Here is a 288,358-nt window from a genome sequence, read left to right as displayed (position 1 = left end):
GTAGCTGTCAGATTGTGATGCTGAGTCTGGAACCTGAATAAGATTGCCTGTCGTGGAGGCACTTTGATCTTTACTACAATGCTCTTACGTTTAGATTCTGCTGCTAGATCCCTAGTGAGAGTCTGGTTGCTCTAGAGGGAGACACCCATAGCCTCACCCTCTTGCCCTGGGCTGCCCCACTCCCTATCACTTTCACTTAAAGAACTGACTGGGTGTGACCTTTGTTGTTTGTTAGCTATTGGTGGCTAGCTTGACAACAGTGCAGTTACTCTTCAGTGCCCATTGAGGCTTCATTTCAGAAGCTGTTCTGTGGAATCCTATATCTCTCCTCATTCTCTGCAGAGCCTATGGTATGTATAGTAGTTCTATAGGTACCCAATGAGGCAGCAGATATAAGTGACAAAACTTTTCTAGCTTTTTAGGTTTCAGAGTTCTGTTTTTATGGAAACTGTCGTTGGCTTTCTCAGGGCACAGCTACACTTGCAAGTTAGAGCTCATTAAATCAGGCCCAGGTGCCCTAACTCACTACCCATCCGCACCAGCAAGGCATGTAGAGCGCTCTGACTCCACGGCTAGAGTGCTCCTGGTGCTCCACCTGGGCGAGAAGATTAATGCTTAGTGCGCCTTGGCTGAAATGCCCGGGAGTCTGTGTGAACGAGGTGTTGCATTACTGCACTCCGATGAGCCTCTGGAAATGTCCCATAATCCCCTTAAGTCAAGTGGCCAATCTTCTCATTGTTTTGGAATCGCTGCAGGGATGCGGATATGCCCTTTGAAAGCTCCATTTCTGACAGCCGGCTCCTTATCTGCTCCGAGACAAAGCAACCATTAGTGTGGAATGCTGTGTGTGAGAGAGAGACGCGGGATGGGGGGTATGCTGCTGTCTGAACTTACAAGACAGCATGCTGACACACTCTCAGCCCCCCCAAAAACCCACTCTCTCTTCCCCCACATACACACAACACACTCCCTGTCACACTCCACCCCACCCCTCCCATTTGAAAAGCACGTTGCAGCCACTTATATGCTGGGATAGCTACCACAATGCACTGCTCTCTGTGGCCGTTGCAAGAACTGCTAATGTGGCCACACCAGTGCGCTTGTAGCTGTCAGTGTGGATAGGCTGCAGCGCTTTCCCTACTGCACTCTACGAAGGCTGGCTTAACTCAAAGTGCTCTACATCTGCAAGTGTAGCCATGCCCTCACTCTTGCTGATGCTATTGAAGGTGACACCAGCCTGCCCACACTCCAATGTGAGGCAGTTCATTCTGTAACTGTATGTACCAGTGTTTGTGTGGCCTGCCATCTTGTTACCAGGAACTGTAGGGAGCAGCTTTGTGAATAAACACTAGCACTCTGTGCTCACACCTTTCTGGAGAGTTTAAGCTTTCATTTAAAAAAAAATTTAAACTTCTACCTTCCTGGGAATGAGGATAGCTTTCTAAATATGACCTATTTAGTGCTGCCCAAATAAGTCTGTAGAGAGACAGGCAGGAACAATGAAGTGTGTGAAGTGTGAACTGACCCCATTCCCGTCATTTGGTGTTAACACCGAAGCCTAATGAAGTATTGTCAACTCCCATAGTTTTATCAAGCATCTCAAATAATATCTGTTTTTCCTTAAAGCCCCTAGCTCTTTATATTAGATTATTACTTAAATTTCAGTTATTATTTATTTGAAAAACCTAACCAAATTTTTAGCCCTTGTGGAGAAACCCCAATGACTCAAACTGGAAGGTAAATAAGACCCAAAATCTACTGTGACTTTCAGGGGGCAAACTATTGATGGGTTTTTTTTGTTTTGTTTTGTTTTTTTAACTTACCAGTATAACTCTTGCACTATTCTTCCTTTTTGCAAAACTATCCCTTTGTTCGGGAACTTTGGGCATAACTTGGGTTGTGGGTGGGACTTAAGTAGAGTACAATCAGAACTTTTTTTACTGTTTTGGCCCCAATAAAGTAAGACTACTTGTGTGAGTAAAGTTAATCACGTGTCCTGATCATTGCAGCATTTGCCGTTAGTTAGGCTTTAGTAACTAAATACTTAGTTACTAGAAATGGCCCACCTGGATTATCACCACAAAAGGTTTTCTTCCCCCTCCCCCCGCTGGTAATAGCTCATCTTAAGTGATCACTCTCCTTACAGTAAAAAGAAAAGGAGGACTTGTGGCACCTTAGAGACTAACAAATTTATTAGAGCATAAGCTTTCGTGAGCTACAGCTCACTTCATCGGATGCACGAAAGCTTATGCTCTAATAAATTTGTTAGTCTCTAAGGTGCCACAAGTACTCCTTTTCTTTTTGCGAATACAGACTAACACGGCTGCTACTCTGAAACCTCTCCTTACAGTGTGTATGATAAAACCCATTGTTTCATGTTCTCTGTGTGTGTATATCAATCTCTCCACTGTATTTTCCATTGAATGCATCCGATGAAGTGAGTTGTAGCTCACAAAAGCTTATGCTCAAATAAATTTGTCAGTCTCTAAGGTGCCACAAGTACTCCTTTTCTAGTTACTAGTGGACACTCTCTTTTTTTCCCTTCTCGTAATTTAAACTATTGCTTTCATACAGCTGTAAGTAATCATTTCTTTGGAGTATGTTGATGACCATTTCTGTACGGAAAGAGCAGAACAGTGCAGCACTTGTGAAACCTGAACATGGGGTGAAGCTGATAAGCAGATACAAATGCAAAATAAGAACCAGGAGGTGTTTTTAGTAAACTATGTGAAAAATATAATAGTTCTGTTGGTATTGGGCAGGTGTTTTTGGCTATACATTCTCTTCTGGGAAAGAGACCAACTGCTCCCAGATATGCCAAAGAATTAGATTAATTATGTAAAAAACTAACAGATACAATAGCCAAAAAATGTAAAACAAGAGGAAAAAGTTCCTTCTAGACAGTATTTATCTCCACTTTTAGAATATTGTATTCATTTTCTAAGCCCTACAAGAGCCCCTAAACCTGAATTCTTGGTACCCTGGCCAATACTTTCAAAACTTACCAGTGATTTTACATGCCTCAATTTTTGAGTGCCCAATCTGAAGGTTAAAGGGGCCTGATTCTCAGCGGGTGGAAATTCGGCACTTTCTAAAATGGGGGTTCCTCTGAGGTGTTTCAAGTTGGGTACTCAATCTGTGAGTTTCCCAAAATGACTAGCTAATTCTGAAGATCTAGGCTTTACAATCATGTAAATTCACAAATGAAATCACACAGTGAAATAATGCAGCCCAATCAGCCCTGCCCCTCAACAAACTCTAGCTGCAATCAATAATTAGACCCACTCTATACCCCTTTTGTGCAGATATAAATGTCTACACATAGTACAGTGCCGTGAAGAATCAGGTCCACTGACTATAACATGACACTGCGTCTGCTTCAAATGCTTTGCTAGATAGCTTGCAGGATTGAGCCCTGGACCTACAATGCTACTAAGGACCTATTCTGTTACTATTCTGCTTTGGTTCAGGTGCCAAGTCCTCTATAAAGCTTTGCACCCAACACTTCTAGAGATCTGGGTGTTACTCCAATCCATGCTTGGCATATTCCCCCTCCATGACTGACTTATATCTTGTGTTCACTGATCCATTCCCAATACGCTGCTCTTTGAAGGAGAAAGATGAACCGTTGTCTCCTCCATTGGATGGCTTCTTTACCCCAGACTTCTAGAGAGAATACCTCCTCTTTTTCTAAGGGGGTTATTGCTCCTTTAAGGTTCTTACCTTTCTTATCATAAAGCCTCTGCACAGCGAGAACTACTTCATGCTAGAAACTTGCTTCTGAATGATGTCTGGAGCAGTCCCATTAGTTATCTTCACAGTAGAGCCACAAGAGGGGACTCCATGGGCATAGGCGCTGACTCTGTGGGTGCTCCGGGGCTGGAGCACCCACAGGGAAAAATTAGTGGGTGCTCTGCACCCACTGGCAGCCAAGCTCCACTTACCCCGCACCCCACCTTCTCCTCCTCCTCTCCCCCCGAGCATGCCATGTCCCCGCTCCTCTGCCTACCTCCCAGCACTTCCCCCCCAGCTGCCACCAAACAGCTGTTTGGCAGCATGCTGGGAGGGAGGGGGAGAAGCAAGAATGTGGTGTGCTCGGGGAGGATGTGGGGCAGGGGTGGGGATTTGGGGAAGGAGTTGGAATAGGGGCAGGGAGGGGGCAAAGTTGGGGTGGGGACTTTGGGGAAGGTGTTGGAATGTCGGTGGGATGGGGTGGAGCTGCATGGAAGGGGTGAGGGGCAGGGCTGGGGGTAGAGGGGGGGTCAATGCCTATGTCCATGGGGATGCTCAGTGGACTTTACCCAAACAACCACTTATGCCCATGTGGCTGGGCAAAACCTCGTGTGGTCCCCCAGTGTGGAAGGCTGTGTGAAATGCCCAGTGTGGCCTTCTATAGACACAAGGAGAAGATGTTTATCCGCTCCAGGATTAGCTACTGCTTCTGGGAGGCCTGTTTTATCTGGTAGCTGAGGAGACAATTTTTCATGGATTCAAGCTTATAGCAGCTCATCCCGTCAAATGACTTACACCTTTGTTTCCAATCATCGAGACCTATATATTTTTCACTGAGATGTTATGTCACAGAATAAGATCATACATTTAAGTCACATTTGTAGGTAATGGTGCTGCATGATATAAATCTGAGTGCAAACACCAAAATATTACTTGTACCTTTGGCACAGGCTTTAATTACAGTCTCATGATTACAGGTTTCAGAGTAGCAGCCATGTTAGTCTGTATTCGCAAAAAGAAAAGGAGGACTTGTGGCACCTTAGAGACTAACAAATTTATTTGAGCATAAGCTCTCGTGAGCTACAGCTCACTTCATCAGATGCCAATCTCTTCAACCTGCCACTGAGCCATCAGTAAACTTCTAAATTAAAGTAAATCAGATGATTTCCAATCACTAGATGCTCAGGAGTGAGCTTTCAAAGCATCACACAGGAATTTAGCTATCTCCTCGTTTGCCATTAAAATTAGTGAGACAAGGTGGGTGAGGTAATACCTTTTATTGGACCAACTTCTGTTGGTGAGAGAGACAAGCTTTCGAGTTTACACAGAGCTCCTCTTCAGGTCTTTATTTCCTTTACTGACTTAGCACTTACATATGGAGGTTTCAACACTTGTTGTTTAGCATTCGTTTTTCTGTAACATTCACAAGGTGCTAGTCTCTGTGCTATTTCCAGTTTGAAGCAGTTCAAAAATAAGGAAGCCACATGTGCAGCCCTGAGGAATAACTGTTCAGAATGTTGTATCACAGTAGCCTGTGGAGGCCCAGCAGATTAAGTCTGTACAACACCAGAAGACTGTCCCTGCTTTGATTAGCTCACGAAAGCTTATGCTCTAATAAATTTGTTAGTCTCTAAGGTGCCACAAGTACTCCTTTTCTTTTTGCGAATACAGACTAACACGGCTGCTACTCTGAAAGCTGATAAGATCGGTTGACAAGATGTTGGAGGGGGAAACGTACTTAAATGACTGGCAAAGCATCCCAGCATGTCAATAGCAAAGCTGGGGAGAGAATGCAGTCTCATGGCTCCCAGTCCAATGCTCTATCCATTGCCTTCCACAGGTGAGCTATCATGAGCTATCATGAGAAAGCTTATGCTCAAATAAATTTGTTAGTCTCTAAAGTGCCACAAGTCCTCCTTTTCTTTTTTAGTAGTGTGAACACTTGCAAAACTATTTTTTAGCTTTGTTTCTCACAAAAAAGAAATGCAAGGCCTGCTACTACTTACTTCCGTGGGTAGCTTTATACATGCTAATATTCTGTTCAGGTTCTCATGACATGCCCATCAGAAGTGAACAGGTCTAGCCCCATGCAAAAACCATAGGTGCCAACTCCGTCGGTGCTCCGGGGCTGGAGCACCCAGGGGAGAAAAATGGTGTGTGCTGAGCACCCACTGGCAGCCCCCCCATCAGCACTTCCCCCTCCCTCCCCGCACCTCCCTCCTGCTGCAATCAGCTGTTTCACGGCATGCAGGAGCCTGGGGGGGAAGGGGAGGAGCGAGGATGTGGCACGTTTTGGGGAGGGGCTAGAATGGGGTAGTCGGGGGTGAGAAGAGGTGGGGTGGGGGCAGGGCAGGGGTGTGGCCTTGAGGGATGGAGTGGAGTGGGGGGCAGGGCTTGGGACAGAGCTGGTGCTGGTCGAGTGCCCCCTGGCACAATAGAAAGTCGGCACCTGTGGCAAAAACTTACGCGTGCATGTGTCTGCAGAACTGGAGCTCTAGATTGTAAAACTGGAAACTACAAATCTATGCTAACCAGCTCCAAACCTTAGAATCAAATATAAAATTGTAGTGGTGCATAATTGCAGTAGTTCTCCAGTTGGGGGAACAAAATTGCCATGTGATTCTTGTCATTAACAGACTGCAAATCTGAACTGCACATGTGACTGTAATGTTTGTCCTTGGTGGTTCCTGCCATCTGTAAAGCCAGAATTAATTAGTGAAAAAAATTGTGACTAAACTCTGGAAATATGAAAACAAATAAGGCTTTGAGGTCTAGTGGTAGCAAATGGGAAAGCTGAGCTGAACCAGGCCAGAGTTTGCTGGGGAAGCAACATGCTGAGACTGAGAGCAAGCATCATACGTTGGTGTTCAGTGCTCCCTCTGGCTGATTTCAGGAACTGTGTCTCCAGGGGAGACAGGTCTAATCAATCTACGGAGAATTGCTGCAGTTTAAAGAACAAAGGGCGGGGCGGGGGGGGAGAGGGGAATGGAGGAGCTCTAGAACTCCAAGAGAAGCATAGGGCGTCACAGTCTCTTGGAAAAACTTCTGAGATAATCACAATGTGAGGTGACACTCAACACTGTTAAAGCAGCTACATTGCTAAAAATAAAAACTGCATGCACCCAACACATCTTTATGGTGTATGTTTAATAAGCCATGAGAGAGAAAAATGGCAGGTCAGTGATGCTGATTGGCAGATGTGAATTTTTTTTTTATTTAGCATAGCTGGTTGAATAAAGGGGTGTTTGTGGTAAACCATCTGTGACAAAAACAGGATTACATCAAACTAAATGCAACTGTCTGTGAAGAGCACAGTAAGGAATTGCTCTTGGGGGAGCTGACTTGCTGTTATCCTATTTATAAATGCAGGGGTGAGGAAGTGATCATTATCCTTAGCATCATAGAATATCAGGGTTGAAAGGGTCCTCAGGAGGTCATCTAGTCCAACCCCCTGGTCAAAGCAGGACCAATCCCCAACTAAATTAACCAATCCCCAGCTAAATCTAAACCTATAGACTAGGAATCTATAGCAGTTCCAGGGCATCTGTGTGTATTAAACAGATCTATGGTGCATGCCTCAGGAGGCTCATCACAGAAGGTCCAGCTCAGGAAGAGGGGCTGAAGATGGCTCTAATTAATGGCAACCTACCCTGCTGCTTAGGGAAATTGCTGGAATGCAGACAGCTATTGCCACTCCCTCTCCCATACCGGACATGCCTCCAAAAGCTCTGTCCCCAGACTGGTGTGCTCCTGTGCTGGGGGCTGTAGAGGATCATGTTGGGTTGGATGGAGAGTTCTGTGCACCAGCAATTCTGGGCAACATGTGGCCCTGCACTGGGAGACTTCCGCTGTATGCCACTCTGCCCCTCTACAGCCCCTTATGCAGCTGGAGTGATATCCAGGGGCTACAGCAGGGCCAGAATCTGGCCCAATATCTCTTTGGTGTTTCTAATAAGCAAAGATCCTAATTATTCTTTCCAGCTCCTGAGCTACTCTCATTGTGCCAATACTAGGCTCTGCCCATTACAGGCTCTCACCGCTCTGCTACTTTCACTTAGTCAGGCACCACTCTGATTTGTCCTCATCTAAAAATCAAAGAGATCCAGGGTTGAATTCAAGCTACCCCAGCACAGCCATGCTTTGGAGGCAAAAAGGCACAGGAAACCCTCCACAAACAGGCTTAAACAGGTGGCAACAATAAGGTGGCTGCCGGCACTCCCTAAGCAAGGGAGGCCACTAGTGTGGCTGGTAGTTCTCATTACCCTGGAGCTGGCCTGTTTGGTTGAGATGAGGACAAGGCTATGGCCCAAACCACTAGAGGACTGCAGTAGGATGCACACAACTGTTCTAAAGAGGCAGTACCTGCAGCTGTGGTTGTGCTCTCCTGTGGGGAGAACGCTACTTGTACAGGGGATCTCCTCCTCACTGTACAGTCCAGGGTCTCTGAATCAAAATTCAGCCCTAAACATTTAGGAGATGAAGCTAGTGTCCCCAGTGAATGCATCACTTTTTGGCCAGTACCACCAGCCACTCCCACAAGGGGCAGACCATTGGCTCCAGTGCGTCCTTTCCATACGATCTAACAGAGCTGGCCCCAGCGTTCCCCCTGCAGTGGAATGCTTTGGCTATTATGCGTGACTGAATCTACTAGTTTTTTAAAAAAAGTCAGAGAATTAATTTTGCTTGTGGCAAGAGTTTCCTTTCCAAAAGCATCATTGTCCAGGTTTTGGGGAATGTGACATGACAAGAATTGCTGAGAAGTAGCTGCTCTGCAAAGAATTGTACCAGGATGAGTCTAAGCATGCAGTAAGCTTGAGGTTGCCATATGGAATTGACTACTAAGAATAGAGCCAAATGCTTGTCTGGCATCTGGATTTGACAACTAGTCTGATTTGTAGGATGCCCTTTTGTTCATGTATTGTTTGGTATGTCATAACAGGCCAGTCTTTTTATACCAAGTGAAAAAATTAATGCAAAGGAAAACTTTAAACATTCTAGATTTTTTGAACTGTTACCAACACAAGCATGCATTTCATTTTAGGGCAAAATAATTTTTATAATTAATAAATAGCTTTCAGAGATTTATAGCCAGAGGATGACACACATGTACCAAATTAGATGTAGGGAAGATCTTTTAAAAATATATCTGCACCTTGTGAGATTTTCACACCTAAATCCAAATCTGGGCCTTAATTCCTTGTTAACAGCTGCAAATCTAAGGAATTTTATCACTTGCTTCCGTGTATTTTTTTTCAGTTCAGAAACAAAAGCCAACAAATTTCAGAATCAAAACACATTAAATTCAGTTGTGACATAAGGCATCCAGCTGCCTTTCTCCTGTTCTTGCAAGTATGTTATGAACTTGATGCCTCGCTGAAGGGAGAGCTCTAATTTCTCCTCTGTGTGTTTAAGGTCACAAACTTGAAGATGTGGTTCAGCTGAGTGACCCCAAAGCCTCAGTCATGCCAAGAGTTGCCTCTTTTTTGAGTTTGTAAAAATAAAAGTTCTATACATTGGTTATTTCATTTCACAGCACTTCTCAAATCTGATGTACATCACTTCATCCACCCCTGAACTTCAACAAACATTGAAATGGATCAGTTATTTAACAGCCCATAGCAGAGTTATGCAAGGTTTAGGAGAGGATGTGGAAAATATTTCAGTTTTTGAGTTATGCAAGTGTACATACACTGAATTGGTGGTGTTAGTCACATGGCCTCCATGGAGATAAGTACCTAGGAGTCAGCAAACTTCTGCTGAGAATGACAAATTATGGGTAAATTGATAAATGATTTAAAGGAGCTTGTGTTCAGTTGTTTCACTAAGGGAAGGGTTAGGTAGGACTAAGTCAGCTCCACAGGAATAAGCACTCCTTGTAACTATCTTTCCAAAAGTCCATAAGCCAAAATCTGAATATTTGAATAGCAAAGTAGTAAGACAATATGTATCCACTGGGATGGGCCTCTGGGTGGAGTCAGGAGAGATCAAAGAAATTGAAACAACAGGAGCAGTTCAGGCAGGGATAGTGTGTTCCAGTTCACTGTTCCAGGTGCAGTATGTGTGGCTATATGCTGTGAGACCAAAACCATGTCCAAGCAGTTCTAACAATGCAATTAAAGCACCTTGAGTATGAGGTTGTGGGACTCGTGAATTCACAACATACAGTAAGCTATAAAATGAGGCATTTGGTGGATATCCTAGAGGGTTTCTGGATCATGGGCACCAGGTTTATATAATTTTTGGTGGTACCTGGAACAGAGCCATCCCATACATAAGATGGACCGGGGCAACCGCCCCAGGCCCCGCACTTTTGGGAGCCCCACACTTCAGGGGGATGCAGGGTCCAGGCAGAGCTGTCCCGTCCATAGGATGGACGGGGGCAACTGCCTTGGGCCCCGTACTTTGGGGGGCCCAGCACTTCAGGGGGACACGGGGTCCAGGGCGGCCTGGAAGGTTAGTGGGGAGCCTGGCACCAGCAGCAGTGAGCGATCCACCCCTCCCCACCCCTGGTCCACCCCCTCCCCCAAATCCCTCATCCCGCCTCTTTCCGGCTTCCGCCCCTTCCCCCGAGCGACACCGAGAGCTAGTGGGGCAAAGCGGGGCAGGCTGGGGCTGGGTCTGCTGCCAGCACCAGGCCCCCTGCTAACCTCCCAGGCCGCCCTGGGCCCCACGTCCCCCTGAAGCGCAGGGTGCGGTTGAGTCCAAACATTAGTGGAGCCAGGCCCACGTTCCTAAATATTGGTGGAGCAGAGGCCCCACGGGCCCATATACCTCGCCGCCTATGTCTGGATGCAGTGATCTCTCAGACAAAGCGGCTTTAAGTATGGTGGGGGAAAGTAGGAAGCAGCTTTCTTGGCATGGGACTCTTGTTCTGGGACCTGCTGAGGATGACAGGTAGCTGGGAGTGGCTGAGTTTGGTAATAAGGGTTTGGGCAGCAAAGACCATTTGTCCCTATGATCCTCACAGCCATCTGTATTAGAGGGATGACTTGCCCTCTCGCCTGGCAGGCATCAAATACTGCAGAAGATGTTCAGCTTGTTGCAGGATTGGACACTACAGTTCATAAGCAGAGACCTCCAATCTGTTAATCGTGATCAATCTACCTCTTCTGCACTGAAACGTCTCAGGAAGAGCTAATTCTCCCATACGGCACTCCCACGTGGACAGGAGTCAGGCGACGGGGAAATAAGTGGAGGCATTCTCCCAGATTCCACCCTCAAACCAAGCTCCACCCATTCACAGTGCAAACATGAGATGCCAGGCAGACTTTGCAGATCTTCACAAAGGGTTTGTCCCTCTTCCTCCTGGTATGCTCTAACCAGCGGGGAAGTAGTTAGGAATGTTAACTCTGAAACCTAATTAAGTCTCTTCAACCTGCTGAGTTGAAGAGGGTGACTAACACCTCTCGGCCATTGTTTGAGGTTCCGGTAGGACTCTGAGATCACTGCATCCATTAACATCTGGTTCACATTCTTTAGGAGATAAAGAATCCTTTTTTAATGAAATGTTTAGGTTCTGGGACACAACAGGCAACCAGGGGGGAAGAGCAATGGCTCACTGAGCGACTGCAAACCTGCCAGAGACTAACCCTGAACTTGGAGATGCTGCTGAGTAGGTAGGAGACCAGCAAAGGCTGAGACATTGCTGTGGGGAAGCTTTCATCAGATGTCAGTGGCCCCACCAGTTCTCAGTTGAATCCCATGGGGTAAGTGGGATCTGAACTGACTGGTGAGAGAGGTTTCCAGTAGAACATTCATGATGGGTACAAGGGTGGTGGGGACCCTTCCACTTTTGCCTGCAGTGCAGCACGCTCCCGACTGAAAGCATTCATGCCAGCAAGTGGGCTCAGGATACATTCTTGCTGAGAAAGATGTCTGATGTCTGACTCACAGGCTGTTTGGTTTAGATAGAATTAGCCTTCTCCCTGTCTTGTGTTGTGTCAGCCAGTTCTGTAAAACCACTTCCTTACTTTATTTGCTATAGATGTCAGGGCTTAATCACTCTGTGTTGAAATCAGTCTGGGGTTACAAGAAGTCATTCACCTTCTCACACAGCTTGAAAACAGATTGTGTGTGAAGAATAATTAAGGCTGGGAGTCACATAGGTATTTAGGCATCTCGTTGCCATTGAAATCAGTGAAGTGAGGTGCTTACATACCTTTGTGAATTCCAACCTACGACTTTTGACCTTGGATCTGTGACTTCATTGGGAATAATGTGCCATGTTTGACAGAATAAATGTACATATGCAGGCCAGATTTTTCAGGAGCTCAGAACCAAACCGTTCCCATTTAGGCACCTACAGGAAATGGCCAGATTTTCAATAATGCTCAGCTCCCATTGAGAACTGGCTGACCCAGAATCAGAGGCTATTACAGATACAACCACATTTTCACCCCCACACTCTTTGCATGATGCAGTGAGCAGAGCTCAGCCAGATGTGAGGATCTAGCCCTGTCTCTCCATCCTCCTTTTAAACTCTTCCAAACTGTTGTGCAAGAACTACTACATGCTACTTTCCCCCCCCCTTTACTCACTGTGAAATGGGGCTTAAAAAGTGGGTTTAAATTAATCTGGCACTCCAAGGCCCCTTTACATCGTCAGAACCTGTGAAGGGGCCATAGTATAAATAAGGCCTAATGAATGAACATAACATAAAGTTGGTTATGTCCAGGATTTTGAAGTGCCTGAGTCGGCTAGGGCTTGGGCTTTCAGAGTTGCAGAGAAGCCACAACTCAAATGGAAGCTAATGGGAGCTGTTCAAACTCAGAACCTCAGAAAATCAGGTTGTGCGTTGCTCATCTTGGGCTCCCAATCTCACATGGACAAAATTAGTGGATGCGTCTGAGAATATTGGCCCAAGCTTTAAATACTGATTTGGGATTTACTTCAATAGAATCAGGGGGTAGCCATGTTAGTCTGTATCCACAAAAACAACAAGGAGTCCGGTGGCACCTTAAGGACTTTAAGGTGCCACCCGACTCCTTGTTACTTCAATAGAATGTGCACAGAACACTAAAAAGATGGGTAATCTGGCTTCAGCCTCTGGCAAGCATCAGGCTACTCACAATTGTATTCTGCTTTGAGCCTCCCTGGTTCTTGCATCTCTACAAAAAGCATCAATTGCAGACATACAAGGACCACACTGCATGCCAAAGTGTACTCTGTATGTCCGGAAATGTGATAAAGTGAAGAGAGTCTGGGGAGATTATAACTGGTCCTGTACATCCGAGGCTATTCTTCCCGCAAACATGATAAGAAAAATATTCCATGCATGTTTACCCCTCACCAATATCTCCTGAGTGGTTCTGGCCCACAGTCCAACCCAAATTCTGCTCTCTGAGCCAATGTGACTATCTTTCCCTGACTCTTTTTTTCTTTTTAAAATGATGATTTTTAAAATATCCCCTTGGCCACCTGCTGGCATTGCCTTGTGCTCCTCTCCCAAAGGGGTTAGAGGGCAATACTGAATGAAGGTCAGTGAATAGTGCTGGCTGAGAAGGTGTCTGTGACACTACACCCCATGTTCTTCACAGTGATATTAGTATGATACGATGATGGCATAACTATGATGTATTTTACGCAAATTGGAAAAGTATCATAATATTGGAAAAGTTATGATTCGCTGAATATGAATGTGACATTCTGTACCTTGGGGGAGCACCTTGTAACCCCCATGTTTCTCATTTATATATAATTGTGATCTTGCATATAAAGCAGGCCATGTGAGGCATCAGGGGAAAGGTTATGATCTGCTGAAAGTCATTTTTCTATCCATATCTGTATATAATTAATGCATATGAAGTTTTGAGAATTGTGTTGTATGGTTGTCACCAAAACATGCCATAAGTTGGGGAATCAGCCAGGAAAGTAACCAACGCCGGTGGGGTGTCAAACAACCCATCAACAGCCATTGTCCAGCAAGGGAGCTACAATACAATGACTCACTTGCATGAGGCCACACCAGGGGAATTGCTCAACCTTGCCTGGGGACTCAGCAACCCAGACATGCCTAGACTTGTGTGTTCCCCAAGCACATGGACTGAGGGTATAAAACTGAACACAGGGGGTCCAGGCTTGGCCTTTCTCCTCCACCCACCTGCACTGCAAACAACAAGGACACTCTGAAGACTCCAACTGAGGGGACTGGCCCAGATTTCAAGGATGAAATCTGTGTACTATGAACTGCAATATACAATGGAGTGAGAAAAACTGCTTAATCTAGATCGGGGTCTCAAAGTCCCGGCCCATGGGCCATCTGCGGCCAGAGAACCTCCCCAATGTGGCCCATGGGGCTCTGGCAATTTTGGGGCCGGGTCTCTCCCTTGACCCCACCTGCCACTCCAGGGCGATTTCCCCCTCTCCCCACAGCCCGTGCATTCCTCAGGCAATTTAAAACAGTCCGGGGCCCCGCTCACCACCAGCAGCACAACGGAGCTGAGTGGCTTTCTGCGCATTCGCCCCATGTGGCTGCCAGCCCCTCCCTGCAGCCCTGGGGCAGGGTGGCGCTGTGACTCCGTGTGCTGCCCCCACGCCGAGCGCTGCCCCTGCGGCTAATGGGAAGTTGTGGGGGCAGTGCCTGGGGGCAGCAGGGTGTGGACTCCCCCGCCCCACCTTGGAGCCCCAGGTAAGCACTCCAGCCTCCCCACCCCCTCCCCACATACCCCCTCCTGCCCCAACCCCCTCCCAGAGCCTGCACTCCTCCCCCCTCCTCCGTCCCAGAACCTGCAATGCCAACCCTTCCTCCTGCACCCCCACCCCTTGCCCCAGCCCAGAGCCTGCACCCAGCACCCAAACTCCATCCCAAAGTCTGCACCACAGACCCCCTCCCAAACTCCCTCCCAGAGCCTTAGGCAGGTAGGGGGTGGAGTTTGCGGGGGGGGCAGGTTCTGGGCAGCATGAGTGACATTATTGGCCTGCTGGGAGGATTTGAGGACTGGCACTGGCCCTAAGGTAAATTGAGTTTGAAAACCTGATCTCGATATTGTCCAGTCTAATAGGGTTGAAAGTTTAGACTGTGTACTTATATTCTATTTCTTACGGTAACTAGCTCTGACTTTTTGCCTATCACTTATAAACACTTAATATCTATCTTTTGTAGTCAATAAATTGGTGTAACTGTTTATCTTTACCAGTGAGTTTGCCTGAAGTGTTTGGTAATCTGCTCAGGTTTGCAAAGGCTGATGTATGTCCACTTTCCATTGAAGTGGTGAACCAATTAATAAATTTGCACTGCTCGTCATGAGCAGTGCAAGACAGTATATTTCTGAGGTACAAGGCTGGAAGCTGGGGGGATTTGGCTCTGGTGCCTTTCTCCATGTGATTCATGAGTGGCTCTGGGAGCAATCATGCAACCTAGCTGGGTGTGGGGTCTCCACATGCGGTTGTGCTGAGTGATCACAGCGCCTGGAGGGGGTTTTGCTGCTGGTCACTAGCAAAGCGTTGTGAGAGACAGCCCCAGACAGAGAGAGGTCAGGGGGCACAGTAATCCCAGGCTGCACCCCGAAGATCCCATCACAATGAATATCCTATTTGTGTGCATGTATCATTTTTCTACCTGAAATTATGACTATTGACAGGGATCTGTATTTCAAATGGACTTATTCTGGAAAACACCCACTGCCAGTCTTTCAGGTACAACAATGAAGAAGTCAGACGGGGCTGATGGCCCATCAGCAAAGACAATGGACCATGGAATTGCTTGACCTTTCTGTGGGCCTTTTGGTCAGCCTGTAAGCAATGGCTGCTATAACACTGCAAGATCATGTGATTAGGCCACAAGATTCCGGACTACATCTTGGGATGTCAGTATTTTTCCACAAACCAGTCTGGGAAACAAGTTTTGAAACAAAGGTTTCCCATCCTATGCTAAAGCTAGATGAGGCAGAGACTGACATAATCTCTGGTTCTTCACTCCCCACACAAGAAGACTTCTGGAAACATCTGAGGAACAAAGACTGAACTGGGGAAAGTGCTGCACCCAGTGCAGCTTTCCCCTTAAGAAACTGCAGCTGGGTGTGTCCCTATCTATATGTATGCTGGTGAAAGTGCAGGGTGGAGAGCTTTGCTGCTTGTCACAGCAGCACAGTGTGAGAGGGAGCCCAGGCTGGTGGATCAGGGGGCTCAGTGGTACCCTAGTTCCAGGTGGCACCCAGGGGGGAACCTGTCAGAGTGTCAAACCCTGCACTGCTCCCGCAAGCTCCTGGCAGAGAGGCCATTCTGGGATGAATGGGGGAGTGGGAAGGGTGCAGTTGGATGCCTGGTTAGAGGAGCCCTGGATCCTGGTGATATCCTGCTACCACAATCCCATGGGGCAGAGCTAGCTTGTGCTGGGGATGGCACATTGAGGAAGATGTAAGCCATCTCTGCTCTGTCCCTGCACTGATGCCGGTGCAAAATGAGGCATTCCTGCCCTATTAGCTTGCTCTCTGAGATAGACACAGATGGGTTGCCCTGGAAAATCCAGAGGGCAGAGAAACCTATTTTGTTGGTGATATTGGATTATTAAAAATACTAATAAACCATTCCTTGTGGGTAACATGAAAGGACCCCTACAACAGGAACATGAGTGGGGATAATGTCGTGCAGTTTTGGATGTATTGTGGTGGGAACAGAAAACAGATGAGAGTAGAAGAAAGATTAATTTTCCCCCGTCCCACTCTGTTAAACTAATTAAGAAATGCAGTGCCAGGCCTGCAAAACTTACATTACATTATTACATTCAGGCAAAACTTCCACTGGAGTAAACCTTGCGGAGCAGGGAATGCAGGATCAGGTCTATGTTATATAACTGGGCCAGCACATTCTATAGCAGCGTAGCTGTCAGCCAGAGGCAGAACCATCCCATTTTCTAATATTTGTTTGGGATTTTCAGAAATGCCAAGTGTTGGCGCAGCTCTCCTTCCCCATTGATTCAGGGAACAAAGTTAGGCCCACTCTGAGTACTGCTGAATACCCCCACCCTTTTGTGGATTAGGCATAGCAACAACAAAAGCACAGAATTGGTATGTTAAAATTAAAATGCCTGTGGGTTTGTCATTTTAAATCACAGTCTGAACTTGTTCTAAGTTGCCCTAACCCTTGGGAAATCATAAGAACATGAGAACATCCATACTGGGTCAGACCGATGGTCCATCTAGCCCAGTATCCTGTCTTCCGACAGTGGCCAATGCCAGCTGCTTCAGAGGGAATGAATAGAACAGATAATCATCAAGTGATCCATCCCCTGTCACCCATTCCCAGCTTCTGGTGAACAGAGGCTAAGGACACTTAAGAGCATGGTTTTGCATCCCTGCCTACCCAGGCTAATAGCCATTGATGGACTGATCCTCCATGAATTTATCTAGTTCTTTTTTGAACCCTGTTATAGTCTTGGCCTTCAGAACATCCTCTGACAAGGAGTTCCACAGGTTGACTGTGTGTTGTGTGAAGAAATACTTCCTTTTGTTTGTTTTAAACCTGCTGCATATTAATTTCATTTGGTGACTCCTTGTTCTTGTGTTATGTGAATGGCTAAATAACACTTCCTTATTTATTGTCTCCATCCCAGGCATGATTTTATAGACCTCTATCATATCCCCCCCTTAGTTGTCTCTTTTCCAAGCTAAAAAGCTTATTAATCTCTCCTCACATGGAAGCTGTTCCATACCCCAATCATTTTTGTTGCCCTTTTCTGTACCTACTCCAATATCTTTTTTTGAGATGTAACAGACGGTAAGCTCTTTGGGACAGGGACCTTGCCCCAGATCCACATAAGTAAATTAGAAGTTTGAGCAACAAGGGTGATATTGTGGTGGGAGTCTGCTATAGACCACTGGACCAGGGGGATGAGGTGGACAAGGCTTTCTTCTGGCAACTCACGGAAGTTACTAGATCGCAAGCCCTGGTTCTCATGGGAGACTTCAATCACCCTGATATCTGCTGGGAGAGCAAAACAGCGGTGCACAGACAATCCAGGAAATTTTTGGAAAGTGTAGGGGACAATTTCCTGGTGCAAGTGCTTGAGGAATCAACTAGGGGCAGAGCTCTTCTTGACCTGCTGCTCACAAACCGGGAAGAATTAGTAGGGGAAGCAAAAGTGGATGGGAACCTGGGAGGCAGTGACCATGAGATGGTCGAGTTCAGGATCCTGACACAGGGAAGAAAGGAGAGCAGCAGAATACAGACCCTGGACTTCAGAAAAGCAGACTTTGACAACCTCAGGGAACTGATGGGCAGGATCCCCTGGGAGAATAACATGAGGGGGAAAGGAGTCCAGGAGAGCTGGCTGTATTTTAAAGAATCCTTACTGGGACAAACCATCCCGATGTGTAGAAAGCATAGTAAATATGGCAGGCGACCAGCTTGGCTTAACAGTGAAATCCTTGCTGATCTTAAACACAAAAAAGAAGCTTACAAGAAGTGGAAGATTGGACAAATGACCAGGGAAGAGTATAAAAATATTGCTCGGGCATGCAGGAGTGAAATCAGGAAGGCCAAATCACACCTGGAGGTGCAGCTAGCAAGAGATGTTAAGAGTAACAAGAAGGGTTTCTTCAGGTATGTTAGCAACAAGAAGAAAGTCAAGGAAAGCGTGGGCCCCTTACTGAATGAGGGAGGCAACTTAGTGACAGAGGATGTGGAAAAAGCTAATGCATTCAATGTTTTTTTTTGCCTCTGTCTTCACGAACCAGGTCAGCTCCCAGACTACTGCACCGGGCAGCACAGCATGGGGGGAGGTGACCAGCCCTCTGTGGAGAAAGAAGTGGTTCAGGACTCTTTAGAAAAGCTGGACGAGCACAAGTCCATGGGGCCGGATGCGCTGCTTTTGAGAGTACTAAAGGAGTTGGCGGATGTGATTGCAGAGCCATTGCCCATTATCTTTGAAAACTCATGGCAATCGGGGGAAGTCCCAGCTGACTGGAAAAAGGCTAACGTAGTGCCCATCTTTAAAAAAGGGAAGAAGGAAGATCCTGGGAACTACAGACCAGTCAGCCTCACCTCAGTCCCTGGAAAAATCATGGAGCAGGTCCTCAAGGAATCAATTCTGAAGCACTTAGAGGAGAGGAAAGCGATCAGGAACAGTCAGCATGGATTCACCAAGGACAAGTCATGCCTGACTAATCTAATTACCTTCTATGATGAGAAAACTGGCTCTGTGGATGAGGGGAAAGCAGTGGATGTGTTGTTTCTTGACTTTAGCAAAGCTTTTGACACAGTCTCCCACAGTATTCTTGCCAGCAACTTAAAGAAGTATGGGCTGGATGAATGAACTATAAGGTGGATGGAAAGCTGGCTAGATTGTCAGGCTCAATGGGTAGTGATCAATGGCTCCATGTCTAGTTGGCAGCCGGTGTCAAGTGGAGTGCCGCAAGGGTCGGTCCTCAGGCCGGTTTTGTTCAATATCTTCATAAATGATCTAGAGGATGGTGTGGATTTCACCCTCGGCAAGTTCATGGATGACATTAAACTGGGAGGAGAGGTAGATACACTGGAGGGTAGGGATAGGATACAGAGGGACCTAGACAAATTAGAAGATTGGGCCAAAAGAAATCTGATGAGGTTCAACAAGGACAAGTGCAGAGTCCTGCACTTAGGACGGAAGAATCCCATGCACCACTACAGACTAGGGACTGAATGGCTAGGCAGCAGTTCTGCAGAAAAGGACCTGGGGTTACAGTGAATGAGAAGCTGGATATGAGTCAACAGTGTGCCCTTGTTGCCAAGAAGGCCAATGGCATTATGGGATGTATAAGTAGGGGCATTGCCAGCAGATCGAGGGACGTGATCATTCCCCTCTATTCAACATTGGTGAGGCCTCATCTGGAGTACTGTGTCCAGTTTTGGGCCCCACACTACAAGAAGGATGTGGAAAAATTGGAAAACATCCAGCGAGGGCAACAAAAATGATTAGGGGACTGGAACACATGACTTATGAGGAGAGGCTGAGGGAACTGGGATTGTTTAGTCTGCGGAAGAGAAGAATGAGGGGGGATTTGATAGCTGCTTTCAACTACCTGAAAGGGGGTTCCAAAGAGGATGGCTCTAGACTGTTCTCAGTAGTAGCAGATGACAGAACAAGGAGTAATGGTCTCAAGATGCAACAAGGAGAGGTTTCGGTTGGATATTAGGAAAAACTTTTTCACTAGGAGGGTGATGAAACACTGGAATGGATTCCCTAGGGAGGTGGTGGAATCTCCATCCTTAGAGGTTTTTAAGGTCAGGCTTGACAAAGCTCTCCGCTGGGATGATTTAATTGGGGATTGGTCCTGCTTTGAGCAGGGGGTTGGACTAGATGCCTCCTCAGGTTCCTTCCAACCCTGATATTCTATGATTCTAAGTATTAGGGTTCCTAACTTTCATTGATTCCAGTGGAAGTTAGAAGCCTATAACTTTGTGGATTGGACCCTTGTCTGCATCAGTACACTGAAGCAGCTAGCACATTTAGGGACACTGTAAAATACTAAACAAAACAGTTTCTTTACTATTGTCTTACTGCCAGTTCAAACAGGAGGGAAAGAAACCTTACTTTCTAAGATATTACATTCCTCCCGAAGTTTACATGCCATACTACGTATACTGAAGTCCCATACAAAACTTATTTTTCCATTTTTTACTAGGCTGGACTGGTGACCGCCCTGAACAGTGCAGAGTAGAGTCTGGTTTCTACTTGAGACAGGTTCCAGAGAGACTGGGGTACTCTGTGTGGCTAAACAGATCTATCTTGCTGATTAAGGAACTGCAGAGACCAGATCTAAAAGAGGGGATGTAGCCAAACCTAAGACAGGCGGACACTGTGGGTTGAGGAGTTCCTTTAAAGGAAAATGTGGGAATTTTTGGCTCCATCAGGGTAGGGAGGGACACTCTATTCACATAGAAAATCGGGGGTGAAAGGGAATGTTATACCTGGCTATCTAGTACTAGGCTTCTCAATCCATAGTTAGGTACTGTGACAGGGTCGGGCTAGATGGCTATAGGAGAGTAACAGAAGGCAGATATATTAGCCCCAGGCTAAGTAGGTCCCTTTTCTCTGGGTAAGGTAACAGGGAAGGTTCCAGAACAATCAGGAACCTTCTGGAGACAATTAAGACAGGCTGATTAGAACACCTACAGCCAATCAAGAAGCTGCTAGAATCAATTAAGGCAGGCTAATCTGGGCACCTGGGTTTAAAAAGGAGCTCACTTCAGTTTGTGGTGTGCATGTGAGGAGCTGGGAGCAAGAGGCACTAGGAGCTGAGAGTGAGAACGTGGACTGTTAGAGGACTGAGGTGTGCAAGCATTATCAGATACCAGGAGGAAGGTCCTATGGTGAAGATAAAGAAGGTATTGGGAGGAGGCCATGGGGAAATAGCCCAGGGATTTGTAGCTATCGCACAGCTGTTCCAGGAGGCTCTCTAGACAGCTGCATTCCACAGGGCCCTGGGCTGGAACCCGGAGCAGAGGGCAGGCCCGGGTTCCCTCCAAATCCTCCCAATTCCTGGTCAGACACAGGAGGAGTTGACCTGGACTGTGGGTTCAGAAAAACGGCCAAGCTGAGGGCTGCTGTGAAGCTCCAAGGCGAGCAAATCCACCAGTAAGTGCAAGACCTACCAAGGCAGAGCAGGAACTTTGTCACAGTACCTAAATTAACAGTGGCCCGACTTTTTCAAAGGTGCTGAGCACCCTGGGTTTTCACTGATGTCAACACTTTGCTGTTAATATTAACAGCGTTCAGTTAGCCCAGGTTCTGTTTTACCCTGCCACCTTCAGTGTAATGGATCCTAGGGAATCCCCTCCTCCTTGAAGTTCTGGCACACACCAGGCTTGCAATAAACAAAGCATCTCTGCAGGATAATATCTGTTTATACTGTAAGCTCCTCAGAGGAAGGAATGTGACTTTATCTACATCTGTAAAGTACAGTCTAAGTTCGTGGCACTATATAACTTTTGTGATACTAATCATCATTCTCTGTCACGGGATGGTCCCACAGCTCAAAGAAAATATATTGCTGTTACTCTAGGGCACCGGTGTGTTGGGTTTTTTGGTTCAGTAAATTGCAGTGCATACAAGTGCTGGGACAGAGTATTCTCAGTTGACTGGGGGCAGCTATAGAATGAAACTCCAGAGGAGACTGGTTTAACCGAGACTCTGAGCACTGCTAGAAAATGCTACAAACCTTCCTTTTTAGTATCCCAATGACAATCAGAACATCAAGACTTCCTCCCCTTCCATCCTTCTTCCCCCTTCTCCAAACAAACCTCTACTCCAGACAGGGCCGTCCCTACCCATATGCAAAGTACGCAGCTCTGTAGGGCAAATTTCCTGATGCCCTGCACAGCTGCATGCTGCTCCAGCCCCTGCTCTGTCTCTTCCCCATAGCCTCCGCCCCAGCCCTGCCCCCACTCCACCCCTTCCCCAAAGCCCCCACCCTGCTCCACCCCACCTCACCCTCACTCCACCCCTTCCTGCCCCTGCTCAGCCCCAGCCTCGCCTCTTCCCACCCCTGAGGACTGCAGCAGGGTGGGGCCTGCACTCACTGGCGGCAGGAAGTGCAGCGACCCAGCCCCAGCAACGTCATTGGTAAGTGCTGGGGCATGGTTCCCCCCGTCCACAAGCCAGTTCCCCACACAGACACGGAGGCCTGGGGCCAGTTCCCCCACCCCACAGAGGACTGGGACCCCCCCACACCCCACGGGGGGGGGGCTGCGTAGAGCCCCAGAATAGCTAGGGACGGCCCTGACTCCAGAGCTTTCTATCACCAGAAAAGGCAGAGGAGCCAGGGCCTCCACAAAATCCCCTTGAAAATTTGCCCTTCCTAAAACCATTTTATGGGTGAAAGCTGACAAATGCGGAGGAGCACATGGTTCAGACAGAGACATGGAAGATGATAAAATACAGGTGGGATCTGATGAGAAACAGTCAAATGAAAAAGGTCCCATTCAATTATATCATGTAATGGCAGACAGCTAAAATGTGACAAGTTTTTAAAGTGCTTATATACCAATGCTAGAAGTCTAAATAATAAGATTGATAAAATAGGTTCACAGAAACTTAGTGGAATGAGGATAATCAATGGGACACAGTAATACCAGGGTACAAAATATATCAAAAGGACAGAACAGGTTGTGCTGGTGCGGGAGTGGCACTATATGTGAAAGAAAGCGTAGAATCAAATGAAGTAAAAATCTTAAATAAACCAAACTGTATCATAGAATCTCATTTGCTCCAACCCCTCAGACAGAGACAAACACCTACAAGATCTCTATCATGCATTCCTACAACTACAATACCCACCTGCTGAAGTGAAGAAACAGATTGACAGAGCCAGAAGAGTACCCAGAAGTCACCTGCTACAGGACAGGCCCAACAAAGATAATAACAGAACGCCACTAGCCATCACCTTCAGCCCCCAACTAAAACCTCTCCAACGCATCATCAAGGATCTACAACCTATCCTGAAGGACGACCCATCACTCTCACAGATCTTGGGAGACAGACCAGTCCTTGCTTACAGACAGCCCCCCAATTTGAAGCAAATACTCACCGGCAACCACATACCACACAACAGAACCACTAACCCAGGAACCTATCCTTGCAACAAAGCCTGTTGCCAACTCTGTCCACATATCTATTCAGGGGACACCATCATAGGGCCTAATCACATTAGCCACACTATCAGAGGCTCGTTCACCTGCACATCTACCAATGTGATATATGCCATCATGTGCCAGCAATGCCCCTCTGCCATGTACATTGGTCAAACTGGACAGTGTCTGCGTAAAAGAATAAATGAACACAAATCAGACGTCAAGAATTATAACATTCAAAAACCAGTCGGAGAACACTTCAATCTCTTTGGTCACTTAATTATAGACCTAAAAGAGGCGATATTTCAACAAAAAAACTTCAAAAACAGACTCCAACGAGAGACTGCTGAATTGGAATTAATTTGCAAACTGGATACAATTAACTTAGGCTTGAATAGAGACTGGGAGTGGATGGGTCACTACACAAAGTAAAATTATTTCCCCTTGTTTATTCCCCCACCCCCCACTGTTCCTCAGACTTTCTTGTCAACAGCTGGAAATGGCCCACCTTGATTATCACTACAAAAGGTCCTCCCCCCCCCCGGCTCTCCTGCTAGTAATAGCTCACCTTATGTGTTCACTCTCGTTACAGTGTGTATGGTAACACCCATTGTTTCATGTTCTCTATGTATAGAAATCTCCCCACTGTATTTTCCACTGAATGCATCCGATGAAGTGAGCTGTAGCTCATGAAAGCTTATGCTCAAATAAATTTGTTAGTCTCTAAGGTGCCACAAGTACTCCTTTTCTTTTTTCTATGGATAGTAATTCCATGCTCTAATAATAAGAATATAGCAGTAGGGGTATATTACTGACCACCTGACCAGGATGGTGACAGTGACTGTGAAATGCTCAGGGAGATTAGAGAGGCTATTAACATAAAAAACTCAATAATAATGGGGGGATTTCAACTATCCCCATATTGACTGGGTACATGTCACCTCAGGATGGGATGCAGAGATAAAGTTTCTTGACACCTTAAATGACTGCTTCTTGGAGCAGCTGGTCCTGGAACTCCACAAGAGGAGAGACAATTCTTGATTTAGTCCTAAGTGGAGCACAGGATCAGGTCCAACAGGTGAATATAGCTGAACCACTTGATAATAGTGACCATAATATAATTAAATGTAACATTCCTGTGGCGGGGAAAACACCACAGCGACCCAACACTGTAGCATTTAATTTCAGAAAGGGGAGCTACATAAAAATGAGGCAGTTAGTGAAACAGAAATTAAAAGGCACAGCAGAAAAAGGGAAATCCCTGCAAGCTGCATGGAAACTTTTTAAAGACACCATAATAGAGGCTCAACTTAAATGTATACCCCAAATTAAAAAACATAGTGGGAACACTAAAAAAGTGCCTTTGTGGCTAAACAACAAAGTAAAAGAAGCAGTGAGAGGCAAAAAGACATCCTTTAAAAAGTGGAAGTTAAATTCTAGTGAGGAAAATAGAAAGGAGCATAAACACTGGCAAACAAAGTGTAAAATATAATTAGGAAGGCCAAAAAGGAATTTGAAGAACAGATAGCAAAAATCTCAAAAAATAATAGCAAAAAAAATTTTAAGTACGTCAGAAGCAGGAAGCCTGCTCAACAACCAGTGGGGCCACTATACGATCGAGATGCTAAAGGAGCACTCAAGGACGATAACGCCATTGTGGAGAAATTAAATGAATTCTTTGCATCGATCTTCACAGCTGAGGATGTGAGGAAGATTCCCAAACCTGAGCCATTCTTTTTAGGTGATAAATCTGAGAAACTGTTCCAGACTGGGGTGTCATTACAGGAGGTTTTGGAACGAACTGATAAACTAACCAGTAATAAGTGACCAGGACCAGATGGTATCACCCAAGAGTTCTGAAGGAACTCAAATGTGAAATTGCAGAACTACTAACTGTAGTCTCAAAAAGAAAAGGAGTACTTGTGGCACCTTAGAGACTAACAAATTTATTAGAGCATAAGCTTTCGTGAGCTACAGCTCACTTCATCGGATGCATTCCTACAAACTACAAACTGTAGTCTGCAACCTATCGTTTAAATCAGCTTCTGTACCAAACGACTGGAGGATTGCTAATGTGACGCCAATTTTTAAAAAGGTCTCAAGAGGTGATCCCGGCAATTACAAGCTGGTAAAACTGACTTCAGTACCAGGCAAACTGACTGAAACTATAGTAAAGAATAAAATTGTCAGACACCTAGATTAACATAACTTGTTGGGGAAGAGTCAACATGTTTTTTGTAAAGGGAAATCATGCCTCACCAATCTACTAGAATTTTTGAGGGGGTCAACAAGCATGTGGACAAGGGGGATCCAATGGATATAGTGTACTTAGGTTTTCAGAAAGCCTTTGACAAGGTCCCTCACCAAAGGCTCTTAAGCAAAGTAAGCTGTCACGGGATAACAGGGAAGGTCCTCTAATGGATTGGTAACTGGTTAAAAGTTAGGAAACAAAGGGTAGGAATAAATGGTCAGTTTTGAGAATTGAGAGAGGTAAATAGTGGTGTCCCCAAGGGGTCTGTACTGGGACCAGTCCTATTCAACATATTCATAAATGATCTAGAAAAAGGGGTAAACTGTTAGGTGGCAAAATCTGCAGATGATACAAAACTATTTAAGATAGTTAAGTACCAGGCAGACTGTGAAGAGCTACAAAAGGATCTCACAAAACTGAGTGACTGGACAACAAAATGGTAGATGAAAATCAATATTGATAAATGCAAAGTAATGAACATTGGAAAACATAATCCCAACTATACATCTAGAATGATGGGGTCCAACTTATCTGTTACCACTCAAGAGAGAGATCTTGGAGTCATTGTGGATAATTCTCTGAAAATATCCACTCAATGTGCAGTGGCAGTCAACAAAGCGAAAAGAATGCTCGGAATAATTAAGAAAGGGATAGATAATAAGTCATAAAATATCATGTTGCCTGTATATAAATCCATAGTATGCCCACACCTTGAATACTGCTTGCAGATGTGGTTGCCCCATCTCAGAAAAGATGTATTGGAAAAAGTTCAGAAAAGGGGACTCAAAATGATTAGGGGTCTGGAACGGCTTCCGTATGAGGAGAGATTAATAAGACTGGGACTGTTCAGCTTGGAAAAGAGAAGACTAAGGTGGGATATGATAGAGGTCTATAAAATCTTGACGGGCATGGAGAAAGTAAATCAGGAAGTGTTATTTACTCCTTCTCATAACACAAGAACTAGGGGTCACCAAATGAAACTAATAGGCAGCAGATTTAAACAAACAGAAGGAAGTATTTTTTCACACAATGCCCAGTCAACCTGTGGAACTCCTTGCCAGAGGATATTGTGAAGATCAAGATTATAACAGGGTTCAAAAAAGAACAAGATAAGTTCATGAAGGACACGTCCATCAATGGCTATTAGCCGGGATGGACAGGGATGGTGTCCCTAGTCTCTGTTTGCCAGAAGCTGGGAATGGGCGACAGGGGATGGATCACTCAATGATTACCTGTTCTGTTCATTCCCTCTGGGGCACCTGGCATTGGCCACCATCGGAAGACAGGATATTGGGCTAGATGGACCTTTGGTCTGACCCAGTAGGGCCGTTCTTATGTTCTTAAGGCACTATCACCTGGAAACTGGAGTCCTCCACTCATTGAAGGAACCGTACAGTAAAAAGAATGGCACCTTCGGTCACAATGCTTGGCCTTACCTACTTGCTACCATTGCTATTTCAGAGTAGTTTTGAGAATATCAGCTCTGATCACTAGCAACTGGACTGGGGACTGTAACTCATATCACATGATATATTGACCCACCTATTTTACAGTAATGACTCTGTCTCTTCCATACTGGAACTGTCTGACAAAGGTCAAAGGCTCCCTGAATCATTGCAAAGCCTAGATTAGCCAGATGCCATAAATGAGATCATAAACAGAAAAAAGCAACTAAGTACAAAATGATGTCATTTGTCCCCCTAGCTTTAATGACTCCTTAAAGATATGTTATAGAGATGAAGTCATCTGTTAAGCATGATATTATTCATCAAAGTAACTAAATGAAATCTTGCCACTAGTAACAAAAGCTGCACAAAAAATTAAAGCATAAATAAAGGTGACAAAAGATTTGTGCCTTCAATTGTTGATGACATGGAAGACTTTTTTTTCAGTAGTGGTTTCAGTTTAAGTGTAACTTAAGTAATACTACGTGCTCTGTTCGTAAATATAACACTCATAGCATTTTTCATCTGTAGACCTCCAACTGCTTTACAAAAGTGCATATAAATGTACTGAAGAACTGCAAATGGTTAAGAATGGGGTTTTTTATTATTACAACTGTGTCGAGAGGCCCATCTATGATCAGGTCTGCATTATGCTACACCATGTTCATATACAGAGCAAGAGGAGACCCTGCTCCAGAGACCTTTCAGTCTAAATCTGTAAGACAGACAAAAGGGTTTGAGAAAGGAAACATTACCCCATTTCACAGATCAGGAACTTGCACCAGGTCCCACAGGGATGGGAAATGAATCCAGCCCGTTGAGAGTCTTTGGGTTAAGTTTAGAAGCGAGAACAACAAGGGTGCTGTCATGGTGGGCTTGTGCTATCGACTATCGGACCAGGAGAATGAGGTAGACGAGGCTTTCTTTGGACAATTAACTGAAGTTTCCAGAACACAGGCCCTGGTTCTAATGGGGGACTTCAATCACCCTGACATCTGCTGGGAGAGCAATACAGCAGTGCACAGACAACCTAGGAAGTTTTTGGAGTGTTAGGGACAACTTCCTGATGCAACTACGGGAGGAACCAACCAGGGGCCGTTCTCCTCTTGACCAGCTGCTTACAAACAGGGAAGAATTGGTAGGGGAAGGGGAAGTGGGTGGCAACCTCGGCAGCAGTGACCATGAGATGGTTGAGTTCAGGATCCTCACAAAAGGAAGAAAGGAGAGTAGCAAAATACCGACCCTGGACTTCAGAAAAGCAGACTCAGGGAACTGATGGGCAGGATCCCCTGGGAGGCTAATGTGAGGGAGAAAGGAGTCCAGGAGAGCCGGCTGTATTTTAAAGAAGTCCTATTCAGGGCGCAGGAACAAACCATCCCAATGTACAGAAAGAATAGCAAAGATGGCAGGCGACCAGCTTGGCTTAACCGTGAAATCTTCAGTGAGCTTAAACTCAAAAAGGAAGCTTACAAGAAGTGGAAACTTGGACAGATGACTAGGGAGGCGTATAAAAATATTGCTCGAGCATGCAGAGGTGCAATCGGGAAGGCCAAAACACAACTGGAGTTGCAGCTAGCAAGGGATGTGAAGGGTAACAAGAAGGGTTTCTACAGGGTTAGCAACAAGAAAAAGGTCAGGGAAAGTGTGGGACCCTTAATGAATGGGGGGGGAGGCAATCTAGTGACATGGGAAAAGCTGAAGTACTCAATGCTTTTTTTGCCTCAGTCTTCACAGACAAGGTCAGCTCTCACACTGCTGTCCTGTGCAACACAGTATGGGGAGGAGGTGAGCAGCCCTCAGTGATGAAAGAACAGGCTAAGGACTATTTGGAAAGCTGGACATGCACAAGTCCATGGGTCCAGATCTAATGCATCCAAGGGTGCTGAGGGAATTGGCTGATGTGATTGCAGAGACATTGGCCATTATCTCTGAAAAGTTGTGGCGACTGGGGGAGGTCCCAGAAGATTGGAAAAAGGCAAAAATAGTGCCATCTTTAAAAAAAGGGAAGAAGGAGAACCGGGGAAATTACAGACTGGTCAGCCTCACCTCAGTCCCTGGAAAATCATGGAGCAGGTAGTCAAGGAAACTATTCTGAAGCACTTGGAGGAGAGGAAGGTGATCAGAAACAGTCAACGTGGATTCACCAAGGGCAAGTCATGCATGACCAACCTGATTGCCTCCTATGATGAGATTACTGGCTCTGTGGATATGGGGAAAGCAGTGGATGTGACATATCTTGACTTTAGCAAAGCTTTTGCTATGGTGTCCTACAATATTCTTTCCAGCAAGTTAAAAAAGTATGGATTGGATTAATGGACTATAAGGTGGATAGAAAGCTGGCTATATCGTTGGGCTCAACGAGTAGTGATCAACGGCTTGATGCCTAGTTGGCAGCTGGTATCAAGCAGAGTGCTCCAGGGGTTGGTCCTGGGGCCGGTTTTGTTCAACATCTTCATTAATGATGTGGATGAGGGGATGGATTGCACCCTCAGCAAGTTTGTGGATGACACTAAGCTGAATGGAGAGGTAGATAAGCTGGAGGGTAGGGATAGGGGCCAGAGTGACTTAGACAAATTGGAGGATTGGGCCAAAAGAAATCTGATGGGGTTCAACAAGTGCAAAGTCCTGCACTTAGGACAAAAGACTCCCATGCATCACTACAGGCTGGGAACCGACTGACTAAGTGGCAGTTCTGCAGAAAAGGATCTGGGGATTACAGTGGATGAGAAGCTGGATGTGAGTCAGCAGTGTGCCCTTGTTGCCAAGAAGGCTAATGGCACATTGGGCTGCATTAGTAGGAGCATTGCCAGCAGATGGAAAGAAGTGATTATTCCTCTCTATTCGGCACTGGTGACGCCCCGTCTGGAGTATTGCGTCCAGTTTTGGCCCCCCATTACAGAAAGGATGCGGACAAATTGGAGAGAGTTCAGCAGCGGGCGATGACAATGATTGGGGGGCTGGAGCACATGATTTATGAGGACAGGCTGAGGGAACTGGGGTTATTTAGTCTGCAGAAGAGACAAGTGAGGGGGGATTTAATAGCAGCCTTCAACTACCTGAAAGGGGGGTCCAAAGAGGATGGATCTAGACTGTTCTCAATGGTAGCAGATGACAGAACAAGGAGTAATGGTCTCAAGTTGCAGTGGGGGAGGTTTAGGTTGGATGTTAGGAAAAACTTTTTCACTAGGAGGGTGGTGAAACACTGGAATGCGTTACCTAGGGAGGTGGTGGAATCTCCTTCCTTAGAAGTTTTTAAGGTCAGGCTTGACAAAGCCCTGGCTGGGATGATTTAGTTGCGGTTGCTCCTGCGTTGAGCAGGGGGTGGGACTAGATGCCCTCCTGCGGTCTCTTCCCAGCCTGATAGTCTGTGATTCTCTGAGTCCATAGGCCGTGCCCCTCACTCGAGGGTGTAATTAAACACACGCCTCTTTATGGGAGAACCTTTTGCTCTGGAGGATTGAGCCTGCGGCGGTGGGGGGTGGGGGAGAGGGGCAGCAAATGCCACTTTTACTCGCGGCTGCTGTCTGCGAGCTGGGGCCGTGACTCTCCTGCATGCACACGGAGAGCTCCCGCTCTGCCAGGGGGCGACATCCTGCTGCCAGCGGGCCCTGCAGAGTCCCTGGCACGAGCAGGCAGCAGCCACCTGCCCTGCCCGCTGCGGCAGCCGGCGCTGGGCAGCTCCGCCCCAGCACGCGCTCAGCCCCGCGCGCCCCTGCGCCCAGGGAAAGGAGCGGCGGGGGAGGGGCAGGACAGGGAGGAGGCGCCCGGCCCTTGGTGCGCACGCGCACTCTGCCGCGGGGGCCGGAGGAGCGCGCTGACACCGAGTTACCTTTCACCCACTTCGCCGCCGCGCGGTAACTAGAGTTCAGGCGCCGCCGCTCCCTGCGCCTGCGCGGCGCTCCCTGCCTCGCGCGGGGCCGGGGCGGGGCTGCAGAGGGCTCCCCACCCGAGGCCCTTTGCAAAGCGGGGGAGCCTGGCACCCCCCGGCGCTCAGCGGGGAAGCTGCGGCCTCGGCTCATGGGCTTCATCTCCAATGGCCCCCCGCTAGCGTCCTGCATGAGATGCCGGCTCCTCCCTGCCCCCAATGAGCCTCCCCATCGGCCGCCCCCCCATCCCAACGGCCGCCCCCCTTATCCCACCGCCCCCATCCCAACGGCCGCCCCCCTTATCCCACCGCCCCCATCCCAACGGCCGCCCCCCCTTATCCCACCGCCCCATCCCAACGGCCGCCCCCCCTTATCCCACCGCCCCCATCCCAACGGCCGCCCCCCCTTATCCCACTGCCCCCCTTATCCCACCGCCCCCATCCCAACGGCCGCCCCCCCTTATCCCACTGCCCCCCTTATCCCACCGCCCCCATCCCAACGGCCGCCCCCCTTATCCCACCGCCCCATCCCAACGGCCGCCCCCCTTATCCCACCGCCCCCATCCCAACGGCCGCCCCCCTTATCCCACCGCCCCCATCCTAACGGCCGCCCCCCTTATCCCACCGCCCCATCCCAACGGCCGCCCCCCCTTATCCCACCGCCCCCATCCCAACGGCCGCCCCCCTTATCCCACCGCCCCCATCCTAACGGTCGCCCCCCCTTATCCCACTGCCCCCCTTATCCCACCGCCCCCATCCCAACGGCCGCCCCCCTTATCCCACCGCCCCCATCCCAACGGCCGCCCCCCCTTATCCCACCGCCCCCATCCTAACGGTCGCCCCCCCTTATCCCACTGCCCCCCTTATCCCACCGCCCCCATCCCAACGGCCGCCCCCCTTATCCCACCGCCCCCATCCCAACGGCCGCCCCCCCCTTATCCCACTGCCCCCCTTATCCCACCGCCCCCATCCCAACGGCCGCCCCCCCCTTATCCCACCGCCCCCATCCCAACGGCCGCCCCCCTTATCCCACCGCCCCCCTTATCCCACCGCCCCCATCCCAACGGCCGCCCCCCCTTATCTCACCACCCCCATCCCAACGGCCGCCCCCCTTATCCCACCGCCCCCATCCCAACGGCCGCCCCCCCTTATCCCACCGCCCCCATCCCAACGGCCGCCCCCCCCTTATCCCACTGCCCCCCCTTATCCCACCGCCCCCATCCCAACGGCCGCCCCCCTTATCCCACCGCCCCCATCCCAACGGCCGCCCCCCCTTATCCCACTGCCCCCCTTATCCCACCGCCCCCATCCCAACGGCCGCCCCCCCTTATCCCACCGCCCCCATCCTAACGGTCGCCCCCCCTTATCCCACTGCCCCCCTTATCCCACCGCCCCCATCCCAACGGCCGCCCCCCCTTATCCCACCGCCCCCATCCTAACGGTCGCCCCCCCTTATCCCACTGCCCCCCTTATCCCACCGCCCCCATCCCAACGGCCGCCCCCCTTATCCCACCGCCCCCATCCCAACGGCCGCCCCCCCTTATCCCACTGCCCCCCTTATCCCACCGCCCCCATCCCAACGGCCGCCCCCCTTATCCCACCGCCCCCATCCCAACGGCCGCCCCCCCCTTATCCCACTGCCCCCCTTATCCCACCGCCCCCCATCCCAACGGCCGCCCCCCCTTATCTCACCACCCCCATCCCAACGGCCGCCCCCCTTATCCCACCGCCCCCACCCCAACGGCCGCCCCCCCTTATCCCACCGCCCCCATCCCAACGGCCGCCCCCCCTTATCCCACTGCCCCCCTTATCCCACCGCCCCCATCCCAACGGCCGCCCCCCTTATCCCACCGCCCCCATCCCAACGGCCGCCCCCCCTTATCCCACTGCCCCCCTTATCCCACCGCCCCCATCCCAACGGCCGCCCCCCCCTTATCCCACCGCCCCCATCCTAACGGTCGCCCCCCCCTTATCCCACCGCCCCCATCCCAACGGCCGCCCCCCTTATCCCACCGCCCCCATCCCAACGGCCGCCCCCCCTTATCCCACTGCCCCCCTTATCCCACCGCCCCCATCCCAACGGCCGCCCCCCTTATCCCACCGCCCCCATCCCAACGGCCGCCCCCCCCTTATCCCACTGCCCCCCTTATCCCACCGCCCCCATCCCAACGGCCGCCCCCCCTTATCTCACCACCCCCATCCCAACGGCCGCCCCCCCTTATCCCACCGCCCCCCATCCCAACGGCCGCCCCCCCTTATCCCACTGCCCCCCTTATCCCACCGCCCCCATCCCAACGGCCGCCCCCCCTTATCCCACTGCCCCCCTTATCCCACCGCCCCCCATCCCAACGGCCGCCCCCCCTTATCCCACCGCCCCCCATCCCAACGGCTGCCCCCCCTTATCCCACTGCCCCCCTTATCCCACCGCCCCCCATCCCAACGGCCGCCCCCCCTTATCCCACCGCCCCCATCCTAACGGCCGCCCCCCCCCTTATCCCACCGCCCCCCATCCCAACGGCCGCCCCCCCTTATCCCACCGCCCCCCATCCCAACGGCCGCCCCCCCTTATCCCACTGCCCCCCTTATCCCACCGCCCCCCATCCCAATGGCCGCCCCCCCTTATCCCACCGCCCCCATCCCAACGGCCGCCCCCCCTTATCCCACCGCCCCCATCCTAACGGCTGCCCCCCCTTATCCCACCGCCCCCCATCCCAACGGCCGCCCCCCCTTATCTCACCACCCCCATCCCAACGGCCGCCCCCCCTTATCCCACCTCCCCCCTTATCCCACTGCCCCCCATCCCAACGGCCTGCCCCCCCTTATCCCACTGCCCCCATCCCAACGGCCACCCCCCCCTTATCCCACTGCCCCCCTTATCCCACCGCCCCCATCCCAACAGCCACCCCCCCTTATCCCAACGGCCTTCCCTCCCTTATCCCACTGCCCCCCATCCCAACAGCCATCCCCCCTTATCCCAATGGCCGCCCCCTCCCATTTCATTGACCCTTCCCCCATCCCAATTAATTCTTTCAAGACAAAAGTCAACAGATATTATTCACTGTTGTTATTTTTCCTCTTCTACCTCTCAAAGGTTCTGCTCTGCCTGGCTTATGCTGCGGATACTCCTAGTGCTTGCTTGTCTTAAACATTGGCAAGGAAATAGCATGTTTTCACTTCTGGCTAAATCTGTCTCTCCCTGCCTGAGGTTACTATCGGGCAAATCTTCAGAGCGAGTGTATAGTTCTGCTTTGCATTACTGAGTCCTGTACAGGAAAAGGTGACTTCATTGTGTGCATTTAACCATTATTTACATCTTGATTTATGTTTCCTTTTAACTGCTTTTGGCAAAATTGTAATGCAACCCATTCCTCTCCTCCAAGTTACCTCTCAGTAGTATTTATGGGTCTCCACGGTATTCGCTGTATGAATGAGTCTCTGTTGCACACAAATCATATACCGAAACTGTATGGATTTAAGTACAAAAGGATTACCTCTAATGAGATTTTTGATCTTGGATCCAGCATAACTGTTTGAAAGAGACTGAGGAAACCTCTAGATCAACACCAAACCATTGTTTCAGAGCTGGCAGTAAGTGATGGAAAAAGAGTCAGTCAAATAAAATGAGGCTTCTATTTGCAATCTTTTGAGGTAGCAAATTGAAATTTCTTGCAATTCCTCCAAAGTTTGTGCAACTCTTGAACAAAATACAGTAAGGGGGCGAGCAGATGTGATAATTTTTAAAAAGGACAGTCTGCAACAACAGTCTGCAACAGTACAGTTATTAAGGCCAACCATGTAGACCTGTAAGCACAGCTAAATTCACAGTTAATGTAAGGGGGAGAGGGAGATCTGAATTTGGCCTCCAAAGTCATTATACAGTAACTTAGCCCTGCAGTCTCTCTACAGGCAAACTAAGGTGTCTGGCCTTTACCAGTAAGGCCTTATCTACACTGCAGTTGTAACACAATTGGTCCATGGCTCAGGTTCAAGGTTAAAAGCTGCAGTATGGATGGGTCCAAACTACCTACAATCTGTCTAAAGCCTTGTACTGTCCAGGGTTTTACCTCCATCAAAGGGACATTATTAGATCCTCTCTACCCTGTGGCTTTTGACTGTTTCCCCCAGCAGATGAAAGAAACTGCGTGTTGCTTGTATCCAGCTACTCAGTGTTTGTGTTTTCCTGCAAAGCAGTGTAAGATTAACCAGCAATAAGCAAGGAAAAAGTGTTCCTTTTGCTCTTAGAGAGACGACTGTCTTCTCCCCATAATATCTAGTGATGTGCTGTAGAATGAAATGTCTTTCACTCTCCCCCACCCCTCATAGTCTTTCTATCCTTCAGCAGAATCATAATCCAGTCTTTAGATAAAGATTTTCTTGTGTTTTTTTTCTCCCTTGCAAGCACCGATGCATTCTCCAAGCATCTCAGTGCATTCAGGTTCCTAAGTAAAGCTATTTACTTGCCTTTTCTACACTGTACAAAGACAGCAATGAGCTAAGGGAAATAATAGATTCGTTGAGGGTAACTAGAGGGCTTTAGGAAACAAATCATTTGTCACCTTCTCAAGCTTTGAAGCTACTTTTCAATAACAGAACAATTCCCACTCCTGTTTTTAGTAGTGGTTTTGCTATCTTTCACTTCAGGAGCATTAAAGGGAAGTTGTACAGTTATTTAACTGTCTAGGGTCCTGTTACATATGACAATGATTCCTCTGACATCCTGAGAAGCACATTCATAAGTGCTGCAAGTTTGAGGCCTGCGGTATTACAACTGTATATATGAAAAAACATGAATTTTTAAAACAGTTTTTACATTGTATCTGCGCTCTTCATCACAGCCATTAGAGCTAGTATTGCTTTCCACTGGAACTGACATTTTTTGATACTTCATCAGACTGAACGTTCTGGTAGCAGAAGAAACAGAGCTCATGATTGGAATGTGTAAACTTTCAAAGTCTTTTTAAGGTAACCTCGATCCTTGTTCTAACAAACAAACTAGCGAAATCATCCATTTTGTTTCTAAAGTGTAGTGATTACAATGTCTTCTGTTTACATTGCAGGTGTCCCTTCAGTTTTAAGTAATAGCTGTGGACTTATGCATACTAATAGAGCCATAGTATGCTGTCATAAAAATAAAGGGAAGGGTAACCACCTTTCTGTATACAGTGCTATAAAATACCTCCTGGCCAGAGGCAAAATCCTTTCACCTGTAAAGGGTTAAGAAGTTACGGTAACCTTGCTGACACCTCACCCAAAATGACCAATGAGGGGACAAGATACTTTCAAATCTGGAGGGAGGCGGGGAAGGCTTTTGTCTGTCTGTGTGATACCTTTGCTGGGAACAGATCAAGGATGCAAGCCCTCCAACTCCTGTAAAGTTAGTAAGTACTCTAGTTAGAAAATGGGTAAGGTTTTCTTTGTTTTGGTTTGTAAATTTGCTGTGCTGGAGGAATGTGTATTCCTGTTTTTATGTCTTTTTGTAATTTAAGGTTTTGCCTAGAGGGATTCTCTATGTTTTGAATCTGACTGCCTGTAAGATTATCTTCCATTCTGATCTTACAGAGTGTTTTCTTATCTTTTTTGTTCTTCTAATAAAGTTCTGTTTTTTAAGAATCTGATTGGGTTTTTTGGGTCTTAAAAATCCAAGGCTGGTTTGTGCTCATCTTGTTTATTCTCAAGCCTCCTGAGGAAAGAGGGTGTAAGGGTTTGGGGGGATATTTTGGGAAAATAGGAACTCCAAGTGGTCCTTTCCCTGATTGTTTGTTAAATCACTTGGTGGTGGCAGCGTTTTACTTAATCCAAGGGCAAAGACTTTGTGCCTTGGGAAAATTTTAACCTAAACTGGTAGAAATAAGCTTAGGGGGTCTTTCATGCAGGTCCCCATATCTGTACGCTAGAGTTCAGAGTGGGGAAGGAACCTTGACATATGCAGTGCAGAAAATATGATCTAAATGGGTTTGGGTAAAAAGTGCTTTAAAGGTGAACTGTGAAGCAATAATATACACATACATACCACTATAGAGGTCCTGATCCTGCAGTTGGATCTATATAAGCCATATCTTAAGCCGTTTCCTACTCCTTTATAATATGTCTATGGGCCTCTTATTTCAAATGTAAAAAGACCTATTAGATTCTGTCTGTCTTCCTTTCTCTGCAGGACTTTAGCACTCTTTGGAAGACCTTGATGAAGACTACATCAGCTGCAACATTCCCAAACCCCCATGGAGGGAAAAGGGAATAAATTTCAGGCAATTTAAAGGCCTTGTCTATGCTGGCCTAGGTATTTGTTTGAAAATGGAGTTACTGTAAATACAGTATTGTTTTCAAGAACGGCTATTGTTCAACTACTTTCATATGGTCTTAAGGTTTAATGTGGATGGGTCAAAACCATGTAAGAACTAGGTTAAAAAAAAAAGATATCTAGCCCAGGTAAATAGTGTAAGCTACTAAAATGGTTTGAAGAGGTTGGATATGTCTCCACTGACTTTGAAACCATGTTAAAACCCACTTTACCAGGAATTGTTTGAAAACTGTTGTCTTACAGTATCACAGGTCCGGTTGTTCATTTTCAGTTCACCTTTTAGAGTTAAGGGAGTATTTGCATTTTTGTGTTAGGAATTATAGTGCCTGTCTTTTCTTCCTGTCTACTGAAATGTGTTGGTTGGTTGGTTGGTTTTGGATTTTTAGCCATTAATACAGATATCCTCTTCCTCCTTAGGCTTAATTGAACAAGAGGAAAGAATTTTGGTTCATTCTGCTATCAGAATTTGGAGCAGCTTTTTAAGGGTCCAATCATGCAATTGGACCCATGCAAACAGACTCCTAAACTTACTCACTAAAATTTTAGCGTGTGACAAATGAGGTATTGGGAGTTAATTTTTAACGTTATATGCACTTACAACTTTGTGATAACACATTTGCAATTACTTGATCTACCAAATTCTAGGTGAAAACAGCCGTCAACATTTATAAAACACTTTCATACAATGCAGGGACTGTCTTTTTGTTCTGCGTTTGTACAGTGCCTAGCGCATTGGCATCCTGGTCCATGATTGGGGTTGCTAGGCATTACGGCAATTCAAATATCTATTGTAAAAATCACCATAACGAATTTCAAAGTGTTTGAGGTGCTTCAAGATGGAAATATAAACCTACTGTAAAACATCACAAAAAGAACAAAGTTAACAGACACAATTAGTGCAGGGTAGTAACAATGTAACCGTTCTAAGATCCCATACATGGAAAGATGCAGTTTGTTTCTAACAGTGGATTTGTGAGTTACCAGTTCCTGTTATTGCTCTGAAAGAATCTTTTGTACTTTGATTAAAATCAATGGAACGTATTTCTGCCTATGTGAACAGTGGAAACTGTCTTAAACCCACATTTGGCAGTTGTCTTTAATGGGGTTCTATGTAGGCACAGTTCCATTCAGGTTCTCAGACTGCACCCATCACCATGGCATTTGAGTGTACTTGAGGACCACAGGGGCTGCCTCTAGTCCATAAGTGATATTTTAGAGTGGTGTACAATTATTGTTTTCAGTCTATTAATATGTCCATAAACCCCCCTTTTCATGGATTTATAAGTCTGCCTTCATGGGGCTCTGTAGAACTCTTGCTAAAAGTTCAAAAACTTGTTTGTAGAGTTCATTGTACAGTTAATATTTTGCACAATTTTTCTTTTGCCAAAATTGCAACACAGTTCAATTGAGCATGATGAGCACAATGAACAAGCCAAATCCTGTGGCTCCAACTAAACTTTATAGCTTACAGAATTACTCTGAGCGTCTGTGTGTGTGTGTACAGACTCTGAACAAAAGCACTCCGAGTATAGGCAAAACTTCTGATTCCAAGAATTGCTCTGAAATGAAAGAGCTTTTCCTATGCCACAACTAAGGAATTGAGAGGGTTTTTTTTAAAGAAATGTGGCTGTTAAAAAAAAATTCACTGGTGGTGTAGTGCAATAAAATTGGGGCCCAATCCTGTACTTGTTGATGTCAGTGAGAGATTTGTCACTGATTTCAATTAGAGCATCATCTTGGCCTCAGATTATACACTTCATAGCTCATCACCTTATTTTTCTGCTAAGCACCTACTAGCATGCTTTGGGAATTATGTAAATAATGATAATTCTGCATCCTTGAAAAAAGAAGTATGTTTATCTAGAACGACTTGGAGTGTTCCCTTAAAGCAGAGACTTGGGCTCTGACATTGCAATCATTAACAGCATATTGTGCCTACCGGCCTCTATAACAGGGGTTCTCAAACTGGGGGTCATTAAGTTATTATGTGGGGGTCGCAATATCAGCCTCCATCCCCAAACTCTGCTTCACCTCCACCATTTATAATAGTGTTAAATATAAAAAATGTGTTTTTAATTTGTAAAGGGGGATCGCAATTAGAGGCTTGCTGTGGGAAAGGGGTCACTAATACAAAAGTTTGAGAACCACTGCTCTATAATATGGGTTCCGTATTCTCAGATTGATGTACACAGCTTTAAAGGGGCTGCTATAGCTGGCCGGGAAATGACTTAAATTTTTTTTTACAAAGTATTGTAACAAGGTTTAAATTTTTTCTAATTTTCCTTGAAAGTTTCCTTTTGACATTCTTCAGGTTTTTGTTAGCCTGAAAACTGAAAAATTTCAGTTTAACACCCCCCCCATATTGGGGTTTGGGTGTACTATACATACCATAAGTGCTTTCCTAGGATCGTATTTTACATGGCCTTCAATAAATGTGATTGCAAAACTTGTGAATGCATCCATTTGTGCACACAAAATGGATAATGGTGTGTGTTTTAGATGAGAACTAGCACAAACAGCTGGGATGGCAGCTTTTCATTTTTAAAACATTTATCTCAGTTCTATCTGAAGTGCAAACGAAGTATGAGAAGCGCCTGCTTATCAAGGCAGAGAGCAAACTAATAACCCATAGGCATTACTTGTATCATCCAAAAGCAAGGTGTGTGGGAGGAGGCTGGCTGCTGAATTGCACACATTTCTGAGCGCACTTAACAAGAAAAAATGTCTGAGCAAACGATAGTGTATAGACATGCTTCAACACTGAGTAATTTTGTGCCATCTTCTCTGCTTATAAGCCATGCATTTCTATAAGTCAGTCTCGGTCCTACTAGGAAGGGTTACAGTAAGGCATGTGGTAGGATGCAAGTTAATGAATATTACAGAAGTTGCAAATAGAAGTACTCTAAATGTTGGACTAAGGTTGTTCTATAGCTAACTTTACCATTTTGGCAAGGGGATCCCCCCACCCTGGTGCCCAGAGTCTGCACGTTACCACTGCTGAGACTTGAGCTGGGACCTTTGTGGTCTGATGGCAGAAGCTCATTCACAGGGAGCCTAGTGCACAAGGAACTACGAGCTGTCCTAAACTTGTCTCAGTTGGACACAGCAGAAGGTGAAATCAGCTGCTTCGTCCATTATTCTTAGTCATAAGAAGATGCAGTATGGGCTCTAACTTGAAGGTACTGGGTATATGAATAATGCATGGTAAAAAAGTACATATATCTGGGTGACTCTAATATTCTGGGACCAGTGTGGGTACATCACCAAAAACAAGGGTGAATTCTACCTGTCAAAACCTAAGTGGGCTTTTAATTTCAGTAACAATTATATTAATTTTGTTTTCAACAGTCTCTCTTTAAAACAAAATATAGCAATGTCCAGTTGAGCCAGATGACCATACTGAACAAGAAAGCCAAAACCTCCAGCAAACTCAACTTTTCATTTTACAGAATACATTCTGTCTGTGGACAAACTGCTCACAAAAAGCCACTAAATGGCTTTGTTTCCCATGCCTCTGAACACCTCCACTCTGCTTGGCAAATCCGCACAGATCACCCCTAGAACCACGACCTGGGGTATTCTATCTGCTACCCAAGATCCATAAACCTGGAAATCCTGGATGCCCCATCATCTCAGGCATTGGCACCCTGACAGCAGGATTGTCTGGCTGTGTAGACTCCCTCCTCAGGCCCTACGTTACCAGCACTCCCAGCTATCTTCGAGATACCACTGACTTCCTGAGGAAACTACAATCCATCGGTGATCTTCCTAAAAACACCATCCTAGCCACTATGGATGCAGAAGCCTCTACACCAACATTCCACACAAAGATGGACTACAAACCGTCAGGAACAGTATCCCCGATAATGTCACGGCTAACCTGGTGGCTGAACTTTGTGACTTTGTCCTCACCCATAACTATTTCACATTTGGGGACAATGTATACCTTCAAATCAGCGGCACTGCGATGGGTACCCGCATGGCCCCACAGTATGCCAACATTTTTATGGCTGACTTAGAACAACGCTTCCTCAGCTCTCGTCCCCTAATGCCCCTACTCTACTTGCGCTACATTGATGAGATCTTCATCATCTGGACCCATGGAAAAGAAGCCCTTGAGGAATTCCACCATGATTTCAACAATTTCCATCCCACCATCAACCTCAGCCTGGACCAGTCCACACAAGAGATCCACTTCCTGGACACTACGGTGCTAATAAGCGATGGTCACATAAACACCACCCTATATCGGAAACCTATTGATCGCTGTTCCTACCTACATGCCTCTAGCTTTCATCCAGATCATACCACTCGATCCATTGTCTACAGCCAAGCTCTACGATATAACCGCATTTGCTCCAACCCCTCAGTCAGAGACAAACACCTACAAGATCTCTATCATGCATTCCTACAACTACAATACCCACCTGCTGAAGTGAAGAAACAGTTTGACAGAGCCAGAAGAGTACCCAGAAGTTACCTACTACAGGACAAGCCCAACAAAGAAAATAACAGAACGCCACTAGCCATCACCTTCAGCCCCCAACTAAAACCTCTCCAAGGCATCATCAAGGATCTACAACCCATCCTGAAGGACGACCCATCACTCTCACAGATCTTGGGAGACAGGCCAGTCCTTGCTTACAGACAGCCCCCCCAACCTGAAGCAAATACTCACCAGCAACCACTCACCACACAACAGAGCCACTAACCCAGGAACCTGTCCTTGCAACAAAGCCCGTTGCCAACTCTGTCCACATATCTATTCAGGGGATACCATCATAGGGCCTAATCACATCAGCCACACTATCAGAGGCTCGTTCACCTGCGCATCTACCAATGTGATATATGCCATCATGTGCCAGCAATGCCCCTCTGCCATGTACATTGGTCAAACTGGACAGTCTCTACGTAAAAGAATAAATGGACACAAATCAGACGTCAAGAATTATAACATTCAAAACCAGTTGGAGAACACTTCAATCTCTCCGGTCACTCGATTACAGACCTGAGGGCGGCTATCCTTCAACAAAAAAACTTCAAAAACAGACTCCAACGAGAAACTGCTGAATTGGAATTAATTTGGAAACTGGATACAATTAACTTAGGCTTGAATAGAGACTGGGAATGGATGAGTCATTACACAAAGTAAAACTATTTCTCCCCCGCATCCCACCCCCCACTGTTCCTCAGATGTTCTTGTTAACTGCTGGAATTAGCCTATCTTGCTTGTCACTATGAAAGGTTTTCCTCCTTTCCCCCCCTGCTGCTGGTGATGGCTCATCTTAAGTGATCACTCTCCTTACAGTGTGTATGATAAAACCCCTTGTTTCATGTGCTCTGTGTGTGTATATAAATCTCCCTACTGTATTTTCCACCAAATGCATCCGATGAAGTGAGCTGTAGCTCACGAAAGCTTATGCTGAAATAAATTTGTTAGTCTCTAAGGTGCCACAAGTCCTCCTTTTCTTTCTGTTTGGCAAGTGTTCAGTTAGTCATTTTCAGAACCAGAACTGCAAAGGAAAGGCTAAAGTAGAGCTTAATGTGAAATTGCTGCTGCTTTGCTATGATCTGAGAACTGTAGTGCATCGGGGTGGAAGTCTATATCGGAAAGAGCCAGAAGACCTACAATTCCCAGCATGTACTGCAGAAACACTGCCTATGACTTGTGCCTAGGCTTAAAAGGGCAGTTATTACAGAAAATGGAAAGAGCTGAGACGGGGGTTATTTACTATGTGAAAACAGTTGTCAAGATCAGTTGATTGGGACAAGAAGTTGAATAATATTTAAGCACAATAGGTATTATGACTTTCAATTAATAGATAAATTTCTTCAGGAAAATTCTTATAAGGATTATTTTAAAGTTATGCTTAATGCATTTTTTTTCTCCTCAGCAGGGTGGATGTGTTCAGAGGCATGAGAAACAAATTTCAGGTGTTCTTTGGAATGATATGGGTACAGATATGGCTGTTTAAGTATAATTCTATCCTTTTGGCACTCTTGTGGGTCATGCAATGTGTATGGACTTCAATTTGTGCATAGCTTTCCTGACAGCAGAAATCAAATCTTGTGTATGGTAATTTATACTAGACAACTTAAACACCGGCCTCCCATGTAAATTCACATGAAAATTATAGAACCACAGGGGCAAAGACTAGAGCCCTTAGAATTTTTATATTATTAACAATATAATATACATTATATATACAATACAATATATATTAACTGGGACTTGGTCCTGCTTTGAGCAGGGGGTTGGACTAGATGACCTTCTGGGGTCCCTTCCAACCCTGATATTCTATGATTCTATGATTCAATACATAGTTGGCAATTAAAAAAAATAACCTATCCCTTACTGGTAGTTTTATACTTTAAAAGTCCAGTGTGTAATGTGATTATAAAGCTGCAAAAATAACTGCATAATTCTCTATTTTTTTGAACTGTCATATGCTTGCATTCATGAATCTAAGCTTTCATTTAAAAATTAGGACTTGTACTGATGTAAGTAGAGGCACTCTTAAACTGATTTCAGGGTGCCCAACCAAGGCATAACTAAGGGCACGTCTACACTTAAACTGCAGCATTGGTGCAGCTGCACTTATGCAAATGGACTGCTGTAGCTCTTAATGAAGATGCTCTATGCCGAAGGAAGAGAGCTCTCCCATTGATGTAGTTAATCCACTTCCCAGAGAGGCAGTAGCTTTGTTAGTGGGAGAAGATCTGACAGCACTATCTACATGGAGGTTCATAGAATCATAGAATATTAGGGTTGGAAGAGAGCTCAGAAGGTCATCTAGTCCAACCCCCTGCTCAAAGCAGGACCAACCCCAACTAAATTATCCCAGCCAGGGCTTTGTCAAGCCTGACCTTAAAAACCTCTAAAGAAGGAGATTCCACCACCTCCCTAGGTAACCCATTCCAGTGCTTCACCACCCTCCTAGTGAAATGGTGTTTCCTAATATCCAATCTAGATCTCCCCCACTGCAACTTGAGACCATTGCTGCTTCTTCTGTCATCTGCCACCACTGAGAACAACTGAGCTCCATCCTCTTTGGAACCCCCCTTCAGGTAGTTGAAGGCTGCTATCAAATCCCCCCTCACTCTTCTCTTCTGTAGACTAAATAACCACAGTTCCCTCAGCCTGTCCTCATAAATCATGTGCCCCAGCCCCCCAATCATTTTCGTTGCCCTCCATTGGACTCTCTCCAATTTGCCCACATCTTTTCTGTAGTGGGGGCCTAAAACTGGACGCAATACTCCAGATGTGGCCTCACCAGTGCCAAATAGAGGGAAATAATCACTTCCCTCCATCTGCTGGCAATGCTCCTACTAATGCAGCCCAATATGCCATTAGCCTTCTTGGCAACAATGGCACACTGCTGACTCATATCCAGCTTCTCATCCACTGTAATCCCCAGATCCTTTTCTGCAGAACTGCCTCTTAGCCAGTCGGTTCCCAACCTGTAGTGGTGCATGGGATTCTTCCATCCTAAGTGCAGGACTCTGCACTTGTTGAACCTCATCAGATTTCTTTTGGCCCAATCCTCCAATTTGTCTAGGTCACGCTGGCCCCCTGGTCACTCTACCCTCCAGCTTATCTACCTCTCTCCCCACCTTAGTGTCATCCACGAACTTGCTGAGGGTGCAATCCATCCCATCATCCAGATCATTAATGAAGATGTTGAACAAAACCGGACCCAGGACCAACCCCTGGGGCATTCTGCTTGATACTGGCTGCCAACTAGGCATCGAGCCATTGATCACTATCTAGACATCTAGCCAGCTTTCTATCCACCTTATAGTTCATTCATCGAGCCCTTACTTTTTTAACTTGCTGGCAAGAATACTGTGGAGACTGTGTCAAAAGCTTTAGCTTTAGGTCTGTGTAAGTATGTTGCTTAGGGGTGTGGATGTTTCACACTCCTGAGTGACATAGTTATACCTCTGTAAGTCTGTGGTATAGATCAAACCTACTTTTCCAAGCAGCGTGTAGACGAGGCTTCATTTTTTTCAGATTATTGTGAAGGTGACCTTTTTAATTGTGTTACAAACAGGGCTCTTTGCCTGAACCTGAAGAGAGCCTGAAACAATAGATGTGAAACAAGTGTGAAGTGCTTCTATTTATCGAAATGGGACCTCTGGTCATTATTCCACTATTCCAGGGACAGTCCCGATATTTGGTGCTTTTTCTTATATAGGCTCCTATTACCCCCCCCCACACACACACACATCCTGGCCCAATTTTTCACACTTCTTGTCTGGTCACCCTAACTATGAAGCTCACTTACATCTTCCCTACTGCTGCACTGCAGTGTGAGTACTACAGATAAGCTTGCATCCATGGGCTTGTCTACATGAGAGGGTAACTCCAGTTTAAGGTGTGATTTTAAACTGATTTATTTAAGTGTCCACACAGCCTTCTGTGCCAGTTTATTTCAGTTTAAACAAGGATTATTTTGTCTTAATTTAAATTAAGAGCAGGTTTAAGTTAAAGTTTTTCTTTAACCAAAATCAGTGTGTACACAGGGGTTTGCATCAGTTTAATTAATTTAATTATACTGGTGAAACTTCTGCAGTAGACCAGCTAATGAACCAATATCCCTTGAGCTCAGAGATGGCAGTAGTAGCAGGTGAGTTCTAATAGCACAGTAATGAGTGCGCATATAGCTCCATCCATTTGAAGAGCTCACAATACTTTATGAATACTAACGAATTTAGCCTAATTAAATTCAGGCATTAATCATCCCTCAGTAGAATGATTCTTTTAAAGTCTTATAACAAGCCCAGACCTGAATTCATATTTTGGTCAGCTTTATAACAGATTTGTAACATCCCCTTGCATCACCTCAGAAAAGATATTCCAGACTCTGAAAGTGGAATTGCAGGTAAGGGTATGTCTACACTGCAATGAGAGGTGATTGCAGCAGGCATAGACTTGGGTGACCAGCTGTCCCAATTTTATAGGGACAGTACCAATATTTGGGGCATTTTCTTATATAGGCTCCTATTACTCCCTAACATCTGTCCTGATTTTTCACACTTGCTATCTGGTCAGCCTAGCATAGACATACCTGAGTTGGCTTAGCTCTTGCCAGCACAGCTGCCAATAGCAGTGACGCTGTGGCAGCACTAGCCAATAATTACTCAGGGTTCTGGACAGGTTTATACAACCCATGCTGAAGTCTGTGCTGTTGCAGTTTCACTGCTATCAGTACCTAAGCCAGCTAGATTAAAGCTAGCTCAGGTATGTCTATGCCTATGCAATCACACACCTTGATTGCAGTGCAGCCATCCAGGGGTTGCAAGTGACTGATAAAGAGCAGAACTGGCAATTTCCCTACATCTGGAGATTGAAAAGTAGCCATGCTTCAACAAAAATACTTCAAAAACAGTCTTCAAAGAGAAACTGCAGAGCTGCAATTCATTTGCAAATTTAACACCATTAATTTGGGCTTTAATAGGGACTGGGAATGGCTGGCTCACTACAAAAGCAATTTTCCCTCTCTTGATATTGATACCTCCTCATCAGCTATTGGGAGTGGACCACATCCACCCTGACTGAATTGGCCCTGTCAGTGCTGGTTCTCCACTTGTGAGGTAAGGCCCTTCTCTTCATGAGTCAGTATAATAATACCTGCATCTGTAATTTTCACTCCATGCATCTGAAGTGGTGGGTTTTTTACCCATGAAAGTTTATGCCCAAATAAATCTGTTAGTCTTTAAGGTGCCACTGGACTCCTCGTTGTTTTTGTGGGTTGTAGTGGTGCAGGTGGCCTACTCCAGTAGGGGGGGAAGGCTGTGGAAACCTGCAGCTAATTAGGGCGGGCTTGTTAGGAGCCAGCTGTTGGGGCAGCCCAGATATAAGGGGCTGCCCGGCAGAGCAGAGGGTGGTCTTTTCCTGACAAGCAGGGAGGAGGACTGGCTCCCAGTGATAGCACCTGGGATAGAGCAGTGCTGGGCAGTCTCAGGGGAGTGGAGGGTGAGCTCTGGCCTGTTACTTGCTCGGCTGCAGAGCCAGGCCCAAAAGGGCTAAGAAGGCTCAAGGGCCAAAGGGAAGTGGCCCAGGGACGATAGGCAGACAAGGGGAGAGAGAGGGCAGAGAGGCTGCCCCTAGAGGGTCCCTGGGTCAGTGTAGCAGGTGGGCTTGGGTCCGTCCGTCCCCCCCCCACACACCACACCTGGCCGTGGAGGAGCATAGCCAATATGGACTGCAACTTGCCCCCAAAGTGAGGGGTAGACTTTGGATTGTGGGTTGGCCCCTGCGACAGGTGCAAGCCAAAGGACTGCCATGGCCCCCTGGCAGGGAGGTGAGAAAGAAGTAGTGGGCATTGCTGGAGGGCAGTGTCCTGAAGAAGACACTGCCAAGTGTGGGAGCAACGCAGGTCCAAAACAGCGGAGTAGAGCAAACAATGGACAAGATGCTACCCGTAGAAGATGCTCTAGAGCTGGACTGAGCTAGTCCTCAGAGCAACAAGCAGGAGGTGCTGCGATGGTGAGTTCTGACACTATTACAAGATACAGCTTAACATGGCTACACCTCTGACATTTTGAGGGTGATGCCCTCAAATTTACTGTCACCTCTCAAAATACTCCCATTTGGAGGGGTTTCAGGACTTGCCCTTTCACTGACATTTCAGAAAAGGCCTCTTGTTGCTCCAGTCTCAAGAAGGAGGGAGATAGGGATGGGAGGAAGTGGAGAACAGAAAAATAATGGTCAGATCAGACTGGGACAGAAGGGAAGAGACTGAAGGTGAACTAGGGGGAGGGGGAGGAGGAGGAGGAGGAGGAGGAGGAGAAGAACCAGCTCAGGAGAGCAAACCTTGAGAGAAAAAAGTTTTAAAAATGAACCTCTGAAGAAACCTAATCTGAGGGAAAGCAAGAACAAGGGCCGGGGGGGGAGAGAGCCCAAGAATAATGGAATAAGGTACAGAAAGATGGTGATGAATAGGAAGGGTGGGGAACTGAGGGCACCTTCATTTTCTCTTTGAAAATGTGACAGTCATGATAACTGCAGTCTGACCTACATGGAATGGACTGTGGATCCAGCCCCAGTAACGACCACACAAGAGCCCACGCTGCAAAATCTGCTATTGTAATTAAAAACATCTGGCATAGCTATATTTGGCTCTCTAGGCCAGGAGTTATCCCTTCATTTCAAAGGCAAGTGTCGATGTAACTGAAGGTGTGATTTTTTTTTTATAGCGATTTAGTTAACACAATGCAGCTGTGTGTGAGGGCACTCTCCCAGTGATCTAAGTCTGGGGTTAGCTCTTGCTGGCCTGTTCTACACATAGTTAAATCAGTACAAAAAAATCTATGTCGATTAGGGTATGAATTTTTACTGGTATGATTATGCTGGTACAACCTCTAGTGAGGACAGTCGTATTGGCATCAAGAGGCCTTCTCCAGGTACAGTTTATTCCTCTTCCTGTACTAGAATAACCTATACTGGCATAAGCACCTTTTTATATAGTACATCTGCGTTAGACAGGTTGTACCTCTTTAACTACACTTGTTTAGTACAACTTGTATCTGTAGACCAGCCCACAGAAACCTTCTGTCTAAACCAGGTTTAAGACACAAATGTCTGGGCTCAGCAACTGTGTCCGTTTTGTGGCTAAAAAGATGTTTCCTGGTAACTAACTGTAGTATTCTTTTTAAAAAGTACATATTGCACAAAGGCTTTCTGCTTCACTGAGAGTCAGCATTAGTATTAATTAGACTTGCCTGCTAGATCAAGCAGTTTGCTGTAGTCTGCGTTAATGATTCTAGCTAGAACTGGTACCACCATCTAGACATAAGCTTGCCCGATACTTCCCGTTATAAGGCCCTGGTTTTAGTTGTTTGTAATTTTGTCAAACTTTGACTGTTTGTGCTGAAATTCCCTATGCTGGGTGTCTGTTTCAGGCTGAAATGTTTTAGAAGGTTGCATCTAAAATGGCTCAGCCATTTCAGAGAACGAGGGCTGATTTGCAGAAGTGCTGAGAACTCATGGCTGCAACTGAAGCCAATAGGAATTCTGTTTTGAAAACTTAATGTGCTGTATTACACTAACTCCTGGTCTACATTGCGGGGGGATTGATCTGAGTTATGCAACTTCAGCTATGCGAATAACATAGCTGAAGTTGACGTACTTGGATCTACTCACCGCAGTGTCTGCACTGCTGTGAGTCGACAGCTTGAGACACCTGAAGGAGCTTGACTTTTTAAAAAGTGCAAAGCTTCCCCCCTCTGAAAATCAGCCCATCTAATCTTGTCTCAGATTGGGCACCCAAAAACAAAGGGTGTCACTTCTCATATTTTAGGCATAGACTTCCAAAAGACAGAACTTAGTGCACTCACCCAGTCTGCTGCCTACAGAAGGTCATTGAATCATTCTTCGCTATTGAACCATGGCATGTTCTAGGTCGCACACTGTAGCCACTTTGTTTTTGGCAACCACATAATTATAAGGGCTTGTTGGCATAAAAATCCAGTTACTAGTATTAATTTCACACTAGCCCTGGGCCTGTCTGACACGCACAGGTGTAAGAAGTATCATTTGTAGAGTGCAGTCAATAAATTGTATACCAGCTGTGGCTATTCTGCATGACAACACATACTTCCACATTCCAGTATCTCTAATTAATATTTGCAAGTTTTTGTAGTTTTCTGTTTCCTTTGTGCTCACATTAATTAAAGAGCTGGTATTTTCTTAAACACAGTTGTAATCAAAAAGGTGAAGTTGCTATACTGGAAGCATAACTGTGAGAAAGACATAGCCCGTTTGTGGCTGAGTAAAGAGTCAATAAAAGCCCTTGTATTTCTGCTGGCTAATGGAGATTCTCCTTTTCATTCAAGTGGTAGAGGCATGAGATTCTGGAACCAAAACCTATCCCCTGTGTGCAGAATAGCTGCTGATCCTAATACTTGCATGGTATGTATGCAGCCCTGACCTGCTTCTTAGCAGCTGACTGGCTTGAAAAACCAAAATTACTTTTGACATATACAGAACATGAGCCAGATCCTCAATTGATGTAAACTGGCATAACTTAATTGAAGTCACTGAGCCGATACTGATTTTTACCAGCTGAGGATATGGCTCCTCCTCAGCAGGTGGATGGACTGCCCAGATGGGTTCAGAAGGGGATGGGAAAACCAGTAATAAGGTTTGTGTGCATTGGGTAGGGTGTAGGGAGTGAGTAGAGTGTTTTTGTGCATGAATGGGGTGCTGGAAAAGGCTGGAGAGGCCTGGGACTGAACTGGGCATGGAGACTCGGGGTAAGTCTATACAGGAATAAAAGCCCTGAAACAGCTGCAGCTGGCCTGGGTCAGCTGACTTAGGCTTGCAGGGTTCAGGCTGCGAGGCAAGGCTCTGAAGCCCTGCAAGAGGGTAGGTCTCAGAGCACAGGCTCCAGCCCATAGGGCTGGAGCACCCATAGAGAAAAAATCAGTGGGTGCTCATCACCCACTGGCAGCCAGCTCCCCACTGATTAGTGCCTCCCCTCCCTCCCATTGCCTACTGTTTTGCAGCATGCCAGAGGCTCTGGGAGTGAGGGGGAGGAGTGGGGATGGGGCACATTGGGGGAGGGGACGGAACTGGATGGGGAAGAGGTGGGGCAGGGGTGTGGGCGTGAGGTGGGGACCGGGCCTGGGGTGGAGCAGGAACAGGTGGAGTGGAGGTGGGAGCTTGGGGGAAGGGTCGGGTGAAGGCGGTGTCTGGGGTTGAGCACCCCCAGCCCCCGAGGCCTGAAGGAAGCTGGCGCCTATGCTCCAGCCTGAGTCCGAATGTTTACACTCAATATTTAATCCCACAGCCTGAGCCCCACAAGCCTGAGTCAACTGAGCCAGGCTCTGAGGCTTGCAGATGTGGGGTTTTATTGCAGTGTAGATGTCCCCTAAACCACTTTTCATCACTCAAAGGGGGAGAAGGGTGAAGGCTTTTTGCTAGTTGTGCCTGCACTGTGCTAGGTCTCCAGCAAGAGTTTCCAGCTTGCAGAGCTGCCAAGCCTACCTTTAAACGGACAAAGCCACTGGGTCAGATCCTCTCGGCACAGCTCTATTGGTACAAAGCTGTGCTAGTTTACACCAACAGAAGACCTGGCCCCATTGTTTTCAGCACTCTGTCTCATTTGCTTGAGCGAGGTGGCTGACAATGCTGGAAACTGAACTCTCCTGTTTAAATATCCTTAAGCTGGTGAGTAATTAGCCAAGTTTGAAAGGAACGTACTTAACCAGGAGAAATATGAACCAGCTTAGTGAATTGCAACAAGGGGGCTGCATTCCCCCCAATTTGAGCTCTGACCACAAACCCACAAAGGGAAAATAATAAAAGACCCTTGAAATTGAAATCCTATCCTTAATCTGCCTCCCAGTTCTGCCATCAGTACTGCCCTGCACAAAGGTCTATTCTGCCTTTACTGCATAAGGAGGCTTTTTATATAAAATAGCACAATAAGGGGCTTAAAACAGCTCTCTCCTTGAACTCCTGAATACATGGGGCCAAATGCTCAGCTGGTGGGTAACTCGGTTGAAAACACTGGAGTTTTGCTAGCAGAGAATTGGACAAATGGCATTTTCCAACTAGCTCGGGAGGAACATACAAGTGTCTTCCTAAACCATGGCTAAATATGGGGGGGTGGCCGGGATGTATGAGGGGGTTCCTCGTAACCCTATTGAACTGATGTAAGAAACACACAGATTGAATTCCATCTTCAAGAAGGATCTGCAATCATCTGTATCCATCACCAGGGACTGTCCGTTCCTTGGTGTTTGTATAGTGCCTAGCATGTTGCGTCCCTGATCTTGGTTGGTCTCCAGGCACTAATTTAACAAGCATGATTTCATAATAACCACTCCCGTGGCACAAAGCATTAATAAGGTGTTTAAATCAAACAGTGCAACTGGGAGTTGATCCAAGCATCAAGAGTAGGTTATTTGACGTGTTGCTTCAAAATGTCCCCCGTCCCCTTCCGGTCTACATTTTCTGATGTGGGATTTTACCCATTGCAGCCACTTTTAATTTCTTAGATGTATGCATGCTGTAGCTCAATTTCTACTTTTAAAAAAACACTAACCTCTGCTTGCACACCAATATCAACACAACAGGACATTAGCAGCAAGATGCAACTGGAAACATTCAACACAGCTACAGCAAAGGGGGCTGCAAGTAAAAGGATGTGAGCTCAACAAGTGACTGTCACTCAGTAATAGTCTAGAGGAAGAGTGTGCATCTTGAGAGCTACAATTTTAGAATTATACCTGAGCAACTGCATGAATGAAAAATATGCATGCAAAATTTCCAAACCCACAATCATGGTAACTGAGTGCACAATGAACCGGAAAGGTAGATGCAAAGTATGCCAGTGCTCATATCCAAAGATCTAGACCTAATTTTGCCCTTCCTTGCCTGTGGTAGAAACAGGCCTGCTCTTTTCCTCTGTATCTTCATCAGGCTCAATTTCTCTCAAGTTTCCCAAGATATTCAAATCTCAAACACTGTGAAAAGGACTGCAAAGGCCTGGTGAAATTTCTCATTGATAGCATCAAGGGTTTGGCTGCAAATAAGGCGTGATTCTGAGAACGTAGTGTCACTGCTAAAAAGGGTGTTAGCAGTGATTGCTCAATTTCCATTTATTCCTATTGCCAACAAATTCCATAGTTTATACGTTTATGGGGAAATGGTTGAGCAGGAAGTGTTTTTGTGGAGAGCGCTGACTGAGTCACTTGAGTTTCCAAAGGTTATTACAGTTGGTATTGAGGCCAAAAAACCAGAGTGGGGGGGTGTAAATATTTTAAAACTGAAAGCAAGGGGGTGACATAAAGCTCTCAGGGGTGGGGAAAAATTCTGATGGCTTGTGTACATGAACACTTCCACCATAGCCGATACTGGTACCGCAGCCATGGTGGTGGGCATCTTCCCTAAATTCTTCTGTGTCAACACAACCTGGAACCAGTTCTGGGGTGTGCGTGGTGTGTGTGTTGCATAGATGGGGCCTCCTATCCATCCCTCTATAATTGACTTGTCCAGTCCTCTTTTCTCTCAGCTTTGTGTGAGGCAGGACAGCCCAGAATGCGCTGTAGACCATGCAGCTCTGTGTGCACATCTTCCAAGCACTCAGTTTCGTTTGCTGGGGCAGTGTGCTATTTTCCCAGCATGCAAGCTTTCCCAGCTAAAAAGCATAGGTTAGAGCAGGGAAAGAGCTGAGGATATACACAAGTGGCTGTGATAGCAACAAAGCTGCTGCATCCCTCCCAACTGTCCCAGGCTTTGTGGAACTATCCCACTTTTGGCCCCCAAGCCTGCTGGCCTGGTTTAAGGGCAGTTTGCCCTCAGCCCCATTTGAGACGGTCCCCAAACCTAGTGGTGGTGCGACCTGGCACATGAGGTTGCAGCACCACTCGTATTTGCTCTGTCCACCCCTCTGCCTTCATCAAAGGGTAGGTGGCTGGAGCTGTATCCAGCATGAGCCATTCAAAATGTCGTTGGGAGGTAGGCTGCTATGTGGATGCAAACAGAACTTTTTACTTGTAACTGCTCGTGGTGACTGTGCCACAAACATGTGACACAATCCTGATTAAAAGTGTTTAGTGTGGACAGGATCTCAAAATGTACCTGTAAATGGTGACTCATCATTGAGTGGGACTGTTTCCAGTGGGGTCCCACAGGGATCAGTTCTGGGCCCTTTGCTATTTAACATTATCAGTGATTTGGAAGAAAACATAAAAGCATCACTAATAAAGCTTGCAGATATAAAAATTGGGGGAGTGGTAAACAATGAAGAGGATGGGTCACTGGTTCTGAGCAATCTGGATTGTTTGGTAAATTGGATATAAGTAAACAATATGCGTTTGTAATATGGCTATATGTAAATGTATACATCTAGGAACAAAGAATGTAGGCCACAATTACAGGACAGGCCACTCTAGCCTGGGAAGCAGTGATTCTGAAAAGGATTGGTTCCCCCCGCGCGCCCCCCCCCCCACACACACAAAATCAGCTGAACTTGAGCTACCAATGTGGTGGTCTGGCCAAAAGGGCTAATGCATCCTGGATGCATAAACAGGGCAATCTCAAGTAGCAGCAGAGAGGTTATTTTACCTCTTTATTTAGCACTGGTGTGACTGCTGCTGGAATCCTGTGTCCAGTTCTGGTGCCCACAATTCAAGGAGGATGTTAATATATTGTAGAGGGTTCAGAGAAGATCCACAAGAATGATTAAAGGATTAGAAAATATGCCTTTATAGGAATAGACTCAAGGAGCTCAATCTATTTATCTTAACAAAGAGAAGGTTAAGTAAGGGGTGACATGATTACAGTCTATAAGGACCTAAGTGGGGAATAAATATCTAATAATGGACTCTTCAATCTAACAGCAAAAGGAATAACACAATCCAATAGCTGGAAGCTGAAGCTAGACAAATTCAGACTAGAATTTAGAAGCTGGACTGGAAATAAGGTAAAAATGTAACGGTGAGAGTAATTAACCATTGGAACGAATTACCAAGGATTATGGTGGATTTTCCATTGCTGATTTTTTTTTTTTAAACCAAGATGGGATGTTTTTCTAAAGTATCTTCTCTGGGAATAATTTTGGGGAAGTTCTCTGGACTGGGTTATACCAGGAATCCGATTAGATGATCACAGTGGTCCCTTCTGGCCTGGGAATCTATGAATCTAAGGCCTTGTCTAGAGCCCTGTAAATTTGCGGATATCTGCGGGTTCAGATATCCATGGACCAGGTTTTCTGATTTGGCTGGGGATACAAATTTTGTATCCAGGCAGGGCTTTAGTCTTGTCTACACTGGGAGACTTGTCCTAATTCCAGCCATCAGGCATGTATCTGTACTGGTGCAAACATCTATTATAGATCTGCCATATGCACCATTTTGGGGGTTCTCCCCCACCACATACAGATTCCAAGGCCAGAAAGGACCATTGTGATCATCTAGTCTGGCCTCCTGTATAACACAGGCCAGAGATTGTACAAGTTTTTTAATAGTTCTACAGATCTGTTTCCTGAAAATAATTTTGATTTTTTGATGAAAAACCTGAAAACTCAAACACCAACAGTGTTTTGGGTTTTTTAAGTTTTCCTTTCCCCCCCATTTTTTCTTCCTCCACCCACCTTTTCTTTTTTTCTCTTGTTTTCACTTTTTTCCACAGGGTAAAACAAGTGGGGGGAGAGAGAAGGAACAGTAAATGAGGAAAAAACAAACACCTGAATTTTTTTTCCAGTTTAGAAGACAAGACTGATTTTCAAGATTTCAAACAAAAAAATCTTTGTTTTGTTTTTTCTCTCCAGGAAATCTATTTACAACTTTTGGGTGGGGGGGGGGGGAACTGTTTTGAATGAAATGTTTGATGAGAACTACAACTATAATTGTACCAGTACAGTCTGAGATTTCTGGCATAACTATATTAAAGTTGGCATCAATGTTACCTATGATCTGATTTCAGGTGCAGGAGACTACCAATAACTCAACCTTAGTTTGCTTATGCATAGCAACTTGCAAGTGTTTGAGTCCTGTTGCAGCCACTGCTATGAATAAACTATAATTGCATAGTAAACAGTCCTTGCATCAGCTTTACCACCACTGGAGATTTATTTGTTAGGCTTCCTTGAACATGCATAAAGAAATCATTAACATTGGCTTCAAAGTTGTATATCAATCATTGTGTGTGCAATGTTGAGAAGTGGAAGTGGAAAGCAGATAAAATATTGTGGCTGATTTAAATAGGCATTAAATATCTGTGAAACAATAATTGGATGATTACATTGATGGGTTGCCTGCAGTTTTGTTCAAGCAGCTTAAATGGGTGGGGGGAAGTGCCTAATACTTGGTGCATTGGTACATAAGCTATTGGCCCCAGTCTTCCAACCTCACATCTGCAGGCAAAACCCTCAAGTGGACGTGAGATTTTAGGGCCAGATCCAAAGACCATTGAAGTGAAGGGGAATCTTTCCACTGACTTTAATAGACTTTGGATCAATACCTAAATATTTTAGCTCCCTGCAGTTTGCAATTATTTAAGTAAACTTAAGGTGCTTGGTGAAGATATTTGCAATAGACATGCTTGCTTGTTTTGAAACCCAGGTGACTCTTTGTAAAGCTACAGTGTCTGGGTAGCATACAAAAAACTTGATGAAGTTGATACTGAAAACAGCAGCACAGAGAAGAAGGGGCCGATGGAACCCACTTTGTTGTCCAATAAAACAAATACTCTGTTGTCTGCTTAGAGAAGCACTCTTGCTCTGGGAGTATCCAGATTTGATATACATAGAATAATAGAACCCTGCTTTGAGCGGGGGTTGGACTAGATGACCTCCTGAAGTCCCTTCCAACCCTGATATTCTATGTAGCTGGAGAATCATGGCCTATAATTGGACAACACTGAGAAGACTAACCATGCATATGTGGCCCCACTCCATGAAGTTCCCAGGCTCAGCAGGGTTGCCATCCCATTGTGTTCTAAATAACTTCTGACTGTTGCTGGCAGTGCTACAAGGTCAATAGCACATCTTCTTCTTTTCATCCTTTTAAAAACAAAAACAAACAAACCGTCCCAAGGCAGTCACATTGTGAAAAGCCTCCTACTGCTAATATACTGAGACAGAGAGCAGAATTTTGAAGTGACTTAGAGTGGAACTTCTAAAGTTTTGATTAAGGAATTTGGACACCCAGTTCCCATTTAATTGGGTGTTCTAATCCCAGCCTTGCTTTGCTTTGAGATGCAGTGATTAGCATTTTTTATACTGCATACTCTGCATGTGACCTGAAAAGGAATAGAATTGGGGCTCATGCCTATTTCCCTCTCCACCTTTGCTTTTTTTTTTTTTATGCTTTATACGAAAGAGTGTGCATGTGCATGTGAGTAAATCCACATTTAATTCCAAATGCCTGAGACACATCTGGGAGAAAGTGTCTTTGATTCAGCATTCCAAACCTCTTCATTTAAGGTCTGAGAGTATGTCTACACTACAAAATTAGGTCAAGAGAGCTCATGTTCTGCATCTGAGACCTCTGACTTCCCCAGCAAAACCAGAGGTGACCACACTTCATGTTCCTGATATTTTTAAGATTTGGGTTTTTTTAAAGGCAGAAAAAATCCTTTCAAATGGTCTTTTGATCCTTTACTATACATCATAAAGAAGAAGAAAAATGGTACAAAACATTTTCTTTGAAGGCCATCTTTAATTACATCAGCTCTTAAGAACAGCTTCCTCCATTCTGTTAGTACAATGAATCTCAATTCACTTTTTTTTTCTCCCCCCCCCCACACTTCCCTTTTGGGATATGAAGGAGGCAGAGACATCCCAGGGGACCACATAGAGATTTCCTCTATGCAGCAGGATATCAGAGATAAACACACTGAATCTGATCAATAATGAATTGGATTCATAGGGGAACCTTGTTTTTGAAAAGGAATTTGCTATTTTATCATAAATGAGATCATGTGTATCCATATTTATTGAGTCAGAGTGATATAAGATAAGTTGTAGGTGACACTAGGAGGTTATAGCACAGGGGGAAAATGACAAAGGAACAAATACAATCATGTGACTGACTCACCAATTATAAGCTAGCATAATTCCACTGATTTTGAAGTTGTAAAACCAAAGTGCCACAGTAGTGAATCAGGCCCAATGTGTGTGTACTGGGAACATATGAATTGCCTTATCAGATCAGGCCAGCGGACCATCTAGTTCACCAGGATCTTGTCTCAGACGGGGGCCGGCACCAGATGCCCCGGGGGAAGGCATAAGAACCCTACATTAATAGCACTAGTGTTCTATCTTGTCTAGATCACCACCTGCCCTGGTTCTGTGTTCACTGAAGAAAATTAACTGTACCATCTCTCTCCTTTCTCTGAAATACTGAAGGATATTTCAAAATGTTTCCCTGGGCAACTCTTTTTAAAAAAACAAACAAACAAACAAACCCAAATCTACATTTTAGAAGTCTGGCATACGGTTTGTCTTATGGTGGTTTGCCTTGTGTTTCTGGTACCTAGAATTAAAAATATATTCAAGTTGCATTGTATTGGTTTTACAGTGTTTTAAGACTGGAAATGCAACCTCCCAAAACTTAAACTACTGAAGACTTTGTGGTTGACCATGGGAAGTTCTGAATTCTAGTGTATGCATTCCATCTTTATGATCCAATTTTTTTTCCTTCCACGCCCCTCCTTTTTTTAACTGGATAATACCTATCAATTGTCTCTGGCCTGTATATTTTCTGAATGACTGCTCTGGTAGGTAATAACAGAGCTGCATGCTAGCTACAGAGAATATATCATTGTACAGATTTTCTCCTGAGAAAACTAACCATTCCACCTACAGTGATGCAGTAACCCAAGAGACCATGAATAGAACTCCTGGAAACCTCTGATCTTTCTGTCCTAGACTACTGTTGTTGGACCAAGCCCTCTTTAAAAACATGTGAACTTCAATATCCACAACAGTTTAGCCTAGAATTCTAGACAGAGATCACAGATTAACACAACAATCTTAACAAGCTTTTTTTTCAAAAGTGCTTTATAAGAAAGGGGGCAGCTCTCCTTGTTAGTGAGGAAGATATCTGAATTTTTAAGTTGTTTTACTGTTCTCTAACCTCAGGGTCACCAATAGGGCCAATGCTGAAGATGGAACTATTTCAAGGATATATCTTTGCGTTTTATTGGCTCACAATCCAATGCACATTGAATTAAATGGGAAGTCTTTACACTGGAATGGGCCCTGGATCAGGTCTGAAATGTACGAGTTACTGCTCATTATGATAAGGCTCTCTGAAATATTTAAGTGGATAAATAAATAGGTGGACATGGAGTTTATATGGTCTGAGAAGAAAGTTCCTTCTTGCAGCTTTCCAAAGAGACTGGAATTTCTAAAGATGTGAGTGTCATGCACCTTTCCCGGCCCTCCCATTTTGATGTTGGTGAAATGGCCCTTGTGATCCACCAGCATTTACACCATTGAGAAGTACCCCTTTCAATATATGTACTCTGTCGGCACCAGACTACCTTGCCAGATAGGGATATGCGTTCCGTCTATCGCCCCACTGCAGTTAGGGAACCCCATTGCAGCAAAGCCATCCTCTATGTCCTGCACGTTTCCCAGAGTTACTAACCTTCTTAGCAGAAGTGAATTGATTGCCCTGGTGACTTGGATCACAGCAGCCCCCATGATAGATTTACCCACTCCAAACTGATTCCCGACTGACTGATAGCAATCCGGCATTGCAAGCTTCCACAGCGCTATCGCCACTCACTTCTCAACTGCCAGAGCAGGTCTCATTTTGGTATGTCTGGGCTTCAGGGCTGGGGAAAGCAATTCACAAAGTTCCATGAAAGTGGCCTTGCACGTGCAAAAGTTATGCAGCCACTGCTCCTCATCCCATACCCATATCAGGATGCGGTCCCACCAGTCTGTGCTTGTTTCCCAGGCCCAGAAGCGACGTTCCACTGTATAAACAAGCCCGGCTGCCACTGCCAGTATGTACTCTATTCCATAGCTTCCAGCACAGTTATTTGCTTGGCATCACATTTTCCTGTGTTACTGCTCTTGGCTAAGCTCTGCAAATACCACAGGACAATTGACGCTCACAACAACAGCGTACAGCTGAGCAGGGTCCATACTATGGCATCTGCACAAGTAACCCAGGCTTAGGTGAGAAAATGACTGTTTTGCCATAGCTTTCAGGGAGGGAGGGAGGGAGGAGCCAAGTGCATCATGGGAGGCTGACGATGTGTACACAAAACACCTCACGAAAATGTTTTTGTCCCATCAGGCATTGGGAACCTAACCCAGAATTCCAATCGGGAGCAGGAACTGTGGGATAGCTGCCCGCCGTGCATCGCTCTATGCGTCAATGCCACCCATGTTAGTGGGGATGCGCTTTGCCGATGGAATGTACGTAGTGGGGACATACACCATCGATTTTTTTTTTGGAAAATTGGAGGCTACAGGTCGACTTTAATAAATTCAACCTAATTTCATAGTGTAGACTTCCCTTTTGAGAGTGAGTGTGAATAAGAACTTGCAGCCAGGTTTTGAACTTTCTTAGACTGGTGTCTAAGAAACCCGTGAAAGCAGTCAAATTACTCTGGCTTATTATGCCAGGGTAACTGAGAGCACAATTCAGTCTTGCATAAAAGAATCTCAGGTTTTGATCATTACAAGTAACACCAGATCAATGGAGATAAACTAATTTAAACCAGCTGAAGATCTGGACTTAAATTACTCAAACTGAGTTTGCAGGGAAAACATTTCTCCCATTGTGTTTTGTGTTAACTTTTGGCAATTGAGAGAGTTTTGTGAATAGTCACTTTCACTTCCTGGTCACATGCACTAGCATCATGACTCTAGTATTTGCATGCACTGCCCTAGACTCCCACATATGTGCTTTTCATTGGGTACTGCAAGAGTGGACAAAACTTTTAAAAGCACAGTTTTGCACATCTGACCTATGCACTTCTAATGTGCAGCCAGAAGGCCTGCACACAAGCCTTTGCTTGTGTATACTGTGACAAAGCTCTGTCCTTGCCTCCATGGGTCCCGCGTTTCCTGGCAGATTTCACTAGCCTCAGAGGCTCACTATGACCCTCCGTGTAACCCTTCTTTCTCTAGAGACAATGGTCACAGTCTACTGAGCCATTTTCATCATAAGCCAGCGAGGTAGGTGAGGAGAAGTTATCCTTCCTTGCACAGTCTCTGTTGTCTTCCAGTCTCAGTGATTAAACAGGGGGCAAAGGTGTGGGGTGGGGAGCCCGGGCCCACCCTCTACCCTGGGCTCCAGCCCAGGGACCCTAATAGTATCAGCTATGGTAGCTGACCTTTTTCGAAACATGACATGTACAATTCCCTGGGCTACTTCCCCCACAGCAGCGCTCACTTCTTAAAGTTCGACTTCGCCCTCACCTCAGGGCCTCCTTTCTTGTGCCTGACATGGTGTGTACTACTCAGCCTCTCCAACCGCGCAACTTCCTCCCACAGCTCCTGACATGCACCCCCACCTGACTGACTGGGAGGCTTTTAACTAGTTTCAGCCAGCTCCTGCTTGGTTTCAAGTGTCCCAATCAACTTAGCCTTCTCCCTGCCTTCTGGAAAGTTCTTAATTGGCCCCGGGCGTCTTAATTGACCTGGAGCAGCTTCCATTTCACTTAACCTGGTACCAGAGATTTGTTTAGCTTGGAGCTAATATATCTATCTCCCACTACTCTTCCATAGCCATCTGGCCTTGCCCCATCACATATCTTCCCCCTCTGCTCAACACCATAGAGTTGGGCAACTTGGGATGCCAGGCAGTATGCTCGTGACGGACCATCAGCGTTGCCATGGTGGCATCCAGCCCTGTGCCGTATGCGGAACTTGAGTGGTTGGAGGGATAAGAACCACCTGGTGACCCTTGCATTCTTTTCCTTATTCCGCTGCATCCACTGGAGGAGTGCGTGGTCCATCACAAGAGTAAATCGTCGGCCTAAGAGGTAATAGCACAGTGTCTCCATAGCCCATTTGACAGCAAGGCATTCTCTCTTGCCTACTGCGTATTTCTGTTCTCTTGGGAGAAACTTTCTGCTTAGGTAGAGGATTGGGTGTTCCTCTTCTTCCACTATTTGTGACAGAACTGCTCCCAACCCCACCTCGGAAGTGTCTGTTTGTAAAAATAAATTCCCTGTTAAAGTCCAGGGCTATGAGTACGGGGTCATTACAGAGGGCCGTCCGAAGATCTGTAAATGCCCCCTCTGCTGTACCACGTCTGGACCTCGGGCCTTCACCAGGTCCGTTAGGGGACTTGCCCTAGTGGCGAAGTGGGGAATAAAACGTTGGTAGTAGGAACCAGGCCTAGGAAAGCACAGACCTGCTTCTTTCGGGTCGGCCGGGGCCAGTTTTGAATTGCCTCTAGCTTATTTGTTTGGGGCTTCACTATGACCCTTCCCACAATATATCCCAGGTACCTAGCCTCTGCTAGCCCTATGGCACATTTAACGGGATTAGCAGTGAGGCCAGCCCGCCTTAAGGTGCGCAGTACTGCCTCAACTTTCTCCAAGTGGGTTCCTGTTCTGGGCCACGGTGCTCGAAGCACCACGGGCCTGGCAGGAGTACTCTGAGAAAAATGAGGCTTACACACAGCTGTGAGTTATTGGCTTTACTGAAGGTTAATGACACACCCGCAACGGGGCCTCCAAGCATTGCAGTCAAGAAGGTGGGGAACCCAGCACACTGGAGCTCTGTCTGGGACGGAGTCCCCCTTGCGGGTGGGTCACTAACCTTCAGTAAAGCCAATAACTCACAGCTGTGTGTAGGCCTCGCTTTTCTCAGAGTGCTCCTGCCGGACCTGTGGTGCTTCGAGCACCGTGGCCCAGAACATTTGGCGCAGTGAGCAGGGTACCCTGAGAAGCGATGCCGCTTTGGCCAAAAGTAGGGGAAGTAGGGAAGCTGTCGCTGTTCCTACAGCGCATACCAGGATGGCCCCCGACGGAGCGCTGGGGGCCGGTGGGGCGGGTTATGGGTGGGTGGGCTGCCCCGGCGGATTGGCCAGAGTTTCAACAGGCTGTGGGGGTCACGCCCGTGCAGCTGGTAGAGGGGTTACACCAGTTATGAGCGAACTGGCGCTCTGGGACGGAGCGGCAGGCGATGGGGGAGCTAGGGTGGCTCCTGCTGACCGCCGTCCAGGCCCAGGACGAGGAGGTGCTCCGCTAACAGCGGGCTCTGGAAGGGAAGACTCAGGAATGCACAGCGCAGGGGGAGGCTGGGCCGTGGCTCAAGATGTTGTCACCTGCCAGGCGGAGCGTGCCCAGGAGCTGACACGACACTGCGAAGTGTTGGTTGCCCAGGTAGCGAATAGAAGGCGCCTCAGGTGCGGGCGGCAGCCGGTCACCACCGCCCAGGTGTGTGCGGTGACCGCTGCCCCCTCCTGGGACCCCGAGACTTGGGATGGGAACATTTGGGACTCCTCATTCTCAAACAGGGGGGCAGTCCCCTGCCGTGGCCCTGGTGCGCCCGGTCCGGGAGTTGCGGTGCAAGGAGGCGCCCTACAACCAGAATTTGTCCACACGTTTAAAATGAATGAGTTGCAGGAAATTGTCGTTCCGCCAGGAGCCCAGGGAGAGCGTCCTGCAGTGGTTCGTGAGGGCCTGGAACAATGCAGGTAACGCAGTTTTGTTGCTTTCTTATGAATTTCAACAGTTGGGGGGGTCCTATCGCAAGACTCTCAGGTACGTGCACAATTGGCAAACCCGCTGTGGCCGCAGGCTGGGGGGCAAGACATCAAAAGCCCCTCGTTGTACAGCTGGCTGGCAGCTGCAGTGGAGGCGGCTTACCCCTCCGTGGGGGAGTTAGAAGCACGGGCGTGCCCCTGGAAGACCGTTCTAGAAGGGGTGCAAGCCCTCCATCAATTGGGAATGGCCTGGGCTGTCTCCACGGGCAGGGAGATGGGGCCGGATGATGTACCGGTGACAAAATCGATTAAAGCCACAGTGTTACGCCTGGCCCCTGATGAGTTAAAACCTTCCCTCCTCGCCATCGTCATGGCAGAGAATGGGCACGTGGGAGACTTGGCAGCCACCGTTATGCAATTGGAGGCCGCCTTGTCGGGTGCTAGGCCAAGAGCCATACAGGCTGCAAAGGGACAGCAAGGTGGGGGACAGGAGAAAGGGAGTTGCAGGTGCCCCGGAAGACCTTGTGGCTAGATCTCTTGCAGGCTGGTGTCTCTCGCAAGGAAATCAATGGAAAGCCAGCGGCGGATTTATATAAGCGGTGGATGCAGCTGCCCCCTACCAAACGTAGTGCTGGAGGAAAAGGTGAGAAGAGTGTGGAGTGAACCAAGCCAGCGGAGCCTCTGCTCCGCCAGCCAAGTGGAAACTGCCGCACCCGTATTGAGGGCGTGGCAGGTCCTCCGTTCTGTGTGTCGCGGCGGCCACACATGGGAGGGAGGAAGGGGACCGACTCCCCTATGTACCCCTAGCGATTCGCTGGCCGAGGGAAGGAGTCCAACATGTGTTGGCATTGATGGATACGGACAGCTGGGTATTATACAAGGGCCTCCAGACCTGGATAACTGCGTGGGAGGCGAAGGGTTGGGAACTTGCAGGTCGGCCTCTGTGCGGAGCGGCGCTCTGGCAGCAACTCCTGCGCTATGCCCGATGAGCCCCTCTGGCCATGCGACATGTAGACACCCACACAAAGGCTAAAATCTCCGAGGTCCACTGGAATGCGGCGGCCGATGCAATGGGAGCGAGGGGAGGCCCTGTGTAATCTGTTCCCTTTACCTCCCGTTGGTCTAGAAACCAGCGCCCCAAGCGAGACCGAGTGGCACGTATTGGCTAACATGTGGTGGACAGTACTGGAGCGGGAATTGCAGGCCGCCGTAGCCCTCACCACCGGTGAAGGATGGGCATACGTACTCCCGGAAGGGGAAGACTATCCCCGCATGGTCTCGCTCTCCCGTTTCTCACGGCGCTCCTTATGAGAATCACCGCTGCAAGAGCTACCACCTCCTCTGTGAATACCTGATTGCTGTTAGCCCAAAGTGCTGTTAATGTGACGTCATTTTGCTTCCCGTGTACGTATGTCATGGGTGCCATGATGGAGACCTGTTTCATCGGCGTCTGCACAGACCTGACCCTCGTCCAGCACTATTCCTTACTGAAGACAATTGATAAGACTATTACATATACGGATTTGTATGCTTTAGGTCCCGCCCATATAATGTAGTCGCGTCTATGTATTCATTCCATCTTCTTGTCTTGTATCTTTGCTGCCTTTGTGGCCGTGGCCTAGTCTCCCAGTGCTGTGTGCGGTTTCCCCTCCACACTGTATCCTCATGGTCCTTGACATCGCTCGAGAAAGCGAGGGGAGGAGTGTAAGGGACTGCGGAAGACTTTATTACGGCCTAGCTAGGGAATTTCCGCTTTCTCGAGCCGAGAGGTTACTGTAGAACATAGATAGGTACTGAAGGACACAGCTGCTCTGATGGCCCTTCGACAGGTAGTGGAAAGCCCCCTTTTGGGAAGTACCTAATTCTATATTCATGAGCTGTTTTTGTGTAGTGCTTATTAACGCTGACTGTCTGCCCCTCTGCTGGACTCCATCCTAGGCAGAGCTCCAGTGTGCTGGGTTCCCCGCCTTCGTGACTGCAACGCTCGGAGTCCCCGTTGTGGGTGGGTCACTAACCTTCATTAAAGCCAATAACTCTCAGCTTTGTTTTTCTCAGAGTACTCCTGCCAGGCCTGTAGTGCTTCGAGCACCTTGGCCCAGAACAGTTCCCCAGTCTGGCGTATGGATGACGACATCATCCAGGTATGCATAACTAGTATGGGGGTGCAGCAGCTTATCCATGAGGCATTGGAATGTGGCTGGGGCCCCATGTAGCCCAAAAGGGAGGACGGTGTACTGGAATAGCCCGTCCGGGGTGGAGAATGCTGTCTTTTCTTTAGCTTCTTTGGTCAGAGGAATCTGCCAGTACCCTTTTGTCAGATCCAGTGTAGTCAAGAATCGGGCACTACCCAGTCGGTCAACCAGTTCAGCGATGCGTGGTATGGGGTATGCATCAAACTGGGATATTTCATTCAGTCGGCGAAAGTCATTACAGAATCTCATGGTACCGTCAGGTTTAGGCACTAGAACAATTGGACTGGACCACTGACTGTAAGATTCTTCAATAACCCCTAATTCTAACATTTTCTTTACTTCGGCCTTGATTTCCTCTCTCTTGGCTGCTGGGATTCGGTAGGATCTCAATGTTACCTTGGCTCCGGGGATCGTGCGGATATGGTGATAGGTCTCAGTCATCCGCCCTGGTTTTGTAGAGAACGCATCTCTGTTACGATTAATCGTGTCGGCTGCCTCGATCTTTTGGATCAGCGTCAAGTCGGATGATATCCTCACTCGCTCATGTAAGTTATCCTCCTGGGGAAGGGTCTCCTGCATGACTAAGCATGCCTCTCGATCGTGCCAAGGTTTTAGAAGATTGATGTGGTAAATTTGCTCCGATTTCCAGCGGCCTGGCTGCCGCACCTTATAGTTCACCTCTCCCACGGCTTTGATTATTTTGTAGGGTCCCTGCCACTGGGCCAACAGTTTAATTTCTGTTGTGGGCACCAGTACCATCACCCGATCCCCTGGTTGGAACCGTCGAAGCTTCGCTTGGTGGTTATAATGGGTTCGTTGGGTCTCCTGTGCTCTCTCCAAGTGTTCCCGTACAATGGGCGTAACTCGGGCTATCCGATCTCTCATCTGCAGTACATGCTCAACTATGTTCCTTCCGGGATTTGCTCCTCTTCCCAGGCTTCTCTGGCTATATCCAATATGCCCCGAGGGTGGCGCCCATATAGTAGTTCGAATGGAGAGAAACCCGTGGAGGCTTGCAGAACCTCCCAGATGGCGAACATGAGGTAAGGCAATAGGGTATCCCAATCTTTCCCATCCCGGCTCACCACTTGCCTGATCATGGCCTAGAGGGTCCTATTGAACCTTTCCACAAGGCCATCTGTTTGCGGGTGGTATAGAGAGGTGCATAGGGCTTGTACATGGAGCAATGAACAGAGATCTTTCATCAACTTGGACATGAAAGGTGTCCCTTGATCAGTCAATATCTCCTTGGGTAGCCCAACCCGGGCAAAGATCTGTACTAGCTCCTTAGCTATTGTCTTGGAAGCTGTGTTGCGCAGGGGAACAGCTTCCGGGTACCGGGTTGCATAGTCCAGTACAACAAGCACATGTTGGTGGCCCTGAGCTGTCTTCTCTAGGGGCCCTACCAGATCCATGGCTATCCGTTCAAAAGGAACCTCTATTATTGGAAGAGGTATCAAAGGAGCCCACAAGTGCGGGTGAGGACTATGTAACTGACACTCCGGATGAGAGGTGCAGTATCATGTACTCCTGGCCAGAAGAACCTCCGCAGGATCCGTGCCCAGGTTTTCTCTACCCCTAGGTGTCCTCCAAACAGGTGACTGTGGGCGAGACTCAATATGGCTTTTTGATGTTTTCGTGGCACCAGAAGTTGTTGTATCACTTGCTCCTGCATTTGTACCATGTGGTACAGGAGATTTTTCTTCACTATAAAGTAAGGTCCGGGACCCCGGACCTTCCCATCCACGGGTATCCCATCGATCTCGGCCACCTCTTTCCTGGCATTATCATATCTTTCCTCCTGGTCCTGCCCAAAAGTCTCTCTCCCGGGACTAACCTGCCCAAGCTCCCCGGGGCCGGCTTCTGCTTCTTCCAATGGCTTGCTGCCGTCATGGCTGCGGGGGCAGCTTCTGGCTCACCTTCTGTGGTGGAAGTTTCTCTGTTGGCTGTTCACGTCCATCTGCCTACTAGGGAGGCTTCTGGCCCTGGGTCAGGATCCGGGTTCCCAAGGCCTTCGCGGCCTTCCTCTCTTTTTTTTGTCTTCCGGGTCTTTTGCGGGGCTGAGAACAAATCCTGAGAAATCTCAGCGAACGGCGGCGGTTGACATTCCCCCGATGATGAGTCGCTGACCTCAGGGTCCCCACCTCCCTCCAGCCTCTCCGGGGGGAGTAAATTATCAAACCCTGGATAGTCCCTCCCAATGACTACAGGATATGGGAGTTTAAGAACTACGCCCATGGTCACCTCAATGGGGTTTCCCTGAACCTCTGTCTCCACTGGGATGGTGGGATAATGGCTCACAGCCCCATGCACGCATGTCACTGCTACGTGTTTGGCTTGTAGCAGCTGACTGTTTTTTAACAGCTTACCCGATATCGGGGTGATAGCACTCCCAGAGTCCACAAGCACTGTAGTCTCTGCTCCATTTATCCTCACTGGCTTGGTGTAATTATGCGGGGCTAATGCGACCCCTGTGAGGTGGATAAGGGAGCATGGGACCTCCCAATCCCCCAAGTTACATTGCATAGGCTCCTCGGTGCTGGGACACTGTGCTGCTATGTGTCCCCACTCCCCACATGCATAATATCTATAATTGCTTTTAATCACTCCCCTATCCTGGGGGTTAGGGGGTTAGTCCCGGGGTTCCCCCCACTCAGGCCAATCCCTTCCTTCTGGGGTCCCCGCTGGTTTTCAGCCCCCTCCCCCCCACTTCTTCCACCTAGGACTCCCCGGGGTTTGGCTGCCCAACCTTCCAGGGTTGGAGTCGGGTGCTTGCTTCGAAAGGGGCCTTCCTTGGATAGTCGGGTCAGTTCCCTGGCTGTCATCCGTCTTTCCACCAGTGTGATCATCTCATCGTACATGGACGGATCATTCTAGCCTGCCCATTTGCGGAGATCTGGCAGCAGTCCCCGCATGTAATGGTCTATGACCAGGGACTCCAAAATCTCCTCCGGCCTGCACACCTCGGGTTGTAACCACTTCCATGCGAGATGTATGAGGTTGAATAGCTGGGACCTCGGGGGTTTGTTCTCCTGGTATTTCCACTCCTAGAACCTCCCGGGCCCTTACCGCTGCTATTACCCCTGATCGGGCTAGGATCTCTGCCTTCAGACGGGTATAGTCAGTGGCATCCGTGGCAGGCAAGTCAAAGTAGGCCTTCTGGGCCACTCCACACAAAAAAAGGGCGAGAATGCTGGCCCACTGCTCCTGGGGCCACGCCTCAAGCTGAGCAGTCTTTTCGAATGAGAGGAGATATGCCTCTATGTCATCTCCTGACATCGTCTTTGGCAGACAACCAGTGGCCCTCAGGGTTAGCGTCCCGTTGGACCCCCGGGCCTGGGTGGTGAGGATCTTCAGCTGGTCCACCACCTCTCTCAAGAGGGCAGGATCTTGGGTCACCTGGCTCATTAATAATTGATTGGTTTCCTGCTGTAATTGCATAGACTCCTGTTGTGCCATTGCCTGAACCCAGGTGGCCTCCTGCTGGGCTGCTGTGGCTTGTACCAGAGCTCTGACCACCTCCTCCATTGTGGTGCAAAGCAAACAAACAAACAAAAATCCCAAACCCCCAGTGCACTTTTTTTTTTTAAATCTCTTTCTTCCACCATGCTGTGAACGAAGTCCCACTCCTGACACCAGTTGTGACAAAGCTCTGCCCTTGCCTCCGTGGGTCCTGCGTTTCCTGGTGGATTTCGCTAGCCTCAGAGGCTCCCTGTAACCCTCCACGTAACCTTTCTTTCTCTAGAGACAAGGATCCCAGTCTACTGAGCCATTTTCATCATAAGCCAGCGAGAGAGGTGAGGAGAAGTTATCCTTCCTTGCACAGTCTCAGTGATTAAACAGGGGGCAAAGGTGGGGGGGGAGCGCAGGCCCACCCTCTACTCCGGGCTCCAGCCCAGGGACCCTAATAGTATCAGCTATGGTAGCTGACCTTTTCGAAACATGATATGTACAATTCCCTGGGCTTCTTCCCCCACAGCAGCCCTCACTTCCTCAAGCTCGACTTCACCCTCACCTCAGGGCCTCCTTTCTTGTGCCTGACATGGTGTGTACTACTCAGCCTCTCCAACCGCACAACTTCCTCCCACAGCTCCTGACATGCACACCCGCCTGACTAACTGGGAGGCTTTTAACTAGTTTCAGCCAGCCCCAATTGGCTTCAGGTGTCCCAATCAACTAGCCTTCTCCCTGCCTTCTGGAAAGTTCTTAATTGGCCCCAGGTGTCTTAATTGACCTGGAGCAGCTTCCATTTCACTTAACCTGGTACCAGAGATTTGTTTAGCTTGGAGCTAATATATCTATCTCCCACTACTCTTCCATAGCCATCTGGCCTTGCCCCATCACAATACATATCAAGAGTTCTATGTACATGTACACAATAGCCCTCTGAAAATCTGCCCCATAATATATAGCACAGGCTGAAATGCTTATGCAGGTGTCCTTGTTCTTGCTAATTTTTACAAGCCTTTGCAAATCGTCCATGCTGTTTTAGTCTTTTGCCACCCGATTCTGCTTTCCTTTGAAGTTGATGAGTTTTACCATTGATTTCATAGAAGTAGGCGTGGACCTTTAACATTATTATAATACAGTACAATAAATGTATTTTGTGTATATTTGCATTTGGAGAACTTGTAGAGGAAAAGTGTCTGATTACTAAATTTAGAATATCTAAATATTTTAACTGGCAGTTCTACATCTTTTCTTTGCTTTGAAAACTGCTTTAAAACTATAGACCAGATTGGCAGCCACTCAGTTTAGTTCCATTGAGTTGAATGGATTTGCACCAGCTGAGACTCTGGCACGCTCGCGCGCTCCCTCCCTCTCACTCTCTCTCTCTCGCTTTTGAAACTTTGTTAGAGTTGTTTATTAAAAATACATATTGAATTCCTTTGCTTTGCTTTTTAAAATATACCCTGGTACATATTTGTGACTGGGGGAGTATAGAAAGGATACAGAATAGCTATGTCTGTGTAACATATAGGTCCCACCTTCCTAATGGTGAAGATTGTAGCAGTTGTGGTGAATTCAGAACCCTCACTAATGGCTAATTATGATAGCCCTTAAATCATTAGGTACCCAAATCCTATGGATAATGTAGCACTTCACACCTTCCTTGGGGCAGGTGGCATTGTGCAAGTTACAAGGCCTGAAGCTCCAGATAATAGTTCTCCTACAGCTCTCCAAGTGGTAACCTGTCTTTGAAAGAGCTGCTGATCTGTATATTACTTGTCTCAACCATCTGGAAATAGAGGAATGAAAAGAAACTGGGAGTAGCAGACTGCAGAAAATATCTTGATGTAATGATTTGCACTGTAGTGGACTAGCAACTGCACTTACATGACTCTAACACCTGCATGAGGAAAGGTAAATTGAGGATGGGATGTTAAAATCTTGCTTTTCTAAAGAGGACATTTTAACATAGGAAAATTTTTCTTTTTGTTTAAAATTAGAAGGATCTGTCCAGGAAACCGCACTGGAGGCATTTCTGATTGGTGTCAGATAACAAAAATCTAGTTTGAGAAGTTCAAAAAACCAGGGCAGATGCTTGATATACTGATTAACTTCCACTTTGTATAAGAAAATGCAATAGCTAGGAAGGAGGAAGCTTGGCACAAAGGCTGTGTTGCCACACTGTCAAGTAATAAGGAAGTTGTCAAAGTTTGTTAGGAAGCGATTTCTTGAATAAAAGTTACTAAACATTTTGCACATCTTTCTTGCTTCCTGATCTGAGCCCAAATGAGGTCACGTAGAATTAGAGTTCAGAATTTCAGACGTATCCCCATAATACTTTACTGCAAGAAACCCAAAGACAGTAAAAGGCATGTTAAGCTTTTGTTTCCTTTGCTCTTTTAATACACAGCCTTTTGGTTAAGTGGCTTAAATCTTCTCACTTTATATTGGAGGATCTCTTGGTATGGGTGACAAAGTGGCAGAAATTTCTCATGGGTGTGTGTTTGGGTGTGTGAGAAAGAGAGACACTGTATAGCTCGCCTCTCTCACTTAAATTTCCTGGAGCAATTGATCTACTAGACCCAGCAACAGCTTGCATCAGCAATGTCTCTGGCCCCTATATGGGAAATGCAATCAAACCAGTACAAGAGAGAAAAATGCGGTCAATGAAAATTAATGAGGGATCTGAAAGAGAGCAAAGGGCCAAAGAAATATTAATATGTGAAAGTCTCATAGGAAGATACTAAACACCTGATCTAAAGCCCACTGAAGTCAATGGAAAGACTCTCACTGATTCCAAATGGGCTTTGGATCAGGCCCTGAGTGTAACATTATCCTACTGCATAAGGTTTCGGGAACATGCCTGGAGAGTTCCCCTATGGCTTACCCCTTAGAGCATTAAGGATGAATACGCTTATTTTTCCATGCAGCAAGTGTCTGGCCTCCTTTCCCACATCTATTTCCTCCTGCTTCTCTCTATCAAATGAGCTCTCTTCTACAACCCTCAGAAGATTCCACTTTCCCATCCCACTAACTACCACAGCACAAAAAAAAAAGAGTACTTGTGGCATCTTAGAGACCAACAAATATATTTGAGCATAAGCACTGAATGCATCCGATGAAGTGAGCTGTAGCTCACGAAAGCTTATGCTCAAATAAATTTGTTAGTCTCTAAGGTGCCACAAGTCCTCCTTTTCTTTTTGCAGATACAGACTAACACAGCTGCTACTCTGAAACCTACCACAACACAAGCATCCTGAGCAACTGTATAGCCTCAAGCGCCTCACCCATCTTCCACCCCTAGCCCTGTCTTCCCTCTCACTCATGCTGCTGCCTCCATGTCCATTTCTTTCCTGCTTCTGGCCAGTGCATCCTGTCTGCCCTATGCTGGCCCAGGCCTGCAGATGGTTGGTCATGCTGAGGGAGAATTGTTGGGCTCTTGGAAGAGGAAGGTGGAATAGATCATAACTGACTCCTCTTGTGAGTTCTGACCTGCTCCACCTCCCAGTACTGAAAAAGGTACTAGGGTTAACTTCAAATCTGCTGTGGATTTAATTCTCAGTACAGATTTTGATTTCCATTTCCCTGGTATAAATCCAAAGCATTGAGATAAATGGAGTTACTCTGCAATTGCAGTGATGGAACTGATATCAGAACATGGCCAGAGAATCAAATTCTATCCAGAAGTGGATCCATTCAATCCCATTGATTTAATTTATTCCTTGAGATTACATCGTTTGGCATAATTCTACTTAATTATACCTTTTGTGTTGAATTCAATATGTGACCCTATACGCTGCATACGTGAGTGTGCACATTTATTTGGTATATTTGAGGCTCACATGGCTAATTTTATTTTAAAGCATGATCACTGTAATCTCTTGCGAGTCTATTTCAGGGTGTGATCACTTACTTCAGTCTCCTGATTTTTCTTTAAAGCATGAAAGAAGTTTAAAAGTTAATGTAACTTTATGGCTAAGCATTGAAACACCCAGAAATCAGGAGATTCAGATACTGTTCCCACCAGCCAGACTGCTCATATTAACAGCATGTGCAGTAATGAAAAAGACTTTACTACATATGAGCAATGGATCTGCAATGGGAACCCTAATTTAGAATTTCTTATCTCTTGTGCATTAAATGTTTTACCATATAGAATTTTTTGTGGAAAAATTCACCATACACAGGCCCAGCTTATGCTCCAGCGGCTTTTGAGATCCTCTTTCTAATAGTGATATATCAGTAGGCATTGCAGAAGGAGAAAGCTGAACAGCAAAAAATTTCTATTGGCAGATCCTCAGCTGGGGTAATAATGGAGCTATAACAATTTACACCAGCTCAGGATCTGCCCCCAGTACAATAAACTAGGTAATCAAGCACATTTCCCAAGAGCTGATAAAAATATTGACTATAAGTCTTACAACTACAGCTGGTCAAATTATGCACTGCAAATAATTCTGCATATGAGTTTAGCCTTTTTTCTTTTTCTTCCCAATTGCTTCCTCACCTATTCATAAATATTAGTTGGACAAACAACTTGCAGCTGATGGGTTGTTGGTGAACTGCTAACTTTTGAACTGCAAAACTCCCATTGACTTCACAGGGCCAGGATTTCACTCCTGGTTTGTTTCCACTAACCAGAAGGCTCCTCTACACCCAAAGTTGCATTGGTATAATTGAAGGTGGTGTTTAAAAAATAGTTAAACCAGGGTAAAAGGCTGTGGAGATGCTCTTACTTCAGTTTAAAGCAGGCTTTGAGCACAAAGAGGTAACAGCACACCAGCTTTGATCTTGCCAAGACCTTGCCAACAGGAATTTCCTCCCCCTAGACCGCACACAGTCTGTGGAGGGAACAGCCTGTGAAAGGAGTGTCACAGCAACCTGGGGCATTACAAACCATTGGGTACACTCTCAGATTTCTCTGGGTGTGGATACCATGCCAGGCTGGATGACGGCATGGCCACAGCCATGCAGAACTCACCTGCTACTCTGCAGTGTTGTCATGCTCTATTGAGTAAAGCAAGGTGACTAATTCCCAATTGCCCACCTCGAGGTTTGACTGTAGTGAAGACCGTCACATTTTGGTTTCGCTGAAGCTGACTAGGGACAGGGTCGTGCAACACCAAAATAAACCATTCAAATCAAAAGAAGTTTCCATTTTGGGGTTTGCACTGGTTTAGCTAAACAAATGCAAATGTGGGTATAGAAACGCCAAGATTTTTTTTGAAAAGAGCACAACAAATGATTAATAATGCCACCCTTCTGCGAGAGGGAGCCAGTAGCAACCAGGGCCAGGTTCAATATCTAAGGGTTCCTTTTCAACAATACAACATAGAACTGGTTCGAGTTCCTACCCAGTAACTTGGGAAAATTACACACGACCCCGAGGAACCTCTGAGAGGCAATAATTCCCCACTTGCAAGCACAGAGTCTGAGTGTCGAAAAGAAACTTTTAATGAAAGAAGTCACCCAATGTTAATTAGGGAAAATGTCACAAGCAGGATTCATAAACATAAAACTGTGAGCGGGATGCCCACCCCAGAGTGTGTGGGGCAGAGCCTTCCACCTCCTGTTCTTCAGTTCTACAACCACAGTTCCTTTACTATGCCCCCCTCTGCTCCTTCACCATACCCAAGGGTGTAAGTAATATTGAACACTTACCAGTATGGGGCCTGGGTCCAGCCACCCTGGAAAGGGCGGGGCCTTGGGGGAAAGGGACAGGTCTGGGGGATCAGCCTCCCCCAGCCAGCCCATCCATGCTGCCTGGCCTGGAGCCCCGGGCCCTTTTAAATCACTGGTCCTGGGGCAGCTGCTCCTTTTGCCCCTGCCTGTCAGTGGCCCGAGGGGGCGCAAAAGGGGCAATGATGTTAAAGTGCTGCCACGGAGGGACTTGAAGAAGGATCCTTTGCTGCGGTAGTGCTTTAACATTGGCTGGGTACGGGCCGGTACCAGCTTCGGGCCGGTACACCCTAGCAGCCCGTACTGGCCTACTTTCACCCCGACCATACCCCCACTCACAGTGATTGTCCTTGGTCAGGGAGGACCCAGGGTTCAGAGGTGCATCTGTGTGAGTTCACCTCCCACCTGGGGAAGAAGACACCTGGCTTGCTCTGCCATCTGAGCACTTGCTCTGGCTGGCCTCTCCTGCCACTTCAGTCCACTTCTGCTTCTACCTGCCTCTTTGCTGTGACCTCTCCAGGTCAGTCTCTTAGTGATTTTTAGCTCTTTGCAGACTGGGCAGAAACTGGGTCCCACCACAAGTGATTTCAGCTCTGACTGAGCATTTTAAATAACAGAGGCTCCTAATAAAGCCAGGTTTCAGAGTAGCAGCCGTGTTAGTCTGTATTCACAAAAAGAAAAGGAGTACTTGTGGCACCTTAGCGACTAACAAATTTATTTGAGCATAAGCTTTCGTGAGCTAAATGCATCCGATGAAGTGAGCTGTAGCTCACGAAAGCTTATGCTCAAATAAATTTGTTAGTCGCTAAGGTGCTACAAGTACTCCTTTTCTTTTTCCTAATAAAGTGTATTTAGTTCTCTTTGAACAGTGGGAAAGAACAGGTTAAACCAGACCAGCACCTTTGGGAACAGTCCACACCTGCTGACCCGGATACCTGTCTCCCCTCCCTTTATTTTCTCTGGCATTGGAGCCCCTGGCTTAATGAGGCCCTTTCAGCTGAGGGTGACCACCTAATTTGGGACAGGTTAAGTACAGTTCTGCTTCCCTTTATTCATATAATAATATCAACAACATTAATAACAGCATTTCACTACCCCTGTGTTCAGTACTAAAATGATTTGTAACCAGTGGTGAGCTGGAGCCGGTTCGCACCGGTTCGCTAGAACCGGTTGTTAAATTTAGAAGCCCTTTTAGATCCCTTTTAGTTCCATGTGGGACAACCGGTTCTAAAAGGGCTTCTAAATGTAACTGGCCAAAAGTGGCGCCTTAGGTGCCGACTCCGTGGGTGCTCCAGCCCTGGAGCACCCAAGGGGAAAAGTTGGTGGGTGCAGAGCCCCCGCCGGCAGCTTCCTGCCCCGCACCCGGCCCCAGCTCACCTCCGCTCCGCCTCTGACTCCTCCCCTGAACGCGCCGCCCCGCCCTGCTTCTCCACCCCCCCGCCCGGCTTCCCGGGAATCAGCTGTTCGGCGGGAAGCCGGGGGTCAGAGAAGCAGGTGGCAGCTTCACGCTCAGGCCCAGGGAGGCGGAGCGGAGGGGAGCTGGGGGGGGGTGGTGAGGAGGGCCGCCCGCCCCGCAGCAGGTAACCCGCGGGGGCACTCAGGGGAACCGCTCCCCGCCCCAGCTCACCTCTGCCTCCCTGGGCCTGAGTGCGAAGCCGCCGCCTGCTTCTCAGCCCTCCCTGGCTTCCCGCCGAACAGCTGATTCGCGGGAGCCGGCGGGGGGGGGCAGAAAAGCAGAGCGGGGCGGTGGTGAGGTGAGCTGGGGCCGGGCGCAGGGTGGGGAGCTGCCAGTGGGGGCTCTGCACTCATCAAATTTTCCCCGTGGGTGCTCCCGGAGCCCCGGAGTTGGCGCTTAAGGCTCCACTTTTGATGTGATCAGTGGGGGAGCGGCCGCTCCCCCCCAGCTATGCTCCCCCGCCCCTAGGAGCCAGAGGACCTGCCGGATGCTTCCTGGGAGCTGCCCCAGGCAAGCACCTCTGGGACTCCCCACCTCGCCCCCCGTCAGGTCCCTCTGGCTCTTAGGGGTGGGGTGGGCACCCACTACAGTGGCCCACGAGACCCTCCTGCCCAGTTCTCGGGGCAGTCAGGGACAGGGGATGGGGCAGGGGTCCTGGGGGGGGGCATCAAGGAACGAGGGGGGTTGAATAGGGCAGGAGTCCCGGGGGTGGGGGTGAGCAACGACCCCCTCGTGGGGTAAGGAGGGAACCCATTGTTAAGATTTTGGCATCTCATCACTGTTTGTAACCCAACACCAGCCAAAGTTGATTACTTTGAGCAACATCACTCTATCTGCTGGATATCTAAGCAGAGCAGGATTGTGTTCATGTAAATACAGTTTGCTCCTGCAGTCTCTCCCCCAACCAGCTAGCTGTCAGGGGAGAATTCATTCAGACCCTGCTTACATCAGATAACTTCTGGCATGAATGTTTGGATAAATAACCATTCATACTCAACTTTATAAAACATCCAAGGTTAAAGACTTTATAAAACAACTGGCAGTTGCCTGAATATGCCCAATTAATATTAAGATCCCATGGATACTAGTGACTCATTTGCTCATAAAGAAATATATTAAAAGCCCCTCCCAGCAATCATTCCTCCCTCCAGCTCTGCTCACAACTCCTGCAGGACACACACAGAGATCCAGAGTAACTGCACCTTTTGCTGGGTGTTATCCCTTGCCTTGTTCATGGAGGAGAGGGAATAGAGATGGATTTTAAGGCAGAAGGGGTCATTTTGACCACCATAACAGGGCCCAGTGAGAGAAACTCACCCAGTGAGGCCTAGATCCTTTGCTAGAACAGTGATTCTCAAGCTTTTTGGTAGGGCCGGCCCACAATATTTTGGCACCTGAGGAGGGGAGCTCAAATGATGCCCCCAAGCCCCCTCGCTTGGGCCAAAACTTTGAAACTCTGGGTCCTAGTGGCACCCTCCCCCACCCCCCCAGTCTGGCACCTGAGGTGGCTGCCTCAGTTTGCTTCATGGTAAGGCCAGCCCTGCTTTTTGGGCACAGGACTGATTTGTAAATGTTTATAGACTGTTATGACCTAGTAAATAGTCTGGGGATGGAGGGCCCTGGGGTGGTTTCAGTCAGGTCCTGCATCCCAGGAGGGTTGGGCTGTGCCTGGCATTCACCTCATGTGGCAGCTCCTGTGCTGCAGGGCTGGCTGGGCTTGGCTCTCTGCTCTGGGCATTGCAACTTCTGGAGTTGCACCGCTGCTCAGGTTTGGGCCCCCCCATCCGAGCAGAGTTGTGACCTGGCTCATGGGCTCGCAGTGCCCCTCCGTCAGGTTTGGCCTACCCAGGCTCTCCTTGTCCTGACAGCTGGGCCAAGCCTGAGTGACGCAGGGACCATAGGCGCTAACTCGGTGAGTGGTCCTGGGCTGAAGCACCCAGGGAAAACAAATAGGGCCCTGCCGATCAGCTCCCACCCCCCCATGCCTCCCGCCGATCAGCTGTTCAACAGCAGGCACTGGGGGGAGAGGGAGGAGCAGAGGGGGGCAGGAAGAGGCAGAGGCAGGGAAGGGTGCACTTGGGGGAGAGGGCGGAAGGTGGTGGGAAGAGGCAAGGCGGGGGTGTAGCTGGGGCGGGGGGGGGTGTCCTTGGGGGAAGGAGTGGAGTGGGGGTGGTGCCGTGGGCAGAGTGGGGGTTTTGCACCCCCAGGGAAATCAGAAAGTCGGTGCTGGTGGCTGGGCCCCCAGAGGTTGCAATGCCGGGAGCAGGGTGGAGAGCCCAGCTGGGCCCCCGGACCCAGGACCCTTTGAAACAGTCTGGTGACTGGGGTGAAGAACCCCTGATAACCAGGGGGACTCCCCGCTGCGGGCCAGCTACTCCAGGCATGCTAGGAGGACACACACAGAGAGAGAGAGTGTGTGTGTGTGTAAATATAAAAGTAAAACTGGCCACTCCCCGGTAGCGCTGCTGCTGCAGCAGCTGATGGCTCGAGCCCCGTCAGGTGCCCAGCTGCGCTGGAGGCGGCGCAGCCTGGGCCCCCCCCCCCCCGGCATCGCCCTTTTAAGAGGCGGGCCGGGTCTCCACGTGCTGCGCGTGAGTGACGGCCCGACATAAACAGCGGCAGCCGCGTTTGACCGACAATAACCCCGCGGCGCGGCTGGGGCCAGCTATAAAGGGAGCCGCGGGTTCGAGTCCCCGGCTTTGCAGCAGCGAGCGGGGCGGCGGCGGGGCGGCCGCGTAGTTCAGCGCTCGGGGCAGGGGGCTCCGCGCAGCGGGGAGACCACAGCGGCAGCCAGGTAGGGCTCGGCTGGCGCTTGCTGTCCTGGGGGGTCTCAGGGCTGGGCCGTGCCTGGAGAGGCGCCTGGAGAGCTTCGTTTGCAGGGTCGCCGCTCCCGCTCCTGCTGGGGCGGCCCCAGTCGCCTTGGCCCCCCGGGGCACCGGGCTCGCCCCTTCCCCGGGTCTCTCCCTCGCCCGGGGCTGTCAGGGTATTTGTTCGCGTCTGGTCCTGAAACGCGTTGCCCCGGCTCGGCCCCGGACCCGCGCTGGCGGCCGCCCCCGAAGGCGCCTGGAGCTGGGGCCGCGGAGGCGGGAGGCGAGGGAAGCCCCCGGGCCGCTCCGCTCGCGCCGAGCGACAGCAGCCCCGGGCGCGCGAGACCGCTTCCTTCGCCGAGCGGCGGCGGCGTCCCGGCCGCGTGTCTCCGCGCGCGCGGGCCCCGCGGGCAGGGGCGCGCGCTCTGGCCGGGGAGAGGGAAGGTCGAAGGGATCCAGCGAAAGGGGGGGAAACGGAGCAGCAGCAGCAGCAGCAGCTGATCAACTCAAGGCCACCTTGGGGATTCATGGTTTCCTGGTCCGTTTCCAGGGAGCGAGGAGCCGCAGCTTGTGCTGCACACTTTGCGTCTTTTTTTTTAAGAAATCTCCGTGGCAGTATATCGGGGGCTCTCAAACTGGGGGTTGGGACCCCTCAAGGGGTCACGAGGTTATTACATGGGGGGGGGGGCTCGCGAACTGTCAGCCTTCACCCCATACCCCACTTTGCCTCCAGCATTTATAATGGTGCTAAATATATTCAAGTGTTTTTAATTCATAAGGAGGGGGTCGCACTCAGAGGCTCCCTATGTGAAAAGGATCACCAGTACAAAAGTTTGCGAACCACTGAAGTATGTGATAAGACATCCTGGAAACAGATGGATCATTGTGAGCTTCTGCGGTGCCCTTGCAGACTGTTATGCCCAATGCATAATAGCAGGGACTCTTGGTGTGCTATATTAATTACATGACAGATGTAAGTGCACTTTCTGAGCCACTGCAATCCACTGTCAATGGGAGTCTGAACATAAGCAAAAATAATGCTGTGTAATCTGTGCCTTGTATTGCACCTGCCTATTAACAGCCAGACTCTGATACCTTTAGTCACACTGAGTAGCACCTTACTCCACAAATAGCCCAACTTCAGTGGGGCTCCATGGGAAATAAATTCCTGCTCAACTGTTTTTGAGTTGTGCAGTAAAGTGCTATGCATAGCTGCAGTGGGTAGCTAACCACTGAAACAGATTACGAAGGGGATAATATTGCTTGGAGTCTTCAAATTGAGATTGTATGTTTCTTTCTTTTCTTTTTTTAAAAGAGCTGCTCAGATTCAGCCAGATATTACTAGGTTAGATGCAGGAATTACTGGGTGAAATTCTCTGGCCTATGTTATGCAGGTCAGGTTAGATTATCGCAGTGAGGCCTTACACTGAGTCAGAGATTGTAAGTAAGATGCCCCCAAATAGTCACACCTAAATTCTCCTTAAAAAAAACCAAACTCCATTTAAAAAAAAAAAAATTCAGATCCACTTTTCTCTGTTATATATGTGTTCTAGGTGTGAAATAAGCATCCCGAAATGCAGTTGAATCTTGACTCTTTTGTGTTTGCAAAAGTTGTGATGGCCTAATATACATATTAGAAAGTTCCCAAATGTGGTTCAATATTAAATAAAACACATATTAAAAAAGTAAAGAATGACCTTTTCACCACAGATGCTAATTGTGCCATTAATCTGATAAAGAGGTGTTTTTCCAAAAACCTCTAAATACCTATTTACAGCATAGACAATAGAGGTTTTATAGGATTAAATTCTAAATAGTAATGGTGCCAATCACTGGCTGAATAATGCATCCGATGAAGTGAGCTGTAGCTCACGAAAGCTTATGCTCTAATAAATTTGTTAGTCTCTAAGGTGCCACAAGTACTCCTTTTCTTTTTGTGAATACAGACTAACACGGCTGCTACTCTGAAACCTGGCTGAATACTGTGGACCTAATTCTCATTTACATTAGGTCCTTTAGTATAAATTTCAGCCCAGCCTTGTATGTTTTAGAAGTTGTCTCAACTTTCCAGTATTTCCATAATTAAATTTCAGCCTGCTTATTCCACCCTGCTCCCCTGAACGAAGAAACAAGCAAATGCTCCATTAACAATGTCTTTTAAAAAAAACATCAGACCTAAGGGCCAATCCTGCAGTTTCTACTCAAGCAACATTCCCACCGACTTCCTTGCAGCAGGGTTTATCTAGTCTTTGTACTGAGGTTTTGGTCTCATTTACTGCAAGGTGAATCAGAAGTAACCTCGCTGACCTCAGGGTAGAATCTAACCCTAAGTATGAGTGCAGGGTTCTGTCCTAAATTAATCAAATGAGATGTATGTGATTTCAGAGGAAAGTCTTTACTAGGCTAGGCATGGGGTACAATGCCATTGATGTAGAGTTCCCAGGTGTGTGAATAGTGGCAGAATTTGGCCCACAAAAGCATCGAAATAGAGTTTTGCCTATAGATTTATCCTTTTAACTCATCCCACCATGGCTGAGTGTTGCATGGCTTCTAGGCTTTGGGCAATGGGCAACACTGTTTACAAAATGAGCTGCACTGCCTAGACGCTAAGTTGCCTAGGACATACATGGGAACTTGTGTGTGGCACAGGGTTGGAATTTTGCCCCCAAATGAGGAGTTGGGCACAAAGGGCATGACTGTGATCAAACTCCGTGCAGCTTTGTTGACATCCACTGTGTTGTTTTTGATTTATCTTGGTGTGAGGGAGAGCGGAATCAGTCCTAATCTTTTACTTTAACTCCAGATTTTCTTACTCTTTGTGGTGATGCTAGGGACCAAATTTTCTCTTGGTGTAAACTGGCAGAGCTTCATTGACTTCAGCGGAGCTCTGCCAGTTTACATCAGCTGAGAATTTGACACTGGAACTTGCATTTTATTGTAATCTATTTTTGTGTGTAGATACCCAGCATGTATGTAGTTGCAGAATGTTAAGAATATACATTAGATATGTATTATTAATCCTGCAAAAGAGAGCATCCCAGACTTTAGCCATACTTCTGAACTTCAGTAGACTTTTCTGTCACACAGTAAGTCATCTGAAAATGCAGGACTTTAAAAGAATATTAATGTCACCGTGTCCTGGTTATTGATGGAATATGTTAATAGACTTTTTTTTCTGTGTTCTGTTGTGGGTAGGTTTTATAAAGGCTAATTCTGCCTTTTTTTTATAAAGCATTTGTCATTGGACAAAGACATGTGATCTTGTCTCAAGGACTGTGGCAGTGAGGCAGAGTAGGATGGAAAACTGTTGATGCAGTTTTTCTGACAAAACAGCCTAACATCATGGACTGATAAAGAACACTCAGAGCACTTTATTCTTCTGAGCAGTTGATTAAGGATTTCAATAGGAATGAACATCAGAGCCTGTAGTTTAAACTGGATAAATATCCACATTCACGCTGACTTCTTATGCCTGTTAGTTATTTTCTGTGGGAGTGCTGCTTAGAAGAATGCTAGCTTAGTCCAATAAAGGACCATTTTGCATTATGTTAACGTCATTAGGGAACAGTTGGCATTAGATAGGAAAAAAGAAGAGTAGTTCCAAGACTGTACCAGTTTGGGCTAGACCAAAAGGTATATTCTTTGGGAATAAGTAAACAAAGCCCGGGCCTCTGACCAGAGTCCAGAGAGCATTTCAAATTTTTCTTCTCTAACTGAGACACCAAGTTAGTGGTGCCGCAGAAAAGATTTGTAAGTGACCAAAGTTATTACCCTCAGATGATCACTTGTCCCAGGTGAAATAACTTGTGGAGTATTAGCCCAAAAACCTCTCACTACATTTTGTACTAAACAGTCCTGGCAGTTGATCTTGTATTTAAACTATAAGGTTTTGGGGGCAGGAACGGTCTTACTGTATGTATTTATAAACCACACACCTCCTGGTTGTGGTGTTCTGTCCCCTCTATTGGCACTGAGATCACTTAAAGAGAAAGAGAGTATGAGTCTGCTCTACAGCTTTAGCTTGGGGCACATGGCTCTGGGCTCTACCCCTGTCTGCAAGCAGCACCCCCACAGCTCTCCTGGCCAATGGGAGTTGCAGGGGCAGTGCTCACAGGCAGGAGCGGTGCACGGAGGGAGAGCCCTACCCCAGGGTCGGGCTGACCACTTCCGGGAGTGGCGTGGGGCCAGGGTAGGCAGGGAACCTGCCTTAGCAGCAGCCATCTTGTGCTACCGGAGATTGCAATTGACTGGTTGGTGACCACTGATTTAGAGGGATTGAGTCTGCTTTACAGCCTTCGCTAACAGCCAGTTGGCTTTTAGTTCATGCAGTAGAGGCTCATACATTAAGTTCCAGAGGTCCCAGGTTCAACCCCACCTGCTGATATGTACAGTGCTTAGCATAATGGGGAGCTCAGTTGGGGCTTCTGGCTGGCACAATACAATAGTATTAAAGTTAAGAGCTGACACTATGCCAGACACACATGAGAGTGCAGTGTTTATCAGAATTGGGGGAGCTGTGTATCTCCTTGAGGACAGTAGTCAGGGAGATCTTTGTATCCATGTCCTCTTGCTGAGTTTAAGGCCCAAGTTTTCCAAAAGGAACTCTGCTCTTGCAGGTACATTCTGTGCCTGCACAAAGCTGCATCTGTATATTTGTCCTCAGAGCTCACTGTGGATGCAAATATTAATGAACTGCTCACATGGAATTTTCCAAAGCTCTCAGCCTTGGCCTAGCTCTGCTCTCACTGAAGTCAAGAGTTTCACCTGGTTGATTTCAGTGGGAGCAGAGTTAGGCCCAAACTCCCACCCCTACCTACCATTTGTTGTGGGAGCAGTAGCTTCGGCCCATCTATTTGTGGGGACACAAACAAAGGCCACGTGGAAGCTGGTGGACAATCAAACCTTAAACAGGTAGCTCTAAAAGGTCAGTGACCACTAACAGAACTGACCGTGTTCTGTAATTACATAACTCTGCCTTTTTAACCTAAAAAAGAAGCGTCTCAAAAGTGTTTCTTTGCAAGAAAAATGTTTCCCTTCCTGTTGACCAATTGTCTTCCTTTTAAATATTGTGCGTTTTTAATTACTATTTGCCCCATTAAACTGCTGGCAATTCTTGCTGCCTAGGGGTTTTTTCCATTGACTTCAGTGGAGTCAGGGTTTTACTTTAATCCCCGTTTGCTTGCTGGGGATGGACACCACCTCCTCTTCTCTTGATGTCTTCCCATTCCATCAGGCTACCTCTTACTCTCCCTGAAGCCTTCCCCCAACCCCCCTTTCATTTCCTGTTCTTTTTCCAGAGCCTCCATCCCAGGTTCCTGTCATTTCATTAGTGCTACATTCTAGACCCTTCTCCTCAATCCCGGTCACACATGGTAGGGTCTGGATTTATTGCAGTACCCAGACACGTATAGGCCAGATCCTCAGCAGATACAGACCAGGTTAGTTCCTTTGACTTCATTGGAGCATTGCCAACTCAACCAAATAAGGGTATCTTGCTCTCAGTATTTAAAATGGATGGAGCCTATTTTTCTGTTAAAACAAACAGCTTCCTTCTTAACAACTTGGAAATGCTTTACCTTTGTGTATTTTCATTTTTGAAGCCAGTTCTTTCTGTCTTTCTTTCTGCCTTTCTCCTCCATCTGGTAGTTTTCTAGTATTCTGTGCTGGATTTCCCTCCCTTTTGAACCTCGGTCCTTCTGCATAGGCACAGAATTGTGTAGTTTTAAAAAGAAAGCAATATTGAAGCAACATTGTCTTTAATTGACCAAATTTGGTCTTTTCACCTCTCTATATTTTTGTGTGAAAATAAAACCCCAAACTCTAAAAATTGAAGTGTGTATTAGAAAAACAAGGTTATATCATGTATTCTATATAAGAGGAATTTTATGTATTGCAAGTAAAACATTGTCCTGAGCCAGTGTTTAGTCTTTAAAGTTAATGGAGAAAATTCTGCTCTGTTCTGAATCCTTCCTGAGCCATGAGATGTAGCTTAGGGCATGAACAAAATTCCACCATCCTTGTCTATCCTGGGCTACTTTTAGTAGGTCCTCTAAGTCCCATAAGTTTTCCCTGTCTGGGTCTTGTTTGATGGAGGGATTCTTGCTGTTGGAGCCTTTGGCATGTTCCTCCAGCTGTCCAATGGCACACCTGTCATGGTAGATGTTCTTAGTGCCCTGTTGTTGGGCCATGTGATGACTGTATTGTATTTGTCTACACTTTTTTCTCATAATGAAGTCAATACAAATGCCAGACAGTAGAGGTGAGAGAATACATTGTTTACACCAGTGTCTCTTGAATGGTTTGCTCAAGCCTGACGCAGTTTACTTCAACTGTGAGCTGCACCTTGATAGAAAGCCTGGATGAGAACAGGTTTTGTTGGCATACCACTACACTTCAGGATGTTCCAGAGTGAATTGCAATGTCGAATGCTTTCTTCACCTCTGTGAAGTTTATGATAAGTGGCTTTTTGCCATTGGATGCTCTTTTCCAAGATCATTCTTACGAGGGAAATCTGGTCAATATGTGATCTTCTGGGTCAGTCTAGACTGCTCTTCCCTCTAGTGTTGTCTCAGCCACTTCTCCTATCCTGCTTAAGAGGATATTGCAAGGAGAAAGGAGTGTAGCCCCTGGCCACTTACATCACTTAGGTCACCAGGCTTTGCTATTGTGACTCTGATGCCCCTTTTCCATTTCTCTGGAGCCAGTTCTTGGTCTCTCACTGTTGGTGAGTTCAGTGGTTCTTATCCATGGTGACACCCATGCTTGTGGACTGACTTAAATGGAATTGTATGGTTTGCTTAAGAGCAGAATTTAAATGTAACTGACAAATTATTGATAGTACTGGTGAATCCCAAAAACACCACTAAAGAATTCCCTCTTCACCAAACAGCGATGTGGTGTTTGCTGCTAGTTACTGCAGTTGACATGTGATAGTTTGTGGCATATTGGTTGCAGAGAGCAAAGCCCAAAACAAAAATGACTGTGGTGTTTGAACTTCAGTGGGTGAAGCCTGCACCTAATACTGCAGTCTGAATGTGCACCATCAGTTACAGAAGTCGATTTTTATCAGGATTGTGCAGTAAAGATTTTTGTGGACGATACATTGGCTCTTTTAGAATAGAGTTACTGTGAGATCAAGGCTCAGAGTCCAAGCTTTTCAATTCTGGTTTCAGTAGGATGTGTACTACTATTTTCAGATCCTGCTACAGAGGCTAGCACATTCACTGACAGTAAAAAGAGAGATTTTCAGCTAATATGGGCACTTAATCTTTGGACACTGACTGTGATTAACTGACTATCTTATTTGATTTTGTCTTGGCAGATTGGAACCTTACTTTTCCTGTGTTTATCTGGCGCAGAGAATAAACTGGATTTTGGCCTTTTAGTTTACGACAGCCAGGGACTTTAATTTATAATAAGAGGGCTTCAATATCTCAGCCAGTTAGTCTTTCTAGTGGCTTTAGGAATGTGCATGATAGGTTAACGAATTTCATTTGGGGTGTAATATTTTAAGTTCAATGATGTATGCAAGTGCAACTCCTTTGATCTCATTGGAGCTGCACTTGTTTTCACCAGTGGAGACAAATGTGGTCCTGGGAGAATATATCTATGGGTATCTTATAGATGTACCTATCTGTTGATAAAAGCTGGGCTGGTTTGCTGCTATCACCTGATGAATGTAGGATCAGGTCCTAAGCTGGTAGGAGTGCGTCTCTTTAGTACATGAGGTAACTGGCGTTATTGCACTGCAGAAGTAGGAATTTGCTTGCTGCACTCCATGCTGGGGGCAGAAGGTGGCTTGCTGAGTTCATTAGGATATAGAAAGAAGGCCTGGTTCTCCATTGCATGTGCTGTGTGCAGTCATTCACACTGGGGCAAAATGAGTGTAAAATTCTACCAACCTGATTTGGTAGCACTTTGCACTCCCTTTCAACTCCCATCGCACCCATGTAAACACTGCACAAGGTGCAGAATCAGGCCCAGAATGTTGCATTGTACGCATGTCCTGTGCTCTTTTTTCTCTCTCCTCCAGTGGCTTGTCGTGCAGTGATCTTTCCTATGCTTTTCAGATGGAATACTTAATGTAACATCATTTAAAGGATGTTGTTGAAGTGCAGCTATAAATAATAACTGTAAAAATGATATTCTGGGGTCCCCTATTTATTCTGCCTCTGTGGTTTCCCGCTCAGCCTTGCTCAATTTGTAAATCAACAGGTGGATTTCTCCCCCAACTGCCACCACTGCAAATTTAATCTGGGATCTGAAATGTCAAGCTGCTTCCTTCCGGTCTCTAATCAAGACTCTAGTAGGAGAACTTGCCCGACCATTTTCTTGATGCATGAGTCAAAATAGAACCTAGCTCTGCTTCTCAGAGCTAAATGGGCAACAGTGTGTCTTGCAGCTCCTACCTACAAGTCTGACCTAGTCTCCTTGTCCATTTCCCATACACCTCTAGCCCTCCTCCATCTGACCTCACCTCCTCATGCTTTCCCCATGCCACTAACACTTTCATCTCCTTCTCTCATGAACATTTGTATCTTGGTCAGCACTAATCTCTTGTGTACAAGATCTTGGCCAAAGACTTATGCACCAATTACCATCCTTGCTGCATTCAAATCCTGTTCATTTCTGCCCCAAGCCAATACAACAGTGCCCCTGGTTTTGTCATCAGTGGGACTCAAACACCAGTTAGCACAGATTACGCTTACAAGAAACAATTCGATTAAATTTAAAAGATTAATCAAGAATTGTTGATCAACCAACTGTGGAACCATATGAGCTTATTTATGTAACTCTGTCCTCCTTCCCCATCTCTTCTTTGTTCTCTCCTTCATTCGGCTATGTCTTGTCTGAATTCTACTTTGTAAACTCTTCAGGACAATGGCTTTGTTTATATATGTATTTTATTTAATCAATTTATGTTTTGTGGGCTGAGAGAGGTAGGCAGGGGAAGGATCACTAGCCTGCCAGTCAAGGCAGCCACCAGGAACCAAGCACCATCCCCTGGCCAAAGGAGACTGAGGAAGGGGCCTGGGAGCTCCCTGCCTAAGAGAAACCTGGGTGACAGAAAACAGAGCTTGTGGGGTTCCAACCTCACCAAACTTATGTCTGCCCCACCTGGAGGAACCCGGGACCGTGAGGTCCATGAGGGGGCATTACTAGCAACAAATCGCCACAGGAACTTGGACTATAGGGGCCATGCATCAAACTGAAGGGACAGCAGTAGGAAGTAGCCCTGGGCAGGGAAGGTAGACTCGGTCCTGGGAGCATCCTTACTCAGGAGTTGATGTCCATAGTCTGGGACCCAGTGGAGCAGGAGGGTCTGGGTCCCCCTACAATCTCCCCCATCTTAAAGGCTGGGGCGCATTTACCAAACAAAGGGCTGGAAATGAAGGGCTCCAATCACAAGGCAACCTGGCCCTCCAGTCCCCCGTTAGGTAGCTGTTAAAAATAACCAGACCCCTCAGGGCAGATGGGGATCTTCTGCCCAGGAGGACAGCCTACTTAGCAGAAGGAGAACTCTGATCTCAAACTCCCCCCCCCCCCCCCCCCGTGGAGTAAATGATGCTTGGTGCTGGGCAGCAGCGACACCAATGCCTCCTGTAGGCGATCTACTGGGTCTCTGGCAACAAAATAGGAAGAATGGGCATGTACCTGATTCAACGGGGGGAAAGGCCCCCTCACTGCGGTGTACATCAGGGACATCAACCAATACACTGTAGTTCTCTGTGGGGCAAGGTGACTAAGTCAGTGCAAGCAGTCTCATCTTCTTGGTGAGTTACCCAGGGCAGTGGTAGATACTGGTAATGAGGAGGGGTGAGACTGGCCTGTATGCTTCTCTGCCAGGGACTGCTGCTAATGGTGTGAGGGCATCTCAGCCCTGTGCCAGAAGATGGCCTGGCAGCCAATACGATTCCTAGTGGCCAGTGTCTGAGCTGTCAGAGGATCAGTGAGACCTGTGGTCAGAGAAGAGTCTGATGCAAACAGTGACTTGCACAGCCAAAGAAATCCCATATCATAAAGGCAGGAAGGCCGAATGTGTCCAGTTTGGTGGCAGTAGCTGATAGGATGGTAGAAGGGTATTGATGCTCTGTGCCTACGGGAAATGTGATGGGTGGGGGACACAGTGAAAGAATTGGGCTTCCATTATAAACCCTCTGTGTAGATGCCAGAAGGGGGTGGTGATGGAATCTGGCTGGTCATGAGAGGAGAGCTGAGGCAGAGGGTGGCTTACGTTTTTAGAGTGTGACAGACTACATGAATCCAAGGTAAAGAGCCCCCTCTGTTTGTGATACAAGTATGCACCTCAGCGAGGAGGTGGTAGAGAAGGGGAGTTTCTCCAAGACTTGCAGAAACAGCAATGCCAAAGGAGCTGATGTTGGTGTTCTATGATACGAATATGCCCTTGGGCAAAAACCACAAGGGGTATGAACTGTGCTTAGATTTCATCCTAAATGCTATGAATAAGAGAGTGTTACTAGATATTGCTAATTAATGGATGACAGCCAATACATGGTTCCAAAAGACGGTGAGCCATTGATCACATATGACAGTGGTGGAAACAAAAGCCAGATTAATACAATATTGAGGAAATCGCAGCTGAGTTGTGGACTGCAAGTGACACCTGGCAAGATGGCAGTGCTGCAGCACAAACCTCTTGTGGCAAAGACTGCAGCAGGGTGTTGGACAAGGAGGAAACAAAGGTCAAAAGAAACAGGATTAAAGTATAGAAGTTAAGGGAAGTGCGCAGAGAAGTGTTTGTAAGCAGTACAGGATAAGTATCCGAAATAGATTTGGCATTGGCTGAAGAGTGGACTACCACGCCAAGAACATGGATTGTGGCATCAAAGAGGCTTGTGGATGATACAGATGGAGAAAACCAAGCGGGAGAGGAGCAGTGGTGGACTGATGTGCAGATAGCAACTGAAACAAGAAAATGGTACTTAGAGAGAGAGGAATTAACCTGTTGAGTGCTAGTGAAAGCAATCCAAGAAGCAAAGTGGCTGCCAGCAGGCAGTGAAGAAAGCCCAAGAGATGTCCTAGATTTCCTGTACGCTGAGTGTGTAACACCCAAAAAGATCTGTATCACTGTAAAAATGAGGCAAACAGATGGAGGATGGTATTGTAAATGCGTGTAAATGATGAATAAGTGAAGGAAAGGTGGAAACAATCCTTGGATAGTCTTTTTTAAATGAGGCAAATTGTTGGCAGAGTTGCCAACACATGATCCTAGTGTGGTGCCTGAGCCTGACCTAATGGAGGAATAGGTTAGACCTGCAGTCCAGATAATGAAGCATAGTAAGGCAGAGAGCTGTGATGCTGGATCTGGTGAAAGCCTTGGGCAAGAGAGGCATAAAATGGATGAACAGAGTGGTTAAAGCCATATGGCGAGACAAGAAAATTCCCAAAGATTGGTGCCAGTCTATCTTGATGCCTGTATACAAAAAAAGTAAGCATCAGTGACTGTGAAAACTATTGAGGGATAGAGGTATTGGCACATGAGGTGAAGCTACTGAATATACCTTGGATGTCAGGACTAGGAGGATGGTGGAACCCCTCCTTGAACAAGAACAGTTGGATTTTAGGAAAAGATGAGGAACCACAGATCCCTTGTTTGTAACTCTGCACATATGAGAGGGAGAGAGAGATGTATAAGTACCACCAGGACTGTATCTGGGATTCTACAGACCTAGAAAAGGCATATGATACAGTGGACAGGAGAATGCTTAGACCAGTGCTGAAGAAATATGGAGTGTCTGAGGATTTAATGTCAGTGACTGCTCTCTAAGGATTACCTAAAAGAGTATGCTGAGCATGTTTTGGAACTACAAGTCCCTTTGAAGGAGAAGTCAGATGGCACCAGGGGTTGGCCCTCAACCCACCGATGTGCCATGTCAGCAAGAAGATCCCAAAAGGAAAAGGTGAGAAACTGCTATATAGCAATAAGGGCATCCTCAAAAGAAGACCTGGAAGCACTAGTAAGACCTGGAGGCTCCAGGCACCTGGAGGCACCAGTGGTTAGGGCTGCCAACTTTCTAATCGCACAAAACCGAACACCTTAGCCCTGCCCCTTCCCTGAGGCCCTGCCCCCTGCTCACTACATTCCCCTTCCCCTCGTGGCCCTCACTCACTTTCCCTGGGCATATGCATCCTGAAGGGATCCTATTTAACGTGATATGGGCATCAAGCCAAGGAGTTTTGTTTAGATCAGAGAGACTGAATCACTGTGAACTGCGATTATTTAAGTAACTCTTTTATAATTTTGTCACTGCTTCCAGTTGTAAACTTTCAAACTGGTAAGAGTTGGGGATACAAGAAAGTTACCATACACACTGCAGGTGAGCACAAAGCTTTCATCTTTCCTTTTTTAGTAGTCTACAGTCAATTTCAAGCTGCTTTCATTTATTTAAATGGCAGGCAAATCACTTTAGTCTTGGTTAAAACATGAATTTGTTTTTATTATTAAGCGTTGGAGAACAAGACTTGGATCTGTTTGTTAACAGACAGGGCCAGATTGTTAGCTGGCATGAAACGATGTAAACTAGCTGAGGATCTTGCCCATAACTATCAACCAAGAGTAATTGTGTGATTAAATGCTTCCCAATTACCTGCTTAGTCAGCAGTTCCCTGGTTGTGCTGCAAAAAAGAGAGCTGCAAATATAAACCAGTGATTTCAGCTGGAGAGGAGCTCTTGCAAACTGAAGTTTTAAGGCTGTATCGGAAATGGGGGATGGGTTTGCCTATTTGCAAACCCTGAGGGATATAGAAGCTAGTGTTTGGGAATTCTGAAAGAGCTGTTTCCCAGTGACTGTAGGGTTTGGTTGATAGCAGTCCTGTGCGGCAGCTAGTGGGTTGTAGGTTCCCAGCTCTTATCTACAGCTTTCAAGGGGCGGCCGCGTTCGCCTGTATCTACAAAAACGAGGAGTCCCTGTGGCACCTTAGAGACTAACCCATTAATTTGGGCCTAAGCTTTTGTGGGCTAAAACCCACTTCATCAGATGCATGGATTGGAAAATTCCATAGGAAGATGTATACAACAGTACATGAAAAGATGGGAGTTACCTTATCCAGTGGGGGTGGGGTCAAGTCTAAGGAGACAATTCAATTAAAGTGGGCTATTATCAATAGGACAAAAAAAATCACTTTTGTAGTGGTAATCAGGGTGGCTCATGTCAAACAGTTGACAAGAAGGTGTGAGTAACAGAAGGGAGAAATTAGCATGGGGAAATTTAGTTTTTTTTGTAGTGACCCATCCATTTCCAGTCTTTACCTACATGCCTCTAGCTTTCATCCAGACCACACCACACAATCCATTGTCTACAGCCAAGCTCAGATACAACTGCATTTGCTCCAATCCCTCAGACAGACAAACACCTACAAGATCTCTATCAAGCGTTCTTAAAACTACAGAACCCACCTGCTGAAGTGAAGAAACAGATTGACAGAGCCAAAAGAATACCCAGAAGTCACCTACTACAGGACAGGCCTAACAAAGAAAGTAACAGAATGTGGCTAGCCATCACCTTCAGCCCCCAACTAAAACCTCTCCAGTGCATCAAGGATCTACAACCTATCCTGAAGGATGATCCCTCACTCTCAGACCTTGGGAGACAGGACTGCCCTCGCTTACAGACAGCCCCCCCCAACCTGAAGCAAATACTCACCAGCAACTATACACCACACAACAAAAACACTAACCCAGGAATCTATCCGTACAACAAAGCCCATTGCCAACTCTGTCCACATCTATTCAAGAGGCACCTTCATAGGCACTAACCACATCAGCCACACCATCACAGGCTTGTTCACCTGCACATCTACCAATGTGATATATGCCGCCATGTGCCAGCAATGCCCTTCTGCCATGTACATTGGCCAAACCAGACATTCTCTTTGCAAAAGAATAAATGGACACATCTGACATCAGGAATTACAATATTCAAAAACCAGTAGGAGAACACTTCAACCTCCCTCGTCACTCAATAACAGACTTTAAAAGTGACAATTCTTCAACAAAAAAACTTCAAAAACAGACTCCAATGAGAAACTGCAGAACTGGAATTAATTTGCAAACTGGACACCATCAAATTAGGCTTGAATAAAGACGGGGAGTGGATGGGTGACTACAAAAAACTAATTTCACCATACTAATTTCCCCCTACTATTAAAATCTTCCTACTGTATTTTCCACTCCATGCATCTGATGAAGTGGGTTTTAGCCCACGTAAGCTTATGCCCAGATAAATTTGTTAGTCTCTAAGGTTCTACAAGGACTCCTTGTGTTTTATCTACAACAGCGTGCTGCAGTGCTTTCTAGCACTTAGACCAGGAGACTGAGAATTGGGGGAGGGGGAGGGTCTGTTGATTGTATTCCCAGCTCTGCCTCTGGTTTAATGGGTGATCCTGGGTAAGTCACTTAACTTCTGTGTCTCGAATTCCTACCTTGTAAAATAAGGTTAGTGATGCTTTAACTACTCTCTGTAACTTGACTCAAATTCATTAGAGGAAAGATGTTTTAAAAGCACCAAGTATTTTTTTTTTTTTTTGCCATCAAATATCTTTGATTTGGCTGTGGTGGGTCTGGCTTTCCAACCGCCCTACTCCCATCTCCACTGGCCCTCCAGGTGAAATTGAAAATTCTGTGGCACTTCTAGAGAAGGGTTTTGGAGATCCCAGGCCAAATCCATTGCCAGCTGCACACTTCAGAAAGCTCTTCAAGAGTTTCCAGTCTTTGTGGAACAGTTATTGAGCACATAATAGATACTACCACCAGACTCTCTGTATTGGTTGATCCAAAGAATTTTACAACCCTTTGCTATGGAATTCATTACTATTTTAGCACCAGTACAAATGAGACTACCTTGTGTACACAGCGTTAGCTGTCCTTTCTTGCTTGACTTGAACAGAACTCAGTCTAAAGTTGTCTGCTTTAAGTCCAGCCGTCCAATTAAAGTTGTAGAGTTACTGTAACTATTAGTTTTAATATAACTTTCTCCAAATTCCTGCACCTTGCTATTTAACTTTTGGACGCTATCTCTATATCCCATTGTGGCTGGGAAATCTGGAATTTGAAGTCTAATTTGAAGAGCTTGCAGTAGATGGCTAAAGTTGAAGACTGTTTATGAAGCTGCATATAATTCCCAGGTCTCTGGCAGGCGCCTTATGTGACCTTGGGAAAGTCCTTAGGCCCAGATCCCCAAAGTATTTAGTCCATAGAAGTTAATGCCTCCAGTGATTAAACACCTAAAACTTTTGAGCTTGAGGCCTTAATCTCTCTGTGCCTCAGTTTCTCTATCTGCAAAAGGGATAATAGCTCTTCTTTGACTATTTATTCAGAGTGTTAACTCTTCATGGCAGGGATGGTCTCTTTATTTGTGGAGAAACCTGGCACACTGGGTAGGGCTCTAGCTTACCACAATACTACAAGGGCTTTGCAAAGCTAAAAGCATAGAATCATAGGGCTGGAAGGGACCACAAGGGTAATCTTTCTAACCCGCTGCCAAGATACAGGATTTGTTGTGATTATTTATCAAATGCAAACTGGGAAGTGCTTAAAGGAAAGTAAATCAACTCTGACTCAATGTATAAAAATGTCTTAAAGCCAGAAGGGACCGTTAGTCATTTAGCCAGTATCTGACAGGCCATTAATTTCACCCAATTACCCTTATGTGAACCCAGTAACTTGTGTTTGGCTAAAGCATAACTTCCAGAAGCATCATAGATGGAGACTTGACTGTTTCCCTTGTAGCGTGTTTCTAGTGGTAATCACTATCGTGGTTAATTCAATGGAATAAAAGCACACATTTTTATCTGGTTCAGAGTAGCAGCCGTTTAGTCCGTATGCCAAAAAGAAAAGGAGTACTTGTGGCACCTTAGAGACTAACAATTTATTTGAGCATAACTTTTGTGAGCTACAGCTCATTTCCGGATGCCATCCGATGAAGTGAGCTGTAGCTCACGAAAGCTTATGCTCAAATTTGTTAGTCTCTAAGGTGCCACAAGTTTCCCATTTTCTTTTTTTATCTGGCTTGAGCTTTCAGCCACTGATTTCTTGTGCCTTTGCCTGCTAGTTAAAGAGCCCCTTAACCCTCAGTATCTTCTTCTCCCCGGAAGGTACTTGTACATTGTAGTGAGTCATTTCTCTAGCTTCTTATAAGCTAAAGGCTGAGCTCTTTAAATCTCTCCCTACAAGGCATTTTCTCCAGCTCTTGAGTTGTTTTTATTTGTTGTTTGTTTTATTTGTTGCTACTCTGGTTTGGTTTGATAAGATTCATTTTGAAACCTGATCCGAAGCCTATGAAGCCTAGGCAAATTGGAAGATTGGGCCAAAAGAAATCTAATGAGGTTCAATAAGGATAAGTGCAGGGTCCTGCACTTAGGATGGAAGAATCCAATGCACCGCTACAGACTAGGGACCGAATGGCTCGGCAGCAGTTCTGCGGAAAAGGACCTAGGGGTGACAGTGGACGAGAAGCTGGATATGAGTCAGCAGTGTGCCCTTGTTGCCAAGAAGGCCAATGGCATTTTGGGATGTATAAGTAGGGGCATAGCGAGCAGATCGAGGGACGTGATCGTTCCCCTCTATTCGACACTGGTGAGGCCTCATCTGGAGTACTGTGTCCAGTTTTGGGCCCCACACTACAAGGATGTGGATAAATTGGAAAGAGTACAGCGAAGGGCAACAAAAAATAATAGGGGTCTAGAGCACATGACTTATGAGGCTGAGGAGCTGGGATTGTTAGTGTGTGCAGAAAGAAGAATGAGGGGGGATTTGATAGCTGCTTTCAACTACCTGAAAGGGGGTTTCAAAGAGGATGGCTCTAGACTGTTCTCAATGGTAGCAGATGACAGAACGAGGAGTAATGGTCTCAAGTTGCAATGGGGGAGGTTTAGATTGGATATTAGGAAAAACTTTTTCACTAAGAGGGTGGCGAAACACTGGAATGCGTTACCTAGGGAGGTGGTAGAATCTCCTTCCTTAGAGGTTTTTAAGGTCAGGCTTGACAAAGCCCTGGCTAGGATGATTTAACTGGGACTTGGTCCTGCTTTGAGCAGGGGGTTGGACTAGATGACCTTCTGGGGTCCCTTCCAACCCTGATATTCTATGATTCTATGATTCTATGAAGCCAACCATTGATTTTAATGGACTCTGCATTTGATCCTCTCTACTCAGGCAAGAGGCTGAATAGATAACTTGGGTGGCTGTCATCTGGGACAGTACCGGCAGTGGCAGTGCAAACCTATGCTGTCCAGCCAGCGTGCTTCAAACTTGTCCTGCTAGAACCATATCAGTCTCCATGGCCCCTCAGTCCTTGGCCTCTGGAGAGCTGCCATCTGTAGTGGTTATGTTTGTGGTGTGGATTCTTGCCCACTAACCACTGGACTGAGGCCACTGAAGTTACTTAACATGGGCCACTGAACTCTCATCAGCTGGTAACCACTGTCAGTCACTGCTGACCAGGGTTGATGGTCTGTAGGTTTAAAGGCTTGGTAGCCCATTATCAATATTCTGAAACATCTAGATCCCCTGGGATTTGATTAGTTTGCTATGTTCCCTGTCTAAATAGTGATTTATTTTCTAGAGGAAAGGTCTTTCCCTGTCCTAGAGCAAACAGCTGCATGTTTGCAGATGGATCTTTTGAAGGCTGTTGTATGTTTGCTGAGTACAGACACCAGGAGTGGAAGGGGGGAGGGAAGAGAGGCAGGGATGGATTCTCTGCCACTGCAGGTTTTCTCTGTTTAAATTCTAAATCTGTAAAAATGCAGCTTTCTGTTCGGACTGGGTCCCGTTTTGGGGACTCCTGTCCGACTGGCTTAGAGACACTTTGGAACACTGATTCAGAGCAGTGCAAGAATGTTGTGCCAATAATAAATGGTGAACAGAAGCACACCTTTTGCTGTCAATGTGCCTGCAGCACTTATGGCAAAGATGGTCCATTGTGATAGTTTATTGCTAACATTAATGATTTCCGCTGCGCTGCTGGATCACCCTCAGATGGCATGTGCAGATGGGGGCCTCTGCTCTGAAATCTCTCCTGTCCCTCTGTAGGGTTGGAGATCCACTCAACAGAGATACAGGGAACAAACTGGAGAAAGGGCATGGATAACAGTAAAGGGTAACTGCTGGCATCAGGCTGCATTTTCTTATATGCAGTCCCTACCCCTCACTTCAGGCACTAGAACTTTCCCTATGGAGAGTTAAGGCATAAAGGGAGCCCTGACAGTACAGTTGCATTAGACCTGTGCTAAATAAGAATCTGAGAGGGCTAATGGCCCCTGAGCCAGAGCAGAGGCATTTGACAGACTGCTCTGGGCCCATGCAGATTGTCTGAGATCCATTGGTTCTGTCAGCTGCACTGTGACAGATTTGGCAATTTCCTGCAATATTCTTTGGAGATCTTTGAGTTTTTTAAGCTACAAAAAGATGAGGTTGTGCATAACTGCAGGAGGGGTATTTGCATTCACCGTCCCTCAGTCATTCCCTGGGCAAACCACTTTTTTTGTTCCAAAAGTCCATTCTTATCTGGCACTTTAAGGGTGATTTCTGTATAAAGAAATAAGCTGATCTGCCCAGCCAGGTTCTGTTTCTTAATCTGAAACAGTTTTGAACTTGTAACCACAGAGAACCCTGTTGTGAGTTTGGAAGATCTGACACCAGGTCTTGTAGCACTGTTCTACAACAGCGTGGTCACCCTAGGGATTTGGTATAACAGCAGTTTGGTTTAATTGGTTTTGGTAGTTACATTATGAGACTGTCACCTTTCTCATCCTGGTTTTAATCTGAAGGTCACTGTGATGTGCAGCTCTGTGATAACGTTTAGTCTTCAAGATTAAAAAGAATTGATTAGTCTGGACATTCATAGATTCAGATTTTTAAAGGCCAGATTATGATGATTTAGTCTGACCTCCTCTATAACACAGGCCAGAGAATTTCACCCAAGTTTATGTTCATATCTTGTTGAAGAATTTTGGGAATGCTTTCACTGCACTTTGTAAGCAGGAATGCAATTTAGAATCGGTGCTGGGGCACTGGTTTGTCAGATGATTATCAAAGAGGGGTGTGTGTGTGTGTGTGTGTGTGTGTGTGTGTGTGTGCGCGCACGCATGCTCCATGTAATTAATATCAAGGAGGGGTAGCTGTAGCTTGTAGCTCAGTGTGTTTAAATAACCAGTTAAAGCTTTGATAGCATAGAAGGTCCACCCTATTAACATATTGTACTAGTCAGAAATTGACAGCAAAATAAATACTAGAGATCTGATTCTGTTATCCTGCCCCTTGTGTAGTCACCTTACCCCAGTGCAAAGTGAGTGTGACATGCTACCAGGTCAGAATGCACCATGCTCACAATTGCTATATTGATTTGGGAACATTTTACACTCAGTACTGCTGTGAATGACTCTGCAAAGTGCAGACCATTGGTTGATCAGATCTCTTGTGTTGAGGAAGATGCATCAGTGGGCATCTTAGCAAGCATATCACTAAACCTCTCTAACAAGATTGGGAAGAGATGCTTTTCTGCTTGCCCATCAAGCGTAGCAGCATTTGCTGTTGCCTATGCCCTGACGTGCCTATTGTGTGCCGTACAGAGAAATGTTTGACTGACACAATGCTTTCCCCCACTATGGGCACTTCTTGTGCTGCCTTTTGCGATTGATGCTGCTGACAGTCTGAAGCTTTTAAAATAGCAGCACTCCCATCCAAATGGCTGGCTTTTCACCATTATATAAAAAAAAAGTGGAGAGGAACACAACCTATTTTACAAGATCCCTATAAGGTTTAACCTGAAATGAGGTTCTCCAAAGCAGCTGTAAGTAACTAGAGCTTTGTTTCCTGGTTTTGTTTTTTGCTTTCAGATTTGATGGGCAGGAAGCAGGGGAATGGCCCACCTGGGGATGGTGGGTTTAGTCTTGGAACCCTTAGGGAGACGATACCATGGGTCAAAGTCCGCACTCATTTGCACCTATGGCTGTCCACAGGGTTGGATGTGGGTAGGATGGAACAATTTGGCAGCAGCGCTGGAGTCAGCAGGGGTGTGTGGGTGTAAGTGAGATTAGAACGTGGGACTTGTTTGTTTGCTTTTTGTTTAACTTAATGTTTCCTCTCCAGTGAATGCCCAGCCACAGTGGTCCCTGCCGTGTGCTGCCACTGCTGCACAGGGGAGCTTCTGGGGCTTGCTGAAGGAAGATGGCTTTCTGGACACAGTTGGGATTGCTGCTATGGAAGAACTTCACCTACAGGAGAAGGCAGACAGTAAGTTTGAGCCATTGTCTAAGTTGCAGCCTCGTAACCCACCAGACACAGAAGAGAGAGCAAGACACACTGGTTCAGGATGTAATCTTGTAAAAATGTCCATATTATGACTGGCAAGATTCCTTCCCCACTCTGAACTCTAGGGTACAAATGTGGGGACCTGCATGAAAACCTCCTAAGCTTACTTTTACCAGCTTAGGTTAAAACTTCCCCCGGGTACAAACTATTTTACCCTTTGCCCTTGGACTTCCACTGCCACCACCAAACGTTTAACTGGTTACTGGGAAAGAGTTGTTTGGAAACATCTTTCCCCCCCAAAATCCTCTCCAAAACCTTGCATTCCCCTGCCTGGGGAAGACTTGATAAAAATCCTCACCAATTTGCATAGGTGACCACAGTCCCAACCCTTGGATCTTAAGAACAATGAAAAAAGCATTCAATTTCTTACAAGAAGAATTTTAATATAAGAAAAGGTAAAAAGAATCACCTCTGTAAAATCAGGATGGTAAATACTTTACAGGGTAATTAGATTCAAAACATAGAGAATCCCTCTAAGCAAAACCTTAAGTTACAAAAAGACACAGACAGGAATATCCATTCTATTCAGCACAGCTTATTTTCTCAGCCATTTAAAGAAATCATAATCTAACGCATATCTAGCTAGATTACTTACTAAAGTCTAAGACTCTATTTCTGTTCTGTCCCCAGCAAAAGCATCACACAGACCCAGATGCTTTGTTTTCTCCCCCCCTCCAGCTTTGAAAGTATCTAGTCTCCTCATTGGTCATTGTGGTCAGGTGCCAGCAAGGTTATCCTAGTTTCTTAACCCTTTACGGGTGCAAGGGTTTTTCCTCTGGCCAGGAGGGATTTTAAAGGTGTTTACCCTTCCCTTTATATTTGACAATGACGGTCTGATTTTAGGCCTCTGAAAGGACCCAATCCTGCAAGGTGTTGAGGTGGCCTGGTCAGTGGGAACTGAGGACGCTCAGCACCTTGTAGATTCAGAACCGAAGTCAGAAGAGCGTGAACTTGTGGGCCAGCATACTGAGTGTGACAATATCCAAGCCCACCCACACATGAAAAAAGATGGACCCCGCAGCACAAAGAGGTGGAGCCCATCTTGGCTGAGCATTTGTGTCGTGACCATGGTATCGCTTGTGGTGGTGCTTCACCTGCAGATCAGGCTGTATGTCAGGACTGACCCTGGGGCCTCTGGATCTAAAAGCATGAGCTTCAGCTGCATGACCAGTGAGGAAATCCTCATCCCATTAAAGTCACTCACAAAACTTCCCTTGATTTCAGTGGGGCCAGGACTTCATCCCTCATCTGTTAACTAGAGGCAGTAGCAGATTCAGAGGTCTCCATGTGATCCCATCACTGGAGGAGGAGAGGCGCATTTGGCCAGTGTCTGTGTTTTCAGTGATGTTTTCAATACCACAGGTGTGAGATGTGGCTGACATGGTGGCTGTGTGTGCACAGCCATGCCTTCGGATAGGGTGGCACTGTAAGAATTTCAGGCAGCTGCTTCATCAGGTCAGGTGTGGGGCTTTAGGGTTCATCATGTCTTACTAGGGTCTGTATTGCCTAACCCTAGTCCGTAACTCCAGTGGTTTCTAGAGCAAGAACTACTCTGGAGTTCCCTCCAGGGCTTTGGTCTGTGTATCTCTGCCAGTGGGATAGGAGAACCCTTCCTTTGGAGCTGTGGTGTGCAGTACTGTCATGATAGATCTGACCTTGATGAAGTTTGAATTGCAAAGTCATCATGAGATGAGTTATGTAGACTGGAGGTGGAAAGTAGTCTAAATTGTATGACCCTTGTAAATGTCAAGAAATTGCCAAATGGCCAGGCCTGAATCTTATTAGAAATGCTGACTTATGAGACAGAGGGGGCCGGTCATGGTCACTAGTGGAATTGGAAACTGTGTCCCTAAAGTCTCTGCTTCAATGTGTTGTAGAGGACCCAAGTGAGTTCCAACATAAGCAGGGGATAAATCCCATTGAAGGCCATGGGACTTCACTCATTTACTTCAGGACTGAGTTTATCCCATTCTGCAGTACTTAAAACCAAATGAAGTGAGGTCAAGCTAACCTTAGCTTTTTCTTTGTCTCAGTGATGGCAAGAGTGCTGATGAAGCCAGGAAATTCTCTGTAGTTGAGATTCTCCCACTTCATGCATTCTGCATTGGGTCCAATCATACAGAACCTGCTCCTCTAGTCCATAGGTTCTCACCCTGTAGTTTTAAAACAGGTGCCCATCACATATTGCTAGATTTTGAGGGGGAATCCTTCCATGGAGAAGGCCGAGAATACCTGCTCTAGACCTTATGTGAACTGACTTCAGCAGAACTATTCCTATAAATAGAGGACTGCAGCGTGGCCAATAGTGCTGTTCCGTCCATTCATCTCTCTAGCCCTATTTCTCCTTCTTATGCAAAACCTGTATAAGCCCCAATCCTCCCTTGGTGTAAATTGACAGAGCTCCATTGATGTCAGTGGAGCTATGCTGATTAGCACTAGCTGAGGAATTGATCCCTGTATCTCAAGCATTGCTTATCCCCAGGCCTTCCGAGAGTCCTGCATTCTGAACAAAATAGAAGGTGGGTAAAGGAATTTAGTTTTAATCTATATTGACCAGGCAAAATACACCAGTTTATTGGGCAACCTGGACATAATTAGACCTCTGGGGATATCACAAAAACATAGTGACCGATTAGTGAACCGTGTGACTGTCAATGAAAATGGCCTTCTGGCTCTTCTCTTGTGCTATGTTCTTGGTTGTCTTAATTCACGTTTTTTGGTACCGTCTGGATAGTTTCTGTGCTATAGTTTTCCTGTCTACTAGCCCATTGGATGAGATACAGTGCTAATAATTTTTTCAATGAACCGTTAGTTAACTTGTAATGAAGGCCTCAAGCAGACTAATTTTAGTGCCTTCTGTGGTGCCTGTCCCCAATGCTTTTATTTTGCTAATGATCCAGCTGTGGGATCTGACTGGCAATAACAAGAGGGGAAGAATATTATGTGATAGAAACAAAAATGAGAAGAAGAGGATCCCCACTACACCATTTTCATGGCTAGCTTGGTAATTCTGTGTTAGAGGCTAGTGTAAATGAGAATAGGCGCATTTAAGTGACCTCTCCTCTGATTTACACCAGCCAAAGATCTGACCCAGAAAATAGTGTGTGGACACAGATCAAATATCATTTTTACATCCCACAAGAACCCCTGTAATGAGCCAGCACCGCCTATGTTTCCTATCACAACTTCGCTTCCAAGTAGGAGTGAGTTTGAGCTGCATTGCAAAAGCTGGGTTCAAAGCTCAGCCTGACGTGTGCAACTCAAGTCTTACTGTTGCGCTGTTGGAAGTTGTCCAGTACAAAGTATCCTGACTGCTCCCAGGGCAGGGGGAAGTAAAGGAAAACCAGGGGCAGGGGTCACAGTTGTGCAAAAGCACACTGTTCTGATTCAACTTTCCTTATTCAGCACCTCCTCCTGCTACGCTATTCCTCTGCAGATAGCTAGCTATCTAAGAATCAGACAGCTGTACGCAGACCTATACACACTGCAGGATCTCACTATCTAACTTTCCCCTCACACTGAGTTAGATCCTCTGCTGGTGTAAATCAGAGGCGCTACCTTGTCCAACAATGCCAAAACACCCCCTGATTTCAATGGGAGCAGAGTTGGACTAGTGCTGGGAGCGTGCATGGCAATGATGTGATCATTCCCCTCTATTTGGCATTGGTGAGGCCTCATCTGGAGTACTGTCCAGTTTTGGGCCCCACATTGCAAGAAGGATGTGGAAAAATTGGAAAGTGTCCAGTGGAAGGCAACAAAAATTTCTGAGAGGCTGAGGGAACTGGGATTGTTTAGTCTGCAAAAGAGAAGAATGAGGGGGGATTTGATAGCTGCTTTCAACTACCTGGAAGGGGGTTCCAAAGAGGATGGCTCTAGACTGTTCTCAGTGGTAGCAGATGACAGAACAAGGAGAATGGTCTCAAGTTGCAGTGGGGGAGGTTTAGGTTGGATATTAGGAAAAACTTTTTCACTAGGAGGGTGGTGAAGCACTGGAATGGGTTACCTAGGGAGGTGGTGGAATCTCCTTCCTTAGAAGTTAAGGTCAGGCTTGACAAAGCCCTGGCTGGGATGATTTAGTTGGGGATTGGCCCTGCTTTGAGCAGGGGGTTGGACTAGATGACCTTCTGAGGTCCCTTCCAACCCTGATATTCTAGGATTCTGTCCTGGAAGGATTCTGGACTGGAGTTGGGGAAGTATATTTAAAAGTTTTTCATTGCTGTCTGCATTCCACGGGCGGCCACAATATCTAGTAGTTATTGTGGAGTCCTGGGTTCCAGTCTAGACTTCCTGTGTGTCCTTGTGAGTCTGTCCTCGTGTAAAGATGGGGTTATTTACCCACATTTGTAAAGGGAACTATTGATGAAAAGTGATGCATGTAATTAGCAGGAGGGAAACCTACTGAGTTTTAGAAGCAAAAGGAGGGTGTTCAGTTTTTTAGTTGATTGACAAGGAATGGAACAGACCCAGCAACCAAAACCATCTTCTAAAACGCAAACTGAGAACAACTTAGTTTTGATCTTACCTTAGGGCTAGCATGTAGTGTAGAGGCAAGCTTTCTGGGCAGCAAAACTCAAGGGAGGAAGGAACTAGACAGGGATGCAGACACTCTAGGTTCAATTTCTAGCTCCAGCACAGATGTGTGACCTTGGGTAATTCACTCGATGTCTCGGTGCTTCAGTCCCCCGTCCAGATAACACTAGGGATAATACTCTCTTCTCCCACCCTTTGTCTGGTCCACATAGATTGTTGCAAGCTCTTTGCATCAAGGACTCTCTCACTATGTGTATGTGTAATACTGACAGACTCTGGCATGAGAGAGAGAATATGAATCTCTCGCCCGCCCACCACTAGATGGGAGAGAACACCACACCCAAAAGGTGTGTGGGTTACGTATGTATAGTGCCTAGCACAATGGGCCCCCAGTCTGTACTGGGGTCTGTAGGTACTAACGAGGTATAAATAATTTGTAGACCAAAAACGACAGTATGGGATCAGTTGTGCTCTGTGTGCCATCAGTGGTGGTGGTCCAGGTACACCCCCCTGTAACTAACAGCTGGAACTGAGTCCCTGCTTCTTGGGTAAAGGTTTAGGGCTTTGGGGGTGGGGGAACTGCACTTCTCAGCTATCCTTAACATAGGAGGCCAAAGTTTCAGCTAGCTGGCTGTGAGATGCATTGGGGGTAAGCGTCATTTCTTCGCCCAACAGACTGAAGTTAACAAGAATTGAAAACCAACCAGAAGTAAGCCCTCTGGTATATTTTGCATATTCAGTGCAAGTGGCACTTAACAGCCCCAAAAGGTTCTTGGAATCCATAGCAAACAGAGAATCCACTGACTTTTTAAGAGCACCTATGCAGAGAGAGCTGGTGAGAAGCTTACAATATTTCTGACTAATATGTGGATTGTACAGTGATCTCAGCTCCCTTGGTATTTTCAATATGAAATCCTAATACTTATCCTTTTTTTCTTTCCAGTTTCAGCTGCTGATTGAAGTTGCTTGGCCTCTCTTTATCTTCTTTATACTGATCTCCGTACGCCTTTCATATCCACCCTATGAACAACATGAATGTAAGTAACAAATGAGGCTTCTGTACCAAGGACAGGCTACTGTTTCATGGCTTAGAGGGAAAGCCGTTTGACACACTGATCGAATCTTAATCAGGGCTGTTTACCATCACCTTTCCTTCCCCCTCCAACTGCCACTGACGCAGATCTTGGGGTGTTATGCCACTTGTGGCCTGCTGCTCCAGCATTGTACCTAGCTGCTGCTGCTTCTCTTGGGCACATTTGGCATTTATATTATGTTGGCCTAAGCAGGTGCTGTAGGAAAACATCTAGTTTGCGGGAATCCTCTGGAAAGCACCTCAGCCTTGTTCTCAGTCACTGGTCCTCGAGTCTCCCTTCAACAAAAATAGACCTAGAAGAAAGCCACATTCAGAGCAGCATGTGACTGGAGTGGCTTTAAGCAGTCTGGCTCCTGCAACGGGACAGAAAACGCTAACCTGGGTTACCAGTTGTAATATGGCACTGCCCTAGCATGACTGACCCAAGTTTTGGGACCAGATGGGATAGCCCAAGTGTTAACCATGTTCCTAAACAGTACTAAAGGCCTGCAGTGTGCTGTCGCACAGAAGTTCGGGGGTGTGGTGAGAACACTGCTCAGTGTCCTCAGGCCACAGACTGACCCAAATTGTGCAAGGGCCCTGCTGTGTGTAATGGAGTCCCCCACCACCGTTTTTTGTAGTGCAGATGGGACTTTTACCTGCCCCTCTCCCAAATGGCAGACGGCAGCAGCTGGACTCTGCTGCTCCACCAGGATGGCACTCTGCGTCACTCGGCATCCCGCTGACTGCAGAGTCTGCAGGCAGTTCATACAGAGCAGCTTGTGGGGCTGAGCTTCCTTGCAAGCTTGCTGACGCAAGCAGAACCATCTTCCCCCACAAAGCGTTCAGAACACTCACTGCGTCAGCCTGCTGGGAAAGGGGACAATGTGACTTCCAGCAAGGGTATGGAAAAGATAAGACAGTGTGGTCAAGTGGGTAGGGCATAGGACATGGAATCTGGAAACCTGGGTTCTGTTTCTGCTGTCCTGCCGTGTGATCCTGGTCAAGTCACTTCCCCCCTCTTTGCTCTCCCACCAGTTGGCTGTCTTGTCTAGTTAAGATCTCTAGGGCAGGTCGGCAGTTTTGTGTGACTGTACAGCAACCAGAAACATGGGCCCTGATCTCAGCTGGGGCTAGGTGCTACTGCAATATACATACTAAAGAATATAAAAACACCAGGGACTATGTTAGCTCATCACTCTGCAGACTCCACAATAACCAGCTTATCTTAAGGGCATTGCTTCCCATCTTGAATCATGTGCAGCTTTTTGTTTGGGGAAAACTGGTTTGCGTTGTCTTTTTAGATCTATGGAGATAGAATAGTCCTCTTAGCAAGCCTTTTAAAGAGGCAAGAGGAAGCTATCCTCCCTTTAGTTACAGTGACCTCTTCAGTCCTCTGGGATGCTCCCTGTTCAGTGAGCCTGATTTGCTGGTCAGCACAGTGCCCAGTCTTCTGATAACCACCTCTTGTCAGAGTCAGCCATCTGGGGAAGGGCTCCTTGTTTCTCTTTCCTTTACCTGATTACTCCTAGCTTAGGCCTAATGCCCAAGTTAAGAGAACTTTTGCTCTCCACAAAATGCACAAGGGAATTCCAAGTGTTTGATTTTTAAAATGCAGTATAACAATGGATTATTATGAAAGCAGCTTTGCTACATTAACACAACATTCCCACATGAGTGACTGCTGTACAGAATGCTGCCTGGTAGAGCTTCAAGCCATCTGGGAATCCCTTCACAGAGAAATATTTTATTCACGATCTGGCTTCCAGCAAAGCTGAAGTGCTGATGTTTGCAGTTTTCCATTATCCAGCAAACTCTGGACATACGCAGCCTTGTGGGTTTTCTTTTTTTTGCCTAACTAGCCTATTGCTGTCTGTAATGCTTGGCAGGCACTGGAAGTTTCTCTGGGTGAAATTTTGTGCTTTTGCACTCCTTGAGACATTCATACTGTCTTTCCTTACATGTTAGTGGAGATAGTGGCATTAGGGCATCTGAAACTCAGGGAAAGCAGATGGGCTCGGTCAGCCAGAGCCTCAGTTGGTGTAAAGCAGTGTAGCTCAACTGATGTTCATTTACACCAGCTAAAGATCTGGCCCTGTGTGTAGCCTGAAAGCCAGAGCTATTTTCCCTGTTGAGACTTGCATATGGTTGCCCTAAATCCTTTCCTTTAACACTGCTGTGTCAGGAGCTGAATTTTAATCAACTATTGTTTGACATGGAATCCTTCCTGCTAAAAGCCTCAAAAAATAATAAAAGGGAAGTGTGGAGTGGCATCTGACAACTTTTTTTAATTCACTCTTTGAGTTAACCTCTTTCCTTTCATCTAATAGCTTCCAAGGATAGGTAACTGGATTCTTTCTTTTAAGCCTCTCTCTAGTGCAGTTCAGTTTCATTGAACATTCACTCATTCGCAAACAGACATGGATGAATCTTGTAAAGTGGAATGTTGTCTCTTGCTGAATCAGGAGCTGGGCTATGTAGAGAAACCTTGAAATCGGGTCACAGTGAACTCTGTGGCAACTCTGCATATGTCTTTAGAGGAACAGAGTTATCTGCAGTGTTTCAGAGTAGCAGCCATGTTGGTCTGTATCCACAAAAAGAAAAGGAGTACCTGTGGCACCTTAGAGACTAACAAATTTATTTGAGCATAAGCTTACGTGAGCTACAGCTCACTTCATCGGATGCAATGAGCTGTAGCTCACGAAAGCTTATGCTCTAATAAATTTGTTAGTCTCTAAGGTGCCACAGGTACTCCTTTTCTTTTTATCTGTAGTGGTGATCCTGTACAGTGTTAAGAAATGACTTGCAGACAATTACAAATTATAATAGTAACTAGGCAGTGCAAAAACACTTTCAAACTGAGATATTAACTATTTTATTGTGCCGAGCATGGTTAAAAACAAAAAATTGTCATCTGTCTAATCTTATCTGAGAAGGACAAGAATGTAACCAAGTAGCAAGGCTGAGTCGCATATTAGGCTAAGCCTTTGCCATTCAGGATTTTGATAATTTTTAACAGCTTCAGCTTGTTGAAGTACTCTTATCAGATATAGTCAGCAGGATTTTTCCCCTTGTATAAGTGATCGTTATGACTTCCACCATAGTCAAGCCAAACAGACCATTGTGAATATAGCTCTGTAGTGAGATTGCTGTCTTTACCTTGTGGAATCTTACTTCTTTTAAAAATCTGCCTCCTCAGGCTTTCAAAATGTGTGCTTAAAAAAAAAATCTTCATTACTTTAAACATTACTGAAAAAGTAGTGTTTACAGCTGTGTCACTGAAGGGGAATGCTAGCATTCTGTATGCTGCACTTCTAAATGTAGAGGATGCCTGGTTGCTGCCATTTTGTGTTTCGGCTCACATGCAGAATGCAACAGAGTGAATTCCAATGTACATGCTCTCGTGGACTTCGCATTTGTTCGTTCTTTGCTAATTTCCTTAATCTGAAATGGAAGTCGGAGCAAAATAAGTGTTTTGCTCTTTGTGCCTGGGGAAACTTAAAGGAAACCCAGGAAAGAATTTTCTGTAGTATCTGGCTGATGAATCTTGCCCATATGTTCAGGGTTTAGCTGATCGCCATATTTGGGGTTGGGAAGGAATTTTCCTCCAGAGCAGATTGGAAGAGGCCCTGGAGGTTTTTCGCCTTCCTCTGTAGCATGGGGCACGGGTCACTTGAGGGAGGATTCTCTGCTCCTTGAAGTCTTTAAACCACAATTTGAGGACTTCAGTAGCTCAGACATAGGTGAGGTTTTTCGTAGGAGTGGGTGGGTGAGATTCTGTGGCCTGCACTGTGCAGGAGGTCAGACTAGATGATCAGAATGGTCCCTTCCAACCTTAGTATCTATGAAACTGATTTGGTTTAGTTTAAATTCCATCTTTGTCACCAAAGAGCTCAGAGATGGTGAATAAGCTTCCTGATTTATAAAAATCTCATGGGACCATGGAAGGCTTTCAGTTTAGTAGAAAGGGGGAAGAATTTGAATCATAGAATTCCAGGCTTCAATAGTAATTTTATGCAAATGCTATTAAAGATAATGGCAGGAGACAATCTCTTTTTCTAGCACTGGTGGAGGGAAAGTCATTTTGCCTTCAGTGTACTGTAAATGTCCCAGTATTTCCTTTCACTTAAGTGGCCATAAGAAGATAGCCTTTATCATCCTGTCATTGGTAGGAGAGAAGACCCAAAGAGATCCCTGTGAAACACTGTAATAAAGTTCAGTCATGAGTAATTTACATCATTGCCTTAATAGTTCTATATGAGGCAGTAAGAGAAACTTGAGGGGTGATTTTTTTTCTCCCCTCTAATAGACCCTCAGTAACCAGAGCTGGGGTTTGCAAAGGAGTCAAAAAGCTGGAATCCAATGGGAGTTGGGTTTCTAACTCTCCTAGGTGTCTTTGAAAACCCTGCCCCAGAGGTATTGCCCAGAAGCCAAGCCACAGTGAGTTAGTAGTGACACACCCACCTCACTGGTGGACCAGTGCAGAAACTCTCCTGCTTTCCTGGCATTACAGTGGTATGGGCGGAGTTGGAAGCATCTTTAAAAAATAAAATGGGACTCGATTGGACAGTGGCCCAAACGTTGAATCCAAACACCCCTGAATGCTACAGGGGTTCAAAACCAAATTCAAATGTTGCATGCAGCCCTGAGCCAAATTCTTCATTAGCAGCAGAGTAAATCCAGAATGCCTTCATGGGTTCAAGAGACATGTGCACACAGAGCTGTCAAGTTCTGAAGTTCTGTGTAGTCACTTATTTCCATGCATGGCATGCCTGGAGTGACAGGATGAGGGCAGGGAGGAGTCTGTACCTCAGACACTGCAGAAGCAAGGGGTAGGAGGGACCTAAGGGCAGCTTGAAAGGTGGAGGGAGTCAGGGCTGAGGGGGGGAGCCTGCAAGGGAAGCTGTTCTGCTCATCCATGCATCTGAAGGGAGAATTTACTCTGTGAACTTTTCTTAGCTCTCAGCCTGCTCTCGCTGTGTTAAAGCATCTCCTAGGACATGCAAAACCAGGGATAGGTGAGGAGGGAATTTGGAGAACATTCTAGCTCAAAATTCAGGGCCAGGTCTTGCATTCCTTGTTCACTCCAAACTCCTGTCAATTCAGTGTTGCCAAGTCTTTGTTTTTGTTTTGTTTTTTTTTATTTTGTATGCCAAATTTTCAGTGGGGTTTTTTTAAAATTATTTTTAAAATCTCATAAGTTTTGGGGGCTGGACTCCTAAATGCTTGGGGTTGACGTATTGTTGACTTCGGTAAGAGGTTACGGTACATAATGACCACAGATTGGACCCTGTGCTATCTCGCATCTCTCCCATTTCCTGGTTACATTTACAGTTTTGCGAACAAAGGTGTAACTTTTCCAAACATTTGCCCCTCTGTTATAGGTCACTTTCCAAACAAGGCCATGCCTTCAGCGGGAACCTTGCCCTGGGTCCAAGGGATTATCTGTAATGCCAACAACCCTTGCTTCCGCTACCCAACGCCCGGGGAATCCCCAGGTGTCGTTGGAAACTTCAACAGGTCCATGTAAGTACAAGATCTTGCTTTTCCTTGTGACCATTCACAGGGATCAGCCAGCCAAGCGTAAGCTGTGAATTGTGGGAGTAGCAGCTGGTGGTTAGACTGGCATTAAGGGCTAAGTTACTTCAATCACCACCAAGTGCTGTGTTCTTTGGTGGTGCTTTCCTGCAGCTGGACTCTGAAGGAACCATACAAAGAACCCATGGCTGCAGTACCCAGCCTGTCATGTTATAGATAGCAAATGATTGTGCAAACCCAGTGAAATAAGGAGCTTTGCCTGAGTAAGGAATGAATATAAACAGAGGTCCAGTTTGGCCTGTAGAGAGAAAAGAGTCAAGTTTATTCCTTGACTGAGAAGCTGCTTAATTTGGGAGATGCCAGGTTACGGACAGGGTATGACATTTCCCTGCTACAGATAAATCACTGGCCAATTCTAACAAAGGCATTAGAAACCCCATCAAAGTTGTTGCATCTTGTACCTGTAAGGGCAGGAACAATAGTGGTGGTCTGGAACAATGGCCACAAAGGACTTCTGGGCAATGAGATTGGGTGAGTGAGATAGAGGCATGTGAGCCTTCTGCTAGTCGCTGAGGAAAATACACCTATCATATGTACAATGTGATATGTATGAACCATGAAGAGCTTTCGAGAACAGCCCTGTGTTAGGGGTTGGTGTGACTCTGCATTGCTCCCAGGGGAGCATTGGGAAGCATTGCCTCTCAGCCATGCCATATTCCCTGGGTTCCCCAGTCTGGGAGAGCAGGGGGGAAATTAACAACATGGCACTATGGAGAAGCCTTGCCCAAGTGGTCCCAGTGGGATGACATGCAGGGACTCCTGCTGTGGTTGGCATCCTTGTGCCCTTCCCTTACCACCTCACTATGCCCACAGGATGGTCGGCCCCAATCTGTCCCTAAGACCATGGCTAGAATCACAGAACAATCTGAGTTCAGGGTCAGTTGACTTTGGCTACCTGGAAAAGAATTGTAAAGAACAGGGGATGTATTTGTTGAGGCGCTCTACAAGCAATGAGTTTATAAACAACTAAGTGTTTTATCCTAGCAGATAAAACCAGACAAACCTACCAGAAGCACTTCACACTTCTGCCTCCCCCCATCTTAAATAACTGCTTTCAAATAACTTGAAGGGTCCCAGTGCAGTTGGTTGGTGTGTGTGTGGTGTGTTTTTTTTTTTTTAATCTTTCATTTAAAGGCCATTTTTATTTAGGCTTTCTTGCATTGTCCCCTGGATGGTTGCTTAACAAAGGTTGTCTTTGAATATAAAGTAATTGAGACATTAACCGAGCCTGTGGAAGTTGGTGTGGACAGCACCACATGGCTAATGATTGCATTGTCTGCTTTTCCATCCCTATCCTGCAGCATTTCCCGCTTGTTCTCTGATGCCAAGAGGTTACTGTTGTACAGCCAGAAGGACAGCAGCTTAAAGGATGCTCAGAAACTCCTGGAAAAACTGCAGAAGCTCAGGAACTCTGGCTCAGGTAACTCAAAGGGGAAAAAGAGCCTTGTACATTTGGCAGTAGAGTTTGCTGCTGTTAGTCAGCACTCTTTAAATTTAATTTTATTTTTTGGAAACTGGTGAAAAGGGCATAGTGTACATTAATTGTCCTTGCTCATCAGATCCCACCCTAAAAACATCTGTTTCTCCAGGATCAGTGTTCTGTGCAATTTCAGGCTCTTTCTGGCCTATGGCAGCCACCTGCAGCAGCTGGTTTTTTAATGTAAACTTATCATCCTCGGAGAGCTGAAGTGAGCCTCATTTGAGAAATTGCCAGCATTGTAGCCTGTTGCCTGCATTTTTGGAAAATACAAGTTTGTTAGGGATTTCAAAGGCAAATGACAAAATAGCAAAGGACATTTTCCAATACAGCTGGCACTGGCAGGGAAAAAACAAACAATAAATCAAAGATTCAAAAGAACATGGATGTGAAACAGCTGAAGCTGAGCCATAGCATGCTAAATCAAAGCAGAATATTATCCAAAATTAACTACCCCACTTCCCTTCTAATGTAACCAGGTGTATTTAGGGCACTTAATTATTTGATGTAGTCTAAAAGGAATTTGATCAGTTTCTAAAACAAAATGCTGTTTCTTAGGTATTTGTATGGCCTCCATTACTGTAGTATCTGAATGCCTCATAGTGTTTCATATAGTTATCCTCACAACACAGATATGGGGAGAGGTGTTATTCCCCCCCTTTCTCAGATGGGGAACCCAGGCACAGAGTCAAGGGACTTGCCCAGGGTCACACAGAAGGCTATGGCAGAGCAGGGAACTGAACCTGAGTTTCATGCATCCCTGGCTAGCAACATCCTTCCTCTTGTCAGTGTAAATGCCATCTAATTGGGCAGCCTTTATGAAGAGGTTTTTTGTGTACTCCCCTTTAAAGGAATAAATATTTATTCCATAGGTTATTTTTCATATACTGCCTATGTTCTGCCTCTCCTATTAGAAATGATGATGGGGGCAGGGGGTTACTTTTTTTTTTTTTAAACTAACCTTGTAAAAACAAATGGAAGCATCAAGGTATGGACATGCCTCTAAGCCTTGATCCTTCAACTGCCTTTGCACAGCCAGGCTCCTGCACCCATGTGGAGCTTTGCTGAAGTCAGTGGGATTTAAGTACACGTGTAAAGTTAAGCATATGCTTCCATGCTTTGCAGAATTTGGGTCTTAATGAGGAAGTGCACAATTTTATTACTGTGACATTTCTCCCACATGCATTACTTGGTGTCTGCAGGACTGGGGCCAAAACAAGAATCATGAACAAAGACTTAACTTGAAGCACTGCGAGTAGTTTATCAGGTCAGAGTTAGACTATATACTCTTTGGAGCAGGGCTTGTCTCTTTACTTCATTTCACATCCTTGGGCACTCAGACAGGTGTGAGTGTGTATTAGGACTCGATATATCCACTAATAAATGCGGGGGATCATGTTTAGAGTAGAACTGTGCACAAGGTTCATTTAGAGATTCAAAACCCCCAAATCAGGGCTCTGCAGCTTCTGGGCTCTAAGCAGATCCACAAACACCAGCCTAGGCCTACAACATTTCCAGCTTGTTTCCTTCCCTTCTGCATAGGCCATGTCTGCTCCCTTTTGCTTCACCTTTGTCTTTAGGGGCACCAGTTGTTGAAACCCTACCCTGTCAGGCTTGGTGCCCCTGCCTCAGGCTTCTAGGGGCCTTAAATGGCTGCTCCCCCTCCTTGTTCCTCCTTTGGGGGCTGAGCAATAGGGTCATTGTCTTGGACCCAAAATCCACCAGGTCTCTAGAACACGAGGAAGCAGATTGATTTGCTTGCTCAGAAGGAGAAACTTCTTCCTGCTTCTTCCCAGCCCTGCCACGCTAACTAGGGAGTCCCAAATCTTCATGCCCCAGGTGTGTTCAAGACAGCTGCTTTTGACAACTCCCCAGTGCCACATGCAGAGAGTCTATGCCCTCACTGACCCGTGTGCATGCAGAGAACTATACCCAAGACTTTCTAAAGTCATTTTGGATGCTTCCATTTTTGGGTGCTCAACTTGAGACCCCTTAAAGGAGCCTGATTTTCCACAGGGTGAGTGCTTAGTACTTTCTGAACAGCAGCCCCCTTTTAAGGTGTCTCAAGTTGGTCACTGAAAACTTGAGGCATCTAAAATCACTGGTCAATTTTGGAAAAAACTTATCTACATTTTACTGGCATGTCTTGTCCCCCTTGAAAATCAATGGCTGCCCTCCTGTTGGTGCAGAAGCAAGCAGTGTCCTAATTGGGAAGAACAATACTTTCCATAACCAGGCCCCGAGGGTGTGCTTTGATATTGTGTGTAGTGAAACTTGAAATGTGAATCCAGTTTGGATGTTTAAAGAAATCTGATCAGAGCCATAAAGCTGAACTAGATGCTGCTGGGAAGGCCAGAGGGAGGGGTTATACGCATGGGTGTCTCACATAGAGGAGCTTGGTCAGTACAAGTCAAAGCAAGGATGCTCATGTTGTGTGATAATGCTTGGTGAATTTATTGCAAAAACAAGGCTCAGAGCAAGCACAGGAAAGAGCTTCATTCTATAATAAACAGTTTTAAAAAATCAACTAATTCAACTGTGTGTGTAAGTAAACAGATTAGCCATGACAGACCCTCCATTGTTGTGGCAGAGAGAACAAAGCCCAATTGTCCCTTCCATTTTACACTCACTTACAAACTCTTCATTAAAGCAAGTCTGGAAGTTTCCTATCAGCCCTTCCTGGCTGCCTGACCTTTTTCTCTAGCCACATATAATAAAGGATCTTTGAGCTTTGTCTGACGCTGGAGGACTATTTCTTACAGGACCAAGAGGAGGATGAGGGATATAGCGGGTGCCCTACCATTCCCTGCCACCTGCCATTGTCATCTTCAATGGGGTTCACTGATTCTGCTTTGATCAAAGCTTGGTGTTAAGAGAAATTTGTTGGTTTTTATTTTATTAACAATTTCAAAACTCTTATTGGAAATCTGGCCTTTTTGCATGGAAAAAAGGCAGAGAATTTTCATGTTTGAAGGTTTTTCATTTTATTTGTTTTAAAATCAAAGTGAATTTTTTTCCTACTTTTTGGTCAATTCTGTTTCTTTCCCTATTTTTTCCTAGTTTAAAAATGGATGGGTCAAACACTAAAATCTGAGCTTAAAAAAAAATTTGAATCGAAATGAGTATTTCTATAAATTGAACATGTCAATGAAAAACCTGGGGGGAAAAATGCCAACTTTGAGGAGAAAGAAATGAAAACACTTAGCTTTTTCCCTACAAGCCCTCATTTATTCTAAATGATTAACACTTACCATAGTAATTAAATGCCTGAGCCATCTCCAGGCCCCATTGTGTGAGGTGCCGGACAAATACCTAGTATGGGGCAATATTGCATCATAAAGGTTTTTATGTCAGTTGTAGGAAAGGGGTGAGGTCACAGCTTGTCCAGGGGAAAAAAGATGACATATTTAATCCCAGGTTTCAGAGTAGCAGCCGTGTTAGTCTGTATTCGCATGGCACTGAATTTAGCCGTATAGAGTGGAAATCTGTCAACTTCATGAAAAAACTCGCACAGATACAGACAGACATCTTCCTCTCCAAATGCAAACAGATGGACATCATACCGAAAGGACTGAAGGTAAAATTTGTTAGTCTCTAAGGTGCCACAAGTACTCCTTTTCTTTTTATATTTAATCCCCTTTCTCTTCCCCTACCTAAATAAGGAACTACTTAAGGTTAGCTTGTTCCAGTGCCTTGAATTAAAATGTAATCACTACAGAACTGCCTCTATCTCTTGCACTAACATGGTCCTCTGTGCTGGTGTGTGAGCACCCTACAATCTTAAATATCCACACAACATGCCTGTGAGATAAGGAAGTGCTGTTATATCCCCCTTTTACAACTGGGGAACTGAGGTGCAGAGAGAAAGTGACATGCCTAAGTTACAGGAAATCTATGGCAGATCAGGGAACCGAAGCTGGGTTTTCAACTGGACCAGCTTTCCCCTGCTTTGTTACACACTGGATTTATACCAGAGTAACTCCATTGACTTCAATGTATGCTTAGTCTAATATGAGGAGCAGGCTCCATAGGTGTGGTCCCTCTTTGTGTTTTCCAAAGGACACAGACCTTAAGTCTGTAAAATCTACTTGTCTTAGTGTAAAGAGGAGATAGCTGCTGCTGTGAAATGCTATGGCAGGGTGATGGGGTATTTGACTACTTTGATGAAGAAAAACAGTCCTTTGGGAGTGCTGTGTCGTAGTTTCTCCAGAATCATTTTGATCTGTCTCCTGTTACATCTAAGTAAATACACCATAACTCCACTCAGGTCAGTGGAGTTATGGAGGATTTACAGTGGTGTAGCTGAGGCCAAACCATAGCCCCCTTGCAGCTCAACAAAACAAATGCTCAAAGCACTTGTAGCTGTTTTCTGTGTCCCATTCATCCTCATACTTCCCTTTTCCTGGCTTAGGTGCTGGCACAGAGCCAAACCTAAGTCTCCAAGGAGCGCAAAGACATTGGTTATCACTTGTCTACAAAACATAGAGACTCATTAAGAGTTTTTACAGTATGGCATGAAACATGTCAGAGAGAGAGAGGACAATGGGGAGCTGCCCATGGACCTCAGGCTACTCCTAACAGACTAAACAGCAGAAATTCTGGTATGCTGCTGGTTGCATCTCACATGTGAGCATCAAGACCTTGACATGGTAAAGGCATTTTGTTTGTTCTTGGCAGGATTGGGGGTGTTCTCATGAAATAGACAAGATGGTTAAAGGGAGGGAGTAGGCAGATATAGAAAGGGGTCATATGGCATTTTGGTTCTACTCAGCTTGCCATGCAGGGCTCCATCTTTATTGCACACTCATGACTATAGCGTGTCCTCACTTTCCAGAGCATATGGGCCATCTGCCTTTCACTGGGTGTCTGATACCCACGGATAATCCCAATAGCTTTCCTCTTGTGCAACCATGAGCGTTCCATTCAGCACAAGCTGGGTCTGCACCAGCCAGGCAGGGCAAAGTCCAGAGGTTGCATCTGACCCTAGCTGCCCCCTCTTAGCTCATCGCAATGTGCAGGACTCAGTTGGCACAGTTGCTGCCTTTCTATAGAGCAGTGCACTTCTGATAGCTGTTGCATCTTTATCAGCAGGTGCTGAACTTTATCTTGCTGAAAAGACACTCTGAGTTGGGAGTAAAGGGCTCTGTGCCTGGGAGTCAGACTCTGAATGCCAGAAGCAAAAGCTTGCCTGATTAGACAAATGAACTGCCAGCTTCTAAATATGCGGGGTGTGTGTGTGTGTGTGTGTGTGAGAGAGTGCGAGAGAGAGAGAGAGAACCACCAGCTTCTAAACACACACACAGAGAGAGAGAGAGAGTGTGAATGTGTAAAAGAGAGATGATGGCACCTTATTTAATCTGCCCTATCTCTTGTCTTTAAGGCTGGGGTCAGCAGGAGAAGGAGCCTGGGCCTACTCTCAGCCATCAGTAGTAGCTGGGCCTATTGCTCACTGAAGCAACACAAAGTTAATTATTTAAAAGTTCTGTATTACCCTCCCCGCTCCAAAAATGGTCCGATGCAATGCCAATTGAAATAATTGGGGGCGGGAGAGAAGCTTGCCTTTGCCTCTGCTAGGTTTTGGAGTAGGCCCTAAATCCATTTAATAACCTTCAGTTTGTTTGTTTGTTTTTTAAAAAAAGGAAGCCCTGCCTCTTTTCTGTTTGCTCTATGAAGTGCACCCAGGTGTGGTTTTTGGCATAGCTAATGCTGTCTGTGTCTAAAGCCAGGAACTTGTATCAATTATTGAGTCAGCGTTTGCCGGAATCCTTTGACTTTGGACCTCCCAAGAAGTGAGCAAAGTGGGTCAGCTATATCATCGTTGATCTGAAAGAGCCTTCGTGTCCAGGGCTCGCTTACGGGAAGGGAGGATGCCCCTAGAGCGAGGGAGGGGGAAGGCCAGTTATCAGTGGTTGTGATCCTTCTGTTCCTTTTGCCCAGCCCCTTCTTCCCTTCAGATTTTTTTAATCCAGACTTACTTAGAGCAACCGAACCCTTACAATGGCTGCCATTCATCTGTGTCTCTTCTCCTAGCCTGAGGGTCATTTCCTGCCTCCACTAGCTACTGGGTGTAGTACTGATGGCTGGGAGTTGGCCTGTTGATCCCAGCAACAGTAATTAAACAGCATGGTTCAGCTTTAGGGGTGTGAGTGATGTCACTGAAGCGGGCCTCCTTGCATCTTAAAGCCAGCCATGTGCATGAGCTCCTGGCTGAAATGCAGCTACCTCCCCTGGAGTATGCAGCTTCATGCTTTAGCACCTAACCTAGAAGGCACTGAGCACCCCTTGCGAGGCGTGCTGCAGCCTGAACGCCTTCTCTGCTCTCCCTGAGGACAGTGTGCTCGGCACCTCACAGAGTTGGGCCCATTCTCCAGAAAGTATGGAAGTGACCCCCTACCCCCCCATCCACAGCTGCAGGGGAAGGGAGAAACATATGTGATCTGCTGGAGAGAGCACAGCTTTATTTCACAGCCCAGCCAAAGTTCTTTGCATAGATGCATTGTCTCATTACAAAGGTTAATGCTACAGAAGGCTTTCCAATGCTATAAGCACTGCTGCTTAACGTCCCTGTGAGCTAGAGGGCCATCAATCACTAAGGAGCCTTTAGCACAAAAAAATCAATAAGAATAAAAAAATAACCCAAGCCAGGTGCCAGAGCTTCTCTCTTCCCCTGGGTTGTTAATACATCTAACGGAGCCAGCTCTTCAGCCCTGAGACGATAGCCAGACATGAGCGCCAAAGCATAAGCGTCAGAGCCCTGAATCATAGCTGTGCCAGAAGCATGACACGGCAGTCAAAGCTCCAGCCATGCAGCCTAGTTTGCAATGGTTGCTCTAAGACGCTGACTGCATGGCTCTCATCAGCAGCATTTTAGGTGACAAGGAAGGGTTCACAGGGACAGAGTTTGAGTTTAGCAGCTCTCAAGAAAAATTCCCATGCTGCTTTTGCAAATTGCATTGGTGTGAGAAGGCACCCTGTGCAGTTAGCCCTGAGATGCAGCCCCCCACAAGAAATACTAGGTCTCTGGCTCAGTGTTACTGTCTGGCAATAAAAATCTGAGGGTAACACCCAGCCAAATTTCCTGTTAGTTACTAGGAATCAAACAGCTGTGAATCAGTCAGCAGTTGATAGTCAACTCATGGCTTCCAGGTTCTAGGGACATCAGAATGATAGTCTGCTTTTTCACTACAGCTTCTGTTCACTTCTTCCAAAAACACCAACAGGGCCACGAAACACACAGCTCCGCACAAATATCCCCCTCAAGATGTACGTATACCTAAGGCTCTCACTGTGGACTGCAACTTGTCAGACAAGGTTTCAGTGTGGACTGCCCTTAAAGTCTTGTCCTCCCCTTTCCATATGGAATCACTTGCTTGACTAATATTACTTAGTAATATTACAGTAGCATCCAGAGGCCTCTACTAAGATCAGTGCTCCCTTGTGTGAGGTGACAGTCCCTACCCAAAAGTGCTTAAAATGTAAATAGACAAGGGAAATACTATCTTCTTCATTTTTCAGGGGGAGAACTAAGGCAGAGGAAGTGATTTGCTCTAGGTCACACAAGATGACTGGGGTAGAGGCTGAAAATGAAGCCAGGTTTCCCTAGGCCTACGTTAGTGCCTTCCTGTATTCTCAATACTGCCCAAAAGAGCAGCTTTTGATTGGTTTTGGAAGTGGAGGTTCCTCTACCATCTCACTTTTCTCCATCTTCTACCCACTGGCTTCAGAGGTCACATTTTGTGGTGACCCACTGGCTAAGGGAAGGGTTGGATCTGACTCCTTCCAGACCCACAAAAACTGGTCCTATTTAAAGCAAGGGTGAGCCTAACCTCCACTGGCTCAGGAAGCAATCTGGCAACTTGAACATAGAATCTCCACACAGCAACATCCTAGGCTCAATCCTGCAAGGTGCTGCGTGCCCACAATCCCCGTACTTTAGCAGGCAATGATGATGCTCAGAACTTCACCTCATCAGGCCAGTTTTACAACAACTTGATAAAAATTGGCCCAGTGAATTTGAATTAAAAATGGAGATGAGGCAAGTGGTTGGTTTGTAGTAGAGTCATCTTATGATTGATTGTCTATTTTCTCAGAGTCGAAAACAAGTGTCCCATATCCACATGCAACAATCCTAGTACTTGATACAGGGGGCTGGAGGGACTTGTTATGCTTTCTGAGTAGTTCACGTCTCGGTTCTGCTTTGGCGCCACAGATGGAATGACTTCAAATTCTAAAGAATGCACTGATTGAAGAGGTATATAAGTAGGCAATTAAATGATAAGCCAGGTGGATTCAATGAGACTTGAGAACAGAACTGCCCATCTGAGAGCATGAAAGCAGAGAGATGTTATATCCTTTGGCAAGCTTGATGCTTGCCCAAATGCTTCCAATATTTAATATTTCTTCAGATTTAAAGAAGAATAAAAACCTCATACAAAAAGCTTTAAGCATGCTAATGATTAGGCTTACAAAACAGATTACCATCTAGCAATGAAAATAATTATATAAAAAGTGAATTACTTGTATTACAATAATGCCTGGAGGCCCTAAGCAAAATTAAGACCCCACTGTGCTAGGCACTGAACAAACCCCTATTAAGAAATGGTCCCTGCCCTGAAAAGCATCTGACCTAAATACAAATTTCACTCATGATTAGTTGTTGACTTTGATACAATGGATATACTGATTCATACTTTTTGTTTACAAGTGTGTCCAGGGTTGTCTACATAAGAGTTTTAATGGGAGAAATGATGTTAATTACCTAGACCTCCATGAGCCTGGGCAGTTGCATTTAGGAATGTCTGAGCCCATTCAGAGTACTAAATAATTGAAAATCTAAAAACAAAATAGTAAGTAACGTTACGAAATTTGCATTAGAACAACATCAGAAACAGACACTTCAATTGACTTACATTAAAAGGGCTGCACCTTTTTTCTGCGCAAGTCCCAATTTAGCACTCTCTACCAACCCATTTTGCCAGAGCCCCCTTATACAGGTTTCGGCATCAGGCATGCTTCACTATGTCGCCTATGCATTTTTGATGTAGGTGAGAGCATGGATCTGGCCCAGCATCCACTGCAAGCCAGGGGAGTCTTTGCGTTGACTTCAGTGGACACTGAATCGACATTACATTATGACAATAGCATAGCCTCACTGGAAACTTCGGTGGCCCCAGAGCGTGGCCACCACATCTTGCCGGTGATTGCACTGATGCTTTTTTACTAAAATACTTAATTAACTTTAGGAAAAACAAATATGCCTATAAATATGTGTAAATATGGACAGATACACATCCAAATCGTAATTTATTTATGGAGGGTTTTTTTGCAGACTCAATAATAAAAAGAATGCTGTGAAAAGAGATATTTGTATGTGTGTTAATATCACTTTTCACAGCACACTTAGTAGCTAGCTGGAGGGTTGTGATAAGTGATATTAACCAACATGGAAGTATCACTTATCACAGCCTCCCAGCTAGCTAGAAAGTCTGCTGGGAAAAGTAATATTAACAAACATGCAACTATTACTTTTTTCAGCAAGCCCCAGGTCAAATCAAGCCCAGATGGGGGGATTATAAGGGGTGGCAGTTGGGGCCTGGGGCAATGGGATGCAGGTCCAGGGGAAGACAGCGTGGCCCCAGGGCGATGAATGCAGGGTTGGGGGAGGCAGCGGGGGCCCGGGGCAATGGGATGGATGCGGGGCTAGGGGGAGGCAGCGGGGGTCCAGGGCGATGGGGGGATGGATGTGGGGCCAGGGGGAGGCAGCAGGGGCCAGGGGCGATGGATGCGGGGCCAGGGGGAGGCAGCGGGGCCCCAGGGCGATGAATGCAGGGTTGGGGGAGGCAGCGGGGGCTCGGGGCAATGGGATGGATGTGGGGCTAGTGGGAGGCAGTGGGGTCCAGGGCGACGGGGGGATGGATGTGGGGCCAGGGGAGGCAGCAGGGGCCAGGGGCGATGGATGCGGGGCCAGGGGGAGGCAGCAGGGGCCCAGGGCAATAGGACGGATGCGGGGCCAGGGGGAGGCAGCGGGGTCCGGGGCGATGGATGTGGGGCCCGGGGTAATGGGACGGATGTGGGGCCAGGGGGAGGAATCAGGGGCCAGGGGCGATGGATGCGGGGCCAGGGGGAGGCAGCGGGGGCCTGGGGCAATGGGACGGATGTGGGGCCAGGGGGAGGCAGCAGGGGCCAGGGGCGATGGATGTGGGGCCAGGGGGAGGCAGTGGGGCCCGGGGTAATAGGACGGATGTGAGGCCAGGGGGAGGCAGCAGGGGCCAGGGAGATGGATGTGGGGCCAGGGGGAGGCAGGGGGGCCCGGGGTCATGGGGAGGGGGTGAGCTTGCATGGCCGGAGCCAGGGGTCCACGCCTGCTGCTGTGGAGTCCCGGCTGGGGGCCATGCAGTTGAACCCAGGGGTCAGAGCCTGCAGCTGTTCAGATGGGACTGGGGTCAGCACTCAGAGCTGGCTGCCCGCCACGCAGCTGGCGCCTGGAGCTGGAGCTAGGGACCCGGGGCTGGTGCCAGAGGCCAGAGCCTAAAGCCAGGGCCACGTGGCTGGAGCTGGGGATTGGCACTGAAGCCCTGTGGCCAGGCTCCTAAGGTCGCGCCAGTGGAGCCTGCTGCCCAACCACCACAGAGGCCCAAGCCCCTCCCCCGGAGGGTTGAGAACTCACCTTCTGCAGCATTGGGCCCCACCTGACTCCAGAGGCAATGCCGTATGGCACATCCAGGAGTAATAAGTGGGGCGGAGACTGATCCTTTGCTCCTCCGCCCCCATCATCGCCCAGAAGGGTGCATGAAAAGCCCATGGTGGCCACATTTGAGAAACACTGAGCAGGAGACAGGGTTGTAGACTCACAGAAATATGGGCAAGAGAAAGGGTAGGGAGAAACCAAGAGACTACTGAAAGAAACGGGCTTTAACCTAAGAGCTCATTCAAAAAAATACATTAACAAACTGTAATAACAGCTGTATGAAATAGTCACCCCCCATCACTCCATCAAACCCACATTTAAGGACAAAGACACAGCTGCCTTCAGACCCCACTGTTTGTGCTCAGGTCTAACCAACCCTTCATCCTGACCTGATGGGGCCAGAAACCAGCGTTATAAACCGTTGGCGCCACTCTCTTTTGGTTTCATCTAATCAGCCCCCTCCACTTTTCTCTCTTTTTATTTGTTGGGGATTTTTTTTTATGTGTATCTTTTTCTCCTCTCTTCCTTAAAACACTTTCCTTTCTCACTTTGCCCTGGTAGGGACCACCACCAAAAACCGAACAAATCAGAATGATAAGAGAGCAAGCAACGAATATATGTAGCACTTTCCCACTCTTCAGTGGGGAGCTGCCTGCCCATCACCACATGGGGCTGCATAAAGGTATAAATAGCAGCACTCACCTGAGGACCGCAAATGGAATCTAGTATGGAGTCACGCAGTTTGGCTTCTCTTGGTTCTAGAAACATGCTGCCCAACACACTGCTCTCGGGTATGAAAGATATCTCAAGTTGCACTGGGGGAGGTCTAGGCTGGTTATTAGGAAGCACTATTTCACTAGGAGGGTGGTGAAGCACTGGAATAAGTAACCTAGGGAGGTGGTGGAGTCTCCATCCTTAAAGGTTTTTAAGGCCCGGCTTGACAAAGCCCTGGCTGGGATGATTTAGTTGGGGTTGGTCCTGCTTTGAGCAGGGGGTTGGACTAGATGACCTCCTGAGGTCTCTTCCAACCCTGATATTCTATGATTCTATGATAGATCTGTGCTCTGGGATAAGGTAACTGAGAGTAGTTAACTCTGCTGTGTGCACTGTACATATAACTCAGTGGGAGGTTCCCATACAGTTAATCCCATTGTGTGCTTTGCTTGTCCTACCAAAACTAACATCTTAGTAACCAATTCAAGCAGTTTTTTAGAAATACACTGCCTGTCTCAGTCCCAGTGGTTGAGGTTTTCAGAGCAGTCCAGGATATTGAGACATATAGGGGAGAAGTTTCAAAAGCAGTCCATGTGGGCTAAAACTCTGCTCTTGTTGAAATCATGGGGAGCAGAGTTAGGCTAATGCTGAGTGCTTTTGAAAGTCTTGCACAATTCTTCTATTAAAATAAATGGAAGTTGTGTCTAAATCCCTGGGACTGCTTGAAAAATCCCAACCAGTGCTTGCATGCATGCCTTTGTGGTGACAGATCTCTGTGTCCCCCTCCCAGACAGTGGACCCAGAATCTAAATGAATCCTGTTGTTTTTCTCTTTTATACCAAAACAAGACACCCTACCAGAAAATGCAAATATGATGCATGCAAGTGAAAGGTTTCTTAGGCTATGTCTATATTGCAAAGAAAAAGGTGGGTTCTTAACTTAGGTTAAAATAGCAGTGAAGACATGTCCATTCAGCTTTTAACTTGGGTTAGCATCTTGAGTTAAAGTTTATAGGGGAGTCTGAGGTTGAACTCAAACTGCTATCTAAGTTAAAAGCTGAGTCTTCACTGCTATTTTAACCTGAGTTAGAATCATAGAATATCAGGGTTGGGAGGGACCTCAGAAGGTCATCTAGTCTAACCCCCTGCTCAAAGCAGGGCCAAATCCCCAATTTTTTCCCCACATCTCTAAATGGCCCCCTCAAGGATTGAACTCACTACCCTGGGTTTAGCAGGCCAATGCTCAAACCACTGAGTTATCCCTCCCACCTTGCGCTAGCCCTCCTCCCTTAACTAACCCAAGTTAAGAACATGCATTTTTTTCCAGTGTAAACAGACCCTTAGTGTGATATTGGTAGAATTGTCTGCGTTGGGGGAATAGATACACAGCTCCTTTAGCGAGGCTTTATCGTATATACTGAATTCCCCTGTTCCATGGTGAGAAAGTATCCCTTTAAATGTAATGAACTTCTGCTTTCCTCTTTTATTTTTCCAAGTCAATGGTAGGATTTTTGTCGGAAATTATCTCTGCAGCAGTTTGGATCTAAAGGTCCGGTGAAGCGTTAAATCTCTTTTCCCCATGGAGCGCTCTGTGGGTCAGGATGCCCCGGAACTTTCAAAGCATCTGTTTTCTTTAACAGCATAATTACATGATCCACAATCAGAGGCAGAGGTTGACAACACGGCACAGGGTGGTATGCTACAATGTGCATTGTACTTATGCGATTCTAGCAGAACTGGACTCAGATGTGTAGTTCAGAACTGAACTTCCCGAGCAGCTCAAGGGAGCCCCCTATTAATTAGTATGTGTTGTGGGAGTGGCGGGGGAGGCAAAAATATTCCTGTTTTAGGCCCCTCATGGGCTAGCACCGGACTGCAAGTGTGTGTTGGCAGAAAGGAGAGTCTTAAGTGTAATGCTGTTAGCTGGTATTGGCTGGCAATTCTGTTACCTTCTTCAGTATGTTCTGCACTGCCAACTTACTGATTGGCTCCAGGCCCAGGAAAACTGATAGTTTTTATTTTTTTTAATGTTAGCACTTACAATACATAACAGTATTATTCCAGTAGGCAACAAAATACTGTATCTTAAGGACACTGTTTTTATCTTTCCATTAGCTTGTCTTTACTGCCTGGATACAGCCATAATAATAGAGAGAACAAGCACTTCCCAGTTCTGATGTTAGAGTCAGTGTAACTAGTATCTGCCTGCATAAGACGCTGCTGGGGTTGGTTCTGAAAACTCTCTGTGGCTTTGCTTTTAGTCAACTAAAGTACTTGCTGTAGCCTTATCTGTAAATACAGATTCTATCTGGAACTGAGAAGTAAAAATTGTACTGAATAAACAATAGAACGTTCGAGCTTTCCCATTATCTTGTGATCTCTCTCTATAAACTTGTCCGCATAGTTTATTACACACTGGTATTGTGTAATCAGAAATATATGCATATGGTTATCTTCAATTTGCAATTATTTTCTCTCTTCAGGCTGTGTTGACAGAATTTCTGGGTTTGTTTCTAGTAACTTTTAAGCCCCAAAATCTTGAAATGTAAAAATTGGCTAATTTGCTGAATGTTGCATTTAGCTTCAGCTCAGTAGGCAGACCTTGGACCTGGGCTAGGGTTCATGGTTTGGGTCTGACCCATGGCTTTGATTCCAGTGTGGGTTTGATAGCACCAATATCTTGTGCCATTTCTGCCAAAAATAGTGAAAAAGTGACCTTGGGAAGCTTATGACATTTTGAATGGTGGACAGATCAGCTGTTTTTGGGAGACTTCCACCTTTGGAACAGAAATCTTGTGCAAATGGTTGTTTTTGAAAGATCGCAGCCACATCAGATGTATGGCTAGAACACAGACCCCTTCCACATTTGCATCTCACCTGGAACCAAATCCGTAGGGAGGGATTGGTTCTGAGGGCCTACCTCCCCAAATTCAGAACTTCTCTATTCATAGCACTTTTCATCTTCAAAGTGCTCTACAGACATTCACCAATCAATTTTCACAATATCCCTGTGAGCTAAGTAACAGCTGCCAAAGGACTAGAGTCCTCACTCCAAAATACAGTGGGGTGTGGCATGGATTTTAGTGTAACATTGGGGCAGTAAAATACTGATGTGTTGGAAATACTATCTGTGTTGAACCAAAGGTCAGCTTTAGCCAGGCAGGAACGTGGAGCATACTTTAACCAAAATATCTATGAAATCCATGGGAAATAGATTTTTGCAGGCTGCTTCTTCATGTAAATCAAATGACTTACCTTTTAAAATGTTATTGGTAATATAAATAGGGGACTGTTAACCCCAGAGTTCTGGCTAAAATCCAATATGTGTAATTCTTCTTCGAGTAGTGTCCCTATGGGTGCTCCATGTTAGGTGTCTGTGTGCCCCTGCACCTGTAATCGGAGATTTTTGGTAGCAGTTTCCATTTGAGCCCGGGCATGTGCTCTCCCTCCCTTGTGGCCTGCCTCTCGCCCCCTCACTTCCTTCTCTAGTCTGAGGGAAGGAGCAGTTGTCCCTTCCTTATCTGTGTCCTTAGCATATGTGGTGTTTGTTTTGTTACCTTTGTTCTCCCTAACAGTACTCAGGCTAGTGTTTTATTTTATTTTATTTTATTTTATTTTATTTTATTTTATTTTATTCCTTTGGTTTAAAAAGAAAAGAGAAAAAGGAAAAGAACTTCACTTTCCTTCCCTATCAGGGGGCATCCCCCCCCTTCCCCCCAGGCATCTAGTAGACTCATAATTATTTTTTTTTCAGTTAAAAGAAAAAAAAAGGAAAGACGATGTTCTTCTGTATATTCCTCCCTGCTAGAGGGTGACACCACCTGCCAGGGGCTTGCCTGGCTCTCTCTGCTCCAAGCGGTGCCTCTCCAGCCAGGGGTCAGTTCCTGTAATGGCCAGACGCTCACTGTGCCTGGGAGACCCTCACAGAAATGCTTCACCTGCCACACCTAAAACTGCATCCTTACAGGAGCTGGGAGCTGAAGTAAAAATTCTTCCCTATGGAGAAAACACTTCAGTCTGCAGGGGACTCCGGTGGATGCTGACCCTAGATCGTCCCCGTCCCCAGAGCCTTCACTTCAAAAGGGGTTGAGTGGTGAGGAGGAGAGAGAGAGAGAAAAAAAGAAGCCACCAGTAGACTCCCCCTGGAAAGGCTCCTCCGAGCAACTAGCCAGCCAGTGGGGTGTTCCCCAGTGCGGCCATCTCGGCACTGATCCCCAGCAACTGGCAAGCCAGTAGGGTGTTCCCCAGTGCGGCCATCTCGGCACTGATCCCCAGCAACTGGCCAGCCAGTGGGGTGTTCCCCAGTGCGGCCATCTCGGCACTGATCCCCAGCAACTGGCAAGCCAGTGGGGTGTTCCCCAGTGCGGCCATCTCGGCACTGATCCCCAGCAACTGGCCAGCCAGTAGGGTGTTCCCCAGTGCAGCCATCTCAGCACTGACCCCCAGCAACTGGCCAGCCAGAGGGGTGTTCCCCAGTGCCAATACCAGCAGAGGAACCTCCTGCTGTGAGCTCAGCTGCTGCAGTTGGCTCTGAAGCTCTGGAAGCTGAAACCTGAGAAGGGGCTTCCTGCTCTGAGCTCTGTTCTGGGCAACTACTGCACCCAGAGGGCACCCTTACCCTACCACCGCTAAAAGAGCGGCACAGAGAAGCCCTGCTGTCAGCTCTGCTTCGCCACCAAGACACCAGAGGCTTCCACCCTCATGCTCTGAGGCAAGGGTACCATCCCCTAAGGAGGGGGGACAGTTACCGTACCATCTCTAAAAGAGTGGCATAGAGAAACCCTTTGGTACCAGGTGCAACAAAACTCCCATCTAGGAAGTGTTCTGCACCTTCCCAACCATTGATACTGACTACAGACACGCCTCTGGGATTCCGGATGAGCCCATGGTAACACAGGTACTCTGATACTCTGGAGACCTGTGGCCTCAGTACCCAGGAAGAAACAATTACCATACCGTCTCTAAAAAAGTGGCACCAACAAACTTCTTGTATTGGGCAAAACTCTCATTTAGGGAGTGCTCTGCCCAACTATCGGTACTGACAATGTACCACGGATCCTCTTCTGTGGTACCAAATGAAGCCATGGTACTACATGAGCTCTGGTACCCTGGAGACCTGACAATCCCCATTACTTGGTACCAGGACCCTGGTATCGAGCACATCCCGGCACCCAGAATTGCTCTCAGCACTGGGCTGTATACTGCCAATACCCCAATCAGCAGCACCCTTACCCACTGACGAATATGACACTGGCCAAGAGGAGATCATTCCCTGACCCCTCAAGGTGTCCCACCAGCACACTACAAGGGTCATCCCCAATTCCATTATGCCAACCGCCCATGCCTGCCTTCCTGCCTCTCCCTCCCAAGGCCATATTGTAACTCTTCAGGTATATACACACACATGGCGCGACCGTCTCCCGTGTCTCTCAGGGAGATGGTTTACTACAGCCTGGCACCTGAGCCAGGGCAGGAGAGCACCTGAGCCAGAACAAGAGAGAGCTTTTTCAGAACAGGAAATAAAGGAGAAGAGGAAAAAAAACAAAAAACAAAAAAAGCAACCACACCTGAAGAGGAAGCTATCTCTTCAGCACACTTCTCCTCATCTCTCCCAGATGAGACTGTGCTGCCCACCCCTCATCACTAGGTGAAGATTTAAGAAATTTCTGGATCTTACCAAGAGGGTGGCAGACGAGCTGCAGTATTCCCTTACAGGAGGTTGCAGATACACATCACCAGCTGGTGGAAATTCTGCACACTACCTTCTCATCTAGAACTGTCCTCCCAATTAATGAACTGATTCTAGATCTTACCAAAATCATCTGGCAGAGCCAGCCTCCATCGCACCAACCAGCAACAGAGTGTAAACAAAAACAACCCTACATCTCTACCCAAAGAGGCAGACTTTGTTTTCAACATCTGCAACCCAACTCCATCATAGTGGATGTGGTTAATGCATGAAGCAAGCAACATAATGCCAAGTCAAGTCCATGTGATCAGGCTTCACAAGATGGCGTATTCATCAACAACATTACTGTTTAGAGTCATAAATTACCAAACTGTCATGGCCAAAACAATTTTGTTAATCTTGGGAAACCCAGGATGTTTCTGAAACATTACTGGAAACACAAAAAGAACAGATTCAGACCATTCTTAGAGAAGGTCAGTTAATAGCCAGACTGGTCCTAGAGACGCCACTGGATGTAGCTGTTACAGCTGCCCGCCCAGTCTCCATGACAGTGGTACTGAGGTGCATTGTGGGTTTTTTTTGTTTTTATTTACTACACCTCTCTAGATTGCTCAAAGAGCAACAGACTTCCAATTTGAAGGGCCAAACTCTTTGCAGAGAAGACAGATTTTCTCTCCACATCCTGAAGGATTCTCAGACCACATTACACTCCTTAGAAATCTACACTGTGGAACAGAAGAGAAGATATACCTTTCAACCACACCACAGATCACAATCTTCTCAATACTCACCATCTCTTTGCTGTTATGAGCCACAGTGTAAGAGGCCCAGGGCTCAAAAGTGAGAACAGTCTGCACTCCAGTCCATGACCTCTCAAAGTGCCTCTTATAAGCACTTTGATGAGCTGGTTGGGGGTCTGAACAATGATACCTTACAGCATCAGCTGCCATCTATACACCTGTCATGCCACTCAGAAGTCACCTTACCTTACTTCACAGCAGTTAGGACCAGCTCTAAAGGAAAGAGATTTATTTCTAGCCCTGAACTTACAGGGTGCCTACTTCCATATCTCAATACAACCATCGTACAGGAGATTTCCTACTGCTTACCTTTGGGGCAGGATCATTATAGGTACAGACTGCTCCACACAGGGTAGTCTCCAAGGTTCACTTCATTGTAGTGGCATACTACCCCTGGTACAGTGACTGGACTTTATCAGCACCAACCTGATGCAGTACAAGAGAGAGCGCTCCTCTCACTACCCACATTCACCACCCTGGGACACATGTCTCCCTAGTATGCTGGGGAGCTCACCTACACAACAACAAGGTTCAGGACAAATGGCCTTCCACAGAAATGACCTTGCATATCACTCTTTTGGGGCTAGGGGCTGTCAGGAGTGCCTGTGCACAAACTCTGCCTTTCATCAAAAACAACACACAAAGGTTATGATGGACTTAATGCGACCTGTATGTTTTGTATAAACGGCCAAGGAGCTGCCAGATCTCCCTCCCTCTGCAAGACAACATTCAAACTTTGGAATTGATTCACCCATCACAACGTGCTCATCTCAGTTGTCTGTCTACAAGGGATACAGAACAGGATAACCAACAGTCTCAGTTGGAATTTTCTCACCACAATGAGTGCATACTGAATTCACAGGTGCTTCAAGATATGGCCACCCTTTGGGGAAACATTCACTGGCAGTTGCCCTCATCTTCCCAGCGGACAGGGCCCACTTGTATGTCTTTTCACAGTTTCCTACCCTATCCAAGATTCTGTTGAAAATTCAGCGAAACAAAGCGAGAGTTATTGTGATTGCCCCACTTGACTGTGATAAGTCTGGCTCCCTTACCTGATGCAGATGGCAGTGTGCCCTCCTGTTCCTCTGACGTCAGCCCATTCCTCACCTGACCCTTCACACCAACCCATGGGTCCTCCGCCTTCAGGCTTGGATCTTTCTTTGTTCCAAGGCTTAGAAGCAGAATGCTCTGACAAGCTGAAACACATGTTGCAACACAACCACAAGTTGACCACTCCACAGACCTATCTACAAAATGGAAACAACTCCAAGTTTGTACCATTCCAAACTGACAGACCCAACCTCATCTTTCCTCCCTCTGATTTTGCACTACATTTTAAACTCTTACTCAGCTTCCTTAAGGTACATCTCATGGCGAAAATGGCTTTCCACTTGGAGTTTGCTCAACCACTAATGTGTAGACTCTTTAAGGGCACTGGGACTCTCTTCTCCCATGTGACACCACCCGCTCCAGCCTGGGACTTTAATCTAGTTCTCAGGGTTTGGAGTAGACCTCCCTCCGAGTCCAGGGCAACTTGTTCTCTCTTACACCTGTCCATGACAACAGCATTTCTAATTGCCATCACCGCAGTGAGGCACATAGGAGAAATAGTGGCCCTGATGGCACACCCATCATTCACGGCCTTTGTCTTCTAAAAAAACCAAAAAAAACTCTAAGGCCATATCCCAAGTTTCTCCCTACTTTTTCTTCACTTTCCATATGAATCAACAGATCCATCTCCCTGTTTTTTCCCCAAACCACATTGTGACAACTGGGAGACAATTGTGCATATGCTAGGTATTAGTAGAACATTAGCATTCTACTTGGACAGGACTAAGGACTTCAGGAAATCCCCTAAACTCTTCCTTTTGTCCACAGAAAGATCCAAAAGCTCTGTGATATCTCCTCAAAGACTATCCAAATGGGTCTCTAGTTGCATTAATCACTTAGCAAGGACGCAACTTGCTTCCATCCATACGCACTCCATGAGATCAGTTCCTACCTCAATCACATTCCATAAGGATACTCTTATCTCCCCAATCTATTGAGCAATGATTGGGGCCTCTGTCCATACTTTTGCAGAACATTATGCGATCACTGAAGATATGACCGCTGACACCATCTTCGACTCCATAATACTCTCTGTAGTAAAAGACTCTGCTCCGAAGTCCCAGCCTCCAGTGGTGGGTACTGCTCCAGAGTCACCTAAAGTATAGGTACCACAGAACCCTATAGAGAACTCTGAAGTAGAGGGGAGGAGGGTGGGTTGTGGAGCACTCATAGGGACACTACTCGAAGAAGAAGAAGAAGAAGAAGAAGAAGTTACTCACCTTGTGCAGTAACGATGGTTCTTCGAGATGTGTGTCCCTATGGGTGCTCTATAACCCACCCTCCTCCCCTCTACTTCAGAGTTCTCTATAGGGTTGTGTGGTAGAGAAGGAAGTGAGGGGGATTTGCCCGTGCAGTGCTAAATAGCCTCGAGGCAGACCACGACGGAGGGAGAGCACATGCCCGGGCTCAACGGACACTGCTACCAAAAATCTCTGATTACAGGTGCAGGGGCACACAGACACCTAAAGTGGGGCACCCATAGGGACACACATCATGAAGAACCATCGTTACTGCACAAGGTGAGTAACTTCCTCTTACATTCTGCCTCCTGTTACTAAATGCCCTTGCAGTTTCAGCCAGCTACAGCATTCTTCCTGACTTCTTCAAAGAGAATCTTGGTCTAAACGGTTGTCTGTTCTGCTGCTGCATGTTAAGCAGTGGTTATATTTCACCACAGAGGTAGCTGCATTTCAGTGAAGCAATTCCTGCATGTACTGTAGCCTGTATATTGAGTCACATTTCCAAAGCATTATGGAATAATTTGAGATGAAAGCGTACTATAGACATGAAGTATATTGTAAGTAAGCTGAATGCATGCAAATTGCTGTGGTGGGTTAGAATCTCAGCTGGGGGGGCACCACGGGTGGTGGTGGGGAGTTGCGGCCCAGGGGGGCACCGCGGTTGCTGGGAGAGCGGGGGGGTTGGTAGTCTGGGGCAGGCTCCCTACCCAGCTCCTGGGAAGAGGACCCTAGCCCAGCTCCTAGCTCCAGGTGCTGCCTCTGCTCCGCCCCAAGCCCCGGTTCTGCAGCTCCCATTGTCTGGGAACCATGGCCAATGGGAGCTGCGGAGGTGGTGCCTGCGGGTGGAGGCAGCACGTGGAGCTAGGAGCTGAGGGAGGGGAGCTGCTGTCGCCCTTCTCGGGAGCTCTCCCCAGGTAAGCACTGTTCCCCCCAGCTCTGAGGCCCCCCCCAAACTACTGCTGCTGGGTGGGGGTGTGTGTGGCACAAGACTGCCCCAACAACAGCTGGTGCGACTGGCCCAGGAGCTGCCAGAGCTGTTCAGGCGGCTGCCAGGCCAGCCGCACCGGGCTGCTGCAGAAGTCAGAGATCACCAAAAGTCATGGAAACCAGGGCTGCCGTGACAAACATGGAGCCTTACCCATGACTAATATATCCAACTCGTCTGGCAGTCCACACGCTGTGTTCATCAGCTACACTGCATTCAAGTGGCACTGAGGATCCAACTCAGCATGTCCATGTCCAAGTGCGCAGGTCTGGACTGCTTCAGCTGAAAGAGAATCGCTGCTAGCTGTCCGTAATATCAAGGTTTTAATCCTCTCTTTAGACTGGGCATTAGAACAGTGGTTCTCAACCTATTTACCATTGTGGGCCACATATGCATCTCTCTATGCGTTATGTGGGCTGCATCCACACAATATAGACATTACATGTAGTGCCCTGAGGCTGTCACACGGGCCGCAGCTGTGGGCTGATTAGGCTGTGGGGTGAGAACCGCTGCACTTGAAGATTACATAACAAACCCTGGAATGATTAGACATTCCAGGCAGCAGGGGACAGTGGCATGAAGACACAGGGTATGTCTACACAGCAAAGAAAAACCCGTGCATAGCCCACAAGCCCAAGCTGGCTGGCACGGGTCATCCATGGGGTTTTCTTTGCTGTGTGGACATACCCACCCTTTCCAGTACATTCTAAACAACGTACTACTTGTGCTGAACTCCAGCGTGTTCTGCACTGATTACAAAGTTGTGCTCCTCAGTGGGATAATCCTGATTTGAATGGTGATAGCTTTTCATGCAGTTAGTGCATGTTTGCCCTGGTTTTCATCAGGACTCCCAGGAAAGTGTCAGGAGCATAGAAATTGTTGTATCATCAGATCAGACCAATAGTTTTTCTGGTCCAGTATACTGTCTCCAATGATGACTGGTATCAGCTACTTCAGAAGAAGTTGCAAGAACCATTGCAGTAGGCAGTTTATGCAGTAACTTGTCCTGGAGAAATTTCCCTTCTGACTCCCAATAATCGGAGGTTGGCTTAAAAGCCTAAAGCATAAGTGTTAAAAGTAGTTGATTTGGGGGGGGACAGGTAGTCGGCAGAGACAAGCAATGGATTTTCAATCGAAACAAAAAATGTTGTGGGGAATTTTCATTTTAGTTTAAATTTTCTGCCCGTATTTACACACACACACACACACACACACACACACACACACACACACACACACACACACACCCTTTCTCTCTGTGTTATTTCCCAGTATCTCATTATCCTGTTTTTTTTTTTAAATCTTAACATGTTTTATACTCTGTTAGAAGTTTGAAAATATGTTTTTCTCTTTGTTTTAGTCTGCATTTGGCAAACTTTGTTTTACTCTTGTTTTACTAATCACAGAATCTGGTCCAGGGTTGAAGAAGAGATAATAGAGCATTTGTCTCTTTCCCTGCTTTTGTGCAGTATCTAAATAAGGAGAATGTTCTCTAATGGGTAGGATGCAGGACTGACAGTCTGCAGATCTGGCTTGTAATCCCAGCTTTGCCATTGACCTGCTGAGTGACCTTGGACAAGTCACTTTACCTCTCTGTGCCTCTGTTTCCCCTCCTGCCCTTTGACAGTCCCCCTGGGGCAGGGACTGTCTGTGACTATCTGTATATACAGTGCCTAGCACAACAGGGCCTTGATAACAACTGGGGACTCAAGGTACGACCAGCAGAAAAAAAAATTTGTTTATATGGGTTGGTCTGGCGGCTGTATGACAGATTCTCCACTGGTGTAAATTGGTGTTGCTCCATTGAAGCCAACAGAGCAACGCCAGTTCATACTGTTTGAGGATCTGGCCTGTGGTGTGCAATCGTTCGTGAGGAGCTCGTGCTCGCTGTCAGAATTGTTCTTCTCACATGCATGTGTTGCAGCATTTAAAGCAGTGTTTTTACCCCTGTGCAAGACAGCTGAATGGGAGAGGAAGAGAGACGAGTTCTTTTAACTTCCTCCAACATTTGCAGGTGACTCAGGTGCAGCACACAAAAGCTGCGTGTTCACCTAGTGACACCTCTTCAATCATGTGGAGCCGCGTTTTTGATATTTACCTTTGCTTCACATAAACAACAACAGACGTGACGTGTGAGACCAAAGTCTCCCATTATCCCTGGCAGAAATAATATTTTTGGGAATTCCTGGAAAGTGAACTCAGCAGGCAGAAAGATACGTCCTCCCATGGCTCCCACCTTCTGAGAGCCCATTCTTTTAATTAGGGTCTCTCCTGCTGCTCCTATTCTAAACACTTTCGCTGCAGCTGTTCACCCACACCATCTGACCAAGTTTAAAGGTGTGTCCCTCTGTGCTGGAGATGGAACATGCCCTGTCGGCTCCAGAGTTTATGGTTTTTCACCTGTCATCTTTCTCCTGCGTGGATTGACGGGATGTCTGACTGTACACTAGTGAGAGGCAAACTGCAAAATGTTATCCACCTCTGCCCTCTGACCCGTCTGAGTTGCTCATTTCCCACAGTGCTCCAGGCTCCCACGGTTGCTGACCTCCCCTCCCCCGTGTTCTCTTTGCGAGGGGCAGCCCTTTCCGTGTTTCTTGTGGCAGTGGGGGGGCAGGGAGCATTATCAAAACACTCAACATGCCAAGGTCCAAGTGTGGGGGACAATGTGTGACCAAGAGCTGAGAGTGAGGGACACAAAAAAGTGATTTACATCGGAAGCGTAAAATGTGGCAGGGTCTCTTCTTTTAGTGGGAATGACTCTCTCTGTTGCCTGTCCTCTTCGGGGGTCTTTACTGCCGAGTGTCAGCAATTTGCAGCAGTATACGTGAGGCAATACCAAATGTGTGTTGCATATAGGTGTCGTTGGGATAATGGCCATTGGGAGGAAAGAGTGGGAGCCTATAGCTTCATCTCTGGGCTTTCTGCTGTGGCTCTATTAGCCCTGTGAGGTGCTCTGGGATTGCCTGGCTCACATGCTGTAGCATGGAACTGTCCATCTGACTAAAACCTTCCCAGCATGACCTCCAGAAGAGGAGGAGGAGGAGGAGGAGTGAGCCATCCTGCAGAGTTCCTGTGGAGAGGGGGTGAGGAGTCTGCACATAACTTTTCCCCCCTCTCTCAGAAGAAATCTAGCCGTCAGACAAGTAAATGAAACAGACAAGAGAAAGGGAACTGCCTGAATCCTTCTTGAACCCAGACTCATAGAAACGTAGGCCTGGAAGGGACCTCTAGAAGTCATCAAGACCAGCCTCCTGGGCTGAGGCAGGGCCAAGTAAACCAAGACCATCCCTGACAGGGGTTTGTCCAACCTGTTCTTAAAAAACCTCCAGTGATGGGGATCCCACAACCTCCTACAGTAACCTGTTTTCCGAAAGGAAGATGTGTATAGGTTCTGGATGGGCCTTAACATAACTGGTTGTCTCCACGGACAACAGGATGAGAACACTTTATGGCTTGAGAGCAGATAGGCCTACCACCTCCCACAGCAAAAGGACAACACGTTTACATGGGAAAGGGACAGAGCCACAACTGTTGGCAAATTAGGCTGGTGTGATGATGCTAGCAGATCTTGCACCACAGGCCTGCTTAGCTGCTCAATTTCCTGTCAGAAAATCAAGGTAATGTTGTGTAACATGTTCCTAGGACTGTTTTAGCTCCTGTCAGCATCAGCTAGGAAGAGATTTAGCTGTGAGAGCTAAACCAGCTGTACAAGGGAAGGAAACCATGTGGAGCGAGGAAAAAAATAAAAGCCAAATGAGCCCTTAAAGGAGGCTTGTGTGTCGCTCCAGCACACTCCATGGATGTGTTGCCAAAAGTTTAATCAAGGGAATATAACAAGGGCAAACGAAAATTGCCCAGCACTGGCTGATCATTGGGAATCAAAAGGGTTTGTTTGTAGCATAACAGAGCTGGGTCACTTGATCAGTAGGTCCTTTGCTAATATAGTCTCCAACATTACTGTGATTGCTGTTTCCTCTGGATAAGCAAGAGGCGCTGAGAGCTTGCAGGTCCTGAGTTCTATTCCCATATCTGACATTGGTAATTTACTAGCCTGTCTTAGGGTTTCATATTGCTTTCCAACACCATCATATCTAAATGCCTTCCTAAATAGATTAACATTAATGAAGTCCCTATTAGACTTCATGGAGACTCTTCTGTCTTTTCTAGATATAAGAATTCTGATTGGGGTAGGGTTATTTTTTTTTGATTGGGTTGTTTGTTTCAGGTCTTTTCCCCCTCTTTTATTTTTGTGGGGGCTGATGGAAGGAGTGGGTGCTCAGCTATATGATGGAGAAGTTTCACCAAAGAGAATGTTATCTCCATTTTATATGCAGGGAAATTGAGGCTAAGAGACTTGCTCAGTAAATGAATTGAAGATCCAGGCTGAGAACACAGTGCCTCCTGAATCCCACTCCTATGCCATGTCCCAAACAGGTGGACCAGACCTCTGATGTTGTCTGTATTGGTGCAGTGCAAGGGGCACCTGTAGGGGGAGAGAACTTGTTGGGAACAGCTCCCGGCTGTTGGAACAGCTCCCTAAGGTCTTTGGCAGCCTGGGGTATGTGAGACCAGTCCTGCCGCTATTCTGACTTATAAATGGGCTTAGCCCCAGTGTACCAAGAGGTGCAAAAGTGTCCCTCTCCTCACACCAGTTTCTGTATCGAGTCCAGCTCACCCAGAGCTCGGAATCAGGCCCATAAGTCTGAACCCTACCTAGTGTGCATCTTTGTGCCTTGCAGCCCCTTCTCAATCACATCACAAGGAAAGAAACGTCCACTGATCGTTCCTATGGATTTCTCAATCTTGCATTGTCGCTTTCATTAATTGAGAGAGGCAGGTGTGTGATTGCTTTGTACCGGGAAAGGAATCCGCTCGCCTGCAGGCACTTAAAAGAATCTGTCGATGCTAAGAAGCAAAGTAAAGGCTTCTGTAACCCGTCTGGTCTTGCCACTTGATCTTGCAATAATGCCGTTTTTATGGCAACACAATCACGTTTATATTAGCAGCCTCTGAGATAATAAATAAAGGGTTATGACCGCACTTCAGGATCAAGGGGAAGGAGTGGCTGAGGTGGGAGAAATGGAAGTTCAGCCAGAAGCCGATCAATCCAGTAATAGCAAAGGAAGTGCAGAAAATAACATAATTGTTTTCTGTCTTGAATGTCCCACTAGAAGAGTCTCCGCAGTTGCTGAAGATTCAGTCATGGCACATGGACTGACTGGCTGCCTTGTTTTCTTCATACCTTTTAATTAACAAAGAGCAGCAGGGAGCTAGCCTCAAGTCCTGAGCTCAATACAGATCCTTGCAAGATCTAGGCCTTAGTGTGGGTTAGACTGGGAATTAAAAAGCAAAGCTGGCTGTACAGTTGGGAAAGGAGCTCCTTTCAGATGTTAGGCTGGATCCTCAGCTGGTGTAAATCAGCAAAGCTCTATTGACTTCAGTGGCGTTAAATTGATTGACACCAGCTGAGCCTACATCCAAACCCAGATCCAGATTCATGATTAGGGCTCATCTCTTATTTTATTTATTTATTTTATACATTTCAACCAATAGAAGGGCCTGATCTGCTGCCTAGTTTGTCAGAAGCACAAGCAGTACTATGGTACTGAACTCAACTGGTTCTGTTGGCAGCAAAGGGCAGGACGAAGGGGGTGGGCTGTTCCATCTCAGCAGAACATAGAGATCATCCCAACAGGGTGTGAAGAATTTCTTTAATGGCAGGGATGCATTTTGGTGATTATGCTGTAATTCCAGCATGTATGTTCCATTACTTAGTATGTCGTTAGTGCGTTCAGGAACTATGACTGTGTTGTTTGCGGGCATTGTGGCAGTTTTGAACTAACAATCTTGCATTGTTTGCATTGGTTGTGTTATGCTCTGGTGGGTAAATAGTCTTGCACAGAATGATGGGTGTTTTGAAAGGGATGCCTTTAAAAAAGCCTCGCCTTCTAAGGCTATGTCTACGCTAGCATTTTTGTCAGTATAATTTATGTTGCTCAGATGTGTGAAAAACACCCCACCCCTCCGAGCAACATAAGCTATACCCACAGAAGCGCCGGTGTGGACAGTGCTATGTCAGCTACCACCGCTCATTGAGGATTGTTTAATTATGTCAACGGGAGAGTTCTGTCCCTTTGGCATAGAGCAGCTACACGGGAGATCTTACAGTGGCACAGCTGCGTCGGTATAGCTGTGCTGCTGTAAGGTCTGTAGTGTAGACATACACTTAGACTGTGCAATGCTGGAGTTCAGATTGATTGCACTGCTCTGCTCCCCTCCCCACCTGTGACTGGCTTCAGGGGCAAGTCAGTGTGTGTGGGCCTCTGTGATTTGAAGAGCGGGGACTCTGGGGTGGCTCAGTCTGTCCTGATGGAAAAAGGACCAGAGACGGGGTGAACTCACCAAGAAAGAGGTTGGCCTTTTGGTTCAGGCACTGGACTTGAGGTCAAAACAATTCATTGCTTTGCCACAGGGTTTCTGTGGCACCTCAGGCATGACAGCACAGGTGCTTGTGGGACAAAGATTAATGTTGCGCCAACCTGAAACAAAACGTTTTGGCATTTCTGAATCAAAATTTTTTCAAATTTTCCATTTGGTGAAAAACTGACTTTTTTTCACGAATTGGGATGAAAACAAATGTAGAAACATGCCTGGGAATTTCAGCCAGATGTAGCGCTGTGCACTTCTGAAAATGCTGGCTGATAACGAGGAAGGAAAACACCTGAGGGACATTGTGTTAGTTAATTTATAGACAAGTAAGAAGACAAGGTTCCTTGGCTGTCCACATTATCTTTACAGGCAGGGCAGTGGGCATCCAAAAATAGCTTCTTTTACATTCTGCAATAAGATTCAAGTTGCTTTACTGCAGTTGTCCAAACACTTGGAGTTAGACGAACTAAAGAGAATGTTCCTAACTAAGAAAGACCCTGCCTCCGAGCAGCAGCAAAGAACAAAGGGGGAGGAAATACAGGAAGAGCAGGAGAATTATTGTTCAATAACATTTTATCAAAAGGTTTCCATGAGACCTGTAGCCTTTTAAGAGCAACTAGAAAAATAGACTCTATTTAGAATTGGGCTAAATGAAAAAGCTTGCCAATGTCTGGTCTTTAAATGCCACTGTTTCTTTGTCCAGCTAATCTCTTTGTCCATTTGAATTTCAGTGCTGTTGATGATCTCACCGAAACCCAAATATACAGAGTAATTCTTTAGCAAATGCAGTGCAGTTAGGAAGTAGCCAGAAATCAGGAGGAAGGAGATTTTTGAATCTGAGGGATTTTGGGGGCCAAAGCCCTCAGTTGGTGTGAATCAGTGTAAATGGCTTGTGCTGATTTGCACCAGCTGAGGATCTGGCCCGCTTTTCTTAGTGCCAGTCCTGGCTGAAAAGAAAACTCAGTCTGTTTGTTTGCACGAGCCTGTTAGATTTTTTTTCCACAGTATGATCAATGGGCAGGTTATTAAATCATCCTGCCTGGGAGGGGGGAATAAAGTTTTCACCCTGAAGTAACCTCCTGTCAACGTTACCTCCGGCTTTCCTCAGCCCAGCTGATGGTGGTGATTATTTTTCATGTAGAACAAAAAGGCTACAGGGAACTTGTAACCAGAGATGTAGGCTAGAGAGCAATGACCGACAGTAACCCCAGTGCACTCGTGCTGCAAGGAGAATGGGGAGTGTTGCTTTTCTTCCTCCGCTCTTTCCTCATAATTCTTATACCAGACTGGTGTCCTGCCAAGTCGAGACCGAGCAGCACAAAAGAAACACTGAGAGGCATACAGAGAGCAGGATTCCATGTTCTTGTGACATGAGCCGCCCTGGCTTGCTCCACATCCCCTCCCAGCGCTGTGGAGATTTGCAGCAGGCTCACTCCGATGCCTTCTCAGAAAGGCACTGAGTGTTTCTTGTAAGCAGTCAAGCTGATTAAAACAAGAACGGGAGCCCTGTGCCACAGTGGCAGCTGATCCCTCCAGGATGAGCAGTACAGCCAGGAGGGAATACAAGCTATTAGGAGTCCATTGCATTAGGGCTTGGCAGGTGGATTTTTTCCCCTCTTTGCCATCAATTACCAATTTGTTTTGTGCCTCTGCTCTTCCTTAAGTAGGAAAAGTATCAGGTTATCTACCTAATCAGCTTAGCCTATGCCTATGAATCTTCTCTGAGTCAGCCATGTCAATTCTCTTCATAAGAACATAAAAACAGCCCTACTAGGTCAGACCAAAGGTCCATCTAGCCCAGTATCCTGTCCTCTGACAATGGCCAGTGCCAGGGGCCCCAGAGGGAATGAAGAGAACAGTTAATGATCAAGTGATCTATCCCCTGTTGGTTATTCCCAGCTTCTGGCAAACAGAGGCTAGGGACACCATTCCTGCCATCCTGGCTAATAGCCATTGATGGACCGATCCTCCATGAACTTATCTAGTTCTCTTTTGAACCGTGTTAAAGTCTTGGCCTTCACAACATCCTCTGGCAAAGAGTTCCACAGGTGGACTGTACATTGTGTGAAGAAATACTTCCTTTTGTTTGTTTCTAACCTGCTGCCTATTAATTTCTTTTGGTGACCTCTAGTTCTTGTGTTCTGAGAAGGAGTAAATAACACTTCCTGATTCACTTTCTCCACACCCGTCATGATTTTAGAGGCCTCTGTCATATCCTCACCTTAGTCGTCTATTTTCCAAGCTGAAAAGTCCCTGTCTGATTCATCTCTCCTCATATAGAAGCTGTTCCATATCCCTAATACTTTTTGTTGCCCTTTTCTCTACCTTTTCTCTATACCAACATATCTTTTTTAAGATGGGGCGATCAGGTCTGCACACAGTATTCAAAATGTGGGCGTACCATGGATTTATATAGAGGCAACATGATATTTTCTGTCTTATTTTCAGTCCCTTTCCTAATGATTCCCAACATTCTGTTCACATTGTTGACTGCCGCTGCACATTGAGTGGATGTTTTCACAGAACTATCCACAATGACTCCCAAGATCTCTTTCTTCCCTCAACTCCCCACTGCTTAGCGTTTGCATCTTTCATCTCAACTGCATTCCTTTGTATTGCCAACCTCAAGCATTCAAAAACCCTGGAGTCAGGCCCCCAAAATCATGTGATTGGTTTAAAAATCATGAGATTTTTTAAAAGAATCAGTGTTGCGGTTCTGTTCTTTACTCTCTGGTTTCTAAGACTTCAGGGTACATTTGAGTCACATTTTCCAGCATTTTGCATCAACCATGAAGATTCTGCTAAAAAAAAAAAAGCTGAGATTCTCATTTAATCACATGATTCCAGGAGATGGGGCTTTTAGAAAAACACCAAATATCATAAGACTTACCCCCCAAAAATGTGAGAAATGGCAACACTACTTCCTAGATCTACCTGTGGTATATGTATAAAGTAACCTCTGGCTTCAGGCACACTTGTGTCTGCCCATGCTTGGCCTGGAAATGTCTTGTGGTAGGTTATGATGATGATGATCATTAGTAGTATTTGTATTATTAATGATCAAACATTTTATATAAGATTTAATAAGTTTCTTATTGCCCTGTACACCAGTTCAGTCCTGCTTAAGCCTACAAAATAGAGTTTAAGTGGAGTCGTGAATATCTTGTGCCTAGCCTTCTGCACTGGAGTGAATTTCCCCAAAACTGAAGAGCAGTTTATTCTGAACCGTTGAGCTCCCCTTGCATCTCATGTGCCTGGCGGCAGATTAAATACAACAAATCAGGTGTTAGCGAAGGTTTTGGAGGGAGGTTATTTTCACAGATTCTATTTTTGGTGTAAAAATGTGGCAGGTCCGATGTATCTCTGCAAGCTGTTGTATTTCAGAGCACATTGGCAGCAGCTACTGTTTTCCTTTTGTATCCTGCATTGTGTCGTCCCTTCCCCTCAGCCAGGTTTTGCTATTTTAGTTTGAAGATTTCACGTTCTTTCTCCTTTTTGAGTTTGCGTTAAATAAAACCAAGTGACGCTTGCTTCTCACCTAACAGGTTTGAAACTTCAGGATTTTCTGGTTGACAATGAGACCTTCTCAGACTTTCTCCATCATAATGTTTCCATGCCGTTGTTTGCTGTGGATGAGATACTGAATGCAGAGGTCAACCTCCAGCGGGTGAGGAACTCTTTCAAGCATTATTATTCTTATTGTGGTAGAATCTAGGAGCCCTGCCCCATTGTACTAGTTGCCGTTCCAATGCAAAAAGATGGCCCCTGCTCCAAAGAGCTTACAATCTCATCTTGGTTGGTTTGCAGCAAGGCTGTAAAAGGACTTGAAAATCCACGTAGAGAGTCTGGAAATGCCTAAAAGGCACAGAACACTTGAAAAGCCAAAGAGAATTTCTCAAGTCCTGCTTTCTAATGAAAACACATATCCAAATAGTATTGTTTGGACTATTTTACTTTTCTTTTTCAATGACAAAGAAAAGATGCTCTTGTGGGTAAGTCACAGGAATGGGATTCAGGAGCTCTCCTGCAGACTGCCAGAGTGACCTTTGGCAAATCACTTAATTTCTCCCTGCCTCAGTTCCCCGATGGGGAAGAGGAGGGTTCCTTTCTCCCACCCTTTGTCTGTCTTTTGTTTAGATTGTCAGCTCTTTGTGACAGGGACAGTGTGCTTGTACAGAACATAGTGGAACTAAGTGAATAATTGACTTTTTTTCAAAGGATCTGAAGAAAAATTGATTCAGTTTGACCCCAAGTGATTTTTTTTTTTGACATTTCATTTTGGGTAATTTTTGGGTGCTTTTTACCTTTTGTTTTGGTTTAAAAAATTAGCCAAATTTCTGAACAGAATGCTGTTTTGAAAAGAAAAGTCAAAGCATGTTGTTTTGAAATGGTCAAAATGAAACATTTTGATTTTTGTGGGAAAAAAATCAATTTTTTTTGGCTGAAACTATTCACCAAATTGGACCCAAATTCATAAGAGTGCCTGCTACAATGGTGACCTGATTTTGGCTGAGACCTGTGAAAGCTACTGCACATAATACAGGAAGGTGCAAATACTGAATAATATTGAATAATAGGATGTTTTCTTTGTCAAGCTCAGAACATTGGGCTTACCATGCTTCAAAAGATCAATGGCCTACCTAGCTCATGTTCCTCTTTCTGACATTGGCCAGGGCTGGTTGCTTCAGATTTCAGAGGAAGATGTATGCTCACAGTAGTGCAAGTGCCCACACAGCTGCCTAGCATAGAGGGAAAATTCTTCCTTCTTCTCACCCCTGTTCTTGATCAGTTTATGTCCTGAAGGATGGTAACTGAACCCTTTTAAACTTTGATCCTTCTTAATTTTGGATGCTGGTCTCATTCATATAAATGTTTGATGGTTTCTAGAATTTGACAAAGTATTCTGCCTTTGATAGTTAACCCTATAAGTTAATAATATGTTACTCAAAAAAAATTCTTTGTATCTATTTTAAGAAATGTGTCTGCAGCCCTAATTTTTCAGAAGCTCAATATAGAATCAAAGAGAAGCAAATATTAGATGTGAACATGGGATAATCAGAGAACTTTAACAACAACGTGTGTAGTGCTGAGTATTGGGAATGTAGAGACAGCTTTTAAATAGATTAATAATTAAAAGATAAACGAAATAAAAGAGAAATGAAATAAAACTAACTGGCACCCAGTCTTTTGACAAACTTGAACTTGATTTGGTAGCCACAGTAGCCATTAGGAAGGCAGTATAAGTGAGAAAGAAAGTAATACTTTTAGCAGACCAACATATTAGAGCAACTCTGGTGACACTAGGGGGGAAACTGCTAGCTAGATTTCTCTTGAATTACTTGAACTTAAACCTTGATCTTGTCAATAGAAGAACACGTTTTATGTGGACTCTGTCAATATTGTTACAATGATGTTTTCCAGCCCCATAATATTTTCCATTGAAGTACAGTAGTAGCCATAAACCAAAATCAACAAGTTGTACAGTCGCACAATGGGACCCTGGAGCCTGGTAGGGGGCTTTAGGCACTACCATAATATAAATAATGAATCAAAGCAGACTTCTTTCTTCCTAGAAAACTTCATGATCTGACTTATGACTCAGAAAAAGCATAAAATGTTCCCAAGTGATTTCACTCGAGAGTCATGTGAGAGGCCTGACTTTACCGCTGGATTGAATATTGATTGAGAGGGGAAGGTTTGTTTGGTTTTGCTTGATAGGAATGGAGAAGGAGAGAAGAGGATCACAGCAGAGAGAATTTAGTGCCCACTGCAGGTATACAATCCTCTCCCCAGCTCTGTATTGAAGTTAGGGCTCTGTATCCCCCTGTGTGAGATCTGGGATTATTTCCAGGTGCTGCTTTCTCTTTCATTCTCCTCAGAAAAGTAGGAGCTGGCAGTGCCAAGGAGACATTATTGGTATATAGTTAAAGCTCCAGTCAGGATTGTGTACTCTGTAGGTACTGTACACATACATGTGATGAGATATATGGTCTCTGCCTTGAATAGCAGTCTAGTCAGCTCTTGGGGAAAGGAGGCACAACTCAGGTCACTCTATAGCATCCTCAGGCCAATTAGGCTGGGATTTTCAAAGGAGTGTTGATTAGTGCCAAACAGAGATCCACCCAGACCTCCTCAGCCAGAAGCTGGAGATTTGAGCCCTGAAAACATAGAAAGCTGTAAAACCACTTAGACTGTAGGTTTGTGGGGCAGGGACTGTCTCTGTGTTCTGCATTTGTATCACACCTAGCACAATGGGTCTTGGTCCATGATTGGGGCTCCTAGGTGCTACCACAGTGTACCTAATACTGAACAATTGCACTTAAGCCACCTAAGCCACTTGTGATTGACTGTATAAATATATGGAACAAATCTCCCAATTTTACATACACAGTGCTTCGTGGATGGGAAAGAAAGGACACTATGATCCACGAGCCTGAAATAAAGTGACCCGTGTCTTGTTTTTCAGAGACCATCCCCACTTGGGTGGGTGGGAGGGAGGGAGGGAGGGAGGGATAGCTCAGTGGTTTGAGCATTAGGCTGCTTAAACCAAGGGTTGTGAGTTCAATCCTTGAGGGGGCCATTTAGGGATCTGGGGCAAAAATTGGGGATTGGTCCTGCTTTGAGCAAGGGGTTGGACTAGATGATCTCCTGAGGTCCCTTCCAACTCTGATATTCAATGATTCAACTTCTACAAAAATGATCTTGACATTTTAAGAGTCCTTGGGGGAATTAGACTGTCATTTATAATTTATGCTTCTACTTGAAGTCACCACAATTTCAGACCGATTGTAATTTTCATTAAGTTGTGACTTCATGTGGCTGGGAGTTTTTTGGTTCTGTCGGCTTGTAATTTTTGTTTAATACAATTGTTGTGATAAGTGTTGTGCCCCAAGTTACACAGGAAATCTGTGCCAGAATTGGAAACTAAACCCAGATCTCCTGAATCCCTTGGGATCCACTGCCTTTAACCGCAAGACCGTCCTTCTCTGATATTGCTGTGGTGCTGGTGGTGCTGATTTTGTAAAGTGCCACCATCACAGATCACAAAACACATCCCATTTACTCAACAAAGAACAAAGCTTGGATTCATCCTGTTTCTAGAGTGCAGCTGTAGGCAGAAGTTAAGGTTCTATCACTCTGAGTCCATTTGCATCTTTCCTTAGATGGGCATCTCTCCACTGGATGGTTGATGTGCTTTTGCCTTGAAAAATATGAAAGTTCTTGTACTTCATTGGCTCCACATGATACAAGAGATTTTAGTGAGACTCTGTCACCGTGTGGCTGGCCCCAAAGAGACCAGGTTACTGAGGAGTCATAGAATCATAGAATCATAGAATATCAGGGTTGGAAGGGACCCCAGAAGGTCATCTAGTCCAACCCCCTGCTCAAAGCAGGACCAAGTCCCAGTTAAATCATCCTAGCCAGGGCTTTGTCAAGCCTGACCTTAAAAACCTCTAAGGAAGGAGATTCTACCACCTCCCTAGGTAACGCATTCCAGTGTTTCACCACCCTCTTAGTGAAAAAGTTTTTCCTAATATCCAATCTAAACCTCCCCCATTGCAACTTGAGACCATTACTCCTCGTTCTGTCATCTGCTACCATTGAGAACAGTCTGGAGCCATCCTCTTTGAAACCCCCTTTCAGGTAGTTGAAAGCAGCTATCAAATCCCCCCTCATTCTTCTCTTCTGCAGACTAAACAATCCCAGCTCCCTCAGCCTCTCCTCATAAGTCATGTGCTCTAGACCCCTAATCATTTTCGTTGCCCTTCGTTGTACTCTTTCCAATTTATCCACATCCTTCCTGTAGTGTGGGGCCCAAAACTGGACACAGTACTCCAGATGAGGCCTCACCAGTGTCGAATAGAGGGGAACGATCACGTCCCTCGATCTGCTCGCTATGCCCCTACTTATACATCCCAAAATGCCATTGGCCTTCTTGGCAACAAGGGCACACTGCTGACTCATATCCAGCTTCTCGTCCACTGTCACCCCTAGGTCCTTTTCCGCAGAACTGCTGCCGAGCCATTCGGTCCCTAGTCTGTAGCGGTGCATTGGATTCTTCCATCCTAAGTGCAGGACCCTGCACTTATCCTTATTGAACCTCATTAGATTTCTTTTGGCCCAATCCTCCAATTTGTCTAGGTCCTTCTGTATCCTATCCCTCCCCTCCAGCGTATCTACCACTCCTCCCAGTTTAGTATCATCCGCAAATTTGCTGAGAGTGCAATCCACACCATCCTCCAGATCATTTATGAAGATATTGAACAAAACGGGCCCCAGGACCGACCCCTGGGGCACTCCACTTGACACCGGCTGCCAACTAGACATGGAGCCATTGATCACTACCCGTTGAGCCCGACAATCTAGCCAGCTTTCTACCCACCTTATAGTGCATTCATCCAGCCCATACTTCCTTAACTTGCTGACAAGAATGCTGTGGGAGACCGTGTCAAAAGCTTTGCTAAAGTCAAGAAACAATACATCCACTGCTTTCCCTTCATCCACAGAACCAGTAATCTCATCATAAAAGGCGATTAGATTAGTCAGGCATGACCTTCCCTTGGTGAATCCATGCTGACTGTTCCTGATCACTTTCCTCTCCTCTAAGTGCTTCAGGATTGATTCTTTGAGGACCTGCTCCATGATTTTTCCAGGGACTGAGGTGAGGCTGACCGGCCTGTAGTTCCCAGGATCCTCCTTCTTCCCTTTTTTAAAGATGGGCACTACATTAGCCTTTTTCCAGTCATCCGGGACTTCCCCCGTTCGCCACGAGTTTTCAAAGATAATGGCCAAGGGCTCTGCAATCACAGCCGCCAATTCCTTCAGCACTCTCGGATGCAATTCGTCCGGCCCCATGGACTTGTGCACGTCCAGCTTTTCTAAATAGTCCCTAACCACCTCTATCTCTACAGAGGGCTGGCCATCTCTTCCCCATTTTGTGTTGCCCAGCACAGCAGTCTGGGAGCTGACCTTGTTAGTGAAAACAGAGGCAAAAAAAGCATTGAGTACATTAGCTTTTTCCACATCCTCTGTCACTAGCTTGCCTCCCTCATTCAGTAAGGGGCCCACACTTTCCTTGGCTTTCTTCTTGTTGCCAACATACCTGAAGAAACCCTTCTTGTTACTCTTGACATCTCTTGCTAGCTGCAGCTCCAGGTGCGATTTGGCCCTCCTGATATCTTTCCTACATGCCCGAGCAATATTTTTATACTCTTCCCTGGTCATATGTCCAACCTTCCACTTCTTGTAAGCTTCTTTTTTATGTTTAAGATCCGCTAGGATTTCACCATTAAGCCAAGCTGGTCGCCTGCCATATTTACTATTCTTTCGACTCATCGGGATGGTTTGTCCCTGTAACCTCAACAGGGATTCCTTGAAATACAGCCAGCTCTCCTGGACTCCCTTCCCTTTCATGTTAGTCCCCCAGGGGATCCTGGCCATCTGTTCCCTGAGGGAGTCAAAGTCTGCTTTCCTGAAGTCCAGGGTCCGTATCCTGCTGCTTACCTTTCTTCCCTGCGTCAGGATCCTGAACTCAACCAACTCATGGTCACTGCCTCCCAGATTCCCATCCACTTTTGCTTCCTGGAAGTCCTTTTGAGTCCTGGAAGGAAGCTGAAGTTGGTTCTTTAGAGAAGGCTGACAGCAGGAGGAGCAGCAAGAGGGGTTTGCTGACTGGTGTCCCCAAACCAGAGAGCCAGAGCTGGAGAGGGCTGAAGGCAGCAGAGGGAGTTGCGTGCTTGGGAGTCTGCAGATGGGAAACCGAGACAAGCATTGCGTGATGTGCCACAGCCTGTCGCAAGACCCTCTGATCCTAGGGATCACCTTTGATTCAGACTGATGTCCAATCCAGGCATACCAGCGGTTGCAAACCAAGAGAAGCAGAAATGAAGAGAAACACCATTGTTAGTTGGGTAAATCTGGTTGCCCTGCCACAATTCACAAAGGAAACCATGACATTCCAAATAGAGTCACAGAGCTTCTCTTGTTTGTCACCTGCATTAAGCACTTACCATTGCACATCCAAAGGACCCTAGTGCCATAATGACCTGTTGAAGGGATTTGGAGATCAGTCCCTCCCATGAGAGACCCACGTATTGGATGATTGATCAGAGGTTTTCATTCATTTCCTTTACAGATATTAAACAGGAGTCCTTAACTTAAAGTACGAGGTGTCTGTGGACAGGAGTTAGGGATCTGGTCTAATGTCCCCTGAACTCAGTGGCAATGTTCCCATTGACTTCAGTATCTCAGGATCAGTTCCAAACATTGCAGAATTACAAGCACCAGGCTGTGGCTGCTCCTTTGTGAGCATGTCAGGAAGAGAGAGGGAGGAACCAACCTCCCCCATTTCATGTCCTTTGCAACTGGTGAGGATAGGCCATTGGGGGTGTCTTGTGCTGCAGGCAAAGCTATGATTTCCCATTCACACACAGTTACACTCACACATCACTTTGTGCTCAGCGGTCTTGATGCAAAACCCATTAAAGTCTGTGGGAGTCTTTCCATTAACTTTGGTGGGCTTTGGATCGGGCCAAGGAGCACAAACCTCAGGATTCTTGTGCTGTCAACTCCCGCACCTGTATGTGAGGCAAGAGGAATCTAATTGCAAATAATTGTAGGCTAGATGATATATCTCAGGAGTTTAGGCTTTGGGTCTTTCTTCCTTGCTTTTGCCACACTTCTTAGGCTTGAACACAAACCTTAACTTGTTAGAGGGGCCCAGGTCCCAGACAAATATATATTGAGGTTTAGAGTAGGGAGTCTACTACTATATGGATCTTCATGGAGTGTTGGAGATATCTCAGCCATAGGACTCTCCTGTGGAACTCAGTGGGGCCACATACTATTGTCATAATCCAAGTAATACATGGCTAAGAACCATGAAATCCTTAGGGAGAAATACCCTCTCCCGTCTAACCTTGAATGTTGTGAATTATGATGTAGCCAAATGATCATTTCTGACTCAGTGATACTAGTTTAGTGCCAAGAATGATTTATTGATGGCATTTTGTATTGTTTCACAACTGTTCCCAGGTCATCCTGTCTGGCTATCGAATGCAGCTGAGAGATCTGTGCAATGGGTCAGAGCTGTCCGAATTCGTTACAATCCACAATCCAATAGTCGCAGTGGTCAGTGAAGCCTTCCTCTGCACCATGCCTAAGGAAAAACTACACACAGCAGAGCAAACCTTTCGTGCTAATATAGACCTTTTGAAGCCTATACTGGTGAGTGCACTGGCTGTACAATGATTCCTAAGGGAGAGCATCAATGCTGGGAATTAGTGCTTTATGAAGGGCATGATATAATGCAGGGGTGGCCAACCTCAGCCTGAGAAGGAGCCAGAATTTACCAATGTACATTGCCAAAGAACCACAGTAATACATCAGTAGCCCCCCATCAGCTCCCCACCCCCTGCTTCCAGTGCCTCCCACCCACCGGCAGCCCCGCTGATCAGCGCCTCCCCCTCCCTCCCTGCACCTCCCAATCAGCTGTTTCGTGGCATGCAGGAGGCTCTGGGGGGGAGGGGGAGGAATAGGGCACGGCAGGCTCGGGAGGGGGCGGGTAGGGGTGGAATAGGGGCAGGGCCTTTGGCAGAGCCAGGGGTTGAACAGTGAGCACCCCCCGACACATTGGAAAGTTGGTGCCTGTAGTGCCAGTCCCGGAGTCGATGCCTATACAAGGAGCCGCATCTTAACTTCTGAAGAGCTGCATGTGGCTCTGGAACCACACGTTAGCCACCGCTGTTATAATTCTTGGTTGTACAAGCTTTTGGGAAATATGAGGATGGAGTGTTCAAGAATACATGAGCCTTTATTTTTTGGAATAGACTGTTTAATGCCAATAAGGAAAATGGAAGAGGATTCTGAGTCCCCAAGTTAATCATATAGTTTTCTCCTGCCATACTGCTGCTTTCTGTTGATTGGGGTGATATGTTAAATTAGGACATTGCCTGGGAACATGTGTCTCTACGCAGATTTGTCAGGAGAAAAATATTTATGCTGTATGGTAACAAGTGGGCCATTCATTGTTCCTGTATTTTGATCAGATGTTGCGTCTCAGATGGAATGAACCCACAGATGTCTGACAGAAACCTATTTAGCATTAGAACTTTCATATGTTTGCAACATGAGGAAGCTTATAGCCAATGGCAACCGAAACTCTTTCAGTAGCTTTAACCCACTCGCACGTGAGATTTTAGGGCCAGATCCAAAGACCATTGAAGTGAAGGGGAATCTTTCCATTGACTTTAATAGACTTTGGATCAGTACCTAAATATGTTAGCTGCATGCAATTTGCAATTATTTAAGTAAACTTAAGGTGCTTGGTGAAGATATTTGCAATAGACATGCTTGTTTATTTTGAAACCCAGGTGACTCTTTGTATAGCTACAGTATCTGGGTAGCATACAAAGAACTTGATGAAGTTGATACTGAAAACAGCAGCACAGAGAAGAAGAGGCCGATGGAACCCACTTTGTTGTCCAATAAAACAAATACTCTACTGTCTGCTTAGAGGAATTCAGCACTCTTACTCTGGGAGTATCCAGATTTGATATACCTCATAGGACAGATAGTCAAGCATCAGTTGCTTGGAGTTTTCCCAATCAAAGAGGTTGATTATCAAGCACTGGAGTCAGATTACTTTTCAGCCCCGACTTTACTGTAATTCATGTTCTGTTTTGCACATGTCTCCCACGTGCATTTTGTCCTTACTGAGAGAGGCTACTACTGAGAATGACATAATAATGACTACAGAGAGATGAAGTAACAGCAGACAGAAGGAAGAGAGCACAAAAATGGTTCCTCTAGCGAAATGAACTACTTTGAAAAGGAAGTGAAACATTTCAGAGCAGGCTGGGGACAGGAGAGGTTGAGCTGAGATTACCTTCAGTTAATTAGTGTGTTCATAATAAGTGAAATTTGCATTTTGTGGGCTTGAATGGGACTGAAGTGGTTTCTAAGCCTTTTATGGGCCCTCTGCACAGGCATAAACATTCACATGGCTGCAGCCTAGCCTCTCTCTATCTGGGCATAGTTTACACCTCTCAAATCTCCATACACACTCACTTTGAGCCAAAGATTTTCAGATGCCAGTCTGAGTATGTGCCTCTAACTGCCCAGTTTACACTCACAGTCAGATAGGTGAGAGTACAAGTACTGAGATTTGCACCCACAATCCAATTGCAGATGCAAAATATGGGAGCAAATTACCTGAGAATAAACTGGGCCCTGAAAAAGGAGGCCACCCACTGGAAATGTCGGCTCATAGGTTTTCTTCCTCATGAAATGAATTTGGTTCCAGCCAAACTTGCTTAGTACAGGCTCAGCTTCCTCATTTTCCACCATCCTTGGTTATGGAACTTGCTTTCTGTAACAACAAAGTCATGAATATTCTCGCAGCAAAGATCGTAAAAGGATAAAAGTGAGAACACTGCCAACAAGTGGGGTAAATGTAGACATACCATTAGTAAAGTCCAAATTCTTTAGCCCAGCAGAAACAAATACACTGGCCATATCTAAGCCTATGTTTTCGATCAGTAAAAGAGCGGCCATAAGTCATTATGATCCTGTCACTGGGCAAGAACAAAATAGATATTGGGTGCAGTATTGAGAAGCCTGCTTCTGATCTCGACTTTAGAGAAAAGCTCTGTACTTCTGAAGAGAATCTTGAATACAACAATTCTGAACCTGATGAGCATTCAGCCAACCTTACTTAGGAGCACAAAGCATAATTTTTCCAAAGGAGAATGGTGAAGGTTGCTGCAATGCCTGAATCATTAAATGAAATACATGTTCTATGTGGCCAGTGGACTGAATAAATTAACCTAGGAAATGGTCATCACACATTTGAAACACTCTAGCTTAATGGCTAAACAGTCCCTTGACCTACAATAATATCCTTGTATTGGAAAAGGAGGTAACATTCCGTCACTCTTGAACAAAGGAGTCTGTTCACTTGCAGTGTATCAATAAAAGCAGCATTTTCCTAAGGGTGAAATCTTGGAAACAAGTTCTGCTCTGCTTCTTATACAAAGCTCATAAACCCGTGTTGAAAAGCTCATTGGCCAAGTAAATTAAATTTTTAAAAGTGCCCCAGAGGTCTTTGTTTAATGGCATTTTAGTCACTAAAAGCTCTCTCTAGCTGTAATACAAGTATAACAGAAACTCTGGGCCATGTTTTCAACCGATGCAAACAGACATGGCTCAATTAGCTACAAGTTTTCATCATTTTCTTTTCTGAGAACCCTGAAAAAGAAGAAGGGTCCATGAGTTTGCAGCTATAATTAGGGTAAATTTCACCTCAGGGACTTTGTGAAAAACTCAAGCTCCCATTTAAGCACCACATTAAGGGCTTGAGAGATAAATTGGTCTTTCTGCATTGGAGAGTGTGTGCAGCTCTAAATAAAAGAGAAGAATTAATATTACAAAGGAAATCAGTATGGTACAAAGTGCAATGAATTGGCTGGTGAGATTTCAGCACAATTAAAAAGAAGAAAGCCAGATAGAAAAATGGTGCTCATTTTTACCATACTTCATATTCACAAATTTTCCATATGTAGAACTTCCCAAATAATCGTCCAAACCTGGGGACAGAGAACCTTTGCCACAGGAATAGAGGGAGGCAGTTGTGGTTAAAACCCTGGACTGGGAGCCAGGTTGCCATCTTTGCCACTGTCCTGCCACTTGATTCTGGGCATGTCTGTGCTGCATCTGGGAGCGAGCCCGGGTCCTAAACATAGCAGTGTAGACATTGCAGCTCGGGCTGGAGCACATGCTCTGGAGCCGGGGGTGGGCTTGAGAGCCCAAGCTCCAGCCTGAGCTGCAACATCAAAGCACCGTCTACAGAGCTATTTCTAGAGCACCAATGTGAGCCTCGCCAGCGCGAGTCTCTGGGCCCCCACTGGGAGGCTTGCTCCCGGATGGAGTGTAGACATGCCCTGAATGTCTCTGTACCTCAGCTTCACACCTATGAAATGGCGATCGTGGTGTTTCCTAATCTCACAGAGGATCAATTAAATGTGCTTAGTTATACTTTGGCTTATATAAGCACTTAGGCAAATCAGTTTAGACAGGACAGCAGAAGGGATTCTGGGAAAAACTCCAAAATTATGGCTGGATGGATGGCAAAAAGCCCTTGTTGAATGGGTGTTCATTGTCCAAGGAAAGCAACACACATGGGCATAATGCAGTACCAATCACTGAACTACATATTCAGTAGAGATCTATGTAAGCCTTTCCCATTGCATAGGCTCTTTAGGGTGATGCATGAGACCTGCCATGTGCCGTATTAGACACTCCGCGTTGGGCCCACCCTGCTGGGAGCTGCTGTTAATTCCCACAGTGTGCAGAGAGTTTTCAGTGCTTTAGGCAGGGCTGGCTAAAAACCAGGGGGAGGGAGGGGACATTTCAGACTAACTTTCATGGATTTTATTTTCTGTTTCCTTCAAACTTTTCTCTAGTATTGAGACTGCTGCTGACTCAGAAAAGAGGAGTGATGCCAATCAGGGACTGCAGGCAGCCATGGCCGAGGAGGGGGCATCTAGTGCTTGCCCTCAGTTAATCGCCTCAGATCGGTGCTGGAGGGATATCCCCTGCCACTTAAATGTGGGACCAACCCTCCTTTGCTTAACAGAATGAGACGCAATCTCTGTGAGTGGGTTTTCCCCATGAGACAGTAAACCACACAAGTTAAAATGACAGGTTTCAGAGTAGCAGCCGTGTTAGTCTGTATTCGCAAAAAGAAAAGGAGTACTTGTGGCACCTTAGAGACTAACAAATTTATTGAGCATAAGCTAGAGGGGAGGGATAGCTCAGTGGTTTAAGCATTGGCCTGCTAAACCCAGGGTTGTGAGTTCAATCCTTGAAGGGGCCATTTAGGGATCTGGGGCAAAAATTGGGGATTGTGCCTGCTTTGAGCAGCGGGTTGGACTAGATGATCTCCTGAGGTCCCTTCCAACCCTGATATTCTATGATTCTATGATTCCTTTCGTGAGTTACAGCTCACTTCATCGGATGCATTCAGTGGGGAGATTTATATACATAGAGAACATGAAACAATGGGTGTTACCATACACACTGTAACGAGAGTGATCAGGTAAGGTGAGCTATTACCAGCAGGAGAGAGAGAGAGAGAAAAAAACTTTTTGTAGTGATAATTAAGGTGGGCCATTTCCAGCAGTTGACAAGAACATGTGAGGAACAGTGAGGGAGGAGGGAGGAAAACAAACATGGGGAAATAGTTTTACTTTGTGTAATGACACATCCACTCCCAGTCTTTATTCAAGCCTAAGTTAATTGTATCCAGTTTGCAAATTAATTCCAATTCAGCAGTCTCTCGTTGGAGTCTGTTTCTGAAGTTTTTTTGTTGAAGAATTGCAACTTTTAGGTCTGTAATCGAGTGATCAAAGAGATTGAAGTTTTCTCCGACTGGTTTTTGAATGTTATAATTCTTGATGTCTGATTTGTGTCCATTTATTCTTTTACGTAGAGACTGTCCAGTTTGACCAATGTACATGGCAGAGGGGCATTGCTGGCACATGATGGCATATATAACATTGGTAGATGTGCAAGAGAACGAGCCTCTTATAGTGTGGCTGATGTGATCAGGCCCTATGATGGTGTCCCCTGAATAGATATGTGGACACAGTTGGCAACGGGGTTTGTTGCAAGGATAGGTTCCTGGGTTAGTGGTTCAGTTGTGTGGTGTGTGGTTGCTGATGAGTTAAAATGGGGCCTTCCCACATAGGGAAGAACTTTGCTCTGTGTAGATCTTCCCAGTTCTGATATTGAGCATGGAGAGGCAACTTGTACATGTGTTAAGTAAAGGGTTTTAATTCTGCAGCACTGGGGCATCCCAGAAAATGTCTCCAGGTTTGGCAGTGAGCTGTAGCTGTGAAATGATTCACATGTTGCGTGAGGCCATGAGGGAGCTGTGAGGGCTACAAAAAGCAATTGTGTTGGTCTCTCAGAATGACATGAGTGGCATTTTGTCATTGCTCTGGCCCAAACAGAACACTGAATAATACATACATTCCAATGACTTTAACACAGCACACAACGTTGCCTATGAAAAGAAGATTTTCTTTAATATAAATACAAGCGTCATTTGAACCTCCGACTTGTTGTGTCCTTTTTTTGGGATGAAGCCGCATGAGATCACCCTTCCCTTAAACAATAGGGAGGGACTCCTGTTAGGAAATAATAACAGAACTTCCAAATGCGTTATTTGTCTACCACTTCCTGGTTGAAATAGTGTTTATGACAAATATTATTTCCCATTGCAAAGAAAATATGACTCAGATGCCATATTTACTTACCAGAAGCAACCATTGAAGTATCATGTGGCAGGGCAAGGTGACATATATGCAAACATTGTGCCCCTTGAAAAAATGCTGACATATTTTATTGCATATTGTGCAGAAATCATTTTTTAAAATCTCACAATTCAGCCTGTGGATTGTCCATTCTCATGTCAGAAGCACATGACCAGCTCCTGCATCTCTTACTCAGGCTTGTCTTCACAGCAAAGTTAGCTTGAGTGTTGCCCCTACCTCAAGTTCTGTCCACACATACCCTTCACTGAAGTGCAGGGGTGCTATTAATTCTAGTCGACTGGCCTGAGAGGGGTATAGGCTAAGGCTCAACTGAGCAACTGGTCAGCTGCTAACACAACCACTCTGCTGCCGTTGGCTCCACTCAAGTGCTGCTAGTTCTCTGATGCCTTTCTACAATCCTCCCCATCTGCCCAGAAGGAGAGAGAAATTCTCCCACAATTCATTGAGACAGAATTCACGGAACAGCTCAGCTTCCTGCAGCACAAAGAACGCTGGGATGTGTTCAGAAGTCTCAGCACCAGTGTGGACACAGCAGCTGGAGTGCTATTTCATAGGATGGCCATTTTCACGTGAGTTGGGCTAACTCGAGAGGAGGAACGGGAGTGCAGATGACTCAAGCTAACTCTGCCTTCAGACAAAACTCCCAGTGACTTCCATGAAAGGTTTGCTTGTGTAAGGAGGAATGATGGCTTATTGGGCCTGAATTTCTGCCCACCTAAACGGATGTGAATCAGGAGCAACTCCATTGAAACCAGTGGAATTCCTTGGGTGTAAAGTGTACAGTTAATTCAGGGGGCAGTCTCACATCTGTGTTACTGTTGTATGGTCCTGTAAATGCATGGTATGGCATGAACTTTTGTGTCTATGCAAGAGAGGCAGGGGAGTGTACTGGACTGGGCATTGGGCTGGGACTCAGGAAATCTGGGTTTGATTACTGCTTGATCAGACCCTTTTTGTATGACTTTAGGCAAGTCACTAACTCTCCCTGCTCCTCAGTTCTGCCTATGGAAAATTGGGGATAATGTTTTCTGTTCCCATGTTTTGCCTGTTTAGATGGTGAGCCCTGCAGGGCAGGGGCTGTCTCATACTATGTGCATGTGCTGTGCTTAGCACAGTTGGGCCCTGATGTGTTCTGTAGCCTCTCGGTAATATAAATAATAATGAAATGGAGCTGGGTTGTGTCTATTTCCATGTGCGATGCTCCAGAGGGGCATGCAAGTACATTGTGTGAATGGAGATAGGACCACGCACCCTGGCATATTGTTAAAATGTTGCCACACCTTTGAGACTTCATTATTTGTGACCCATATTTTAAATTTGTCCCAGTAAGGATTAAATCTGTGGCAAGTTTGAACTGCTTTTCTTTCCTTCCTTCACTGTGTGTGTGGGTTGATTTTTCAAGTTATCTGAGCCTTAAGTTCCTGACCGTTAGCTGGTGTGAATGTGCTCAGCTGATCCAGCGGAGGCTCTAGCCCAGTGGTTCTCAACCTGTGGCCTGTGGGCTGCTAGCGGCCCATGTGACATCCTCAGGACCATACAGGTAATATTGGATGCGGCTCGCATATGCAGCCCACAATGGTAAATAGGTTCGGAACCACTATCTAGCCAGCTGTTTTATCATGCTCCTGTGACTCAAATAGGCCAAGTGACATTTTACCAGACTTTTCTCCCAAAAAATTACCCCGGGCAGAGGACAAACATGAGAAATCTTAGCTCAAAGGATCATAGAAGTGCCTAGGAACGGGGGCTTGTAAATGAAGAGCCATTCTTGTGATTAACAAGGAGTCTGATGTCACCTTAAAGACTAACAGATTTATTTGGGCATAAGCTTTCATGGATAAAAACCACTTCTTCAGATGCACCTCAGTTTCTTTGAGAGTGTATGGTCTCTCACCATAGTCAGTGTCGTATGTCAATGGCAGTGGATTTTTTTACCTTCAGTCCATTTGGTATGATGTCCATCTGTTTGCACTTGGAGAGGAAGATGATGTCTGTCTGTATCTGTGCAAGTTTTTTGTTGAGGTTGATGGATTTCAACTCCATATGGCTAAATTTAGTGTCTTGCATGGTGTCAAGTATCAGGGGGTAGCCGTGTTAGTCTGTATATGTCAAGGTTCCTTCCCCACTCTGAACTCTAGGGTACAGATGTGGGGACCTGCATGAAAGACCCCCTATGCTTATTCTTACCAGCTTAGGTTAAAAACTTCCCCAAGGTACAAACTTTGCCTTGTCCTTGAACCCTATGCTGCCACCACTAAGCGTGTTTAACAAAGAACAGGGAAAGAGCCCACTTGGAGACGTCTTCCCCCAAAATATCCCCCCAAGCCCTACACCCCCTTTCCTGGGGAAGGCTTGATAAAAATCCTCACCAATTTATACAGGTGAACACAGACCCAAACCCTTGGATCTTAAGAACAATGAAAAATCAATCAGGTTCTTAAAAGAAGAATTTTAATTAAAGAAAAGGTAAGAGAATCACCTCTGTATAATCAGGATGGTAAATACCTTACAGGGTAATCAGATTCAAAACATAGAGAATCCCTTTAGGCAAAACCTTAAGTTACAAAAAGACACACAAACAGAAATATAAATTCCATTCAGCACAGCGTATTTTACCAGCCATTAAACAAAAGGAAATCTAATGCATTTCTAGCTAGATTACTTACTAACTTTACAGAAGTTCTGAGTCTGCATTCCTGATCTATTTCTGGTAAAAGCATCACACAGACAGACAAACCCTTTGTTTCCCTCCCCTCCCGATTTTAAAGTATCTTGTCTCCTCATTGGTTATTTTGATCATGTGTCAGCGAGGTTATCTTAGCTTCTTAACCCTTTACAGGTGAAAGGGTTTTGCCTCTGGCCAGGAGGGATTTTATAGCACTGTATAAAGAAAGGTGGTTACCCTTCCCTTTATTTTTATGACAGTATATAACATGGCTACCCCCTGATTCTTATAAATGTGTCACAATGCTCTAACATGCTATAAGCCTCAAATGTGTGTCATCTCAGGAAACGGTCTTCAGACCAAAGGAGAGAGGCTGTCAAAGTTGTGAGCCCAAAAACCCAAGCTAAGCGATCATTTAAAACTTATGTGAAATGTCTTGCATTTGAGATGCAATTTTTAATAAATCATTCCTTGCTGCATGCAGAACTAAAATTACAATCAAACCCCACGTAACTCTTGGACTAAAGGTAAACAGGAACCTTGACATGCAATTGGCTGCTATGGTTTCCGGATGCAGCAAGGATTGGTTCTGAACATAAATAAAGGCTTCCTAAAAGCAATCACCTTCCACTGTTTGACATTTGGAACTATTTTATTTTGCATTGGCTCTGGATTAGACTTTGGATCATTGACTATTTTATGGAAATTGGTTGCTTTAAAATAAAATATGCGCTTGGTTTAATGTTAAAACTCCAAGGTCTCATTTAAAGCTACTAAAGTTCCTTCAGGTTCCGGGGAGAGAACTGCCCAAACTTGCCTGCACAGTGTAGCAGCAGGTAGGATGCCTCCAGGCACACTGGAGGGAATATTCTTACCAGCAGCTCTGTTATGTTTCCTATAACTTGGGCTCCCCACTTCCAAGCTTTGGCTTCATGGAGCCACAGCCATCTCCTGATCTTTCCAGACATTCCCCCTTTAGTGCACTCAGGGCTTATGACTTTCTCATCCTTGTATTTGGGGGATCAGCATTCTGGCTGGAGCACAGAGGGGAAGGGGCCTCTGGTGCACCCACTTAGGCCGCAGGCAATCAGAAACATGGATCACCCTCTCAGTTGAAGGCGCATGCAGAATAAATGCAGGTGTTTTACAACTTGCGTTCTATCTGTATGACCCTAATGACCATGGCATCTGAGCAACTCACAATCACTAATGGATGTTATCCTCACTCCAGCCCTGTGAGGAAGAGAAGCATTACTCACCCTTGAGGGATGAAGAGCTGAGACACGGGGCAGTTTTAAGAAGCTTGCCCAAGGTTTCACAGAGGAAGTCTGTGACTGAGCTGGGAATTGACTCGGGTCTCCTGAGTCCCTGTCCACTAAACCCTCCTCTCTACTCCTCTCTGCTTGGAATCTGAAGGTTTCTGAGTGTTTGTGTTTTCCTTTTGGTTTCTTTTTGTGATCCCAAGTTTCTATTTCTCTTTCCTGTTACAGAAAGGAATTGCCTCCAATTCCTCCTTACAGGATCTGTCAGGAGCCATGGAGACCTTGGTGGAGAGTCTTGGGACACTCGTTAAAGAGGTAAGCTGCTCCTTTCTGCATCGGGAGGGAGAACTTCTCTTTGCCATCACCGTTTCTAGCTGAAATTGACTTCCCCAACGCACAAAGCTGCTCCGTAACCTTTACCTGCCTTACAGCTTTTTTCCTTTTAATAAAGATAGGCCCTACTCTGCAGCATCTTTGTGCCCAAAACTTTGAGGGAAATCAGTGGGAGTCTTTTGAGCCGTGCAGCTACAGATTTGGTCATCTGAAGGACCTGAAGGAAGAACTCTGACATATCTGTGATACGCACCGTGCCCTACATTTGCTTTTCAGAGCCAGATTTTTCAAAGGCAGGAACAATCATTGCATTGACAACATAAACAGAATGCTTGCTGTGCCCTGGACGAGGCCTGTGGGCGCGAGCCTGCATAATGATTTTTGCTCGCAGTGGTGAAGGTGATATCAGTTGGTTTCAGCAACTGGTCTCAGGGAGTGACAAGGACTTATGGGAGGGGGAAAGTAGGTTGATGATGTAATTTAATAGCTCTGGGCAGTTACATATTTGTTGCTTCTCCCATCTATGTTTGTACAGCATCTAGCGTAGTGGGAACCAGATCCTGCTTGGGGTCCTCCAGGCTCTATCTGAATATAAACACAAAGAATAATGACAGGTTTCAGAGTAGCAGCCGTGTTAGTCTGTATTCGCAAAAAGAAAAGGAGTACTTGTGGCACCTTAGAGACTAACAAATTTATTTGAGCATAAGCTTTCATGAGCTACAGCTCAGTTCTGCCTCCGATGAAGTGAGCTGTAGCTCATGGAAGCTTATGCTCAAATAAATTTGTTACTCTCTAAGGTGCCACAAGTCCTCCTTTTCTTTTTACAAAGAATAATGTGACCAATTTGCATGTGTAAATGACAGTTTTATGGATGAGAAAAAACATTTTTGTAGGTGAAATGGTGAAAAATCAGCCCTATATGCTTAGTGCTGGACCAACCCCCTGATCTATTTTTAAAGCTAGCTCCTTGGAGCAGAGACTGTCTTTGTTCTGTGTTTGTACGGCACCGCATAGTGGGGCCCTGCTCCAGGACTGTGGCTGCTGGCCCTATGAGAATATAAATAGCAATAAGAAGTGAGCTATCTTATTTAGCTCCGATTGTGCTGACGGTGATGGGTGGTTATTATTCTAACGTGTGTTTTCTCTCTTGGAGAAGTTGACGCTGAAACTAAACAATACCATCCCCCTCCTCCCCATTATCCTTCATCAGGGAAAGAGAGCCCGACAGCCATGAACTGGAGTAACCTCTTAGTGCCTGAGAAAGCCAAGGGTGCCTCAGGTTACTGAGTGCTCTGCTTCCAGAGAGGGGAGGGTGTTCGCAGTGGCACAATGCCCGCCAGCTCTTCCTTGGACATGTTCCCTGCCGAACCCTGGGACCTGCAGCGATTCCCATTTATGATGAAATTGACAAGAAGATTCTAAAATCAGCGTCAGTTTGGAACCAAGGCCACAGGAGAGCCTCTCCTACGCACCTGGCTTTGGGGTCTGGTGACAGCTGTTTCCCGTTACAGCACTCAGGCCTCTCTTTATTTCTTTTGTCTGGGGGTAAAAATAATTGAAGTCATGTGATGTTCTCTTTGCTGATGTGGCTGAAAACTCCCTGAGTAACGTGCCTTTTGCTTGGCAGCTGTCCTGGGTAGGAGTACCTTTCCTTCTCCCTATTCCAGTGCAAACAAAGGCCGCCTTTTCTCTGCAGCGCCGTAGCATCGGCCTCCCAGACGACTTGACCGAAAGTCACATTTCATTGTTTGGGATGCTGACTGCTGTGTGACAAATGGGGAAGGAGGATTCATTCCCTTATTGATCTAGCAGCAGGTGTTGTGGAAAGGAGAACACTATTATTTGCACCACATCCCCTAGCCTTTCTAGCAGAGGGTGTTAATTAGGAAAGGGACTGAACTAGATCCCTGGCTCTGAACCTGAGGGCAATCCAGATCCCGGTCCTTGGACAAGTTTCCAATTCAGTCTCTACATGCTGAATCTTTCCTAGCCTGACTTGTTGGTGAGAGGCTCCCAGCCTGCAGTGGAGAATGAGCCCAGTATTCTGGAAAATATGCATGGGCTGGATCCTTGGCGGTTATAAATCGACGTAACTCCTCATGTTGCTACTATTAGTTTAAATTTCTCAAGTGCTTCGCACAGTCCTAAAGATTGAACAAAGCTGCTCACACAAATGACTTTTGTTTTTTAGGGGCAGGGTCTGCTAGATTGAATTATTATTATTTTTTATTATGATAGCATCGAAGGGTATGTCTGCACTGCAGTTAAACAACTGTAGCTGGCCCGTGTCAGCTGACCCGAGCTTGTGGGGCTCACACTGTGGGGCAAGACAATTATGGTGTAGCTGTTTGGAGCCCAGGCTCTGGGTCCCTCCCAGCTTGTAGGGTCCCAAAACCCAGGCTCCAGCCTGAGCCCGGACGTCTACACCACAATTTCATAGCCCTGCAGCCCAAGCCCGCATCTGCAGACACTGGCCAGCCGCAGATGTGTTGCAGTGTTAAACATACCCTATAGGCCCCATCTGAGATTGGGTGTTTTATATACATGTAGTAAGAGACAGTTCTTGTCACAAAAAGCTTGCAGTCTAAACAGACAACAGACATAGGGTAGGAGGGGAAACTGAGGCACAGAGGTGAAGTGACTTGCCCATGGTCACACAGCAGATCAGTGGCAGGCTGGGAACTGAACCCTGAGTCTCAGTCCAGTGCCCTAGCCCCTGGGCTGGGTTGCTTCTCAGTAATGTTCCCACTATGAAGCCTGTTTTCTGCAATAGAAAACCACTAACATCCGGCTGAGACTTGCCATTTGAGTTTTCAGTCCAGCTCTTAAGCACGTTCACACACACACCCCCAATTTCCCCACTTTCGCTGATTGTGGTACATTTTGCACCAGTGCAACTCCACTGCCTTCAGTGGAGTGACTGCTTGTCTCTGTCAGTGCGAATGATGCAAAGCTCAAGGCACAGCCAGGTGAACTGAGAATGAGCTGCAGAAAGTCACATTTCCATTCTTGTGTTGCTTTCAGTAAAATATTTTCAACTCGATCCTGCTCTGTGATGTGGTATATGCATTGTGGCTTTCTTGAGATTAGAACCATCCCTTACTGCAATGTAGCCTTCAATGTTGAATGCAGTGGAGCAGTCAGCTAGCCCTATGCATCTGAAATCTTAATGATAGGTGATACACGGCAGCCAGCTTCTTACCTGTTATGCCTTCAGGCATCTCCAGGGCTTAACAGAGGCCTATTGATTGCTCTGCTCAGGCCGTGGCATATTGGGATCCAGGGTTGTGACCCTCACAGCGTGTTTTCTGTATGTCCCCAGGCCAAAGCGGGGAGTAGCTCTCGAGTGTTGTGGAGTTTGCCCACTGTGGTTTTGTCAGAAATTAGAGACAGGACACCTGTAGAAAGGAAATACAAACTATAAGGAGCTATAAAGAGTAGAGTAAATGAGACTTGAACTGCCAGCATTACTACTCAGCCTAATCTAGTCTGTCTGTTTTATTCATCTAATCTCTCTCTTTACCAATCAATGGTATAAAATGAGTCATCCCAGACAGCTTGATCAATATACCCCTGTGTATGTGTATGTCCAAGATATTCAGAAGTGACTAGTGGGTTTGGGATGTCCAGCTCGAGCCAAAGCAGTCTGATTTCAGAGAATGGGTGCCCAGAACTTTCAGAAAATCAGGCCCTTCTCTAAGGTCAGGTCTACACTGGACTTTACCGCTATAGCTATACCAGTATGCTACGTTGGCAAAGAGCTCCTAGTATGGACATAACTCATACAGGCAAAGCTCTCCCATCATGTGCTTTTGCCAGTATAGCTTAATCCAGCCACCCAGAGCAAAACAAGCTATATTGGGAAAAGCACAGTTTTGCAAGTATAGCTGCATCTACAGTAGAGGCTTCTATCAGTCACAGATCTCACCTCATTACACCCTTGACTCAACATAGTGGAGCTGGTAAATTTTGTCATTTAGGTCTGGCCTAACTCATAGCCTAAGTTTGGAAGTTGAACAGGTATAACTGTCAGTTAGGGGGGTGATTTTGTTTTTTAACCAATATAGTTATACCGGTGAAAGCCCTCTTGTGAATACAGTTATACTGGTATATAGTTATTCTCCTTTGCATCTGAGAACAGCAGGTATAAAGCACCTTTATACGGATATACCTGTGTACACATTAGGGATGCTGGGGGAAGTGGATCATACTGCTTTAACTAGCTGGGTGGAATGGATGAATTTTCTAGTGTAGATGAGACCTTTGAGTTGGGCACTGAAAATCATGAGTCTCATTTGAAAATCTTGGCCATATATGTGAAATTTTTATTTTTAAGAGTCAACCAGAGCAAAATTAAAGTTAGCTATTTTGAAACCTAAAATAACTGATGTAAACCTAAGGTTATTTCCATTGTATCGCATGGTGTCTGCCTCCTCCAAGCCGTGCTGTGCACAATGACACCAGATGTGGTGGGGTGGGATGCAGTGGAGAAATTTTAAAATATGCCTCAGGCATTAACATTAGGCAAATATGGAGCAAACCCCAAGGTTTTGCTTGTTGTCTCATCTGTCTCCCATCATGTTGATGTGATGTGTGTATTTTTCTAAAAATAAACAGACTTCTTGTGTGTGACATGGGAGTGGCTCTTGATCAGAATCAGCTGAATTTTTGCCAAGTCATTGGAACATGTTTAAAACATCAACAATTCTGGGAATAAACTCAGGGGGCCAAACTCATCCCCAGTGTAACTCACCGACTTCAGTGGTATAACCTCCTGGGTGAATTTGGTTTGCTCTGTTCCAGGGCTTTGTCATTTTCGACTATGTCAAAATCAAGAGACATAGTACATCAGAACCAGCAGGCCAGCTACATTCTGATTGATTTTGTGTCACCGTCCATGGAAATAAAATGATGGACCACAGCTCATTGGTTCAGATTTCAAATTGACCTGACTATGTAGGTACCAGGGTAGCATACTGGCTAGCAATGCAGGACATGAGAGCAGCTGCACGTTTATAGGTCTGGGGGTGTGGGTGAGGGACATTTTGGTAGCAATACTGTAGTGCCTTCTAGCTATTACAGAGACAAGGTGGGTGAGGTAATATCTTTTATTGGATCATGTCTGTTGGTGAAAGAGAAGTGCCTTCGAGCTACACAGAGCTCTTCTTCAGGCTCCTCTGTGTAACTCAAAAGCTAGTCTTGCAGACCAGCAGAGTCCAGTAAAAGATATTACCTTGCCCACCTTGTGTCTCTCATATCCTGGGACCAGTCCAGCTACCACAACACTTCTCGGTACTGTGTAATTTAGTTTCTTCCTGATAGATTTCAGAAAGCCCTTCTACACATCGACAATGAAGCAGTTCAGGTTACCAATACAAATGTGCATTGTTGTTGTTACAATAGGTGGCGAATATAGCGACACCTCTAGTTAAGGTGGCCTGATATTTTCCAAAGGTGTCGATCGTGCACAGCTCCAGTTGAAGTCAATGGGGGCAGCAGCTCTGAAAATAATGGTCCAAAGCATTACAGGCTAGATTGTGAGCTGGTATAAATGGACGTCAGTGGAGACATGCCATTTTACACACTCTGGGTATCTGGCCTTCTCTCTTAAAGCACAGTATGTTACTGTAGTGTCTTAGGCCAGTCTGTGCTGTTTTTATTCACATCACTTTGTAAGTGAGCGGACACGGATGCTTATGTCAGAGTGACGGGGATTCTCTTTCTGGTGGAGGATAGACTCTTCCTAACCAATCTGTAGTGTTAATGCCCCTGCACCTTGTGTTAGGAAAGATGCCAAGGGAAGTGCCTTGTGATGTTTGGCTGGTTTTATGGTTGTGGAGGCAATGAAGATCCCTGTTGTGACCCCGAAGTTTAGCTGCAGCTGGACTTGCCTCATGACCATCATGGATTTTCTGGGAATGCCCCTGATAAAGGCAGGGTGGGAGGAAAGTGATATCTGACCTCACAGGCCAGTGTAAATTGGCACAAGCCCATTGATGTCAGTGGAGCTATGCCAGTTTACACCAGCAGAGAACTGGGCCTTGTCTCTCAGCCTCTGAATGTTGCACAGCTGCATCTGATTAGTTTGACTCGTTGTTTATTATTTCCCTGCCTCTCCTTCTGGCTCACTTCCCCTCCCCCACCACATTCTGTCACCTGAATGAGGGGGTCCTGCTGGAATGTGAATGGGGTGCAGCCCTGAGAAGGGTGGAGTTCACATGAGGGCAGGAGCTAGGGATTTTCTCTGCGATGTCATTGAAAAATGCAGAATAAAGGAGATGGCACAACAGAAGCCAGGCCCCCGCTGCATACATGGGACATTTCCTGAGTGCAAGGTCTCCCACATTGATTTTCCAAGGTCTGTTTCACGTGGATGGTTTATTAAATTAAATCAGGAGTTTGTGGAGACAAATGCTTTGATATCAAAATATCTGTTCCATGCAAGTGAAATAAGCAAGCCCTTTGTCCCCGTGCACTGCAGCTGGTGAGCATGAAGAGCTGGAGTGACATGAGGCAGGAGGTGATATTTCTGACCAATGTGAACTCCACAAGCTCCTCTACCCAGATCTACCAGGCGGTGTCGCGGATCGTGTGTGGCCATCCGGAGGGAGGAGGGTTGAAAATCAAATCTCTCAACTGGTACGAGGACAACAACTACAAAGCCCTGTTTGGAGGCAACAGCACCGAGGAGGATGCAGCAAATTTCTATGATAATTCTACAAGTAAGTGAGACCCAGTCCTGGCCAATGTGCCTGTTCACGTTATGAGTGTGTGACTCGTTAGAGGCAGCCGCTTCCTCTTGACTGTCCCACAGGCTGACAGGATAGCCAAATAATGACTCAAGGCCTGTGTGTATTTACATGCTCATACTGCATGATAGGCTAGCAAAGACCGTTCCATATGATGTGAGAGGTTCTTATAATGGCAGTGTAAGGACCTGACACGGAGCCCACTGAAGCCTCCCACTGACTAATCTAGGCTTTGCGTTAGGCCTTGTGTGTGCTACCATGGGTTAGATTTGCAAAGTGCTCTGCCCTGTGGATGCACATGGGGTGCTGAGCTCTGTTGCAGATCTGGCTACTGAGCCTTTGAAAATTGGGCCTATGATGTGCTCTTTTAATTGAACTGCGCTTTGTAATCAGTGAGCCGCGCACACTTTGCCCCGGTGCCTGGTTTTCATGGTGGAGGCTATGCAGATGTCCCTTTGTCACTTTCAGAACTCCAGATCCAGCTGGGTTTCTGGTCAAGCTGTGCAGCTCAGGGTGATAACTCCAACCCTCTTGGCTCAGATATTTCTGGTTTTAAAATGCACATGTGTGTGACATGCTTGCCCAGGAGTAAGCGCCTTTGAGCTGTTCGATGCCGTGTCTCTAGCTTAGCTCTTGTACGTTCTCTCCCTGCTTAGCACCCTATTGCAATGAGCTGCTGAAGAATCTTGAATCCAGTCCGCTTTCCCGAATTATTTGGAGGGCTCTGAAGCCTTTGCTTATTGGGAAGATCCTGTACACTCCTGACACCCCGGTCACGAGGAGGATCATGGCTGAGGTAGGCTATGGAACCCTGTCCTGCATATAAGCAGCACAGAAGAGATGGGGCCCAACCCATCTGTGCAGTTCACAGCTTTGTTCTATGGAGATGGTTTAATTTGGCCCTACTGTTGGTTTAACCAGCTCAAGTAGAAAGGTGATTGTCCTGTAGCACAGAGCCGATACAGGTTCTCTGCTGAAGCCTCACAGAGAAAAGGGGGCTGGAAGACAGGAGAGGTGGCTGGGGCATACCCAGGCTGCGTATCCTTCCCACCTCCTTTGGGGAGACACTCACTTCTGGGAGCAGTGGGAAGCAGCAGTCCTAGTGCTTTCCTGAATGGCCCTGACATGAAAAGTGAGAGTGGGGGGGCAGGCTTTTTGTACGCTGCTCTCCATGCACACCCATGAAAGAGCCAGCCATAATTCAGCCCTTTAAAGTGGCCTATAAAGGCATTGAGATCCTGGGCACACAAATGTACTAGCTTGTGATATTTTTCTTTTCAAACGTGTGATTTTTCTCCTTGCTGTAGCTACCACGTTACCAATAAAACTTGGGCAGCGCAGTGCCTAGACTTGTACTCTGCCCACCTGACCTGCTGCTGCTCAGACCTGCAATGCTGAAATTTTGGAATAATCCTTCCCCTTTGCCGGCAGGTGAACAGGACTTTCCAGGAGCTGGGCGTGTTCCGGGACCTAGGAGGGATGTGGGAGGAGATAGGCCCGAAGATTTGGACGTTCATGGAAAGCAGCCAGGAAATGGATCTGATCCGGGTTAGTATGCTGTCACTGTGGGTATGTCTGCACTGTAATTAAACCCCTGTGGCTGGCCCGTGCCAGCTGACTCGGGCTAAGGGGCTCATGCTAAGGGACTATTCATTTGTGGTGTAGACAATCTGGCTCGTGCCGTAGCTTGGGCTCTAGGACCCTGTGAGGTAGGAGTGTCCTAGAGCACCCGAGTCTACACTGCAAGTAAACAGCCCCTTAGCCTGGTCCCGAGCCAGCTGGCATGGGCCAGCCGGGGGGTTTAATTGCAGTGTAGACATATCTTAAATTTCTTGGATAACTTTGTCCTTGCCAAAGCCACAAGAGCCTTGCATACAAGGAGTGAGCTAAAGTATTTATTTTTGGGATGTGAGTGGCACTTCAGTGCTGAGCTGATATGCACAGCACTAAGGGGTCATTCCTGGAGACAAGTTCTCCTGCATGGTAGTACTGACAGTGCAATGCTACAGCATGATTCTAGAAGGAAGGTTTTAGTCTTGTCTGAAACTGTGTGTGCGTGAAATGGGAACTGAATAATGCACTAGACACAGCTGGGTCAGTTCCTCCACTGGTGTAAGTCAGCAGAGCTCCACTGACTTGATTGGAGTTGCACCAGTTTACATCAGTTGAGGATCTGGCCCATTTGAGTTGAGAATAAGAGATTTTTAAGTACAGGATGTGACATACGAGCGCCCTGTAATCATGTCACACAGTGCCGTGAACTGAAGCAGAGCGTGATTAACCACTGCCCTCCTGCCTTGCCGCTCTTTCTTCTTCACTGCTGACTATGGCATGCATATAACCTGGAGAGCAGGGATCCTGAAGCATTTAATTTGCTATGCTGGGTTCTCCTTTGTCACAGCAAATGTCTGTAAGTACCAGGGCAACGGCTGTCTTGGTGTTAGCATCAGGTATACCTTGTAGAAAGCAGCCACAAACCAAGGACTGATCCTGGGAGGTGTCAAGCACCCTCAGATCCCATTGAGTGCAGTGGGAATTGGGGGCTCAGCACCTCTCAGCTGAAGTGAGGCATCTGGCAGAATTGGGCTCATTTTGAATTGCACGGTGGGCTTAAATTTGTAGAAGAGCAAATGTTGCCCTGGGGGCCGATCATCGATAGCATGCAGTGCGCGCCGACTTACCGGAAGGAGCAGTAAGTCTGAATAGGATCTGCCACCTTTGTTATAAATCCCTTCGCTTCAGCGGCGTAATGCCTGGTTTGCACCCCAGGTAAGCAAAAAGCGAATCAGGCCTACCATACAAAATAAATGCCAGGAGTCTGGTCTTCTGCTGCAGTACTGCCCTTGCCGGCTGGCGCAGCTCCCTGGCTCGGATGGACTCAGAGTCATACCATGTGCACCTTCCCCCACGGGAGTTACACCCATGTTACCCTGGAGGGGCGCAGTGACGAATCAGGCCCTTCAGAACAAGTCCGAGACAGCTGCTACCGCTGTTTCCCCAGTAAAGCTAGACAAACATCAGGCGGTCATTGTTGCACTGCGGTAATCTTCCCATATCTGCTGGAGCCCTGGCGTTGTCTCCCAGTTCCCGCACTGAACGGAAGTGCAAAGTGTTCTCGGGCCCACCCCGCTGCATTCGCCCCCGGGGCCTGGAAACATGAGGGCAGGACTCTCTAATTACTCTCATGGCGGTGCTGGCTTGATGGGAGTTTCTCTTGATTACACTGGTCTGAGTAAGATCAGAATCAGGCCCGGAGATTGTAAAGGGAGCTGCATACCCTGCCGCAGGGCCAGCCTTTGGATACTGGTTTGCAATCAGATGTCCCTGGAAAAGGGAGTGGTGCGTTTTGAAGCGAGATCCATGAACCAAGAGAGCTGTTGTTAATCGTCTCCATTCTAGCAGAGGCTTCCTGAGGTTCCGAAGAGTTCCAGTCCCCCTACTTATTTTTAACAAATGCCATTATAGCTCAGTTTTCAAGGCATCACTCTCCTTCCCCATCACCTATCCCAATGTGTGTGCCTGGGGCCTTTTATTGTGAGTATCTGGCAAAGTCATGCCATCAACATTCTGTTAAATTTAGAGGTGGAACAAGGATCAGTTACATACTTATCAGGCCAAAACACAAGACCTTCCAGCTGGGGCCACTGTCATGGTAGGTCAGTTCTTTGGCCTAATGACCTTGATGGCTGTTTGTTTAAACCCGATGACATGCTTTCTGTGAGACAGGCAGGCTATAGGGTTAGAGTGGTTAGATGCCGAGTTCCAGCCCTGCAGGTCGCTGGATGTTTATGTCAAGCTCCTTGTAGCTGAAGGGGCACTGAAAGGAGAAATGTTTTTCTACCTCTTGTTTGACATTTGGGGCTGGAGCCTACTTCTGGTGAGGATATATGACAACACACCCATTGATTTAAAGGGTGCAGAAGGAATTGCTCAGAGAACAGTGCATGTTTGCTTTTAACATGAACAACGTGAATACAAATAGTGTGAGACCACTGGCTGCTGTAAGGAATGTTTGCATGAGCGGACCCTAAGGAGACAAAATATAGACACAGAAGGGCAGGAGAATCTCTCCCTTTCCATTTCTATTTTTCTTTCTTGTGTTCTCCTTCACTAGCCTGGCATATTCTTCCCTTTTTTCCTGCTTTGCCATGTTGTTTTTTTAATTTTGTGCCCATTTGCACTGTCTGTGTGTCTGAAACAGCTATTCAGGTTTAAATTCTTTATCTTTCTTTAGTGTGAAGCATGCTCAAAAGTCAGTTTCCTATTTGTATAGTTCGTAACCATTCCTTAGATTTGTTGTTCTTCTGCTTAGCCATATCCTTTGCAGGGAATGCTTCCCTCTTTTCTACTGAGCCTTATATGGTATGTAATGTTACATGTGGTAGAGTTGTGTAGGAGACAGTCTTACTTCCAGTGTAAAAAGACAAAGGATGTACAATTCCAGTTTACAGATGGGGAACTAAGACACGAGATTACATGACTTGCCCAAGTTCACAGCAGGGTCTATGGCACAGATGGAAATTGAACCCAGGTCACCTGGCTCCCGGTTCAGTGCCTTTAGCCCCAGGATTAGCCTTCCTCTAACAGCCCTCCTCCAGAGATTCTTTTATTAAGTGTTTTATTATTTGTCCTGCATATTTGGGATGTCCCTTCCCTTTAATATTCTGACCCACTCTGTGAGATAGATGATTCAGCCAGCAGTTCCTCCTTATATAAACTCTACTCCCAGAGCAACAGTGTGCTGTAACTTACAATAAATACATGCCGGGGGAGGCAGGGTCAGCCTTGCTGCACTGATATTTACGCTTACCACCTCGGGAATTGAATTCCCAGTTATACTCGATCACCTCTTCGTCTCCACTCAAAGCAAAGAATTGTTTGGAAGGTGTCAGCAGCATGTAGCAACCACCAATTAGCGGAAAAAATCTCCTGTTTTCTTTGTGCTTTTTTGCTTTCCAGTGACGGCTTTTTTATTTGGCTGGGGGGGAATGTTTTGCAACTTTTCCCACTTTCCCAGAGACCTGAGCAAGGCTGCCACCTGATGGAGAGTTGTTGTTATCAAATGTGCCTATGAGGCTGGGAGTGTATTTACTGTGTCAATGGGCAGGCTCTGAGTGTCCAAAGCGGGTGGTTCTCTGCTGCCTTCCACCTGCAGTAGAGAGAGCAGTCCAGAGTCACCTCTCAGCCTGCAAGGCAGGACATACAGAGTTGGGCACCCTGTGAATTCCTCAGATAGAGGAATTTAGATAGATCTGGAGTTCAGCCTAGGCTAAGATCATGATGCCACTGTGCTAGGACCCATGCATACTCATTGTGAGAGATAGTCCCTGCCCTGTATAGTTTAAATGCACAGGACAGACGAAGTGTGGGGGAGAAACTGAGGCACAGAGCGATGAAGTGACTTGCCCAAAGTCACACAGTAGGCCAGTGGCGGAACAGGGATTAGAATCCCGGCCTGATGAGTCTCAGTCCCGTGGCCGATGCACCAGACCGTGCTGCCTCTACCAGATAGCTGGACCATGATGTGAGTGGCCAATCTGTGCTGGGATTTGTGTTCTCTAAGAGTAGCTGCAACTTGTTTATTGTCCTGTGAACTGGGAGTAGCCTTTGGTCTTCTAGCAAGCTGACAAATGAGGCCCCTAGGTCAGGCAACTTGGGCGCCCCATTTGATACTACCAATTTTGCGTCTCCCCTGAATGTTATTGTCCCCTGGGGATTTTCATTTTGTCACATTGCAGTCACTGTGATGCTGCACGCCGAGAACCTGGGCTTCTCCGATGGAAGTCCCAGGCTCTGGCAGAATTAGCAACAGGGCATGCTGAAGAGCATTTATGTGCTCAGAAAACTCTCCATTCTCAGTCGTTGTCTGGAGCTGGACTTCCAGGTTCAAGGGGAAAAAGTCATGGTGACTTGGTACAATCTCTGCCTTGCTGCGGGGGATTCAAAACTGAGCCTAACAGTCATTATTTCCCCTTGGCACCGTAATTGCAGGCACTGCTGAAGAGCAAAGGCCTCTGGGACACTCACTTGAGCGGCTCAAACTGGACAGTTCAAGATGTTTCCCTGTTCTTGGCAAAGTCCCCAGAGGACGTTCAGCCAGTGAATGGCTCCACATACACCTGGATGGATGCCTTCAATGAGACTGACCAGGCTGTCCAAACCATCTCCCGCTTCATGGAGGTGAGCCCACATGCAAGCTTGCTGCTGCTGTTCGGTAACGTCTGTGTTCCCCCTTGACAGCAGAGAGGTTTTGCTCATGCATATCCTCCAGTACAAGGCCAAGCCATGGTCTCTGCAAGGGGTCTAGGAGAGTCATATTGTAAAAAGCTCAATGCTTATGGGTGGTAGTTTGGTGTCTGGGTTTGCAGTGTCATGGCCCACATTTAGGCATCTAAGTAAGTATCCTAGCCTCAGTGGGAGCTGCTGGGTGTTCAGCACTTCTGAACCTCAGGCTGCTCACTTAGGAGCCAAAATACAGACAAAAGAGCCTAACTTTGGGCATCATCTTTGAAAAAATCTTATCTTGCATGTTCCATGTGGTTTCCAGTGACGGTCCTGCCCCAACATTATGGGCAGCAGGTGATGGCTGGTCTCATCAGTGCCCTGGATGCTTGTTTTTCTGCATCTGGTATTATTTAGTGACTGCAGGAGAAACTGCAGTGGTTTTAAAGCTCTAGGCTGTATTGAACTCATTGGATTCTACCTCTCTAAATGAATGACCGGGTGTTCCAGCACAGTGTAGCTTTGCCCCATCTTTTAGGTGAAGGTGTTAACATCTCAAAGTCCCTCTTGTTTCAAAGGCTTGAATGTGTTCTATAACTGTAGCTACCAACATATAACCCTATGTAATAAACTCTGCCCATGGACTTACAAATCTATCTCCATTTAGTGTGTCAACCTGGACAAACTGGAGCCCGTGGCCACAGAAGTGCGGCTCATAAACAGGTCCATGGAGCTCCTGGATGAAAGGAGGTTCTGGGCTGGCATTGTCTTCCCTGAAATCTCCCCAAACAGTGTAGAGCTGCCTCCTCACATCAAGTACAAGATACGGATGGACATAGACAATGTGGAAAGGACAAACAAGATTAAGGATGGGTGAGTGTTGCCTGGCTGCCTTCTCAAGAGAGGCGTTGGGAGACTCTAGGCCTGGTAAGGATTTCTAACAGGTGATCTTTGTTCCCTTGTCTTAGGTACTGGGACCCTGGTCCTCGTGCTGACCCCTTTGAAGACATGCGGTATGTCTGGGGCGGCTTCGTGTATTTGCAGGATGTTGTGGAGCAAGCGATCATCAGGGTGCTGACGGGCACAGAGAAAAAGACTGGTGTCTACGTACAGCAGATGCCCTACCCCTGTTACGTGGATGATATGTAAGTTATGCAGTAGGTCGACCAGGTAGCAGGGTCCATGTCTGATCCTGAGTCACTGGGACTGCGGCCACTGGCTTTGACAGGGGCAGGGTTGGGCCTTCTGTTACCCTGCTGATTTGGTCTAGTAGTACCTGTGCATTCCTCTACTGGTGCATGAACAGGGCTCCTTAATGTGGGATTGGGTGTCTTGCTCTGTGCAGGTACCCAAAGGGTTTCTGGCTCCATGATGGCTCCTGAGGGGACTGCGCAAGGAGGCCGTGCCCCAGGAGAGCTCTGTGGAGGATGATACCTCCCAACTGCAGAGTGTGGGGGTGAGAGAGTGCGTTATCAGGACAGTACGGTGTCACTCCCCCTCGGTGCCTGGACAGGCCTCCGGCGGGAGCGGCAGGGGTCAGCAGGGGAGGGGGCAGGGAGTGTAGCTGTGCTTGGCCCCTGGCGCTCTCCTGCACCCAGGCTTGCGCAGTGGCAGTCTAGCCCGGAAGTGACCAGGGACTAGTCTAGAAAGGTCATGGAGCACGGCCCTGCTAATAGAGCAGGAGCAGCACAGCCTCGTGAGTCGCCCACTCCCCCAGTGACTTCTGCAGAGCCACCCCGATTTACACCAGGCGAGGCCCTGGCCCTGCGGGCATGCCTCACTTTGCACAGTGGAGCCCTGGCCCCGACAGGGACCTCAAGGCACTATTGTGATCCTCCTCCTCCGCGCCTGTAGGGTTCCCTGCAGCCCTTGCTGACGTTCTCTAAAGTAAATCACCACTGCAGCCTTTCCCGCCTCTTTCCTTCCCGACACCAGCTTCCTGCGTGTCATGGGCCGTTCCATGCCCCTCTTCATGACTCTGGCTTGGATCTACTCGGTGGCTGTAATAGTCAAGGGAATTGTGTACGAGAAGGAAGCCCGGCTGAAGGAGACCATGAGAATCATGGGCCTGGACAATGGCACCCTCTGGTTCAGCTGGTTCATCAGCAGCCTCATCCCCCTCCTCATGAGCGCTGGGCTTCTGGTGCTGATCCTGAAGGTGAGGCCAGCACCATCACAGTCTCTCTCTCTCCCCTTCTCAGCAGTGCTGATTTCCTGTGGGGCAGCACAACGCGGGGCCTGCTGACAATCAGCTTGGTAACGAACGATCTGGAGTTAATTAATATTCTAGGAACTGGGATCAGGCAGTGACTCACTGGGAAGGGGCTCTTGGTTCCAAAACGAGGCTGAGTGATTTAAAACAGTGGCACTCGACCTTTCCAGACGACTGTACCCCTTTAAAGAGTCTGATTTGTCTTGTGTAACCCCAAATTACACCTCACTTAACAACTACTTGCTTACAAAATCAGACATAAACATACAAAAGTGTCACAGCCATGCAGTTACTGAAAAAGTGCTGACTTTCTCATTTTTACCATATAATTATAAAATAAATCAATTGGAATATAAATATTGTCCTTACATTTCAGTGTATAGTATATAAAGCAGTATAAACAAGTCATTGTCTGTATGAAATTTTAGTTTTTGCTGCCTTCGCTAGTTCTTCTTACATAGCCTGTTGTAAAACTAGGCAAATATCGAGATGACTTGATGAGAACCACTGATTTCAAACAAGAGAGGTGCTTCAGTTAATTGTTCCAATGCACCTTAGTGTGCAGAGTACCATACCTAGGGCAAAATGCACCTTTGGCACTGGCACAAGCCCTCCTGCTTACAGGGCAGCTAAAGGGTAGTTCTGTTCTGAATAGCGATTCTGCAAGGGAGCCCTGTAGATTGCTTCTCCGTGAGCTCTGTTTGCCTTGTGACACATGTATCTCCTCCTTGCCCAGATGGGAAACCTGCTGCCCTATAGCGACCCTAGTGTGGTGTTTATCTTCCTCTCCGTCTTCGCCGTGGTGACCATCTTGCAGTGCTTCCTCATCAGCACCATGTTCTCCAGGGCCAACCTGGCAACAGCCTGTGGGGGGATCATCTATTTCACCCTCTACCTGCCCTACGTGCTGTGCGTCGCCTGGCAGGACTACGTGAGCTTCTCACTGAAAATGTTTGCGGTGAGTCGTGGCGGGCCTGGCACGGAGGAGCTGTATTGCATATCATGCCATGGCCAACAAAGCGCTCGGTGGCTCTTTAGCATGTGGGGCTTGGGTGTGGAAGAGACCATTGTTTTCCACTGTACCCAAGGCAAAGAGCCATCAGAGCAGGCACTGATAAAAAACTTTCTGGGTTTGATAGTGATCAGGGAACCTGGGAATGGGGAAGGGATCTCTGGGCATGCTCTTCAGGGAGTACTGAGATTCCCCCATCCGATGCTGTGAGGCCTGATGTTGCCCCGCTGAAGTTCATGTCATGTTGCCCATTTGTGACAGGATCAGACCCTTAAGCTGTTCTCCCCTAGAGGCCTGACCATCTGAGAGGAACTGGATCAGCCTCCCTTTAGAGACTCTCCACAGCATTCCTTAACTCGCTGGGGGGCGGCTGCATACAACACTCCCTCCCTTCCCCCATAATGCGGTCTAGTCATCTGGGGAGCAAGAGAAGGGCGAAACAAACCAAACCTGTCTTCAGCATAGCAGCGTGAAGAACTCCCATTGGGGCACTGCCTAGCCACATAATAGCATAATGTTCATACCTTGGGCTCAGGGCCAGGAGCACTGGGTGAAATTCCACGGATCGTGTTATGCAGGAGCTCAGATTAGATGATCATGATGGTAACTTCTGCTCGTAAAATCCGTGACTCTCTGAACACTTCAGTGATCCCAGTGCAGATAGGGATGGGTGCTCATCATGCAGATTGAAATTTTGAAAACTTCTCAGGATAGTACAAGGACTAAAAATGTGCCACAATGGCTAAACAGTAAAGTAAAAGAACTGGTTAGAGGCAAAAAGGCATCCTTTAAAAATGGGAAGTCAAATCCTACTGGGGACAATAGTGCATAAACTCTAGCAAATCAAGTGTGAAAGGATAAGTAGGCAGGCCAAAAGAGAATCGGAAGAGCAACTAGCAAAAGACTCAAAAACTAACAGCAAAAAAATGTTTAAGAACATCAGGAGCAGGAAGCCTGCTAAACAACCAGTGGGGCCACTGGACGATCGAGGTGCTAAAGGAGCACTCAAGGAAGATAAGACCATTGTGGAGAAGCTCAATGAATTCTTTCAGTTGGTCTTCACTGCAGAGGGTGTGAGGGAGAGTCCCACACCTGAGCTCTTCTTTTTAGGTGACAGATCTGAAGAACTTTCCCAGATGGAGGTATCTGTAGAGGCGGTTTTTTAAAAAATTGATAAATTAAATAGTAATAAGTCACCAGGACCAGATGGGATTCACCCAAGAATTCTGAAGGAACTCAAATATGAAATTGCAGAACTACTAACTGTGGCATGTGACCTATCACTTAAATCAGCTTCTGTACCAGATGACTGGAGGATAAATTAATGTGACACCAATTTTTTAAAAAGGGTCCAGAGGCAATCCGGGCAATTACAGGCCGGTAAACCTAACTTCAGTGCCAGGCAAATTGGTTGAAACTATAGTAAAGAACAGAATTGTTGGACACATAGATGAAAATGATTTGTTAGGAAAGAGTCAATATGGCTTTTGTAAAGGGAAATTATCCCTTACCAAACCATTAGAATTCTTTGAGGGGTCAACAAATCTCTGGACAACAGTGATCCAGTGGATATAGTGTACTTGGGCTTTTAGAAAGCCTTTGACAAGGTACCTCACCAAAGGCTCTTCAGCAAAGTAAGCAGTCATGGGAAAGAAGGAAGGTCATCTCACGGATCACTAACTGGTAAAAAGACAAGAAAACAAAAAGTAGGAATAAATGGTCAGTTTTCAGAATGGAGAGAGGTAAATAGCGGGTTCCTGCAGGGATCTGTACTGGGACACGTGCTGTTCAACATATTCATAAATGATCTGGAAAAAGGGGTGAATAGTGAAGTGGCAAAATTTGCAGAATACACAAAATTACACAGGATAGTTAAGTCCAAAGCTACTGCAAGGACTTACAAAGGGATCTCATTAAACTGGGTGATTGGGCAACAAAATGGCAGATGAAATTGAATATTTATAAGAGCAAAGTAATGTACATTGGAAAGCATGATTCCAACTATACGTACAAAATGATGGGATCTAAATTAGCTGTTACCACTCAAGAGAGAGATCTTGGAGTCATTGTGGATAGTTCTCTGAAAACATCCACTCAATGTGCAGCAGCCGCCTAGAAAGCGTACAGAATGTTAGGAACCACTAGGAAAGGGATAGTAATAAGACAGTAAATATCATAATGCCACTATTTAAATCCATGGTACGCCCACACCTTGAATACCGGTTGCAGTTGGGGTCACACCATCACAAAAAAGATCTATTAGAATTGCAAACTTACAGAGAAGGGCAACAAAATCATTGTTATGGACCAGCTTCTGTATGGGGAGAGATGAATAAGACTGGGACTTTCAGCTTGGAAAAGAGACGACTAAGGAGGGATATGACAGAGTCTATAAAATTGTGACTGGTGCGGAGAAAGTGAATAAGGAAGTGTTATTCACCCCTTCACGTAACACAAGAACCCAGGTATTACCCAATGAAATGAAAAGGCATCAAGTTTAAAACAAACAAAAGGAAGTACTTTTACACATAACACACAGTAAACCTGTAGAATTTGTTGCCAGGGATGTTGTGAAGACCAAAACTATAATGGGGTTCAAAAAACAATTAGATAAGTTCATGGAGGATAGGTCCATCAATGGTTATTAGCCAAGATAGTCAGGGACACAACCCCATGCCTGGGTGGTCCCTAGCCTCTGACTGGCTGAAGCTGGGAGTAGATGATAGGGGATGGATCACTCAGTGATTGGCCTGTTCTGTTCACTCCCTCCGAAGCACCTGGCACTGGCCACTGTCAGAAGACAGGATACTGGGCTAGATGGACCATTGGTCTGACCCAGTATGGTTGTTCTGTTCTTACTTTTGGGGTGGTTGCAGCACTATTTTGAGTTTGCAATCGCCCCCCGCCAATTTAAACCTGGGTTTTCTTCCTAGGGTGACTCAATAAAAACAAACAAGGACAACATGTTTCTGTAGCTAAAGGGAAGTCCTTTCTGGTTATTAGAGGTAGAGAATCCCCTCATTTTACTTATTTGTACACACACACACAGTTATTCTACTGCATTATTCTCTCTACCTCTGCTCCTTGTTTCAGTCTCTTCTAAGAGCAACTTGAACCCCGTCATGTTTGAGTGAGAGTCAAGCTTTCAAACTCAGGAGGGCTGTGCAAGCACAAAACTAGGCAATGGGAGCTTGCAGAGCCCTCAGTGAAAACCCTGGCCCCACCTGACTTCAGTAGGGCCCAGATTCCACCCTTTGCGTTTTGAGTCATGACACTAACATGAAGGCTGAGCAGCCCCCTCTCTGTTTATTTTTAAAGATTAAGAGATGAGTTTGTGAATGGTCTCAAGAGTGTGAACATCTTGCTCTCCTAGAGCCTGCTGTCCCCAGTCGCCTTTGGGTTTGGCTGCGAGTACTTTGCATTGTTTGAGGAGCAGGGGGTTGGCGTGCAGTGGGACAACCTCTTTGAAAGCCCCCTGGAAGAAGATGGCTTCAACCTCACCACATCTGCCTTCATGATGTTGTTTGATACCTTCCTCTATGGAGTTATGACCTGGTACATTGAGTCTGTCTTCCCAGGTGAGCCTTTACTATTGCCTAGAGAGGTGGTGTCCTGCTCTTTGTGGGTCCTGTGTATTCCTGCCCATTCATCAAGAGTGTTTCACATTCCAGGCAGCACATGTTACAGAAGGGGGAAGGGGGCAACCTCGCACCATCAATAGTATCACTTCGAAGCCGCTGATCAAACTCCTGGACAATTTCCAAGTGCCCCTGTATACAGAGAACCTAGGTTCAGTCCAGCCAGGTGCTAGCACCGCCTATGAGATTCTCAGCCTCTTCAATTCCCATTGGTTTTGCCAGGAGTTGAGGGCACTTAGTACCTGGCACAGGGTGGTTAGCACCTCCCAGGTATCGGCCATTTAACTATTAAAGTGGGGTTTGGGAAGATTGGTTGTAACGTTTTGAAATCATCTAATATTCCCTACCTGGCTAAAATCTCTCTCTCAATCTGTCGCCAATTTCCATTCTAGAAGGGGGATTTTCACCGTCTCATATATGTGCTGCTGGTCTCCAAGGCCTGACAGTTGGAGATACGATGCGTCACTACTTGCCCTCTGCTTTTAAACATAGAGACATTATGGTGGATTTTGCTGGGCTCACATGAATGCTTTCCTCCCCATTTAGGCCAGTATGGAATTCCCAGGCCCTGGTACTTCCCCTTTACAAAGTCTTACTGGTTCGGTGAGGAATCTGAGGAGAGGCGGCACGCTCGTTCTGATCACAAAGGGCCGTCGGAGCGTAAGTGTCTGACCCACGCTGAGCCAGAAGGCAGGTGCTTAGGTTTAAATGCACAAAGTTGGGAACTTGCCCTGGGTAAGGACTGCGTAAAAGGATGTTGGAATTTAGCATCGTGGAATTAAAGCTGCTCCTGTCCTACTCACTATTCATTCCCCTGATAATGAACAGAATGTGCGTGTGATTGTGCAGTCCTTATTCCAATAAAACTCCTACATACTTCACCGGAAATCTTGCCCAAATAAGGCAGGCAGGATTGGGCTCTCCTTTGGCATTGAGGCATGAACCTGAGAGCTGTGGCATTCCCTCCACTTCCGCTGATTTCAGTGGAGGGTGCTCAGTATCTCACAGGACTGGGTCCTCTCTGACATGGGGGCATTGGATCAGGGCCTTACAACTGGCCTCCAAAGAACTGATTAGTGCCATGCTAAAGTGAACCTCCATGGAGGGATAACACCCCGGGAAGGGAGATTAGGAATCTTCCTAGATGCCCCACCTCACTGTGGGTTCTCATTGGCCATGGAAAGATGTGTATTAATATTATTGGTGCGGTGTCTATTCTATGCTGCCTTGCTGATTACTTTTTCTTCTCGCAGACTGCATGGAGGAGGAACCCAATCATCTAAGCCTGGGGGTCTCCATTCAGAACCTGGTGAAGATTTATCGTGATGGCAAGAAGGTTGCTGTGGATGGGCTCACACTTAATTTCTTTGAAGGGCAGATCACATCCTTTCTGGGACATAATGGAGCGGGGAAAACCACAACCATGTAAGGACAATATTTTTAAGGGTAGGGAAGGCACTCTTGTTAGAGTGGTTCTGAAACCTAGTGTTCTGTCTAAACATGACAATGTAATATATGCATGTGGATAGATGTATAGATTAAATTTGCAAGGCCAGAGACTCAGCAGGTGTAAATCAGTGTATGTCCGCTGACTTCAGTAGAGCTCTGCTGATTTACATCTTCTGAGAATCTGGCCCATGAACCACACCGATATTGGGGAATGGAACATTTTGAAGCCAGTGAATTGTCATGGTTCCAGATCAAGACTATGGCTGACTTGGTACAATGTCAGCAGCACTTTTTAATAACCCACTTTGTGACCCTGCTTTATCAGAATAAGGAAATTAATTCTGAAAGCATTAAAAGCTTTTAGGGAGTGGGGAGGGTATTTTTCTCTTGCAGAACCAAGAGCATATGGTTCTGTCCAGCTCCCATTAAAATTGAAAGCTCACATGCGAGATATTTCTCTGATTGTTTTCCTTTGGGGAATAATCACGTGATGTGGGATATCAACAAGACTCTATCCTCTATCCGTTGTCCTTTCATTCCCTAGTGCATGTGGAACAAGCCCCCTCTTGATTTGGATTGTGCTGTGACATTTTGGAGCTCACTTACCATTTACTGCATTTGTCATTCAGGTCCATCTTAACTGGTTTATTTCCTCCGACCTCGGGCACGGCCTTCATCCTGGGCAAAGATATCCGCTCCGACCTCAGCACCATCAGGCAGAACTTGGGTGTCTGTCCCCAGCACAATGTCCTCTTTGACTTGTGAGTAGCAGCCGGAAAGCACAATGATGGGGTCTGTAATACAAAACAAAAATGTGTGTGTGTTTTTTTAAAATTACAGTGGATTCCTTTTCTCATTTTCTGACATTACCACCCTCTATGGCTCTAGGCCCACTTCTGGTCTCTCTCTCGCTTGTGTAAGTCCAGAGTAACTCCATGGGACAGTGGTTAGCGAATGTGCATACAGAAGTAGATGTGACTGGCATATCATTTTGCAAGGGGTATAAAGGCTGCTGTTTATGGGCAGTTGAACGATGAAGTAGTGTTGAAGTAGTATCAATATATTGGTAAATGGGAATGAACCAAGAATCAGTATGTTAAAACTGTACCATCTTTGGCTAGCTGCTCAGTGGTGTAATTCAGCATAGCTCAATTGAAGTGAGTGGATTGGTTAGACCAGCTGCGGATCTGGAACATAATATTCAATGGAAGCTGAGGGTGGTTGGTGTCACATGGGAGACATTGCACCTCATGGGCTCAAACCAGCAAATAGTGGCATATACTAGGGGTTACTTCCCACCCAGGAGGTGCTATTCCAAGTTGTATATGTGGTCTGCAATAGCTCAGTGATGGAGGTGTTCAGAAACTGTAGCTGGACAGAAGTAGGTTCTGTTTTATTGTTAGATGTATCTGGGGTCTATCAACAGTGCCTTGCACATCCATTGAGACCATTTTCCCAGTTTTTCTTTTAGAAAACTATTTCTTCCATTAAAAAAAAGGCTAAAATTTTCCAACATGACTAATGATTTGGGGCACCTCAGTGTTTGGGAGTCCAACCTGAGGCACCTTAATATGGCCTGATTTTCAGATCACACTGAGCACCTACCCTCTGGAAATCAGGCCCTTCTAAGGTGTCCCAGGTTGAGTCCCCCAAATCATTAGTCACTTCCAAAAATCTTAGCCCTATACAATTTTTTCCTGCCTAAATAAGAATGGGTTTTGTAACTAATTAAAAAATGGTTCATGGGATGAGTCTGAGCCTGACTGAGCCATAGAGCCTTGCTGGTTCTGCTCCCTACCCCTTAGGCTGACTGTGGAAGAGCACATCTGGTTCTACGCACGTTTGAAAGGGCTGTCAGAAGAAAAGGTGAAAGAGGAGATGCAGCAGATGGTGCTGGATGTTGGCCTGCCTCACAAACTCAAATCTAGAACCAGCAAACTCTCTGGTAGGTCCAACTCTTCAGCCCTTTGCGTGTCTCATCTCAGCTGCTCAGGAGGCTTCGAGAAGGGCCCTGTTGTTCCCTAATACTAAGAGGCAAAGCAAGGTACTACAGTGTAACCTGCCACTCAGTGTATGTTAAATATCCACCTCTATGCCTAACTACAACAGAGGTGGGTCTGCTACAGCTAGTAGCTTGAGAACTTAGTCCTGTAGCTCAAGCTGAGGAGACTTATGCTCTTAGTTCTGGACCTGCCAAGGTTCAATCCCTGTTGACATAGGTGCTGATTCCGTGGATGCTCCGGGGCTGGAGCACCCACGGGGGAAAAATAGTGGGTGCTCAGCACGCACTGATGGCCCCACGGATCAGCACCTTCCCCTCCCCGAGCCTCCTGCCCACTCATGTTTTAGTTTTGGAGATCCCAGCTTCAATCCAATGACAGTCATTATAAAAGCTCTCATAATAAATACACTATTGAATTTATCAGCACCCAGTGTCCAAAGATCTCTAGACATCTTAATAAAATATAAAACTAAACCAGTTCGCCTGGCACCCTGGGCAGTGACTGGAGCAATGCTTTGCCCTCCACCCCTAGAAAGTTAGACAAAAGCAAAGTTGTTAAAATCACTGTCTGTATTCTCCAGTCTGCTCTGTTCCCTTTGTCCCCCTCAGGCAGTGCCAGGTGAGTGGATTCTGGCCCCAAACAGCTAACTGAGAATCCCCTTGTGTAGGAGAACACTCTGCTGGTGTGAGGCTGGCTGCACTGGCTCCTACATCAGCTGCCCCGCTCCCAGTGTAGGTGGGGTGGAGCTCCACTCTGCCAATTCTCCATTGGCAGTAAGGGACTTTGCAGACTTTATACCAGTCAAATAAGTTAGATCAGCTCCTCAGCTGCTCTGATGCTGGTGCTGAGCAGTGCAAGATCCAGGAGCAACGACCAGCTCCTTGAAGGGCCCCCCTTTCCCCTCCTTGTTCCCATGCACGATGCAGAGCTCTGTCATGGTGGGAGGATGGAGCCTAGAGTGATCTACCTTTATCTGTGTGCACACATGGCTTCAGAAGGCATTTGTGTGCGGGGGGGGGGGGGGGGGGAATCTCCCCCACAGCACCTTACAGCACAGATCACTGCTCCTTTGCTCAAGCCTCCAGCCTGAATTCTTCTCTCGTGCTGTCTGCTTCGCAGGTGGCATGCAGAGAAAGCTGTCAGTGGCCTTGGCCTTTGTGGGTGGATCAAAGGTTGTCATTTTGGACGAGCCAACAGCTGGGGTGGATCCTTACTCTCGCCGAGGGATATGGGAACTGCTTCTGAAGTATCGCCAAGGTATCTGTACTTTCACCCAGTTATAATTGGAAGCGAAAGGACATCAGTGGCTTGTGGCTTTGATAAAATACACTGTTCTACCTTTGCTGATTGGATGGGGGAATTGTTACTAACTTGTCATTGCAAATCCCTTGGTGCCCTCGTAGAAGACGGCAACAAACAGCCCCAGCCCTGGGCTCAGGGTACCCAGACACCTGCATTCCCTATTAATGAGACCCTTTTTGCAGTCTCGTTATAACGAGACCCTACTCTTTAATTGGTGGGACTGCATTTCAGTGCTCAAGAGTAAACCATGTTCTACATACACTTCCCACTGAAGGAAGAGATACGGGATGTAGACCTGAGGTTGAAAAGGATCCTCAAGGGAGCAGGAAAGAATCCCCTAATTATCTTTCATGTGGGAACAAATGATACAGCCAGATTCTCGCTGGAAAGTATCAAGGGAGACTATGCTAGGCTGGGGAAGACGCTTAAGGAAATTGAGGCTCAGGTGATCTTTAGCGGGATCCTTCCTGTTCCTAGAGAAGGGCAACAAAGGTGTGACAAGATTATGACTGTCAACAGATGGCTTAGGCAGTGGTGCTATAAGGAGGGCTTTGGGATGTATGGCCACTGGGAGGCATTCACGGACAGAGGTCAGTTCTCTCGGGATGGACTTCATCTGAGTAGGGAAGGAAATAGACTTCTAGGATCGAGGCTGGCACAACTGATAAAGAGAGCTTTAAACTAGGAATTGGGGGGAGATGGATGGGAGATGTCCAGAAAATCTCCACGCCAGATTTTAGCATTGAGAGGGAAGAAGATGAAGTAAGAAAGGATACAGCCATGGGTAGGAGAATGTATATAAGGAGCGAGGGCGGTGTGGATACTAGTCTAATAGGTTATACTGGCTGTAGAATGACTGTGCCTAATAGGGTACAAAATGTGAGCGAGGCCAAACAGCAAAAATTAAGATGTTTATACACCAATGCGAGGAGTCTAGGTAACAAAATGGAGGAACTAGAGCTACTGGTGCAGGAAGTGAAACCAGATATTATAGGGATAACAGAAACATGGTGGAATAGTAGTCATGACTGGACTACAGGTATTGAAGGGTATGTGCTGTTTAGGAAAGACAGAAACAAAGGTAAAGGGGGTGGAGTAGCATTGTATATCAACGATGAGTTAGAATGTAAAGAAATAAGAAGCGATGCAATGGATAAGACAGAGTCTGTCTGGGCAAAAATTACATTGGGGAAGAAAACTAGTAAAGCCTCTCCTACGATAGTGCTTGGGGTGTGCTATAGACCTCCGGGATCTAATTTGGTTATGGATAGAGCCCTTTTTAATGTCTTTAATAAAGTAAATACTAATGGAAACTGCGTGATCATGGGAGACTTTAACTTCCCAGATATAGACTGGAGGACCAGTGCTAGTAATAATAATAGGGCTCAGATTTTCCTAGATGCGATAGCTGATGGATTCCTTCATCAAGTAGTTGCTGAACCGACTAGAGGGGATGCCATTTTAGATTTAATTTTGGTGAGTAGCGAGGACCTCATAGAAGAAATGGTTGTAGGGGACAATCTTGGCTCAAGTGATCATGAGCTAATTCAGTTCAAATTAAATGGAAGGATTAACAAAAATAAATCTGCAACTAGGGTTTTTGATTTCAAAAGGGCTGACTTTCAAAAATTAAGGAAATTAGTTAGGGAAGTGGATTGGACTGAAGAACTTATGGATCTAAAGGCAGTTGAGGCCTGGGATTACTTTAAATCAAAACTGCAGAAGCTATCGGAAGCCTGTATCCCAAGAAAGGGGAAAAAATTCATAGGAAGGAGTTGTAGACCAAGCTGGATGAGCAAGCATCTTAGAGAGGTGATTATGAAGAAGCAGAAAGCATACAGGGAGTGGAAGATGGGAGGGATCAGCAAGGAAAGCTACCTAATTGAGGTCAGAAGATGTAGTGATAAAGTCAGAGAGGCTAAAAGTCGAGTAGAGTTGGACCTTGCAAAGGGAATTAAAACCAATAGTAAAAGGTTCTATAGCCATATAAATAAGAAGAAAACTAAGAAGGAAGAAGTGGGGCCGCTTAACACTGAGGATGGAGTGGAGGTTAAAGATAATCTAGGCATGGCCCAATATCTAAACAAATACTTTGCCTCAGTCTTTAATAAGGCTAAAGAGGATCTTGGGGATAATGGTAGCATGACAAATGGGAAGGAGGATATAGAGGTAGATATTACCATATCAGAGGTAGAAGCGAAACTGAAACAGCTTAATGGGACTAAATCGGGGGGCCCAGATAATCTTCATCCAAGAATATTAAAGGAATTGGCACCTGAAATTGCAAGCCCATTAGCAAGAATTTTTAATGAATCTGTAAACTCAGGAATAGTACCGAATGATTGGAGAATTGCTAATATAGTTCCTATTTTTAAGAAAGGAAAAAAAAGTGATCCAGGTAACTACAGGCCAGTTAGTTTGACATCTGTAGTATGCAAGGTCCTGGAAAAAATTTTGAAGGAGAAATTAGTTAAGGACATTGAAGTCAATGGTAAATGGGACAAAATACAACATGGTTTTACAAAAGGTAGATCGTGCCAAACCAACCTAATCTCCTTTTTTGAAAAAGTAACAGATTTTTTAGATAAAGGAAATGCAGTGGATCTAATTTACCTAGATTTCAGTAAGGCATTTGATACCGTGCCACATGGGGAATTATTAGTTAAATTGGAGAAGATGGGGATCAATATGAACATCAGAAGGTGGATAAGGAATTGGTTAAAGGGGAGACTGCAACGGGTCCTACTGAAAGGCGAACTGTCAGGTTGGAGGGAGGTTACCAGTGGAGTTCCTCAGGGATCGGTTTTGGGACCAATCTTGTTTAATCTTTTTGTTACTGACCTTGGCACAAAAAGTGGGAGTGTGCTAATAAAGTTTGCAGATGATACAAAGCTGGGAGGTATTGCCAATTCGGAGAAGGATCGGGATATTTTACAGGAGGATCTGGATGACCTTGTAAACTGGAGTAATAGTAATAGGATGAAATTTAATAGTGAGAAGTGTAAGGTTATGCATTTAGGGATTAATAACAAGAATTTTAGTTATAAGTTGGGGACGCATCAATTAGAAGTAACGGAAGAGGAGAAGGACCTTGGAGTATTGGTTGATCATAGGATGACTATGAGCTGCCAATGTGATTTGGCTGTGAAAAAAGCTAATGCGGTTTTCGGATGCATCAGGAGAGGCATTTCCAGTAGGGATAAGGAGGTTTTAGTACCGTTATACAAGGCACTGGTGAGACCTCACCTAGAATACTGTGTGCAGTTCTGGTCTCCCATGTTTAAAAAGGATGAATTCAAACTGGAGCAGGTACAGAGAAGGGCTACTAGGATGATCCGAGGAATGGAAAACTTGTCTTATGAAAGGAGACTTAAGGAGCTTGGCTTGTTTAGCCTAACTAAAAGAAGGTTGAGGGGAGATATGATTGCTCTCTATAAATATATCAGAGGGATAAATATAGGAGAGGGAGAGGAATTATTTAAGCTCAGCACCAATGTGGACACAAGAACAAATGGGTATAAACTGGCCACCAGGAAGTTTAGACTTGAAATCAGATGAAGGTTTTTAACCATCAGAGGAGTGAATTTTTGGAATAACCTTCCAAGGGAAGCAGTGGGGGCAAAAGATCTATCTGGTTTTAAGATTCTACTTGATAAGTTTATGGAGGAGATGGTATGATGGGATAATGGGATTTTGGTAAGTAATTGATCTTTAAATATTCAGGGTAAATATGCCAAATCCCCTGAGATGGGATATTAGATGGATGGGATCTGATTTACTATAGAAAATTCTTTCCTGGGTATCTGGCTGGTGAATCTTGCCCATGTGCTCAGGGTTTGGCTGATTGCCATGTTTGGGGTCGGGAGGGAGTTTTCCTCCAGGGCAGATTGGAGAGGCCCTGGAGGTTTTTTTTGTCTTCCTCTGTAGCATGGGGCATGGTTGACTGGAGGGAGGCTTCTCTGCTCCTTGAAGTTTTGAACCACGATTTGAGGACTTCAATAGCTCAGACATGGGTGAGGTTTTTCATAGGAGTGGTGGGTGACATTCTGTGGCCTGCGCTGTGCAGGAGGTCGGACTAGATGATCAGAATGGTCCCTTCTGACCTTAGTATCTATGAATCTATGAATCTAAGAGGATAGGAGGGCAGATTCTGATTCCACTCCCACAGGTGTAAATCTGGAGTAACTGGATTCATATGGGTATAGCTCAGATCAGAAGCTGACCCTTGGTGTCTGCATTAGGGTAAAGCCCTCTGGTGTTAAGTAGGCTTTCTTATTGGTATGAACCTCCTTTCATTGGTGTACCCTGAAATCACAACCCTTGCTCCAGTTGACCAGAACCTAGTGAATTGGGAATTCAGGAGCACCGCATCTTCCACTGCTCAGATCACTGTGCGTCCACTCACTGCTGGGTGTGGCTTGTTCTATTTCCATAGCTAGCACTGTAAATGCCTACCAAGACGAGTGGCGAAATACAAACAGGATGAGAACTGGGTCATGAAGGAGAGGAGAGAATCCATCTGAGCTAGTAGTTGTTAACTTATTCCATACCATTCCCCCCGTCATACCAGGGACCCACCTCCCACTTAGCAGTATGGGGAGGGCAGGGTGCTTGCATCCCCCATGACCTAGGGACATTGATATTGTTGACTTACTGGCAAACTCCTTGGTGTTTGTCTTCCCTTCTTTGTTTACAGGCCGCACCATCATTCTGTCCACACACCACATGGATGAGGCAGACATCCTAGGGGACAGGATCGCCATCATTTCTCATGGCAAACTGTGCTGCATTGGCTCTTCCCTGTTCCTGAAGAACCAGCTGGGAACAGGCTATTACCTGACCCTGGTCAAGAAGGATGTGGACTCTTCGCTGAGCTCCTGCAGAAACAGCAGCAGTACGGTGTCGTACCTGAAAAAGGTACAGTTCCCATAGCGGCTGTCCACTTCCTTTCTCCTTCCACCTCTGTCCTCCTTACACCAAATCTTAAGGCTGCCAAGAAGCAACAGTTAAAATGTAATGGAGAAAATGGGTTGTAAAGAAATCCCTTAGCATGGCACAGAAGCATTACCTACCTTGGCACAGCCCTGAGATCAGATCCGGTTAAACCATTGCATTGGAGGCTTGTGTCCATTACACCCTCTTTGCATGGTGTCTTTAATGATAGTGTTTTCGGCCTGACAATTGATGCTGCTCCTTTGCAATTTGGCTGCTTACGTGAATAGATTAAATACATCACTCCTTATATTAGCTTCTGCTCTTACATCCTCTTACAGAACTATTTATCTCAACCCTTTGTTACAATAAAGGACATTAAGATCCTCTATGCTATAGCCCCTTCCTAGAGCATCCGGATTGCTTGGCCTCTCTCAGTGGTGTTATAAGAAGAGTGCAGCATACAGCTGGCTGCCTTTTGATCCACTTAACATATGCTCATCCTTCCTTATGTACCTAGGACGACAGTGTCTCCCAGAGCAGCTCAGATGCTGGGCTTGGCAGTGACCATGAAAGTGATACCTTGACAATAGGTAAGGACTGAAAAAGGCATGCATGAAATTGAATCTCACCGCTGTGGTCTTGAGCAACTCACTTAACCTCTCTGCTTCTGTTCCCCCATCTGTAAAATCAGGATAACAGCACTGCCCTATCTGGGGTTTTGAGGAACATTTAAAACTTGCAAAGTATAATGAATGCAAAGTGCTGAATAGTATGAAATTTCACCTAATGGTCAAACGAGACCAGAATTTAAGGGCCATCAAAGCCGATGTGCCTGCCAGTAGTTAGCGCTGCACAGAGTACATTTGTGTAGTGTGGCTTGCAGGGCTGTTGATTGTGTTCTGTTTTCAAAGGTCCTCAGAAATGATGCAAATAGAAATAGCTGCTTGGATCTGCAGCTGGGGCTTAGCTCCACTGAAGTTGATCCCTCACTGGTTTGTGTTTTACCCCAGCTGAGAATTTGTCCCAGCGAGATTCCTGAGTCTCTGCAGTGTTTGTTACCACAGAGTAACAGGACAGGCATCTTGTATTTTGGTTCCTCCAGACGTCTCTGTTATCTCCAACCTCATTATGAAGCATGTTCCTGAGGCCAGGCTGGTAGAGGAGATTGGCCATGAGTTAACCTACATCTTGCCATATGAAGCTGCTAGAGAGGGAGCTTTTGTGGAGCTGTTCCATGAGATCGACGACCGTCTCTCTGACCTGGGCATTTCGAGTTACGGCATCTCGGAGACTACCCTGGAGGAAGTAAGTGAGCTGAAGCTCATCTGATGGCTTAGACAATGCCAAACAAGTAATTGCAGACCCCAGGGCAAAATCCCCTGTGTATCCATGGGAAACCTTTCAACCAGGGAACTGGTCTGGCCCTGAGTTCATAACCCACGGAAGTGTGAAACGAATTCTCTCCTCCTGCCCAATTTAAGTGTGCCCACAAGGGAAACATGCCTTAAAAATTGAGGGCCAGGTCTTCAGCTGGGGTGAGTGAGCACAGCTTTGTTATAGACAGTACAGCTCCCCATTTTCACCAGCTTGGGGTCTGGCCTGAACTATTTTCTAATGATCAGGTTTTTAACTTACTCTGTCAAGTACTTTCAGATGTCTCGGGGCTGCTGAAAGTGCACCTGGTTCCAAGAGTCTCCAAGAGGCCATTCCAGCAGCCAGGGATTGCAGGATTTCAGCAACATTTTGGTCATATCCCCTGCCCAGACTCTCCTCCACCTAGAGATTTAATTTTCACTAGGGCACACTTTTCAGAGTACACTGACTTTCCTGTAGCTTTGCATCAAAGAGCAGCACAAAGAGCCTGTCCCCTTGAAGCCCTGTCTGTTGTATTCTCCAACACCTTCTGAAACACATTTGCTATCATGATTTCCTCTTTAACTGGTTGGAGGAAAGCCTGATTCTTCCAGCAGCTTCTAGAACATCATTGTTGTCTTCTGTGTTTGAAAACTTGGTCCTTCCTATATAGGAAATCACAGGGGAAAGCATATCCCATCACAGCTGGGAATGTTGTTCCTTCTTAATTAGAAGGCAGGTGGACTTCCACCAGTTTAATACCAAGCCTCATATGTGCATCTTCATTGGAAAGGGATGAAGGTTACAATAAGTGCTTACTCTGCATCATGATTATTGAATAGTGAGCAGATAAAAAATGTCCCATGCCATTCTTAGCTGGAGCTAATAGAACATGTGTGCTGTTCACCCCTTCCCCCCACCCTCCAAAAAAAAATACTGTCCCAAACTCAGCAATCAAAATCATCGGGCTGCATTTGGCTGCCAAGCCCTCAGGTGTCACACTGGTTATATTTCTAAGTTGCTCTAGGCCAGTGGCTCTCAACCTTTCCAGACTACTGTACCCCTTTCAAGAGTCTGATTTGTCTTGTGTACCCCCAAGTTTCACTTCATTTAAAAACTTATAAAATCAGACATAAAAATCAGACAAAAGAAGTGTCACAGCCATGCTATTACTGACAAATGGCTGACTTTCTCATTTTTACCATATAATTATAAAATAAATCAATTGGAATATAAATATTGTACTTACATTTCAGAGTATAGCAGTGGTTCTCAAACTTTTGTACTGGTGACCCCTTTCACATAGAAAGCCTCTAAGTGCGACGTCTCCTTATAAATTAAAAACGCTTTTTATATATTCAACACCATTATAAATGCTGGAGGCAAATGTTTGGGGTAAAGGCCGACAGCTCGTGATCCCCCCCTCCTAGCCCCCCATGTAAGAACCTTGTGACCCCAAACCCCCAGTTTGAGACCCCTTGGTGTATAATATACAGAGCAGAATAAACAAATCATTGACTATGAAATTTTACTTTATATTGTCTCTGCTAGTGCTTTTTATGTAGCCTGTTGTAAAACTAGGCAAATACCTAGATGAGTTGATGTACCCCCTGGAAGACCTCTGAGTACCCCCAGGGGTACACGTACCCTGGTTGGGAACCACTGCTCTAGGCAAGGGATATTCCATATAGCCCCTCATGTTGACATGATGCATTCTGTACTGGAATCATTGGCTCTCCCATGTTACATCAAGCAGCACATTATTGCTATATTAGACCACTTCTAATTTTCTTTTTAACCTCTCTTTGCCTGTCAGATCTTTCTCAAAGTGGCTGAAGATAATGGGGTGGATGCAGAGACCTCAGGTTAGTGCAATCGTTTCAGGGCTGCATTGTCAAAGGAGGTTCTATGTGTACAGCTTTATACCTGGGATTTGCATGCATCATCCCTTATGCACACAACTGACAGAGGGGTAAATTCTCAACTGATACAAATTCCCATTCAAGGAATTAAGCCATTGGGCAAGTAGAATCAATCATCTAGTGGTTAGAGCAAGGGGTGGAATTTAGCAGATATGAGTTCTGTTTCCCACTTTGCCACTTACACACGCTGTAGTTTTGGGCAAATCCGTTGACCTCTCTGGACCTCACCTTTTCCATCTGTAAAATGATGGTTCTTGGCCTGGTGTAGAAGCCACAAGTGAAAGATGATACACAAATTATTTTCAAAATCAGAAACTGGAACACTTTTGTGGTGACTTTAAAAAAGTCACAAAATAGCTATACAAAAATGTCATTACTGAGTGTCAAGACGTGCACATATTTCTTGGAATGGAAGATTTTTTCCAGTAACTTAGTGTCCAAATCAGTTTATCATGAAACATTGAATAAGTGTCATTAAGTAAGTTTCTGAGCAAATGATCAGCTCTGACAGTGTCTATGTTCAGTTGTCTTTTCACTTCACTACAAATGCTGCTCTTCGCACCACGAATTTGTTCCACTAGACTCTTTGTTCCTGGGAAACACAGAACAAATTCTGCTTGATGTAACAATACATCTTGAATTAACATTTTAGGATTATCCTCCTGCCCCCCAAATTTTAATTGATCAATGAAAAAACAGGACGTTTGAAGTGTTCTTAAAAGTAACCTCCTTGGACAGTATATGAAAACCAGGCACATAGGTTCACTTTACATATCAATGCACTTTACATTTCCCCGCACTGGTGCTAATTCAGCAGCAGCTCAGAGGCAGTCTACAGCTGTTCAGTCTGCATATGGGAACTTCTTAAAAGTTGAAAGCAAGTATTCAGTGAAGATTTCTATACAGTAGCTTGCTGGTGACACTTCAGTTCCCAGTGCTTGGGGCTCATAGAAGAATAGGGTTGTTCATTGTCTCTGTTAACTTGAGCAAATGAGCTAACATGTGCTGTCCTCTTCAGATGGCACATTACCTGCAAGAAGGAACAGGCGTGTCTTTGGAGACAGACAGAGCTGCCTTCATCCATTCACAGAAGATGATGCTTTCGACCCTAATGATTCAGACATAGATCCAGGTAAAGATGGAAGGAGCTGTAGTGCAATAATCTCAACTGTCTGTCTGTGCCTCATTACTAATCTACAGTTCTAAAATATTAATGTTTTAAAGAAATATGTTCATTGTCCATGTTCTTGGGTGAATCACAATGCAAGAAATACTAGATTTTATGAGGGCATTTAAACAAACTAACCAGCACACCCTGGAAGAGTTTTGGACGCTATTTAAATTCCTTCCAGCAAATGTCCTATTAGTTTCTCCTGCATTTGTTGAAGTGTGTTAGAATTCCTGACATACTTAACCTTGGATGCTCCATCCTCATGCAGGATGTTTATTAATCTCTGTTTCCCTGCATGGGCCAAGGCAAGAGGAACAAGGTTTGTTTATGCATCAGTGCTAGATATCCTAACTCATTCTGGTGCCCTGCAGAATCTAATGTGTGAATATGCATGAGACAGTCTGTCCAAAGGGGTCAGACTTAGCGCCTGACCCAAAACGCATTAAGTCAAATGGGAGCTTTTTCAGTGATTTCCATGGGCACTGGGTCAGGTCATTTTATAGTAGAGAGGTGCCCATAGTGACATCTAGACTATGGCAATGTGACCTAGCCACAATAATTCAAACAGGGGCTTTCTATGTCCAGATGTTGCTGGATCTCAGCTGTTATATCAGCATTCCCCTGCCCTTTGAAATGCATCTACCCTTCCTTATGGCCAAGTTAATATTCTTAATCCTCAGGATAAATATATAATGCATCTTTGTCTGTTATAGGACACCTTATAATAAAAGGTGGACCTGGGCTGAAAAGTTCCACTCTAGCGTGGAACTTTCCCCAATGTTTGGGGATGTTCAGAGCTGGCATTTCTGGTCTGGCCCACCTCTGCTTCCAAGAGGGGTTTAATCAACAGATAGTATAGAGCAAGGGTTCTCAAACTTCATTGGACCATGACCCCCTTCTGACAACAAAAATTAATTCAAGACCCCAGGAGGGGAGACCAAAGCCTGAGCCTGCCCGAGCCCCACTGCTCTGGGCAGGGGAGCCAAAGCTGAAGTTCAAGGCCTTCGGCCTCTAGTCGGGGGCCTGGAACCTGAGCCCTGCCACCCAGGGCTGAAGCCCTCAGGCTTTGGCTTCAGCCCTGGGCAGTGTGGCTCGGGCTTCAGCCCTGGGCCCCAGAAAGTCTAAACCAGCCTGGCGACCCCATTCAAAGGGACTCGTGACCCACAGTGTGAGAACCACTGGTATAGACTGTAAGGCTGAGGTTTCCAACAGTGGGGTTCCCCACACATCAGGCAATGTGTGATTTGGATGCCCAATTCCCTTTGGAAATGAATGGCAGCCAGATCTGAAGGTAGTCTGGAAAAGTAGTCTCAGCCTCGGTGATGCAGAAAGACAAACACTTAAATGCAAATTCATGAGAGATCATTTCCCCTTGCCCCACTGCACACCATACTCCTTTGTGCTCAGATGTGTCTAGGAGACACAATGGTAAGAACATAGGCAGCCTCCAGGGTTCTGTCTGCACAAGCAGGAGCAGCCTCTGAAGGAGAAGGAAATCTGCTTTTGTTTCTATGTGGGTGAGAGTCCTGTATCATTCGTTGTCAGCAGAATCCAGAGAGACAGACCTGCTCAGTGGGATGGATGGCAAAGGCTCCTACCAGATGAAGGGCTGGAAGCTCATCCGGCAGCAGTTCGTAGCTCTGCTGTGGAAGAGGCTGCTCATTGCCAAGCGCAGCAGGAAGGGTTTCTTCGCCCAGGTGAGACCGCAGCTCCTCCAGAGGTCACTGAAACATGGCCAGTGTCTCCAAGTGGTTAAATGCATCACTCTGGGTGGCTGATGCCTATGGGGGCGGTTCTTTTAAAGGTGGCTCTGCCTCTTCCCTTGTGATTTCAGATCGTACTGCCAGCTGTGTTTGTGTGCATTGCTCTCATGTTCAGCCTGATCGTGCCCCCCTTTGGGAAATACCCCAGCCTGGAACTGCAGCCCTGGATGTATGATGAGCAGTACACTTTTCTCAGGTACCTTTCAAATGACCGGAAAACATTCTTTAGGACTGGTTCTGCTTTCTCTATTCACCATTACAGTCTCATCACCTAAGTTTGCATTTGTGTGCGTCGCTCCAAAATACAATGTAAGGAAAAGGCACCATTTTGCCTGTTTGTAGCTTTAACAAGGCAAGCTCCAAATAAGAGTGAGTTTGAATGGCAGGAGGAATAGAATACTGTTTGCACTTTTCTTCCTCAGATCTCAATTCACTTTGTTCTCAGATGCTAAATCACACAGAAAAAGAAGCTAAAAGTATCCCAAACTCTTTCCAAATGTTACAGTACTTTTCGTGTGTGTGTGTGAGAAAGAGAGAGAAAGAGAGAGAGAGAAAACATACACATTCCACACAGGAAACTTTCCACCCAGTTCCTTTTCCTACCCTCTCGCCTGTGTCTCTGCCCGGCCATGTTGCTGGTTTTGCTGCACATGCCTTATCTTGGTGCCCTGAATGTGTTTCTTTGATGCGCCCATAGCAATGACGCACCAGATGATGCAGGCACTCAGAAGCTTGTGAACACTCTTGTCAATGAACCCGGCTTTGGGACCCGCTGTGTGGAAGGACACTCCATTCCGTAAGTAGAACCCGAGCAAGGGTAGGCGCAAGGAGTAGCTCTGTCATTTCTAAGCCACTGGATGTTGCTGCTGCTTTGAGATACTTGTAGATGCTGTTAATGTGTGTCACATAAATCACAGCTGCCATTGCCACCAGCCTCAGAATCAGCTTTCAGGGGTTGTAACATCAACATGATGGGTGTGGTGTTTGTATTATCGCAATGGCAGTGGTTAATGAGAAGCAGCTGTAGCGATCAGCTTAGGGAAATATCAAGCAGAAGGCCTGATCCCAGTGGCCTGGACTCATCTGAAAGCTCTTCCTTCAAAGGCATAGGCCCCTTGCCTCCTATGTTGTATTAAAGTATTGATTTATGGTGGCAACCTTTGTTGGCACTGCCACTCAGATAAGGAAGGGTTGCAGGCTCAGGCCCTACCTTTTCCTTCCCCTTGCTCACTGCGAGTAGTGACCCAGATTTTAGTGGTTTCAGAGTAGCAGCCGTGTTAGTCTGTATTCGCAAAAAGAAAAGGAGTACTTGTGGCACCTTAGAGACTAACAAATTTATTAGAGCATAAGCTTTCGTGAGCTACAGCTCACTTCATCGTAATGCATCCGATGAAGTGAGCTGTAGCTCACGAAAGCTTATGCTCTAATAAATTTGTTAGTCTCTAAGGTGCCACAAGTACTCCTTTTCTTTTTCCAGATTTTAGTGGGAGCTACTCGCTCCACAGGGCAGAACAGAGCCCAAAGGGGTGCAGCTGTGTACTGTGAAAACAACCTCTTTCCTTCTCTCTTCAAGAACCTGCCCCCCAGGGTTTCCCAGACCACTGCTAGTGCTCCATGCAGGCAGCATGCTGGGAACTGTCATTGACCGGGATAGAGACGTAAAGGTGTCCCCAAGTTACTAGCAGTGGGATTCTGGCTTTGAAAAGAAAAAGCCAAACGGGCCACGTGGCAGTGTATCATTGGCTTGGTCTAGTTGTTTTGTTCCCACAGTTCTCTGCTCCATGTTCTGTAGGATTTCTGTGTGTGCTTCCACAGCTAGCAGGCAGGATGGGAGGCTTGGAGACAGGCCTCTGCCACGGATTTGCTGTGTGGCTTTGGGCAAGTCATTTATGGCCAGATTGTGCCTGGAAGGAAGGCACAAAGGAGAACCCTTCGCGCCACCAACCCTTGTGTGATCTGGCCACCCAGAACTGAAGTCACTGCCCCCCAACTGGGTAGGGAGCTGATGGGGCCGTAGTTCCTTGCCGCACACATCAGGCAGTGGGGTAGGCTGGTTGATTGGGGTAATTATCTGCACCTGCAAAGTTGTGCAGTAGCAGGCACACTCACCCTGCGTGAATGGGAGCTCCGAGACATACTGCCTCCTGGTGCTACCCTGGGGCGGTGCAGCTCCATGCCCATTCCAAAGGCGGAGCTGGCACTCAGGCCCACCCCAACCTGTAAACACCTCTGCGTGTTAGCGTCCCTCCTCCACAAAATGGCTCTCTTGGGGGTTGTGAGGCAGAGTTAAATAAAGGCCTCTAAGCTCCCCAGAAAGGGATGATAATGGGATTGTCCAAAGTGCCTGGCGTCGGCCTGACTCTGCTCCCATGGATGTTACTGAGAGCTTTCCCTTTGCCTTCCATGGGAGCCAGGCTAGGCCAGTGGGAGTTTGACTGTTGATTTCAGTGGGAGCAGAGCTAGGCCCAAGCTGAGCACTTCGGAAAACTCCATCTGTGTGTTGACCAGCATTGATTATTTACATAATGTAGCAAACTCAGGTGCTAGCAGGTGCTTGGGGCAGCATACAGAATGGGGCAGCAGTCCGTGTCCCGCAGCGGCAATTTGGCGGCAGCTCCGCCACTCTTCCCGCCATGGCGGCTTTTGGCCAGCAGCTCCACTGCTATTGCCACGGCAGCAATTCAGCAGCGACTGCTTGGGGCAGCAAAATTGGTAGAGCCGCCCCTGAGCAAACTGACCTGTCTTTATAAAAAGTTGCGTTTGCCTTGGCTCTGGCCTCATGCAGAGACACGCCTTGCCTGGTCAGAGAGGATAAATGGACCACCGCCTCTGTCCCCGACACAGTCCTGAACATCTTCCTGAACAGCAACTGGACCATGGAGAACCCCTCCCCGGCCTGCGAATGCAGCAATGAGAAGATCAAGAAAATGCTCCCTGTGTGCCCACCCGGCGCGGGGGGGCTGCCTCCTCCACAGGTAGGAGAGGTCCCCGCTGCTCTATAGCCCCAGGGCAGTCCGGGGATGTGCGTGGAGAACAGGCAGCTGGGTTGGGTCTTTTGGGGGGATACGCATGAAGCCAAGGAAAACGTACTCGATTCCAAGTCCCTCTGCTTCCCCCTGGCACCAGAGAGAACAGAACACTGGCGACATCCTGCAGAACCTGACGGGCCGGAACGTATCGGACTATCTGGTGAAGACCTACGCGCAGATCATTGGGAAAAGGTGCCTATTCCACACATTGTTCCCTGGTGATTGCTGCTGCCCCTGTGCAGAGACCTGTGCACCACGTAACTCCCAGGGCGTGACTCTGACCCCTAGAGAGCCTTAAACTCTGGGCCATCTGCAGAGGTGACACTATGGGAGGCTCAGTGAGTCTAGTTTGCGCTTTCTCCTGGTGCACCCCAGCTTCGACTCCCTGGTACTCACTTAGGCTCTTTTATACCCGCCTTTGCAGAGCTCACAGTCCCTTCCCGATCACCTTGGAGGGACTGATGCAAAGTCAGTGAGAGCCTTTCCATTGACTTCAATGGGCTTTGGATCAGACCCTACATTTCGAACTCACTTTGATTGTTCTCTCAATGGCTGGTGCAAGTCAGCCCGAATCAGCAGGAAGTATTTCCAGCAAAGTACTCCACTAGCTGAAATGTTTCTTCCTAAAGTAAAACATGAGGCCTTTAAAACCATGGTCTGAAACTGCTGGGTCCCTTCCAGGGCCAGAAGGGACCATTGTGATCATCTAGCCTGACCTCCTGTGTAACGCAGGCCAGAGAACTTCCCCCAAATAATCCCAGAGCAGAGCTTTTAGAAAAACACCCACTCTTGATTTAAATCTTGTCAGTGATGGAGAATCCACCAGATCCTGGGTAAGTTTTCTGAGCAGCTTCTGATTTTCCCGTACTTTTGGGATGCAAAGGCAGCATGTTGGACGTGAGTCCAGCAATGGGCTCAGCCCAAAATGTCAGCCAAGTTCAGAAGCGTCTCTGAGTCCAATTCCAGCTCAGGTCCATCTCTGCTTTATCCCGTGGGCCAAGGCAGTGCAGTGCAGTGCGCACAGCAGGGAGCCCGGGAGCTGCTATATCCCTGTAAAGCATCAGGGCAAACGCCTCTGCCGGGTGACACAACTGAACTCCTTGGAGTTACACAAAGCATTAATCTGACCCGGGTCATTAATGCACAACTGTTTCCTTATAGTCTGCGTTCATATGGCTGGAGGGTAGGTCTGACTGATGGCCCATCTCATAAATAACAGGCTTGTTTTCTTCTCTTTGCCTTCCCAGTTTAAGGAACAAGATCTGGGTGAATGAGTTCAGGTAAGTTACTGTCCTCTCTTTAGGTTGCTTGGAGCTCATTAACCGATTGAGTGCCATGGTCTGTGGGCTGCTGTCTGGTCAAATTTGCCCCTAAATTTAGTTTTTGTAAAACAAAGCTTTTTTCAAAATCTAAACCCACCAGAAATATTTCAGTGAAATGATTATTTTTAGCATTGCACTAGAAATAGTTTCTGCAATTACTGATCCTTTCCCTAGTCACTGGGCTTTTGTGAGCAGAAAAGGGCCCAATCCTGCAAATACTGTCTGCCTGCTACACTGCCCGCTACTGTGAGTAGGTCCAATTAGCAGGATGCTCATTAGCAAGCCCTTGCGGGATTGGGCCCTTAGTACAATCAATTGCACCATCCTAAGAGGGGCCGGGGGAGCACTGATCAGCCAAGCCAGAGAGAGGACCCCACTTTGCTGTTAGCAGTGGAATGGTAGCTGCTCTCCGCCTTGCTTCCCCGTCCTTTAACCCCAGCCCGATGAAAGGACAGCAGACTAAAAGGTTGGGCTGCAGTGTGGAAAGGCCACAGGTTAGTTTTGTAAACAGTCAGATCTAATTTTGTTTGGAGGAATTAATCACAAATCTAGCACAGCTCTTGGGAGGAATAACCCTGAATGTCCTGCTGTCACCTCCGAGAGCTCAGCGAGCTGGAATCCTGTTTGGTTCAGCGCATGCTGCTATGAGAGTTTGGGCATGTCTGCATGGCAGGCTCACTGCTCTGGGCTGTGTGGACGCCCTGAGAGGCTCCTGTCGAATGGAAGCTTAACAAACAAATGTAAACTTCAAGTTGCCACTGAAGGCCTAACTTTGAGGCATTAGGTCCCAGCACAGAGCAGCAAGCTAAAAGCTACAGGCTATAAAAAAAGGGCCTTTTATGGAGAACACTGTAGAGTCAGTCTGTGCTTCACTATCTTGTCTGTCTGTGCTTTCAGGTATGGTGGGTTTTCAGTGGGCGCCAGCAGTTCCCTCCTGCTTCCTCCCAGCAATGAAGTCAGTGATGCCATCAAGCAAGTGAAGAAAATCTTGGAGCTAGCCAAGGTGAAGAGCAATTTTGTATGGGCTCAGAATGTGCTGATATCATAGTACCCCCCTGCGCGTGGGAGAGAGTGTGGCCAACAGGGATTGAACCCCGGGACCTTTGGGTCTAAAAATATGAGTTTCCTCTGCTTGAGATAAAGGACCATGTGCTGAGCCACATTATGCTAGCATGGGTTGTAATATAACTGCATTTGTGGGAGGAGTCATCATTGTTCAAATTCAGAAGAACCATATGGTAACTGCGGTCTCTTAATACCTTATCATATAAACCCAAAGTAGAGTCAGGAAACTGATTTAAAGAGGACTAAGTCCTGAGGCCCTTATTCTGCTTTTACTCCTTTTTCACTCCAGTAAGCGTCCATTGATGTCAGTGAGGAGCCACAAAAAAAGATCCCAGTTACTATCAGCTAGCACAGCTCAGAATCTGAGAGAGAGCAGGGAGCAAGTTGAGTGTCTCAGAAACCACAACATGAGAACAGGGGGAAAAAGATCAAGCCTGATATTCTCATTCATTCTGGCCTCTCTGTGCCACTCTGCTGTTACAGAGCAGCCAGAGAGCAGCTGGATCTGGCTAGCTCAGAGCTCCTCTACTCTCAGATGGCACAGAGCAGGAGTAGAGGGCCTCTATGCCCCATCCAGCCCAATTGCCACTTGGCGTAAATTAGAGCAGCCTCGCAGCTGCTCTAACCTGTGCCTAGGAAGTGCAAATTGCTTCAGAGAATCAGTGAGCCTCAGCCCACCCCTTTGCACTTAATGGATCTTGGCACAGGAAGGAATCTAGGCTATTGATTTTCTTGGGAGGGCAAGTATTTGTGACACAGTGTCTCCGAGAGCTGCTGTAATAGGAAAGTTCTGTGTGGGATTGTGGTGGTTAGTTGCTACCACACAAAAGAGAGTTCTGGAGTTCCCTGGGGCTCTCTTGACTTCCTGCCCATTCTGGAGTCATCCCAGAAGAATAGTGCGGGAGCAGACTCTGAGCCTGGGGACTGCAGTGCAGGGGGAGTGTGAGGCTGGGACATCTTACCCATTCCCCAGTCTGTGGCAAAGAAACCAGTATAAATAAGGTATCCGTTGCACGGTCTATAATGAATGAAGCAGATGTGCCATTGTGTGCTGTTCACAGGGGAGTTCTGGAGATCAGTTTCTTCACAGCTTGGGAAGCTTCATGAAAGGGATGGACACAAAAAACAATGTGAAGGTAAATCCTGCCCACCCACTGCTGTGCCTGATATTCAGAGCCAGAACTAGCATTTTAAACCCAAGCTCTGCTTCTAATTGGCGATCTGTATGCAGCATGTGTTCAGAACAGGGGGCACTGCACCCGAATCGTTTGCCAACAGAACCAAAGTGCCCACATCCCTGTGTGGGATTTCCAGGAGAGAGTGGCTTCTTGGACCCCAGTCCAAAGCCCATTGACTCTAATGGATGTTGGATCAAAGTCTTGGAAATCAGTAGATTGTGGCATGTACCTGCTACCAGCATAGGAACCATGGATTGTGCTTTCCCAGTGCACATAGGCCATATGCATCCAATCACACATGTTTAGGACCTCATCCCAGGTTCCTCATGAACTGAAGTGATGCTACCACCTTTGTTCAGGAGACCAGGGGGCATATATGATGCCCTTGTCAAACTGTATATTGTGCCACTGAGGTGGCTGACAATAGTTTGCAAAAAGGCAGGAAGAATCAGTACATCGTTCCACCACACCCAAGTGGCTGTAGACCTCTGAACCCCTTGGCTATTGACATGAGGGAGCCTGTAGAATGGAAGGCATGGCTGGCAATCCTATTGATACTGGTGTGTTACTTTTCAGGTTTGGTTCAATAACAAAGGCTGGCATGCCATTGGCTCCTTCCTGAATGTGATCAACAATGCCATCCTCCGGGCCAATCTTCAGGACGGCAAGAATCCCAGCACTTACGGGATCACCGCGTTCAATCACCCGCTCAATCTCACCAAGCAGCAGCTCTCCGAGGTCGCCCTGTACGTCCTAGTATGAATGATATCTGCGGCCTGCTGGAGACGGGGGGGCTACAAGGAATGGAAAGGAGGGGAGAAGAAAGTGCCTTGGAATTAAGGAAGCTGCAAGAAATGAGTGTTTGGGGAGGGGAGCGGGTAAATAAAAGAATCAGGATACCTTAGTGATTCAAATGTGGATAAACGTGGCCAGTTGTAGTCACCAGCTGAGGATCTGGCCAGGGATTTTGCAGCACTCCAGGCTGAGATTTCCAAAGCCTCCTATGGGAATTGCATCTCCAGTTCCCATTACATTAATGGGACTTGGGTGTCCAAATCCCCTAAGCAGCGTTGCAAATCTGAGTCCCTGACTCTCCCAGCTGCATTATGCTGAAACTTGTTAATGCTAGAAAAGTGCTGGGCGGAGCTTTGCTCTCCTGCACCCGCACCCTGCACATCTGATCTTTGATGGAGTAAAGACCAGCTGTAAATCCCTACATTTTCCCTTGCGGTTAGACACATGTGAAAGACCTCTCATCATTATCCGGCCCAACAATACCTTTTCAATGAACATACCTGTAACAGAGCTTTAAACAGAGGGCCCAGTTCTACCACCTGCATTCCCATTGCGTAGTGAGGGTGGGAGAATTGGGCCCCAGTTCAGGTTATGGGGCTAATGTGCGCTGGAGCGTCTGGAGGGTGACTCTGGCAGTAATTTATTGCCACTCTGATTTCCCTTTGCCCAGGATGACCACGTCGGTGGACGTTTTAGTCTCCATCTGTGTGATCTTCGCCATGTCCTTTGTCCCAGCCAGTTTTGTGGTTTTCTTGATCCAGGAGCGGGTTAGCAAGGCCAAGCACCTGCAGTTCATCAGTGGGGTGAAGCCGGTGATCTACTGGCTGGCTAACTTCGTCTGGGATATGGTAAGATTGCCTCACGGGAGCTCATCCTTTAGAGCAGGTTACACTGTGTATAACACCCATTGCTGCAAACCTAAGGCCAGCTTGTGCGGGTTAGGCCCAGGCCTGCTGCGGGGGCAGTGCAGAGCCTCAAAGGCACTATGCCTTTGTTGCAGAGGTCCCTGGGATGAAGGCATGTGCGCTCTTATACACGCCTTCACGGGATGCATGTGATGAGTGTTCTGGTGCCTGGTAGTTCTGACAAGCTGCTCCTGCCCCTGCTCCACCCACCTGGCTGTCCTGCCAACACAGCATTTGTCTCTCTGCACAGCTGACCATCCCTGGTATAAGCTGGTGCAGTTATGGAGTTCTGGCTGGGCTGAATTTGGCCCTGGTGCGTGCATGTGTGCACACGGACGTGCATATGGTCACACACCTACTGAAAGGGCCTGGTGAACTCCCACTTTCAGGGGAATTTACTGACATTAGCTAGCACTGAAGATTCTACAGTGTGGTCAGGCCACTGCACTGGGACTCAGCAGTTCTGGGTTTGATTCCCAGCTCAGCTGCTGGCTGGCCTGTTCTGTGGCCTTTGGCAAGTCACTTCTCCTTTCCATGCCTCTGTTTCCCCTGCCACCTTATATCTTGTCTTTTAATCTATTGCTAGCTCTTCAGGGCGGGGCTGTCACTTTGTGCATGTCCAGAGCCAGCACAACAGGGCCCCATATGTGAAAAACCTCTCATCAGTATCTGGCTACTCTAATACAAATAATTGTGAAAATCATAAACACCTTGACTTATTCTTCTTCATTTATTTTAACATCCTGGGCACTGCGATTCACCCTAGGATGAGTACACAGTATGTTTCCGGTGCTGGACTAAGGAAGATGTGGAGTGGCTGGCCAGCTCTCCAATCACCACGTATAATGTGCTAATTTATTTTCTGAGCAGATAGCATAATAATTTTCAATTCTATTCCCATATTTTTACCCTGATTTCCTCCATTAGAGCATTAAGATGCTTTTATTTTGCAAGTAACCTGGAGCTATTTCTTCCTCCTTCCAGTGCAACTACATAGTTCCAGCCACCTTGGTTATCATCATCTTCATCTGCTTCCAACAGAAGTCCTACGTGTCCTCTTCCAACCTGCCTGCGCTGGCCCTTCTCCTCCTGCTCTATGGGTAAGGTTGTATCTCTCGAGGGGATCCGTGAGGCTCCAGTGGACTGTGTGCTGTGAATGACGCATCTTACTGTGTCTTTCTGCTCACCAGGTGGTCTATAACGCCACTCATGTACCCAGCTTCCTTTGTGTTCAAAATCCCCAGCACAGCCTACGTGGTGCTGACCAGCGTGAATCTCTTCATTGGCATAAATGGCAGCGTGGCCACTTTCGTCCTCGAGCTCTTCACCAACAACGTATGTTCCCACTGACATATCCTGCCGCTGCGACTCCTCCCCCCCAGTGCTGCTGCTTTACATTGCCCTTAGGAAACCAGTGTCTACTCTGTATCTCCTGGTATTCAGGGGAGTGGTAGGGAAGGCTAGGTCAGGTGGTCAGAATCGGGAATGGTGGAGCAAGTGGGGCATGTTGCCCAGAAGACCCCAGTTCAGCAAGGCACGTAAGAATGTGTGTAACTTTAAGCACACGAGTAGCCCCTTTGACATCAGTGGCATGACTCACATGCTTACATTCCTTGCTGAAAGGGGCTTAAAACTCTTCAGCTGTTTCTAATCGATAGTCAAAGGGAAAAAGTGAGTTTGGTAGCTTCTGAGTGCTGTGCAGATAAGCTAAGCTCTGTATTCACTGGGCGGTAGAAGTGAAAGCTGAGATAAGAATACCAGTCCCCTGCTCTCTGGAGACCTGGGGGAATGGGTATCCCATGCCTGCTTGGCATTAGTACAGCTGATGGTAATCTGTGACTATTATGGGTGCTGAGACAGTGCATGGCACCCCATCTCTCTGCTGTTACCTCGACCCCAGCCCTATGTGTTCACCTCAAGCGTATTATCTAAATCTTGGACTCTGAGCCCTCCTGGCTGGACTGTCTTTGTGATGTTGGTACATACAGTGCTTTGCACTATGGGGTCCTGGGGCACAATTATCATCATGTCCAGAGGATTCTCCCATTATTTGTCAGGTTTGTTTGTCTAATCCATGCTGTCAGAGGTTGGTGGTGGAGTGATTATTTCTACCCATTGGGAAGCAAATTCACAGGACAGTCATCCTCAGCAAGCTAAACCTCCCTGCTTTTTTGTTCTCTGCCTTGAGAAGCAGCACAGGTGGCTGATTTGTGCTTGGCTTTTGTTCCTTTAGAAGCTGAACAACATCAATGAAATCTTGAAGTCTGTGTTCCTCATCTTCCCCCACTTCTGCCTGGGGCGGGGACTGATCGACATGGTGAAAAATCAGGCCATGGCCGACGCTTTGGAAAGGTTTGGTAAGTGACCGCACACAATGTGGGATCCACAATGTCAGCTGGACACCCAGGCATGAGCCTGGGAGGTGCTGAGCACCTTCCACTCCCATTAAAATCACCAGGAACTGAGGGCCCTTGGCTCACAGGGCCTGGCAGGATTAGTGCCTAGCTAACAGTAGTGAAAACAGTACAGAGGTCTGCTCTGAACTGGCCAGAGCCTGTAGCTATCCCATCTGATTCCTTACCAGGACTAGAGAGCAAATAGTTCTCAGCTGTTAGGGAGCTTGAATTATTAGGAAGTCAATTGATTCTTTAAAAATACAAAAATGTAGTTGTGTGAAATGCAGCCTCAAGTTGAGAGAAAGGATGGTCGTGTGGTTAAGGCAGTAGGGCTGGGAGTCAGGAGAGCTGGGTTCAACTCCTGGCATCACCACAGACCTTCTGTGTGCCCTTGGGCAAGTCACTTCATCTTTCTGTGACTCAGTTCCCCCTTTGTAAAATGGGGATAATGCTTCCTTTCACTGTCTTGTCTATTGAGATTGTAAGATCTTCAGGGCAGGGCCTGTCTATTACTATAGCTATGTGCAGCATCTAGTACACTGAACATCTGAATATCACTATTATAAAAGTACTACGTGCACAAGCCAAAACTGGGTTACCACGTGATTTTATTATCTTTGTCCTCTCTTTCCCCTTAGTGTCACCCCCTCATTGCATCTTGTCTAAAATGAGTCTGTAAGCTCTCTCAGGGCAAAAGCCTTTCATCTTTGTGTTGGTCTCTCCAGCCGCTGTGCAAAGCTGACTGTGTGCTTCGGCTTTTCCAAACAGGTGAGAACCGTTTTGTGTCCCCTCTGTCCTGGGATCTGGTGGGACGGAACCTCTTTGCCATGGCTGTGGAAGGGGCAGTCTTCTTCCTTATCACAGTGCTCATCCAGTACAGGTTCTTCATCAAACCGCGGTAAGCTTGCTCTGCACCATGCTTCAGTGTTGTGGGCTGGGGGGAAAGATGCAGAAGCCTGAGGTGTGCTCTTGGCTCTGACATATAGAACACAGCTGGCCCGGTCATATTGCAAAAGACCCCTGCTACAACTTAGACAATCAGCAACGTCCAATCACAGTTATCAACCTTGTGTTAACGATGATGCTTGTGCAGCCAGCCACTGTACCATCTCATTGTCAATTGACAGTGGGAAATTCTTGTGCAGCCAGACCCTGCCCGTCGTTTTTCCATTTACCTGAGTGACAGCAGGAATGGGCCCAAAGTTTGCATCACTAGCACAGTTTTAAAATTCTAGTGCAAAACCACCTCCCTGTGTACCCCAAGCCAATCAAAGCAGCTTGAGAAAAGCTGTGGGAGGCATCTCGAAGAAAGGACATTTTGGTCCTTGGCAATACTTTGAACTTGAGCAAACGTTAGTTGGTCTGAAATCGGTTTTGCCTGGAGGACGCTATGTGAACACAGCAATAATCAGTAGCCCAGGAGTGTGCTGGAGACCTTAGGAGTCATGTTCCTGGATTTAACAGTGAGACATTTATAGAATCTCTGACACCAAATAGATCAGCATTCGCTATGGGTGAAATTCCCCTGCATGCACAGGGTCAGCACATGGTCTGTGCACTGAAGCCTCGCCTTGAAGGCCTAAGTGGGATGGAAGTAGCTTGCTAGCCTTCTACACAGGGTTGAATTGCAAACACAGAAGGGCTTCCCCAGGTATGTTCTGTTTGGATGCTGGTGCATGATTGACACCTGTCTCACCCTCTCTGTCTTTCATTTGTAATGCATTCACCTAGGATGCTTTCCCCTCTTCCTTTTCACATGTTGACTCTTTCCCCTTCAAAGGTCTGTCAGTGCCAAGTTGCCTCCTGTGAATGATGAGGATGAGGATGTGACCAGGGAGAGGCAGAGGATAATTAGTGGTGGCGGACAGAGTGACATCCTTGAAATCAAAGAGCTGACCAAGGTGAGAGATAGAGGGCTGCTCATGCTTACCTAGATAGGACTGGGGCAGTCCCTCACCAGTACCACACAGCTTACCCAAGATCTGATCCAGAGCCCACGGGAGTCAAGGGGAAGACTCCCACTGATTTCAGTGGACTTTGAGTTGGGGTCCAGATATATTCTATTCGCAGACTTAAAAGGCAGTTCACTTCCATCAGGTAAAATGTGTTGGATGTCAGCAGTGCATCTGCATCCAGAAACACACACATCTCTGACACAAGTCTCATGTGTCTCGGGTACTGCCTTGACACATTACAGTTTCTTCCCCCATCAGATACTGGGCCATACTGGACCCTCCACTGAAATCAACAGAACTACGCCAATTAACCCAGCCGAGGATCTGGCCTTGTATGCCTGAGTGCAGATCCCAAAATCAACTCCCCTGATTATCTCAACCACCAGTTACCTCCGGGAGTATGGCTAGTATGATTTGATGCGGTAGTAAAAAGCCTAATTCTGTCCCACTGGAGTCCAATGAGAGTTTAGCCATCAAGTCCAGGGGGATCAGGACTGGAGCCTTAAGGATGTCTTGGAAAGTATGAGGGGCTCAGATTCTCTCTCTTCTCCCACCCTCCCACATTTGTTATTCTTATTAATTTGTATTTCCTGGTTTCAGATTTATAGAATGAAGAGAAAACCAGCTGTTGACCGGATCTGTGTTGGAATCCCTCCTGGGGAGGTAACGTCCAATTGGTCATCTAGATCTGTGTTTATTTTTACCTAACTATTTAGGAGCAGTAGGAGGCAGTGAGTAGGATAAGAGCTGAAATCCTACAGGTTTTCATTGTAATAAAGAGGAGACATGATCTTGTGCTTAAGACAATTCCCAGCTCTGCCATAAACTCTGGGTGTGACCTTGGACAAATCACTAAATCCCTCAGGAAAACAAGGATAATCACACTCCTGGACCTCCCTTGGGGTGGCAGGATAAATACATTAGTGTTTGGTATGCAGTCTGAGGCTATTCCACTAGATAAAATGCTTTTGTTCCCTCCTCCCTTCCAAATGATTTCAGTTTGAAATAAAAGTTCAGAAACTTCCTATGAAAATGTGGTATTACACTGAAGAGCGGCTGTGAGAATAGGGGGAGCCAGCGTTAGTCTGTCTTGCTAATTCCAGATCAGATTTGCTCACATTTATACATAAAAAGATGTTTTTTTCCTATAGTCCCTCACTCTCACCCTGAGCTCTGAGAGTTCAGGGACTTCTTCCCGCCGTATGTGTCGTTGCCAGTAATAAAAGATTCTGCAGGCCAAGTCATGCACTCAGATACACATGGACTCATATGCTCTTTGATGTTTTCAGTGCTTTGGCCTCCTGGGAGTGAATGGCGCTGGCAAGTCGTCAACTTTCAAGATGCTAACTGGAGATACAGATGTGACGGGAGGAGAAGCTTTTCTGAAGGGAAACAGGTGAGCAGAAGACACAACTCCTCTTCCCTCTGCTTTACACCAAAGAAAAACCTCTGCTTCTCTCTCTCTCCTGTGTGTTCAAATTCCCAAGCAGATGTAACTCCACTGACTTTGCTAGACTGGCCCCTGCTTGCACTAGGGCTAAACCTGCCTAACTTTAAGCATGTGCTCTGCTGAGTCAAGGTCATAGGGTAACATTTTCAAATGTACCTAAACCCCAAGTCACTTTTGAAAATGGGGCTTAGGACTTGACCAAACAGCAAGTTACTGCGTAGCAAGCCACGGTATGAAACTCCAGCACATCAGCTTGCTGCACAGTGAAAGTCCCAGAGTGCAGCTTGCCTTACTGCTGGCACTCCAGGGTTTTCACTGTGCTATAGCAGACCAGGCTTGCCACGCAGCAACTTGTCATGTAGACATGCCAATAGACTCCTAAGTTACGTAGGCATTTTTGAAAAGGTACCCATCGTGATTAATGGTCACATTTTAAAAGAAATTAATGTGACCCCGAATTGCTTTTGGGATCCAGTTACATCTTTGCCTAAGCCACTGGGGTTTGATACTTCCAGAATGTTGAATGGTCATATCCCTGTTCTGTATTCCCTACCTGAAAAGGCAATGGATGTTGCACCACCCTAACTATGGATCTTCTCTTGCTTTACAGTATCTTATCTAACATCCAAGGAGTCCATCAGAACATGGGCTATTGCCCTCAGTTTGATGCTATTAATGAGCTGTTGACAGGGAGAGAACATCTGGAGTTCTATGCACTTTTACGGGGTGTTCCTGAGAAAGAGGTCTGCCAGGTACGCAAAATGGAAAGCACACACCCTGGCTGAACTGGTTACACATTATTGCTGGCATGCATTCCACTGTCCACTGCAATCCGTTTGTTTGGACAGGACAGCAAAATTGTCATCTCCCGTATTTTTTCAGTACTAAACAAGTGTTCTGCTCGTTGACTGCTACCTAGGACAACTGTGTCCTGCCCAAAGCAGCTGATATTACCAGTAAACCTGGGTTTCAAGTCAGTTAAACCCTCCCTGGGCTTTTCCTACTGGTCACCATTACTCCTAGACTGATCTGTTGCCTTAAGGAATGCTTATTTAGGGACAAATGGTGGAGTCCTTATTCCTGTTGCTGATCATTTACTCTGAGGAGTAGTCCCACTGAGTTCATTGGGAATAAATGCTCACCAATTTAAGGGCTTCCCAGTCTGGCCACTCATCTTTTATAGGGACTAAATTTTCATTATTTGAACACTGACATTTTGGTGTTCCCAGGGCTGGAGCAGTCAGTCATTCAGGCCATTGGTATCAAATCCCTCCCTCTCTGCTGTTGATTTCTCATGCTGTCAGCAACCTGCGCCACCTACATCCCAAATACGGGAGATCTCAATAGAGTGCTGGTCTGGAAATACTAACAGGCTGTATCTATGTAAAGGAGCTGTGGCCGTTTATACTAGCTGAGGATCTTCCCCAATCAGTTTAAGGGCCTTCATCTGCAGTGGTGGTGTGTAGTAACTGCAAGCACCTTGAGGAATCTTCAGCCATTTCTTTCCTATGAGCGAACAATGAGTCATGTTATTGCAAGCCCTGGGAAACAGTAGCTTGCCACCAAGTGAATGGGCACTGAGCATTATCCAACGAGAATGCTGTATAACTGGATCTATTTTTATTAGGGCTGTCAAGCAATTAACAAAATTAATTGTGCAAAAATAGAATAGCATTTATTTAAATATTTTTGGATGTTTACTACATTTTCAAATATATTAATTTTAATTACAACACAGAATACAAAGTGTACAGTGCTCACTTTATATTTATTTTTTATTACAAATATTTGTACTGTAAAAAACAAAAAAAATGTATTTTTCAATTCACCTTACACAAGTGCTGTAGTGCAATCTCTTTATCATGAAAGTTGAACTTATAAATGTAGAATTATGTAAAAAAAAACCTCCTGCATTAAAAAATAAAACAATGTAAAACTTCAGAGCCTATAAGTCCACTCAGTCCTACTTCTTGGTCAGCCAATCACTCAGACAAACAAGGTTGGCTACAATTTGCAGGAGATAATGCTGCCCACTTCTTGTTTACAATGTCACCTGAAAGTGACAGGTTTCAGAGTAGCAGCTGTGTTAGTCTGTATTCGCAAAAAGGAGGACTTGTGGCACCTTAGAGACTAACAAATTTATTTGAGCATAAGCTTTCGTGAGCTACAGCTCACTTCATCGGATGCATTTGGTGGAAAACACAGTAGGGAGATTTATATACACACACAGAGCACATGAAACAAGGGGTTTTATCATACACACTGTAAGGAGAGTGATCACTTAAGATGAGCCATCACCAGCAGCAGGGGGGGAAAGGAGGAAAACCTTTCATGGTGACAAGCAAGGTAGGCCATTTCCAGCAGTTAACAAGAACATCTGAGGAACAGTGGGGGGTGGGGTAGGGGGAGAAATAACATGGGGAAATAGTTTTACTTTGTGTAATGACTCATCCATTCCCAGTCTCTATTCAAGCCTAAGTTAATTGTATCCAGTTTGCAAATTAATTCCAATTCAGCAGTCTCTCGTTGGAGTCTGTTTTTGAAGTTTTTTTGTTGAAGAATAGCCACCCTCAGGTCTGTAATCGAATGACCAGAGAGATTGAAGTGTTCTCCAACTGGTTTTTGAATGTTATAATTCTTGACGTCTGATTTGTGTCCATTCATTCTTTTACGTAGAGACTGTCCAGTTTGGCCAATGTACATGGCAGAGGGGCATTGCTGGCACATGATGGCATATATCACATTGGTAGATGCGCAGGTGAACGAGCCTCTGATAGTGTGGCTGATGTGATTAGGCCCTATGATGGTGTCCCCTGAATAGATATGTGGGCAGAGTTGGCAACGGGCTTTGTTGCAAGGATAGGTTCCTGGGTTAGGGGTTCTGTTGTGTGGTGTGTGGTTGCCGGTGAGTATTTGCTTCAGATTGGGGGGCTGTCTGTAAGCAAGGACTGGCCTGTCTCCCAAGATCTGTGAGAGTGATGAGTCGTCCTTCAGGATAGGTTGTAGATCCTTGATGATGCGTTGGAGAGGTTATAGTTGGGGGCTGAAGGTGATGGCTAGTGGCGTTCTGTTATTTTCTTTGTTGGGCCTCAGGAAGTCAGTGGCATGCTGAAAAAGCAAAAGAACAAATCCGCACAGACACACCCCTAGAACCCTGACCTGGGGTATTCTATCTGCTACCCAAGATCCATAAACCTGGAAATCCTGGACGCCCCATCATCTCAGGCATTGGCACCCTGACAGCAGGATTGTCTGGCTATGCAGACTCCCTCCTCAGGCCCTACGTTACTAGCACTCCCAGCTATCTTTGGGACACCAATGACTTCCTGAGGAAACTACAATCCATCGGTGATCTTCCTAAAAACACCATTCTGGCCACTATGGATGTAAAGCCCTCTACACCGACATTCCACACAAAGATGGACTACAAGCCGTCAGGAACGGTACCCCTGATAATGTCACGGCTAACCTGGTGGCTGAACTTTGTGACTTTGTCCTCACCCATAACTATTTCACATTTGGGGACAATGTATACCTTCAAATCAGCAGCACTGCGATGGGTACCTGCATGGTCCCACAGTATGCCAACATTTTTATGGCTGACTTAGAACAACGCTTGCTCAGCTCTCGTCCCCTAATGCCCCTATTCTACTTGCGCTACATTGATGACATCTTCATCATCTGGACCCATGGAAAAGAAGCCCTTGAGGAATTCCACCAGGATTTCAACAATTTCCATCCCACCATCAACCTCAGCCTGGACCAGTCCACACAAGAGATCCACTTCCTGGACACTACGGTGCTAATAAGCGATGGTCACATAAACACCACCCTATATCGGAAACCTACTGACTGCTATTCCTACCTACATGCCTCTAGCTTTCATCCAGATCATACCACACGATCCATTGTCTACAGCCAAGCTCTACGATATAACCGCATTAGCTCCAACCCCTCAGACAGAGACAAACACCTACAAGATCTCTATCATGCATTCCTACAACTACAATACCCACCTGCTGAAGTGAAGAAACAGATTGACAGAGCCAGAAGAGTACCCAGAAGTCACCTACTACAGGACAGGCCCAACAAAGAAAATAACAGAACGCCACTAGCCATCACCTTCAGCCCCCAACTAAAACCTCTCCAACGCATCATCAAGGATCTACAACCCATCCTGAAGGACGACCCATCACTCTCACAGATCTTGGGAGACAGGCCAGTCCTTGCTTACAGACAGCCCCCCAATTTGAAGCAAATACTCACCGGCAACCACATACCACACATCAGAACCACTAACCCAGGAACCTATCCTTGCAACAAAGCCCGTTGCCAACTCTGTCCACATATCTATTCAGGGGACACCCATCATTGGGCCTAATCACATCAGCCACACTATCAGAGGCTCGTTCACCTGCGCATCTACCAATGTGATATATGCCATCATGTGCCAGCAATGCCCCTCTGCCATGTACATTGGCCAAACTGGACAGTCTCTACATAAAAGAATAAATGGACACAAATCAGACGTCAAGAATTATAACATTCAAAAAACCAATTGGAGAACACTTCAATCTCTCTGGTCACTCGATCACAGACCTGAGGGTGGCTATTCTTCAACAAAAAAACTTCAGAAACAGACTCCAACGAGAGACTGCGGAATTGGAATTAATTTGCAAACTGGATACAATTAACTTAGGCTTGAATAGAGACTGGGAATTGATGAGTCATTACACAAAGTAAAACTATTTCCCCATGTTATTTCTCCCCCCACCCCACCCCACCCCACCCCCCACTGTTCCTCAGATGTTCTTGTTAACTGCTGGAATTAGCCTACCTTGCTTGTCACCATGAAAGGTTTTCCTCCCTCCCCCCCCTGCTGCTGGTGATGGCTCATCTTAAGTGATCACTCTCCTTACAGTGTGTATGATAAACCCATTGTTTCATGTTCTCTGTGTGTGTATATCAATCTCCCCTCTGTATTTTCCACCAAATGCATCCGATGAAGTGAGCTGTAGCTCACGAAAGCTTATGCTCAAATAAATTTGTTAGTCTCTAAGGTGCCACAAGTACACCTGAAAGTGAGAACAGGCGTTCGCATGGCACTGTTGTAGCTGGTGTTGCAAGATATGAATCTTTAGCGCATCTGGCACATAAATATGTCCCTTCATGCTTCAGCAACCATTCCAGAGGATATTATTCCATGCTGGTGATGGGTTCTGCTTGATAACAATCCAAAGCACTGCAGACTGACACAGATTCATTTTCATCATCTGAGTCAGATGCCACCAGCAAAAGGCTGATTTTCTTTTTTTGGTGGTTTGAGTTCTGAAGTTTCCGCATCAGAGTGTTGCTCTTTTAAAATTTGTAAAAGCATGCTCCACATCTCGTCCCTCTCAGATTTTGGACAGCACTTCAGATTCGTAAACCTTGAGTCAAGTGCTGTTTTTAGAAATTTTTAGAATTTTTAGAAATCTCACATTGGTACCTTCTTTGCGTTTTGTCAAATCTGCTGTGAAAGTGTTCTTAAAACGAACATGGGCTGGGTCATCATCCGAGACTGCTATAACAACATGAAATATATGCAGAATATGGGTAAAACAGCACCGGAGATATACAATTCTCTCCCAACGAGTACAGTCACAAATTAAATTGATGCATTATTTTTTTAATGAGCATCATCAGCTGGAAGCATGTCCTCTGGAATGGTGGCCAAAGCATGAAGAGGCATACGAATGATCTGGCATGTAAATACCTTGCAACACTGGCTACAAAAGTGCCATGCAAATGCCTGTTCTCACTTTCAGGTGACATTGTAAATAAGAAGCAGGCAGCAGTATCTCCTGTCAATGTAAACAAACTTGTTTGTCTGAGCGATTGGCTGAACAAGAAGTAGGACTGAGGGGACTTGTAGGCTCTAAAGTTTTACACCGTTTTCTTTTCGAGTGCAGTTATGTAACCGAAAAAAAATCTGCATTTGTAAGTTATGCTTTCACGATAAAGAACGTGCACTTCAGTACTTGTATGAGATGAATTGAAAAATACTATTTCTTTTGTTTATTGTTTTTACAGTGCAAATATTTGTAACCAAAAATAAAGCGAGCCATGTGCACTTTGTGTTCTGTGTTGTAACTGAAATCAATACTGAAAATATAGAAAAACATCCAAAAATATTTAATACATTTCAATTGATACTCTATTGTTATAAGTGCAATTAATTGGGATTAATTGTTTTAATAGCAATTGTTTTGAGTTAATCGCATGACTTAACTGCGATTAATTGACAGCCTTAATTTTTATAAATATTTTTCTATTTCCCAAAGACTCTTTACCTTCCAGTGCAGTAGTTCCCCACCCATTGATATCGATTCAGAAGGTCCTGTTGCCCTCTCTTCCTGTAGGTTGGCGAATGGGCAATTCGTAAACTGGGCCTTGTGAAATATGGAGAAAAATATGCTGGGAACTACAGTGGAGGGAACAGACGCAAGCTCTCCACTGCTATTGCCCTGATTGGGAGCCCTCCAGTGGTTTTCCTGGTGAGTTCACGACTGCTCATGTATTAACATTTTTTTCCATTAAAAATAACTAGGTCTCAATGCTGTTCCCATTGAGGTCTGTGACATTTTGCCATTTGGCAATGAAGTATACATTTAAATGCATAACAAGTCATTTGCATGTGCAAAGGCCCAACTTGTATGTGAACATGATGTAGTTACATGTATAAATACAGGGCAAAATATATGGCATGAGCTTCAGACCTCTATTTTTGGAAATTTGTTCCAGAGAGTTGTTTCCAATTACTTTGGCAATGACCATCTAGATTTGGATACTCACTAAGAATTAAGGACAATAGCCTGCCACTGCTCTATACACAAAACTCCCTTAACTTCAAGGGAGTTCTGTGCTTAGAGGGATGATCAGATCCAGCCCTTTATGAGAAAACAGTTTGCAAAAAAAATAGATAAGAAAGCAACGGTTTTATCTTTCCTTTTGTGAATTCTTGAAAGACAGCTACTAAAATCCATAGTATGTGATCAGTGAGAGCTACACATTCTCTTTAAACTAGAGCTCATTAATTTTTTCCAATGTTGAAATTGATGACCAAATTTTGTAATTAGAGAAAAAAATTAACAATCTTCACAAAATCTGTTCCCCAAATATTGACCAACTGATCAAATTTTTACTAAGTTAACATTTCTGGGAAAAAAACATATTTTAAGTTTTGAAAAGAAAGGGGAAAAGTTTCCATGAAACTTTTTCTTCTTTTAAACTTTTCCAGTAAAAATCATTTGGATGGGTGTGGCTTTCACTCTTCACAGTTAAATATTGTCATAGTATATGAAATAGTGTATCAGTAGCATGTTATAGTATAACATGGTTTATTAAATGTAATTTTCAGGATGAGCCAACCACAGGAATGGATCCCAAAGCACGCCGTTTCTTATGGAACTGTGCTTTGAGCATCATCAAGGAGGGGAGATCAGTGGTACTTACGTCTCACAGGCATGTAGTGTTCATTATAGTTGGGTATATACTGCATTGTATTTCTCCAGTCTGATTTCATTGGGGGTAGATTTTGAAATCTAAACATTCAGCTCAGCTGCTTTGTTTCTGTTAACGCAGGTCGGTGCTACGTGGTGGTGGTGAGTTCAGAAAATGCAGCCTTTTTGCAGGGCTAATGTTTTTTCATTTGCCCCCATAGCATGGAAGAATGCGAAGCCCTGTGCACTCGAATGGCAATAATGGTCAATGGGCGGTTCAGGTGTCTTGGCAGTGTCCAGCATCTGAAGAACAGGTGAGCTCTTTCAATTTGCTCAGGCCACAGAATTGTCAGTGGGCCTGCACTTTTAGGGCTGCCCACCCAGTTCATTCTGAACTGCTGGGATATTGACATGAGTGATTTTTCTCCTTCTTCAGTTCTTCTTGCATGGCTTTCTTGTTACTCTTTAAGCTACAAGAAATGACACCTCTTTTTCAAAGAGACTCACCTAAATTCCTCTGTGTGCTGTTGTTTGCAGGTTTGGAGATGGTTATACAATAGTAGTGCGAATAGCAGGGGCAAACCCTAACCTGAAGCCCGTTCAGGAATTCTTTGGGCTTGCCTTTCCTGGCAGCGTCCTGAAGGAGAAGCATCGGAACATGCTTCAGTACCAGCTCCCATCCTCACCATCCTCTCTGGCTAGGATATTTAGCATCCTCTCCCAGAACAAAAAAAGACTCCACATAGAAGACTACTCCGTTTCTCAGACTACACTTGATCAAGTAAGTTTCTAGTGCACTGTGAGTCAAATTCTCCTCTCTTCACATGGCTGGGAAACCCTGAGTAACTTCACGGACATCATTGGCCCTCCAGCGTGTGACTGGGAGCAGAGCTGGGCCATTTGTCTTCTGCTGAGTATTTCCTACATGGAGATTGTAACACATCAATGAATTTCACCTTTGTAGCAAGGCAAATGGGTTACTTATGTGGGGCCTAGTGCATAGGGCACTCAGGAGACCTGGGTTCTAGTCCCAACTCTGCAACTAGCTTGGGAGTCATGTTACTTTTCTGTGCCTCAGTTTCCCCATTTGTAAAATGCGGATAATGCTATTGACCTCCTTTTGTACAGCACTTTTAGATCTATTAATGAAAAGGACTACATAAGAGCTAGGTATTATCTTCATTATCGTAATTGGCTTATCCACTGCATCTTTTTCTCCCTACTCTGAACCAAACATGCAGGCTAAATGTGACGTAAAAGCTAAGAGAAACACATTTGAGGAAGGAAGTATAGTCTTGCAATTGTATGGAACTGGATGTTAGGATACCTGGTTTCTGTTTCCTGTAATACAGATTTCATGTGTGACTATGGATAAAGTCATTAACTCTGTGTGTGTGTGTGTTTTTCTTCATCTGTAAAATGGGGTTCAGAATGCCTGCTTACCTTGCAGTGGTCTTGTGAGGCGAAATTCATGTGTATAAAAGCCTTTGAAATCCTCAGATGAGAGACACCATAGTAGTGCAAGATAATACTTTACAGTGCAAGGTATACAGCACGCAGTAAACACCTATGGTATTTATAAATGCAAGGTACATAACACTGTAAAAATACATGGCACCTTCCAAGAGACTTCAAAAGGCAGGGCCTTTGCTTCAAAGAGTTTATAATCTAGCACTGGCACTATGCAGTACAAAAGTAGGAAAAGGAGTGGCACTACCATTGCTGAAGAGATCTGTGTTGAAAGGGTTTTGAGGAGGATGCTTGGCACAGAGGTCCCCCTCTGGGGATACTGGAAAAGGAGTCTGAAAGCAAGAGTGATCAGAAGCAAAGGGTGATAGAAGGAGGATGCAGAGGAAGGTAGGATGAAATGAGGGTTATGAGCAGGAAGAAATTGATGAATAGGATGTTGAGCTCAATGCAGTGATCAGCGAAGCCAGTGCAATGAAGAGGGGTGCTGTAGCCAGAACAGCTGATAAGGCAGCTGAGGCCTTTGGACAATGCTGCTTACTGTGTGGCAGATTTTTGATTTTTCCACCTGGGCTTTTCTTCTGTAACTCTTATTTTAATTGACAAGAAGTAGGTACTGGACTTAATCCTACTGCCACTGAAGCCAGTGGGAAATTTGTCCTTGATTTCAATAGGGAGCAGGGTTGAATCCATGGTAAACAAACAGTTCATAGAGGAAAATATCCTGCACTAAGCAGAACCAAAGTGACTAAAGACATGACCCTTTTCTCTTGTAGGTGTTTGTAAACTTTGCCAAGGACCAAAGTGATGATGACCACACAAAGGACATGTCATTACACAAAAACCAGACTGTTGTGGACATTACAATCCTTACTTCCTTTCTGCGAGATGAGAAGGTGAAAGAAAGTTGTGTGTGAGCTACCCTAGGCAAGGACATGGTGTTGAGCAGAAGGAGGAGACAGCACACCTTCCTTTGCATGGAATGGGATGTTCCCAAAGGCGAAAGCTAGAGGATACAGAGGGAAAGACGTAAACTGGACACTCTACTGATAACCATTCAATGCAATGCAATTCAATGCAATGAAAACAAAATTCCATTACAGAGGCAGTGCCTCTTGGGAGTCATTGCCTTGTTGTACTGTTCTCAAGTGACTGACTTGAATCTAGTTCATTACAGTATAACTCTGTGAAACTGTAGTATGGAACCCATTGGACACTGTGGGCTTTCAGCCATACTGTATTTTGTTCCTACATCATATACTTTTCCTAGGGTTGCAACAATCCTTCATTGAGGAATCATGGCCAGTGATTATTTATTGATATTTTAAAGGTGTGCACGTTCATGCTCTAACTTTTTTCATATTGGGAGTGGAATTTCCCTGGTGCTACATGCATTGCCGGCAATGAATGCACCGAAACAGTCAGTGCCAACCAGTTACCAAAAGGCACAATGTTGTGGCCTTATTTTGGGGGGGGGGAACCACCTGACTAGCTACTCTGTAAAGATCTTTATAGACTGGTGGAGGTCAATCGGTAATAATCCTAAACCACGAAGCATACTGGATGTAGATGGTATGCAGAGATTTGATAACCTGTCTCATCATCCACTGCAGGGGTGGCAGTGTGCACAACTTTGAACCTTGTAAAAGTATGGGACTGTCCCACTAGCATTAAGACCAATTACCTGCTCCCTAACTAGCCTTTCTGTAGTTAAGTACTTTGCTGCGGCTCTTGAGGTATCACAGTAGTGCCACTTGGAAGGCTGCACAAGGACTGTATAGAGAGCAGTGGATGAGAAGCAAAACTAGTGATCAGACTAGAGCAGCAAACTCAGTGGTTGTATATGCTGCTAATGCCAAGAGTATATTATAAAACACAAGACAGTCATTCTGCTATGTAGTGTCTACTCTTGAATTCCTGTTTGGCAGCAGAAAGGTAACCAGCATCTGAAATTCTCTATTGCTTAGCTCAAATGTGGTGTCATTTCTGGCTTTGTCACTTAAACTGAAAACCTGATGAGATGTAGATTTTTTTTCAATAGTATTATGTCCTTAAAAAGGTAGTATAGTTAGGGTATGGAAATGCTTCTATTTGTTATAGGCCTGTAACAGGATCTGTGCAACTCCCACTGTCCCTGGCTTCAGCTACAAAAATTTGCCTGAAACTCTCCTACAAGGAAATTGAGATACGGTTAGATTAATGTGATGTAGTTTTAGTTATTAGGTGAACCCTAATTGCAGAATATACTTGTTCATGTGGGAAACCACCTCATTCAAGTTCCCCTTAGGAACACCACCACAGTGACAGCAATCAGTCATTTAAATTTCAAAACTTTACAAAAAATGTTTATCATGGTGAGAATTAGTGACACACTCTCTCCTCTGGCTGTGCCTTAGGAGCATATCTGCACTAATGTGTTCCTCAGGTACCTTGGCCGTGCTTCAATACTTAAACATGTGATAAAATACCCCCTTGCTGATGCTGGGTATAACTCTAAGCACATGAGCAGTCCCACTGACTTCAACAGGGCTACTCACGCTTTATGGCCCTTGCTGAACCTGTGCCTCTAAAATGTATTTATTACCTCTTGATGCTCCTCCATCATGACTTGATTTTTTTCAGTAAATGCCCTGAAGTCGTGCACTAATAAATATGGAAAGTGCCATGAACTGAAATTATCACTTTAGCAGCATTAGGCAATGTGATGGTTATTTATATACTTCCGGGCATCTTGGCATTGATAAATTCAGCATTTTATTAAACGAAGCACTGTGCAAAGGGTTACGTCTACCAATACTCACTGTATTCCTGCATTGGAATAAAGCAAACCAATCTACAGCTCAGCTGAAGTGCCTTTTACATTCTGTATTCATAATTTAATCCACAGAATACAGTTGTAGAGGGGAAAGGATAGAAGAAGGGGTTAGTGTACCTCATTTCTTAAAGCACAGTCTGTATTGTACTTACAAGAACTCAGACACTTCCCTACAGTATCCTCAGCAAGTGATTAATATAAATTAACAGTATACATTATATTTTCAAGAGCAGAGCTGTTATAAATATTGGGCCAATCCTGCAGCTGTAACTCATACGATACTAAGGGCTGCAGGATCAGGGCTATGGTATGATTTTCAGAGTCAATGAACACACTGAACATTTAATACCTCTGAAAAACACCACAAGTGGCACTAATTCACAATATCAAAAGAAAGATTACAGCAATAGACTCAATCCTGCAATGCACAGAACTACCAGTCAGTATAATAGGAATGTAGGGTATGCAAGTTTGAGCCCACTGCAATGGGGTTTATTTTAAACGCATACAGACGGTTGCAGTTTTTTGATGGACGATTTCATTTGCAGTGGGTAGACAGTGTTCTCATTTCTTCTAAACCTGCCAAAGAAGAAAGCCTTGAAGATTCCTAATGCACAATCTGGCTTCTACGATAAAAAGAAAGTTACCCTAGATGTTGAAGGTTACAGGAATATTTCACAACTCTTCAGTCCCTGGAGAAATCTCAGACTTCTGTACATTTTTTTAATTTGTATGGAATCCAGCCTGTGCCATACAGTTCTCTCATACTGCTCTCTCACTCACTGAAATGATTTCCAACTACTTTTTTCTGTCCTTGGAGTTGGATGTCAGGCAAAATTATCCTAGTGCCACATGTGTTACAATTATGAACCACTCTGATAATAGAACTGCATTTAGGGCATTTATGTATTTGAAACAATGTTACCACTTACTGTATGCTATTAAATTGTTGCAACCCTTTTTGTAGTATATTTGTATTTCAATAAGGACTATACATGTTATTTTTCCCAAGATAAAGTGCTTCTCCCCTTCCTCATACCCTCCCCACCCCGCACCCAAAAAATACAGTTGGTCCTTCATTCCAAGCACTTTATTCTATCTATAATGGGATCTATTTTTGCACTGGAATATCTATTAACTTTGCAAAATCTAGAGATTTCACAACAAAACTTTTAAGTTAATCTTTCAATGGACATTTTCATTAAAAATAAATATATATATTTGTATTTGCTAATAACTGTTTGTGAAGTATTAGGCATTTTAATTGCCTTGTATTAAGTCAAAAATAAAGCTGTAAAAGCACTGTTCATCTACAAAATTTGCTGTTCTGCATTTACTGTTTAGAGTGGTGCTATTAATCTGTGACAAGCAGGAGGGCCTTGCTTATGTTTGGTTTGTGATGTGAACTTCCACACAAAGTGGAAAATTGTTTTACACCTTTCCCCATGAACTGAATTGTTTTAGTCCTTTAATGCAAACAATATTAATGTAAGTTTTACTTCTGCAGTCCAGAATGGTGGAGGGTAAATCTCAGCGTCATAGAATATCAGGGTTGGAAGGGACCTCAGCAGGTCATCTAGTCCAACCCCCTGTTCCAAAGCAGGACCAATCCCCAATTTTTGCTCCAGATCCCTAAATGGCCCCCTCAAGGATTGAACTCACTACCCTGGGTTTAGCAGGCCAATGCTCAAACCACTGAGCTATCCGTTCCCCTCTGCCACATAACACATGGTTATTAAAACTTAGCCTAGCTTAAGGTCAGAGATATTTAAACTTGATAGTAGCAGCGTAATCAGATCAGATTCAAGTTCAAAGACCTAATCTAGCGCTTTGACTTTTTTTTTTTTTTTTTTTTTTTTTTAAGATAGGAAGAACTGATCTCTAAAGAAGTCAGTCTCCACTGAGTCTGACCTTGGTCCTATCATCCTGAGGATAGTGCACGTGTCCTCTGTAATGCAGTGAGCAGCTAAGGGGGCTATTAGAGTTGGCAACTTCAATCAGAGCCTATCTACACTGCATACACTTGCCCATGGGATGCGACTTAACATTTGTAAAGACAGTATTTTTCCCATTTACATTTGCTTTTATTTTAAAACTAGGCTTTAGTTATAAGTCTTTACACAGAAGTTGAGATATTCAGTGTATGAAGTAATTGAATTAACATCTTGGGGCAATGCTTTGTAAACTAGACCAAGATTTGATTTTTAGTCCCAGACGGATGGGCAACATGACTCCTTCCAGCAAGTTAAGGGGCAAGATTACTGGCTCTAAAGGAACTATTATCTAGGCTGGTGGAACCAACCTGTAGAACCTTCAGAATGCTGCATTTATAGAAGTATTATAGCCTCTTGGTTGAAAGAACAGGAAGAGTTTTAGGTATGTAATATAGCTATATAGAAGATGCAAAACAATAATCAATGCTTTTATTAGGCTTTAAGCTTTACAGTCTGGCAAAGCTTTCTTCAAAAGTATAGGCATATGTACTTTAGTGGACAGTTAATCTGATACACAATCCACAAAGAAACTCTCAGAATTAATCAGTTCATTCATAATCCATTTCTGCAAAATAAACAAATATTTGCATGGAGATGTGCATGTAACTTACTGTTCAGTCATAATTGAATAAAGGGGTGTGGACACACAATAGAAAGAATTTAAGTAAATTGCAATATAGTAGTTCAAGTAAAAAAGGTACTCCTGATACTTAAGCTAAGTTCCCTATATCACCACTTAAACAATTTTACTGCAACATTTCTCATACCTAATTCCAACCTCATTGCAACCTTATTAAAAATAATAAATAAAAGCAGACACGCAGAGATGTATGGTCAGCATGCAAAACCTAGGTTAGAATTCCTGCTTCTTAGGGCAACAAGTAGTAACTGGGAAGACGTGACCTTTTCAGGAGGTAGCAAAGTATATTATATAGATAACAGCTCTCTAATCACCCTTGCACTGGGCACAGCTGTGAGCTTTGGCAAGGGCCTTTTACCTTTTTGTACCAGTTATAGAATACTTCTGTATGGATGCATCTTCAAGGGGCGATAAGATGAGAAATTCATGGCTAATATGAAGCGTTTGCAGAGTTCATGGCATGGTGGACAGGCCTTGAATTCTTATTGTGGCATAGAGTGCAGAGGACTACGGCTAAGATTAAGCATGTGGATTCAGGTTTTATCCACATACTATAAACTGAAGAATATTTGGCTAGATTATATTGGTATTGAGAGAAACGCATATGACAGTTCAGGATAAAAATGCTGTATGAAAGTTGTGTTGTCTGCCATTACGTCAGTTGGTAGAAAACTATTTCAATGGTGAACAAGGCATAGGAATCAGGAGCATATTTTGCTGGGACTCCAGGAATCTAACACTCTCCCGCACTGAAATTAAATACACAGAATTAGGTAAAAAGACAGCATTCTTAAATGAATTGTATTCTGAGTTTTCAGTACACATGCTGAAAAGACAGAGCCTCCTTGCTTACCAGCTGCTACCACCCTAGCGTCCTCATGGGCATAATGCCTCCCTGCTGCACGATTGTCAGGGTTCTCATTCCACCAGAGCACATGAACTGTGAAAACAAGAGCAAAACAAATCGAAGAGTGAGATCATAGCTAAATTACAGTATGAAATATCCTACAGGTCCTTTGCTCTGTTCTGAAATCCTCCACCCAGAAGCAGTAATTCATCAAACAACTACATTCCAAGACATTCCTTCTGCAGAGCTTTCCTTACACTGATTTTTAACACTGCATTTTCTAACCCTTTTAAGCCACAGCTCTAGTTTCAGCAAACTGTCTTTAGACCCCATGTCAAGCTGAATTCAGGGAGACAGTGAACATGATTCCAGGGAAAAAGAAATACTGGCTCTGACTAGGTAGACAGTTGTGTATGTCCATATGCAGCATTCATGATACTAGTGGGGCTATCTTGGTGCATGTATGTCCTTCCATGCACTTACAGTGATATCAGAACTAGTGCCAAGATGCTGCTCCTTTTCCCCGGCAAGAGGGAGTAATTTGGCCATATTTGAGAGGGGGAAGTGATCCATAAGCAAGCATGAGCCAGACTTATTTATAAATTTAAATCCTTTCAATGATTTCAGGGCTTGCTTATCAGCATGATATGTATATATGGAGTTTCAATTCCCCACAGGGCTAGTGCTGGCACTGGTTTCTAGCAGGCTTACAGTGAGAGGGATAGCTCAGTGGTTTGCGCATTGGCCTGCTAAACCCAGAGTTGTGAGTTCAATCCTTGAGGGGGCAAAAATCTGTTGGATGATTTAATTGGGGATTGGTCCTGCTTTGAGCAGGAAGTTGGACTAGATGACCTCCTGAGGTCCCTTTCAACCCTGATATTCTATGATTCTATGAGACAAGCACCCCATCATCATAATACCAGTGCTCGGTACTAGTATCATGGATGCAGACTCTGGGCAAGTAAAGTTATGGTGACAGAAATGATAAGACATCACAGTTTTTGATTAGCTAAAGCCATACAAGAGGCCCAGGATCCAAAATGCAGCCTCCAAAGTTGTAGTTACATTAATCAGGAATCTGAACACTCTCATGAGTATTGCTGATTTGCACCTTTGCCCCTCTGTGCCCATGACTGTACTGGAAACTGACTAGTATTGTACCTCTGTTAAGTAATCCATATTCTGTGTGGAAAACACCAATCAGCTTTGTGTAGCCTGTATTGAGATGAGCATTGATTGCAGCTCTGAACGCTTGGCCCCACAGAGCCGGCCCACCAGGCTTCATCTGAAAAGTAACCATCTCATACACCCCTGATGGAAAAAGAATACAGCAGTACAAACCACAAAATGTCAAATTAACCATCTGATTCTCTAAAAGGTATAAAAAATTTTACAAGCCATCCTCACATTTATTGTGATTCAGTTAAAGCAGTAATTTTCAACTCTTTGGGGTTAGTAGACCAAAACATTGCTCCAAATGGTCCCAAGATCCATCATGTCACACAGGAATACGGGTCACAGAAAAGAAAACAATGAAAAGTTAACTGAACAACCCTGCACAGGTGGAGCCATTTCAAAGATAAAGAGAAGTGAAGTAATTTCAAGTGAACACCAGTCTCTTTTCTCCAGGATCTACGAATGCAATCTATTAATGCAGCATTCAGATAGCTAGAGACAACAAAATCTCTTGAGTCTACAGAAAGATGAACAATGTGAACTAGCCCAGATCCTACTACCCTTTCTGAAACTGACAACGTCCTTTGTGGTCAATGTTATTTATGACACCACTATATGAATCTTGGCAGCATCCATCGCAGCAAGAGGTGTCCTGAGGCCGAAGCAGCAATCACTGACCAGACACCTGGGACAAACGTATCAGCTCTATCCTTCAAGGGTCTTCCCTGTTTGAGGAGGAACTACAGAAACAGCAAAGTTTACAGATTAGACTCCAGGCTTGCTGCAAGACATGCTACCTTTAACATTGACATTCCAGGGATTAATCTGTACTGACACCAATGTAAATGTGATCTCAAACAAAAACTCTAATATAAATCAAGATAATTGCCACCAGGCAATATATCTTCCAATTTAATCCTCCAACACTGAACAGCATATACATTTTAGCTCCATTCTACACATAAGTGGAAGGCAACAAATTGACATTTTTGAATAATCTGTTACCTGCTTACTTTTAACAGGAAGTTAGTCAGGGTTTATCTACCTGTTAACTAAACCTAAGTAAAAGGCCCAGAATCCAAAACTCACTAATGTAGAACAAAGGTTCTTTCTTATATATACACACACAAATACCACAGATTAAATCTCCACTATTTCCAAATAGTTTAGAAAATTCCATGTAATAAACAATATGAGGTTTGGATGGCTTGATAAATAGATGGATGAACAGTTAAAATTGGCAACACTATTACTGAAGGATTAGAGAAGATGTAGATAGATAGGAAAATATTTGTGGCCAACATGCTTTAAAAAAAAAAAAACAATGAAGTCTACATGAATGATGCATATTTACCTCATAGAAGGTAGGTTTTTAAAATCACGATTGTGACAAAACAAGAAAAAAAAAATAGTTCCTAAACTGAGAGAAAAGTGAATGGATTTGTGAAAAATCTGAGTGTCATCTGCTAAACTGACCTCGTGGGTGCAATCACACTAAAAATTGCAGCAATCTTATTTTCTTTTATACTGTAAAACATGAATTCTGTAGGTGAGAAGGGATACTGCATTGTCTTTTAATATCTCTAGAAAATGCATTCCCATACATTGAGCAAAGAAGCAAGTTAAGAGAAAAATATTCAGAACATTGCTGTAGGGGGAACAGATTGTTCATTTTAGCTGTTCATCCATCCAATTTTCCAATTCATCCCAACCATACTGCACAGGGCTTTAGCCACCAACTCATGAAAGTACAAGTTCTCACACACACACACACACACACACACACAGATGTGTATGCTGTGCCCTACCCTAACTTACATATTCCTGTAAAAGAAAGTCACTGTTGAACTTTTCCCTAACCTTTTACACATTTGGTTAAAACATTAAGCTATTTCTTATTATTGAATCCACATTGATAGCTTTAATCAATACAAAGACAGATAAAGCTCACCCCCTTCCTTTGAAGGCTTCCCAATCTCACACCAAGGTACCAGGTAAACGATTTCATTGTTTTGTTTATTCAAGAAGGGCAGAACTGGAGAGATGAATTTTCCTTGCCATTCTTTATCATTGGCTACTGCTTTCCGGACTTCTGCTCTATGGGCAAAGTTATCTACAAGAAAGTGAAAGACATTAAAATTTTATATTCAGTTCTGTCAGACTGGATTCAATTAAAATAAATGTATTATGAGGAGACAAACTATTCATAGAATCACAGAATATTAGAGCTGGAAGATACGCAGGTCATCTAGTCCAACCCCCTGCTCAAAGCAGGACCAACCCCAACTAAATCATCCCAGCCACGGCTTTGTCAAGCCGAGCCTTAAAAACCTCTAAGGATGGAGATTTCACCACCTCCCTACGTAACCCATTCCAGTGCTTCACCACCCTCGTAGTGAAATAGTTTTTTCCTAATATCCAGCCTAGACCTTCCCCACTGCAACTTAAGACCATTGTTCCTTGTTCTGTCACCTGCCACCATGGAGAACAGCCGAGCTCCATCCTCTTTGGAACCCCCCATTCAGGTAGTTGAAGGCTGCTATCAAATCCCCCCTCACTCTTCTCTTCTGCAACCTAAATAAGCCCGGTTCCCTCAGCCTCTCCTCAGAAGTCATGTGCCCCAGCCCCATAATCATTTTCATTGCCCTCCACTGGACTCTCTCCAATTTGTCCACATTCTTTCTGTAGTGGGGGGCCCAAAACTGGATGCAATATTCCAAATGTGGCCTCACCAATGCTGAATAGAGGAGAATTATCACTTCCCTCGATCAGCTTGCAATGCTCCTATTAATGCAGCCCAATATGCTGTAAGCCTTCTTGGTAACAAGGGCACACTGTTGACTCATATCCAGCTTCTCATCCTCTGTAATCCCCAGGTCCTTTTCTGCTGAACTGTTGCTTAGCCAGTTATTTCCTAGCCTGTAGCAGTGCACGGGATTCTTCTGTCCTAAGTACAGGATGCTGCACTTGTCCTTGTTGAACCTCATCAGATTTCTTTTGGCCCCATCCTCCAATTTGCCTCGGTCACTCTGGACCCTATCCCTACCCTCCAGAGTATCTACCTCTCCCCATAGCTTAATGTTATCTGCGAACATTCAAAAGTTAAATTCTCAGTCGGGGTAATTTTTTTAAAATGACAACATAAGAACAGTTTAATTTTCTTCAGGAATATTCTCTTTTGCCCTCAGAGTTAATCTAACAATTTTCAGAACAAACCAATTTTCCAAGCAAAATTCCCATCAATATTAAAAAAAGAGTTTTTTAACGAAAGCTGGTGGCCACAGTATCTCAGTATCAAGAAGGCACTAAGTCTTTCATGAATACATTTTCTATACCTACTAGATATTTGGCTATTGGTACAAAATAAAAAGGGACAGGGAAATGGAAATAAGAAAATAATTAGTGGCTTAGCCTTTTCCTTAATCAGATTTGCTTTAGGCTTCTCATTTTAGGTTGAGAGTTTTTGCTCATATGAGAATATTTTTTATTAATTCTCCCTTATGTAACATTAAGTATGCTTTGTTTGGCTATATGAAACATTATTAAAGCTTAAATCTTTCAGACAGCTTTTCAAACAAAGGAAAAGCACAGAATTTCTTGATTAAATTTGCCATTTTTAAGGGCTCAGTAACAATCCTAAATCCTGCTTGTTACCTTAACCCTTAACGTTAACTACGGTTTTTGAAAGTACACAGACACGCACACAGAATTTTCAATAATTTAAGAAAAGAAAGCCACACAAATAATGAGAATAATGAGAAATACCAGTATCTTGATATAAATACAGGGAATAACTAAGCAAATTAATTTTAATTAACAAAAAAGATGTAAAAAAAAAAAGCTAGCTGAGTGCATCAGAAAAAGACAGAGAATGATGTATAGCCACACTGGAGCATGGTTAGAGAACAAATAAAGCAAGTAAAACAAAAACAAAACAAAAAACACATAAGTTCCATCCCAATTTTCCCTAATAAAATTAATTAGTTTCTCAGTGGTTTACCCTTCAAAAATGAATTTAAGTAATTAACCAAGTAAAAAGAGAAGCAACTGAACAGACAAGAAATGTGGAGAAATTAAAAAAGATTCGAATTGTGTGTTAATCATTGCTAAATCTGAATTCAAAATATTTTGCTCTACAGATGCTAGATCAATTATTAGGTAAAGGATATTCTAGACAATTGCTCAGACCACAGGAGGCTCTATCAATGTAAAGAGGGGATCTGGGGAAAACTAAAAAAAAGATACTAATGCCATAGAGTAGAAAGAAATCCTAATCTACTATACAATACCTGAAGTCTTAACCCCTGCACCTGCACAAAACTGCAATGACTTCACTGCTGCTATGTGTGGGTGCAAGGGTCCATCCACACAGTTCTCTTTGCAGGATTTGAGCTTTATTTGATCCTGGAATATCCTCCAGTACGACAGTGACTCCAAGCACACAAGAAAACTGATTAAACACTATCTGAGCGAGAAAGGTGAGAGGGGAATCTAAAATATTGGACTGGCCACCTCAGAACTATACATATGCACACTTTAACCTGAAGGACCCAATCCTGCTTCTCATTGACTTCAATAGTGCAGAATCAGGCCCTAAATTTGAATGTGTACTGCAATTAAGAGTCTCAATTGCAATTCCTCCATTAAATATTTTAGAGTCCTGTAAGACTGTCTAGCATAGAGATAAAAAAATGCTTCACCTTAATTCTGCAAGCACAATAGAACCTCAGAATTATGAGCACCAGAGTTATGAATTGACCTGCCAACCACACACCTCATTTGGAACCGGAAGTACGCAATCTCTGGATGAGGGGAAAGCAGTGGACATGTTATTCCTTGACTTTAGCAAAGGTTTTGATACGGTCTCTCACAGTATTCTTGCCAGCAAGTTAAAGAAGTATGGGCTGGATGAATGGACTATAAGGTGGATAGAAAGCTGGCTAGATCATCTGGCTCAACGGCTAGTGATCAATGGCGCCATGTCTAGTTGGCAGCCGGTATCAAGTGGAGTGCCCCCAGGGTCGGTCCTGGGGCCGGTTTTGTTCAATATCTTCATTAGTGATCTGGAGGATGGCTTGGATTGCACCCTCAGCAAATTTGCAGATGACACTACACTGGGAGGAGTGCTAGATACACTGGAGGATAGGGATAGGGTCCAGAGTAACCTAGACAAATTAGAGGATTGGGCCAAAAGAAATCTGATGAGGTTCAACAAGGACAAGTGCAGAGTCCTGCACTTAGGACAGAAGAATCCCATGCTCTGCTACAGATTAGGGACCGAGTGGCTACAGTTAGGGGTTACAGTGGACATGAAGCTGGATATGAATCAACAGTGTGCCCTTGTTGCCAAGAAGGCTAATAGCATTTTGGGCTATATAAGTAGGAGCACTGCCAGCAGATCGAGGGACGTGATCATTCCCCTCTATTCGGCATTGGTGAGACCTCATCTGGAGTACTGTATCCAGTTTTGGGCCCCACATTACAAGAAGGATGTGGAAAAATTGGAAAGAGTCGAGCGGAGGGCAACAAAAATGATTAGAGGGCTGGAGCACATGACTTATGAGGAGCAGCTGAGGGAAATGGGGTTATTTAGTCTGCAGAAGAAAAGAATGAGGGGGGATCTGATGGCTGCTTTCAACTACCTGAAAGGGGGTTCCAAAAAGGATGGATCTAGACTGTTCTCAGTGGTAGCAGATGACAGAACAAGGAATAATGGTCTCAAGCTGCAGTGGGGGAGGTTTAGGTTGGATATTAGGAAAAACTTTTTCACTAGGAGGGTGGTGAAGCACTGGAATGGGTTACGTAGGGAGGAAGCGGAATCTCCTTCCTTAGAGGTTTTTAAGGCTCGGCTTGACAAAGTCCTGGCTAGGATGATTTATTTGGGATTGGTCCTGCTTTGAGCAGGGGGTTGGACTAGGTAACCTCCTGAGGTCCCTTCCAACCCTGATAGTCTATGAATCAAGCAGCGGCAGAGACACACAAAAAAAAAAAGGGGGGGGGGCAAATACAGTACAGTACTGTGTTAAATGTAATCTACTAAAAAAATAAAGTGAAAGTTTAAAAAAGTTTGACAAGGTAAGGAAACTGTTTCTGTGCTTGTTTCATTTAAATTAACATGGTTTAAACCAGCATTTTTCTTCTGCACAGTAAAGTTTCAAAGCTGTATTAAGTCAATGTTCAGTTGCAAACTTCTGAAAGAACAACCATAATGTTTTGTTCAGAGTTACGAACATTTCAGAGTTACAAACAACCTCCATTTGAGGTGTTCGAAACTCTGACGCTCTACTGTATTTGTTTTCAGTTTGTCAGTATAGGAGCTATTCTTTAATCATTCATTTATAAGAGCCCAAGAGAAACACCTTGTTTCATCTGTCTAATGCACATGACACACAAGAGCAATATGAAATGATGCTGCGCATACCAAACTTCCAAATATGGATGGCCTTATTCATGCCCCCAAACTCCGCAGTCCAGATTCCAACCATCTCTGAATGAGCTGTGCGAAGGTGGATGTGTTTATTGACCATTTCCACAAACTCCTTCATCTTTGATGGCTTAACATCATAGGTACGAATTTCATAAAATGTGCCATCATTTTGCCTGGGCCCTGTAGCCAAAGATGCACGGACCTGAATAGAGAATGTTAAAAAAATAACTAAAGTTACTACTGGAGACGTAAAACAATCTGCCAGTTCATTCTAGATTTCAGCGCATCTCACTTCTAGATAGAAGCTGGTAGCAATGCCTATAATTTAGCCTGCTTAATACTTTCCACCGTAAAGGATTCCTGCCACTTTTTGAGCCGCTCTCTCACCTCCATTGTTTGCAGTAGGCCTTTAATACTTGGCAAGGGATAGCCCTCGGGCCATTGAGGTACCTTTTCTTTGTCCAATGAAATTCTGATCAGTTTTTGCTGAGATATTAACAGTTAAAAATCGGCAGTTCCCTTCTCTCATTTCCTCTCCTCAGGAAGGTTTTGGCGGGATATCAAAATAATGACTAAACAGGAGCATTCTGAGGCCAAGCTGATGTTGCTACCACAGCAAGAGCAGAACCAACACATAATGTACTGGGAACATCTGAGAGATGCCACAGCAGCTCCCGCAGACCCAGCCCATAGCCGCAGTCACCTCTCTACTCCTAACATAATAATAGTCATACTGGGTCAGACCAATTGTCCATTTAGCCCAGTATCCTGTCGTCCGATTGTGGTCAGTGCCCGATGCTTCAGAGGGAATGAACAGAACAGGGCAATTATCGAGTGATCCCCTATCGTCTAGTCTCAGCTTCTGGCGGTCAAAGGTTAAGGGACACCCAGAGCATTGGGTTGAGCCCCTGAGCATCTTGGCATTAACTTACCTTTTTCAAACCCAGTTATTGTTTTAGCCTTCACAACATCCTCTGGTAACAAGTTCCACAGGTTGACAATGTGCTGTGTGATGAAGAACTTTCTTAAATACACCGTTCTATGGGAACCCATGCTACACAAATACCTTAAAGTGCATTACATATGGTATAGATAGCCATTTAAATAAATTTGGGGGTATCCTAACTTTAGCCTTGATGGAGATATCCCTGGATTCCTTTCAGGTTCATTGTTTCTTAACACAAGGTTATCACAAAAATTTTAAACCTGCACGTATTTTGAGTAACCACAATTGTGCAACGTGTTATCATTTACCCACTCAATGTCAAGCTTCAAAAGGACAAAAAAGATTCAAGAGAACCATAGAGGCAAATGGTGAATCAGCGTCAAGGTCCCAGTTTTTGCACTTTGTATCCTTCATGAGTGCCAACAGCACACGTTCAGAGATTGTTCTGACATGCATTTCAAGCACTAAAGTCTGTATAATTGACTGGTTCCATAAGACACAGTCACTGTTGCTTCATCTTTCCCCTTTCCACAAGAAGCTGCCCCAGGTCCCTGGAGGACTCCAAGGGCTCAGCTACATAACAAAATGTGGTTGTTTGAGAACAATTGTGAGCAGTCAGGTAGATGACATTATGCTGACCATAGTTTATTGTGGCTTATACTTACCTCCAAGTCATGGCTATATTGCATCATCCAACTCAAATGTTCCAAATCATGTTTACGCACCATTATATTTTGCAATGTAGACAAGGCCTAAAAAGCACTAGTAAATGCAGCACCAACCTGGAGCAACTTCTCTGTGCAGAGGGCAGTTGTTCAGAATTTCCAATTTAAGAACAATGTCTTTAGAGGCAGTCACTGCATTGCTACAATGTCATGTTACAGTATCATGTTGCAATGATGTATCATTCCCAATAATATTGTGAACACCCTGAATATCAAAAGCCAGAGCCTGGTCTGTGCAAGTCAGAATGAGAGGGAACCTTGGGATACTGACATTTCAAGAAGTGAAAGCTTGCCACTGTGTTACCAGGCTGTACGAGCCAAGGAGAAGCTGAAGTTATCTTCAATGTGAAGGTGTAAAACCCACAACGTGGCTGTCATTGCCACTCTTGGAGTTTGAATGTGTGCTTGCTTTAGAACAGAGAGATATTTTTCTCTTTGAGAGAGAGAGAGAGAGAGAGACTGACCAAGTTTCTATTCATGCACTTCACTGGAGTGAAACAGTGAAAATGCACCCACCACAGGTAAGTTACTGCAGGGAGTGAGAACAGAAACAGGGTAACCCTTGCTGTATGTTCACAGACAAGTAAGAGGGGCTGAGCAGCACTCACACAGGGTTGGTTTCATGAGTCACTAAGGATCAGGACAGTGACTCCTCCTTACTGCCTACACTGCACAGCAGCCACATGGTCTCCAGCCACCTACAAGGGCAGCACAGACTCAACTCCCCGCTCCCTCTTTCTCCCCCCTTCATGCCCCCCTAGGTTCCCTCCCCTCTCTTGCCCATGCCCCCATAATGCCATGCCACCGCCACCACCCCTCTCCATGCCTCTATACAGCCTCACCCCCGATGCCCCCAGCCACTTCCCCTATAGTGCCATGTCCCTCCTGCACCCAGCTCCATGCCCCTTTACAGCCCCAGCCGCCCCTCCCCCACCCAGCTCCATGCCCCTTTACTGCCCCAGCCGCCCCTCCCCCACCCAGCTCCATGCCCCTTTACAGCCCCAGCCGCCCCTCCCCCACCCAGCTCCATGCCCCTTTACAGCCCCAGCCGCCCCTCCCCCACCCAGCTCCATGCCCCTTTACTGCCCCAGCCGCCCCTCCCCCACCCAGCTCCATGCCCCTTTACTGCCCCAGCCGCCCCTCCCCCACCCAGCTCCATGCCCCTTTACTGCCCCAGCCGCCCCTCCCCCACCCAGCTCCATGCCCCTTTACTGCCCCAGCCGCCCCTCCCCCACCCAGCTCCATGCCCCTTTACAGCCCCAGCCGCCCCTCCCCCACCCAGCTCCATGCCCCTTTACTGCCCCAGCCGCCCCTCCCCCACCCAGCTCCATGCCCCTTTACTGCCCCAGCCGCCCCTCCCCCACCCAGCTCCATGCCCCTTTACTGCCCCAGCCGCCCCTCCCCAGACTGCCCTACTCTTCTCCATGCCCCCACCCTCAGGCTGAGACACCTCTACCCCTCCCCCCATCCAACCGCCCCCCTCGCGCCCTCTCACGCCACGCCCCCTCCCTTCGCCCTCCTCCGCCCCTCGCGAGGGTGGCCCCGCCCGGCCGTTACCTGGGGGCAGGCCCGGGCCCCGCGCGCGCCCCGCAGGAGCAGGGCTCGGAGGCCCAGCATGGCGGCGGGCCGGACGCCTGTGCGCGCGGACAAAGGCGCTGGGGTCGCTCCCCGCGGAGCGCGAGCGCAATGGGAGTCGGCAGGTGCCCCGGCTCGCGATCAACAGCCCCGCCCCCTCTCGCTCGGCCCCTCCCGCCGCACGAGGCTCCCAGCACGTTACGGCGGCTACGGAAAGGGAAGAAGGATAAAAAGCTCAGCGCGAAAAAGGCCCTCGGCGGCGGCAGGGCCTGATCCAGGAGGAATGGCCGATATCACAGCTGCGGGGGGCTCTGTGCGCATGCGCTGCACGCCGCCTATCTCGCTCCGGGGGGCATCGCCCTTACAACGGCCCCTGGCGGCAGCTGCTGGCACGCGACGCCCCGTCCTAGTGCGGCGCTCGCGGCTCCGTGCCCCGCCCTGCGGAGTGGGGGCCCCCTTGCACCCCCACATTCCCCCTAGAGACCTTCTCCGCTGACACGCCCCGCCCCCTGCGCCCCATCCTGCCCGCCTCCCCCCTGCACCCCCCCGCTCCCTGAGCCTGCCCGCCGCCCCCTTGCACCCCCCCGCACCCCCCCGCTCCCTGAGCCTGCCCGCCGCACCCCCCCGCCCCCCCGCTCCCTGAGCCTGCGCGCCTCCCCCTGCACCCCCCCGCACCCCCGCCCCCTGCGCCCCATCCTGCCCGCCGCCCCCCTGCACCCCCCCGCACCCCCGTTCCCTGAGCCTGCCCGCCTCCCCCTGCACCCCCCCGCACCCCCCCGCTCCCTGAGCCTGCCCGCCGCCCCCTGCACCCCCCCGCACCCCCCGCTCCCTGAGCCTGCCCGCCTCCCCCCTGCACCCCCCCGCACCCCCGCCCCCTGCGCCCCATCCTGCCCGCCGCCCCCCTGCACCCCCCCGCCCCCCCCCCGCCCCCTGAGCCTGCCCGCCGCCCCCCCGCACCCCCCCGCTCCCTGAGCCTGCCCGCCTCCCCCCTGCACCCCCCCGCACCCCCGCCCCCTGCGCCCCATCCTGCCCGCCACCCCCCTGCACCCCCCCGCACCCCCGTTCCCTGAGCCTGCCCGCCGCCCCCTTGCACCCCCCGCACCCCCCCGCTCCCTGAGCCTGCCCGCCTCCCCCCTGCACCCCCCCGCCCCCCCCGCTCCCTGAGCCTGCCCGCCGCCCCCCCGCCCCCCCCGCCCCCTTGCTCCCTGAGCCTGCCCGCCGCCCCCCAGGACCCCCCCCCCGCTCCCTGAGCCTGCCCGCCGCCCCCTGGACCCCCACCGTCCCCCCCGCTCCCTGAGCCTGCCCGCCGCCCCCTGGACCCCCCCGCTCCCTGAGCCCCCAGTACAGCCTGCCCGCCGCCCCCTGGACCCCCCCCGCTCCCTGAGCCTGCCCGCCGCCCCCGGGACCCCCCCGCCCCCCCCTCCCTGAGCTCCCCCAGGACAGCCAGCCTGCCGTCCCCTGCACCTTGCACCACCCTCTCCCTGAGCCCCACCACTACAGCCTGCCCACCACCCCCCTGCACCCCCTGCTCCCTGAGACCCCCCCGCTACAGCCTGCCTGCCGCTCCCTACACCCCCACCCCACACACCCCCACTCCCTGAGCCCCCCAGTACAGCCTGCCTGCTGCACCCCCACCCCGCACCCCCCCGAGCCCCACCACTACAGGCTGCCTGCTGCACCCCGCACCCCCCCGCTCTCAGCCCCACACTACAGCCTGCCTGCCGCCCCCTGCACCCCCACCCCGCACCCCGAGCCCCCCCAGTACAGCCTGCCCATCTCACCCCGTCACTCCCTGAGCCCCCCCACTACAGCCTGCTCACTGCCCCCTACACCCGCACACTGCACCCCTCCACTCCCGGAGCCCCCCGCTACTACCTGCCCACTGCCCCCAAACCATGTCCGCTGCCCCACCCCCCCACACCCCCCCACACCCCGCCAGTCCCTGTGCCCTCTCACAACAGCCTGCCCACCGCCCTCCTGGACCCCTACCCCTCACCCACCCACTCCCTGAGCCCTCCCGCTACAGCCTGCACACCGCCCCCAAACCCTGTCCGCTGCCCCACACCACCCCCTGCTCTCCCACACCACAGACCCCCACTCCCTGAGCCCCCCAGTACAGCCTGCCCAACGTCACACACTGCCCCCTGCACCCCCTCACTGCACCTCCCCTCCCTGTATCCTCCCATTACAGCCTGCCCACCCCACACCCTGTCTGCTGCCCCATGCCGCCCCCTGCACCTCAGACCCCGCCCACCCTGTACCCCCCCACTCCCTGAGCCCTCCCTCTACATCCTGCCCACCCCAAACCCTGTCTGCTGCCCCACCCTGCGCCCCAGACTGCATCCACCCTGTACCCCCCGTTCCCTGTGTCCTCCCACTACAGCCTGCTCACCCCACACCCTGTCTACTGCCCCACCGCGCCCCATGCACCCGCACACCCCACCTGCCCCATATCCCCATTCCTTGTGCCCTCCCACTGCAGCCTGCCCACCGCCCCCAAACACTACCCCCAAATCCCCACACTGCACCCCCCCACTCCCTGAGCCCTCCCATTACAGCCTGCCCAATGCCGCACCCCATACCCTGCACCCCCACACCCTGCCCACCCCGTACTGCCCCATTTCCTGTGCCCTCCCACTACAGCCTGCCCACTCCAAACGCTGTCTGCTGCCCCACCTTGCTGCCTGCACCCCCAGGCCCCACCCACCATGTACCCCCCACTTCCTGTACCCTCCCACTACCCTGCCTACTGCCCCCAAACCCTGTCTGCTGCCCCACCCCGCCTCTTGCACCCTCACACCGCACCCCCCCACTCCCTGAGCCCTCCCACTATAGCCTGCCCACCTCCCCCAAAGCCTGTCCGCTGCCATACTGTGCCCCCTACACCCCTGCAGTGCACCCCCCCACTCCCTGAGCCCTCCCACTACAGCCTGCCCACCACCCCCAAACCCTGTCTGCTTCCATACCCCGCCCACCCCGTACCCCCCACACTCCCTGTACCCTGCCACTACAGCCTGCCCACCACCACACACCCCCACACTCCCTGTACCCTGCTATCACAGCCTGCTGATGCACCAGCCACATCCACCCCCTGCCCACCCCCGTAACCTCCGCTCCCTGTATCCTGCTACCACCACCGGCACCCACGTCCACACCTCATACTCTGCACCCCTACACCCATACCCCCCACACTTCCTCTATTCTGCTACCAAGCCTGCCCACCACCAAACCCCACCTACATCCACCCCCCCGTACCCTGCACTCCCACCCCCAAACTCTGTGTACCCTGCCACCACACCCTGCCCATATATGCACCCCATAACCTGCAACCCCACACCCTTCCCAGGCCAGTACCCCCCACTCCCTGTACCCATGCTCAGACGGGGCCCTAGCTTACACTGCACCCTGAGACCCCACCAGCCCACCACTTGCTCCTATTGGCTGCCTGCCAAGGCTCCTCTTCACCCCGTGGCCAGACCTCCCCAGTGCTCCTCCAGCTCTGGGCAGTCTCTGCTTCCCACCACCTGTGGGGCCCCTCCGGTCTCCCCGGAGCTGAGCTGCCTGCGACTGGTTAAGAAGCCTGTCCAGTCTCAGCCAGTTGTGGGGGACAGTGTGGGGGGCTTGGCTGGGCCCCTCCAAGCAAGTGGGTCCTGAGGGAGGCTTGTTGGGGCAGGCCCTGGCCTGGCTGATTGCACCACTCCCGGGCCCACAAAAGGTTAATCCGGCCCTGCCGTACCCTGCCTATGCTGGTACCCCCCACTCCCTGTACCCTGCTACTACCACCTACCCAACCCACACCCTGTCCACATTCACAGCCCATAACTGGCACCCCCACACCCTGCACACCCCGTGCCCTACACTCCCTGTACCCTGCCACCACTGCCTGCCCACATCCACACCACATACCCTGTACCCCCACACCCTTACCCCTCACAGTCCCTGTACCCTGCCACCACAGCCTGCCCACCTTCACACCCCATCCACATCCATATCCCATCCCTTGCACCCCCATACCCTGCCCGCACCTGTAGCATTTTGTTGTCACAATTGTGGCTACTGCTCAGGGTGGACTCGGGCCAATTCACTCTCCACTAGTGCATACTATTGCCCCCTGAATAGCCATTGCACAGAAACTAGTTTGATCAGCTCCAGCCTGGCCCGGATCTGAACTAGTTGCATAGCAAGGATTCAGTGTCCTAAGTACGTGCCGAGGTGAGGGAACCAGTGCCAGTAATAATAAGAAATGGAGTTCTGTCGGGGAAAGAGAGGGGAAGTAAATGAAAGGGGCAATATAATCCCCACATTTAGTTATTTTAAAGCAATGTCTTCTTGAACTGCGTGGAATTTAAAAAAAGTTCTCTGACTGTGTCCCCCTTTGCCTTTGCCCTTCCCACCAGAGTCTGAGGGTGATGCTAACACCCAGGATGATGTGGGGGAGGGAAGCCTGGTCCCACAGTGAGTTGGCCCTGGGGCCTACAACAGCTATTAGCAGCTGATCCTGCAGCCTCTGCCAGGGTACTTTTTCTCCCCTTGAAATGCCTGAGGAGTTTCAAGCCCAACCCAGCAGCAGGTGCATGTGTCCATGCAAACCTGGCACTCATGCCACTTCTGACAGGAGCACTCCCCTCATTGCCTGAGTAGGAAGTACGGCACTTGAGGCCCCCTACAAATGTGCCCCACTGGGAACTTAGCACCATCAGTAGGCTCCACAGTGGGAACTAAGGAGACTCCACCTGGACTTCCTGCTCCAATGAGGTGGGGAAAAGAAGCTATTCTAAATTCTCCCACTTTCTGAGAAGAGGAAGAAGCAGCTTATGCTGTTCACTACACCCCCTGCACCCACCCATGCAGAGGATTGGAAGAAAAACAGTTCTCAGACATCCCCCTCCCACAGAAGGAAGATGAAAGTGCTCTTAGTGTGTGGAACAGACTGGCCTGCCACTTCCCAAAAGACATCTCCTCCTGAGGACTTCCAAGAAGACTACCCCTGCTGCTGGTGAGGGCTGTGGGATATCTCCCTGACCAGAAGCTCTGTGTATGTAGGTAGACACATGTGGGTGCCAAGGACCCGATTTTCAAAAGTGCTGAACACCCACATCTCCACCTGAAGTCAGTGAGAATTGTGGGGGCTCTGTATCTCTGAAAATCATAGCTGCATAGATTTTAAGGCCAGACAGGACCATCATGATGATCTCTTTTGACCTAGGTAATAGCCCAGGGAATTTCACCCATGATTCCTCCGTTGAGCGCATGTTGTAACCAGCAGCATGAGTCGAGTTGCTGTTGTAGTGGGGAATTTGCTCTGCAGAGGGTATTTTTAAGGATTCGTTGTATGGGTTACTTGGGGTGAGGGTATTGCTGTCAGGAAAGGTGGGTGGAATGCGGGATGAGCAGGGTAGGATAACCGGGGTGCTGGTGAATGGGAGGTTGCTCCAGGTCCTCAAAGGATGATCAGAGTTTTGACTGTAGATGGAATTTATTAGGTGACAGGGAAATGGATTAGCGGGCTTCCTCGGGGATAGGGCAGGAGAAGAGCAGTCAGGGGAATTGAGCAAGGAGGTGGGAGGTGGAGTTTCCAAAGAGTCAGTGAGAAGTGAAAGAGTTAAATACCAAGAATAAACAACTCTGGCACTTCCCAGCCCATATAATAGACACTTCTTTATGAAAAGAGTTACTGTTAACTGCTGCCCAGAAACAGTATCAGAGCAAAGCTTTTGATCTACTAGTGTGTGGGTGATGTCAAAACCAAGATGAATTTTAAAGTTCACATCACTGTGCTCTTGTTTTGCTTCTCTGCTTTTGCCGGTAAGTTTTCGTATATTTTCTTTCCTGTTTCAATGTGTTGCAGGGGATACATTTTTCATTTGCCGAAAAACACTGAACCAAAACTTTCAAACTTGGATGTTTGAGTTAGCTACCTATAGCCACAGCTGAGCAACTAAATAAAAGTGACCAGATATTTCAGGGATGCTGAAGACTCACTTATATTCTTGATTTCCATGGATTTAGTCCTGGTAATAAGAACAGTACTACATCCTATAGTATCTGGAGGATCAAGTCCTGAGAGTCAATGGGCTAATTCCTTCAGTCCTCGGTCTTTCCTCGGCCAAAGGTCCCATTGGCAGCATACTGCAGGATTTGACCCAATATTCTTTCGTTTAACGGTGACCTTTCTATAACAGGTGGATGATCAGTGCTTGGGATTTTATTACACGTTTTTGCCCTATCTTGCAGCTCTTATTTTATTATTTGTTAAGAAGGAGACTCTATTGTGCTAGGCATTGTATAAATACATAGAGTGAGATGGTGGCTGCATTGAAGTCTGTGGTAAATCTCCCATTGTCTTGAATGGGGCCAGGATTTTGCCCATAGAGGGATCATGCTATTTGCAGGCAGCTCACAGTGTTGGGTGTGATCTGGAGGATGCACCGGGACTGTGCCTTACAGTGATCCTGTTTGTGCTGGGGCAGGGGGGAATAATTTGTGACTCTCCTTTAAGGGGTGCAGCATATTCCATCTCTCACCCCCCATAACCAGCCAGTTCCATTGCCCAGTTATGGGGGGAGGGAGAGAAATTATGGCTTTGTTTGCTCCTTGCCCATTTTCTGCTGTTGGGGAGAATCTGGCATGCAGCCCCAGTTACTCCCCAGGGCACCAGAGCTGTGATCTAGGTAGCCCTGGCAGAGACTGCCTAAGGGAAACATTCATATTGCATCTTATCGTTCGATGTAGTTCTCCACACTCATTTGCCCATCATTAAAGATAGTCTGTGCCCCCAAATCTTCCAATCTAAATTAAAACAAGAAACAACAAATGATTGTAGCAAACATACTGTGGGAGGATGAGGAACACATGGCTACATAGATTAATTCTATGCACATTTCACTAAAGTTTGATCATGGATGCAGTGTTCACCACTTTAACCTTATGTTTTGATTTCACAAGAACAAATTGTATTTCAGAGGAAGGCACAGGAAGATATGCAGGACTAAATAGAACTGGACAATTACCAAGCTATGTAAGATCTTTCTTTGTTTACTCTGTTACATGTATGAAATATTGTTCAATAGAACTGAGCAAATACTGATAATATTCATTTGAATTTTTAAACAAATTTGCTGTGACTATCTTGCACCCTTCTGCTTTCCATAAACAGTCTAACAAATAAGGTTACTGGCAGGAATGATCATGGAACAGATAATTTTAAGTGACAAGGCAGAAAAAGCAAATTTTGAACTTTTAATCACAAGTATTCAAACTGGAAACTTGAGTCAAAATTTCACTCAGCCAATCAGGGACCAGAAACGTATCTTTTGATTTATGTGTCTGATCAAAATTACTCCATGCAGATCAAATTTTAAATATCAAATGCTCACTACAAATTCCTCATGAACAAGCTACAGGCTGGGAATTATTCCCAGAAATTATTAAGCAAAGAATTTTGAATAGATAATAAATATGGAGAAATCACTATCTGTTCGCAGACAATGAAATAGGCAAAATTGATTGAAAAAATTATTTGTTACAAATTATTCACCCAGCTCTGTTGCTCACTGTCATCAGCCTGAATTCATCCCATTCCCTGTCTGCTCTTTTCTGTATGTATTATTATAGAACACATGGGAGTGGAGTGGATATATTTTTCTATAAGCACAGATGGCAGGGCCAGTCTTGTATAGTGGTGAAAGCAGGGGACTGTGAGTGAGCAAGACAATTCTAGACCCCTGATCGCTCCCCTTTCCATAAAGGGAGACCAGAGAGAAAGTGTTTATCTGATTCTTACATAAATGACTGTTGAACGTGATCCAGCATTGGACAGGCTATTTAGTTCCCTTTCTGATCTAAATGGAGGTGGTGGTGCATAAAGCAAAAGAAACATTCTGTACAAAAGGGCTTAGCTAAGCCTAAGACTATGTAACATCAACTGATCTTTGCTTAAACTTAGAGAAAGTTACTGATGACTTTAACTCCCTGGCCAATGACCAAGGATCACATCTGCTCATTCAGTGTTTCCATCTTAATCACTTCCACATTGCCCATCTGTTAAGGTGGAACTTGGAGTTTTCTCTTATTTCTGTTGGTAAGTGCTGTCTGTAGCTCTTCCCCCAAAAGGGTAAGGGGGGGAGAGTCTCAAAAACACAACAGCAAGTTAGGCACCTAACGGCCCTTGACTTTCAATGGGAGTTTGGTGTCTAGCTGCCAATGAGGCCTTTGAACCCCCTTCCCCCCCCAATTTCTCTTACAACCAATGCTGTTACTAGCCAAGGGGTGTATAACGTTCTCTGATTGAACGTAGGTGTCATACGCATGTTTTATTTTCAAATAACTTTTAGCAGTAAAAATTACTCTTCCATTTACCACGATCAGTGACCATGGGCCAGACTTTGCGTTACACCCCAGGCTTCTCGACTGGATTCAGTGGGGATTGCTCTGGGTGTGCAGAAGGCAGCCCTCTGATTTGTATTCACTCTGGCTTTCTCCATGAAAGTCTAAATAATGAAATACTGATCTCATGATTTTTCCTTCAATTTTTCCAGCCTGTTTGTGTTCATTACATCCTCAAACCAATGTGTTTTTTGTATTATCGCCCTGTCTGTGGCAGTGACGGGAGAACCTACCAGAACAAGTGCGAGCTCTGCAGTTACTGCAGGTGAGATTCGTATCAGGGCTCTTTGTGCCATCTGACTGAAGATGTGCTGAGCTGCTGAGGCGGATTGTTTCTCAGGGGGTGACATATAATAGGCAATGGAAGGGTGCAACGCAAGCTTGCCTGGTGTTTTCCTTTTATGTAGAAAGACACTGGAGTTGACAACAAAGATTTCAGTATCTGTTTTGGGTGTAGGAAGTCTCTATTTAAACTGGGTGCATTGTGCATCTGATCTATGAGAGCATTTCCCTGGAACATTGCATACCTTGACCCAGCTTGAGAAAGCTTGATAGTTTTTTCTTGTTTTCCCTAGGGAACATGACATGAATATAAAGATTGTAAAGGAAGGAGCATGTTAAAGATTGAGGATACCACCATTTGTCCTGTCTTGCACGCCCTGGAATCCTTCAGGCTTATTAATATGTAATCCTGCCATGGTGCCAGGGGACAGACTAGATTTCCTCTTGAGGTTCCTACATTCTGATGACTATGTTCATATTGTACTAATGCTATTGTTTTAGTATGTTTAAAAAATAAAATGGTTGTTTAAATCGTTAACATAAAATGGTTCTATTTCAAATCTCTGGATTAAAATAATTGGTTGTCTAAGGACACATCACCGATAACCTATTGGTTTGCTAAAATGTTTTATTAATACATTGTGCTTATTCTTTAACCACTTTGTGGTCAGTGTTGTTTCATGTGCCAAGCCCACCGAATCCCTTGGGTTTTGTAAACAATATTTTAAAGCTTGATAATGAGACATTCCTTTCAGACAACCCCAGGAAGAATGTACAGCATTGGTGTCTGTTATCACACCTTCCAGGAAACCAAGTTCCCCACGGCACGTTTGAACACTTTAAGCAAATTTCAGATCTGATTTCTAAGGTGGTGAATGTTACATGTTAGAAAACAAGTGCAAGGGTATCTAAGGGTATATCTGCACTTCAAAACGGGGGTGTAATTCCCAGCTTGATGAGAAATACCTATGCTAGCTCTAATTGAGCGAGTGTGGTAAAAACAGACTGTGGCCGCAGCATTGTGAGGGGCTAGCCACCACGAGTACTTGCCTAGTGTAACACTGACAGACCCCAGTCATCAGGATCAAACCTGGGCCCTTTGGAGCTTAGTGCATGAGCTGAAAGTCAACTAGTTGTTAGCTAAGGCTGTAGAGCAGACTCATAATCTCTCTCTCTCTCTCTAAGTGGTCTCAGTGCCACTAGAGGGGACAGAACACCACACACAGGAGGTGTGTGGATTACACCAGCATCTCGGACAGGTATTGTACTTGAGGTGGCGTAGCCCCATTGCTGCTTGCCTGACGCACTATTTTAAACATGCTAACTTGATCAGAGCTAGTGGGGGTATGTATCCTCAAGCTGGCGATAACACCCTCTGCTTGAGATATAGACATACTCTAAGGGAGTGTATGAGTGACAGCTTAAGTGGTGCATTGGCCTTTGGTCAGCCCTCTGCATACAGGCAGATTTGTCATTTACTAGGTGTTAGCTCACACATGTTGAAACAGACCTTTTCTCCAACGGAAGACAAGGCCTAAGAGGAGACTGAAAGTTAAAGTCTTGGAGTCCCTGTGCATGTGGATGCCAGGTGAGGTGCACATGGACCATGAGTGGGATCCACATGTGTAGCACATCTCGAAGAATCACAGTTACTGTAACGTAAGTAACTGTGTTTTCCCAAACTATGACTTGAACCTTCTTACATCATCCTGCTCTGCTCCTTCCTTCTGGCCCCTTGGCATGTAACCTATGTCAGTGTACACCTCCTTACCCCTTTTTACCCACTTGCAGATACTTACTGATAAATCATATCTGACTAATTCACAGGGTTGTTTTTTTTAACATATTGGTGTTATCCGCCCTTGTTAGTGTTGTTGAAGTGAGGACCCCATCATTGTTTCTTTGCAATTCTGAATTGAGGAAGAGAAGTTCCTGTAGTACTGCTCATGATCTTCTGTGTCTATGAAAAGAAAACCCCTCTCCAATATTTAACTTTTCCCCTTCTTATTTAACACTCCCCTTCTTAAAGAAGAAGAATCAAGATACTTCATATTAGGAAGCAACTAGAATCCAGTGGGAGGCTCGGGTAGAAGACTCTTGACCAAAAGAGATGGCAGGAAGGCAGGTTACAGAGATTATTACAACACATTTGGAGTTGGTGGAAAAACTGCAGTGAGAGGAGATATTTGAATGATTCCCAGTGCAACACCGAAAAAAAGAAAAGGAGTACTTGTGGCACCTTAGAGACTAACAAATTTATTTGCGCATAAGCTTTCATGAGCTACAGCTCACTTCATTGGATGCATTCAGTGGAAAATACAGTGGGGAGATTTATATACACACACAGAGAACATGAAACAATGGGTTTTATCATATATACTGTAAGGAGAGGTTTCAGAGTAGCAGCCGTGTTAGTCTGTATTCGCAAAAAGAAAAGGAGTACTTGTGGCACCTTAGAGACTAACAAATGCTCAAATAAATTTGTTAGTCTCTAAGGTGCCACAAGTACTCCTTTTCTTTTTACTGTAAGGAGAATGATCACTTAAGATGAGCTATTACCAGCAGGAAGGAGTGGGGGAAAGAGGAAAACTTTTTGTGATGATAATCAAGGTGGGCCATTTCCAGCAGTTAACAAAAGTCTGAGGAACAGCGGGGGATGGGGTGAGGGGGAGAAATAACATGGGGAAATAGTTTTACTTTGTGTAATGACTCATCCACTCCCAGTCTCTATTCAAGCCTAAGTTAATTGTATCTAGTTTGCAAATTAATTCCAATTCAGCAGTCTCTCCTTGGAGTCTGTTTTTGAAGTTTTTTTGTTGTAACACCATTACAGCAAAAAAGTAAGAGAGAGCCCTGAATACAAATACTCTCATAGTCTCAATTCAGCGGCCACATGTAGGATAACCCTGTCTTCAGGAGAGTACATCCCAGCACATCTGGAAAGCTTACAAGTAGGAAACTCATATCCTAATAGCATTAGGCAAATGAACAGAATTGATCACTTTAATTAGCTCTTCAAATGTCAGTATATACCAACAATGACTATACATCGGATCTGAGATCCTACAGTTTTCCCCTTACTTATCAGAAAAAACCTGGCACACATTCTAAACTACCTCTGAATTTGGGATTATCTAATAATAATATCAGTTAGCACTTGCATAGCATTTTATATCTTCAATGCAGCATCCAAACATTCATTCTTCTGAACAAGTTTCAAAGTAGCAGCCGTGTTAGTCCGTATTCGCAAAAAAGAAAAGGAGGACTTGTGGCACCTTAGAGGCTAACAAATTTATTTGAGCATAAGCTTTCGTGAGCTACAGCTCCGATGAAGTGAGCTGTAGCTCACGAAAGCTTATGCTCAAATAAATTTGTTAGTCTCTAAGGTGCCACAAGTACTCCTATTCTTCTAAACCACTCTCCAGTGAAGTAGGTAGGTAAGTAGCATGAATCCTATTTACCAGGTGCAGGAACTGTGACATGATATAAGGTTGTAATTTGCCCAAGACCATACAGTAAAGCAATAGCAGAACTGAGATTATACTGCAGGAGTTCTTGGCTCCAAGTCCTAACCTATAGTGCTTTCTTCCATAAGTCTAGAATGTTTTTATTCTGCTTGGTAGAAGCAGCCCAGTGATCACGATTCTGTCCCATGTTAACCTAGATTTTTACATTTCTATTTTATTCACCATGTACAAAGGTATTTACTGAGGCAAGTTCAATTGCTAAGATAAGGCATTCACCTACTCTCATCTATATCTGTAGAACTTTACACTGTGATGATAGCAGTCAGCTACTGCCAAGAGCCCATCCTTTGTCACCGAAAGCCCACAAGGACCCTCTAGATCTTGAGTTACTACTAAAGCAATCGGATGCATCGGGGTTAAACATCACTATGCGGTTTTGTCCTTCATCTGCAACAAACAAGTTCTCATTTGAATCTACACAGACTTCAGAGGGATTCACAAAGGTGAATTTGTTGCCATAGTCTGGTCCAATTGTTTTCTTCAGAATTCTTTCACTGTCCATAATCTTGAGACAGCAGCCTTGGTATTTTCCAAAGAGCTGCCCTTCAGTAACCAGTATCTCTTCACTCTGCTGGGGGGAAAAAGTGATAGTACCCTAGTTAGAGTTGCTAGAATTCCAAAGGGCTTGGCTTTACTGCTGGTACTAAATAATCCAGAAATCTATTCCAGAGTTTGGATGCTAAAGGCATATCGGAGTAATTTATTAACAGCAAAAAGAACATTCTTTGAATTCTACTACTACTTAGTTTGTCTACAGCCTGGTGGGTTTGTGGAGAAACTATGAATGGATCTCATCCTGATCTCTCAAGAAAATCAGTGTCTCTGATTCAGCAGAATCATCAGGACTACACAGAACAAAACCACTCATCATATGCTTTGCTCAAACATTCTTCTTACTCTGTGCACTGTTTCAGCTTATCAGAAAGGATAGTTTGTGGTTAAGGCAATGGACAGAGACCAAGAGATCTGGGTTCAATTTTTAGCTTTGCTATACCTGGCTGATCAGGGAGGCTTGTAAACCTGGCGGTAGGGGGGATTGTTACAGGGCTGTGACACCAAGGGAAATAGAAGAGCCTCAGCATGGAGTACTAGCCTTACAGAATGTTTAATAAAGCTCTGGTTCTTACAATTCTGCCACCTTGTTCCATAACTTACTACTAACAAAAGAGTCATCATTAAAATTATTGGTTTCAGAGTAGCAGTCGTGTTAGTCTGTATCCACAAAAAGAAAAGGAGGACTTTTGCAACTTTAGAGACTAACAAATTTATTTGAGCGTAAACTTTTGTGAGCTACAGCTCACTTCATTGGATTTTTTTTTCCACTGAATGCATCCGATGAAGTGAGCTGTAGCTCATGAAAGCTTATGCTCAAATAAATTTGTTAGTCTCTAAGGTGCCACAAGTCCTCCTTTTATTAAAATTATTGCTCATCCCAAATTGAAAGCACATGGGGGCAGGGACTGTGTTTCCCTGTGTTTAGAAAGCACTCAGTGCATTTTGGAAACTGCCACAATGTAAATAATCATTGTGTTAGTAGTTTGTGCTATACTGTACCTTATTGACTGCAATGTGCTCTGGTCTATGAAAGCCATCTATCATGTTCATCTTCAGGATGGCATTCATTCTCCAGTCCACCTCAATGGTGTGAACTTTTCCCCCATCTGTCCAGTCTGTCACTGCAATATCATTGGACTTCAGGACTGCCATCCTGTAGGAATGATTCCAGTCCATTTTGAGAGACTTCAGCTGGTGGATCATCTCACCATCTTTAGAGAAGACCTTGATGGCTTTTTATCCATCAGTCACAAGCAACAAGCCATCCTGTGTGCATGCTACATCTCCCAGACCTTTTCTTGGTTCAGATCCATAGGAAAACCCATTCTTATAGCAACCATCAGGGCTGAAGAGTTGGATCTTTTTGTTTCTACTATCTTTCACAACCAGGTCTCCATCCAGAGCCATGGTCACACTGGTTGGCCAGATGAACTTGCCAGGCTCTAGCTCAAACCCTCCCAGTTCTTTGACCAGATTGTTGTAAAATATCCTTTGGATTCCAGAGAACCTCCAGCCTTTATTAAATTAAAATATGTCTTTCTAAAAGAAAGAAGGGAATGAGCTTTTAACACTCTCTTTCCAGGGTTTCCACACTAGATAAAGCACAGCAGTTCTTGTTGCGGATTTAAATCATATATTATCAAAGCAGCTTCTCTGGGCGGTACATGCAAAGAGGTTTATTTGTTGATGTATTTCATTTTAATTCTCTGTGTGTGAGATGGGGTGTTCTTTCAAATGAGTTAAGGTGGCCAGGTAGGCCAATTAACTCCACAGGCTGCACCTGGAGGTAGAGCCAGGGAGCATGGTTGATTGTGGGCAGGCTCAGCTGGGCGGGAGAGGTGGAGCCTATAAAGCCAGGCAGCCTGCAACAGACAGGGGGCTCCTGGGAAAGGCTGCATGGCAGGAAAGTAGTAGGCTGTAGTCACTCCCTGGGAAGAGAAGGGAGTTGGGCTGGAGCTGGCCCTTTTAGGGGAGGACTAGGAAGGAGCAGTGAGGGCTGAGTGGCTAGAGCACAGAACTGCTAAGATGAGGGTCCCTGGACTGGAACCTGGAGTAGAGGATGGTTCCCATGCTGGCCATTGGGGGAAGAGGCACCATCAGGGCAGCACAGGTGAAGACTGCCTGGCACTATTTGCATAGAAGGACTTTGGGTAACCCCAGAAGGGGTAAATATGGATGGTGGCCTGGCCAGAGGGCCGAGTAATGAAGAGGCTGCTGGGTTCCTGGAGTGAGGTGGGTCTGCAGGGTGAGAGGATAATGGGAGAGGCACCACTTAGCAGAACTAATCCCTAGGATGGCCAGCAGGAGGTGCTACTGTGGTGAGTGGACCCCTTGACCATGTAAAATACAATGCTCTTGGAGCTGACACTTATAACAGCAAAACAGTAACCTACATCAAGCATCTCTGTGGACAAGTGTGTAAATTTCACTCTAAGGAATAGATCAGCTTATACACATAATCCTGACCTGTGACATCCATGTTACTGAATTCTTGGGTCCCTCTTGAACAGAGGCTGCCAGTCACACAATATAATATGGTGGTTTTGTGTTGTGGACACATTATTAGACTTCTGTACCCATTTTCAATTGGAATCAAAGCTGTCCATTGAACAATTTCTAGTTGTGAAAGGCTGGGCTCAGATCTTCCAAAGAGCGCCACAGCAACCAGAGTTCCCAGTGAGGGCAGGGTATGGGGAGTGTCCCTTGTTAGCAAGGGAAAGCTGCAGAATTATTGTGTGAAGTAGCCAGATTTATTCAGATGTTTCTTGGGGAGCTGCTGGATGCTGAGCTCTTTTGAAAATGTGGCCATTTAGATTTGTTGTTCTCAAACAATGAGTAGCAAAGCATTAATCCAGGGCATTGTAGCACTGCCAGAAATACAGTATTGGCAGGGGACTAAAAAAAGCTTGAAAGGAAAATCAGATATCACTCAAATTAGAGATACGAATGATTCGTGCCTTTCCTAGTCATGGGGTTTATGAGTGTGAAGCTGCCTGACTAGAAAAGAGGCTAACCATTCAAATGGGGGAAAAATGATTTTACTGCTGGATATTCAGGTTTCAGAGTAGCAGCCGTGTTAGTCTGTATTCGCAAGAAGGAAAAGGAGTACTTGTGGCACCTTAGAGACTAACAAATTTATTTGAGCATAAGCTTTCATGAGCTACAGCTCACTTCATCGGATGCATTTGGTGGAAAATACAGTGGGGAGATTTATATACACACAAAGAGCACATGAAACAATGGGTTTTATTATACACACTGTAAGGAGAGTGATCACTTAAGATGAGCCATCACCAGCAGCGGGGGGGGAAGGAGTGGCACTGCGATGGGTACCCGCATAGCCCCACAGTATGCCAACATTTTTATGGCTGACTTAGAACAACGCTTCCTCAGCTCTCATCCCCTAATGCCCCTACTCTACTTGTGCTACATTGATGACATCTTCATCATCTGGACCCATGGAAAAGAAGCTCTTGAGGAATTTCACCAGGATTTTGACAATTTCCATCCCACCATCAACCTCAGCCTGGACCAGTCCACACAGGAGATCCACTTCCTGGACACTACGGTGCTAATAAGCGATGGTCACATAAACACCACCCTATATCGGAAACCTACTGACCGCTATTCCTACCTACATGCCTCTAGCTTTCATCCAGATCATACCACACGATCCATTGTCTACAGCCAAGCTCTACGATACAACCGCATTTGCTCCAACCCCTCAGACAGAGACAAACACCTACAAGATCTCTACCATGCATTCCTACAACTACAATACCCACCTGCTGAAATGAAGAAACAGATTGACAGAGCCAGAAGAGAACCAGAAGTCACCTACTACAGGACAGGCCCAACAAAGAAAAGAACAGAACGCCACTAGCCATCACCTTCAGCCCCCAACTAAAACCTCTCCAATGCATCATCAAGGATCTACAACCTATCCTGAAGGACGACCCATCACTCTCACAGATCTTGGGAGACAGACCAGTCCTTGCTTACAGACAGCCCCCCAACCTGAAGCAAATACTCACCAGCAACCACACACCACACAACAGAACCACTAACCCAGGAACCTATCCTTGCAACAAAGCCCATTGTCAACTCTGTCCACATATCTATTCAGGGGACACCATCATAGGGCCTAATCACATCAGCCACACTATCAGAGGCTCGTTCACCTGCGCATCTACCAATGTGATATATGCCATCATGTGCCAGCAATGCCCCTCTGCCATGTACATTGGTCAAACTGGACAGTCTCTACGTAAAAAAAATAAATGGACACAAATCAGACGTCAAGAATTATAACATTCAAAAACCAGTTGGAGAACACTTCAATCTCTCCGGTCACTCGATTACAGACCTGAGGGTGGCTATTCTTCAACAAAAAAACTTCAAAAACAGACTCCAAGGAGAGACTGCTGAATTGGAATTAATTTGCAAACTGGATACAATTAACTTAGGCTTGAATAGAGACTGGGAATGAATGGGTCATTACACAAAGTAAAACTATTTCCCCATGGTATTTCTCCCCCCCACCCCACCCCCCACTGTTCCTCAGATGTTCTTGTTAACTGCTGGAAATGGCCCACCTTGCTTGTCACCATGAAAGGTTTTCCTCCTCCCCCCCCCCCCGCTGCTGGTGATGGCTTATCTTAAGTGATCACTCTCCTTACAGTGTGTATGATAAACCCATTGTTTCATGTTCTCTGTGTGTGTATATCAATCTCCCAACTGTATTTTCCACCAAATGCATCCGATGAAGTGAGCTGTAGCTCACGAAAGCTTATGCTCAAATAAATTTGTTAGTCTCTAAGGTGCCACAAGTACTCCTTTTCTTTTTGCGAATACAGACTAACACGGCTGCTACTCTGAAACCTGTCCTCTGGTAGATGCTCTTTATTTCAGATTGAACGTGCCTCGTGCAGGTACCCTGGCATGAAATATATCTATAAAGTGCCATGCGCACACATGATGCTATGAAAGGTACAGACTGGCCAGGCACGCCGGTGTTTAGAATTTAGAGTGCTTAAGGAGTCCCATTGTGCTTTTGAAAAGCAACTCTTTATTTTCTTTTGAAAATCTCATCCCTGGGCAACAAGGCCCGTTGCGTTGAATTGGACTGCTCGTGTGCTTAAAGTTAAGCATGTTCTTTGCTGGAGCTGAGCCTGAATAATTAGTCTCTGTGGTTTTGCAGAACACGATCTTGCATCTTTTCCATAACTTCAAGAAAGCTGTAAATTGGCTTTGAAAACATTCAGTCTTCTGAATGAAACTGCATGACTTGCAGTGTAACCTGACAGGTTTCAGAGTGGTAGCCGCGTTAGTTTGTCAGCAAAAAGAACCAGTAGTACTTGTGGCACCTTACAGACTAACCGATGAACTGGGTTTTAGCCCACAAAAGCTTATGCTCAAATAAATTTGTTAGTCTCTAAGGTGCCACAAGTCCTCCTGTTCTTTTTAGTGTAACCTGATGCACTCAAACATAGGCTCATCTTCACAGAGCCCAGAGTGCAAATATTTTTCACAAAAAGGACACATCCTGAATTTGTAGCAAAAAGCACAAACATGCTCGTAATCTGAGCCATGGAAATCTAGAAAAGGAGTACTTGTGGCACCTTAGAGACTAACAAATTTATTAGAGCATAAGCTTTCGTGAGCTACAGCTCACTTCATCGGATGCATTTGGTGGAAAAAACAGAGGAGAGATTTATATACACACACACAGAGAACATGAAACAATGGGTTTATCATACACACTGTAAGGAGAGTGATCACTTAAGATAAGCCATCACCAACAGCGGGGGGGGGGGGGGGGGGAGGAGGAAAACCTTTCCTGGTGACAAGCAGGTAGGCTAATTCCAGCAGTTAACAAGAATATCAGAGGAACAGTGGGGGGTGGGGTGGGAGGGAGAAATACCATGGGGAAATAGTTTTACTTTGTGTAATGACTCATCCATTCCCAGTCTCTATTCAAGCCTAAGTTAATTGTATCCAGTTTGCAAATTAATTCCAATTCAGCAGTCTCTCGTTGGAGTCTGTTTTTGAAGCTTTTTTGTTGAAGTATAGCCACTCTTAGGTCTGTGATCGAGTGACCAGAGAGATTGAATGCATTCCTACAACTACAATACCCACCTGCTGAAGTGAAGAAACAGATTGACAGAGCCAGAAGAGTACCCAGAAGTCACCTACTACAGGACAGGCCCAACAAAGAAAAGAACAGAACGCCACTAGCCATCACCTTCAGCCCCCAACTAAAACCTCTCCAACGCATCATCAAGGATCTACAACCTATCCTGAAGGACGAGCCATCGCTCTCTCAGATCTTGGGAGACAGACCAGTCCTTGCTTACAGACAGCCCCCCAATCTGAAGCAAATACTCACCAGCAACCACACACCATACAACAGAACCACTAACCCAGGAACCTATCCTTGCAACAAAGCCCGTTGCCAACTCTGTCCACATATCTATTCAGGGGATACCATCATAGGGCCTAATCACATCAGCCACACTATCAGAGGCTCGTTCACCTGCGCATCTACCAATGTGATATATGCCATCATGTGCCAGCAATGCCCCTCTGCCATGTACATTGGCCAAACTGGACAGTCTCTACGTAAAAGAATGAATGGACACAAATCAGACGTCAAGAATTATAACATTCAAAAACCAGTTGGAGAACACTTCAATCTCTCTGGTCACTCGATCACAGACCTAAGAGTGGCTATACTTCAACAAAAAAGCTTCAAAAACAGACTCCAACAAGAGACTGCTGAATTGGAATTAATTTGCAAACTGGATACAATTAACTTAGGCTTGAATAGAGACTGGGAATGGATGAGTCATTACACAAAGTAAAACTATTTCCCCATGGTATTTCTCCCTCCACCCCACCCCCCACTGTTCCTCTGATATTCTTGTTAACTGCTGGAATTAGCCTACCTGCTTGTCACCATGAAAGGTTTTCCTCCTTCCCCCCCCTGCTGTTGGTGATGGCTTATCTTAAGTGATCACTCTCCTTACAGTGTGTATGATAAACCCATTGTTTCATGTTCTCTGTGTGGTGTATATAAATCTCTCCTCTGTTTTTTCCACCAAATGCATCCGATGAAGTGAGCTGTAGCTCACGAAAGCTTATGCTCTAATAAATTTGTTAGTCTCTAAGGTGCCATAAGTCCTCCTTTTCTTTTTGCGAATACAGACTAAGAGGGCTGCTACTCTGAAACATGGAAATCTAGGTAGTCATAGAGTTTAAGGCCAGAAAGGACCACCAGAGAGACTGCCCTCCTGTATAGCTCAGGCCACTGCGGGTACGTCTATACTCTAATTAAAAAGCTTCAGCTAACCCATGCCAGCTAGGGTTGCCAGGTGTCTGTTTTTTAACCGGAAAACCCGATTGAAAAGGGACCTTGGTGGCTCTGGTCAGCACTGCGGACTGGGCCATTAAAAGTCTGGTCGGCTGCACAGCGGGGCTGGCAGGCTCCCTGCCTGCTATGGCTCCATGCAGCTCCCGGAAGCAGCAGCATTTCCCTCCTCTGGCTCCTACGGGTAGAGCCAGCCAGGGGGCTCCACGCACTGCACCCACCCCAAGCGCCGGTTCTGCAGCTCCCATTGGCCAGGAACTGTGGCCAATGGGAGCTGCAGGGGTGGCACCTGCAGATGGGGCAGCATGCAGAGCTGCCTGGCCACACCTCTGCTTAGGAGCTGGAGGAGGAACATGCTGCTGCTTGCAGGAGCTGCTTGAAGTAAGTACTGCCCAGAGTCTGCACCCGCCCCCAATGCCTCAACCCCATTCCCCAGCTCTGATTCCCCTCCCGCTCTCCAAACCTCTAGGTCCCAGCCCAGAGCACCCTCCTGCACACCCACCCCCTCATCTCCAGTCCCACCCTAGAGCCCACACCCCCAGCCGGAGCCTTCACTTCCCCATGCTGAACCCCTCAGCCCCAGCCCAGAGCCTGCTCTGAACCCCCCAGCCTGGAGCCCCCTCCTGCACCCCAAACTCCTCATTCCCAGCCCGACCCCAGAGCCCACACCCCCAGCCAGAGCCCTCACCCCCTCCCACACCCCAACACCCTGAGCCAGCCCAGTGAAAATGAGTGAGTGAGTGAGGGTGGGGAGAACGAACGACAGAGGGAGAGGGGATGGAGTGAGAGGGGGGTGGGGCTTCTGAGAAGGGGTAGGGCAGGGTGAAGCCTTGGAGGAGGTGTTCGGCAGGAGTGGGGCAAGGATGTTTGGTTTTGTGTGAGTAGAAAGTTGGTACCCCTAATGCCAGCTGACTCAGGCTCTCAGGGCTTGGGCTAAGGGGCTGTTTAATTGCGGTGTAGATGTTCAGCCTCAGGTGGAAGCCCAGCCTCTAGGACCCGCTAAGGTTGGAGGTTCCTAGAGCTCAGGCTGCAACCTGAGCCTGAAACTCTGTTTCAGCAATTAGACAGCCCCTTAGCCTGAGCCCTGGGGGGCCAGCCATGGGAGTCTAATTGCAGTGTAGACACACCCTAAATGCCACCCGCACACCAAGCCAACTGCCTGAAGTAAATCCAAGTATTACAACCCCCAGAGACTAACCTACAGTGTGCCACAGGCAGACAATAGGAGGGACTGAGAGGCCCCCCTGCCAAAGCAGCTGCAATGGCAGGGAGTTGGTAATTAAATTATTTTGGTTATATATTGAATATTTCATCCACCACTCTTATTAGTGAATGACAATGCCTGTAGCAGGGAGATCTTCTCGAATGTTCTGTTGAGGTTTTTTGGCTAGTAATTCTACATTATTGATATTATTGTAATACATAGCAGCCACAGTGATAGGTGCCTTACAAACATATAAATACTTGTATATTTCTTCCCATGAAAATTAAATAATGATGGAAAATGAACTGCTTTGCAGGAGATTTGCTTCTAGAGCTAGAATACTGGCCAGTCAGGCTTATGCGCTACATTTTCCCTGTGGCTTGTCATCACTGTAGCAGATCATTTAAAGCAGACACAAGCCCCTAGGAGTTTCCTGGTTCTGTAACAAGCCCCCGATCTTGCAGAGCAAGAGGAAAGGATCTCTATAGAAAGCTCAATAAAGGAGAAAACTGCTGTACTCACCAGCACTGGATGCAATCGGCTCTTATCTGTAAACCAGTGGCGGTTACCATGGTATTATACTAGAGACTGATCGGTCTCCGGTGCTGCTCCACAACACACACCTAATCTGCTCAGCTCAGATCTTTTTTTGTTTGTTTGTTTCATTAGCTTCAGCTCCTGTTTTCTGCAGGAAACTGTCTTCTTGTCAACTGTTTGAAATGGGCCATCCTAATGATCACTACAGAAGGTTGTTTGTTTTTTCTCCTTCTGATAATAGCCCACCTTAATCGATTGGTCTTGTTAGAGCTGGTATGGCAACCCCCATTGTTTCATGTTCTCTGTATATTTATATCTTCCTACTGTATTTTCCACTGAATGCATCCGATGAAGTGAGCTGTAGCTCACAAAAGCTTATGCTCAAATAAACGTGTTAATCTCTAAGGTGCCACAAGTCCTCCTCATTCTTTCTGTTTTCTGCAGAGGATCCTTTATCATATTGAAGGGCCTACAGAAACCTAGCAGTATTCACTGCCTCCGAACTCCATATTGATTCACTCAGAGGGGACATGACTGTCCTCCTGACAGTGCCCAATTGGAGGTGAAATGTACTTAAACAGCATCCCTCGCTTGTCCCTGACTTGGGCCTGCTGTTCCAAGAGATGGGTCAGAAGTGAGAGAGCCTGGAGGAGAGCCGTGGAGGGACAGAGCAGTATCCATCAGTGGGAGTGGAGTGTAGGAGTGGGCTGTGATCCCTGGGAAGGCCAGGGGAGCTTTGGAAAGGACTCGGAGAGCCACAGCAATCATCAACGCTGGAGCTGGGCTTTTCCAAAGTTCTCAGCATTGGCCAGATTCTGTTCTCAGTTAGAGCAATGGGCAGCTAACAGATTTAGGCCAACACTGAGCACCCTTTAAATTGCCACCCCTTAAGACAAACCCCCAGCCGCAGCTTAGACCTGCAAGCTGCAAGCTATATGGTTGTTTGACACACCAAGCAGAGACAGTTATCATGTGCCAGAGAGAAGGAGAAGGTATGAGGAGAATACACACATGTGGGACCTGCCGTCCATTAGCTTTGGGGTGCTGTCTTTGGCTGGGACATGGATTTGAAAACCCAACCTCCAGGCAGATACACACACAACTATCTTTTTCTGGATGAGGATCAAAATCCAAGGTTTGCTGGGCACCTTTCTGAGCAAAGAGGAATCCTCCTAAATTCTCATATAGGCATATGTGGAATAAGAAGGTGGAATCTAGCCCTCAGATTTCAGCATAATGCATCAACGCCAGTACAAATGGACAGAGTGCAATGCAGTCTGGTTTGGAAGTCTTTATCCTTCTAATTCAGTCCTTTCTGTACTGTCTCTTTGTAACTCCGCACTCTTCTAAATGGAATGGCTGGGCTGCCTGCTGATTAGCCATTCCATTGTAACCGTCTCTAGCGCAGGGGTGGGCAAACTACGGCTCACAGGCCACATCCGGCCGGTCAGACCACTTAATTCAGCCCTCCGTTCCCACCAGGGAGCTGGGTCGGGGGTTTGCCCCGCTCTGGCACTCCAGCCAGGGGACTAGGCCAGGGGCTTGCCCTGCTCTGCACAGCTCCTAGCAAGCAGCCGGCATGACCTCCCCACCGGCTAGACCCTCCTCCGGCTCCTATGTAGTATGCGGAGGTGTGATCAGGTGGCTCTGCGTGCTGCCCCATCCGCAGGTGCCGCCCCCGCCCCAGCTCCCATTGGCCATGGTTCCCAGCCAATGTAAGCTGCAGGGGTGGTGCCTGCGGAAGGGGCAGCGCACGGAGCTTCCTGGCCAGGCCTCGGAGCCGGAGGGGGGACATGCTTCTGGGAGCTGCTTGCAGTAAGCGCAAACCCCTCAATCGCAGCTTGGAGCACCCTCCTGTACCCCAAACCCCCTATCCCCAGACCCAGAGCCTGCACCCCTAGCTGGAGCCCTCGCATCCCTCCCCTGTACCCCAACCTCCTGCCCTGATCCCTCTCCTGCCCTCTGAGCCCCTTGGTCCCAGCCTGGAGCCCCCTCCTGCACCCCAAACCCCTCATCCCCCAGCACCCCAACCCAGAGCCCCTCCCGCACCCTGAACTCCTCATTTCTGGCCCCACCCCAGAGCCCACACCCCCAGCCGGAGCCCTCATCCCCTCTCACACCCCTACCCCCAATATTGTGAGCATTCATGGCCCACTGTACAATTTTCATACCTCTATGTGGCCCTCGGGCCAAAAAGTTTGCCCACCCCTGCTCTAGCGGGTGTTCATATAGCAGCTACTGTATAAGTATCTAGAAGCAACATGTCCCGCTGGCTCCCTACCTGCCCTTTGCAGTGAAGAATGGAAGGTGCCCAAATGTGCTGAAATCTGAGTGAGAAGCTGCACCACAACGTGCTATCAGATACAGAGATTTGATTGTTCTCTCCAATCAGTTTCTTGAAATGGCACTGGGAAAATGAGGGACTATCGTAGCGGAAAACGCATAATGGTTGGCAGGTCTAATACAGGGTGATTCATTGTTGTACTGTGTAATTTCAGTACAATAGAGAAAAGGCACAGGACAATTCTACCGTACCTGCTGCCCAAAGCAAGTGCTGGCTAGATCAGGGGCCTGAGGGCCACGCTGGGTTTCCAAAATTGTGTGGAGGGCCAGTTAGGGGAGGCTGTGTCTCCCCAGATAGCTAGGCATGGCCCGGTCCCCTCCTCCTATCCAACCATCCTGCTTCTCGCCCCCTGACAGCTCCCTTGGGACTCCTACCCCATCCATCACTCCCTGTCCCCTGACCACCCCCCGGACCCTCCTCCCCTGACTGCCCCCTACCACCTCATCCAACCCCCCCCCATTCATTCCTGACTTGCCCCCCCCGGGACTCCTGCCCCATACAACCCTCCCGTTCCCTGCCCTCTGATCGCCACAACCCCTATCCACACCCCTGACCACCTCCCCCAACTCCCCTGCCCTCTATCCAACCCCCCCGTCCCCTTACCGCGCTGCCTGCAGCCCCGGTGGCTGGCGGCGCTACATCCGTGCCGCACAGAGCACCGGGTCAAGCCACAGCTCTGCAACTGTCCAGTGGCCCAGAGCCTTGCCCCAGTGGCGCAGTGAGCTGAGGCTGCTGGGGAGGGGGGACAGTGTGGGAGGGGCCGGGGACGAGCCTCCCAGGCCAGGAGCTCAGGGGCTGGGCCGGATGGGGCCTGCGGGCTGTAGTTTGCCCATCTCTGGGCGAGATCCATGCATATTAATCAATGATACTCTTACCAGATCATCAAGAATTCCTGCTTAACTGGGAGATTCTGCTACAGCCAAGGCCCTCAGAGCCACAACCACATTTACCAATTGTAGATTCATGGAGGTTAAGTGTGGAAGGGACAATTACGATCATCTCTTCTGACCTCCTGTATAGCACAGGCCAGAGAATCTCATCCCGTGGCCCTGCATCAAGCCCATTAACTTCTGGGTGCAGTCCCTCTTTCTCTCATGCACCTGGTATCACCAGAGGGTTCAGTGGTGTGGATACCTGTGGGAAGGACCGTGTGGGCAAGTTGTTGTGTGTGATCCCCAGTCGTACACAGCGAGCGGATTGGAAGTTAGCACTTGTGAGGGGAGCCGACTTGCATTGGACTTTTGCACAGCAGGACCATATGTCTGCAACCTCACTGTACATTGATCACTTCATGTCGGGTGCCTTGTTCTGCTTTGGGGCAGATGAAACTACCCCCTTCCCACTATGGGGTTGGGACCCCTACAAACGCTACAGTGCCAAATGGGCATGGATTTTGAGTTGCAACTTCCTAGTAAGTAGCCTGTGGCTCCTGCAGCAGGCCTCCCAGCTCTGACATTCGCTGAGCTTGCACAGCCCTGAGTGTGTGCTGTCGCCGGAGCAGTTTGACATTCATCTATCCTGCTGTGTGCTAGACAACTTACATGGGGTTTCTTATTTAGTACTGCTTAGGGTATAATGCATCTAACAGGCTCTCGGACAGTGTGACATTTAAACATAAGGGCTGTCGATTACTTGCAGTTAACCCATGCGATTAAATAAAAAAAAATGGCAGTTTTAATCGCACTATTAAACAACAGAATACCAATTGAAATTTATTACATATTTTGGATGTTTTTCTACATTTTCATATGTGGTGTTATTGAAATCAAAGTGTATATTGTTTTTATTACAAATATTTGCACAGTAAAAATGATACTATTCATTTTGTATTTTTAAATTCACCTCATACAAGTACTGTAGTGCAATCTTTGTTGTGAAAGTGCAACTTACAAATGTAGATTTTTTTTTGTTACATAACTGTTTTGTTTTTGAGTGCAATGTAAAACTTCAGAGCCTACAAGTCCACTCAGTCCTACTTCTTGTTCAGCCAGTCGCTAAGACAAACAAGTTTGTTTACATTTACAGGAGCTGCCCTCTTCTTATTTACAATGTCACCAGAAAGTGAGAACAGGTATTTGCATGTTACTTTTGTAGCTGGCATTGCAAGGTATTTACATGCCAGATATGCTAAACATGTGAATGCCCCTTCATGCTTTGGCCACCATTCCAGAGGACATGCTTCCATGCCAATGACGCTCGTTAAAAAATGATGCATTCATTAAATTTATGACTGAACTCCTTGGGGGAGAACTGTATGTCTCCTATTCTGTTTTACCTGCAGTCTGCATATATTTCATGTTGTTATAGCAGTCTTGAATGATGACCCTTAGAGGTTTTTAAGGCCCAGCTTGACAAAGCCTTGGCTGGGATGATTTAGTTGGTGTTGGTCCTGCTTTGAGTAGGGGATTGGACTAGATGACCTCCTGAGGTCTCTTCCAACCCTAATCTTCTATGATGACCCAGCACATGTTGTTCATTTTACGAACACTTTCACTGCAGATTTCACAAAATGCAAAGAAGGTAACAATGTGAGATTTCTATTTACTGGACCCAAGGTTTAAGAATCTGAAGTGCCATCTAAAATCTGAGACAGACGAGGTGTGGATCATGCTTTCAGAAGTCTTTAAAAGAGCAACACTCCGATGCAGAAACTACAGAACCCGAGCCACCACAAAAGAAAATCAACTTTCTGCTGATGGCATCTGACTCAGATAATGAAAATTAACATGCATCAGCCTGCACTGCTTTGGATTGTTATCAACCAGAACTTGTCATCAGCATGGACGCATGTCCTCTGGAATGGTGGTTGAAGCATGAAGGGACATATGAATCTTTAGCGCATCTGGCATGTAAATATCTTGCAATGCCAGCTACAACACTGCTATGAGAACGCCAGTTCTCACTTTCAGCTGACATTGTAAACAAGAAGCAGGCAGCATTATCTCCTGCAAATGTAAACAAACTTGTTTGTCTGAGCAAGTGGCTGACCAAGAAGCAGGACTGAGTGGGACTTGAAGGCTCTAAAGTTTTACATTGTTTTATTTCTGAATGCAGTTCTTTTTTGTTCAGAATTATACATTTGTAAATTCAACTTTCATGATAAAGCGATTGCACTACAGTACTTGTATTAGGTGAATTGAAAAATACAATTGCTTTTTTTTTTACAGTGCAAATACTTGTATCAAAAATAAATATAAAGTGAGCACTGTACACTTTGTATTCAGTGTTTATAACTGAAATCAATATATTTGAAAATGTAGAAAACATCCAGAATATTTAAATAAATGGTATTCTATTATTGTTTAACAGTGCGATTAATTGCAGTTAATTTTTTTAATCACATGATTAATCGCGATTAGTTTTTTTAATCACTTGACAGTGCTACACAGAATGTACCTAAGAAAGGTAAAGAAAGCTCACTCGAGATGCATAGATTTTGAAAAGTTAAAGTCTGTATCCTGTGTCTCCTCATTTATTTATAATGTTCTGACAAAGGAATAGAGCTGGCAAAGGAGCTGGGACCCAAAGCTGTATTCATATCTCCCCTGTAGAGCAACATGTGTGAAGATCAATCCTGTAAACCCTTAACTGTCAAAGTCAATCCTAGTCAGGAAAGTAATTCCAAGAAACTACTTGCTGGAGTTCAAACTAGTTGCAAAAATTAGGATGTGAAGGATCAGCCCCTAATCTGGATTCACATCACCAAGTTCCTTTTCTCTCAGCTATTTTTGTGTATTTCCTGGGTCAGGTGCTCAGGATCTCTGTCAAGAAGTGCACAGAAATCCAGGGATTAAGCAAGGGTCTTTCCTCAATGCCTGAGTTTAGATGAAAAATCTGAGATTAAATGATGCATTATTAATTATTTCTTATTATAGCTATTAGATTTATAATAATAATACCTAGCTCTTATTTAGTGCTTTTCATCAGTCAATCTCAAAGTGCTTTACAAAAGACATAAACTATCATTACCCCCATTTTATAGATGGGGAAACTGAGACACAGAGAAGGGAAGCAACTTGGTCAAGGTCACCCAGCAGGCCAGTGGCAGAGCTGAGAATAAAACCCAGGTCTCCTGCATCCCAGGCCAGTGTACTATCAATTTATACAGAAAGTAAAAAAGGGCTATTAGTTTTTCTACTAACAGTTTAAATTCAAACCAGTGATCCATGGGGCCTGACAAGTTAGTAAAGCTCCCACTGATTTCAGGCTCTGCAGTTCCCAAATGCTATGCATGGAGCAGCTTCAGATTTGATCTTTAGGGCCAGGATTCAACAAAGTGACTTTAAGCATGTGGTTAAGCACCCTTGACTTCAATGGGATTTAAGCGCTTAAAGAGAAGCACTTTCTTAAGTGCACTGCAGAACTAGGGCCCATGTAAATTATTTGAATGCTTACTTAAAGGGAGATACAACTAGTGATTTAAAAAAAATTTTTTTTGGATCATTCATAGCATCTTTCTCCTGCTGATTATCATAGAATCATAGAATCATAGAATATCAGGGTTGGAAGGGACCCCAGAAGGTCATCTAGTCCAACCCCCTGCTCAAAGCAGGACCAAGTCCCAGTTAAATCATCCCAGCTAGGGCTTTGTCAAGCCTGACCTTAAAAACCTCTAAGGAAGGAGATTCTACCACCTCCCTAGGTAACGCATTCCAGTGTTTCACCACCCTCTTAGTGAAAAAGTTTTTCCTAATATCCAATCTAAACCTCCCCCATTGCAACTTGAGACCATTACTCCTCGTTCTGTCATCTGCTACCATTGAGAACAGTCTAGAGCCATCCTCTTTGAAACCCCCTTTCAGGTAGTTGAAAGCAGCTATCAAATCCCCCCTCATTCTTCTCTTCTGCAGACTAAACAATCCCAGCTCCCTCAGCCTCTCCTCATAAGTCATGTGCTCTAGACCCCTAATCATTTTTGTTGCCCTTCGCTGTACTCTTTCCAATTTATCCACATCCTTCCTGTAGTGTGGGGCCCAAAACTGGACACAGTACTCCAGATGAGGCCTCACCAGTGTCGAATAGAGGGGAACGATCACGTCCCTCGATCTGCTCGCTATGCCCCTACTTATACATCCCAAAATGCCATTGGCCTTCTTGGCAACAAGGGCACACTGCTGACTCATATCCAGCTTCTCGTCCACTGTCACCCCTAGGTCCTTTTCCGCAGAACTGCTGCCGAGCCATTCGGTCCCTAGTCTGTAGCGGTGCATTGGATTCTTCCATCCTAAGTGCAGGACCCTGCACTTATCCTTATTGAACCTCATTAGATTTCTTTTGGCCCAATCTTCCAATTTGTCTAGGTCCTTCTGTATTCTATCCCTCCCCTCCAGCGTATCTACCACTCCTCCCAGTTTAGTATCATCCGCAAATTTGCTGAGAGTGCAATCCACACCATCCTCCAGATCATTTATGAAGATATTGAACAAAACGGGCCCCAGGACCGACCCCTGGGGCACTCCACTTGACACCGGCTGCCAACTAGACATGGAGCCATTGATCACTACCCGTTGAGCCCGACAATCTAGCCAGCTTTCTACCCACCTTATAGTGCATTCATCCAGCCCATACTTCCTTAACTTGCTGACAAGAATGCTGTGGGAGACCGTGTCAAAAGCTTTGCTAAAGTCAAGAAACAATACATCCACTGCTTTCCCTTCATCCACAGAACCAGTAATCTCATCATAAAAGGCGATTAGATTAGTCAGGCATGACCTTCCCTTGGTGAATCCATGCTGACTGTTCCTGATCACTTTCCTCTCCTCTAAGTGCTTCAGGATTGATTCTTTGAGGACCTGCTCCATGATTTTTCCAGGGACTGAGGTGAGGCTGACCGGCCTGTAGTTCCCAGGATCCTCCTTCATCCCTTTTTTAAAGATGGGCACTACATTAGCCTTTTTCCAGTCATCCGGGACTTCCCCCGTTCGCCACGAGTTTTCAAAGATAATGGCCAAGGGCTCTGCAATCACAGCCGCCAATTCCTTCAGCACTCTCGGATGCAATTCGTCCGGCCCCATGGACTTGTGCACGTCCAGCTTTTCTAAATAGTCCCTAACCACCTCTATCTCTACAGAGGGCTGGCCATCTCTTCCCCGTTTTGTGTTGCCCAGCACAGCAGTCTGGGAGCTGACCTTGTTAGTGAAAACAGAGGCAAAAAAGCATTGAGTACATTAGCTTTTTCCACATCCTCTGTCACTAGCTTGCCTCCCTCATTCAGTAAGGGGCCCACACTTTCCTTGGCTTTCTTCTTGTTGCCAACATACCTGAAGAAACCCTTCTTGTTACTCTTGACATCTCTTGCTAGCTGCAGCTCCAGGTGCGATTTGGCCCTCCTGATATCTTTCCTACATGCCCGAGCAATATTTTATACTCTTCCCTGGTCATATGTCCAACCTTCCACTTCTTGTAAGCTTCTTTTTTATGTTTAAGATCCGCTAGGATTTCACCATTAAGCCAAGCTGGTCGCCTGCCATATTTACTATTCTTTCGACTCATCGGGATGGTTTGTCCCTGTAACCTCAACAGGGATTCCTTGAAATACAGCCAGCTCTCCTGGACTCCCTTCCCTTTCATGTTAGTCCCCCAGGGGATCCTGGCCATCTGTTCCCTGAGGGAGTCAAAGTCTGCTTTCCTGAAGTCCAGGGTCCGTATCCTGCTGCTTACCTTTCTTCCCTGCGTCAGGATCCTGAACTCAACCAACTCATGGTCACTGCCTCCCAGATTCCCATCCACTTTGATCCCCCACTAATTCTACCCGGTTTGTGAGCAGCAGGTCAAGAAAAGCGCTCCCCCTAGTTGGCTCCCTAGCACTTGCACCAGGAAATTGTCCCCTACGCTTTCCAAAAACTTCCTGGATTGTCTATGCACCGCTGTATTGCTCTCCCAGCAGATATCAGGAAAATTAAAGTCACCCATGAGAATCAGGGCATGCGATCTAGTAGCTTCCGTGAGTTGCCGGAAGAAAGCCTCATCCACCTCATCCCCCTGGTCCGGTGGTCTATAGCAGACTCCCACCATGACATCACTCTTGTTGCACACACTTCTAAACTTAATCCAGAGACACTCAGGTTTTTCCACAGTTTCGTACCGGAGCTCTGAGCAGTCATACTGCTCCCTTACATACAGTGCTACTCCCCCACCTTTTCTGCCCTGCCTGTCCTTCCTGAACAGTTTATAACCATCCATGACTGTACTCCAGTCATGTGAGTTATCCCACCAAGTCTCTGTTATTCCAATCACGTCATAATTCCTTGACATCACCAGGACCTCCAGTTCTCCCTGCTTGTTTCCAAGGCTTTGTGCATTTGTATATAAGCACTTGAGATAACCTGTTGATCGCCCCTCATTCCCAGTATGAGGCAGGAGCCCTCCCCTCACAGACCTTCCTGCCTGTGCTTCCTCCCGGTATCCCGCTTTCCCACTTACCTCAGGGCTTTGGTCTCCTTCCCCGGTGAACCTAGTTTAAAGCCCTCCTCACTAGGTTAGCCAGCCTGCTGGCAAAGATGTTCTTCCCTCTCTTCGTAAGATGGAGCCCGTCTCTGCCCAGCACTCCTCCTTCATGGAACACCATCCCATGGTCAAAGAATCCAAAGCCTTCTCTCCGACACCACCTGCGTAGCCATTCGTTGACCTCCACGATTCGACGGTCCCTACCCAGGCCTTTTCCTTCCACGGGGAGGATGGACGAGAACACCACTTGCGCCTCCAACTCCTTTATCCTTCTTCCCAGAGCCACGTAGTCCGCAGTGATCCGCTCAAGGTCATTCTTGGCAGTATCATTGGTGCCCACGTGGAGAAGCAGGAAGGGGTAGCGATCCGAGGGCTTGATGAGTCTCGGCAGTCTCTCCGTCACATCACGAATCTTAGCCCCTGGCAAGCAGCAGACTTCTCGGTTTTCCCGGTCAGGGCGGCAGATAGATGACTCAGTCCCCCGGAGGAGAGAGTCCCCGACCACCACCACCCGCCTTCTCCTCTGGGAGTGGTGGTCGTGGAACCCCCAACCTCAGGACATCGCATCTCATGCCTCCCAACCAGCGGAGTCTCCTTCCGCTTTCTCCCCCAGACATATCATCTGGTCCACTCTCCGCATTGGTACCTGTGGAGAGAACATGAAAGCGGTTAGTTACCTGTGTCTGTGTTACTGGAACCCGGACATTCCGCTTACCTCTTCTGGAGGTCACATGTTGCCAAGCTTCTTCACTGGCCTCTTGGCTCCTCTGTGCAACCTGCTCTACATCTTTAGAGCTTTGTGCCCCTAGAAGGCTATCCTGAGTTTGGTCCAGAAAATCCTCAGTCTCTCGTATACAACGCTTATGAATACAACGATTATGAGGAGGAGGCTTTTCTCTTGGGTAGCTGGAATAGGCACCTGCCTCACACAGGAGAGGAGGTAGATCTTGTCAGCATGGTTGCATCCTCAGCTCTGACATAAAGACTGAACACACATAGGAAAGTGAATCACACAAGGCTCACAGCCTCTTCCATTCTGCTATTCAGTAAAACACAGGGGCTTACTGGCTAATAGCTATCACAGCAACTGGCAGTAAATATTCTTCATGCCCAAGCATGTTTTAATATAGCTCTAATCCTTTGTCAACAGAGACTCAGTTGGGGGTATCTTAAAACACTGGAACAGATTACAGTATCTACAAACTCTGACAAAATCATTGTGTCCCTCCAGGATTGCCATTGCATCTCGCACCATCCTGCCCAGCTACTGTAACCTAACAGCCAACTAATTATAGTTGTAACTGGAGACAGGGCCACATCTCTGCAGTAAACAGTGTTGTTGTATCCACTAATCTTTCATTGGACCAACTTCTCTCGATGAGAGACACAAGCTTTCGAGTTTATACAGAGCTCTGCTTTAGGTCTGGGTGTCACAGCTAAATACAAGGTGGAACAGATTGTTTAGTATAAGTAGTTAACACATTTCAAGGGACCATTCAAGGTGAAGCTGCACATTAACACCCCTCTAGTCACAGCGAGGAAGGAGGGGAGAAGCAGCTGGGGCGGGAGGGGGTTGTTAGTGGGTTACAGATTGCTGTAATAAGCCATAAATCCAGTGTCTCTGTTCAGTCCCTGATTTTTAATGTCTAGTAGAGTAATGAATTTAAGCTCCCAGGCTTGTCTTTTGAAAGTGTTGTGCAGATTTCCTTTGAGGATGAGGACTGAGAGATCAGATATAGAGGGATCACTTTGTGAGAAGTGTTCCCCCCAGGTGATGTGGTATTTTTGTCTGTTATGATTTTCCTGTGTGAGTTCATTCGAGAGCATAGTGATTGTCTGGTTTCACTCACAGTTGTTGTTTGAGGCATTTAGTGAACTGGATGAGGTATGCCACATATTGTGATAGGCATGTGTAGGACCCATGGATTTAAAAAGACGTGTTAGAGTGTGAGGGGGGAGTTCTGATCATTGTAGCGGTGGAGATCTGTCTGCAGGTTTTGCATCTGTTGTTCTAGCAGGGTCTGGTGCCTCTTTGAGTTGGTGTGTCCTGCTCTGTGGGGAGTTTGCTTCTGTTGATGAGGTTGGTGTGTTGTCTGAATGCCAGAAGAGGGGGTAGGAAAGATTTCTTTTCAGGATGGGGTCCCATCAAGTATGGGTTGTAGTTGTTTGATGATATCCTGTATCATATGGATTCCAGTGTGGGGTGGTAGGTGACAACTAAGGGTGTGTGGTCAGAGGGGATTTTAATTCTGTATTGAAGCAGGTTCTCTCGGGGTATTTGGGCAGCCCATTCCATGATGCAATTTACTTCTCTGGTGGAGTGTCCTTGTTTGAAAGTGGTTTTGAATGTGTTTAAGGTGTGCATCCTGGACTTTCTCCTCAGAGCATATTCTGTGGTATCTGAGTGCCTGTGTGTAGATAACAGATTTCTTGGTGTGTTTGGCATGGTTACTGGATCTGTGAAAGTGGGTGTTGTGATCTGTGGACTTCTTGTGTATAGCTGTCTGCTGGGTTCCATTGCTGAAGCTGATCCTGGTGTCCAAGAAGTTGATGCGGGTGTGTGTGTGTTCCAGGGAGAGTTTAATGGATGGGTGGTGGTGATTGAAGTTGTGGTGGAAATCTGTGAGGGAGTTCAAGTCATCTGGCCACAGGATGAAAATATCATCAATGTATCTCAGATGTATCATTGCTTTCATGGTGCATTTGTCTCTGCAGTAGGGATGTAAATATAGTTTTAAAAGTTAACCATTTAAATGATGGAAGTGTGACGGGTTGGGTCACAGAGACCCCCTTGGGACTGTCAACTGATGTGCTGAGACTACCTCTGAGCCCGTTTTCTCTGCCAGTTTGGGACTTCAGAACCCTGCTTGGTTGAGCCAGACATGCCAGCCTGCTGCAACACAGACCCAGGTCTGGTCCATGCCCCCAAAGCTGCAGACTTAACTGAAAACAGCTTCAAAAGTGCTCCTGTCTCTAGCATCCAGACACCCAGTTCCCAATGGGATCCAAACCCCAAAAAAATCTGTTTTATTTTGTATAAAGCTTATACAGGGTAAACTCATAAATTGTCCGCCTTCTATAACACTGATAGATATGCACAGCTGTTTGCTCCCCCAGGTATTCATTACTTATTCTGGGTCAATTAATAAGCAAAAGTGATTTTATGAAGTATAAAAAGTAGGATTTAAGTGGCTCCAAGTAACAACAGACAGAACAAAGTAAATTACCAAGCAAAATAAAAAAAACAAACATGCAAGTCTAAGCCTAATTCATTAAGAAACTGATTACAGATAAAATCTCACTCTCAGAGATGTTCCAATAAGCATCTTCCACACACTAGACTCCTTTCTAGTCTGGGCCCAATCCTTTCCCTGGGTACAGTCCTTGTTCCAGCTCAAGTGGTAGCTAGGGGATTTCTCATATCTGCCACCCCCTTTGTTCTGTTCTATCCCCTTGTATACCTTTGGCACTGCCACAAGGCGGGAATCTTTTGTCTCTTTGGGTCCCCACCCCTCCTTCTAAATGGAAAAGCACCAGGTTTAAGACGGATTCCAGTACCAGGTAACATGGTGTCATGTCCTGTAAGACCCAACCCTTCATTGCTCCCAGCCTGATTCACAGGAAGGCCTGCAAGTAAACGGAGCCATCTACAGTCAATTGTCCTAGTTGATGGGAGCCATCAAGATTCTAAACCACCATTAATGGCCCACACTTTGCATAACTACAATAGACCTCAGAGTTATATTTTATATTCCTAGTTTCAGATACAAGAATGATACCTTCATACAAATTGGATGGCCACACTCAGTAGATTATAAGATTTGTAATGATACCTTACAAGAGATCTTTTGCATGAAGCATATTCTAGTTACATTATATTTCACACTCATTAGCATATTTTCATAAAATCATATGGAGTGCATCTTCACACATACTACCTATCTTCAAATCATTAGAAGTAGCAGTCTCTTTGGGATTTTGTTTAGTGTTCTTGTACAAAATTCGTAATCTTAGCTCAGGAAACTAAGGAAATTCCCAGACAAAAAAACACAGTAAGATGGATTTAAGGTTGAGCACATACCAGTAATTTCAGGCTAAAAAAAAAAATTACAGCAATATAGTAACTATCCCCAAACCAAGCATGATAAAGACAGGAAATCCATCGTTAAGGAAATCCAGACATGTTAAGGTAAGAAAATGCAGAGTTCAGGAATTCACAGAATCTTCCTTGTGGTTAAATGCATCATGGTTAAATGAAAAGGTATATCAAGAGCACAAGTTCCATGGAAGAATGTACATGGGCTTCCTTCCTTAGAGTTCAATCCAATTCTCAGTTAAGTCAATGTAAAGTCTTTCCATGGACTTCAGTGGTTGTGGGTTGTGCCTGAAAGGGAAAACTACTGTACACTGTTAGTGATCAATGGCTCCATGTCTAGTTGGCAGCCGGTGTCAAGTGGAGTGCCCCAGGGGTCGGTCCTGGGGCCCGTTTTGTTCAATATCTTCATAAATGATCTGGAGGATGGTGTGGATTGCACTCTCAGCAAATTTGCGGATGATACTAAACTGGGAGGAGTGGTAGATACGCTGGAGGGGAGGGATAGGATACAGAAGGACCTAGACAAATTGGAAGATTGGGCCAAAAGAAATCTAATGAGGTTCAATAAGGATAAGTGCAGGGTCCTGCACTTAGGATGGAAGAATCCAATGCACCGCTACAGACTAGGGACCGAATGGCTCGGCAGCAGTTCTGCGGAAAAGGACCTAGGGGTGACAGTGGACGAGAAGCTGGATATGAGTCAGCAGTGTGCCCTTGTTGCCAAGAAGGCCAATGGCATTTTGGGATGTATAAGTAGGGGCATAGCGAGCAGATCGAGGGACGTGATCGTTCCCCTCTATTCGACACTGGTGAGGCCTCATCTGGAGTACTGTGTCCAGTTTTGGGCCCCACACTACAAGAAGGATGTGGATAAATTGGAAAGAGTACAGCGAAGGGCAACAAAAATGATTAGGGGTCTAGAGCACATGACTTATGAGGAGAGGCTGAGGGAGCTGGGATTGTTTAGTCTGCAGAAGAGAAGAATGAGGGGGGATTTGATAGCTGCTTTCAACTACCTGAAAGGGGGTTTCAAAGAGGATGGCTCTAGACTGTTCTCAATGGTAGCAGATGACAGAACGAGGAGTAATGGTCTCAAGTTGCAATGGGGGAGGTTTAGATTGGATATTAGGAAAAACTTTTTCACTAAGAGGGTGGTGAAACACTGGAATGCGTTACCTAGGGAGGTGGTAGAATCTCCTTCCTTAGAGGTTTTTAAGGTCAGGCTTGACAAAGCCCTGGCTAGGATGATTTAACTGGGACTTGGTCCTGCTTTGAGCAGGGGGTTGGACTAGATGACCTTCTGGGGTCCCTTCCAACCCTGATATTCTATGATTCTATGATTCTATGAGCTGGGGGGAAACGTTATGGGTTGAGTTAAAGCCTCATTGAGAGTGGTAGATGTGAACTCACCTTCAGTTAACATGACTGTAAGCATAGGCCCCACCTAAGACAAAAGGTATATGTGGCCCAGGAGCATGGGCAGCACATGAACCACCGACTGGGGAAGGCTAGCCCCCAGCCCCACCCCTTCTGCCCGAGGCCCCGCCAAGCCCTGAGCTCCAGAGCACCAGGAAGATGGGCGGCGCATAGCCCCAGCCTCTCCAGCTCTGGAGTGCCGGGAAGACGGGCAGCACACAGCCCCATCTCCAGAGCCCTGGGGAGACTGCTGGACTCGGAGCCGGGAGGACTGGAGCTGCAGCCGCACACAGGGAGCATCACATTAGGGGGTGGGGTCACACCTGGCTGTTTGGGGAGGCAATGCCACCCCCTGCCTACGTGACCTGCCGCTTATGCCCAGGAGCTTTTGGCTGAGTGTTGTTTTGGATGTGGGAAGAGATCTTACAGAAATGGAAGTCAGACAAGAACAGACACCTGAAAGCAAGGTGGCTGTCCCTAGAAGAAACTTGAGAAGAGGTTTTGAGATCAGGGGTGAAGGCTAAAAGAGTGCTCTTTCTGCTGGGAGCGAAAGAAGCTGTTTCCTTCTTCTGGATTCCCTCTCTGTTCAGAAACAGAAACTTTGTACGTTCTTTGTAAATAAACAAAACTGTATCAAAGACATTATCAGTCTCCATCAATTTCTACTCCTGCCTGAAATACCCAGAGGGCCCCAAACTTTGACTGGCTGCTCCGGTTGAAAAGGGCCAACAATACCATTCTGGCCATGCCTACATTAAAAAAAAGGGCGAGGGAATCCTTCAATAGGATGCCTTTTCTATTGTTTGCATTGGCAATCACATTTAGTCTGCAAATGTGATTACCCATTAACAGATGTGCAGTGATCACTTGATTGGGTCATCAGTATAGACTGACCTTGGGACCTGTAGCTCTGAAACCCAGGCAGGGCTGTACCATTTGAACTAAAGGATGAAATTTGTAAAAGAACCTACAGACTTAGGAGCACAAGCACAGTTGAAAGTCAATGGAACTTGTGCTCCTAACTTCCTAAGGCTCTTTTGAAAATCACACTTGCAGCCTCTTACATTGGGGACAGTAACAAGTGCCTATCCTCCCTGCCTCAGCCGCAAAGGGGGAAATGTAATGCACTATGCAGTTGTGCTACAGAGCTATTCATATTTTCCTGTCAAACCTTTCGAGGGGTGCCTTTCTTTCACAGTACCTGGCCCAGGTGTTTTCATCACCGTCAGCCCCAGCACCACCAGCTGTTGCTGTCAACTCCTATAGCCAGGTGAGCTTTGCCACTCTTCCTAAGCAATGTACCTCAAACCTGTGCCAGGTAACAGCCCTGGCTTAGAAAGTGGTTTAGGTCCTCATCAATTCATCCCGTGGCTCCTCCACTGAGACTGACAACAATGGAGGGGTGGTCTTTGAAATATTGACCCCTGTCTCTGGCCACTGGAAACTGAATGGTAACCACCAACTCCCTTCGCTTAGAGAAGCAAATGGGCATCCCCAGCAATGCCAGCTTCTAATCACCACTGGCCCAGGCTAGATTCAAACTGGTGGTGGATTGATGAGGAAAAAGTCTATAGTTCATCACCAAGCCCTGAGCCACCCAGCCCTACACACTCCATGGTTAAATAAAAAGGGGAGGATATTGATTGTGTTAGTCACAAAAGCATGAAACTAGGAGGATTGGCTGGAACCGGGCATAGCCTGCCATGCTGTGTGCAAGCTTCCTCTGTGTACCTCGTTCCTCACCTGCAACCCCTTGACTATTACTGTTCCAGCTCTGGGTCGCTGAGATGTATTAGTCTGATATGGAAAAGGGAACAAAGGCATGATTATTCCAGCAAAGTTGTGTGGGTTATTTATTGAGCCATCTACTGTTGATTGTTGAGACACAGACAAAAGCTCTAGATCAACAAACATTTTCCTTGTCAAAGGATACTTTGTGCCATGTTCTGCCAGTTTTGTACTTGAGATGCAATCTTAGTCCCTCTTGGATAACTTGAAACCACCCATTCCAGGTAAAAAGCAAAATCACACCCAGACTCTTTGCAATAGAATACCACCATGCCAATACCCCAGCAAAGGGCATATAGTAGAAAAGGTGCTATTTGTGGTACAAAATGCAACAACGTATTAGCTCCTTTAGGTCAGTGGTTCTCAACCAGGGGTCCAGGGCCCCCTGGGGGCCCATGAGCAGGTGTTGGAGGCCACCAAGCAGGGTGAGCACCGTAGAAAGCCAAAGCCCCATTGCACGGGGCTGAAGCCCAGGGCCCTAAGCCTTGCCACTCAGAACTGAGGCTGAAGCCTGAACAATGTAGCTTCTTGGGAGCCCCTGTGGCATGGGGCCCTGGGCAATTGCCCTGCTTGCTACCCGCTAACGCCGGCCCTGGCTTTTATATGCAGAAAACCAGTTGTTGTGGCACAGGTAGGCTGTGGAGTTTTTATAGCATGTTGTGGACAAGGGGGCTCAGAAAGAAAAAGGTTAGGAACTCCTGTTTTAGGTTCCCACTGAACATAAAATATAACACAGGGATAGTACCGAAAGATTTGGCTTCTGCCTGTCTTGTTCTGCAGGAGGTCACGATGAGAACAATTTACACAGAATCTCACATTCTGGGAAAGGGCCAGCTGGATCATTTAGCTTTTCCTTTGCTCTAGCCCAGAATGATCCTCTAGAGGTGCTGGGGCTGACGGTGATGAAAACACCTGGGCCAGGTACTGTGAAAGAAAGGCACCTCTCAGAAGGTTTGACAGGAAAATATGAATAGCTCTGTAGCACAACTGCACAACTGTTTCCCCCTTTGAGGCTGAGGCAGGGAGGATAGGCACCTGTTACTGTCCGCAACTCTTGCTTGTGACCGCTCTCACACTTTTCCCTAAAACACTCAAGTAGCTTTAGGAAAAACAAATAAATATGCACATATACACATCCAAATCCTTGTAATGTATTTATTGCTAGCTAGTAAATCTGTTGTGAAAAGTGATATTAACAAACATACACATATCTTTTCACAGCAGACTTACTCAGCCCAGCCAAGCCTGGGGACAAATTAAGTGCCGGATGGGGGGGTTGAGGGAAGGAGCTGAGGCCTGGGGCAATGGGGGTTGGTGGTTGGGAGGCAGGAGGAGGCAGTGGGGGGCTGGAGCCTGAAGCTGTGCACCTGGACTCTGCGGCCTGCCACTGCACAGCCAGAGCCCGGAGCTGGAGCCTGAAGCCCCTTGGCCAGAACCTGCCGTTCCACCACTCCAGAGCTGAAGCTCAAAGCCTGAGCCCCATGGCCCCTGGGAAGGTGGGGAATTCACTTGCTGCCTGTTCCTACAGCACTGTGCCCCAGGTGTCTCCAGAGGGTGGCAAAGCCCAACCCCTGCTGGCGGTCCCAGCAATCAATGCCAACTCGGTGCATCCACGAGCAATGGGCAGGGGGAGGGGCCACTATTTTGCCCTTCCCCCAATCACAGCCCAGCAGGCTGTGGCTGCAAGAAAAGCCCCTGGTGGCCGCATTTGAGAAATGCTGCTCTAGAGACATCTGTTTTGCCCAGTCTGCTTAACTCCCTGCTATTGTTGCTTTCGTGGCCTTTCCTATAACCTATAGCCCATTGCAATAGGCTAACTCTTTGCCTGAAACGCACACTTTAGCAGGTGTTGATCCTGCAGGGAAAGGTTCAGTGGGTTTACACTCACTAGTGCACCTGGTTAGTTACCTCCCTCAGATATAAGCGGGGCACGGGAAGTCCTCAGAATATATTCCCCGGGATAGACAGGTCCAGAGGGAAAGAATTGCCAAGCTTGGGGAGAAGACTCAGGCACTGTTTTCTTGTAGGACTGTAGTAACTCCTCACAAAGTCAGGTTTCAGAGTAGCAGCCGTGTTAGTCTGTATCTGCAAAAGAAAAGGAGTACTTGTGGTACCTTAGAGACTAACAAATTTATTTGAGCATAAGCTTTCGTGAGCTACAGCTCATGAAAGCTTATGCTCAAATAAATTTGTTAGTCTCTAAGGTGCCACAAGTCCTCCTGCTCTTTTCACTTAAAGTCATCCCGGTTAACGTTGTTTCATTGCTGATCAACTAAGGAACATGCTCGTTTAAAATTGCACAATTATCCCTTATGACGTTTGGCAGCCACCTGCTTTGTCCTCTGCTTGCAGGAAGAGCAGCCCATTGAAGCGAGCTGGTGGGGGCTTGGAACCAGGGTGGGCCGGCAGCCCCCCATAAGCTCCCCGCTCCCCTAAGTTCCCTGTGTGGCAGCTGCCCAGCAGGCTATCAATTGCCAGCAGTTCAGCTGTCCCTCCCCCCACTGCCACTTGCTGCTCCCACCCTCTGCCTTGGAGCTGCTCCTGGGAGCCTCCTGCTTGCTGGGTGGCGGGGAGGTGGGTTTGCTAATGTCAGGGTTGTCCCCCTCCTCCCTGCTTCTGCCCCCCCACTCCTTTATCCCATCGGGCCATCTCCACAGAGCAGGGGGACACAACAGGGCTCAGGAGGGAGGGAGCTTGCTGGCAGAAGCTGCTTTCTCAACTTGCTGATCTACTTAAAAAGGCAATGTACTTAGAGTGGCGTCAGCGTACTTAAAGGGGCAATGCGCCTCTCTCTCTCACACACACGCACGCACGGTGTGTGTCTCTTTCTCTCTCTGCCATACTGTGTCTCCTCCCTCCATTTGTGCTGCCTTGTAGATCGTGAGGCTACATTAACAACGAGTTAACCCTTGACTGCTAGTTCATCATTTAGCAGTAAGGCGTTCCCTGAGAAATAGCGCATCCTCTTCCACCCTCTGACTTCACCACCTCAGCCAAAAGTCACAATCATCGTCGCTGTGTACAGTATTAAATTGTTTAAAACTTATACTGTGTATGTGCATATATATAGTCTTTTGTCTGGTGAAAAAAATTTCCCTGGAACCTAACCCCACCATTTACATTAATTCTTATGTGGAAACTGGATTCGCTTAACATCGTTTTGTTTAAAGTAGCATTTTTCAGGAACATAACTACCACGTTAAGCAAGGAGTTACTGTATTTTGAAATTGGCTTTTGTTTAACAAACTAGCTCCTAGAAGGTAGAGGCCTGTATATGGCTGTGCATTGCATCAGCACTTCCAGTTAGACTCTGTTTCTGCAGAAACTAAGCTAGTCATGGAGTGACATTTCTAGCTCTTACGGTTGCAGAGAAAAGAACATCTCTCCCAGTGCCAGAGTCTTCAGCACGTCAGAGGAATCACACTTCAGTTAGCTACCTCTATGCAATTTAAATATCGCTGGTAAAAAGGCTCTTCCGATCGTTGTAAAGCAGCTGCCAGTTGCTCTGAGTAGAGCATTCCTACTCCCTGAGATATGGGGCCAGATCCTCAACTGGTGGAAACTTACATAGTTACATGAACGTCAATAGTGCTAAGCTGATTTACATCAGCTGAGGATCTGTCCCACGGCTCCCAAGACTGCTGCCTGGAATCGGTCTACTGATGCAGTTAATTTCAGAAGTCCTTGTACTGTTCAGATGGTGAGAGTAAGGCCATTTAAGATGCCATGAGCCCCCAGGGACATCAGCTCCAGGATGCAAGTTAACAATCAAGGTTTTTGAAGCTGTTGTCATTTCATATGGGGGGGAAGGGAAAGGAAGTCATGTTTTAATACCAGTTCAGAGTCAAATCAGAGTGACTAATTCAATGGAATCTGTCTGTTCTGCATTTGGAGTGTTGGTCAGGGATGTCAAACATGAGAATTACTAGCTCAATGGCTCTTTAGCTCAGTTATTTGGAAGCTTACTTTGCCCGTCCATGGGTCTTTCTGGAATTCCAGCCCCTTGGGAGACACTATCATGTTCCACTAGGTGGCAAGACTGGTTGGCCAGTCCATTAATTCCACTTGGCTGTATCAGCCTCTTCCCTTTAGCAAGAGATCCCTTGCATGATGGCTACAGCGGAAATAATACAATAATATACTGTAATAATACTCTCAGCTAGTGGCCAAAAAACCAGAACCCCAGCACAGTTCTTAGGCCAGTTCCCTCCAGTGGCTTGGAGCAGGACACAGAGTTGCCTTGGCTTCCCAGACATGGCCAGGACTTGGGGACTTCCACAGCCGCAGCTGACAAAGCCCCGACACCTGGCCCTGTCTCTTGCCTGGGGAAGAGTTAAAGAGCACTCCAAAGAACTCAGACATGTTAGCATTGGCCTCCCACCTTCTCCCTAGAGCAGTGAGGATGGAAATGAGGAGATTGCAGCAGTCCATGGATAAGGGGACCAGGATGGGGCTCCCCCAAAATAAAAGGGAATGGGGCTGATGGGATCCTGGCTTCAGGCAGATGGCGTGCAACCCTGACTGTAAGCAGGGGCCACATTTTTCTGGGATAGCCTCTGGGTTATTTGTGCTGTAGATTCCTCTCCTAAGGCAGGAGGCAAGGATTTTGGCATAACTTTACCCAGGAGAGTGTAGGGTTGAGGTTTCATTAGCGGTGGCCACTAGAGGGCTCTGATTCAGGCTGGAACGAACCGCAGACTACATCCACTAGGTGCTGAGGCAGATACTCCTGGTGAACTGTGAGGCCTTGTGCAGAGTGTCAGTTCCCTCCCCAAATGGCACCCTCACCGGCTGTGAGTGCTCCCAGAGCAGGGTGCTGAGCTAGGCATTGAATGCAGCACGGCTGCAGTGGGATCTGCGCCAGGAACCAGCCACATGGGGAAGCAGGTTGGGAGAGGGGTTGCTGCAACCGACCAGGGATGAGCCCCAGTGGGGTTCCCCCTGAGGGACGTAGGCAGGAAAGGAAGACGAGTCTCTAGTCACAATCCAGGGAGGCAGGGAAAAGATGGGGGAGGGGGAGGCTGTGCTGTGTGTCACCACATCTGGGCAGATGTTTTAGAAGGACGGGGCTTGGAGCGTTTTCTGCCAATCTTACCTGTTGCTTGCTTATTCCTTATTGAGGCCACGTCCAGAGGGATGCTCCTTAATATTCAGCATGATTTTGTTGGAATGTTTCTGCTTCACAGGTGTCTTTAAAAAAAATCAGCAACTTGAGCCTGCTTTTCAGAGGTGCAGCACTCCCCTCGCCCTCAGCTGCAGAGGCGAGTACCCAGCCCTTTTCATATGCAGGTGTGGCAAATCAGGCACCCAAAATCAGCTGTGATTCACGACAACGTGACTAGCTACGCTTAGTGAGTGGCTAGAGGAGTCTATTTCATCGCAACACCAAAACCTTAACTCTGAGCCAACGTGAACATCTTTCTAATGATCTTGCCCCACATTTAATAGGCATCAAATCCAGGAGCTAACCCCTCCTGGTAAATAGAATTTAAGACCAGAAGAGACGACTATGATCATACCTTGTTTGACCTCCTGTATAACACAGGCCAAAGAACTTCAGTGATTCCCACAATGCAGGGAATTCTTCCGTGCTATGTAAGTGGACAACACTGTGCCCAGCAACTTGTGGTTGATCTAGAGCATCTCCGTTAGAAAGACATCCAGTCTCGACTGACAGACTCCACGTACTGAAGGATCCACCTCAGGCCATGGTAAGATTAGCCAGTTGTTCATTACCCTCCATGTAAAAAAGTTGCATCTTATTTCAAAATACATTTTGTTCTAATTTCAATTGCCAGCCGTTCCATTTGCTGGCTAGATTAAAAAGCCGCTTCTATAATTTATCTCCTCCCCATGTAGACATTTGCAGACCACCATCAAGTCACCGCTTAACCTTCTTTTTATTATAATGATTCTCTCATAATAAACAATGTTTCCTAATTCTGGAATAATGTTTGTAGTTCTTTTCTGAATCCATTCCAGTTTCTCATTATCCTTTGAAGTGTGGACACCCGAAGTGGACCCAGCATTCCAAGAATGGTCTCATCAAAGCCATGTGCAGCAGGAACAGCATCTCCCTATGCCTACTTGACATTCCCCTGCTTCTACACCAAGGATCACGTTATTCCTTTCTGCCATAGCATCTCACTGGTGACTCGTGTGCAGTTGCTTATCTACCATAGCACTTAAGTCCTTTTTCAGAGTCATTGCTTTTCAGAATACAGCCCTCCCACCCTGTAAAAGTGCCCTACATTCTTCATTTCCATTTGGGGATAAAGGGACTCTTAGCTGCCAACTTGATAGCCCCTAACTGACTGACTTATGCCCCAGACTGGGCTGGTGAGGAGGTCACTCCCATGGAGGGTGGCTCCACAATTGACTGGTGGGTCCCTGCTATACCCTCTTAGATAGTACTTGCGGTGACTGTAAAGTCTTACAAACTCCTTCTTTAATAGGTGCTATGGGGTGCTGAGCACTTTTGAATATCTGGGTTCAGCTATGTGTGCTGAGAAAGGAGACAGCAGTAGGTGACTGTGACAAACTAGGGTGTTATGCTCAGTGGTTTGGTATTTTTGTGGTGTTTATAAGGTGAACCTTAAATCCCACTTTTTCTTCCCAGGCATACATATTGGTATTTTTTAAAGGTTTTAAGAGTTGGCTAGTATTTTATTATATTATTTTATGAGGATTACTGGGTTATGGATAGGAATTTATGATTGGTTTGCGGGGAGTGAATTATTCCTTAAATATGCTTTGCAAGGAGGGCTGCATTTTTTTTTTATGATTGCTTTAATAATCTGGGCACTAAAAGTTCCTAGAAGCAGGTAAAACCAGACCTTCCACTGGAGTTTCATTTTCTGTGGATTAAGACTGTGGTAGTTAAGCAGTGCCTTGTGCTTAGGTTTGGGATGTTCTTTTCTGTCTCCCATTTTGTCCTTCGGTTTGACTTTTTTGTGCTGCCATTTATGGGCAGGTTTTTTTTTATTAGTTACATAATTTGCATTGTTTCATAATAGCAGCCGTGTTAGTCTGTATTCGCAAAAAGAAAAGGAGTACTTTTGTGGCACCTTAGAGACTAACAAATTTATTAGAGCATAAGCTTTCGTGAGCTACAGCTCACTTCATCGGATGCATTTCGTGGAAAAAACAGAGGGGAGATTTATATACACACAGAGAACATGAAACAATGGGTTTTATCATACACATTGTAAGGAGAGTGATCACTTAAGATAAGCCATCACCAGCGGGGGGGGGGGGGGGGGAGGAGGAAAACCTTTCATGGTGACAAGCAAGGTAGGCTAATTCCAGCAGTTAACAAGAATATCTGAAAAAAAGAAAAGGAGTACCCGTGGCACCTTAGAGACTAACAAATTTATTAGAGCATAAGCTTTCGTGAGCTACAGCTCACTTCATCGGATGTGAGCTGTAGCTCACGAAAGCTTATGCTCTAATAAATTTGTTAGTCTCTAAGGTGCCACGGGTACTCCTTTTCTTTTTTGCGAATACAGACTAACACGGCTGCTACTCTGAAAAGAATATCTGAGGAACAGTGGGGGGTGCGGTGGGGGGGAGAGATAACATGGGGAAATAGTTTTACTTTGTGTAATGACTCATCACTCATCAGAAAAGAAGGATTCTGGGTGGACTCCTCCTGAAGGTCGAAACAGCAGCCTGGACTTCTACATAGACTGCTTCCGCCGGCGTGCACGAGCTGAAGTTGTGGAAAAGCAGCATCGCTTACCCCATAACCTCAGCCATGCAGAACACAGTGCCATCCACAGCCTCAGAAACAACTCTGACATCATAATCAAAAAGGCTGACAAAGGAGGTGCTGTCGTCACCATGAATAGGTCGGAGTATGAACAAGAGGCTACTAGGCAGCTCTCCAATACCACTTTCTACAAGCCATTACCCTCTGATCCCACTGAGAGTTACCAAAAGAAACTACACAGCATTTGCTCAAGAAACTCCCTGAAAAAGCACAAGAACAAATCCGCACAGACACACCCCTAGAACCCGACCTGGGGTTCTATCTGCTACTCAAGATCCATAAACCTGGAAATCCTGGACGCCCCATCATCTCAGGCATTGGCACCCTGACAGCCGGATTGTCTGGCTATGTAGACTCCCTCCTCAGGCCCTACGTTACCAGCACTCCCAGCTATCTTCGAGACACCACTGACTTCCTGAGGAAACTACACTCCATTGGTGATCTTCCTAAAAACACCATCCTGGCCACTATGGATGTAGAAGCCCTTTACACCAACATTCCACACAAAGATGGACTACAAGCCGTCAGGAACAGTATCCCCGATAATGTCACGGCTAACCTGGTGGCTGAACTTTGTGACTTTGTCCTCACCCATAACTATTTCACATTTGGGGACAATGTATACCTTCAAATCACCGGCACTGCGATGGGTACCCGCATGGCCCCACAGTATGCCAACATTTTTATGGCTGACTTAGAACAACGCTTCCTCAGCTCTCGTCCCCTAATGCCCCTTCTCTACTTGCGCTACATTGATGACATCTTCATCATCTGGACCCATGGAAAAGAAGCCCTTGAGGAATTCCACCATGATTTCAACAATTTCCATCCCACCATCAACCTCAGCCTGGACCAGTCCACACAAGAGATCCACTTCCTGGACACTACGGTGCTAATAAGCGATGGTCACATAAACACCACCCTATATCGGAAACCTACTGACCGCTATTCCTACATGCCTCTAGCTTTCATCCAGATCATACCACTCGATCCATTGTCTACAGCCAAGCTCTACGATATAACCGCATTTGCTCCAACCCCTCAGACAGAGACAAACACCTACAAGATCTCTATCATGCATTCCTACAACTACAATACCCACCTGCTGAAATGAAGAAACAGATTGACAGAGCCAGAAGAGTACCCAGAAGTCACCTACTACAGGACAGGCCCAACAAAGAAAATAACAGATCGCCACTAGCCATCACCTTCAGCCCCCAACTAAAACCTCTCCAATGCATCATCAAGGATCTACAACCTATCCTGAAGGATGACCCATCACTCTCACAGATCTTGGGAGACAGGCCAGTCCTTGCTTACAGACAGCCCCCCAATCTGAAGCAAATACTCATCAGCAACCACACACCACACAACAGAACCACTAACCCAGGAACCTATCCTTGCAACAAAGCCCGTTGCCAACTCTGCCCACATATCTATTCAGGGGACACCATCATAGGGCCTAATCACATCAGCCACACTATCAGAGGCTTGTTCACCTGCGCATCTACCAATGTGATATATGCCATCATGTGCCAGCAATGCCCCTCTACCATGTACATTGGCCAAACTGGACAGTCTCTACGTAAAAGAATGAATGGACACAAATCAGACATCAAGAATTATAACATTCAAAAACCGGTTGGAGAACACTTCAATCTCTCTGGTCACTCGATTACAGACCTAAGAGTGGCTATCCTTCAACAAAAAAGCTTCAAAAACAGACTCCAATGAGAGACTGCTGAATTGGAATTAATTTGCAAACTGGATACAATTAAGTTAGGCTTGAATAGAGACTGGGAATGGATGAATCATTACACAAAGTAAAACTATTTCCCCATGGTATTTCTCCCCCCCCACCCCACCCCCCACTGTTCCTCAGATATTCTTGTTAACTGCTGGAATTAGCCTACCTTGCTTGTCACCATGAAAGGTTTTCCTCCCTTCCCCCCCCTGCTGCTGGTGATGGCTTATCTTAAATGATCACTCTCCTTACAGTGTGTATGATAAACCCATTGTTTCATGTTCTCTGTGTGTGTATATAAATCTACCCTCTGTTTTTTCCACCAAATGCATCCGATGAAGTGAGCTGTAGCTCACGAAAGCTTATGCTCTAATAAATTTGTTAGTCTCTAAGGTGCCATAAGTCCTCCTTTTCTTTTTGAGAATACAGACTAACATGGCTGCTACTATGAAACCTGTCATTATGCAAGGCACTGAATTTAGCCATATAGAGTGGAAATCTCCTTATCACAAGTACTCCTTATAATCTGCATTAACATAGGTGCTTTCCGGCTTGCTTTTGGATCCAAAGCCATTAGCAGCTTAGAGACTTTGTCTTAAAAGGGACACAATCAACTTTCACCAGAGTTTTGATTACTTTTCACTTTTAACCTTTGCTTTCAAAACACACAGCGGTCTGAAAAAGAAAACACAACCTATTGTGGCTCCCTTTGGAGCCCTAGTAGGATTTTAATTAAGTAGTATGGTATGTTTTGCATCTTTTACCCCTTCAAACGACCTACACTGCACATATCTGGGAAAATGCACATTTCTTCTATAATTTAACTTTTATAACATTAGTCATATTAATTTTTACATAAGGTGTAACTGTTTTTTATGTACCCTTTTTGTGTGGTGTATTTTGCGTTTTTATGTACCCTTATTAAAGTGACAGTTTGATTACACAGAGCCACTTAAGGTTCAGTGTGGGACACTGCCTTTTTTTTTTTTTTTTTTTTTTTTTTAAAAACTACAGCTTTTATTTGCTATTTTGTTACCACAGACAAATCCAGATTTTTTTTTCCCCATTTTTTTTGGTTTGATTGCTTTGCTGCAGTTATGACTTTGGTCTTTTAAAAAGTATTGAACTTATAAAGCATTAAGGTACCGGAAGGGTTAATGCTAAATACAAAGCCAAACAACACTAATTATTTGTGTCTGGCAAAAAAGTGTTTTTGGTTTTGCAACTTTGAATGAAAGATTCAATTTGATTTAGAGGTATTATTTAAAAACAAACCTATTTATTTTAAACTTACAAGAGTTTTACAAACCAGGAGTGTTGTTTAGGTTCTAAACACTCCACATATTTACACAATATATTTATACACACATTTTTTTTGTCAGAGTAGCAGCCGTGTTAGTCTGTATCCACAAAATAAAAGGAGTACTTGTGGCACTTTAGAGACTAACAAATTTATTTGAGCATAAGCTTTCGTGAGCTACAGCTCACTTCATCGGATGCATTCAGTGGAAAACATCGATGAAGTGAGCTGTAGCTCACGAAAGCTTATGCTCAAATAAATTTGTTAGTCTCTAAGGTGCCATAAGTACGCCTTTTATTATTTTTTTTTTTTAATATCCCGTACACTGCCTTTAATTTTTACACAGCTGTACATAGACTTACATTTGTACATTTGGGGGCAGTTAAGTTTCAGTAGAAAACCTGTATGTTCTTTTAGCGAATTTGACTAAATGTTCATAGTCCAAATGATTTAATCAGACTGGTTTTTTCGCCTGGCTTATTTACAGACTTTTTTTTTTTTTTTTTTTTGGAAAAGGGCCCATTTTCCCTCAGAATGGCTGCAAAGGAAACCAAGATTTTTTTTTAATAACTTTTAACTGCTTAAATTCTTTTAGCTTTTGCAGAGTAAACTTTTTTAATTATTTGCTTATTTTTTAAAATGACACCTTTTATTAATTTAGATTTTACCATTTTAAGTATTGTTCCAGGGATTTGAAATCCCCAGGCCTGTACTTACTTTTGCCACTATGTCCTCAGGGCTTCCAATCTGTTTTTTAATGTTTTTATTTGTTGCCTGCCTGCTTGTCTGGGCCCGATTCTGCTTTTTTGCTGAACTGTTTCTTTTTATGGACACAGGCTTTGTTCCACTACCAATTTAGCAAGAAGGGTGGGCTTTTTAACTAGCCTCCACCCCTTTTGGTCCCTTTCTTAAGCATTTCTTTTAAATTGTGAAATCACCACAATACTACTTACAAAAAAATACTACACTGCCCAAACTCCTATATCCTTCAGAGTTTGGTTTAACAGAGCAAGATCTGTTAAAAGGAGTATCATCAAAGTATCATCTTTGGATTGCTTCCTTTAACATTTCCCTACGCAGGTGCTATCACTATTTGCCCACACATAGAAAATACCACCTGAACATATTTCTTTATGAATTTCTGTTACCTTTATAACTTTTCTGTGCCCATGCTTGTGCTGGGACTTACACAACACAAAAGTCTATACCCACTAAAAAAACCTTTGCCTGACAGAGCAGGAGGGGGAAACTTTAAGCCCCCTACCTTTTGGGCTTGATTTTGCTATAACTGAGGGTATATTCACCTTTGCAATTTTCCCCCTACAGAGGGGTAGGAGTGAGGCCTCTAACCCTCCCTCTGATGGCCCGGCAGCTCTGTGACCGGGGGTGTATATACCTAGACAATTTGTATATATCTTATTTGTATAGTTTTCCCCAACAGATGGGTCAGAGTGAGGACTCTAATCCTCCCTCTATTGCCCAGCACTTCTATGACCGGGGCTGTGCATACCTGAGCGATCGATCACTTTATACGTACGGTATACCTTTTAGCAATAT

The 288,358-nt window shown here is 46.2% G+C and overlaps 4 protein-coding genes across 10 annotated transcripts; 2 read left to right on the top strand and 2 right to left on the bottom strand.

Annotated features, from left to right (window-relative positions):
- The first annotated feature begins 78,687 nt into the window (after positions 1-78,687).
- On the top strand, positions 78,688-225,485 carry ABCA1 (ATP binding cassette subfamily A member 1). 4 transcript variants are annotated; one of them, XM_043515354.1, is made up of 50 exons: positions 78,688-78,808; positions 98,963-99,110; positions 104,662-104,755; positions 110,175-110,316; positions 111,690-111,808; positions 143,068-143,189; positions 150,557-150,748; positions 161,014-161,100; positions 167,600-167,840; positions 168,524-168,663; positions 169,299-169,415; positions 173,859-174,047; positions 174,757-174,962; positions 175,058-175,234; positions 176,025-176,247; positions 177,038-177,259; positions 180,687-180,891; positions 181,498-181,611; positions 182,205-182,376; positions 183,030-183,161; positions 184,206-184,345; positions 185,523-185,660; positions 190,402-190,622; positions 191,158-191,230; positions 191,743-191,945; positions 193,810-193,858; positions 194,934-195,047; positions 196,632-196,783; positions 196,921-197,045; positions 197,547-197,645; positions 199,635-199,824; positions 199,976-200,070; positions 201,126-201,158; positions 202,098-202,203; positions 203,327-203,401; positions 204,020-204,189; positions 204,909-205,086; positions 206,128-206,243; positions 206,334-206,478; positions 207,377-207,500; positions 208,308-208,437; positions 209,320-209,440; positions 210,095-210,157; positions 210,784-210,890; positions 211,555-211,696; positions 217,346-217,480; positions 218,344-218,447; positions 218,647-218,739; positions 218,963-219,206; positions 220,669-225,485. In XM_043515354.1, the coding sequence occupies exons 2-50, from the start codon at positions 99,045-99,047 to the stop codon at positions 220,807-220,809; spliced, it is 6,786 nt and encodes a 2,261-aa protein (XP_043371289.1). In that variant the 5' UTR covers positions 78,688-78,808; positions 98,963-99,044; the 3' UTR covers positions 220,810-225,485. The 4 variants fall into 4 exon arrangements, with proteins under 4 accessions (XP_043371289.1, XP_038258061.1, XP_038258060.1 ...); XM_038402133.2 differs by having other exon boundaries at positions 78,701-78,846; positions 98,967-99,110; positions 196,635-196,783; XM_038402132.2 differs by having other exon boundaries at positions 78,701-78,846; positions 98,967-99,110.
- Positions 225,117-237,313, bottom strand: NIPSNAP3A (nipsnap homolog 3A). 2 transcript variants are annotated; one of them, XM_038402136.2, is made up of 6 exons: positions 237,020-237,313; positions 233,786-233,993; positions 229,316-229,477; positions 227,350-227,499; positions 226,195-226,281; positions 225,117-226,090 (listed from the first exon to the last, which is right to left on the bottom strand). In XM_038402136.2, the coding sequence occupies exons 1-6, from the start codon at positions 237,077-237,079 to the stop codon at positions 226,014-226,016; spliced, it is 744 nt and encodes a 247-aa protein (XP_038258064.1). In that variant the 5' UTR covers positions 237,080-237,313; the 3' UTR covers positions 225,117-226,013. The 2 variants fall into 2 exon arrangements, with proteins under 2 accessions (XP_038258064.1, XP_043371291.1); XM_043515356.1 differs by lacking the exon at positions 237,020-237,313 and adding an exon at positions 235,403-235,441.
- A 4,503-nt stretch (positions 237,314-241,816) lies between these two features.
- LOC119856278 (trypsin inhibitor ClTI-1-like) lies at positions 241,817-246,271 on the top strand. Of its 2 annotated transcripts, XM_043514909.1 has the most exons (5): positions 241,817-242,033; positions 242,707-242,842; positions 244,000-244,055; positions 245,575-245,687; positions 245,998-246,271. In XM_043514909.1, the coding sequence occupies exons 2-5, from the start codon at positions 242,788-242,790 to the stop codon at positions 246,041-246,043; spliced, it is 270 nt and encodes an 89-aa protein (XP_043370844.1). In that variant the 5' UTR covers positions 241,817-242,033; positions 242,707-242,787; the 3' UTR covers positions 246,044-246,271. The 2 variants fall into 2 exon arrangements, with proteins under 2 accessions (XP_043370844.1, XP_038259565.1); XM_038403637.2 differs by lacking the exon at positions 241,817-242,033 and having other exon boundaries at positions 242,605-242,842.
- A 2,857-nt stretch (positions 246,272-249,128) lies between these two features.
- On the bottom strand, positions 249,129-251,685 carry LOC122460351 (tripartite motif-containing protein 2-like). 2 transcript variants are annotated; one of them, XM_043515073.1, is made up of 2 exons: positions 250,786-251,685; positions 249,129-249,802 (listed from the first exon to the last, which is right to left on the bottom strand). In XM_043515073.1, exons 1-2 carry the CDS (start codon positions 250,987-250,989, stop codon positions 249,494-249,496), a joined length of 513 nt encoding a protein of 170 aa, XP_043371008.1. In that variant the 5' UTR covers positions 250,990-251,685; the 3' UTR covers positions 249,129-249,493. The 2 variants fall into 2 exon arrangements, with proteins under 2 accessions (XP_043371008.1, XP_043371009.1); XM_043515074.1 differs by having other exon boundaries at positions 249,129-249,799; positions 250,786-251,680.
- Between the last annotated feature and the right edge of the window lie 36,673 nt (positions 251,686-288,358).

Source organism: Dermochelys coriacea, chromosome 5 (genome assembly GCF_009764565.3).
Source record: "Dermochelys coriacea isolate rDerCor1 chromosome 5, rDerCor1.pri.v4, whole genome shotgun sequence".
In the NCBI taxonomy this organism is placed as follows: Eukaryota; Metazoa; Chordata; order Testudines; family Dermochelyidae; genus Dermochelys; species Dermochelys coriacea.
Note: the sequence above shows the minus strand (reverse complement) of the source record. Positions and strands in the feature narration are given on the sequence as shown.

Excerpts from the sequence above, each read along its gene's own strand:
- LOC122460351 (XM_043515073.1), bottom strand. The coding sequence starts at position 250,989 with ATGATCCACCAGCTGAAGTCTCTCAAAATGGACTGGAATCATTCCTAC. Across the intron at positions 249,803-250,785 it reads AGCACATTGCAGTCAATAAG|CAGAGTGAAGAGATACTGGT; the intron begins GTACAGTATAGC and ends TTTTCCCCCCAG.
- LOC119856278 (XM_043514909.1), top strand. The coding sequence starts at position 242,788 with ATGAATTTTAAAGTTCACATCACTGTGCTCTTGTTTTGCTTCTCTGCT. Across the intron at positions 244,056-245,574 it reads CTGGACAATTACCAAGCTAT|CCTGTTTGTGTTCATTACAT; the intron begins GTAAGATCTTTC and ends CAATTTTTCCAG. Across the intron at positions 245,688-245,997 it reads GAGCTCTGCAGTTACTGCAG|GGAACATGACATGAATATAA; the intron begins GTGAGATTCGTA and ends TGTTTTCCCTAG.
- NIPSNAP3A (XM_038402136.2), bottom strand. The coding sequence starts at position 237,079 with ATGCTGGGCCTCCGAGCCCTGCTCCTGCGGGGCGCGCGCGGGGCCCGG. Across the intron at positions 233,994-237,019 it reads GGGCCCGGGCCTGCCCCCAG|GTCCGTGCATCTTTGGCTAC; the intron begins GTAACGGCCGGG and ends TTCTCTATTCAG. Across the intron at positions 227,500-229,315 it reads GAAGCCTTCAAAGGAAGGGG|GGGTGTATGAGATGGTTACT; the intron begins GTGAGCTTTATC and ends TTTTTCCATCAG.
- ABCA1 (XM_043515354.1), top strand. The coding sequence starts at position 99,045 with ATGGCTTTCTGGACACAGTTGGGATTGCTGCTATGGAAGAACTTCACC. Across the intron at positions 174,963-175,057 it reads ACAAACAAGATTAAGGATGG|GTACTGGGACCCTGGTCCTC; the intron begins GTGAGTGTTGCC and ends CCCTTGTCTTAG. Across the intron at positions 202,204-203,326 it reads AAATCTTGGAGCTAGCCAAG|GGGAGTTCTGGAGATCAGTT; the intron begins GTGAAGAGCAAT and ends TGCTGTTCACAG.